The sequence below is a fragment of the Ptychodera flava genome, chromosome 16, assembly GCF_041260155.1.
Source record: "Ptychodera flava strain L36383 chromosome 16, AS_Pfla_20210202, whole genome shotgun sequence".
Lineage (NCBI taxonomy): Eukaryota > Metazoa > Hemichordata > Enteropneusta > Ptychoderidae > Ptychodera > Ptychodera flava.
Window position 1 is genome coordinate 5,124,737 of NC_091943.1, and position 288,358 is coordinate 5,413,094.

The following is a 288,358-nucleotide window of genomic DNA, read 5'->3' on the forward strand; positions in this document are numbered from 1 at the left end:
GTCGCAGTTTAAGAACTCCCAGGTCGCAGTTAAAAAAAAACTCGCATGTCGCATGTCGTGACCGGTCTTCCATAATCTTCAGTCTCTGGCTAACAGAACTGATTTTTCACAAATTGTATTGTCATTGTTTGGTTGTTGAATATTGTGACACAAACACTGATCATGCAAAAAATGTAAAAAAATATTGCAGTGTTCAATGTCATTTTCAAACAGTTTTACCGAGTGCAAAATAAACTGAAACTCCTCTCAGATTGCACCATTAAACACATCAATTTCTCAAAATTTCCAATACGAGAGGGGGGAACCCCCCTCTCGTGCTCTCCCCCTTGGGGTGTTCTAACATTAACAGTTTCACTTAGTAAAAAAATTAAAAAACACCTCTCAGATTGCACCAGACTGCACCATTGCACACATCAATATCTTAAAAATTTCCATGCAAGATAGGGGAAAGCCCCTGTGACACTTTCCCCTAAGCCTCTCGCGTGTTCTCCCTCTGTACTTTCAAATTCTGCCTGGTCAGATATCCTAGTGAAAACCCTGTCATAATACCCATCCAAATTAAACAATATACTATATGGTTAGATACTGCGTGAGCTTTTATATCTTTATTTTATTGTGACTTTCAATTTCATTTTGATGGGTTCACCTTTTTTAACAATCATGAGATAACTGATGATAGTCTAGCAGGGTACATCAGGATTTCAAAGGTCTTTACTGTTGCTGTATTTTGTAAATTTTACAAATACATGTATTTGTATTTAACTTTTCTAAGTGGGGGGGGGGATCAGTCAAAATTTCAGAGTTAGAGAAGGGAGTTACTCAAATTCATCATGGTTGGGTGGGGGGTGTCACTCGAAATTTCTGAGTTTCAGGCCGTACATAAAGACGGCTCCCTTATATACAACGCATTACAAACTTGATGACAAATAAAAAAAATTTGCACTGCTACTCCATTTGAAAAAAAAATTGATGCCGCTCTGACAGTAGAAAAAACAAATTGCTGTCACTGTGAAAGGAAAAAAAAAAATTGCTCCCATACTCATTTCCTCCATACCCCTCCCAAAAATCAAATGGTTTTCCCCTTAGATTAAAAAGGTCAATTTCTTGTCTTGGAACCTTAAGGTATGAGTATTCAGTGACCATTTAGCAAGTAACATTTACTTTGCTTTCTGAAAGAATTATATATATCATGATGAGTGATACGTGAATGACAAATTCAGTTAAAATATACAAGTACTTCACGCAATTACATCATTGTTTTTGCATTGACTGACAGTTGAGTCACCCTTCTTACGTCATTGGACTGGCATTACCCTTCGACGTTAACAAATTGCAAACCTGATTCAGGCAAATTTAGTTTGCTCAAACCACGGTTGCTGTGAGGATCCAAATCACCAACACTTGGATATTTAGCTCAATGTCATCAACCCATCGCAGGAGTACAACAATGTGGAGTTGATCGCTTTCATAAACAAACAAATCACAGACGCGAAGAAGTCGTCTCCGTACGCCAAAATCAATAACCAATTATTGAAAAACTAGGGGGTCTTTTATCAACACAAGTGAAACAAAACAAACATGGCGGCGAGTGTAGAAGTGTTCGTCTCCGATCAAAGAGGTCGTGGCTACAAAACAACAACAGAAATCAAGTCTGGCGAGCTCATCATGAAGGCCAAACCGTTCGTATATGTTCTTTGTAATAATGAACGTGGAAAACGATGCGACCATTGCTTTCACAGGTAAACTCAGTTGTACTATTCCCATCCCAACAATCACATCCATATCCACGGCGTGGGCGAAGCAGTGGGCGATCGAGTGCTCCAAAGCATCTGACAAGAGTTCTGTACACTTTACAGTGTGATATTTGTAAGGCGTAATGTATGTCCTTTTGATAGTTTTCATCACACATTTCTTACTATCTCTTCTTTCTTTTTCTCTGTAGTCGTGGCACTCTTTTACGATGTTCGAGCTGTAAATTTGCCCGCTACTGCAATGTAAAATGCCAGGTATGAGAAAAGTGGGTTTACTAAGTAGTACATTGTTATGGAAGCCCTGGGGTTCGAGGTGTGGAGATGTGTGTGTGCTCGTTGTTAATTGTCATCCGTATGTAAACTTTCCTTGAGGAATTATACATTTTCAATCACAAACCCGTGGAATATTTTCTCCCAGTAGCCCACGTCAGAGTTTTCAGCCAATCAATTTACATTGTATCTTCCCACATCAAGGAATCATACAGTTGTAATAAATGAACAAATCATTCAGTTTGCCCTTACTTTGTCTGGTTTTTATCTGACATTGTTTCAACAGTTTGTCGTAAATTTTTGTCACTTTGCAATCTGCGGCAAATGCTCTATGCTTTTCTAGTATCTTTCCAGTAATTTTGGCCCTAAATATAAAAATCTATAAATATGCTTGAAAAATAGGAGATTTTAATATTTTTTGTATTTTATTATGTTATAGCATTGTAAATACCAGTGAATTTAGTTACATTATTCCCTAATATTATTACTAATAATATATCTGATTATCCAGTATTGTGGCCCAAGATGTTTTCTACATCTACAAATTCACTAGCATTGCCAAAACTATAAAATAATAGCAATAATGTACCCTCTCCAGACCCATAATGGACAGTTAGGAAATATATTCCTATATTACGTCATTATTAGTACAGTTTCTTACTCTACATACTCAGATAGCATTCATTCTAAGACGAAGTTTTGAGGCATCACTCCCTATCACTGTTTATTTTACCAACCAGAGATTCCATCTGCTAAGACAATATGTCTAATCCATCATGTGCCTTTCTCGTGACTCATAGACACTTTTCCCGCCAAAAGTGCTTTTTCTACGGGAACCTCGCCTTCCCAAATCAGAAACATTTTCTACCCTCAACACTTCATGTCACTGGACTCTATGCACAGTCCCTCACCCAAGTGTTGTGCTTCACTGTATCAACCACTGTCTATTATATTAGTATAGAATAAGGTAGTCATTTATAGTATTAGACGACTTTGTCTCCCGACTGCTTACTCAGACCTGGTCATATTCCACACATGGACTCTAGCAAACTTTGTACTCCATAATTTACTTGGCTTTGCCTCGTACATTATGGTGTGCAAAGTTTGCCTCCGTCAATTATGGACCAGGAGGGGGTACATTATTGCGTAAATATTGCTAATAGTGTACATTTCACAGAGGGAAAAGGCTATAACAGTGAGTTTCTGGAGATTTAGCTGATTTTAAAAATACACAGCATTTCTCAGTGGTCACAGTGTTTCTAATGTAAAGAGATTTTCATATTTCAGAGACTTGCCTGGTTGGACCACAAAGCAGAGTGTGGGTCACTGAAAGCGGTCGCCCCCAGAGTTCCTACAGACAGTGTGAGACTTGTAGCAAGACTACTCAACAAGGTATAAACACATCAAATGAAAGAATTAGCATTCAGGTTGTTTAAAACAATGTATAGTCTTATGAAACAATATGGTTTGGTGTACTTATAAATAATGTTTAACTAAAGTCGAATTAAGACTAGATACATGTATAGGGAGTGGTCAATCGAACGTCAATTCTTTTTTTGCCTTACACGTCTGCTTCTATCTCCTCTCAATCTGGGATGAATATAAAGAGAAAGTGAATGAGGCAATCCCAACATCTGACTTCAATCAGATTGTTCTTAACCCTCACATCCCATTCTCCTGTACACAGGTCCAGTGACACCATTACTAAAACAATAGGGTTTGACCAAATCGTAGTAGTGTTGTGCTTAAATAACCTTCAATATTGATGCTTTGAAATCTATTGATATGCAAAGATAAAGTTCGCCAGATACAGTAAACAAAGATAATACAAGTAACATGTTACAATTGTTCTAGAATGGAAACTCTAGTCATGTGTGAAGCACCTGTCAATTAGTTTATACAGTTAAATGGAAATATCTTTTTCAACAGGAATGTTTCAGTGTACTTTGTTTATATCCTTTCACAGAATTGAAGGAAGTTTGATGCTATTCATTCTGAAACCATTATTTCTTTTCAGCTCAGAGATTCATACAGAGATGAAGAAACTAAACAGGGAATCAAAGAATTCAAGTTTCTACAATCACGTAAGATTGTTTTCTTGTCTTGGAAGATGGACTTGAGAACCTTCAAATTTTATTAATAAAAACACAAGGATGGAAAGATAACCCTGCACTCAATAAAGTTTTAGTGGAGTGAAAATGTCTGCAAGCAAAGCCTGTCTAGTATACAAGTGCTTTGGATGACACTGCAAATGAGCAAAATTTTTAGCATCAATTCTGTATTGGTATTGCAACGGTCAGTCATGTCTGTAATCTGTATACGTCTGTGTGTAATAGTGTCTGTGTGGTTGCATGTCCATTCACTGGTAAAACTTTAGAACTAAAGCATGGACCATTTCAATCTTTGGCATGCAGCCACACCGGTTGAAGGTGGGACTTTATTGAAATGAAAATGTGAGCCAGAAGAATATACCATGGCACTATAATGTGAAAATGATCAGGAAAGGCTTGCTATTGAATTGTTGGAAGTGATGACACAATTGCTTCATGGCTTCTTGTTGGATTATCTTGATCTACAGATACAGATGAATTATCTGAGGAAAGAAGACGACAGTTTTCACAAATGATGTTTGTGTTACAACAGTGTGTTGAAGAAGAAGTACTAAATGACCTGTCATCAGATCTGTTGGCAATATTTGGCAGAATGGTCTCCAACAGCTTTTCGGTCTGTGATGCTGAAATGAAACCTATCGGAGTTGCAATCTATCCCAAGTGAGATTTTTAACATCTTTTGCATGGAACTTTTCTTTCTGAGATGCTGTGCAATGAAATAAAGCTGAAATCAGAGCAAATTGGAGTAATTTTTCCCATAAACTTGTGTAACAATAAATCCAGTGAACCTGCAACAGTATGGTGATCTTGCGTTGAACTTCACAGACATGAGTTGAAAGTCATTGGAGGGAAGAAAAATTGAAGAAACAGAGTGCAGAGTGTGTGAAATGTTTATACTGCAATAGATGGTAACTTTGCAGTGTATGTGTAAAAAGGTTATCCTAGATATTTCACATCAAATTTGCACACTTTGTTTTACAGGGTGTCTTTATTGAACCACAGCTGTGATGCAAACTGTGTTGCAGTTTTCAACGGCACAGAAATATTAATCAGAAGTGTTAGAAAATTACAGCAAGGAGAAGAGGTAACATTTTCCAAGTTGTCCGGTTTCCTTCACAGAATTAAATCCTGTGAGAATTTTGATAGTCCAGGATATATGTGTTTTTTTGCACTCAAAAATAGGGATAGACGGATGGATCCTTGACCAGAACTTTCTAGGCCTAGACCAAAATATGCAGAGAGACATCACTTGGTTCGAAGGATTTGGCGTGAATCTTGTGATTCTGTGTTAAAAAAGAAAGTACATCTTAATATATTGAAAATGTACATTGAGTCAGTGTTTGTAACCAATTTACTATTATATCTGTAAAAAACAAGAATTACATCTGTAGTGGGTGAAATGTTCAACACACAGATGATGTTTTGAAGTGTACACTTGCACTGTATCGAAAAGGAAAACTGAATATTTGCTGTTAGTGAATCTGATATTTTGTTGAAGAAAATGTACATTTTACCATACTACCCATATTTTGAATCCCAAAGCACTTCCAAAACAAAAATATGAGTTGCCTGAAAAGGTGACTATGTCGTTTACATCTACAGGGCAAGTAATCTCCATGTATTGATACACATTTTCTAGGATGTATATCTGTATGTTTTCTGTCTTGCTATTGACTGTTTTACTATCATACAAGTAAACTCTTTTCACCAGTTTTGGTAGCAGAGGATCTCACATTTTGATCTCAAAACACTGATCACCCTCACATGCAAGTCTGGTGAGTCTTGCTGAAAATGTTGAAGTATCAATCGTGATTCCATAGGTTTCGCAATAGGTTTCATATTAAACCCGTTCTGTTTCCTCTTGTCTGCAGTGTTTCATGAGTTATATTGAAGTGATGTCAAGCACACAGGAGAGAAAACAACAGTTGAAAGAACAGTATTATTTTGAATGTGATTGCCAAGTCTGTCAGAACATTGAACAGGTGAGTCTTAAAAAATAGATAGATATATGACACACAGTGCCGGGGCCAAGTTTGGTGAGAAATATGTGTCATGTATCATTTTCAATGGATGAGAAACGGCCAAACACAGTCAACGTTATTGGTACCATGGGAAATATGTGACTCTTCAAAAATGAATTGTTCACCATACTGCATACATTCACTTACTGTTGATCGCCATATAGAACATATAGTACTTCGATCAAACTTTTAAAGAATCTGTAATGGCCCATTAAGTCTTGGCAAAATTATTTTCAGTAAACCAATTTCAATAACACACCAGTAAAATTTTTCAGTTCACCAGGTTATCCAGAACATAAACAACACAAATATATTGTTGAGATTTTTTAGCTCATATTTGGTTTTATATATAACAAGTCATCGTTGATGACACAGTCCCCACTTGTTAATGGGTGCTTTGATTACAGGTCCTCAGAGAGGATAGAGTCCTCTTCATTAGGTCTGTGATAAAAATACTTTTGAATAAATTCGCTTGATACATGTCTGAGTTGTAGTTCAGGACATGAAAAAATCGTAATAAAATGGCCACATGGTGGCCATAATGGATCGAATCACAAAACAAATCAATGTGCATATGTATGACATACGGTAGGTCAATGTCCTTGTACCAACTTTGATTAAAATTGGTTGAAATATGCCTGAGTTATGGCTTTGTACATGAAAAAATCATAACAAAATGGCCGCACAGCAGCCATATTGGATCGTATCACAAAACAAATTAATATGCATATGTATGACATTGGTCAATCTCCTTGTACCAACTTTGAATAAATTTGCTTGATACATGTCTGAGTTATGGTTCTGGACATGAAAAAACGTAATAAAATGGCCACACGGCGGCCATATTGGATCGTATCACAAAAAAAATTGATGTGCATAGCTATGACATTGGTCAATGTCCTTGTACCAACTTTGAATAAAATCTGTAGAAACATGCCTGAGTTATGGCTCTGTACATGAAAAAATCGTAATAAAATGGCCGCCTGGCGGCCATATTGGATCGTATCACAAAACAAATTGATGTGCATATGTATGACATAGGTCAATGTCCTTGTACCAAGTTTGAATATAATCGGTTGAGATATGCCTGAGTTATGGCTCTGTACATGAAAAAATCGTAACAAAATGGCCGCACGGCGGCCATATTGGATCGTATCACAAAAAGAATTGACGTGCATATCTATGACATTGGTCAATGTCCTTGTACCAACTTTGAATAAAATCAGTTGAAACATGCCTGAATTATGGCTCTGTACATGAAAAAATCGTAATAAAATGGCCGCCTGGCAGCCATATTGGATTGTATCACAAAACAAATCGACGTGCATCTGTATGACATATGAAGTAATCCTTGTACCAAGTTTGAATGAAATCGCTTCAGGCATCTCTGAGATATCTGCGTGAACGGACGGACGGACACACGGACGGACGCACGCACGCACGGACGCACACACGCACGGACATGACCAAACCTATAAGTCCCCCCGGACGGTGTCCGTGGGGACTAAATACCAAAAAGAGCTTATATGATGAGTCTGAGTGGCGTCTGTGTCTGTATATTTGTGGGTATGTGCGGATGTATGTCCGTCACACGCAAAGGCTCCCATAGCGCCAAAGCTACCGTCTCAGTATTTGGTGTACAGGTAGATGTAGGGGTTGAGATGTGAATTTGTTCAAATGAACACGTCAGTGTCAAAAATGTGCAAATGAGGTAAGAAAAAGCGAAATTCTGAAACAGGCTTGAAACAGGCCAACTCCACTGACTTGAGTCATTTCCTGTCATTGTTTATGAACTGTTACATATTAACAGACCTGCTCAAACCATAGACAGTAGAGGGGAGGAAGACCGTCTATGGTCAAACTAAGGGGGGCTAGCTGCCTTTCTGCTATGCATGTTGCTAAAGTTGACCTCCAGTACCTAAAGTTTCGGACCTTAATTACTTTTGTCATTCTTGTTTTTCTGGTTTAAATATTTCTTGTTGTTTTTCTGGTTGTACTGTGCAGAAATCATTGTCATAACATCAACGTAGAATTTTCCTGCACTGAACAGATAGAAACAACATTTATTGTTGATCTTTGGTACCCATACTGGTATATACCAATTCTGATCAAATTTGAGCGACACCGTATAATTGCGGTATTTTTTCCATTTCAGGACAAGAAGAAACAGGCATTGAAGTGCAGTAGCATGGCTTGTTCTGAAATGGTGTTGCCAGATGATTCAGGTAGAATTGGACTTAGAACAAGTCAATGAATTAAACTTTTTTTGTGAATATGATTTATTAAAGTTGAGATCTTTCAGCTGAAGCATGTATGTGTTCACCCTACACAATGGGTAGATGCTACGTGTTTACACAACTCTGTGAAGACAGTGCATGATGGGATATATTGTAGTTATTCCAGTCAAAGCATTTCATATAAAAAAAATAATGCTACAGCCAAGAAAATAAAAAGTTTGTTTCTCATCCAAGACATATTGCAAACATGATGGGGTGACGCAAGTTTCTTTTCTCTCAATTTTTTTTATTCTTCAATCAACAAGAATGTGCACAAAACATGAAAACAACATAGGAATGCACGCAGAGATAAATGCACAGCTGTGTTGCTATAGTATTTTTGTATAGCAACAGTTCTGCGGTTTGACTTTTAGTGCAGCAATGCAGAGTTTTGACAGCACAATATAACAGTGACATTTGTGTACAGTTCTGAATGGAATGTTAATGTCAGTTATTTTGTTTACAGCTCTGTTTTATACAGCACTGTGTTATGCACTATCACTATCGTCGTGTATTTTTGCATTTTTCTCATTTTATTTCCTCATGTGCAGAAAGAAAGGTTGACGCAGGTCTAAATTGACGCGTGCGAGGACGAGAAACAAACTTTTTATTTTTCTTGCCCTAATTGGTAATAATTTGCTGAGCTGACCACCATATTTTACAAAATCACCAACTTGAACCAAGTCTCGATAGGAATGTCAAAGGGACAATTCACATGCAATGGTACAGAGCTGCACAACTGAATACTCCATTTAATTAATTATATCTTCTTTGTATCATAATCCATGGAATTTGTTAGGTTTGTGGTAGGAATGTTTTCAAATGTGTCATTATCTCTGTCTAGTCACATGAATAGAAGGTTCTAGGTTTCATGACATTAGAATTTCTTTGCTTCACTGCATTGTCAACATACACAGGACGTAATGGTGGAGTGATTACTTTTTCCAGCAAATACCGTAAAAATAATTGAACATGGAGAAATCCTTTCTATGTCTACTTTTGTGGTGCAAGATTTTGCAAATTGACAAAGTTTTTTGATGTTTCTTTTCATTTAAAGGTGGATTCATAGTTTGTGCAGGGTGCAGCAGTAGACATGACAAGTCACACAGTAAGACAGTCACAGAACTTGTGGAGAAGATCAAAGATTCTCTGACGGTGATTGAAACTTTGAAGAAACAGCAAAATATCCTTGCATTTCTTTTCTATAGTTTATAGATGTCAGGACCCATCACGTTTTCATGTGCTGTGATGATTGTACTATGATGATGGCAATATCCACAATGCAACACACCACATGGGCTGTGTTGTCGACAAGTTGCACTCATGTTGTTTTTCTCAGAGAGAATTTTTCCTTGACCGTTTATTTAAATCACAAAAAGATCCTAGAGTTGTGTGAAGAGCATTTGAAAAGCTGTGAGAGAGTCCTACATGAGTGCAATATTTATGCTGTCCAGTTACTAGACGCAGCGATGGATGCATGTATAGATCTACAACAGTGGAAATCAGCATTGAAATATGGCATAAAGACAATCCTACCATACAGGTTAGTTAGGAGGGAACATTTTTTATAAATGTTCTATATAAAGTGGTTCTTTTGTTTGCTTATGCATGGCCGATTTTCTGTATTTTTCAAATAGTTCTCGAATGGTACAGGTGTGTTCATAGGATTCCTGAGGTTGAATGCTCATCAAGACCTGTACTGGCAGGTCGAACATTCACAAGTATAATTAATTGATATGGTTTCCAAAGAATTCCTCAAAGTAAAAGGAAAATAATCATTTGCAAACAAATTTGGTCATTATGTATCACCAAAGGAATCATGTGACAGTGCTGCCATATTTACTTATCTTTCCAAGGACAGTTCAAGGTCATTCAACGATGTTGCAGTTTGAATGTTTCCTATTGTTGAACATTACAGATTACACTACCCTGCATGTCATCCTAATGTTGGTGTACAGCTGATGAGAATTGGTAAACTACAGCTCTTTCTTTCACATTTACAAGACGCAGAAAAATCCCTTCAGCAGGTATGCACTAAATGCATCCCATAATACTCCCCACACAGAAAATATGGCCGCCCAACTTGCCAATGTGTATTTAAAGTAGGATGTACACATACCACAAACACGATATCGTCAGATAATCAGCCACCATGAGCATAACAGCATACATTTTTTGTCCCTAAAAGTCCCCCAAAACAGTCACATCTGAAAGTACCTGTAGCAAAGTGCACAGGATTTCCATCGTGACAAGTCTCCATGATAGATGAAACTGCAATATACAGGAATGTTTGCATGTCCAAATGGCACTTTCACTTTCTCAAGGTATCATTTGAGAGACACTTACCTATGACCAAAACCCGTTGGTTGTCAACCAATAAATCATGACACAAATTATAAGGATGAGGGGTGTAGTAATTGCTTTGGTTCTAAATGAGCATAATTCCAAGCTCTAACATTCACAATTTGAAATGTGGTTTTTACAGGCAAGAGAGATCATTCATACTACCCACGGCTCATCACATCCGCTATCAAAGGAACTTGAAAGGCTGTACTGTGAATGCCGGGAAGAACTACAAGTTGAGATGATCGATCAACTGGACTTGCAAGACTATGATTTATAAACTTAACCGTAGACAGTCGAGAAACAGGATGGGACGCTGCGGTATTTCCTTTAAACGAACTATGCTGGAATAAATTACATTGGATTTGCATACCCATTGATAAACGAATCCACTTACCATCCGACTGTCACACAATCTCGTATAACATGCTTGCAGGCCTTACATTCAGTGTGTCCTAAACACCTTTTTCATAGCAGAGAATAATCCCATTCAGAAGGAAAGCAATGTTTCTTTGTTGCATCTAGGAATAAAGAAATCTTTAGGATAAGGGAATCCGACTTCAATCGGAAAGACTGTTTTATGCCGAAAATATGTTCAATGAAGTTTTTTCACTGCAAACTATCGGATGTCAAGCAGCGGCTATTGCCCAGCTGATAATTATGCAAAAATCGATTCACACATTCTAATTATTCAAAAAGAAATCGCTCATCGCTTCTTCACAGTTCTTTTGTTCTTTGCGGTAGCTTCCCATCCTCTTTCTTGACTGTCTATGCTTAAACAAGCCATCCTTGAAGCTTGTCGGGTTTACTTTGATCTTTGCTTTGGTTGGCAGCAAGTTATTACAGTTGGACCATTGCTCTTATTCATTTAGTATCAATGTTGTATGAGGGCCAAGAGCTACTTCGTGTTTGCAGCATGGCAAGACAGTACAGATGTGCAACTTCATGGCTCACAAAACAAAGGAGAAGTTTGCAATACTTTCTGCAAAATACACATTTCACTGCCATCTGCTGAAATTGTGCCATTGTTTATGCTACTTGACTTAGCAATCTGTGTAAGCTATTTTTGTGATAGCGGAACCATGTAATGCAGTCCGTGTATGTGCAATACTATAATTATAATCGTCCATGTTTATGCAAGGTGTATATAATCATCCATTTCAATGTTAAAGTCACTTCTCTTTATCCAGTGTATATGCCCATAACAAATAGTACACATGAACACTTGGGGGCAGCCTTCTTCGTGCATTATATTATGCACATTCAAACTTGGCGTTTGAGAAAACTGCGACAGATAGCTTTTCTGATCTCCTATTTTCCCACAGTCAGGGTTGATGCTACCCAAAACAAGAGATGCTTGCCATTCATAACTTTCTCTCCATATTTGTGCATTTATAGAACATAGTAGATCGTACATGTTACTTAACAAAAATCAAGAGAGACCCATGGTGCATTTGTCAAGTTTTATTTTTTCATATCTGTATAAAAATAAAGTACATGACATCAACAACATCTGTCCAGGATTCATCTGTGTTACTTCCATCTGAAAAAAAAAGAAGGAAAAATCAACACAAGGTCAAGTTCAACGAATTCAGATCTGAAAAATTATCTGAATTGATTGGCAGTGGAGTATTATCAGAAGTTGATTTGACATCTTTTATACTCAGTGAGAGAGTTCAAATCTTTTCATCATTTCTGATTCATGAAAGCCAGGGTCACCCAAGCAGTGAACTATTCAAATAGAGTATCTTTGATACACTTTCAGGCAGTGCCAAGTACAGCAAAACTGGTGGCTTTCAAAAAGAAGATTCAACTTCAGCAACAAACTTATCTTACATCGTAGTGTTTGGTGGTATGTAGTGTTGAATAAAAAAAAAAGAGTTTCTGCTCAAAAAGTACAAATCACAATCAAATGTTAGCTGACAAATTTCTGCTTGAACAACATTTCAGAATTAAGGAAGGAATTCCTAAAGATGGCCGGCTAGTATTCAAATTATTCTGGTAGATTTGGAGTACGGTGGAGAGTCTAAATCATGAAAATGGATAATTGTCAACAATCATCGCACAAAGACCGATTGAGAGAAAATCAACCACTGCATCATTGTTACTGATACATCACACGACTTTGCTTTGATGTGTGATATTTATGAATACTCACCTGGGACTGGTGTGTTCAAGATTGCCAGTGGATATACAGCCATCTCAATTCCTGAAATGAAAGACATTTTTGTCAAAACTTGTGAGTTGTCAGTGAATTCTCAAGATTTCAGATCTGAAAAATTATCTGAATTGATTAGCAGTGGAATTTAATCAGAAGTTGATCTGACATCTTTTACTCAGTAAGAGAGAGTTCAAATCTTTTCATCATTTCTGATTCATGAAAGCCAGGGTCAACCAAGCAGTGAACTATTCAATGGAGTGTCTTTGATACACTTTCAGGAAGTGTTAAATACAGCAAAACTGGTGGCCTTCAAAAACTAGATTCAATTTCAGCAACAAAATAACAATGATTAATTATCTTACATCATAGTGTTTGGTGATATGCAGTGTGGAATAAAAAGACCTTTAGTAAGAGTTTCTGCTCAAAAAGTTCAAATCACAATCAAATGTTAGCTGAGATATTTCTCCTTGAACAAAATTTCAGAATTAAGGAAGGAATTCCTGAAGATGGCCGGCTAGTATTCAAATTATTCTGGTAGATTTGGAGTACAGTGGAGTCTCTAAATCATGAAAATGGATACTTATCAACAATAATCATCGCACAAAAACTGGTTGATGGAAACTCAACCACTGCATCATTGTTACTGATACATCACACCAGTTTGCTTTGATGAGTGATTTTATGAGCACTAACCTGAGACTGGTGTGTTCAAGATTGCAAGTTAATACACAGCCATCATAGCTCCTGAAATGAAAGAAAACTTCATCAAAACTTGCGGGTTGTCGATGAATCCTCAAGATTTCAGATCTGAAAAATTATCTGAATTGATTGGCAGTGGAATATTATCAGAAGTTGATTTGACATCTTTTATACTCAATGAGAGAGTTCAAATCTTTTCATCATTTCTGATTCATGAAAGCCAGGGTCAACCAAGCAGTGAACTATTCAATGGAGTGTCTTTGATACACTTTCAGGAAGTGCTGAGTACAGCAAAACTGGCGGCCTTCAAAAAGAAGATTCAATTTCAGCAACATACTAGCTTTCTTAGGGGCCTGAACAACAATGATTAATTTATCTTACATCGTAGTGTTTGGTGATATGTAGCGTTGAATAAAAAATACAAGTTTCTGCTGAAAAAAAATTCAAATCACAATCAAATGTTAGTTGAGAAATTTCTCCTTGAACATTTCAGAATAAGCGAGGAATTCCTGAAGCTGGTCGGCTAGTATTCAAATAATTCTGGTAGATTGTTACTGATACATCACACGACTTTGCTTTGATGTGTGATATTTATGAATACTCACCTGGGACTGGTGTGTTCAAGATTGCCAGTGGATATACAGCCATCTTAACTCCTGAAATGAAAGACAACTTTGTCAAAACCTGTGGTTTTCAGTGAATCTTCAACTACAGAGATCAGATGGTTTATGGTGTCAGAAGATTTGTAAATGAGTATCTTTCATGAGTTTCTCAGAGAGATTCCCACAAATAAAAATTCATCACGCACCATGTTCTCACTCTGGAACAACGAATAGCTTCTCATTTGATGAAATTGAAGATTTGGCCAATTCGCATGAAGTACATACAGTTTTGTGTATGCCAGATGATAATGGCAATGCCAGGAATGTAATTTCTACCATGGTGGATTGGCATAACCCTCTCACATGGTGTTGTAGTACATAGAATCTGTACAGAAGCAAGCAGATGGAAAAATGCATGAAGCACTTTCACAGGCTACTAAATTGATGAAGAATTGATTTCTTCAAGTCATACAGCTAGTAGTAAAACAGAATGATACGAAGCTTCTCAAAACCAGTGAGGGCAGTCTATGTAGCAACACTTACAAGTGTTTGAAATATCATCGCCTTTATCATTCCAAGTAACACCTCCGGCCTCCTGACAGCTCACGTGATGGATACCAGCCAATCCATAAACCCTGGCGTTGCACCCAATTTTAGGGCAATCTTTCAAAAGTACCACTGGTTTGTGAGTCACCTCAGACTTGTGTTTCAACTGTGGGAAGTGCAAAACAACTGCATTTGATTAACTCGCACACAGGTGGTGGAAAATCTGTACACTTTATCCAGTCTGTTTAATCACTTGAGATATTCCGAGTCACTTGACACCTCAGAAGAGAACGGAAGATTTGATATCACTGTCAATTCATTTGGCAGAATTAAAATGATCATCACTGGTGTCTTTAAGTTACAATAAAGTCTACCTGCTTGAGCATGTTTGTACCACAGTAGGAAATACATGCCTACCTGGGGAAGGTCAATTTTTGGACATGCATATGATTGAGTTATCTACCGAACGAACAGTTCAAAATTTCTGAAATTTTGTTCACAAATCCAGAGAGGTATATTGGATGAGCACTGGGAGATACACAATCAACAGAGTAGGTGTTGTTTTGCTTTGGAGTGATGCCTCAAGATGTCTATAGTCGTTATTTTTGAAGATTTCACCCATTTTTGAAGCTTGAAGAATATATCTTTTCAAGATCAACCCAGATAAAATATTTGCATGTGCTTACCTATCAATGCTGCTTTTCCTTACACCACTGATCTGAAACAAATTGCAGGAAGAAAGACATGTTGGTTTAGTGAATCTCCGTATTTATTGCCAATCTTCGCTCTGTTGAGTTTTCATCACCTCAGAAATGAATGGGATTTGATGATTTCATATACTATGTTCATATTGGCAGAATTATTTTTGACATCATAGGTGATAGCAAATTAACACTAACATGTTCATAATACAGACACTATTGTTTGGCCGCACAATAATCCAAATCAATATACAGAGCTTTTGAAACATGTCACCTTTCAACAAGGATAAAGACATTCAAAAAGAGGTTCAAAACTGTATATCAGTGAGTCCTGTTTTAAGATTTCTGAAATATTTCTGAAATCTCTGAATACATTTACAAATTTCTTGAACTTTCCATCTATCAAATATAGTGTAAGATGTGAAACTTTCTCAAACACTTGGCAAGTCGTGGCATGTCAAATCAGCATGAAGGCATACGTTAAAGAACACAGGCTGTCAGAAAAAGCATCTTTCTTGCAAATCAGACCAATGCAATACATGATTTTTACCCAAGAGGTCTCCAATTTTAGTTTTCAGGATGTTTGCTTGAAAGTCTAATACTTTATGGAGTTAAAATTCCCTACGACTTCCATTTGATTTTGTAAGAGGTTTTCTGTCCATCAGCAAAAACATTATGGTTATTTGTCAGTAAATTCCACTGTGAACTTGACATTTTTAGGAATTTGGGACATACAATTGTTGAAAAAGCGTCTAACTTGGCTTAACACACCTGATACATTCACCCTAACATTTGTATTCTTCAAATTTAACACAGCACACATACCTTTAAGTAAAACCACTTTGTCATTGAGTGTGAAGGCATGCTGCAATGAAAATTAAAATCAGATTAAGACTACTATCGAACAAGTACAAATACTTGGAAAAGTTTTCCAGTAACCAATCTGTACACAGTCAGATGTCATTAGACCAAGGATAATAATCACTTCTGGAGGTTCATACGGGGGCAATCCCATACATTCATCATTATGCACAGACCGAAAAATGGTAAAACACTTTCAGTTCAAATGACCATGAGATTTTACATTTTATACAAGTTTCCAGCATCCATTGCAATGAAAACTTATGCAATTTCAAAGTGTAATATGTTGAACTGCAATAACTTTGTGACAGACATCCGTTACAATTATTTTCTGTTTCACTTGCATAATATACACCACATACTTCAATCAAGAATTGTCCTTATCGTAATTTCTACAATGAAGTTGTTGTTGAATGAAGGTCCTCTCTCCAAAGCAATTTTACATACCTTGTTATGGCTTGAAGTTTCTGAATTCCGTATCATATTCTCTGGTCACTTTTTCAATAGGATTCCCATTAAAATTGCTGTTGAATTAAGCGAGAGTAAAAAGTTACATCTCTGCTATCACATAGAAGTCAACACTAAACTCTAATATGCATGTCTTCAGATAGAGCTAATATAAATTATGAAGTCTTGAAGACTTCACGCATCATATAGATCAGTATATCAATACAACTCATCATAAGACACCATTGATAGCCTGAATGGGACAGAAAATCTCCACAATGCACCAAGACACTAACGGCAAATGACACTTGAAAAGCAAATATCTGATCCATTTGGCACAGAGTCTTCGCAAAGAATCTGCCTCCTATATTCATATTCATGTCATCCTAATGCTTTGGTAGAACCGACAGGTTGGCCAGAAGAGAATCAGATTTGTGTTGGTGCTGTTCAGGTCTTTAACATTTTAAATATCATCATTATACTTTATCCATCTTAATACCCACAGCATTGTGAACAATCATTTGTGTTCACCCTGTACATTCTTTAGACAGGTTTGATAAAAATAAGGCTAACTGCAATAAATTGATCGACTTACCAGAAGAACTTCAGCTCTGGGAGTCTCCAGTTGATCTGCAAAAAGTATAGGTAAACACAAAGTTGACTCGGGAAGAGTTATAAAGCAATTTGCAATAAACATGCTTTTTGTCAAGCTTTGACTCAGATAGGGGTGAAAGACTAGAAGTTTTAATTGTTCTTCATGGTTCTCTGATGAACTATGAAATCATCACAGCAAAGCTTGTATGGAAAGTAGAAGTTAAATTATGTTGTGCAGATGAATCTTCTGCAAGTACCTGTCAACCCAGACACACCTCATTCAAGTCACCGCAATTTTGCACATTGGTAACAAGGCACATGTCAACCATGTTTACTTATGGAAAATTACTATTTCTGGAAAAATTCAGTTCACTCAGTTACATTTGTGGTTTCTATTTCTTGCAGTTAGATTCAGAGTTTCCGATTATTTTGCAGATTTCAAGTCCTTGAAGTATCAATCTTTGATGAGAAAATATCATGGAATATTTCTATACTGACACACTGTGATTTGAATAACAGTAAATCAATTAACTCTAAGGACCACCTACCATATATTCAGCAGCCTGTGATAAATTAAGTTTTACTGTTGAGAGAAAAAAAGCACCCTGTCACAAATACGACCCACAAATACAAAGTGACAATGAGTAAGATATCTTGGTGTCAAGTCTCAGATAGGAGAGAAAGATAGTAGCTGGTGTTCATAGAAATTCTCACCAGATGAACTATGATATCACAGAGAAGCTGAAGTCACCTCAAATATCTATTTCATTCTGAAAGCTTTCAACAAGAGCCTGATCTACAAATTCAAGAAATTTCAAAGAACTAAACTTACATGGGCATCATATCAATGCCGCCTTAGCTAGAATTCCCTTAGACATCTTTCCTCCATAGAAGGCAAAGGAATAGTCGTCACTTCCCTGAAAGTTAAATAATTTCTATGTCATTTCAAGACACATTCTTGAGGGAGTTGTATGCTTCTTGGTGTTTTCAGTAAAATCAAGATTTTGGTATAATCAATATTTTGAGTTTTTACAATTAGGTTTGTCACCGTCTCAGAGGAATCCGCTAATTGTGTTTCTCAACACCATTTTATGTCAGTGAACCTTGAAGACAATGTATGGCATCATTGACAGTGACACTCTGATCTCCAGAACACTTGAACTGATGAGAACTAAAACTTGGTAATGTTGTGAATTTTCTCTCCTGGCAAATCACTGAATTCATACAGTAAACATTTCGTATTTGAGATACAATAAAGACAGGCAATAATCATTCCTTTTACTCATTTATATCAGCAACAATAACTTCAACATACTTACCAATTTAACGCATGTAATATCTAGGATATATCATGGATATAGGCCATTCTGCTGTTTTGGGGAAGAAAGAAAAGCTGTTAACAGTCTGTTATAAAATTGACGTCAATATTAAATGGTGTATGTTCACATTAAGTCCTCAGTATACCTGGAAAAGTCTCAACACGGTTCTTCTGAACCTTGAAGGCTTGGTATGTAGACATCATTGGTACTTTGTTCTATCCTATCTAATGGATGCAGTTTTCTCTCGGTCACTCTGGTGGAATATTATGACAATAGTTAAATTCCCTGAATATTTACATTCCAACAGACCTCCATGAAAGTTAAATCTCCATAAAAACTGAGATTGCTTGTATGCATCACATGTCCAAAAGACACAAACCAAAACATTTCAAGGATTTAAACTTACCAATGCTTCTTTTTCAACGGCGACTAAGACTATTTCCATATGCTGAGCCTGGAACAGTAAAAGATTTGATGAGCTCGGTCAAAGAATTTAAAATTGAAAAGTGAAATTGATCATGCACAATGGTGAGGCAAACTTTCAGATAGGACCAAGAGTTGTCATCAAATTTTGTGACAAATCAGATGGATCACTCGACAAGATTTCATCACAGTAATGCCTCTGAAAATACCCAAACAGTCACTTGTGTTGGATGGAAACTGACGGCGCCTGTACGCGCCACACGTCTAAAAGACTGAAATCACATAAATTGCTCAAATATGATGGATTACAATGATTATAAGCTAAACATCAATCCCCTCTCCTTAACAAAATCATTTCTGATCAGGTTGTAGCAATATCCATTAATGATAGGAAGCCTGATTGTTATGACGACGGACATATTTCACTGTTTGAAAGATACTTACCATTAGTACAGCTGAGCATGGTGTTAACATCCCTGTAAGGAAAACAAACAAAAATAGTTGCTTGTCATTCATGAGAAAACAATGAACAAAAATATCAATTATGATTGATTTGAGTTCCCTTTGTGTAAGCCTCAGAGATCTTGGTGGTTTGTCGTCATTCCAAAGTAAGGAGTAGCAAATATGTTAACATCACAGGCACTGGGCAAAGGACACTCTACAACTGTGACATACTCACAGTGGTTCTTCAAGGCTACATTGATGAACTGTGGACTCAAGAAGCATTCTCACGGACGTCAATTAAATTGTACTGATGCAAAACAGGTCCCAGACATTCCAAAATTGACCAAAAAGAGTGAAGTGATCTTAAGTTGGAGGGTTTGCTGCAGATCAGTATTACTTTCAGGATTCTCTACATGAACTCTTTGAAGACTATTTGAAATAAATTTGCAAGTGTTACTTCCCATCGTATCATCCAATGCAGGGTTCGCGCTAACGTTCGCCACAGTCGCAATTGCGAATGTCTGATGTGGCGAAAAAAAAAATTGCTACGCCTTCGCCACGCGTGGCGAAAGCTCGTGACCGGGTGCCGTGTTGACCCTAGACGCCTTCGAAATCACGTCAGTCCTGCAATCCCAGACCGACGGTTTCCCGAAGGACCAAGATTTCGACATGCGGGTGTTCATTGTGATCGATCCAAAATATGTACTGGATTATTTATGTAGCCTACTATTCTAACAACTAGTCGTTTTTACAAATAAGTCTACGTTATTTTCCGCAATCCAAATTTTCCAGCACAAACGCTGCAAGCATCGTACGAAACATTTGACCCCGGGATTTGACCACGTACGTCACGTCAGGATGCAAGCATGAGGGTAATTTGAGTTCACGCCGGCCAGCATAGCACTATTAGCAGCCACAACGTATTCCAAACAGCGTGCACCATCGTTAATCACGCCGGTTCTGTCACTTTTAACGTATCAAAATAACCCTTAGATCGGTCAGACTATCGAAATATTCAGTCATTTAAATATCTAGCCTTTGAACAAAATAATTCGTTGCTTTGTCGTACGTCAACCGATGATCGACGGCAGAGTTCCTGACCATGCAACTGACAGACTAAAATGATGGCGTTGGACTTTGCCCAGAGCTTAAATGAGCATGCGTGAAAAAGTTTCAAGATCTCCAGTTTGTATACTCCGGTCCGTGTACTGTTTGGGTAGTTTCGAGACACCCAAACAATGCAAATGTGTTACGAATGTAAGGTACGATGCGATGCGGCTTGCGGGCAGCTACGATTGCCAACTACAAATAGTTTATTGATTGTTCTCAGCTGGGAAAGAAACTAGGTTTAAAATAGCTTACGAAAAAAAAGGACACAAGGAAACCACCGAGAAGAGAACAAAGACAGACGAACCACGGTCTAGACCATGGTCGAACAAATTTCAGCAAGGTTTTTGTCTGTGCATGGAAGTATAAAATGTGAGCCTACACAGATGAGTCGGTTGATCACAGATTTGTCGTATTGACGAACTGCTCTTTGGATTTTTCACGGAGTTTGCGAATTTAATTAATTTTCAAAACCTAAGCAATTTTTTAATACCAATAGTTTTCTTTGATACTTTATGGACAATGCTTTGCATAGTCAGGCAATCACTGTAATTTTATCCAGATCACCAGATAACTGTATAAAGCAGTTTTTAAATCATGTAAAAAATAAAAAAGAGGAACAATTATGGCCAATGATTAGACTTTGATGATTTTTTCATAACATGTTGTGCAAGTTTTATTCCAAGAACTCTATTTGTTGTTTGTGTCATAATAAAGGTTAAAAATAAACAAGTTTTTTTGTCCCTGTCTATAAAGAGAGGGGTCAATTTATTCACCAGCTTTCATGAAATATAGATCTGAACGGAGTTAAGACCAATTTTTGTTTAATAAAATATTTTTTTAATTGAAGGACAGACAACTTTCACAAAGGACCTGGAGTTTTACCGTGCTCCTGGTCATTATTATCTGCAGCTATAAAATTGGCAGAAAATGTGCTCAGCAGTTTATCTGTCAAGGAATTAAAGTGTATGTACAACAGCCCTGGCCCAACATTTGGATAATAAAGTACAAACGTTATTGAAAATAGGGTTTGTGCAATTTGTACGTGAAATTGATTTGTTGGGTGTGGCTAATAAAAATTGCTCAGTGCCTGTGGCTAAAAAATTGATCATTTTAGCCACACTAACAGACTGTGGCTACAATGAAAAAAATCCTAGCGCCAACACTGCAATGATATCTACATATTATCTGTACGAAATTCAGTCTAATTCTAGATGAATTTGGTCTTATTATTAAGATAAACTTCACATTTACATAAAACATTTGTCCAACTGTGATTGGCTGTAACATTTTTATAGTTGTAACATTTTTATGATAAAATTTTGTTAGAACAATGGTATCAGCTGTTGTGATGTTATAATTAGTATGACAATTCATCGACCCATTTACACATTCAACATGTGGCTCTCATCTAAACAAAAGAAGTAACAGAGGTGGATATGAAAATTTCAATTTCACAATTTCTGTGAGTTAAATGCAGAGAATAACATGGTAACTTGGTGCCTTTCTGAAGATTTGATATGTTGTTGAAGTAGAAGACTAATTCATAACCTTTATATTGAGCAAAGATGAAATACACCAAGGATTTAAAATTACAAACCTTGCCATGTCTGCATTTCACAGGGAAAATTGATGACGTGGATCTAATCTGCAATGTGGCGTTGGAAGACAAATTTCATTAACATAAATGCAACAGAGAGAAAGTTAAATTTAATTCACTGAGTGTTGCACATCAGACAGCTTTATGTCCATTTGAATGGACCTAACCATGGTTTCGTCATTTGTCCCTATCTAGCAAAACATCATATGTGCAAACTTGTCTATGAATTGAAATTTAAATCACTTTCTTTCACAGTGGGTTGTGTGGCAAGAGTAACTTGGTAAACTGGCCCCTTTTTGAGGAGTTGATATACTAATACACTATGGAAGTACCTTATTTAAAGTATGACCAAGGATGAAAAACAACATAAAAATTTAAAATTGCATACCTTGCTGTACGGTCTCTATTTCACGTGGAAATTTGCTGTGGATCAGATCTGAAATACAGCATTAGAAAATTATCATTAATACAGCAACATTAGAAAGTTAATTTAATTAACTTTTAAGCATAATGCACATCAGACCGTCCTATGTCCCATTTCAATGGAACTAACCATGGTTTTGTCATTTGTCCCTATCTAACATCATCATATGTGCAAACTTGTCTCCCACAGAATCACAGCACGTGCCTTGGATCACGATTACTATGTCAAACAAATTGTAACCAAATCGCAGAAATGGGTAGTGTCTGTTTGTCACCCTAAACCATTCTGAAAACATAAATCTTAATTTGATACTCACCTAAGCTAACATCATTCGCATACCAGTGGCCAAGGTAATGGAAATGTTCTTTCACGTACATGACCTGACAGAGAGATAAAGTGAAAAACATCTCTCTGTTAATATTCTTCCCAACCAAGATAGTGTCATATGAAGTGCCTGTTCTTGATCCCATGTATTTCAGTCCTATCGATCCAATAGAATAATCATGGTATTCATCCATCCTTATCCCTTTACATCATCATACATGGAAATGGATTTCACACATGGAAATGCAACTTGTTTAACACCAAGCACACTGATTCACAAAGCCTGACAAAGCTATTAACAGTACGGAAATTCAAGGGGGAGTTTCACTGTTTTGAGAACACTGTACACTTTTACAGGTTATTTTCATCAAACTTTAAAATTAGTGACTATTTGTCAGAGTATAAAGCTTGGCTACCTGTGCAGCTATTTCAAATTTCTATTGATACAAATCGAGGAGACTTATGGGTAATCTGTGTTGCTGCTCTCGTGAACTTTTCATATTACAGTCCTGCTGAGTGATAGTTAAATCATTTGCAATAAGCCAAGTGAGGATTTGTACAACAGTGTTTGCATTGGTTATTGTATAATATTTCCTCAGTAAGCCATTGCTTATGAAGTCCTGGGTTACTGGACTTGGGTGTGCAAGTGTAGTGGGGAAATGGGCTCATGGATCAATTATCATAAACTACACTGTACACATGGGTGACTAGGTCAATAGTGCCAATCAACCCCAATGGAGGTAGTCTCTGCTACCTCAGAGTCCATGTGCCAATCAACCCCAACCGAAGATTTCACTCGTCCGAAAAGCATTATTCCAAAAACTATGCTGCACTTGCTTAAGCAACAACATGATTCTAAACCAGCCTGCAAGTTCAGGGGCTAAAAGTCGTCGTTTTAGGACGACAGCCAAGTTTCCATGCCATAACAGCATGGTCATGGGAGACTTGGCGCCATGTGCATTCCCTATGTAGGAAAATGGCTTCACGTACTTGGCCGTGTCACAATCCAGAGCAATCCTCGCTACAACATGCGAACTGAGTCTGCCAATCTCAAATACGTACCGGCGATAATATTTTTGCCCAGGAATAAGTCATATTTTTTTCATCAAACGGGAGATTGGCATTATATGACCATGAAATGTACAGATACTGCGATTCGGTTGCAACATGATTTCTCTCCGTGCAATATGCAATGCGTAATAGGCAATTGCAAGGACAAGCTTACAAGCTGTTGTAGAACTCATTCAAACACGAATAACCTGCGAAAGCCATATTTACCTGTATCTTACAAACTTGTGACAGGTCTGCCCGTTCCCAAGCTTAATTAAACACGTTGCCGCACCGCACCGCACCTGTTTCGCGACACTTACCATGCCGGTACTCACTCACTCCGTACCGACTGCCGATGGACAACTGCACATGTGCACAATGTGCATGCGCGACTTTACTGTCCAATTAATGTCTGACCTCAGTATATTGAGGTCAAAGGCTTAAATTTGCATAATCCTATAACGGAAATACATTGGCAAAGCTAGAAATGAGGGGAGTTTGAACTATATTGTCCAACTTTCATTGATTATATCAATTTTCTCGCTAAAATTAGTATATTTCATCAGAACGGTACATGTTAGAAGACGAAAATACGATTTATCATTTTTTCAATATCTTATACTTTTTCATACACAGCCAATGGCATTACGTGTTACAAACTCTGGCAAATTTCGCTTCCCGAAAGTACGAGCCGAGGACAGCGTCCAAGATTATTAAACCCTATTACAGTAAGGGTTGCTTAATATTATAAGCTGTAATACGGCAATAATGTTCATCAGTTACCACAACTCACAAAAAAGACGAAAGTAAATATCGAGTAGGTTTATAATCAAAATGCTAACATGTCGTCATCTGTTCGGTTATCATCGTATACTTCCGGAAATTTCGAAGGCAAATGTAATATGACGTGTAAACTCTTGGTGGGGAAGCCGCTTCTTGCCATGTGATTCAACATAGCCAATCAGTGATAGCCAGCAAGCCGGTTCACAACCAATCAGAAAGGGCCACGAAGATATAGCTTGTCCTAAAACCAACGTGACTCTGGTACAGCTGACATTGGTAAAGACTTGCAATACAGTGAGTGGATAGCATCGTGATTTTGACATCGTTTTGAATTTACAAGAGTACAATTTTTTCATCGATCAAAGAGCATTTGCTGCTTTTATTTGCAACAGTGAAGTAGAGGTAAGTTGAAACCGCTATTATGTATCCAAATTGCCCAAGATGACGAGACTGTAAGTGAGATCGCATTTACACATGCTAAAACATACAAGTGAAATTATGCCGAATAACATTTTTTATCCAAGAGAATTTTCCAAGATTACAGTAGTGATTTTAGCTTTAAAACATAGTTTCAACATTTTCTTGATTTGTGCAATTTATTGTCATATTGTGGGTGCAATTTTTTGTAGATATATACCACAACTTTAACTAGTGTACACGTTAAACGGTAAAGATAAGTGATACAGGTTAGTATATTCCTCAATCTGACTGTTCTGTGTATTCGATTTGGAACTTCACATCGTCATTCCGATATATTTTATATATTGTAATGTGCTTTTCTTTAAAAGTGTATATCTTAAACGTAACAGATGCCGTCAAAACTCCTTTAAAACGCATCTCCAATGCTACCTCCGTAATCTGACCAATTGCTAAGAAGGGTACTGTCATTTCCGGGTCTGCGGGAAATAGAGTTGTTGCCTATGCTGGATTGATGTATGGTTTCTCTTCTGCTCACAACTGTTCGAAATGACTCTGTGGTATATCTTTGAGAACGTCCGCGGTCTTTTTTAATCGTTTTTCTGTCAATTTGTAATTATCCGAATTGCGCAATAGGTGAAGATGTACCATCAGTACCAGCATGGTCACAATTGGAAAATTTATGAATGGAATTCCTCTCATAATAGCATAATGCTGACGTGTACTGTACGCCCAGTGCAATTCACACCTTTTCAAATTTTAAGTAAGAGACTTGAGTCATTCGCCGTTGTCAATTAAAACATGTAATGATAAAATCACCAAAATAATTGTCACAGCTTAATTTGGGTAATCTGTGAAAAACGTTATTAAAAAACTGGAAAATGTTGGTAGATTTTCATAATGCATATGGATCAGCTGGACAATATGGATTGGAAGTACTAGATATGATAGCTCTGTATGGCAGGGCTGTGTTACCGGTGGGAGGCCTATAGCCAGTAACACACAGCCCTGCCACACAGCTATAGATATGATCACCTCTCCTGATAGCAGTAAAACCATCCTTTATGATAGTACTAAACGATTTTGTAATTTCTCTTTCACAGCAAGATGAAGAAATACTTGGCAGGAAGTTTACTTTTACTTGTGATATTCATGTATGGAATATTCACCCAGGTGAAAGCCGACGATGATGATGAGAGTGATAAGAAGGACTCTATAGGTACTGTTATTGGTATTGACCTTGGAACAACATACTCATGGTACGTTTATTCCACCACCCTATCAAACTTTCCATTAGCTGTACAGTTTCAAAATTAATTGTATAAAAGTTGGCCAGACGGCATATTTGGAGCAATGATCCACATTGTTCAGTCTAATTCAGCCTTGTAATTTAGGTGACATCATCCTCAACATATGCTGTGTTTGTATGTGTTCATGCACTGACACATTTTCATAATTATATTTCAACCTTTCTTTTACAGCGTTGGTGTGTATAAAAATGGGAGAGTAGAGATTATTGCCAATGACCAGGGTAATCGTATCACACCATCTTACGTCGCCTTTACAGAGGAAGGTGAGCGTCTCATTGGTGATGCTGCAAAGAACCAGCTTACAAGTAATCCCACAAATACAGTCTTTGATGCCAAAAGATTGATTGGACGTAACTGGGATGATAAATCTGTTCAACATGATGTCAAGTATTTCCCATTCAAGGTAAGACGGCTTGCACTCGTGGTCCTGTAAACTTTGTCTTTGTTTCACAGCATTTATTACAAAACACAGTAAAGTTCAGAAGTCATGTTTACAGTATGGAACACGAAACATTACTGGACATAATGTGTCAGTGTGTTCAATTTTCAACTTAAAGACAGTAACTTTTGAACGTCAGATTCCATTTAGTTCTTTTGAATGCTTATTTGATGTCCGGTATACCAACCATATTGCCACTCTATCTCGACTAGGTCAAAGAAAAGAATGGTAAACCCCATGTAGAGGTCAGTGTTGGTGAAGAACGTAAAATCTTTGCAGCTGAGGAAATCAGTGCCATGGTGTTGGGTAAGATGAAGGAAACTGCTGAAGCTTATCTTGGTACTGATGTTGCTAATGCTGTAGTCACTGTACCTGCGTACTTCAATGATGCTCAACGTCAAGCTACCAAAGATGCTGGAATTATTGCTGGTCTCAATGTCATGAGAATCATCAATGAGCCGTAAGTATAGGATATCTTTGACCACCTGAATACTGTGTCATGTTTAACACAAAATATTGTGGCATATGTGACAATGTTTTACACTGAATTAGTGATTGATTTGGCTGTTGTACAGACCCTATCAAATTTTTAAGGATCATTTGATGAGAATAATTATCTCAGAGATTTTGGTTCAGTGTAGCACAGATAGAGCCAGCTTTTTGATGTTGAGGGCGCTGCTTTGGGACCGATAAATATACCAGAGCCATCGCCATTGTCTGAGAAGCTACTCTGAAGTTAGTGTCAATGACAAAAAAACCCAAAACAGTCATTATCAATAACATTTTTCCACACTGCTACTGCCTTCATTTAATAGAAATCCCACCTCTATTTTTATCGTAGGGAACATTACATGTTTTGGCTTTAAGAGGAAATTATCCCTTGTATTTAAAATTACTTACCTCTGTGAAATTGTCTCATTGACAGGACTGCAGCCGCTATTGCCTATGGTTTGGATAAGAAAGAAGGAGAAAAGAACATTTTGGTGTTTGATTTGGGTGGTGGAACTTTTGATGTGTCACTTCTCACCATTGACAACGGAGTCTTTGAAGTCGTAGCAACCAATGGTGACACACATCTGGGTAAGTCCCTCAGCAATCATATTTTTGACCTTCATTTTCAAGCTCTGATAAGTCACTAATTTGGTTGTATACCCTGGTATATGATGGAACTATATTTTTGAACCTCAGAACATGTGAGAGTAGAGTAGCCATGGTCAGAACAAATATTTTGAATGCCATGAACTTCAAGGTGAAGTAGTATCCACAACAATAGAATGGAACCATGATTAAACAACTTCATAACATGCACATATTTTTCTTCAAAGGTGGTGAAGATTTTGATCAGCGTGTAATGGAACACTTCATCAAATTGTACAAGAAAAAGAAGGGCAAAGATGTCAGGAAGGACAACCGTGCCGTGCAGAAACTCCGTCGTGAAGTTGAGAAGGCAAAACGTGCTCTCAGTGCACAACATCAGGCCAGAGTTGAAATTGAATCTTTCTATGATGGTGAAGACTTCTCAGAGGTTCTAACCAGAGCCAAGTTTGAAGAACTCAACATGGTAAGTTTAGGGACTAGTATTTGTTTTACAGTTTCATGTACAGATCTAGATATGTCTGGCATGTTCAAAGATAACTTGTAGCAGCCAAAGCTCACATCACATTCAACATTATTCCAAATGGTTGGCAGTTTTCAAATAGACATAAAGGAGTATTGGCAACAAGTGTGAAATTTTGTTTCTCTTTTGTTAGTGAGATTTTGCTCTTAAGTGACATATTTTGTCCAAAAACTTTCAAAGCACTCACATTTCTCGTAATTTTTTTTTTTTTACAGGATCTGTTCCGTTCTACGATGAAACCAGTCCAAAAGGTTATGGAGGATGCGGGCATGTCAAAATCAGAGATTCACGAGATTGTACTGGTAGGTGGATCCACACGTATTCCTAAAGTTCAACAGTTGGTGAAAGACTACTTCAATGGAAAGGAACCATCCAGAGGTATCAACCCTGATGAAGCTGTTGCATATGGTGCTGCTGTACAGGCTGGTGTGCTCAGTGGGGAGGAAGAAACTGGTAAGTTGTAGTATTTCATCAAAACCGGACTTCGGTAATTTTCAATCAGTCTGCATGTAATCTTCCTGGCCAGTGACATTCTGGCAAAAAGACCTAGAGGGTATCAGTGAGTGCCTGTCACAAGTATACTCCTGTATCATAGTACAGATGAGCCCAGTCACCACTCATAGCCTATCTTTCACACAATTTTCAATTATTTTCTGATCATTGTTAGACCAGTGTGATACGCTTAAACACTTCTACCAAAGCTTGTTGGGGAAATCACAAATGTACGAGCCATGCTGAAGTTTTTGCGGCATTGCCGGGCCTTAAGAATTGACACCAGTTTATTTACTGTCTTCAAAGTTTTTAATCTTTGCATGTGTGTTCCCTTGTAGGTGACCTACTCTTGTTGGATGTGAATCCCCTTACCATGGGTATTGAGACAGTTGGAGGTGTCATGACAAAACTGATTTCCAGAAACACAGTCATCCCAACCAAAAAGTCACAGATCTTCTCAACGGCAGCTGACAACCAGCCAACTGTCACCATCCAGGTCTTTGAGGGTGAGCGTCCAATGACCAAGGATAATCATCTGCTTGGAAAGTTTGACTTGAATGGCATTCCACCAGCACCTCGCGGTGTCCCTCAAATCGAAGTCACATTTGAAATCGACGTCAATGGTATCCTTAGAGTATCTGCTGAGGACAAGGGCACAGGAAACAAGGAGAAGATCACCATCACCAACGACCAGAACAGACTGACGCCGGAAGACATTGAAAAGATGATTCAGGATGCTGAAAAATTTGCTGATGACGACAAAAAAGTGAAAGAGCGAGTTGAGGCCAAAAATGAACTTGAAGGATATGCTTATTCATTGAAAAATCAAGTCGGTGATGAAGAAAAATTAGGAGGAAAACTCACAGATGAACAAAAAGAGCAGATTACTTCAGCTTGTGATGAACAAATTGAATGGTTAGAGGAAAACCAGGACGCTGATACTGAAGATTTGAAAGCACATAAAAAGCAGTTGGAAGACATTGTCCAGCCTATTGTTAGTAAATTATATGAACAAGCTGGTGGTGCGCCACCAACGGGAGAGGAAGGAGAGGAAGACGATTGGGATAGGGATGAGCTTTAAAATAATTTTATTAAGAAGACAAACACTATAAAAATTTTGTATCTTGCCTGTTTATGTTGAAACCATTGGAAGAGGTGATTTTAACATAGATGTGCGTCTTGCAAGTCTGATTTGGTATGCAAAGGTACATTTCTCTCCATGTGTAAAAAATTTCAGAGAAGACTGCAGGTTGGGAATGGGTCATTGCATATGTAGATACCTGTTTCAGTGGATGACCAAAAAGTGAAGCACCACTTTCAGGTCATTATTGTCAATTGTGTAAAGTTCATATTTGGTTTTTGTTTTTCCATTTGTCAGTTCAGCTTGTTTATCATGCTTCATGTTAGCACCAATTCATTCCATATTTTTTTTGTCAGAAAGTTTCAATGGAAAAGATCATCATAGTTTCATCTAGCTGTTTTTGCAACTGAATTAACTGCCAATTTTTGTCATCAATCTGGACTTCCGTGTCAAAGAGCTGTAAATTTTTTATTACGAAAGCTTAATGGTAACCTAATTCACAGAGACAGGTAAATCAAATTTGCAGTTTCTTCAAGAATGTTCGTCACATAGTTTATGCTTTTCCCATTGTCATGTCTATATGCCCTTTTTTCAAGAGACTATTTGTAATTAAAAAGTTTAAAAAATATTTTATTGGAATAAAGACTTTCCAAACCCATATACACTAGCATTGATATTGTTGTTCTTTGGAATCGAGTGCTGTATGTTTGATATGATTAGTTGGTCAGAGGTACCACTATAGAAATAACGGACGACACTCTGACCATTAACGTTTATTTATGGGCAAGGGCGAGAGTTTAGCCAAAAATTAACGGGAGAGGCTTGCCGAGCCCGTTAATTTGGCTTTCCTCTCGCCCGCGGAGTCTGTTATTTCAATTTCATTATCAATGAACCCCGAAAAACCGTCAAAATTTACGAAAATTTACCCTGCGAACGACAACGGGGCCCCAGAACCTTTCAGTGAGTAGTGCACGTGCTGCAAAAATTTTGCAAATCTGGAGATTTTTTGAAAAAAAGCGTCTACACTTGGCCCACAAATGCTCCATTTTATTAGTAATTTGTGCCCTGTGGGCACAAAGTACTAATGTGATGACGCGGCCTCTGTTGTTGCATACAGTGGGCCGTATGCTGTGGACGCAGATATCTCAGAAACGCTCCAGTAACTTTTTCTGAATTTGGTCTGGTGGTCACTTGGGCATGTATCTCAAACGGTCTTTTTTCTTTTTTGATTGAATCATTTTAAAGTCACTTTTTTAGCTTTTTTCTGAAAACCACTATTTTCAATTTTTCCTCAAAACCACTGATTTGATTATTGTGATATTTGGCATGGGTGTTCGTATAGTTGCAATGCCGTCAGAAATGTTCAAAATTTGGTGATACATGCCTTGTATTATTTTTAAACAATATTTTTATCCATTTTTATTTTATATTTACTTGATTTTGCCTCGCTTTCATTAAAGCTACCGTCTGCACGTGCGCACAACTCTAGGACAATTCTGAGTTGAAGAATCGAATCGGACGCCATCTTGTTTCTCGTTCTGGGTACATTTTTTACGTCGTGAACGTTTCACTGTGTATTTCAACATATTCTATAGTTATGAAGTTGACAGTGATGCACTTTTGCGGCTGTCGTGTATTTTTTGGTACGAAAGGCGCCTTTGATCGACTGAAGAATGATGGCCTCCATAGGCGATAAACACCGGTACCGGCAGGCATATCAGTTCTACTGAGGAAGCAATCCACTGGCCCGTATAGGTCAGGGCTCACTTAGGGGAGAACCAACTGGCCCGTATAGGTCAGGGCTCACTTAGGGGAGAACCACTTGATTTCTGGGGGGGGGGGTATGGAGGATTTTGAGAAAAAAAAATGTCACCAGGTGAAATAAAAGAAAAAAATTAGCCTGTAATGGCTTGAGAAAAAAAATTCTCATAACAGACAGAAATAAAAAAGGAATTGTCACAATGCAGTTGAAATGAGCAAAATTTTGGAAACTTCATCCTCTATATTCTTTGCTGGCATGCTGCCATAGGCAGCGCAAATGTTTTTACCACAAGCAATTCTTATGGGTTTTTTTTCCCAGCGCTTACGATATAGCATTCACTACTTTACACCTCAGTGCACTCGGTGTTTCCCTTCCCTTTTCTGACCCAAGAAATCATTTTCAGGATTTCTGTTGCAATATCTCAATGGTATAGGCAATATCTAGATGGGACTATTTGACTTCTGTAAATGTGAAAATTTAAAACACAAGAAAGGAGTCAATAAACTAGTGTTAAAACCAATACATTATTCTCTCAATATAAATATGTTAGAAAGATTACAAGTTGACAATGAAAAATTGAGGAACAACAATATAAAGAAATACAATGTGTGAGCCTTGTTTCTCTGACCACAAAAGATAACATCCTCCCCCCCCTGAGAACTTAAAAGGAATTGACTATTTTAAAGAAAAGCAGGTATAGTAATGATCACAGTTGATTTGCCATATTGTATGTCCTTCCCTGCACTACATAATTCAAAATTAAATATTGTCTTTGGCCTATACATACTTGAGGGGTAAGCTTATTTAGTCTCACACATTAAAGATGCACTGTTGACCTACAGAGTCCAAACTTTTTATCATTGTATTGTAGATAGGTGTACACTCCAAATACTAAGTACAAGTGTGGTGAGTGTAACAAGCAAATGTTTTTTAGTCAATGGCCCAAATTTATTTTCTATATGATGGACAATAAATACATGTGTAATCAATGCCAACAGTCCAGTTTAAGTAATTTGGTTTAGATTAGCCATTTTCTCCCTTCTGTATTATATAAGTTCACCGTTTCCTGTTTTAGATATTGTTGATCCTGTCACGTAGCGTGGCTGTGATATAGCAGTAGACGTATAAGAGACGGCAACGATACACGAAATATACTTTAAGTTGTAGCGCTTTATTCAGCTGAGTAACGTAAGGTTACACGGTAAAACTTCTATGTCTCACACTAGTCTAGTACTTGGGCGTCTGTCTCGGTCAACGTCGTCTCGAGCGTCGCAACAGGTTCTGAACGGCTTCTACAGGTTCTCAACAGCGTCTACCCTAACAGACTAAAATGCAGAGTTTATATTGGGTGAATATCTGGCTTTGTCATGACTTTGGTATGCGTCTATCATTATCTAAAGAATTAACTAAAGACAGTCGGCATACGTGCAAAGGACAGCAGGAGGTCCTGCTTAAGCGTCCCGTGGGTGTTAAAGCGTCCAAACAATACATTCACTAAAGACGGATGAATGGTTACATCAAAGGTAACGAAAACAAGGGAGTCGTTCTCACGATGCACCACGTGCAGAAGGGGTTACTATAGGTCACTGTCGGTCATTCACTGTCAGTCATACAAACTAAATTCAAGTCATAAAATATCATATAATATTAACTATCGAGTGGCTACATCACAATCCTATTGAGTCCCATCTCTAATTCTTAATTCACTTTCATATCAGGGTTGTTGATACTTAGAATCCACACTTGAACTTATGCTGGAGCAGTAACCAACCAGTTCAAATAACTTTCATTTTAATATGTCCAAACAATTTGACTTTTTGCCAAATTTCACATTTATGGCAAATAATAAACAGTAAGGAGGTACAAAGGACGTCGGTGCCCCCGGGCCCCATGTTTTGTGGTTGATTATGATGTTTGTACAAATCACAATTTTCATTTTAGTCGTAAAGTTATTGTTTATGATATTATTCATATTCACGGGCATGAAAACAACCATTACTGCGTATTTGTGGGCAGTCACGTGGTTCAGCTTGACCAATAAAAAACGCAATGGACAGGGCATGGTAATATAATTTGTGATGTTTACCCACTGGACTCTCATTCTACCCTGAACCCTTGCCCTGATTAGTATTACTGGTAGCTGGAAAATGACCAGGAGGGTAACTTTCTAGATAAAATACAGTTTGTGTTTGTTAGAATCACATGATGTGATGTAAATTTCTTCTAAAATTTCAAAGAGTTTATGAATGTACTCACTAGCAGGTGAATGGAGTTGTGTGTGTGTATGTGTACCACTTCTTTCAGAGATTCTGCAATGTGTACTACGGCCAGGAAGATTGTACATTATAGCCCAAACAACGGACAATGTTTCCCTGAGGGTAAGTGTCCATTTTCCCCCATGTCAGGAGGGCAAATGGTCCCTTGATTTTCATCCTCAAACGGCGCATAGACATATTAAAATTGCTGTTATGCAGTTTGATTTTTTTACACATAATTTTGTAAAAACAAGATTTCCTGTGTAAAATATGTAATTTAATAATTTTTAAATCCCGAAGTTACCAAGTTTAAAATAAAAATATAGTTCCTGTTCACTTTCAGTCAAATGATGACTAAGTAGCCCACGATGTCATCAACAATTAAGTTACCATTAAATCCTATGGAGCGCAACGTTTGATATATGAGGCAAAGACACATATTGGGTTTTGTTTCCAATTCTTCACTGAATATTAATTTTCTTGGAAAACTTCATGAGTTAATGAAGGTACATGCCAGCATGTCAATGCGTCTGTGAACCACTTCTGTCAGAAATTGTGCGATGTGAAATCGTTCCGAGAAATGGAACCTGGTATACTATCCAGCCCTGATTATAATCATCCAGCTTGTATACAGTCTCAGAATGCTGAATGTCAAACTCAGTGTTTAGGTTCCCACTTGTCAAATTGCAACCCAACCGAGGCTAATGCAAGGATTATGACTCTAGACCTGTGTAGGTCAAGAGTCATAATAAAAGGTAATGTTACAAGCCGATGTTATCACTGACATATCGACACATTTCCAGAGACAACTGACAACACAGTTCCAACTTTGAACAATTACAATCTGCATTTATATATCACTCCATACCCAGCAAGATATGTACAGCTTGTTGATTGTACGCCCTAGCATCTGCAGTTTAACTTCAAATTGATTCTGGTTATCTGAGGTTTTAATTTGGACTACAACAATGATCAACTAAAAACATCATTGAAGTAAACAGAAAAAAATGGAACAATTTGGAGTAGATTTATGACATATGTTTAAGTATGAATATATTGGTTGTCCTGCTCTATGAGGCCAACCCTTTAAAGGGGAAGTTACAGGACCGTGGGCGCACAATAGGGGTATATACTGATGACGAAGCCATTTTACATACACTAGGCAGGTTTTTGTAATTCTCATAATATCGCTTTGACCATATGGTAAATTTAAATAATCATGATGGGCACTTTTGTGACATATGCAACGAGGGGTCAAATGGTCATACAGGGAACACATTTTGAAACATATGCATTTTCCGACAAAAAACGGAACATTTTTTTACTTTATTTTGGACTCAAGTTTAGTCACTATATATTCACAGACATATGCAAGATTAATTGGACGCCTGAAACATGGCAATATTATGGGATTCTGGGACCAAACATGGTATGTCCGATCAGTAGCATGGCATTTTTACATTTTTATAGATTTACGATAGTCCGGCATTTATAGTGGGTTAGGCAAAAAGGTATAAATCAGAATTAGAATGGACCACTGGACAAACAAAAATGTGCACAAATTTGCATAGAAACATATGTATTCAGTACATTGTACACATGGGTTTAATGTCTGCTGTCTGACAATCAAGTTAAAGTGTGGCACTGATTCATACACTGCTATCAAAAACCCCAAATCAGTATGTCCCATAATACTTTGATTATTTGGTACATTTATTCCTAGACTGTCACAATCCCTCACTGGCTACTCACTGTGGCTGGTGCAGCCTGGCTCAGTGAGGTGGTGCAGCCAGCGAGGATTCGTCAGTTTGCTGAGCTGGCTAGGCCCAGGCTTGTGCAAAACCATATGTATGGTCACCTACTACAACTAATAATAATAACAATATTTTATTGCTTGCTTGTAAATATAGGATTTACATCACATTTGTGGCAATAAAAGTGTAATACAAAAATAAGTTCAAACTTGTCTCCAATAAAGATAAAGTCACTTACATTATAATAATAGTAGCTAATAATAAATATAACCAGGTATTTCTTTGTCCATATAAAGTAAAATATAATCTGCATATTGTTCATTAAAATACAGCTCTTTTATTGTTAGTTGAGAAATAAGCTGATTTTCAGTTGTATCATTTGGAAGGTTTCACTGAAAAAGTTTTTTCCTTGAACTTTGTATTTCTGACAGACTAATAAAAAGTGCATTTCATCTTACTTTACTAGTACGTAGCCTGTGAGAGGCTGTGAGATAGTCTAATATATTACTAGAGGTAGCCAGTAGCTCAAGTTTATTCAAATGAGCATGAAATTTGAGCAGTAAATTGAATAGTTGTTTTGAGTAGTTTTTTCTTATTTTCTGCACAGAATAGCTGTGTCTGTGTCTTCTGTGAAATCACAGTTGGTGACCAATCTGTATGGCCTCACAGTCTCATTATTGATATATAAATATAAAGATTTATATGAAATGCTTTGATAAGACTTATGGAAAAGTATGCTTTTCATGTTACATGTCATTTACAGCATCCGCAACGTAGTTTTAGCAGAGTTCCTGGCACAAGTTTCAGCTGAGCTGGTTTTTGGGTGTTTTTTTTTGAAAAAGATAAATTTATTTCAACATAGTCACAAATAAAACAAATCTACATAACTGTGAATGCGTTAAAATTACAATGCGTCTTGTGTGAAAAAACAAATAATTAGCTGTTTGATTACAAAGATCATCATATGAATGAATTCAGGATGCATTCTTCTCCTTCCAGTCTTACAAGGCTTGAAAACTTTGTGATAAAATCCTCAGTTTTGTTCATCATCTTATAAGTGAAATACAATGTATTCATCCATGAGGAGAGATGACATTTCAATTGCATGACATAGGATTGAAGGGAAACTTTAATCCCATCAAGAGTAACCGAATTTCGAATATTCCAAACTGTATATTTTACAAAGGAAGTAATACAGTAAATAATGTCAGATGTTGCATTATTATCATTTTCGATTCCTGCAATTGCTAATCTTTTGATATTGATATTATTATCAAAGTTGTGGTTTCTGACTAAGAAAGAAATACATTTCTGCCAGATTTCTTTAACATATTTACACTCAAATAAGATGTGTTCCAGTGTTTCTTCTTGACCACAGATATGGCATTTCCCATCACTTAAATTGAAAGTTTTGGCCAAGCTTCCTGTGACTAGGCCTCGATGGAAAATCTTCCAATTTAAATCATTTACTGAATTGCTGACAATTTCTGTTGAATTAAGACGGCTGAATAGAGTAGCTTTGTAACTGTCAGTAAGACTTAGATTCTCAGCCCATTTTTGACCAATCTGACCTCTGACTGCATGCCATTTCTTATCAACTAATTTCCAATAAAGTGACTTGGTTTTGACCTCACTTTTTGTAAGACCATAATTCTCTAAGTCTAGAATATCATAGTTTTCTTCATTTTGGATGTTTGAAGAGATGATTTGTTTCCAAGAATCTGGAATAGCATTGAGGAGTGTTTCATTACTCTGTTTTGATTTCCTCTTGCACGTGTCTATTTGTACCTCCTCTAATTTTTGCAATTATTTCCCATTGTTGAAGCCAGTCATTTCTGTCATCATTCCGGATGTCCCTAAGCCTTAAAATTCCACTCTTTGATCATTTGTCATAAAAGAGGACACTTCCTTCATTCTTAATATTGTCGTTATACCACAGAACTTCTCTAAGAAGATTCTGTTTTGATGTTGGCAGATTCACTCTTGTAAAGTGAAAGTGACTTCCAGGTATTTAACATATCCCCATACACCATTGGGGTTCGTTTGTTGTTGACTTTGAAATTGAGATGGAGGTAGTGATAATCACTATTAAGTTTATTGTCATAACTCGCTATAAAATATTTTGATAAGCTGGCCCATTTAGGGGTCCCCTTATCTGGATTTTTCTCAAATAGTTTCATAAGCCACTTTAATTGGAGTGCATTAATTTTTTCTTCAATGTCGACAACTTTTTTGCCACAGTCATCATATCTTTGAATGAAAATACCCCTTTTTATAACTTCTCGTTTACCTCTCCAAATAAATTTCCATAAGGTTGAGCTGCCTCGGCCGTCGACAGCGCCCTCATATAGACGAAAGATTTTATTAATCTGTTGCAAGGTGGCGCTGAACGAAGTAACTGCTTCCGGTTGCAATGTCACAAACATATGTGAACACGTGTGGTGACCGGTCGTGTTCAAAGGATGTAAACTTCGTATTCAATCATCTTGATAGAATTGTAGCGATCGGACACAGAGTTTTACCCATCTCTTAACTTACTGTCGTACTGTTCTACGGACAGTGAAGGATCCAAAGACCATGGCTCGTAAAGGAAAGGGAAAGGTTAGTATTGACGGTCACTGTGTTCTGATAGTGATCCTCTTTAAAGTTCCAGACTTAAGTAGTAGGACCCGTAGCGTAGGCCACGGTCCCTCAACTTCAAGAGCCGTTCACTAAAAAGTAGATAACGATGCATACTGTAACAACTCAAATGAGGTTGCCAAATTCTGCTTCAGTTAATATGAGCAACACAAACTCTATCATGAGCAATAGAAATACAATGGTATACCCCACCACACGTCCCTTCACCACAGTCCCTTGGTGGACTATTCAGCTGTGGGACTATTCGCCCCATAGACGAGTGTACAGAAGCGAGAAACAACCCAAGTCTGGAAACAGAATGGCTATAAAAACCACGCCATGTCACATTCCGTGTCCGATTTCACTGTGAAAATTAGCAAGTTCATCTATCATGCAACCATCGATCGTTCCCTATCATTCTAAAATTTCATACCTGATACTTTATCTGATTCAAAAACGCTCGTTTCGTGTGATTTTCGGCCGAATTCGACGGACACCTCGCCAAAACCTGGGGGTGAGCAACATTCCGGTCACCTCTTGTGTACCTCCACTTTACTGACGTTAGCGCCGCCTACCCATGAGGGATGACTGGAATGTTGCTCACGCTTATGTTTTGGCCAGGTGTCTCTCGAACTCCGCCGAAAATCACATGAAATGAGCATTTTGTAAGCAGATGAAGTATCAGGTATGAATTTTCGTGTGATTTTCGGCCGAGTTCAGAAGACACGTCGCCAAAACATAAGGCATGAACAACCTTCCAGTCACCCCTCATGGGTACGCGGCGCTAACGTCTGTAAAGTGGAGGTGCCCAACGTCCACTGTGAGATGACCGGAATGTTGCTCACGCTTATGTGTTAGTGACATGTCTGTCAAATTCGGCCGAAAATCACACGAAACGAGCGTTTTTGAAGCAAATTAAGTACCAGGTATGAATTTTGAGAGTGATAGGGAACGATCGACGGTTACATGATAGATGAACTTGCTAATTTTCACAGTTAAATCAGACACGGAATGTGACATGGCGTGGTTTTTATAGCCATTCTGTTTCCAGACTTGGGTTGTTTCTTGCTTCTGTACACTCGTCTATGGGGTGAATAGTCCCAAAGCTGAACAGCCCACCAAGCGACTATGCCTTCACCCAAAAGTGACGGTGGCCCCAAGTGCCAAAGAAGGCCGTACTTACTGAACACGATGGATTTCATGTGTACATTGTATATTTACAAATCAATTATTCCAACTCATTGCATCAAATATTTGTATTGCCTTGCAACCAGTAGATTTTTGAAACTGAGTAAGGTGTCACTAATATAATAATGGTCTCATCATCATCATCATCATTAGCCCTGCGTACGATGCTGTGTGTTCCGCTACCGCTAATCGCCCCGCTCACCAGCTGTAGCAGAACACACAGCATCGTACGCAGGGCTACATCATCATCATCATCACCACTATCATCATTTTCAAAGCAAGGCACTATTTCTTCTGACAATGATGATGATGTTGAATAGAATGAACTATCTGACATATGATGTAACTGGAAGGTTGGGCCAAAATGGGAACATCTCTGACATAATTGTCAGTGCATACTGAATTATGCAGACATCAATTTTTTGTGTATTTCAGAATAATTATGCATCATATATGCATAATTTTGCAATAATGGAACCTCTAAGACAACTCATTTTAAGTTTTTTGAGTGGTACTGGAGTACTTGTACATCGAAACAACAAATAATTATTGACAAAACAAAGAGTGGAAAACCGTTGTTAGAAAAGGTGAGACGTGATGTTAACTCTCTATGTCCTCATTTTCAATTTGTTCACCAGAGTAAGGCAAAGAAAACTCTGAAAGTCACAAGCAACAAGATCTTAGAGCACAGTCAAATCAACAGGGCTCCTCACTCATTTGTAGTTCACCGTGGATTAGTTGGAAGCAATATCAGACAACTTGTGGTGGATATGAGAAAAGTTATGGAACCCTACACAGCATCAAACCTTAGAGTAAGTGTTACCTCATTATAATAATCTTCCCATGATATTTGGCTACACTCTATGGAACTTTTAATGTTGTGTGTAGTATCTGTAAGTCAAAACTTTTCTGCTGAAAAACATTTTTACCACGTTTGTTCTGTCCAGCATTTATTGTACATGCAATGTACATGTAACGTTGATCACAATTAGGGCTGACTTAATGCAGGTGAATAGTGATTGAAAATTGAACATAGCACTCAGACATGTACAATAATTAAGTATCATGATCTACACTTACTTTATTGACAGGCATAAACCGTACCTTTTTCATATGAAAACTACGCATTATGGGGCAAGCTGGCTTATCCTTTGGACAAGTAATAGTTTGCACATTCGCCAGAAGGAGTACTATTACAAAACTAAGAAGCCTCCATTCAGCATGCCAATGGAGTAGTTATAAAGCAAGTTTACGCAATGTGAATGATATTGACATGTATGGTAACCATACCACATTGTAACAATGGTCAATTTGTTATGCACAAATATAATTTTACATTTCCTGACCTTTTCTAAAGTGGCAGAAATGAAAAAATCACGGAAAATCATGTCAAGAACCATGTCAAGTTTGAAATGAATGTCGCTGAGATTTCTGATTGAATAGTTAACGGGATATAGTCGTTGGAACTGCGCTTAAAGGTCGTATGGGATCCATACGACCATTGGCAACAATGCATCCAAGGCACAATGGTGATTGATGACAGTTAAAACATGTCTGTCATAATCTATCATCGTATAATTTAAATGTTACAGCTATAATGACGAGGTGCATCTTGATATCGTGCACGAAATACATTGTTTGTAAACAAGAATCTCGCACAGGCGTAGTTCCGACGACTATATCCCTTTAACCATCTCAGTGCACTTTTTAATTGTTACTGATCTTTAGATTCACTAGACTGAAAGATCTGTCGTTCGAGGGCAGTCTCTATGCTTCCCCCTTTTACTAAGAAAGAATGCTCTCGAGCAACAGATCTTTCAGTCTACTGTGAGAGAGGGGGGAGCGTAGAGAGCGCCCCCAAGAGACGGTCTTTCAGTCTATAGGTGCAACTGACACTTAGAAATCTGAAGACGAATTTACTTATTTTATTACACACCGTATATTGAGTCATGACATTCTGTTCACCTGCAAAATTTTGTTTTTTTGCAGGTTCATAGGAAGAATGTTCTGAAGGATTTTCTAAGTGTAGCAGGCCCTCTAGGGGTGACCCATATCTTGGCATTTACAAGGTCAGAGACCGGAATAAATTTTGTAAGTTGTCATGTCACTGAACTTTCATTTTTTCCGTAAATTATGATTCTAATGACAATTTGAAGGGACAGTGTAGTTCATGCTAAACTGTTTTGATGGTGTAATACATCCTTTGTTATCTGGTATTACCTGGTGTATGACATATGGAGTTACAAAAATCAAGAGTTACATCAAAAAATAGCTAGAAAGATTCAGCTGTGTTAAAGTGCTCCATGATTCCTAACCCTACACCATGGATCAGAGGTGCTGTAGTGCCCACATATGAGTCTTGTAGTCTACTCAGTGAAGTTTTACCAGGGTTGAAGCTAGAACAATATGAGCATTGTACCCTATCTAACCTAAACCAGGGCTTGAAATTAGCGGTAGTCCCGCTTGAACAGACTACCAACTTTTCCCTAGGGCTACCAAAACCCATGAAATGGTAGCCCACACGGACTACCAAAGCCTGGGACATGAAATTACTTAGTGAGCGACATGATGTTGATCACTGTGAGATGACTGACGCTCATACAGTCAACCCAGCTAGCTGGACGCAGAAAGGGAAGACTATGACTTTGTTATGCAAATTTAAAGGCGACAGTGCTGTCGAATTTGTAGCGACAAACTTTCAATAGAATATTATCTGAACTGATGTACTTGAATGACAGGCTTGGCAGGGCATGAGATTTGAGGCGAGCGATCGCTCCGCTCGCCTAGCGCTCGCGCAAATCAAAATCCACGCGAACGATTTTCCGCTCGCGTGGCAACTTGGATAGGACTGCGACATGTTCACAGGATGAATGCACTGCAAAAAAACTGGCGTCTGAGCACGTGTTCATCATCGGAATGACAGGGTACAGCCTGCAGACTTCAGCTTCTTTTCTGTAAAAATTAATTAAATTGTAGCGAACATATGAACAAGAGAAACAAAGGCCATGCGTACACGTGTGCCCATACCGTGTCTTCTATTTCTAAGCTTTGCTATACATGTATATATGCATTCGCGTTCCGAAAACACACGGTCCCTACAAGGGATTAGGCGTGGCCGTGGCTAGTAAAACTCATCAAATTGTGTTGCTTTATATGCGATGTCTGTACAGAGTACGCAACCACGACTATATTGAACATAAGCCTGGCATCTGACCGGAGCAGGCGCTCCCATAGATCATACAGGCAATTCATTCAACACGAATTTTGCGATCCTCCCTCATTTGTTCGTACTCATTTTCTTGAAAAGTGTTTGGCTGACTGCATAATTAGGAAGAACCGTGTTCTCGATGAATTAAGAGCACAGAGATTTCGACAAGAATTGACTATGCAGTTTGGAGAAATATTTGAAGACGTTGATGCACGATCGCCGCCCTCATCATATGCGAACTATGAAAACCTCCTCAGAAATACGGCACGCAGTTTCTCCGCCGAAAACAGCCGATTTTGAATCCAAAACTTGCACTGATCTTCGTTTTCGAGCACACCCACTTCGCCTAGGTACACGATGTGCTCAGCCGCGCTTATAAACTTACGCAATTAGCCTACTTATCTCTATATATGCGAGGGAAGCGTTCGTATATCCGCCGCCATTGTTATTTTCATTCAACCCATGAGCACTCGGGCGAAAACCAGCCTTGCAAACAAAAGAGCATCGCGATATCGAACTTCAAAAGTAGACGTTCTGAGAGGATTGCAACAAGAGAAAATTGTGAAGTAAAACTGAGTATGTAAAACTTCTGAAGAGATAAAAAGAAAAAATTTTGTCAACAGAAAATTGTCATCGTAGATTGTAATTAGCTCAGAGGTGGTTATATATAATGTTAATTACAGAGTGCTACATCGATAGTGTTATATCATAGCACAGTAAGTTGTCTGTATTTTGTGACTTGTCCAGTGATCAGGACTGTATTGCCGATACTGGTTCTTACTATAATAATACTTATCTTAAGTTCCTATAGCAAACAAATATAACAAACACATATATTCTTAAGTAGAATGCACAAGACACAATTAACGATTTCATAATTCTTTTTATTTGCTTCACTCTCCCTATGCATTTCAGGGGAGTAGTTTTATCACTCTCGTAACACTCCCGCAGATAATTTTAGGAGAGTGATTTTCAGCTCACCAGCACTTTTTAAATCTCATGCCCTGGCTTGGGAAATGATGGCTTATAAAAATTCATTTTCATACTTATTTAATCACAATGTATCAATCACATTTAAACACAAAATTATTCAAACTGCAAAGAAAAAGCTGTCGGGCTATCCACAAATTACGCTTTCCGAAGTGTACGAGATCATTCCATGATATTTTACTATGGTGGAGAAATATAGCCAAAACTGCCACGAAAGTATTAGGAACATGACTGTACCAAGTTGTCATCCTAAAATTCATAGTCAATCTATTTTTAGCCATGTTATCTTTACACGTGCTGAGTTAGTCTGGCAGAGACCCTGCGATTCGCGTTCTCACCTGTTGGAACACTCGCGCCCTTCAGAGACGCTACGCGAATCCCATGGTCCGGACGCTCTTGCAAGCGACCGGTCGGATTTCTGCCTGATCCGGGTACTTTATAGAACCCTACACACCCGTTAATCAAAACAAAAATGACAAGTAGCGTAGCCAATAAAATGAAAAATGAAAAATAAAAACATACCACGTATATAGGTCTACCAGCTATTCTCTCCTAGATAGGTGTTTCTTTTGAGGTCACTACCCTTATGAATATTCATACCCTTGCAAAAACGGATAGTCGCTGTGTCTGGCAGCGCGTGCTCTCAGCTGCATAGCGTAGTCTTCGAATGCAGGCCCATCGTGGGCGCGCACAAAACAAGGCATAGCGACTGTGGAGAGTCTAGTGCTGAGAGAAACGTCGTTGTGACAGTCATGGAAAATATCAAAATTGACATGTAGGCTCTGCGTATGAGTGAATAGGTCGTTAAACTTTGAGGCGTCACCGTTGTCCACTATACATGCTATACTGTTCTTCCAGGCTATGATCTGCAAGTATTGATGTCAAATGACTAGAAAATTTACTTCCTGGATAGAATCATGCAAAATAAATCTTTCATTGTCTAGATATAAATAAAAAACTCAAATACTTTACAAAAAAAACTCTTCATTCATGCATGGGCTACCAGACTTTGTCACTGGGCTACCAACTTCAGAAAATGGTAGCCCGATGGGACTACCAGGGAAAAAAGTTAATTTCGAGCCCTGAAAACTAATCACCCATTTGTATATTTAACCAATACAGCAGTATGCATTGAACTGTTGGCAATATGTAAACTAGACATACTGTCTAAATTGAAGAGTTTCCATCACTGTCAGGCATAATTATCATTCAGGCCATGATATCTACATACCACTTAGAAAGTATCATTTTATGGGTTATTAGTACAAATCTGGTGGTGTTGTTTTGACTACGTCTGACCTCCTTCTAGACAAATGTTTCAACTTTAGCAGATTTTTTTGTTATCCTCCATGCCAAGTTTCAAATGAATTGGATTTGTGGTTTTAGAGAAACGGATTTTTGGACCAAAAATGACATTTTGTCATCTAATTTGCAGCATAATGAAATCACAAAAACGAAATAAAAATACGAGGCGTTTACCCATTATGTATCTACACTCCAAATATCAAGTCTGTAAGACATTACCAATAGACGATACGTACACCTGACAGTGTTGGGAACTCAATTTAGACAGTATGTCTAGTTCTGTATTGCCAACAGTTCAACACAAACCACTGTATAAATAGCCTCTCAACTTCAAGAGAAATACTCTCAGTACTGAAAAACTGTTTAAAGAGGCTACACACCGAAAAGAAGTGTGGTAACTGTTTTTCTTCCATCAACAGTAAAAAATTCACTCAAATGTGAAATGAAGTGTTACTTTTTCCAAAGACAGGAATGGTTTACTGTAACTTAATTATTTTTCAAATGATGTGAATTCATTTCAGAAAGTATCCAGATTACCCAGAGGACCTACTCTGACATTCAGAATAAAATCAGTGAGTATTTCAAATCATTTGGCACAAAGTTGCCATAATTCCCTGGATGAACTCTTTTATTTTGTGATATTCAAATGAAAGAGAGAACTGAAAAGACCATTCTTTCTTTAAACTACCCTACTTTGCATGATGAGTCAAATTGAAGTCTAAAGGAGTCAAATTTGAGTCTCAATAAGTCTAACTTTCAAGATGAAAGCACAGGTTGTTTTGTAATTCGTACAATTATCTCATCATAACATTACCGATAGGCTACTTTCTGTTAATAGTCAAAGATATCAAATGTTGATATGATAACTAAATGGTCAATGTGAAATTTATGCACATTCATCATACAATCACACTGAATCGATAATGTTTTGATAATTTAGTCGACCAAAGTGCAGTGTTTCCTAGACCGGAACAGTATTGCCTGATATTGTATCAGCAATTTGCTGAAGGCCAAGTCCATGTGATGAGCAATACAAGATAGAAAATTCCAGCATTTATATTTTTATGAGAGATGGAGCCTATCATGTACAAAAAGTATGGAGTTTGGAAGTAAACTTTTGACTCAATGCAATCCCTGCTGTTTTCAACAAATTTTACAAATTTTTTTTTTTCTTTCAGTACTGTTTGAGTAAAGATGTGATATCATCATTAAAACGTCACAGTATGTACGCACAACAGTTTGAAAATCATCCACTATTGGTACTCAACAACTTTGCCAGAGAGGGACTTCATTTCAAACTCATGTCAACCATGTTTCAGAACATGTTCCCTTCGATCAATGTCAATAAAGTAAGACATTTATTCATTTCTCTTCTCAGTCCTTGAAGAAATAGTTACATTGTTGCATTTCTTTTGCTATGAAAATGTATTCTTTTGTATTATTATAGGCATATGAATAGATTATGAAATAAAGTATTTCTGATCACTGTCAATGTAGTAAAATGCACCCTGTATTGAAGACATCCCTGAATATTTTCTTGGTCAACTGTATTTCATTTCAATGTTTTTGTTCTGTTGACTTATAGATTCAGCTAAATGATATCAGACGATGCGTCCTGTTCAACTTTGACCCTGAAACAAATCTCATTGATTTCAGACACTAGTAAGTTTCTACAATAACGTTATTGATGATATCAACATATTTTGATGATACATTTACATTTTTTGTTGACATTATATCATTTTGAAGGTGATGATGGAGAAAACCTGAGTAAATCAGGAAAGTAGCATATACCAGAAGGTATGGTAAATTGATCATAAGAATAAACTTGAATAAATGTAACCAAACCACATACAGGCAGTTGTGATAGAAACCCTTGTGATGTAACTTTTCCATGTAACTGTTTCATTACTCCCCATCACAGCTCAATCAAGATTGTACCAGTTGGTATGAGTAGGGGTGTCAAGAAACTGATCCAGACCAAAATTCCAAATATGGGCAGATACCATGATGTCAGTGAATATTTGCTGAAGTGAGTGTGATTTCTTTGTTTTTCACTCCATGCATACGATATATCCGGAAATGGTGCTATCATTATTTTAATTTGCATGTATCATGATAGGTGAAATACACATATATTCATAATGCAAAATATGTTGGTATGTTTTTCAAATCTTAACTTTTTGAAATTTAAACACTTTCACCTGCATGGACTTCAATCACATGAATATTGCTCCATTCTACAGTTAGCAGTCTTCTCAAAATGATATTACAACACTGAACAGTCCACGGTATTTATAAGCATCAAAACTTATCTTAGTGATCTTAAAGTTCTATTCTAATCCAAATGTATGAAATCAGTCAAGGATATTTTTCAGAGATAAAAATCCTCTAATTGGCAATCTTAAACTCCTATTTAATCCTTCAATCAAATCTTCCAACATCTCTATTTTGAATTCAGTCCATGGTATGTATCACAGACAGTCTCCAATCAACTGCCTCTTTACATTTGAATTCAGTCCAGGGTATTTATCAGAATCTAAATCCTCCAATCAGCTGACTCCTTACATTTGAATTCAGTCCAGGGTATTTATCAGAATCTAAATCCTCCAATCAGCTGACTCCTTACATTTGAATTCAGTCCAGGGTATTTATCAGAGAGTGAAGCAGAGCAAGATGGACCTCACAATGAAGTGACACTGCCACAGACTGTGAAAAGCAGAGGAAACATTGCTGCACATCAAAGTGCCGTCAGATTGATAGAGGTAAGAATTGCAGAGGAGTATGGTTCTGATAGTTGTGTAGATGGATTTAGAAAAGTATTTCACTGATAGAGGGCGCTATTTGAAGAAATGGAGTGAACCATTGAGTGGAGTTGTCAAAATGTGATGGTATGATTAGGAGGGATAAGGCTGATAAAGGTAGTTTAAACCCTTTGAGCGCCAAAGTCAATTTTTGTCACCTTTAAAAGTATACCCCAGTAATTTTTTTTTCGGATTTTGCTAAAACTTTTATAAAAAAACTGTAGCTAATGAAATGGGATGTCCATTTGGTCCAAAATTATCAAAAATTACAGAAAATTGATAAAAAATTGGTAAAATGTTGCACTAAAATTTTGGTTGGAAAAATTACAGCACTCAAAAGGTTAAAGGTGGAGGTCAAGAGGGTCAGAGTGATGGGCCAAAGTTCTGAAGGAAGTAATAAACTTTTAAAAAGAAGTTTTTTAAATGTCAGATACATTGAAGTAGATAAGGAAATGATACAGATGTACTTTCAGTATTTTAAGTTCTTAGGATTTTTCAGTTGAAACAAGAACAGTTGATATACCCACCAGACACCATGTATCCATGACGTGGATTAGTGTGCATCATTTATGACAACATTGGGTTTAATATTGTTTACCTTTTGTAACTTACATACAGATTGGTCCAAGAATGACTTTACAGTTGTTGAAAATAGAGGAAGGACTCTGGGATGGTGAAGTTATATATCATGAATTCAGTAAGTAAAATTTACATCTTTGAAACAGTGATAGGACTTCATTGACCCTTTTAAACACTGAATCATTGCAGAATGGGCAAATTTCCCAGTCACTGTGTTTTTATTCTTTGACATAGACTGGTTTTGTCCTGTGTACCCAAATTATTGTACCCATAGTAAGTGATGGAAAAAGCCACTACGGACAATAATCCCAGATTTGGTGACACTCATTTGATGACAACAACAAACATGTATGCATGTATTCATTAATTTCTGACATAAAGTTCATAATGTACCTGTGAGATATCTGTCCTGTGGTTGCATTCAACAACTGTGATCTCTGTGCAAACAACTCTTGGTTTCTATACTTATCCATTAAAATTTCAAATACTTTCTAATCTGTTAAGTTTCAAATTCCAGGGAAAGGTTACTCATTAAACCAATGCACAGCAATTTTTTTTTTGCCAACGAACTTCATACAATGCAAAGGCAACAATAGTCCAATGACAACTAGACTCTGACTCAGCTGTGATACAATGTAACTCAGAGAGGCAGTATACCGGCATAAGGAATGTAATATGATTCTGTGTATGTGAAGTGCACTTCAAAGTGTACTCCCTGGTGTGTGTTTATTATGGGTCCATAAAAGCTCTATGATTTTCACCGCAGTTAAAACAAGTCAGTGCAACTTCTGAGGCAAGTTTTGGAACAACTTTACAAACCAATTACACAAGTGTGATAACATTTAGATCAATTTCACTGACCTTTCTTATCTGCATAGCACAATTATTGTGCCATTTCATCTGGACATGATCGACACATGAACCTCGCTGAATGGTATCACTGGATTTGTGCTGATTTCATGGTTCAAGAGAAGTTCAGAAAATCTAAAGTTCTGAACAGACTCCAAGTTAAATGAAGTTTTATTTTTAAATGTAGGAGTGATCATGGAAGACTATTTTTGCTGTTGTGTGTATATTTTTAATAGCAGGAAAATGTTAATTTCAGTGTTTATATCACTAGACTGAAGTGATAATCATATGAAATATGCATTTGAATATTTACAGTTCAAAAGACGGATGAAGAGATCGCAGAAATCAAGAAGAGAAAAGCAAAGAAAAGGTATGAAGTATATGCAATGGAAATGAAATAAATGAGTTGTCTTCAAAAGTGCAAGTTTCTAGTTTCTTGTTGACAAATCAGCCTGCTACACTGTATTTTCGTTTATTAAATATTTTTGTATTCAGTAAGTCAAGTGATTACTGAATGGATGATGTATGAAAATATTCCAACTCTCAGTGTACCTTGCTAATGTAAAGTATTTACAAAGTATTTAAAATGTAAGAAAGTGATGAAAAGAAGGGGACAGAAGAAAAATGAGTCAATGTCAAGATTGTTATTCAAGATGGCCTTACCGATCATGATTCAATTTCATTTTTTGTCGACAGAAAACTTAAAGAGAACAGAAGGAAACAACAAGAGCAGAACGTGGAAAAGAAGAAACTGGCAAGAGACAAACAAAAGTATGCAACATTGTAATTCAATTATCCGTAGTCTTGAACTTTTTTCTTCAGTTTCACCATTATCCAGAATTTTACCTGATAGCTGTCCATTTTGCAAAATCCGACAATGTTTGTAAACCTTGTGGAGATTCTTGTTCATAGGGTACATTTACTCACCTTTCTTGATGTTGAATTTTAAAAGGAATCGTTTTAAGATGCCACTATAAATTGTTATTCTTTGGATTAAAATACAATAAATTTATGATATTCATATGATGAAAACACCAAGTGGAAGTAGGCTGTAGTTTATGTTCAGAGTACTTGATTGGTGAATGTTTTGTAACAATGTTAGAACATGTAGCCATTACTTGTGTTTCACTTACAATTTTTTGCAGGAAAAAGTCTTTGGCTGGAATGAAAAAAAAAGAGAAAGAAGAAGATGAAGATAGTGAAGTAGAGCAACCAGCAGCAGGTTGGTCAGAAATTTGTTGAGTGTACAAATAAAAATTGAATCAAATGAAATATTTAAGTTTTTAGTGAATTGTCCCTCACATGATTATTTTCTCATCACTCTGATAACACTGTCTGTGGTCCTGCATGTGGTAAAATGGTATATTTTTGGCCATATTTCTTTAAAAGATTCCAAAGTGATGGATGAGTCAAGCAATGATGACTTAGAAGATGCAGACTGGTATCGCAAAGAAGTTGGAGAAGAACCGGATCCAGGTAGACATTCATTCATATCACAGGGCTCGAAATTAACTTTTTTCCCAGGTAGTCCCATTGGGCTACCATTTTCTTAAGTTGGTAGCCCAGTGACAAAGTCTGGTAGCCCATGCATGCCTTTTTTTGTAAAGGATATTTTATTTATATCTAGACAAAGAAAGATTCATTTTGCATGATTCTGTCCAGGAAGTGAATTTTCTAGTCATTTGACATCAATACCTGCAGATCATAGCCTTAGGAGAACGGTATAGCATGTGTAGTAGATAACGGTGACGCCTCAAAGTTTGACGACCAATTCACACATACGCATAGCTTATACACAAATTTTGATGTTCGCCATGACAACGAATTTTTACTCAGCACGTGTAAACATAACATGGCTAAAGATAGATTGGCTATGAATTTCAGTATAACAAATTGGTACAGTCATGTTCCTAATACTTTCGTGGCAATTTATTTGGCTATATTTCTCCACCATAGTACACTATCATGGGATGATCTCGTACACTTCGGAAAGCGTAATTTGTGGATGGCCCGACAGCTTTTTCTTTACTGGTTGAATAATTTTGTGTTTAATTGTGATTAAATAACTATGAAAATGAATTTTATTGGCCATCATTTCCCGAGCCTGTCATCCAAGTACATCAGTTCAGATAATGATATTTTATTGAAAGTTTGTCGCAACAATTCAACTGCACTGTTGCCTTTTACTTTGCATAATAAAGTCATAGTTTGGCCTTTCTGTGTCCAGCTGGGTTGACCGTATGAGCGTCGCTCATCTAACAGCGATCAACATTATTTCTTCCACTAAGTAATTTCATATCTCAGGCTTTGGTAGTCCGTGTGGGCTACCATTTCATGGGTTTTGGTAGCCCAAGGGAAAAGTTGGTAGTCTGTGGACGCGGGACTACCGCTAATTTCGAGCCCTGTATGCCAGGTTGTAAATTTTCTCTTGATTTACTGTGAACGCTCCAAGAATTTATTGCCTTCCATTGCAATTCTTGCTTGTAGTCTGATTATGAGGTATCCTTCCAGCAAACATTGCTTAAACTTTCATAGATTAATATATAACGTACAAGAGAACAGTTTAAACTGCCCTCTGTGACGTCGATTGCAACATATATCTGAGAATTCATCTACGTAAGCGCTGTTCTCGCAATGAGACAATTTTTTTGGGAAAAAAATGTGTCTGTTTTATGTTGCATGTTTTGCTGAGATTTATATAAAGTAATGTGATTGAAATCATCTTTCAGGTAAAACTTGAAATGTCATCTTCCCTAACACCACCTTTCTGTTAATGTAACTTCTGATGTCAAGATAATGGAAAGAAGTGACATTGACATTACTTGACTGTAGACAAGTTACTATCGCAATGGTCAGAATTTTTAATCACATAAACATTTAGTTTGTATCTTTTCACAGCTTGTTGCAAATTTTTGTCCGTTTTGGTTATTTTTAGAATTTTTTCCTGTCAAATCAACAAGACCATCTCTGAAAAGGAAGATGAAAAGTAGTGAAAATACAAAACCCAAGAAACAAAAATTCAAGGAAGAAAAAGCATCAAAAGGTCCAAAGAAAGGTTTCCAGAAAAACAAAGGTAGCACACTGACAGCAAAGAAACCAAATCTGAAAAAGAAGGTACATTTTCAACAGAAAAAGGGCAAAAGAAAGCAGTGAAGCTTGCTACTGTAGTCAGGAAAGTGATCTTTAGTGACTGGTGAATTCAGAACAGTGATCGACAGTTTCTTTTGAAATGTTTTCAACTTACATCTGGAAGTAGAGAATGGAACCCTCTCATGAATAGATATTGATAACACCAGTGTGATGTCATACTACCAACATGTTTCTATGACAACAACAGAGAGCTTTGATGTGTCTAGCATGACATGCTGTATTTAGAAATTAACAAAATGACATTCACAGATTTTGACATAATTAATTTGACTATATTTCACTATTTTAATTATGTACAATACTTTCAGAAAATAAAATTGTTGTCAGTACAGAATTTGTCAATCCAGTTTCTTTATCCACCACAAGCTCCCTGTGGTATGGTTAGTTCTCACACAGAAAACTCAAGATGACCACGAGCTGGTGAGTTATCTTTGATATACTGAAACTGTCAAAAGATTGTACTGGGCTAAGAAAAAAGAAATTTATTTTTGGTCCATACAGTTCGTCAAGTGATTCAGTGATGTGAATTTCTTGACCCTGTATGAAATGACAGTTACAGTTTAGATTTCTTTTATCAACAACATTTTTGGTCAGTCATCATTTTGTCACCTACTGCTTACTGGTCTGATAGTTTTTGAATTTGATATGTGCTATTTTATGCATGCCCCGATCAAGCTATGAAAATTACCATAAAATTTACATTACCAACATTTTAGATACCGGTATTTCATTTCCTACTTAGTTTTCTGAAAAATGAAGCTGTCCTGTCGTAGCATTCAATAGTTATGAATAGGAAGCAGTCTCATACGTGATTTTAATTTAATGTTACAATATTTTGAATTATTTATAGTATGTTTACCTTTTTTGTTTCGGAACATAGGGAAAAAAAGACATGACAGGTAGGTCTCAAATAGTGCTAGCCATGATCAGAATAAATTGAAATTCTTTTTTAGCCTTAATATTACAAATTTTCTGATATTTAGAATTTTATGCTTATTTGTCATCATATAGATGGATCTCGTTCGTCCTAAGAAGGTAATCAAACAGCGCACTCTTGCGCAGTAAAGTTTATTTGAATCCAGAAATATTCTGTCATACTACCATGTTCAATGCAACTTTATTAGGCCTGATGGAATAAATGAATTATTCTTCTGATTCACGCACCACTTCTTTATTTAGATCTGAAAATATTTTTTGAAATGCCACACAATAGCCTCAAATACTTTTCCACTGTTTTCATTTGGTATTTCAGTGAAATTTTATTTGGCCTTTTTCCCGACAATCATTGATGTACATTGATATATATTGATGTAAAACAACTGTAACCTATGAAGCAAACTGTTTCTGGATGGTGTCCTAGTACAAGACAACGACTCAAAGTACTGAAAAGTGTCCGAAGTTGTTGCTATTTCTGCCCTGGAATCAAATACCTCATTATCAGCTGTGTACTTATTTCAGTACAAAGTGAATAAATTGAATGAAACCGATGTGCTTAGATGCTTGTCTAATGTAAAATGACCATAACAAAAATCAGTGAAAAATCTGACAATTTTGCTAGGGTTTGGTGGTGAAACTAAACGGGGCAATTTTATCAGAATACCAAATATCTCTTTTATATGGCTATAAATGTTGTACTATTTACCAGTATGTATGATGACGTCAACAGCATGACTGCATTTCTTTATCAATAATAACAATGCATAAGACCCTTTTGCAGGTGTTTCATTTTCACTCACCTCAATGATTATATTCTCAAACTTAAAAAATAATGGTACAGATCACAATTTTTGACAGAGAAAAAAAGTTACTGAGTGGACATTCATGTTATATATCCTATCAATTTGTTTTCTTTGGGTGAAATGAGGGATTGCAATGATATGCCAGGCGAGTGTTGGGAGGATTTGACAAGTCGCAAAATGGTAATTAAAAATTAATTCTGACTAATTTCAAGTCGTAAATTATCTACATGGACTCAATTTTCCCCAGCCCTTGGGTATTTTACATACTTTTGTAGCCTGTGGGTGGGGAATTAGATATGGTTTGGGGGATGACAAAGGCCCGCACTCACCTTCCTGTGGAAAACATTGATAGGTGTATTAAACTTCAAACAATAACCAGCAAATGATTATAGGACGTGGACAATGATCACATTTTGAATGAATTCTGTTGATGAGCCAGACTGAGTCCATCATCATGCAAATATGGCAACAATGATAATTTGAAAACTTGGTAAGTGGAAAAATCCATTTGTACGGTGAGGCAAAGCAAATAAGTTACCAGCCTTTCAAGAAGTTAGTACGAGCACAGTGGATAGAGGGACTGTGGTACGAGTAAAATTATGTCAAATCTCCATACAAAGGCAACCTTGAAGGGCCCCCCCCCCCAAAAAAAAAAAAAAAAAAAAATCCCAATGATCTACCCTAATGTTCATCGATCACTCGGCTGAAGCTAGCAGCCAAAACCCAGCAGCCAAACTATGGTGTGGAAGCTAGCAGCCAAACTTTCAAGCCATTTTCCTCCTAGTATTTTGAAGTCATGTGGACATCAATCAAACGTACAAGGTTCTTTGTACATGTATCAACACAAACACATCATTTACTAATTAATTTCTTTGCATAAATTATCTCCATTCTAATTAGCACCTGGTATCCCAGCTAACCTATGGCTATAAAGCACAATGCATTGTCTGCTGGAATGAAAGAAAGAGTGTGCACCCATTACACCTAGCATGTCTTACATATATACATCCATACTAACAAACTACACTTATCTCATTTCTTAATTAATTTCTTTGCATAAATTATCTCCATTCGTCCCTCCGCGCTCGGGCCATTATTACTGTAAAACTGTCCACATTGAACTTCGTACCGGAAGTTGCCCGAGCCGATGAGCGGAGGTACCATCAGGGGCGGGTGCGGGTGCATGCAGTTGTGTGATCAACTTGAGCAAATATACTTTCCTCTGCTAGACAACTTAGCTGACGACCGCCAGAGTCGACACAAACTAAACTTGAATCGCGTACCGTATCCAATGTAATGTGGGTGTTCGGATATGGATCATTGTTGTGGAGACCAGACTTTCCTTTCGAAGAAAAAGTCGTTGGTTGCGTCAAAGGTTTCAGCATTCGCTTCTGGCAAGAAAGTGTCTTATTTAGGGGTACTCCTGAAAAGGTAGGCTGGCTTGTGGTCAAATTAGCTGCAATAATTGTAGCCTTGGTGGGCTTGGTCGTGAGGCTTGGGCCTCTGTCGTGTGGCTCGCACGATGCCCTACCAATACCATTCTACCTTCATGGCTAGCCCTGCGTACCTGGCTCTGCATGGCAAGGCTGTGTGTTACCGGCGTTATACGACCTCCAACCATATGTGGGAGGCCGCATAACGCCGGGAACACACAGAACGGTACGCAGGGCTACGTCCATGGCCCTACCAAGCCGCACAACAAAGGCCCACTGAGCCGCACGACTGCAATTTATTGCAGCTGGTGGGCAATGTTTTCAAATTAGGGGTGGACCATTTGATATCCGGGGGGATCTGGAAAATTTTCAAAAAAAATATTCCCAGCGAATATCAATGAAAAAAAAGTCAGCCAGAGGGGTCTTAGGAAAAAAAAGATGGCTCACTAAGATGAAAGAAAAAATCCATCAAAAGTTACTATCTGGAACACATTTTTTTTCTTTTCAGGCACAAATTGAAGACTCAGATACTCAATGGTTCTTTGGCCAAATACATTTGGGGAGTGCTATATTTAGATTTTAATGTCTTCCTCATATAGCTCGATCCCAATGGTATAATTGTGGTCAGTACATGTTGCAACTTTTGGCTTTTTCAACTTATATATAACGGAAATTGAGGGCAACTTCACACATTGTTTTCTACCTTTGTTAATGAAGCTGTGTATTGAATCGATGGTTTTATGGTATGGTGAAACATGGCGAGACACTGGTGAATTGATAGTTCTTTGACCCTGGTCAAGTGATCTGGGTCCCTGGGAGAACTGGTTATATGTTAGAGTGATTCGTCTGAACAGTGTTTCGGAACCAAGGTGCGGTTCCTTCATCAGTCACTCGAATTGTTTTGTTTTCCCACATGTTAATAGTTAGATGGTAAATGGTAATATGTACAAGTATTGTGCTCCAACTGATTATCTAATGTGCAACATTTTACTCCGCACGCAGTAGAGGACTGTACATTTGTTGTTGGGAGAAAAAAGTATCAAAATGAGGAGTGTGAGAAATTTGAATAAAGTTACTAGTTGGAGAGTGAAAAAAAAAATTGAATAGTGGATCAGGTATGGAAAAAAATGCAACCTCTCAAATAATCTTCCAGGACCCTCCCCCCTCCCCCGGGTATTTAAATGGTCCGCCTCTTACAATGTGTGTTCAGGTGCAGTATGTTTTGGTCACAAAGGTGTGGGATTGTTGGCTTGCCACAAAATAGCCAACTTTGAGATATTTAGCTGCTGTTCAGCTGTATGATCGAGAGTTTATAGCCTCGACACTTAGCTATTTAGCTATTGTACAGTTTGATCACCAAAACGGCCGACTGAGAGATATTTAGCAGCTATTCAGCTACGAGGGTTTACAGCAATACGAACTGTGGTAGCTGTGATATCGCAGCGAGCAGCGGTGCTAGTGGCGTCTGTCGAACACACTCGGGTCAAGGTTCACTCATCACCACCACAGTACCTTACTGTGGTGTGACCCTTGACCCGAGTGCATTCGACAGTCGCTAGTCGCCACAAGCACTGCACTGCGATATCACAGCTAGTACTTTTTTTCTTGTCTTCTTTTCAACATTTGCTTACGAACTTTCGGAAACTACACTCTTTTTCTAACTGGAAAAGTCTTGCAATGTGATTACTCTTGCAATGCGGCACCTATTATGATTCTTCTTATTTACCACAGTCCCTCCACACATCAACTGTGACCAAGGGTTTCCGCAAGCAGTCTTGCAACTGTGCTTCCATTTTCCACTCGAAGTTAGGGAGCCTTCTGTAGTTGGGGGGGGGGGTATTAGGGGCGGGACACTTTTTAGAAAACTGTCCAAGGGGTAGGGTCACTTTTTAACCTATCTTGGGAGGAGGGTCACTTTTAACAGTAGCAGATTTTACAGCCAAATCTTTGATTGTCCATATGATATTTCCCTGAATAGAAATCATCGATGAATACACCGATTCTTTTAAATATATACACATATCCACAAGCTTCACAAGCATAGAAGATGCAGTGGTATCCTACATAAACACCTTGAACAATAAAAATTGATGAAGACATGAGACAAAAACATATGCAACAGGTAGCAAAGTGTATATCAATTATCAACGTCTATAAATGCACAGATATTGTTGGTTTTATATTGGGAAAAATATTGTTCACAGTTATGTAAAGCAACTTGACATTTGATATTACTTTCATGGTTCTATACCCATATTTTAACACATCATTTACTTAATACAGACTTCAACCCTGATAAACACTTATTTGACCTTTGATTATTTATCATCATTAATTATGAGTGTGTAACATCCTATGTAAATACTTGTCAGTTGCTGTAATTGTCTTCTATAAACAGTTTTTTGTGATCAGCCATTGACAGACATCTCCACTGAGTGAAGGCCCTCACACAGTCCTTCTCACACTCACATGTATCACAGAAAACTTTTTCAAACAGAAATATCAGCAAACAGAGAATAACTGACTATAACTACTCTACCATTCACTTACAAGCTGGTTGACTTTATATAATTTTCTCGGTTCTACCAATCACAAGTTTCTCCTGATCATTTCGTTTTTAGCAACAAAATTTTTTCATGAACGAACTCCTCACAATGCAGAAGAAATGCCATATGCCACGGTTTGTATAAACTGACACCTAGATGAATGAAAACAATTCCTGCATAGAGCTCAATACTACTCTCTTGGTTTTACAATATACTTATTCAGTATATGTATGAGAAATCTTCTATGTATACACCTATAAAAGCACAGACAGTAGGGAAAGGGGCTTTCAATGGCAAACGTCAAACTTGTAACTCCCTTTGTGGTATAGTTGTCAGACCTTTTCAGAAGTCACAATTGGTTAGCTGGTAGCCAGCTAATAGCTGATTTAAAACAGCTAATGGCAGTTAAAAACTGCTAATAGCTTGAATAGCTCAATTAGCCATCCCTTCTCAGAAGTCACCACTGATAGCTTGCTAATAGCCAGCTAAAATGGCGTATAGTGGCTAAAAATGGCTAATAGCTTGAATAGCTGAATAGGCACAACAAATATCCGCCAGTTCACCCTAGCATTAACAACTGCCTTACAGGGTAATTTTTAATCCAAATGTACAAATTTGACCAAAGCAAATTTGCTTGTTAAGAAGTGCACCATTACTCCGATTCACCAATATTTCCTTTATTTGTTTTTTCTCACAACAAAGCCGGGACGTGTTGCCATGTTGGTAGAAGATAATGTAGAGGTAAATAAAACTGACTTCAAATTAAAGCCATTTTCAATTCTATAATGACATTACTTGCAGGTAGAAGCTACATGTAATTCATGGTGTTTTTAATCTAGCGTAGGTTGCAACCAGTCAATATTCCATTTTATTCATTCAAATAGAGAATCGAAATTAGGCTAATGATCATTTTTTAACATTTTTGCTGTGTTGATGAAATGCAGAGTGTTTTCAAGATAACCATAATTTACAATGCCATTTGCAAATGGAAGACTGATTAACCAAAAAGTACCATCCTCACAAGGGTTTTTACCAATTTCTTACAATTTTGGTAGTGTTGATAAACCTGTTCATTTTGAAAAGACCAAAAAGTGCTTCATTGATGCAATGAAAATGTTTAAAAATTGATCATTGACTGCATTGTTACTTGCTGCTGTTTGCATGAATAAATATATTGACTGACCACGATATACCATGGATTGTTTTTGTCATATATTGCTGATAAATACGAGTACGTACATGCCCACTTTTTACCTCTCATTCAGTTCTATAAAGAAACTTCTCATGAACAGCTAAAAAGTACTTAATGAGATCAGTGATGTGCACCTCACTTGTGAACAACATTGAAGTAAGTGTGGTCAAATTATAGAAAATTTTATTGAATGTTGGGTTCTGAAGGTTGGGCTCTAAAAGCTTCCCTTTTCAATGTATTGCATGATATGTTCATAATGTCAGAGTCACCTTAAGGGCCGTTGATAATAAAAGCTGACTCACAAGAAACGTAATTCCTTCGTTTTACTTGAAACCCCCTCCCTCCTCCCTCAAAACGAAAGTTCTTATGGGAAATCAATTTCGTATTATGATGCCGTTTCTGACAAACCTACCCATACCTCTCTGATCCACAAGCCCATGAAAAAATACCAGAAGTGCACATTGATTAATAAACCTCCACTGTACGCATGTCACTTTTTAAGAGTCACTTTTTAAGACACAGAACATTTTAATGTATTTCACACATAGGAAAATGTTTCACGTACATGTTTCACGTTGAAAAAGCATACAGGTTTTTATTTCACACATGTCTTTTCATAGTCTTTTCTGTCTCCGTATTTTGTGGTCATTCTGTTCTCGATGAATGCAAAGGTAGTATTGCGTTCTCACTGCAAAGTCGCACTTCAAAAACAATAGACAAAAATCCTTATGCGATTTTGACGCGCACAAAACGAAATGAGCTTTTACCCCCTCCCCCTAAACGAAAGAATTATGTTTGTCGTATGTCAGCTTTTATTATCAACGGCCCCTTATAACTTTGCATCAGTGTTCAGTTTCTCAATGATACCAGTAACATAATTCAGCCTTTACCTGACAAGTTTATATAAATTATCTTTTTCAGAGTGAAGTTTTTGGTGTTGCATATAAAATAAAAGAAGACAGAGCACAAGACGTTCTGGATCAGCTTTTCAAGCGAGAACTTTTTGAACCAGTCCCAACGATGTTTTATCCAAAACAAGAAACAAAACAGCCATTTGAAGTTCATATTTATAATATAGTAACCAGTGATAGTGTGCGTGCTGTGCAGTACATTGGCCCGGAAAGGATTGAAGACACTGCAAAAATTATATCAGAGTCCATCGGGCCTACCGGAATGAGAAATGATGAATACGTTTTCAAGCTTGTTGAAATCAATCTGGAAATAGCCGGAAGAGTTAATCCATATTTATCTGACTTGGAAAATCTTATTAGAGATTATCAAGCTGCTAGGAAAGAAACACGAACACAGTAAGGATGGTAGTGCAAGGCTTTTTAAAGGCCCAGAAGTTACATCTCTTGTAATTTTTCAGACAACAAAATGTCTTCCAATTTTCTCAGATTTTCTTTGAACACTTACGCATGAAACAAAATAGTCTTTCAGTTTCAGAGAATTTCAACAAGATTCATGTGGGACTTATTGGGCTTGTAAATTCTCATGGATTCCAACAGTACATAAACTTGTCAAATCACAAAGAAAACAGAGAACGGCCAACATTCAAGTTAATTACATTCAGAGCTATGTGGTCTGATGGATCACATAATACTGGGATTCCAGTGTGGGTATGCACCATGTCATACAAAGTGGCAAAAACAGGAGATATTCCAGTCCATGATTATTAATAAAATGAGTAAAGCAGGTCTTTCAAAAGTGAAATCACAAAAAAAATGTAACATTTTTGGCTGATGGGCCATTAACTTCTGACTAACAAATAATCAACCCTTCTAAATTTCAGATGCTGGAACCTCCACTTTCTTACCATCAACTTCTTCTACAAAGTTTTTAAAGTCCTGTTATTTTTCATGAAAATAGTAAAAATAAAATAATTGAGTGATAACATGCAATGGAAACGTCTTGTAGATTGACCCTGACATAGTTGTACTCAGACATATTCTGACAAATTTCTTCGTCACTTGATGAAGAGTTCTTACATTTGACTCTCTATATCTTAGTGTTTTATTCTCAAAATATAAGTAATGATAAGAAGTGTTATAAGTGTTTGTTTTTTGCAAGACTGAAGAGACTATATTCAGAATCTCCATTGCCCATCATTTACCTTAATTATGAAACAGGATATGAATTGAAAATGTTTCCATATTTCACTTATGTTGCAGTGGTCTATTAATTGACACTATTGTCAGACATTATTGCCAAGAGATTACCACTTAATTAAAATTGTCATGATCAACATCACAAGCAATATTCGATAAGTATAGTGTGATTTGACTAAATGACTTTCATTAATGTTATATCATAGTATCTTCAATGTACATACATGTTTAATATGATTTTATGCCAAACTATGACAGCTCCTTAAATATGCAACATTATCAATTAGTTGATGTGAAAATGCAAAATGTCTTTTACATATACAATAGTATCACTAATATTCATAGCACTTTCGTCAATTCTGGTCAAGTCCTTCAAGTTAAACATAGCAAATTTGGACAGTTCTGTAAATATTAAACTACTGCATAGGTAACAAAAAATGTTAAATGTTTCTCACTTCTGTTATATCATCGTAAAATCCATATACTTAGTAAGTTTTATCCACTTTGGCCAAATCCCTTTCAGTTTTATGACCCTTATTGGAAAAGTTCATAAATATGCAAACTACCAATTAGCTGATGCAAAAGTGCAAAATATCATCCACCTCTTCTATATCATCATTTCATCAAAATACTTCATAAAATTTCATCAATTTGTCAAGTCCTTCCGGTTAAATGTGCCAAATTATAAGTTTTCGCAAAATAGTAAATTAGTAATTTGCTGATGTGAAAATGCTAATGACTTTCATTGATGTTATATCATGGTCTCTTCAATGTACATGTTTTGTCAACTTCAGTCAAGATACACCAGAGATATATGCCTAATTTGGAAAGTTTGTTAAATATGCAAATTAGTAATTTCTTTATGTCAAATTGCCATATGAGTCACATTAATATTATATCATAGTAACATCATTTACACATAGTAAGTTTCGTGAATTTTGGTGGATTGAATCCAGATAAGAGATATATCCCTAATAAGGAAGTTAGTTAATTATGCAAATAAGTAATTTGCTAAACTCCAATCAGTTGTGCCAACTACTATATTGCATCTGCAATCAAAATATTACTTAAAGCCAAGCAATTCTTTTCTGAAATCATTAATTATGCAAATATCAATTAATTATACAAGCCACACCACCAAAAACTAATCAGATCTCACAATTTTCAAAGTATATCTGTGTGCCAAATTGTGCTTCAATCTTATTAGCGGTTCTTGAGATATGTCCCTGACAGGCGGGCAGACAGACAACTTTGCCTTAACATTAGCTCCAGTGTGTTAGTGCTTAACAGATCTATTATGTTGGGATACAGAGTGAGCCCCCCCCCCCCCCCCCCCCCCCATTCCCTCATGACCCAGCAGTTCGTTCAAGTCATTTACTCGTTATCTTCAAATCATCTGTCCAAGTCATAATTAATCACTTCTTAGCTATTGCACACAACACTTACTATCACCAAGCCTTCGTTTCAGGCTCTTTTGTCCTGTTCCTTCTGTATCGCCTTTGACACTCCTGACAAAAGTGCCTGTGCGACCAGGGCCTGGGAAGAAGGCAAGGCAGTGTGGATGAGCACTCACAGCTCTAGTGGCAGCTTTGGAAAGCCCTGTGACCCACTGTTACTTTTCGGCTCCCTCAAGCTTTTCAAACTCTCAGACCATTCATGTTGCAACCTGGATCTTTGCTGGTAGCAAACTGACAGAGACCCTTTGCCCAATCTGAGATTTGTAAGAGGACCCTCAAATTAAAAAAAACGATGTACAGTATGTACAGAAGAGACGCCCCTTAAATGTGAATATCATTGAGAGAATAAATAAGTAAATAAATAAGAATAAGTGTTTGAAAAATAAATACACACTATTTAAGACTTTTTTGGAATTCAAGACAATTTTACAAACTTTCTTAAATCTGATCGAAAAGCAAACTGTACTCCAGGAAAAATGTTAAAAAATGTGATTTTGTCCCGATAAACACTTCTGTTTAAAATTTTTTTTATAAAGGCTTCAAAATACAGCAAATTTCTTGGAATGCTTGGTATCTGAAAACCAAAGTTCAAACTTCAAGCAATCAGAAAAAGTCTTTTCTGCAGATTATTTTGTTGAGGTTTGAAAAGCTAAGCTTTCGTAAAATCAACACAGCAAATTTTGTTACACAACTCGCAAGTTTAAAGGTATACAGTCACCTGTAATCTAAATATGCCCATATATGGTCAAAGGGGCGTTCCTCAGTATTCAAAATGCCCATGTTAGGGTGTTGTTTTTATAAAGCAGCCACCTGCTTAAAATCTGTGATTGGTTAGATTTTCTCTTTCCATGGTAACTGTGGCAAAATTGGAACAGGTAACAGTATACCTTTAAGTGTCTGAATGTTAACAACTGCAGGAACAAGCAAAGTGAATTTCAAAAGAACCACACAAGCTGTTTTTGGTAAGTTTATGTCGTCTACCAATTAAAAATAAAGACAAAATGTACAGGAAATTGCAGATAGGTACTGGTAGAGGTAACATTTCCATGATTTATAGTTATTGAATAATCAAGAAATGTCAGGATGTGTTTTGGGAAGGCATGGATGATGCACCAATATGCTAGACACCAGTCCATACCATTTCAAAATTTAATTAGTGATGCTACACAGTACTGGAGATATACCATGATTCATCATGATTTGTACCATTGGAGATTCCTTGGGGATGTGGACAATGCTTCCCATGTGTAGACAGATTCATTAACTAGTTTCAAAAATTCTTAAAACATTTTAAGCATGCCATTCTTCTCTATTCCCATTTTAAATGATTTGGAAAATTATGCTTGATTGAGAGAGGAGAAACCATTTTTGTAAAATTTTCCTCAGATTGTATCTACAGCAATACTGAATAATGTAATGGAAAGTAGGGAGACAAGTTGCACCTGTTTTGTGGAAGGATATTGATTTAATCCAATGGAAATGACAAAAGAAAGTTACTTGCTAACTTTTCACAAAGAAGGACCCCTCAGTTTGTCATAACTAGCTTCCCAAAGATACCAGCAGAATAGGTGACTTTAATGGTAATTTAAATGATTATTTTGATATGTTTAACTAAATATCATGAAACAATTTTTATATGCTTTCTGTTACTGCTTGTATGCAGAGCAGGAAAAGTTATGAGAAAAGCAACCTTCATTGGCACAAATCAAACAGCATTGTGGGTAATTCGTTCTTTGAGTTTGCCAATCAGCGATTTGTTTTTGGTAAAAAAGATTGCTTTGACTCTACTGGCCCCCCAAAAATGTTTCAAGGTAACCTTTGGAAAAAATTGCTGCCAGGATGAGTGAAAATAATTGTTGCCATAAACATTTCATCCATCCTCCCCCTGAAATCAAATGGTCCATCCCTGAAGAGATTTTTCGCAGAAGCCTGCAAGAGAGCTTTGAATGGTACACGTCATATAAATTGCGCCACCTTGAGTTGAAAATCTCTCCGAAACTATAACAAAAACGTTGTTCACTTTTGCAATATTGCAAGAGCTTGCGCATAGTTTTCAATAGGAAACACTTGCTTTTTTCGGGTGTTCAATGGCTTATGGCTTATGATCGGTCGTTATTTGTTCTTTGATTATTAAGTGGAATATAGAAACTCAGAGAAATTGTCATTTCCATTTGTTTTCATCAACTCAACAAGAATGGTAGAAATATTAATGTTGTTTGCCATGTTTGTTTGTGAAAAGATGAATGCTTAAGCCGATTTTACCAAGACTTTCGTTTCCTTACCAGCTTTCGATTCGAAATATGCATCACAAAAGTATAAACTTGCTAAGTTGTTAGTTGACGCAGTGGGCTGGCATAATTTACAGGTGGTCATGACGTCACCAGCCCAGTTGATTAACATTTTCCCACAATGCCACAACACACCCTGACGTCAGAGGACTATCATGGAGGCCTAAGGAAGCTCAACGATCGCGAACACTATTGATGAGGAATGTATGGATATTTTTAATGATAAAATGGCCTCGAAGATCGTTCTATCTCTCCTCGTTTTTACCACAATACTTCTCAATGTACCAGGTCATTCCACAGAAGGTGTTCCGGTGAAACGTAAGTACAGAAATGAAAATTTCTACGTCTCTATCATCGTATCGTCACGACTGATGATCGTCTGCTTTATTAACCTCCGATTGAAAAGTGATTCCATTCACAATATTTTCCGGAAATAGTACTGCTCTGCGTAAAGATAGTAGTGAAAACTGCACTCATTCCGAAGTTGATTTATACTGCTGACTGTCAGAGAGACCGTGAATTTTCTGTCAGAGCTCTGTAACGATCGCGTTATAAATATTTCGGCAATATTGCCCGTATCAACCGTATGGACTTGTCAACGTATACGGGTGTGTTGTGTATTTTTAGCGTCCGTTCACTAGCACTGCACTGTTGTCAGATCGGGTTAGAGTAACCGTGAATGGTCTCCGGAATCAGTGTACATGTGGAAATACGATAGATTCCAGTATATAGTACCACCTGTTTTTGCAATTCGCGGAGATTGTTTCTGTGTGTTTCGTTGCCTTTTCTGCCAGTTTGTCCTGGCGTGAACTGAGTGCAGGATACAATCCCCCCTCCTTCCGTTCCATACCTGTTATGAACTTACCAGTGCTGTGAGTCCCCACATGACTTCGTTGTACGTGTTTGCATTTCAATTTTCATGAATCACTGAGACTTGTCGTCTCAAATAAATTTTAAGATAGTTTTAGGGTGTCTGCTACGAAGCTTACAGCATAGACCCTCGGCCCTCTCACTCCAGGGTCTATTGTTGAAGTTACAGGCAGTAAAATAAGACAGGTGAAAAATGAAAACAGGTACTTCTTGTATGTCCATGACCCGATGTGCCAACCTCTCTGCGTTTCAATCCTCTCCACACATGAGTTGTATAAACTTCACTGCGGGACTATGCACTGTAGTGTGTGATTTGAGACAAAAATCGCTGAGGTCTTTTGACATTTCAATGGTTTTTACAAAGGCAATAGAAAATATTACATATGTACCATTGTCGCTGGATCATTAGTTTGAATATAAATTTTGATAACCTGGAATGTTTCAGTGGGAATGATTACTATTAATATATTGTCTCAAAATTGAAGTTACATATCATGTGCATACGCTAGGGAGTAAAAGATAAATGTTGGAAAAATCAAAAAGAAGTTGCATACAAGGCATTTGTGAATATATTGACAGTTTGTTGTTGGCCAATGCTGATACTGTACACAATAGTTTGGTGACCTCAGAGCTGTATACACCTTGTATGCCGTCTTCTGTACAGACAAGTTGAAAGAAGTTTGTGGACAATATATTCCAAAGGAGTGACAAAGCAATATCTCGCCACACTGGTTTGTACAGTCATTGAAGTTGGCTCTAGATAACCTCTGAAGGAGATATGTACTGTTAATAGAGATTGTTGTAATACGGCACAAGAGATATTTTAGTGCTCTTACGGTTCAGATTAGACTGGTTTTACTTAGTCTGGGTAACACACCCAATCAACTGACATCTTTATTCAGCAACACAAATGTGATTGTTAACATTTTCACCAACATGGTTTTGGCCAGTTGTATTGTTCACGATAGCAAAGCAGGCCTTCAAAAGAGGGAAATGGAGATTGAAGGTTTACAATGTAAACTAGCATCCTTTGATAAAACTATGTGTACTGAGCCTGGCAGTATGTAATAGAACATGATTTGGACAAGTGCCCTTACCTTAAACAAGACTCCCAACCACCGTTCTCAGCAGTCTTTTGATGAACACAATTTCCTGTCTAGAGTTCAGCCATTTTCATTTCAGACAGTCCTTTTATATAATATAATATGAAAATATAATCATCAGGAAACTTTTAAATATTGATGACTGCTTGAAAACTAGAAATTATGTTTTTATATATTTATGTAATAATGTAGAATATTTTCACTCATTCACTGGCTAGAAACTGGTCATCAGGAATTTTTTGCATTGACAACTGTCATAGTTGTATGCCTTTGTGAATATTAGTGGTATAGCAATTTTCAGAACAGCAAGACATGTTTTCTATGATTTCCCTAATTACAATAACAATTATCTTGGATCACAATATATTGAAATGTAAATCCACTATAATGTGAATTCCAGGGTTACTTAACTCTTTCAATCCCATCTCTACATAGATCTATGCATATGTTAATTGCGATGAAAATAATGAGAAGAGAACATTAGGTGGCAATGAAAGAGTTCGCTTTTGCTGACAATATGTCATATCATCAAACCCTGTTAATTCAAGTACTATATTCACTTCCAAAAGAGAATTTTCAACTTCTCTGTATGACTATGAAATGATAGAATGCCAATGCTAGAGACACATTCTTTATGGTTTTGTTTGTGTTATACTTATCACATGAAGTGTGAACATCTTGTAGATCATTTTGGAGAATGCAATCGATAATCCCCAGGAGATTGCCATATAACGTATTATTTATTGATATTACTGCAGAGAGGCATACATGTAAGTTTAATAGGTTGTGTTTGAATTCATAAGTTTCAATGCCTTACTCATTTCATCAAGAGGAGTAACTGGTTTGAAATTTATCATATTCATGGAAAGTTACTCAGTTTAGTTTTGGTGCTGATAATAAATTCATGACGCGTACAATATGTTTTATATCATCTTCTAAAAGTCCTCTAAAATGAATTTACCCTCCAACATCAGTCACAGATAATAGCAATGCAATTGTGTGAAGCAGGGAAGGAAAAATGTTTCTTCTTTACAAAGTTTTTGCTGCCAAGTTTTTCCCAGGGAGAAAATTCAGTGAAACATCAACAAGTAAATTTGCAAGTGGATCTGAGAGAAGTTCTGTTCATAAATAAAACACAGCAACTGTTCCACTTTAGGAAACTGGGGCGATATGAAATTTTTTCTTTCTCAATTGTCTATAATCCCCTAATTTTATTATCCTCTAAACCAAATAACTGTTTGCACAACACCACTTGCTCCACTTTATATAAAAGCATCAAGAACATCATCTACTATACCGGTAGAATTGGCCATGATGTAATGAACCAGTTTTGATGTCAACCCTTTGAGTGCTGTAATTCTTCCAACCAAATTTTTAGTGCAACATTTTATCAGTTTTAATCAATTTTTCAGCAATTTTTTTGATAGTTTGGACCAAATTGACATAACTTTTCATCGGCTACAGTTTTCAATCAAAATTTTTGGGGATAATCTGAAAAGAATTGTCTTGATCGGCAAAAACAATGTCTTGGTTATATTTTATAAAGGCAATGAAAATGAACTTTGACACTCAAAGGGTTATTCAGAAAAAAGTATACAGAGAGAGTTTCAGCAGTATGTCAATCAGGATACTGGAAATATAGAATTGATCATTGACACCCCATCCTTGTTTTGCTTTAAAAATTTATTCTAGCTGTGGTTCACTTTTTTCCTGTTGTACATACATATTAATGAATTCCTTTCTGTCATTAATCCTTTTATGCTAATTTAATTTCTTTGTTCAGGTGATGATGCCGCTTTTATTTCAGTTCAGTCATTTGAATAATGATCATTCAGTGTTCTCATGAAGTACATGTAATTGGGATCATGCATCGGTTCAATGACAGCGAACATCTGAAGATTATAACATGTACATGTAGGCAATATTCCTTTGAGGTCGTCGGAGTGATAGACAACAGTGTTTTCTCAAGCCTGTCTGGTTTTTCTTAATCCAACTGAAAGGAAAATTTGCAACTAGTTAAAATTATATGCAGTAGATAGTAAAATTGTAATACGGAGGTAAAAAACTTACGTATTGCAGCTTGACCAATATTTCGTCTGAGACAACAGTTGGTGTTGAATTATTTTCCTTTTCTTTGTGTTTGAGAGAAGCATAGATTTACATTCATGAATGCGATAAGAATAACATTGGTTTTTAAAATTAGCAGGATCCAACGGCTGTTTGTGGCAGGTTTGCTTTAAGATATATTTTATCATAATAGAAAAACAGCTTATTTCAAAAATGGAATAAAAGTCCATGTTAATAACTTTTTGTCACCTTTGCAGAGAGGTTGGACATATTGATTTCGTCTTTTTCTCACAGGGTGCACATTAGAATATAGAAACAACATATTTTACAATTAATATCCAAGCAGAATTCTCAATTCAGCAGTGATGTTTACAAGCTTGTGGCTAACACCGACCATTTACGGATAATGACCAATGACATAAAACATGTAAATTTGGAGTCAAATTTTTTTTTCAAGTCAGGAAATGTGCTATACTAATGATTGTTCAGGTCAACAGTTGACATGATTAACTCATAGTTCACATACTATATTTCAATTTGAGGACAGTTGACCTGATGTACTGTACCTGCAGTGCTATTGAAATTGAAGTGGCTGTTTTCACATGCTCACAGCAATATCAGTATACAACTCTGATATGGGAATAGAATTGATCTGAAATTACCTTGTCAATATGATAGATACTGAGAATGTATGTTCTTCAAATATTTTTCTAGTGATTACCACTACTGCAAGTATCTTCAAATAAAAATGAGATTTTTGGCCTTTATTTTTCGAACTGATAAAATTGGACAAACTGAATTGCATCATAGACCCTCGAGAAAAACGGCTCTATGATTGCATTAGGTTATGATTCCATGGAAAATGGAAAAGTTTTGGATGAAATACGCTTTTGTTCAACATTTCAACAAATTGAACATTTTGATACTAGTGAAGTAAGGGAGGACAAAAACCTGCCCTGTTTAATGGTAGACAGAGTGCATGATGGGTAATGTAGCTTTGCTATTAAACAGGTCACAGTCCATTCTATTTCTAGTCTCTGGGTGGGTTACAAACACCATCATTCATCTATGTCAGTCTTTTCCTTTTTTCTATCATCAAAGTATTATTTATTGAAAGTCTAAAGTACGAAAAATAATTGCATTATGGTAAAAAATTGAATACTTTTCAAAGAGTAAAAATTTTTTTTTGAGTATTGTTTATTTTCAGTAAAGGTTAAAATATTCTCAAGTCAATATATTAGATCAGACAGATCAGTGTCAGCTGAAAGTCAAACACATGCACAGACATGCAAACATACCTATCAATCTCCATGGTTAATTGGTTATTTCAAATATTTGAGATGGAAAAATTGAATTTTTTCCTGATGTATTTTTCATGATTTTATACGTGAAAAATACAAAACAGTACTGTGCCACGTCAAACATACAGGATCTAGCAATGTTTCATGGTTGAAAGCTGGAATCTGGAGAATAATTTATTATTGTTTGTTGTCACTATGATGGTCATTTGTAACCTCCTATTACAGAACAGTATTTGTTAATACTGGGTAGTAAAAATAAATATACCACGCAACACCAGGGAAGAAATGATAGTGGGATTTCTGAATTTTAGATCAGATTGATGTATATTATAGTTGTCAATTTAACAGGTCAAAAGGTGTCAGTGACAAGAAATTTCATGGTATTGTACGGAAGAGTACTCAACCATTCAAAATTTCAAGGAAATTGATCAGTTTAGGGCTGCAGAGTTCAGTGCTAGATGTTGTAAATAACAAAATTTCATACAAAATGCTTTATTAAGAAAATTGCACACCTGCACACAATCTGTGCACAGATTGTTTCCGCACATGAAACGTGGTCAAACAGTTGTGGTTGTACTAAAATGAGATACTATTCTGTAACAAAAATATTATGTACAATATCGTAAGTGCAACATGCCGCTTACAATATCATTGACCAGATAGGCTATTTTACATCATAACCATTTTTAACAATAAAAAAGATTGTGCATATAAAAAAAAATTGGCAAAACACAGCTAGGGCATTTAGGAACATTACTGATTGTAAGTTACAGCCTCATAACACTAATTTTTGCGAAGTATTTTTCCTGAAATCATAGTGACAAAACCCGTTAAAGATTTTCCATCAACATGACAGATCGACACACCCTCTTGTACAGTAAATGCTGCAGGTGCCATCATGGCTACATTATGCTTTGAGCAAATCTTTATGGTCAGTCATGAAATCAAATGAATTCTACCATTCATAATGGTAATCATAGAATGTATTGGAATAACCCCATAAAGTATGGTATACCGGTAGATACCATTTTCAAGATCTGAGGAGACATGATTTCTGTTTGTGAATGAAATACAAAATGTGCTGGTATATCTGAGTTCACATGAATGCCAGTAGAACCATCATCGTCTCGTCAGCGTCAAGGTAGGTCAATTTGTTTGTGACCAAAATTCAACAGTGACCTTTGTTCATCCCAAAATGTGCCTTTGGTCTGAAATGTTTCTATGGTAACAACAAATGCAAATTAATCTGAAGCAAAACCTCTGAAACGTGGTTACCATGATATTTTTTTAAAATTGGACTTTGGGTTAGAAGCAGATGTGAACTGTAAGAAATTGGTCGAGGAGCGAAACTATCACTGTGAAAAATGAATGCAAACTTTTATGAACCTCTCCATCTGCATATGCAGCTAGAATTCATCCACTGAGAAGAGAAATAATGAACAAACAACAACAGCAAATGATATTATTGATTTTTGCATTCCAGCTGTACAGCTGTTTAACAAGGAATTGTGAACCTGCTGTAACAAAATATATTGCTTTGTTATTGACATTTTACTTGAAAATCATTACATGCTGTATTGCAGAAGATGAATGTTCAAATCAGATATAACAGAAGGTGAAGTTTATCATAGTCAACAAAATAGAAGTAGCAGGCCAAATTCACTGTCAGGGACAAGAGAACGCTTTTCAGAAAAGTTTACGTCCTTGCCAGATGATTGCAATCAAAGCAATTATGTATTTGTTATGATTTATGCATGATTTGTTATACTGCATTGAGCAAAATTTGCCCACCTTTTTTATAATTTGTTAAATTCAAATTCATAAGGTGTTACAATTTTATACAGCAGCTTGAATAATGTTTGGCAAATTTTGGTTATCTTGATAATGGGAACACATAAATTGTAATTCAACATTCTTATCGAACTTGGTAGTTTGTGATGCTCTCCATCTGACAAATTTCTGTTCATTTTGACGTGAGTGTTTTGCAATGCAATACAGGTATACAATAGAAACAAATCGGTGCAATTGTAGACTCAAGCCTAAAATATGACAAAAATGACTTTGTTGTATAACCAGTAGCTATAATAAGGCATGAGATATCTTTGAAACCCAAATAACATACCGGTACATGTATGTTTTGTTGTGTGTTGAATTGTTTATTATATTTGTCACTTCCTATGAAACAGTAGAACATCCTGTCATCCATTGCTTTATCATCATTGCTCCACATCATAATCTTTTATGATAAGATTTTACAATACAGATATTCTTTTTTCCTTAAAGTCTACAATAAACAATTGATGAACTGTTCCCGCCCCATTGACTGTCTAGTTATTAAAATACATTTTTAAAAAAGAAGACACATTTGGTCTTGTGGAGAAGAATTTTTCTCTATTTACATACACGTATTGAAAAATTTTCATGTTTTCCACATTTTAATTTTCATAAGCTGACCCTAATGAATGAGTTTATTATCAATAATTTTGATGTACTACAAATTCAAAGTTGCTGGGCGGCAAACTGACGTTAATATACTTAAAACTGATTTCGATTTTCTATTTTTGTTTTTATTACCTTGAGAGTTTTGAGCATCGAACCTACTCATTTCCTATGTTTACTAATAATTGCACATGATAAAAAAGTACATATAGCTGAATGGATTATCATAATATATGCTGTTAAAATTCAACCGAATTGTAGGCTTTGAGAAATCTCTCAGAAATGACACTTCATGACAGGTGTTTGCAGTTAACATTGATATGCGACTTTGGAAACGGCTACAAATCGTTCAATTAGCAACGTTCTTGAAGATCTGTTCATGGTCAGCAGGATATTAAATGAAAAGCGTACAAATGATCATATCAAGGTGTAATATTAATCATATTTGTGCAAGTACAGTTTTACAGGATTGAATTCAGTAAGTTTTCAAGGCTTACGGTAGCTGGGAAATCGTATTTTATTGCAGTTAATGTCATTTTGTGTCCTTGCCTAGACAGCAGTGTGATTAATGTACTAATGATTCATGCTATTAAATCAACTCAACGGTAGTTACATTTGTACCTTAAATGAATACCATTACTAGCTCTGTATCTATAGGGTATCACAGAGAAAGGGAGAGCAACATTTTGTACACGGGACTATTTCCAAGGATCATGGATGGTACTTTGAATATTGCCAAAATTCAAGATGCATGGTCAACAATTATTGCTTATTCCATTTTAAGAAATAACTATACACTTTTTTCCAGGTTTGATGTTCATGCCTCTGTAAATATATTCCTTTACAGCAGACTTGTTCAGCACTACAGCAGTCTGTAGAAGTTTGTAATTTAATTTTCATGAAAAGGAAGTGGAAAATTAATGTTTTTAGTACAATCAATCCAACGCACTGAAAATCACTATCATCATATCAGGAAACTCTACGTTAATTAATTTCAAGATAAAAATTCAGCATTTATTATTATTATAGTCATGTGGCATACCGTTATGAACACACTGGTATAACAATTACTGCAGTGTTGTTCTACATATCATAATCCGCTAAAGATCACAGTTGCATTTAGAGTCTTAATATCATCTAGGTTTTCCTATATCTGTTTCTTATCTATCAAGCAACCATTACAATACCCCAAGAGACATTGCTCCATTCTCAAATTAGGCTAATGTAATCCAGTACAATACCTTCAGCTCTCATATGATAATTCCTATGAGATTTTTTCATTGGTTTTCTGGTCATTAAACTGTTCAAGTCACTTTTTGGGTTGTATACTTGCCTACTAATGGTTAATATTTGGTTCTTATGTTTAGCTATTGAGACTGCTAATGACTACTGTGTGATTTCAGTTTTGTCATTTACCGTAGTTTGCCAGTTCACAGTTTCAGTATCTTGTTGTTGAAGATATTCTTTTCATAAAAAACATACACGACAATTTGTAAACTTGCAATGCCTGCACAACTGTCAGATAAATTTTCCCTTTTCAATTGAAACTGATAAATACGGTAATAAAAGAAAAAGTTTGTTCCCATATCAGGGATGTTGATCTCAGTATTTTGATTATCATTGAAAATTGTATTTATTTATATTATTAGATTTGCATGACATCAAACTATCTTGCAATTAATTTTGATAATTTATCAGTTTTGTTGAAAGTGTAAGCATAGAAGGCCAATTACAGGCATGTACAGGTAGCCTGTTGACATTTTATGTACTCACTCTCTCTCTTATAATCCTTATCTCGAGTTTTGTGTTCAGGAAAGCTGAAAGTAAAGAAATATTATGTACTATTTACTCACCTGAATATTCCAGACATAAATTGTATTTGTGTGTTTGTCAAATACAAGATGAGGTATGTATCCCTGTAAATGCCATGGAAATCTCAAGTGTTAGCTTTGTGATTTATCAAATCCCCAATGTGTGGTTCTGGCTCTGGAGATGAATGTAGCTGGAACATGTGAAAGGAAAGCCCAAGCTCTGGATAGCATAGCAACACTGCATAATAACAGGGAGGATCTTGATGATGACACCCATTGAGAATTTACAGTTTCTACCATCTCTAAATTAAAACACAGTGTTCTATTAAATTTTGCATGCTGGTATGTACATTTATAAGTTGTACTTTCACAATTTAAGAATACAGAATTTTTGGAAAACCCTTCATTACAGAAAGATTTTTACCGCACAGAAAACATTTCACTGTGGTGGAGGGACTGTTTCCATAAATATTCAAAACAGAGAAATTCTAAGTTTGTCCTCCATTCATTTACAAACGTATGTGTATATTATACATGCAGTTTGTGTTTTTGACACGATGGTTTGATTTTTGGATAGAAATGACATGACTAAAGACAGATAGCACAATGCTTTCTGAAGTATCCCAAGTATCTTTAAACAAATATGTGCCACCTGCAAAGTTGACAATTTGAAATTTCACTCATGCAAATATGTATACAATAAAACATGAAATTTATCAAACATTTGCTATTTATAACATCGCCGGATTGTTGATGACCTCAGTATTTCTTGTATAATTAAAAAAGATATTGCTTGTAATTCTTTCCATACATTTGATACACTAGAAAATTCCAATAGGATTCCCAGCTGTGTATTGTTAGCAGGATGCATTGTCAAAATATTGAGCTTTACCCCCTCATCTTTCACACATTTTCTTTTCATAATATGTAATTGTCCTACTTTTGAATGTGAGTGAGCGATTTTAATTATCACGTGGTTACATGTATGTAATGGCTATGTAAATGTGGTTCATGACAAACTCTTCCCACATGTATGAACTCTGTAACATGTAGTAAGAATTTGACATATTTGCAAACATGAAAGAAACCATTCAGTTCAGTCGTTAATATTTTTAAAATGTGTGTATTATGGCAAAAAGCCTGCAGTGTGGTTCAGTTGACTCATTTTGAATCATGGCTCTTGTTTTACATTTTCTACCAGCAAATGTCAAAAAATGTGCCTAAAAATTATGTACAGTCAAATAGCCTACAGTCTCTGTCATTTTGAGTCATTTCAATCTTGAATTAACCTCATACTTTCATCAATGGAAGCACTTCAGACTTATGCTATTATGCATTATGTTTTTTTTCTCCTGACAAAATTTTGTGTGTCATAAAAAATCCAAGTTCCGTCACCTATTCATGGCTGTTGTATTTCCATATTATAGTTTGACGCATGAGTTCTTTGTACTTACCGGCAGTAGTTCATCAGTTTGCAGAAGACAGGAAATTGAATCTTGTCAGGCTTTTCAGCACTTACATCATGCCTATACCTTTTATATTAAATTTGATAGCAACCTTGGTTACCACAATGGCTAGTGTTATCAAACTCATCACAGCCATCAAATAGGGATGGCAATCCATCAGACATATGTCATTTGTTCTCTTCTGATGTATTCCTGTGACTTATAGCTCTCAGAAATAAAAGTTCATTAGGCTATGTGAGTCAGTTCAGAGGTTTATGTGAAGCATGAAATGGTGAATTTCTTTCCTTGAATTGTGAAAATTTGTGTGCTCGTTTATAATGCTACAAAGTCATGTAAGTCACAATCTGTTTATTTATGTATTTCTGAACAGAATGTCATGCAACCAGCATGTTTGGTGACTGAAAGTACTAGTTTATGATCAACCAAAGTGTAGGATGTTTTGATGAGCAAAATTTAGGATACAATTTTCTACTGCAGTGGCATACATGTATCCGTAGAAGGGGATCTCTCTATATGCATGAATACATTATGTATACCATGAATAGTTAAGTCGATTCATTGGTCATGAAAATGTTATCAAGATGAAAAGGCGTTATCTAAATTACCGAAGCATGATATTGAAAATGGTGGTCCTCTGCCATCCGTCTATTGGAATATTTCGATATGTAACTCATATGAAAACGACTTTTATGAGCTGTTTTTTATTTATACCAAGGAAAGAAAAGATTAAACATTCAAGGATTTTCATGGTTCTGAAACTGAACCCTGTTTTGCTTTCTCATCCCACGCCTGCTTCCTTTCAATGTCAAACAAAATAGAGATGAATATCACGTCCACGAAGTTTAAAGTTCATGGCATAGCAATCATGATGTTTTGTAAGTTCATTTAATGGGCTCTTTTCCCATTGATTTCCTCTTGAACTTTTCACTGATCAGAGGAGAACTCTCAGATGTACATCGTAAATTCACTTGAGGACTCAACCGTACCCTGGATAAATAAAAGGTCATTGGTCTGCTTGAAGCGGCCTAGTCTGCTATCCAAATGCCCCGTAAATGTCAACTACATCACCGGACAGAAAATGCCAAAAGTTAAACTAATATATGATGCATGTAATCAAATCAAAATATGAGTCCCAATTTTTGCGTGACATAAAAACTCATGTAAAATCAATATGCACAGTCAGTGTAGATTTCACAAGCACAGTGAGTGCAATATTTAGAAAAGAGAATGTAAAAGATGGTCAAGATACCCAAGTCAAGGACATCTCAAGGTCACAGCAATCCTTGTGATTTTAATGTAACTTTTTAATGGTCCAGGAACTCAAGGGATTTCCAATAGAGCGTCAACATGTACTTTCAGACTTTAGTTGGTTGGTTCTATCCCCTTCTTGCACACCCCCCAAGCCATATTTATCACTGTGTGTGGAAACCTTGCATACATTTCTTCTCTGAACAGGATGTGAGTTAGATTGTATCTGCCAGAGCTATTGTGAGGGAGTTTGAAAGCTATTCTGTAAGATTTCCAAAGGTTTCTATTATGGGCTGTGTTTTGAAATAAAGTAACTACTCTGATTGCTCTGACCAGCTTTGCATTGATCTAAATTAACAGCCCTCATTACAATGATTTGAATGGGTTCTAGATACTACAATATACCTCTTAAGTAAATTTGATACTTTCCAAATTAGCCTTTCACTGTGAATATATTTTCATTTTTCTTGAAGGATCATTTTGCACCAACAGTGAAACACTGATCAGCATGATAAACCCACATTTGGATCTTGATTTCATTTGATAAATTGAAAGAATTGTCTCAAGGGTATCAGATTATAATGTAGCATATTGTAATATTAAACCATTCACATAGCTGAAATAGCAGTGTACACTTCCTAGTATACTGGTACTTTCAATATTGAACAGGACACAAAATCCGGATGTTTATCTCTCCATGTTTGAATGCTGTCGCTAGGAAATGTGTCATACCCACATCATGATGACCTATCTGTTCTATCTCTTGATAATAGTACTAATGGTACATCTTTTCTTTGTGTTTTGGATTAATCATCCTTCTTCAAGAATCCTTCCATGTTGATGATGGTCATATACCCTCTCAGGCAAAAACAGATCATAAAGGTGTATGATATTATTATTTTTGATAATCCAGTATCATGGCCTCATTCAAACTGAAAACTGAGTGGTTTTGAAGTAGTTTTGAGTTTGAAGTGAAGGATAGATACTGCATCAAAGGAGAAGTGCCCCTTTGATGCATCAGAAAAGTGCCCCTTTGATGTGCTGATCTGCTAAATGTTCATTGAGGGAATTATGCGTGTAGAAAATATGTTTAAATGTTTTGACTAATCAGAGTTCATGATGCAGATTTCTGGATCAGGATGTAATTTATCTGAAATGTACTGGCTTTTGAAACTCGAACGTCATTCGGTGGGGGATGAAAACTCAATTTTGGCCACAGGTTCAAAATGAATCTATATAAGTAGTTGTAGGCCAGTAAAGAATTACAATATATTCATGATTGTGAAAGCTTTCCTTCAGTGCATTTTGCCTTGATTAAGAATTGACTTCTCCAGGGTAGAGAGAACATGGATCAACTGATTCACACCATTGGCACATCTGCAAGGCACGACAAATTGATGCTGAAAATTATTTTCATGAATAAAGCCACTGCTTGAATGAATAAGAAAATAAATGTTAGTTGTCTTTATTATGATATCATGGCGTCAAGTTCAGTTTTATCATGCCAGGATAGGAATCGGTGTGTGTGCCCGGCTGATACTACTGTTGTCAAATTGCATGCGTATGTTTCTTCACAGAAATAAGTGTTCTGTTCTGATGATGAATGTACCTCAGTGCATTCAGAACAAAGAAACATGAATCACTGCTCTCTCAAGGTTATGTTTTCAAGTTCACTTTTGTTCGAACAGAATATTCACAACCTTGAAGCTGAGCAGTGCTCTTCAAATTACATCTGCAATATTATTTTGGGTTGTATAAATATTTTAGTGGCGTACATTTTGATGACAGAACACAGTATTCACATAGCTTTTCCCTAAATTACTGTAGTTATACAGATCAAATTTGCAGGAATTGCCAGGCTGATAATGAGCTTTAATTTTGAACAGAGTGAGATAAACATCAGCTGCTCACCTTGTCACACTCACAGATTATCATCTCAACTCATCAGAAGATACTGTTGAATGTCAACCCAGGACAGGTCAAGTTTTAGCTCTGAAATTTCTTTTGTCCATTTGAAATATCATTTACTGTATTAAATGGCATGTTTCGTCATGTAAAATTTCTGACATAAATTTCAAATTCATTAATTTTTTTCTGTGCATTTAACATGATGTCAATCTTGCCATTTTCGACACATGTACATGTACAGTCAGACTGACAGACACTCAAACACATACATATATACATGCATACATGTATGAATGTATGTACATATGTGTATATGTATACCAGTGTGTGCGTCTGTGTGTGTGTGTGTGTGTGTGTGTGTGTGTGTGTGTGTGTATATATATATATATATATATATATGTATGTATGTATGTATATATATATATATATATATATATATATATATATATATATATATATATATATATATATATATATATATATACTCATTTCAACAATGGTCCTTTATTTCGAGATAATTGCCATAGTAACTACATGTAAGTCTGTAATGTTTTATCATATTGTACAAGTATAGCTGACGATAGCTAGGAACACATTTGAACTGTTTGAATAGCCATCTTTGTTTTGCCCTTCCATTACAGTTTACTGCAATTATCCTACATCCAGGATTATTTTCCATGGGTGTCATTGAGCTGGTAACCTTGGCAACTTAGTCTGTGTGTGGTTCACTGGACCAGAAAATTTCCTGATGTTCCTTTTTCAATCAGTGCATGCACATTATGATGTACATCCAAGCATGTAACAACATTGAGTATAAATTCATGTAATCAGCTGTATCTAAGAAGGCAAGTCTTCTTGGCTGCAGTGTTGCAGCCAGGACGCGCCCTTGCGACAATGTCCCCAAAACGGAACCCGTTGTCCCTTATTCTCGCACACTGTGGGTCACCTCGGACACACTTGTTAATTGACTGTGTTCAATGGGTGTAGTCTGCAAGTAATATACAGTGTATGTTATTGACGATGCCTTTGTTTTGCATGATTATTTTGCGGCTTATATTTACGTACTTTCAAAGCTGTGATTAAAGTAACTAAAATGCTGCACTTGCAATTGGTTGTAGTCCGACTGAGGTCTGATTGGAGACAGATACAGTATACTGTTACAATAGCGATGCGATCGTGGTACCTTGAATTTTCTTTTGTAAAACTAATTTACAATAAAATAAAATAATACAATTTGATTGACAGCTGACGCATGTTGTTCCCAAAATGTGCAAAATGTCCCCAAAAATAAATGGTAATGTCCCCTGGTTTAACATTCCTGGCTGCAACACTGTGGCTGTACATCATACATGTAGGTTTAGGGTCGTCAAGTAGTTATACTGGTATATTTTTTCTCTTTATTATTTTCATTGACCTGAGATCGAGAATGAAAGTGACATATTGTGTAGAGTGCGGGCTGTGATGTGTTTTGTACACAGTGTTGGCTGTGATGTGTACAGTTAAGGCTGTGATAATACCGGTACAGTGTACAATGTAGGCTGTGATGTGCATGTGCAGTCTTGTCTGTGATATGCAGTACATGTTCATTGCAGGCTGTGATGTGCAGTGTACAGTGCAGAGTATGGTATATTTAGGCTCTTGGTGTATTTTGTGTTAAGTAATTCCAGCTGTCCAAGTTATCATTAATACTTGGTACAGTAGATCTAGCCCATCTACCGGTAGATGAGTGAATGTTATTTCAATTGCCTCAAGAGTTGATCAGGTCTACATACAAATGTATTTGGAGTAGGTTCGTTTTGTTTGTGCCATTTCTTGGAATTCACCTTTGGAAATTTGATGAGATTTTACTGAGTTCCACTCCTGTGCAGCTTACTTTATGAAAATTTAGACTGAAAATACACATTATAACCATGAGGGATTTAACTTCAACACAGTGGTAGAGTGAGTTTACCAGCGTTGTGTCATTAGTGTTCTGTACGTGACAAGGCATCTCCTGACAGAATGAAACTAACTATTCTCCATATTTGTGACATGGAGACTATAATAACACATTGTAATCATGAGGGATGTGTAGGAATGAGAACGGAATGAACGTTAAAATGACTCTACAGATTTACACCTGTTCATTCTCAGCTCAGTGTATTCCGCCTACGAATCTGTGTCATGGAGAAATGTCAGAGAAATTTATTGCATCATCATCACCAGTAGACATTGAAAATTTGTTTTATGAATTACAGGGACATTATGTACACACAACTATTTTCTGGGTATTTAAGGTCGTTTTTCATGACTAGTAAGTACTAAAAAATTACAAAGTCAATTGAGGATGGTTAGGTTTTTCCATGAAAAAATAGGAAATTGAAGAATACGCTGGAAAATATTTGAATCATTTATTCTATAAGCAAAGCAATAAATATCTGAAGAAACCAAGTCAGAAAGATATTTCAAAATACACTGAAGTATCACAGTAGGAGATGCGTTTAATAGTTTGTATTTAACGTCCAAAATTCCTGAACAAAATTCCTGATTTGATGTGATTGATTCCATTGATTTGACAGTAATAGCATAAACAAATGGAGGGAAAAGAATCAAGCAAACTGGAAACAAACCGACTATACTGCTACGCTGATTTAACAAAATCAACAGTCATTGAATTAATGTAAAATGCTGGAAAAGCTGATTATTGCAGTAATTCACAGTAAATGCAATCTAACAATCAGTATAGGGGAGGAAATGAGTGGAGAACTGCACTTACTCTGACTAATACTAGCTCTGAGCCTCTTGAGAAATTTCAGTCAGAAAAGTAAAAAATTTAATAACACAGAGAAAAGAAATTAAAAGCACAAAAAGCAAGTGATTGTTTTGTTTTCAGTTCATGTTGTACTGAAGCTTATTCTTAAGTCACATGGGATTTTGCCGCCTGTTTTGAACTGTCCAGCCATCAAGACAGCTAGATGTTTGCATTCGTGTGGGGAAGGATAGTAATGGTATTATGTTCTTCAAAAGAACTTTGACAGTTGCCTCACAGTGTGTATTGGAGCATTGTTGTGATTTTAAAACGGTCTCAATTCATTTAAAAACACTGTGAAAGAATAGACAAAGCATAACATTTGATTTTTTTATGATATCAGTTTAGCAAAATCATGGATAAAGTACATGTACACTGAAACTTGGTTTCATGGGAGTAATAGGGTCACTGGCCATATACACCCTTAAAATTGAAAATGTTCTGAATCTAATCATACCGGTAAATGGTAAAAAATTCTCTTTCTTCGGTGGGATATATCATCTATATTCATCAGTCTGTACAGTCAGTTCAACTATCCGGCCCAAGTCCATTTCATCTGTCACGTCATCCATTAAATGTATATCAATACTATGAATGTTTACACGGAACACCCAAATTTACTCTTGATCCTGGCATTACTGTTTCACATGAACCCATGATATTTACAAAAGGTCTCTCATGCAGAAAACAGACGTTCCACAGAATTCAATTTCAGGATAAGAGAATTGATTTCATTGATTTATAAACTTTGGTTTTTAAGAATCAAGGTTATTATTTGTGGTAAACCTAGATCTCTTGCGATTAGAAAATAGTGCATATTAAGGCCCGGAAACAAAAGTTTTGTTTCTGGTCCTAGACATTTTGTAAAAGTGATATTTTTATTTTTTTGCCCTTTCTTTACAAATAAAGTTTGAGATAAACAAGAACAGTCATTGTTTTTTCACTATAATACCTTCATTTTCTTTTTATAATTTTATTTGTACAAAGGGAAAGAAACTCCACATATTGAGTCTGTTAATTTAAATGATACCATATTTTGAATCATCTAGTTTGAATGTGAGCCATTTTGTTAAAGAAAATTTTGTTAAACATACCTCGAACAAGAAAAAAAAATACTGATACACAGGTCACAAGGAGGTGCAAAGATGACCAGAAATACTTTTTTGGCCCAACAGCAGATGTAATCGGCACCATGGGTTACACTGTATTATTGAGGTCGTTTGACCAATTGTACCCAACTGGTGTGACATAAAATGTGACCTCAATGGTATATACCCTGGGAAGTGTTAATTTAATGACCTTCAGTGACACACACTGCAATGGTGATGGCGCCAAGTGCCTGGGGGAAAAAAGTTTATTGGAATCAGTGAGGTATGCAGGATGCAGCTTTGCAAATATGAATGCCACATTGCATGGCAGATACAGAATTTAGTGATACTGTAAAAATACTGCTAGCAGACAAGAGAAGAGAATGAATTTTATAGATGGAATAATGTTATTCTAATTACCTGTTGTCACATTGTCGAAGATTGTCAGTAATCATACTTTTGTTATATTGTCAATGTACATGGAGGTTTCAGTTACTGAAATTTAGTACCAGTAATTTTGATTTTGCATACTTGGCCACAGGTAAATACTGTTCTATGCTGACAAAAAATGAGATCTGAACCATAAAGCTGTTCAAAACTGACCTTTAAAAAGCACTCAACTTAATGGATATTTTTGCACTGCATTATCATATTTTCTGTGAAATACATTGGAAGACACTGTGATATTGTCTTATTAGTAAATTCCATTCCACCTCCAACCTTGGAACAGTTGTAAATTTTAATTGCAACTGACCAAAAACAACCTTCAGTGTGATTAATGTTCAGTAATTGCTGTCTGTATCTTTCACTATCTCGCAAGAATTGTGCAGGTTTTTACAATGCATCAATATCATTAGTATGTATTTACATTTGAAAGTCACATTGCTGTCTGACCTTTGGTGTCTATTGGAGATTACCATATTAGTCTCATATCCCCATATGGATGTAATGTGTACTTACCTGACCAATTTCACATTCACAAAACATATCTAGAATTAATAAATACAGTCACCAAGCCAATCTGATGGTGGTTTTACCAATCTCCGTATACCGTATCTTTGATTCAGCACTGATGCTTTGAACATACATTTAAAATTTACTATTTCAGAATTACATTTATCAGTATCTGCTCATAAATTTTACCCTATCTTATATTTTCTCTTTCACAATATGTATGTATTTTTAATTTATCTTGGATCCTTTTTATGTGTATCATAAATAAGCTGAATAATTGTATCCCCACCAGTGTCATCATCATCATTCCGTCGAATCAATATACCAGTATTATAATTATGACAATATCTGTGCATGTGATGAATAATTTCAGAGAGAGAGTTTCAGAGCCAAAGTTCAAACAGCACTCAGCCATGTAGTCTGACAACTGAGATTTCCATTTAAATTTAGATCAGGGTCATACGTGTCATGCTGAATACAGTTCTCCACATGCAGCAGCTAAAATAGGTCTACAGTTATGCAGTATGTAGGTTTATGAATTTTCATGGTATCAGCAAAGTTGTACAGTAGGAAAACTTGGAATTCTATGTAGTTATTGCTTTTATAATGAGTTTCATACAGGTAGTACATGTACTAAAATGAATCGGTCACTAGCTTTGCATTCATCTGATTTTATAGAGAAGGATACATGTAGGTGGGAGAGATTTTCAAATACGATAGACCATTCTGTATTTGTTTGCATTAAAAATTCATTGACTTGTAAATAATCGGCTTCTTCTTTGAAGCTATTGGAAATCCTTCAATAAAATGACCAGACCAAAGATGCAAAGAGAACAGCTTATCTTAGTCTGTCGATGTTCAACAACCAATATGTTACCGCCGCCCCCACACAACGTACATCACGCCTTCAACTCTGTATATTTCTCCACTCAATTTTATCTATATGTAAAGTACCAGTGGTACTTCCCATACAGCACCTGTGAAACTTTTAACTATGACAGTGTGAAGGTGTGAAGATGATAAACTGTCATACCACATACCGGTAGATGATTGTACTATGTGTAAACACTTACCAATGTGTGCAATGAAAGTTTACTCTCATAAATAAACAAATCTTTGTGATTATGTTTTTTAATTTTTTTTTCATGAATACAATCTATGAAATCATCGTAATTTTGTTTTGAGATCAGAAATGTGATGAACATAGTCATTGAAATGTGATGATATATATTTGTCCTGAGTTTAGTATAACATGTACTGGTAGATCCCTCATTCTTCAACATGATTTTTAGGTATAGACTTATTTCCAAAATAAAAACACTGATTTCCAACTTTTGCTTACCCTAGTACAAATTTAGCCCCTTATTTCCTAAGTGGTTGTGATTGGGAATCAAATGAGCCTGTACTTAACTAGATTTAAGCTCCCGGGTGTGTCTCAACCATTTTTTAATTCATCCTGATTCTTATCTTGTCACTGTGATTGATACTTGAGAGTGCCCTGGTGACGTTAAAACCCAATCAGACGCAAAGATTAACTTCACCCAAAGATCCCCCCATAAGAACTGAACTTCTTTCCATAACACACAATCTTTTCAACACCTTGAATATGATCTTCAGTGTCTGTCGATGGAAGGTAGGACTGAAAGTAAAAGCTTTCAAGTGTTTAAAATGAAATGACTAGTATTTGATTGGTCAAATGTAAAGCCATTACTTCCTTATTTGGTTTTCCTGAAGAGCAGAAATCAGATTACAGCACTAGCTGTAGAGCAGCATGTACATGCTGACTTTGCGTCACCATAGTCCCTTCGGCCATTACAGGGCTTTCAATTGTCAATAGAGTTTAGAGTCTTGTACGTCATCTTAAGAACGCCTCATTAGGTAGCATTGGGGAGAAATAAAGTGTTATTTATCGTAATCAGTGCAGTTGTTGTCATGGTTGTAAGGTGAATGCAAATGATCTCAGCTCTGTGTTGAGAGAAAGAAATGGACATACATGTATAAGAGGAGAAAGCCACAATGTAGTTTTAATGTAGTTTTGAAGCATGTGATTTGTGGTTGCTTGAAGTGTTGATTATTCTGTAGAATTGATGCCAGGGCAGATTATACTGTGGAACTGAAGTAGCCTGAACTCAGGTAAAACTCATCATTGCAGTTGTTGTTTGTTTGAATGGAAATGTAATTGGCTACCTGCTGAACCTGACACTATGACTCATCTGACATATGCGACAGCAGATGCTCCTGGCATGGTTATACATGTAGCAGAGAGCTACCGGTATATACTTATACTACACATCACACATGATGCCTGCATACACTTTGCCATTATCACAGCAGACAATTTGCACAGAAAGAGCTTTTTTCACATCATCACTAAAGCCACAAAGTTACTTTAAAACCATTAACAGAACTGTCACAGCCACCAGTCACATGATCACACTGTCAGGGAGGCCATGAGAGAGCTACCTTTACTCACAATAACAATACCATACTGTCACAGCAAAGAGACAGGCTGTCACACCACAACACACAGTCGCACCGTCACACTGATAGCAGGGGCGAGAAAACTGCTAATGCTGCTATAATTTACCGTACTGTTGATTGTGTATTGATTCTGTTCAATCCAGTCTTCAAACTTACACTATAACAGTACGTTTTTGCTCAATACATTTCTCATTTCTTTTATGCATAGTTGTAAAATTGATAGCCAACCACACATGGGATAATGAAAGTGAAAAGATTATTGCGTGTGTCATATGTACCGTACTTGAAATGGATGGTTTTCATTGCCACTATTTAATACCTGTTGGGTTGAAGAGTGGAAAGGGAACCAAACCAGATATCTTTCTTTGGCCACTAAAATTGGAAATGTCCAGGTAGTTTAATGTACATGTAGGCTATGTAGGTTATTCAAGGTCCGCTCGTATTATTGATTATACATTGAACCAGTAATTTGACCTCTTGAACGGTACATCATCCTACATGTATATCTGTATTGTTAAGTTACACGGGACTTCACAATTGAACCAACCAGCAAGAGGTTATTTTTATATATTTTATGTTGCAATTTGATATATTAAACACTACATGCATATTTGGTATGGGCAACCTTTGACTTCCATTTCTGCTGTGTTCATATCACTGAAAATCTAACCATGGTGGAAGTTTGCAAGACTGTCAGGATGTTTATTGATATGGAAGTAGGCATCTTCAAGGAAAATTGACGTTTAGTGAATGTCAAGTTGTTTTGAATTTCTTATCCTTCATATTGGAGAACAAGCCTGCTCTCCCTTCAAGCATCTTCATCCAGACCATCAACAAAAAAGCTGTTGCTATGATTGTACATCTTCTTCGATGTGTTAGTTTGTATCCAACTGATTAGGCATTGATGATGATGAGAAGACACCCTTGTAATGTCTTCTGTATTGTCTCCATGAGATTTAAGCCATTGATAATGGGGAAACATCCTTGTATGTGTTGTCATGGACACTGGAGCAATTACAAAGTGTTTGTTCAGTAACCTTTACTTTGGCAAAGCCAATACTAAATATAGCTTGATAATTTCCGCTTGTATCGACAAATATCACGTCAACAGATGTACACTGAAATATTGAAACAATATTGTTTGAGGGTGTATCCTTTATCATGCGTTTTCCAAGGCGTCCTTTTGCACAAAGTGAAAATTTGTCGTTTTGAATATCTGTGCCCAAAAGTTGTGACACCGTCATTATGAATTAACATTTTGCAGTAGATGGTAGAATTATACCCTTATATTCTGGATCCCATGTGTAAATTAAAGGCTGTGCTTGGATTATTGTAATAGTGCACACAGTAACCTCAAAAACAGTATAAAGTATGGGAACCTTCGTATTGAATTTTGAAAGAATCAAGCAATTATGTTATTCATTTCATCAGAACAGCATCTTCTTTGATAATACTGGTATTTGTGTTGCTTGTTTAAGTTACTGAACAACACCATTGGATCCGCAAAATATTAAAGATGACAAAATGTCCCAGGCTCTGCTTCTGTGGCCTTTGCTGGTCAGTGTACATGTAGCTTGAATGTTTCCCAGGGCACAAGCCCTTGTGTCATCCTCAAGCCTTTGGCTCTTAGTTGCAAGGAATAGCATTGTCCACAGCACTTATCACAGTGGCTACATCTGTATTTTTAGGCAAAGAAGGCACAAGAAACTGTCGGCAGCCTAAAATGAATCCTTATACTTATGCTAGAGTGCTCAGTGAAGTTGTGATAGGTTGACCATAGAGAGTCATGTACTGGCGGTTTTGGATATCTGTCTGCCTGTGCATGTAGGTATAGCATCCTTGATCATTTAACATTATTCTTTGCTATCAGCAGTACTCTGTCAGCTCTGCCATTCTGTGCTATCAGCTCATTTTGTTGTATTTACATGAATAAGGAAGAGGAATATATTCTGACAGCTGACAAATTAATGGCATTTTAAACGTCATTGAACTTTATATATTGGGGTAAAAATCATCAACAGTCTCTCCAAAGAATCTGATTAAGTCTGTCAATCAACTTAATCAGTTTCATTCTAATCGGAAACTACAACTCCCTGAAAATGAAGTGAAATGATGAGAGATGTGACAACATTTCTTTCTAATCTCTGCCTAATGCGCAACAATATTTATAGTATTCTTTTCAAATGTACCATCGTAGGTGAAATTTCATTGTGGGATCAATAGTTAGCTATATATAAAATTGTCCATCGTTTATGTGTTGGTGTTGCTCTGAAAGGGAATTTTAATTAAAAGAATTGATGTTGACAAGGTTTAAGTCTAGTGTGCCTGGGAATATTGAGTTCTACCGAGTACCACTTCACAATTTGTTCAATTTGTTCACATTTTATAAATAACAGACTTGTAAATTACACTGAAATAGTATTTTAGTGTTTATTGATTTTGAACATACAAATTTTGCATGTTTATTACACAATGTAAGTCACTGACAATTTTCTTCAGTTTCACAATCATGGCTTTTATGTAATTCTATTTTCCATTTACTTTTGGTTTCTACTTTCATTCTTTAAATTTTTGGAAGCTCATATTCTGAAGAAATAAATAAGACTGTTTACTTAACAATAATTCTCGTCAGGTAGAGCGTTAACAATGTTCAGTGGTAAAAAACAACACTCTCAGCTTTATACCAATTTTAAACATCGCCAAATTACATGAACTATTTTTACCTGAATATGTAACAGTCCACCATGGTCTACCACATGAATGCATGACAGAAAAAATTTTCTCTTACAATTGATGGAAAAACTTTTCTCCTTACACACATCATCTAATATTTGTCCCTGGGGACAGATATTTGGACTTTAAAACTTTAACAATGCTGTTTTTGTCTACCTCTTGTGGTGGCTCATGTTGAAGGTCAATCACGGAGTAATTTAACTTTTCTCGAGCTTATTGAATGTAGTTAAAATCAAAAATTTGATTTTTCCCTAACAGGGCCGATGGCCATTTTGAATTTCATGTGTCAATAGATATTCTTTAGTGCAGGTATTTCGAGGTATCAAAAACAGAGGAGTGAGGGACAAAGTGCGGGGCACGCAAACTGCAATTTACGGCACTCTGAGGGATGTCCCGCACTGTGTAAAATATTGGACTCTGAGGGAACGTCCCGCAGAGAGTTAAAAACTGGACTCTGAGGGACGGGGCGCCCCCAACGATGTGCATTGGTATAGCACAAAATCACGATCGGGCCCATGGAGATAGGGCTTACTAAACATTGCGCTGCAGGTCGTTGAAACTGCATGTACTACGTGAAAATTTATCGAAAGGCGTGTAGGTGAAGAGAGTTGCGTGTTCCCCGTGTTGGGGCTGTATGCTATGGGCAGTCTTGAATAATTGGAACGACGAGGATGAAATTTACGCGAGACATGACATGTTTGCCATGTTGAGACTACTTCAAAGCATGGACTGTGAAATTTTCTGAGGTCGACAAATTAGGTAACAAAAAATCCTCAAACGCACGTGGGTGTCACATCAAAAGTGGCCGCGATTACAGACGGAGCGATCTGTGACACTGCACCGGCCGCTCGACGGACGACGCGTAAGATGACATCGCGTGCCAGCCCTTGGAAACATATTGTAACTCCCTGACAGGCATATGTGATAGTCTAATGGCGTTTGATGCATTGAAAGTTTGTAAAAATAATAAAAAATGATATCACCGATCATAAGAAACGTGGTGTTGAAGAAAATAGTTTTTAAGAGAAGACTATGACGACCATATTTCTGTAAGTATTGTCTAACTTTGGAAAACCAACATCTGAAGATTTACTTCAACCAACACTTTTGGATATGTTCTACTCTTATTATAAGATTTGTCGAATTTCTGGAAAGTAGGTGTACATTTTCGATGTCCGTGTATCGTCTATACCGAAGTCATATCCGAAAGAGTATAATCAGTTCGCGACAGCGTAAACTCCCCCCCCCCTCTCTCTCTCTCTCTCTCTCTCTCTCTCTCTCTCTCTTTGGCATTTTTCAATGTTTTATATTGTCGACATTTATATATCAGTCCGAAGTCACTGCTCAATGCAAAAGTTGATGTCAATTTCCCGTATCGGGCATGGTCTCTGTCGTCACTCTAATCGTTAGTTTTTTCCTGTTATATTCGATATCAGACTCAAAACACAGTGTGAACAACGCTGATAATATATTGCATCTTTCGTATCGAAAACCAGTAAAGTTCGTAACTGGTGACATGTCACGGCCTGGAGAGAGTTCATCACCATCGATCGAATGTCCGTGACGCTTTTGCTTCCAAATAGACATATTGAAATGCACAGGGAACTTCGCGGTATGGTAATTATATGAATTTTACCGAGAAGAAAGTCTTTGACTTCAAACTGGCCGTACAACCAACAATAAACATGGAGCAGCAATGATACCGACTTCAGAGACTTCGATTTTTTTTTCATTGCGACCGCTGGTGAGAGCGAGTCGTCGATTTTTTTTCCCACTGGCTATTTGGCTTTGAATTTTCAATTGCCATCATGTGCTAAGTTAAAGCTAAAGAAAAGACGGGCGTTCTCTGTAACCAATAAGCCTTTTGAATATGAAAAAATCGGACATCTGAACCTCAACACGCAGCTTGAAAGTTGTTCTCCGAATCAGGACAGGGACATCGGTGAGGCCGGATTTCACGTAGTAGCTATGGAAACCGATGGCTCGTTCGTTGTGAGAAAGCATGCGATGTACGTCTCATGCTCCCTTGGACCGTGGACTTTCGCCGCATAGCCTCTACAACACCGTCTATTACCTAACCATGCTAATAATCACACGATAGTTCAGTGACATATGTCCTTATTAATCTACCGATCATCGACCGTCGAACACTTCAAAAACAATGGTTGCGGTCACGGATTCAAAGACGTTCACAAGAAGACACTATCAATAAGTGGTACGCAGAATTATTTTAACTGGTTTGAGAACTTCTAAAATAACTTGTAATCTCACATCAAACCGATATTGTATACCTATCATCGTCGAAGTTTATGTCTTTCTCTGTAGAGTTCTTTTTATCCAAAACACATATCCAGAAGAGTCCCACAGAGCAGTCAAATGAAAGGATAATTGCTTCAAACGAATGAAATTGCACGAAAGAATGAAAATCAACTGCACATCCTGGACGTGATTTAAAACGATAGCACTTGTGAATATGACTATTCTATTTGAGTAACAGGGACGGAAAGCACAGAACTGTAAAAGTACTGGAAAAACATGCCGTTTTTCTCGCAATTTTTGCAACTGTAACGACCCTTTATTCTTTACTAATACCTTTCCATAATTGAACAATGTTTAGGGCTTACACACAGTGTACAATGATGTGCAGAACTTTAAAAAAGTACTCTGCTGGGAACGAGCAGGTGTTTACACTATAATGGGCGCAGAAAAACAATGGTCACGTCCATAGGTTCAAGGACGTTCACGGGAGACACGATGACAAAGAGTGTCGTAAATTGCTTTATAGACTAGTTTTAAGAACATACAATATCTGGTCATCGGTGTACCGCTACCTGTGAATCGAAACGACAAGTGTAGGCCTATAGATTCGAAAATTTATGGGAGAGACACCAAGACTGAGACCGACGTAGCACAACAAACTATTCCGAATTGTGCGTCCATGTTTAATACAGACATCTCTGTAGGTGATTCTGGTTTCTCAATCGAATCAAAAGTCCGACATTGACAAAATTGACATAAAATATGTCCGAAAAGTTATGTTTTATTAAACTGACTGATTCATCTGCTTTGATATCCCTAAGCTACATGTAAACAGTCCGGAAAAACTGACATCGATGTGTCCCGGGCCCCCATGCATACAGTATGGTCGTACGTGTTCAAATATTTCTTCACAGTTTTGCAAAATATCTCGTCAACCGGGCGCATGGGCAACGTCTTTGTACGTTGGTCAAAACTAATGACACTATAGGTCAGGATATAACATCGGTCAAAGTAAGATTGAAATATGGAAGACGAAAATGCTTTCATCGATTGACAAAAATGAGAAGGAACGAGTCAGTAAATATCAAACCATAAAGGGGAGATCTAGACTGCCCTCCCCCATGATTAATCAACTGGGAACAAAATATATATTTCGATGGACAGACTTACACAACCAGAAACAGCATTTTATTCAGATTTAAAATAAGTCACTGCCTTTCCTATAATAACACCCCGTTTGCGTTTCGATCTACTCTACTCTGTTCCCGGCGTTATACGGCCTACTACATGTGAGAGGCCGTATAACGCCGGGAACACACAGACCTGTACGCAAGGCTAGGACTGTGGTTGCTATGTCATAATCTGTTCACACGAGAAATTACGTCTCCATACAGATTTTACGTAAAAGTAGGGATTTTAGGTCACGTGACATTTGTGTTGAACGTACGCGTTCGATGCAGGTCTAGTCCGAACTTTCGTGTTAATTCTTAAATAGACCAAATAATCAGAGAAAATGAAACTGTTGTGTTGAAGATTATTATTTTAACTTCATTTTGGGAAATTTTCACTTTTGTACTACGATAAATGGCAAAACAGCACGACTACAAACTCACGCGTACCGGCGATTTTGGCGTCCATTATGAGCGTTGTGCCGTGACCTCAAATGTCCCGCGAAGGAGATCGAACATATACTTCTTTGATAGGCTCTCCGCATGACTTATTCTGATCGCATCACTATTTTTTAGGGTTGGTACGAAAGTAGAGATCATGGGCTTCATTTTGAGGGGGCGAACGTTAAAATCGGCCGAGAAAAACTCAATCTGTGATCAAACTTTGTGTTTCGTTTGTGTTTTTTTGAAAGAAAATCTTGATTTCCTTAAACGTTCGGCCCCAAAATTAATTTTATGATAAATATTAATTGTAATTCTGCAATAATTACGAGTCTGACGATGCGAAAAATGATGCTTAAGGCCCTTTTTAGCGAGTATGGTTTCACCCGAACTTTACATCCGGGCACTCCCAGGAATAACATACAAGTAATCGGCGCTTCGCCGCATGTTCTGTGTCAGGAGGTCTAAGCTGAGTTCCGACATTCATGATTTTGCAGCTTGATTTGTCTGATTTCTTATCTAACGCAAGGATCTAGAGAAATATACTTTACCCTTTCAAACGTTATCTTGTTCGAAGTAGTTTGACTTCCGGGTGATATTTTTCGATAGACACTGAGAAGTTGTCAAGCCAGCACTGCACTGCAGTGTACAACTGTAGGCATACGCACGTGCACCACACTTTGCCGATACTATACTGAAATTTTAGTTTCGATCTTTAGTTCCCGAGAAGGGGACTATTTTGGTTTTCTCTGAAGAACAAGGCCATAGATCATTAATTTGTTCTTTCCTCATTGATGGTGTCCCTGACTTTAGAAAAGTTGTATTTATACTGGTTTGTATTTCGGACCGAAGTTGTATTTATACTGGTTTGTATTTCGGACCGCTGACTTCGACATGTTCGAGGGTCTATGTTATTTCGGGGACAGCTTAACTTTACATTGTTCATTCTATAAATGCGTGTTGCTGTTTTACGGCATTGACAAAGGGTTGAGAACGAAGTTTTTTTGACTTTTTGGAAAAGTTCTTGTAATTGTTTTAACTTAAAATCTACATTAATCAGACATATTTCATAATCATTTAATAACACACAAAAAAATTTAAAAAAAATTTCGAAGTTCAAATTAAAAAAAATCTAAAAGAATTTTTGTTAAATTCAAATCAAGGTCTAAAATGTCACAGGTATCATTTGATTGTTTACAGGTATTGTTGTTTATTGTTTACCTTGTAAATATAAATCTAAATAACTGTTTTCATATATGCAAAGTAAATATGATGGAATATGATTATCATATTTCTGTTGATGTTCACAATACATAATGCATACAGCGATCAATGTCACAGGTATCATTTGATTTTTTACAGGTATTGTTATTTGTTTACCTTGTAAACAGCATTCTAAATAACCTTTTTCATTTATAAAAATTAAAAACCATTGAACATTTCGTCAGCAATATCCACAAAAAATTTCATCAATTTTCAATAAGAAATGCTTGAGTTATTGCAAAAAGCACAAGAAATTGCAATTCTAGTTTTCTCAAACAATGTTCAAAATGGGGTCACCTGGTGGTTATGATAACTACAGGTGTCTACCATGGCATAATTTCTAAATGGGAAGAAGTTTTTATCAATTCAACAGGACATATCTCTGCATGTACTGAACCGATTTTCATCAAACAAAATGCAATCAATTGGTCTTGAGAAGAGCTTTCTTTTGATATATAATTTATTATTATTTTAGCTGTCTATCAATTCATGTAAAATCCCTAGTAAAAGCATTTCGATAAACTTCGAGGCACGATCTGCTTGTGATATTATACCATTTCTCGCCATGACAGTGGTGGCAATCCAAGCGCCACATCAGACAGGGCATAATGATGAATGGGCTACATAGAAAGTTATATTTTCTCCAAATGATTTGCTAAAAACGAAATAAACGTTGGAAGCGATTTCCTGGCGTAGCTTCATCTTTCTTTTCACGTTCTGTTGGCGAGATTCAAAATGTCGACGACGCTGTTGGCGATCCATTGCAAACGAAAATGCCAAACTGAAAAGTAACGCGTCAGCGCGTACCGGACCAATGCACATCGTAGTGGGCGCCCCCGTCCCTCAGAGTCCAGTTTTTAACTCTCTGCGGGACGTTCCCTCAGAGTCCAATATTTTACACAGTGCGGGACGTCCCTCAGAGTGCCATAATTACAGTTTGCGTGTCCCGCACTTTGTCCCTCACTCCTCTGTTTTTGATACCTCGAAATACCTCCTTTAGTGTGAAAATTTGCATGGTGTGCGCTGTTTTTTATTCTTAATTTCTAAAAGGAATGGTTTAACGTTTGTGTGTGGATAGTTTGTGTAAAAGTCATGTCATTCGTCTTATCGGTGCGTACTACACTAAAGGAATATCACTGTGAAATCACTCATTTCTATTGCACCGTGTTTAGCTTTTTCCCCCAAGAGAAATTAAAGAACTTTGACATTTGAAAACTTAACTCAGACATATTCCAAATATTTTTCAAGGATTCTCAGAGGAACAAAGTGGACATCTTTCCTGAGTTGCAAATTTCAAGTGATTAAATGAATTGGACTTTGAAGATTGATCATTGTAGCAATGGAGCTGTAAGTGTTGAGTTTAAACTGTCATGAAGATAAAAAGGCTATGTCATTGCCAGATTTTTGACGTCTAACTCATCTTAAAGTGTTGTTGTGTAGATAAACATACGCTGACTGGCAAAATAATGTGGTTCACTAGATTAAGACATACATGTGATATACAAATTGTTATAAATTGCAATCTGAATTTTTTTCTTTGTATAACTGACTGTATTCTAACATAAAATGTTAAATCAGTAAGCATACAGTCAACTTCATATTGACAATCCAGCATGACAGTTATTCTGATTGTCCATTTTGCAGGAATAAAGATGATTTTTGAAGCTGACAATGAAAGTAGAGTGTATCTATTGTCATATTGATATACTGAATGATAATTATTATGGATATACAGATATGAGTGGGCCAGCTATGACTTATTAGTATAAAAATCCCCCCCCCCCCCCGAAAAAAAAAAGAAATTAAATAAATATCAACATTGTTCGAGTTTTGACGTTGTTGAAAAGAGTAAACTGTAAATTTTGGTTCAGTGGAATATGGTGATGCATTGTAAATACCAACAAGAAATTTGATTCCATTTAACATTGCCAGCAATTCAGTGGTTGCTGCATGGTCAGTTCTGTTGCCACGTCAGCATGAGTGCCAACTTGCCACGAGACTGATTGAGTTATGAGCACTTCTCAGTTCTTGAAGAGGTATCATTTTCAAGTAGGGTCACCATTTTATGGGTAAAGTATTGATATACCATCTTAGCAAAACGCCCACTGCAAGTATCTAGGGATTATATTGATGTACAGTATATGAGTTTAGTACAGCTGCTCTGTGGGACTGAAGTGGAAATGTGAATGTTGCATCAGCTTGTTCATTGTATGAATATAATAGTTTTCCTCATGACAGCCGTATGTTGTGAACTTCTACACCAGCTTGTTGGCCTGACAACATATTCGTCATCATCCATTGACCATACAGGCATGGTCACATGACCACATCCACGTGATGGCTGATTTTCTGCGTGACAATTTTGTACATTCGAAGCACATGAAGTTTGCATGTAAAAGATGTCCACAGTACCATTATCTTTGATACATGCATGAAAACAAATCCTGGTTTATTGGAAACTGTGACTGTGTTATCGAAAAAGAAAGTTTATCCTAGTGATGTCTCCTTGATAGGTAGCAAGCTCTTTGTCTTGGCAGGGGGAAAAATGATCAAAAGATTTGTCAGAATCAATGAGTATTTGAGGAACTGTCAGACATACGGATATCACAGAAGATTAAGTGGATAGGAGAGTTTTTAAAATCTGCGGATTGAATTGAATGGAAATGTCACTCTGGACTTAACGTGGAAATCGCTCAAGGGGATGCGTCACTGCCTTGTTTGAAAATTATACAGATGCTAAATGCAAATATGACAAGTGGTAATCTGTTCTGACAGGTACAAGCCAGAGTGGAATTTTGTGTACATGTACCAAATTCATCAATTTCAACCATCAAGCGTCAATGTAGATGCATAAGAGTGAAAGCATGTTGAAAGCATGTAGTTTATGTCACTCTAACATACCACATGGCATAAAAAACACTACAGTAGTGTTCTGATATGTGTTCTGCTCAATACAAGGACCAAGAACATTTCTAAGCTGTCATTTTGAATAAAGTGTTTGAATTAATAATTCTCTTGAGAGTTTGTGCGAGAGTCCTGTTAATTGAGGTTAAGACCTTTTTAAAGGCCTGAACAGTATATTTAAAATTTATAAGTTTAGGTATTTTGAAATGGATTGCACGACAAAATGAATTCAAAAACATACTCTGGATCTCAAAAATATAATGTGTTATTATTTAGAGTTTGTGTTGGATTTTTCATTATTTGTGTGATAATTTGTGTAGATGTATGTCTGCGCTAAATCGTTCAAGTTTCAACACCATCAGATTTGAAGAAAAAGGTGATTTCGTTGGTGAGTGAACATGTCACTTGCTCGATGCTGTACAGCAAATACAAGTTTACACATGCACCTGGTAAAAATGTGTTTTTGTTGGCCGATAAATCATAGGGATTTTGTCAGCTTATGAACCACTGTGCATAAATATCGGATCCATTAGTAGAGACATTTACATTCTAGTTTCTGTCTTTGAATTATTGAAATTTTAAAGCAGAGATAACAGATGTAACAGGATTGCATTTGGAAAGATATCGTTGCCTTCTGAAGAGACCTATAATTCATAATCCTATGTAATGTTATCTTTTCAGGTGAGCAAAGAGACCTTTTCTTTGTTCATCATTGTTGTTATGATTTTTTGTGCGTCATCCATTTACAAGTTGAGCCATTGATGAGGCTATTCTGAAACCTGGTTGTCTTAGCAACTGCCTCCGGTTGAGTTCAGCGTGCGTTAATCATCAGAGGGTTCACCGTTGAACAGTTAAATAAGCAGTTGGTGATCAGTGAATGATGAAAGGCTCTTGTCCTGGCAAGACACTCCAGATTTCTATCATTCCTCTCAATCTTCAGAGTTCTAAATGATGATTGAATAGTGGTACAAGTATTGGTGGAAAAAAAATTGCGTATGTAAAACCAAGTGACAAAGTGCTGCATAAAGTGTAAAATGTATGCCCTGGTATTTGTTGAATCTAACACAGCATATTCAATGTAAGACATTAACTAGGACAAATTATCGTACAAATTACAGTGCAAAGGATAACTATCGCCATGTTTGCATTATACCGTATTAGCCATTCTGATATGAATTTGTGTTTTTGTTCGGGTAAACTCTACTATTTGCCACTGAGATTTTCATACAAGTGGTTTTCTGAAATTTTTTGAAGGTTTTGTACTGAGATTTTTCAAAATATGTCGATTGAAATAATGATTGACACCATGTGCCTCTGACATTATTTATATTCAATACATTAGTTAAGAATGAGAAACAAAAAAAATGCCATGGGAAAATGTCGGTATATTTTCGCTGTTGTTTTATGGTATTTCTGATTCAGTTTGCCCTTGATTCTTGTAAGCACTTTGCTCTCTGTGACTCCATAGATGAGGAGTTTTTATTGTAGTGAGGTCAAGGCTTACCCGTGCATTACTCCTTTATAAAATTACAGTGTGTCCTGTAATTGAATAGCTCTCATCCAAACCAGTGAAATTGAACAAGTCAGTTGTTATGGAGAAAAAGGGTTATTTCTCTGAACACTACAAGCCTCTTATTGCAGAGAATGTAGAGTGAAAGGCCACATCTATGGTTATATTGTGACATACTTATGAAATCATGCGGGAAAAGAATTTACCGGCATGTTACCGTAAAGTTTAATGTTGTGAAAAACTCTGTGATAAAATTTAGTAAAAGCGGAGAACATGCTTTGCAATCAGTTTTTAAATTCTCATGCAATGTAAATTTGTAGAAAATATGACCAGGTATTCCAATACCTTTGTCATGATGTGTGAAATACACGTGAATATTTTGACATTATTTGACCATTGTACTCTAAATAAAAGGATTTCAATACCCAGAAAACATCATGCTAGGTTTGCCAGAGCCAATAAAACTGAATATCAATTTAGCCCACCATGTACGATATATATGTCAATTTAGTTGACCATATTTTCAAAGTTTTGTGGTCATAGGACCGTTTTCTTCATCTCTGTACTCATATTTGTGTATATACCAGTATGTGCAATGTGACATGTCATAGCAGAACATCTATGCTAATGGTAGAACATTTGATATTCCAGTATATATATTGAAAAAAAAGATTGACATTACGACCTTCGGGGAATACCAGCCATAGTCTGTCAAGGAAATAAGAAATTTATACCTAACTTGTCCAGAAAGACATTCGAACAATATTGAATCATAGAAATGTTCAAAACCGCCATAAGATATGAAATGGATTGTCAGCCAACCATATGGTAGTGAATAAGGTTACTTTTTGTACTGCTAGTGTAGTTTTCCTTTTTGAAAAAAACAACAATTTTGAAAGCAAGAGCTCGTAAAAACAATTACCGTACATACAAGTATGTTGATCTTATCATAAAATCCTTTTTTTTTAAACTATGTATTGCTGTTTTTGAAATAGGTCAATGGTAATAGACTCAGTTTATGGTAATTAGTTTGCAACACTGAAATTGATACAGCAAGCAGTGCAGTGTTCTGAATGATGTTACTCCTATGTTGGTCTTGTGATGTGCGCTTTAGGGTTTTGGCCCCTAGAGGGCGCTTTAACTAAACCTAACAGCATCATACAGTGCCAGAATGGGCATGACCATTTACACATATTGGCATACAAACGTGCTTTTAAATTAAGATTTACTTTTTCATCCAGAACAGCTTCAATTTACCCTACATGGCAAATTTATGTTTTTAGTACAATGTCAGAGAATGTTTCTTTGTGAAAATTGAACACATAAAGTTGTCTTAATCACAGTTACATGAAGTGGTTTTATTGATGTGACATTAAAGGAGTCTGTATAAAATGGATATTGCCTAGGGTAAAGTCTTAATTAACTTTTTTATGTGAAGATTCTGCTTAATATTTGGGAGGTAAATTTGCTTTCTCAGGTGATTCTGTTCTGTATAAATGTTAGCTTGATAGTGACATGTTTTTTTATTGAAATTTGTTTGAAACCCCGTGGACATACATTGATCCTCTCGGAAAACTAATGAATTTTTTTTGCCAAATATTGAGGAGTGTCTCTGCATGCATGATGTATGTCAATAAATTCTACTTCTCTAATCCCAAGTTAATAAACCGGTAGAACTGCATCCTCCATCTCACATGATGTTGTTCATGAAAAATACAATATTTAAAGATACGTGTAGATGTTTTGCTAAAATGTCACATTAGCATTGTTATAATGTAAAAGATACCATGTGAGAATTGCATTGACATTTCCAATAGCAGTGTAGATGTATTCTTTTGATTATTGGTAATTTTGCAGTTTAACAACAAATCTGATGTGGGAAGGTGTTCATTGGAGGAAATTGATGCCTTGTATGGCATTTCCATGGTAACTGCAACTCACCAATACCCATGAATGTATGAATTGGAAAATTAAAAACTTTGCCTCAAGTTTTCATGAATGTTTTTGAAAATCTGTGTCATAAACATCAAGTGGTGGTACAAATGAAAGTATGTATATTCCCCATGGGAATTTAGACTGTTGAGCCAAAATTTTCCTCAATCCATGTGTATCACTGCTTACAAGAATTTCATTTCCTCAGAGCCTATTTTTACACCATATGTGGTTCTTGAAAATGTTAGATTTCTGTATGTATTGTCTGTACTCTTACTGGCGAGATCTGAAAGGTTTAAAACTCTCAATATACAGTTTGCCCATGGAGAATGTAACAAACCATCATCTCTTCAACCATGATAAAATTTGAGAAAATTTTGTCCAATATCTAACGTTATAGCTGTGAATTTTTAATATTTCTACACTTATTTGGTACTGCCTACATTTTTGTTTGTTTGTTTTTTGTTTGTTTGTTTCTAGTTTTTTGGAAACACTAGGTAGTAAAATTTTAATGGTTTTCAAAGTTTTAAAGGACATCAAGCTTGTGAACATCATGATATAAGAGTGATTGCAAGATGATAAGATGTAAGTGCAAAGTTCTGGTGTGATCCATATATCATACTGACACCATATTTCATGTTTTAAACTTAAAGGGAACACATTTACACATTCTGACACGTTTGCAAACAGGTTAGCTTGTACAACTTGATTTTGAGGTATCCTTAAGTTGTCAATCAAAGTAATTGGAGTTTCCAAAACTCAATTACAAATGTAAATGCTATCAGTGAAGTGGAGTATGTATGAGTCAATGTTGATATTGTGAATTGCTATGGAAACTAGCCTTGAAAAACATTATCAGAAATCAAAATATTTTTAATGAAGGCTCATGGGATATGCAGCATGGAAATTAGTGTGTGCTGGTGGACATGAACAAATCAATGACAGGTTTTAAGTCCTCTGCCAGCTGATCTGTTGCATTTTTGAAGTTTCATTTGTCACCTGTTATATACATGTATGGTCATGTATGCATGTGACACCTTTAAAGGCATTATCGAAAATCAAAATGTATTTAATTAAGGCTCATGGGATGTACAGCATGTCAATCATTTTCAAAGTTATCAAAAATAGGTCGCTGAAGGCCATGAAACCATAAAATTACTTAATAAGCTTTTGTAGTCACTCTCATGATATTAACAAGATGGACTACTTTACAATAGCATGTAGATATCAGAAAATCATATTTTGGTGTGTAATTCTGTATGCATAATTCCTATTGATAAATGGATACAATACTATTTTATTACACAAAACTCAGAGTATGACAGGTCATGTAAATAGGTAAAATATGTTTGGTTTGTCATTCCATTGCATTAAATCCAGCCCAGATTTTGAAGAAGAAAAAATTTCAGTTTTCTTCTATCGTTTAAGTTGTCTGTAAAAATTTCAACTTGCAGCATTTAAATTTCAAGTATGCAAAGAGGAGATATAAAGAGACTGACCCAAAAAAATCATGAAAATTCCAAAATTGCTCTTCAGAAGAATACTTTGAAATCTGATTGAATTTGTGAACTGTTCGTGACGTCACTGGATGAAGTGGTATACAAATACTGGCACTGAATACGCAGTTGAGTTTTGTTTGTACAATTGAAAAATATGCTGCAGGTTAAATAGCAAACATACGGTTGAACTGCATCAAATGAGAGCACCCCAGTGACACCATTACAATGCTTGCTACATCCAGTAGACTTTTCAATGATTTCTGGCCTTGCAACAAAATTGTCATATTTCCATAAATTTGCATATATCTACTGTATGCACCAAAAGTAGAATCTTTCATCATCCAATATTGCTACAATTTTATTTTCTTTGACAAAAATAAATGTTGATCTTAAAAAATTGAGAGAAATGGATTCTCCTCAAACTGTCATTGCTTCATGATTTGAAAAAGCTAATCTCTGTCAAACAAGGTAATTAAAATGTCCAATTACTAATGAACTGCTGTAAATTTTTCTCTAAATGTTGAAAGAAAGTCAAGATGTGAAACTTGCAGTCGATGAAAATGCTAAGGTATTATCCAGGTCACATTTCATTTGACCTGTCTTGAGTTGCTATTGTTCTTTTGCACATTGTGCCAATAATTACCTTCTACATATCTAAAGAACAATATCCCAAATTACTTACACTTACACAACAGCAATTTGATTTTGGGAACTTTTTATTTCATCAGAAAGATAATTAAAAAGCATGCAGTAATAAAACCACTGACAATAACACGATTGGAACTAATTTGGGATAATTGTATGTTCTTATTTTTCAAATTTATCAAAAGTGTTAGGTGCTCTATAGCTGAATATTGCAATATTACAAATTACTCATAAAAACAAGCGTGTAACTTAAAAGGAAAAGTGGATGAGGTCACATTTGCAGATTAAACCGACATTACTTCACCATCCAATTATCCCAAATTAGTTCCAATCGTGTTCTATGCAATAATTATTACATAGAAAGCAAGATAAAAGGATTCTTGTGAAGAGAAAAAAAAGTAAAGTATTATAATGCTGACAATGTTACCTTATAATGTAACATTAAAAAAATGAATTACACTACAAATTAGATAAATCAATAATAAATAAATAAATATATAGAAGGATATATTGATGAGTGCAGCAAAGAAAAAAATGTGATAAAATAAAAATATTACTTGATTTATAAATTCAAAAAGAATGAATTCAGATTTAACTTGTCGACAATAACAATGCAGTCTACATGTGTACAGGTTGAGTTGACAAGCTGAATACTATTTATTTAGGGAGTAGAACAAGAAACTTTAATTGACGTTAAAAACAATGGTACAAAAAATCAGCAAAAGTTTCAACTACTGATCCTTTTAGTGAAGGATTTGCCATATAAGAAAGCTTATGATAAGCCTTAACTTCAAAGCAAATATACTCCTAACTTCTAAGCCAATGATTTGTTAATGATACTCCTTCAAGACATATAAGTAGGATAATTATAGAAAGCTAGATTTGTTGAAGTCAGTAAACAAGTCTATACAAGTGTACCGGTAGCTTTGCCAGGGTTCTCAGCAAAAGAAAAGATTTACAACTTTAATTTCACTCCCCAAATTTGTTGAAACATGTAAATCATTTTGTGGCACTGTTTGCCAGTTGGGTGTATACTATTATTCCTGCAGGAAATCTATCATGTTTGAACAGAACTTGAAACAATTGACAAAGAGAATTAATACAAGTGTTCCATTGTGCTGTTTGTGGTCATTTCAATGTGCCCAGCTAAACTCAGCCCCAGGTAATCAATGAACGGAAGCAAGTTAAAATACTTCATTTATTATTAATAGTGGCAAGGAAATTCTCCAAAGCCAGAACTGTTGCAGTCACTTAACCTTTTTATTGTTTCATTCAATTATGCCTTTTGGCTAGTAATTTGAAACATGAAGATTAGCCAGTGATATTAACTGAGGATATTTGGGTGAGATTTCTGAAATCCACGCTAGCAACAGGATCGAGTTTTTATTGATGACTGCTAATTTAGGAGTTGTAAAGTGTCAATTATAACAGGATTATTGATGTTCTTATTCATTGCAGTTCTAAGGAAATTTCTGCCTTTCCTTACCATCTATTATGATTTCTTAGTTTTCATCTCTTTGCATGCAGCCATTTTGATTGAGCATGTTTGGCAGATGGCCAAATATGAATTATAGTAAAAGTATTATGATTGACAGTATTTGCTGATAACAATCAATTTGTTTTGAACAAAAAGTACAAAAAATACTTCATGTACACAAGTTGCTTATAAGCTAGCCATTTACATGATTTATGGGAGAGCACTTTCAAAAGTCAAAAGCTACAACCCCCATCAGCGTAAATGGACTAGTCTGTGTGTATGTCAGCAGCTGTTACCTAAGGTCCAACAATAGCAGTTTGTAGCCGTGCACATCGATTTTGGAAGCGAATCAATCCTTGTGACATATTTTCCGTGGTGCTTGCCCAGTCTATGGGCACACATGCTGGATTTCAGTACTGATATACAGCCAAGGATGTCCTAGATCCACACGATGGGACTTAATTCAGTCACCATGCTTCTTTCACTTGTCCTGGTTCTTCTGGTCTCATTCTCCAGCCAAGGGCCGGTATACGCCAGAGCTGCGCAATCTGACGATCTAGGTAAATGTTGTAATAACAGTGTGAGTGCAACCCATTTGTCAATCATATGTACCATCACGTACAGCTGTATTCATTTTTCCTCTCCATATAATCAATCATCTTATTACTTTCTAATCTAATTTGTGTAATTACTTGTTAATCCCTTTCAAGACAGACAGGATAATAGAGTGTTATTGTTAGAGTTATTGTGTGAATATGCTATTAGATTTTACAATGCATTGTGCATTGCTGAATTGAAGCAGTATCTAGTTCCAGTCAGAAGTTCATATCTGTCATACCATACAAAACTCAATGCCAACAATAACTGAACAAACTCGGTGTAGAATAATTCTGTAAATGCAACTTATTGAAGTAAATTATACTTGAGAGTAAAGATGAAGAAATTTGTGTCAAAAGAATGACACATTGTAACTTGTTCAACTCAGTGCCAGGTATTCTGCTCCTCAGAGCAGATATGTGATAAAGACAGTATTATGTAGTCTGCATCATAAAATGGTGATGATCCTGACTGACCAGGAACTAGATGTAGGAAAGACTTAAATTGATACAAGTAATATGATTACCTGTGAGTAAAATGATTATTGTGTGAGGTATAGACTGTGACATACATGTAGCTACATTGATTTGAAATTGGGGAATGATCATATGTTGTGGCAACATTTTTCATGTATATTTCTATCAGAGCATAGAGAGAATAGTGTCACCGTCTAAGTCTCATCATGTGCTTCATTTTTATCTGTGAAGTCATTTTCATTAGCATATAACTAATGTTTTGTTGAAAACTCTGTGAATATGGAGGAAGCCAAAAAGCATACTAGGAATATGAAGCTAATGCTTATCACATTGTTATGAAAGAATTTGTGCTAGAGAGTTCCTTTTAGTAGTATGGTATTAATATTTATACCCATGTCAATCATATGGTGTGAAAGATTTTCAACTACTTAGGACATAATCTTTTGCTGAATGCAAGTCAAATAAAAAATGATCAAATTTGTTATCAAGTTGACATTTTTTATTAGAAATATACCACTATGTTTACACGATGTGCATACCGTCACTCTCATACACTCGTATACACACAGATATGATGGATGTATTTCATCATGTTATATGGAAATAATAGTGAAATATAACCCAATGGAATACGTTTTGTATTGGTGAAGACAGAGAGGAATGCATCATTTCAGCTAGGCTCTCTTTATCTCGCTGATCTTGTCTTGTGGACACACAACCAGTACCGTATGTGGCTTCCCTTGTACTGGTAGTAATCTGTATACTGGGTAGTTGTAGTGCTTTTGTATTAAAATCAATGTATATTAATAGACTATGGAAAATAAGCTCTAGGGGCAATATAGCTGTCCGGTATCAGTCATCTGTCTGTATGTATGTACCAGGTATGCATGTTTGTGTGTGTGTGTGTGTGCATGTACATGTAAGTTTTTTCAAAACTGTATGTATGCCGTTCTGTCTGTCCACTGAATTTCTCAGAAACAGCGGCACATATCAACTTGAAACTAAGTATTTAAATGTGTTTTTGGTCAAGAATTGAATTTAAAAGATTAATAACGTCATGGCTCAAAAATATGCAAATGATTCAATAAATGCTGAAATGATACAAAAATTTAAATGCCAAAATTGCCAAATCTAGACCTTAGAAATTTTTATGTACGTGTATTAAGGACTGTGATCTGGTGAAGTCATATTTTGGATTGCTTGATCTGATTTTGCAAAGTCATCTTTGAGGTTGTATAATGCTACTTTTCACAAATTGCGGTCACTGCCCTGGGATACATGTGTCTGACTTTAATTATTAGCATGTTTGATAATATGTAAATACAGGTAACAACCATGCCATCCAGGCAAACAGTATAGTTACAGTAGACATGGTTCATGTTGTAGGATTTCACCACTTCTGTACCTTTCCAATCACATGTACCAGTACATGGTTCATTGCAATCTGATTAAAATCCAATGTAGTGATGGGTCAGTCTTTTACGCTATCATACAGTGAGGTGAGGACAGCAAAAAAGAGCGTAATACAATAGCGTAAAAGACCGACCCATCACTACATCGGATTTTAATCAGATTGGGTTCATCATAGTTCTTTCACATTCTGCTCAACCTAGCAAGGGTAGATATTGTATGTAAACACTCCTCTGCATCAATGTGCCTACTCACCCTATCACAGATACCTTTGGTTTGGCTCAGTCACTGTTCTTATTATTGCTACAGCTTTGACAGTTTGACCAGATTTAATACTTGGTACAAAAAATACAATTCTGAAATATTGAAAAACAGCTGTTTATGATGATTTTCCAGCAAGATAAAGTAAATTGCAAAAAACATTGGAAGATTTCAGCCTGGACGCCTTTTCTGTCCAAACAACAATTAACAATTATAACAATTATATTTGTCACGTGTGAGTTATGTCTCATTTAGAGCAGGGTCTTACAAAACAACAGCAACAATAGCTACATGTACACCAAAATTTGGATCCAAACTCCCCTGGCTCTAATTAGGTATGGCTGACTCCACACAATTTTGATGACGTAGTGGTTTGTTTGTTCAAGACGTGATTCACCTGGCAGGTTTCTGAACATTAGCAACATATTAATCTGGTCTGTCACGTTGTTGAAATCATGAGATATTATGACCTTGGTGAATTTTTCCCCATTTGAAATTTATGAATTCAAATGTCCTATAGTATAGATTTCGGATATTGGTATCAAACTTGAACCCTAATAGCTACAACTGAAAACAGGGAAAGTGTAGGAACCCAGGTATACCAGCTGTATTTCTTCACATATAAGTCAGTTTTGTTAAAAATTGCCCTTTCACCAATACAATTGGGAAAACTTGTATAATTAATGGGCTGACCTCAAGCAAAGGCGTGCTTTAAAAATGATTCAAACGTGACATTAGGAAATGATTTCGTGTTTCACTATACATTAAAGTGAAAGATATCAAAAAGAGCAAAACCATAATGATTCAATAACCAGTGTTTACATTGTCCTTCTATGAAAATAATAGTTGTATCATCTGCTCCTGTTGCTATGGTTACAGATGATGTCAGACGTTGCCATCCTATTTCAAGGGTGGTCTCTGTTGATGTCAGAAAAACATTCAGTGATGTGGAAATTTTTATCTCCAGTTCCTGGGTTTCCAGTATCTCATGTTTTGATTTCGAGAACACTGTTTGTCTTCCCATCGCATGATGTACTTGTGTCGTTCCAGAGATCCAATGTGGTTTTAAAGTACAACGAAAGTACATCACCATCACAGCAGCTATTCAGGCATTCACATAGCCTATCGGGAATCTGAGGTTCACAGCTCTGCTCTGTGAATTACTTTCCTACAGCTGTTGAATTTTAATACAGATAGGATAACTGCACTGTATAACATTATTTCCCTGCGGAATGGATTTCTATTAATAGAATGATCAGGCACTGATATTGGAAGATGCATACTGTATTTTAGGGTTCTTACTAGAGAAGGAAAAGTTTGTTGTTGATTCAAAAACCACTTGATAATGAAAATTCACAAACGTAGTGAAGCAGATTTCTATACAATGATGAAAATTTGTACTGTTAGTTTCCAGGATTTTTCATAAAGTTAAAGGAACATTACATAAACACAAATTGGTTTGAGAACACCTGTACCATTTCTGGTGTAGCCTAATAGGATTGCACTGATATTCCTAGGGGGAACCTGGACTGGGGAACCTCGATATTTACTGAAATTCATTATGAGATTTGTTCAACAAAAATGAAAGATTATGCAAGACATTAAAAATCTATTTTTGTGGTTTACTAGCATTATTTTATGGCAGATCTCCCTACATGTACATGTATGGCCATAGACTCTTCTCACTCCGGGGTCCACTGTGTACCGGTATGTTGTAGCATACATAATGGCTGAACATGCACGGAAATTTACCAATTTGCTTATAAACCCATGAGGCAATGTTCAAGGGACACTATCACAGTGGTTCTAGATATGTTTCAATTTGTGCAGTGTGCTGTTTTTCACACACTGGATTTACCTACCATTAAACACCAGATCATGTTGGATGCAAAATTTGCTCACTTGTTTACATCAAGGATTAAGCTGTACTGAAATGCAGCTATATGCAAATAGTGTGGCGAGCTTATAGTTGTAGCGATACATCCATAAAACACCCTGCTAAATTGCCTCTGTATTTTATTTTGTGTTTTAGCCTTTTTTTTAACAACTCCCTCATTTCTCATCATTCTCTGTATTTTAAGCATCGAGTACTGACTTTTGAATATAAAACAGCGTACCTCTACGGTCAATCAACTATCGGACATTTTCCCCATGCCTACACACACGTTGGTGTACTACCAGATCTATAATATTTCTCATCATTTCCTGTGTCTATACCTACTCACTTTTATCTGATACTGTGTGGGTGAATGAAAGTAGCAACTCACCAATGATTAGGTCAACTATTCTAGCTCACCATAAAATATGGTGTGTCGGATGTGAAAAATAACACATACTGTTGGTAAAGATGCAAACAAAGTGCCTCAAACTATCAGTGTCAAAAATCCAACCACTCAGCTCATAATCTCACCAAACCAGTATGCAAAACTTTGTTATTGTTTATATTTCATGTTTTATACAGCAAATCATGAGATTAAATATACCAAGAAGAGTTGTAAATGTAGATACAGTATGAATACAGAGGCAATTTACTAGACTACATTGATATATGAAACATATAACCTCTGGTCAAATACAATGTACCTATAGTCAGAGGTCCTTGTAAAAAATACTTTTGTTATATTTGACCTATGCATGTACAAGGGATGTCACATTCAGAACACTTACAAACTAAAACATATCAACCAGAAGATACTTATGATGACGATTTAGAAAATAAATGAATATTTTTATGTGGTACTATGCATTCTTTGAAATAAAGTTGAAATTATAGTTTGTGGCTACCAGTATGTACATGAAGAAAAATGCTTCATGTTGAGGTGTTTATCGGATTATTGATTCTATTTGTGAAGAAAGTGAACTTCAAAATGCATTCAGTGTTATTGCAGTCAAACAATCTGTATAATACCGCATGTCACAGGCTAGGACAGTGTGTGCATTAATTGTGTCCGCTCGGAAGTTCTTTGGATAATAAAGATAGCTTTTAGGAGATTAGAGGAGGTAACATATGGTACAACGGGAATGTTTTGATGGAGTTGTGTCTTTTGCAATTTCACTGAACATAAAACAGTAATGATTAGACTCCAAATATGGTAATATGTACTTGTGTTTACATTTCCATGTGCCTTGATCTTTATAGGCAAGTAAACACACATCTGTTTTTCAAGAATTTCTTTAAAATTACCATAGTTGAGGAAATGGTGCAAAATGTGATAGATACGATTGCCATTGTCAACAAATACACAGGCACAGCTGATAGTCCTGTGACGTTCATCCATTTCATAGCCTGACCCAATTTTGTCAAATTATATTATTTTCCATTTGATGCTGACAAAATGATTTTTTACAATTATACAAGGCAAGGTCCCATGCTTGGTCATGTGATGATTTTTCTGAATTACAGCTTTGTCTGGCCTGTAATGTTACGTAAACAATCAACAAAAGTCGCAAATACTCTATCAGTATTTTCAGAGGTTGCTCAAAGCTGTCTGCAGGCCACTGGTTGCAACAGCTGTGGCGTGCCAAGTTTTGTCATAAATTTTCTAATCTTTCTGTGTCAGCATATTGTGGAATTAATCAAAGATTGATATTGTTATCAACCATCAATGACAACATTTGTTGACATGAAGTTAAATCATACGGCATGATATACCTGCTTTACTGGCGTTCATAGAGTTTTACATTTTGTTTTTTGTAGATGTGATAAAAATGCCTTTCATATTCTTGTGTTGCACAATTGGAATATTAATAATAATTTTAATAATTTTTGTTGCAACTCTAATGTCGATTTTGTCTCTTGTATTGCAGGAAAAGTTGTTGCAGATGATGAAATAGACACACTTGTTGCAAGGGCACATATAACATCAGATACAGCAAGCGGAGGTGAGATGTCAATGATTGTTACTTTACATAGTCACATGACAGCCATGTGATAGGTCTGAACAAATGAAAAAAAATAGGCCAAAGCTTGTATGTGGCTGCTACCTACTGTAAAGCTATCACCAAGATTATACAAAAAATTGCTTATGATTTGCATGACATAGAAAAGAAATACAACATGATACAACACGGACTTTAGTACCGGTAAGTGCATGCATGTGTGTACGTGGAAAGTTCACATGACAGGTAATAGTGAAAGTCGAAGTACATGAGTTCGAATGGTTCTACTGAAATGAAAAGGACGCCTTATGAAGGACGTCTAATGAAAAAGACCCACGTGTTCTACAGACTCAGTATGCCCAAGAGATCATGTGATGGTGGTACAAGCAAACCAATGTGTAAAAATGTGTATGGAAATACATGTATTTCTGTGAGCATTTGTGCATGTGGTTTCCTTTGTACTGGTACTGTGGTCCATGTGAAATTTGGTTTAACCAATTGTTCAGTCCTGTCACCATGTACAAGGATCCACATCTACCCTTAACAGCAGCTGGGTTGGTCCACTGGTTGATTGCGAAAGGTACAAAATACTTGGGTCTGAGGAAAGTGTAACCCTTCCAACCTTGTTATAATGCAAAAAAATGTCCACCTACATGTATATGTACATGAACATCCTTGATAGCATTAGGGTGGACTATAGGTTGAGTGGCTATAGGGTGAAATTACCAATTACTTGAAGCTGATGAACTCTTGCATCAAAAAGTTAAGTTGTACATGTAGGAAGGTAACTCAATGCTTTCTAGCATCGCATCGCATCCCATCCCATCAAATTACTGTTAAATGCATGTGTACGATATCTGTTGTGAAATGATTCCATCACTTTATACTAAAGTGAGAAGGTGGGTTTTGAACTGTAAAATTAGCCTCAAAACATTTGGCCCTCTTCAGATTTCCAAATCTTCCATGCCCTTGTTGAGCTGCATCTTTGTAGCAATAAGTGAAGAGCTGTGACAGCAAAGTCTGATAATTTTGTTTCCTATAGTACCGGTACGCTGTACACTGCAAAGGGTATTCCGTCTACTTTCAATACAATATAAGCTTCAATATGACTATCTTATATGCCTGTTCATTGTCACATGGCAAAGAGCAATAAACGGTAAACAGTAGTCACCATGGTGATATTAAAAACTAACCACTATCTCTCTATTGATATGGTGCAGAGATTGCTCAAAAATTGTAACATTTCTGTTGTTGTACAAGTAAGTATTAAAATCTGTTTTATAATTTCATTACCGGCTATTCCCAGAAGACATCAAAGACATCAGGTAGAGGATAATAATCAGAATGCCCCCCCCCCCCCTCGCTGGCCAGACAATTCCCTGTCACATGGGTAATCTTTTTCATACAGAGGAAATTGTACAGGTTAAATTTACATGAATAGCAGGACCACACATAATGAAGTCTGACTCAAAGATTTCAGAAATCTTACTGTATACCGTACATAATTCTAATAAAAGATAAAATGAAATCCTAACATTTTTGGTGTAACAGACCACCATGGTGATACATTATTAGTCCCCATGGACACCGTCCGGGGGGACTTATAGGTTTGGTTATGTCCGTGCGTCTGTGTGTGCGTATGTGCATCCGTCCGTCCCTCCGTTCACGCAGATATCTCAGAGATGCCGTGAGCAATTTCATTCAAACTTGGTACAAGGATTACTTCATATGTCATACAGATGCACGTTGATTTGTTTTCTGATAAAATCCAATGTGGCCGCCAGGTGGCCATTTTATTACAATTTTTTCATGTACAGATCTATAACTCAGACATGTTTCAACCGATAGGATAGTGGCCTACATTGGTTTTATGTTTTCAATTCATCACCATGGAACTCATTCTTGGCCATTGAGTGCCATCTGTATCAAAGTATTTTTATCACAGGCCTAATGAAGAGGACTCTATCCTCTCTGAGGACCTGTGATCAAAGTACTCATTAACAAGAGGGGACTGTGTCATCAACAATGACTTGTTGTACATAGCACTGCATTGTTCAATCCTGTCACCCTGTATGTCATGTAATCGAACCTAATGGCACATGTACTGTACTTTAAATCCAGTGCACACAGTCTTATTGGTAGGGAGGCACCCCGTGGGGTACCGGTAGTGGTTAGGCAGGGCTCCCGCTACCTATTCGCCAATTCGCCAAATGCGAAAGAAAGTTAAAAATGGCTACAAAAATTCCTGTTTGGCTAATGTAGTGGCTATTGAATTCTTAGACCTCCTCAACAGAAAACTACACCTAACAATAAAATGTTGTAAGATGTTGAAACAGTTTACCCTCCTTCCTACAAAGTTGCAATGTATTGAAACAGTTTAATCTCCTTTCTACAAAGTTACAAATTCCCTGGTACGTAAAACAAACATTGTTGCTGTTCGATACTACAATACATCATGAACGTAAGGTCCATGAATACACTGAGGCCTGCTTTGCCTCTGTGAGTCCTGGATCGTCCTTGAGTCTATCAAAAGTTTTACCTACTTAGTTGTCACAAAATTTGGCCTGCAACTACTCAGTTTGATAGTAAAAACCATAATTCAAAGGAAACTTTCACAAACGGAGCCATAATACAAAAGAAAAGGAGAAAAACTGAGGTTTTCTGAAAGGTCAAGTCTAGGTCATCTCATCATGTGATGTCATTCATGAAGACCCCCTAATTACACAATAATGGTTCACAAGAAACCACCTAGGGTGGTCCAATAGGTGAAAGGTAATTTTGCTGCCTTGCTTAGGCATTCAGCTTGACTGACTCCCATTCGGCCTACTTTCAAACTGCTATAACTTATACAAGAAATTATGTGATTCTGAATGATTTTAATATTTTTGTAGATTCCACCAGTTTAATAATCTAGAAGTGAACATCACCAGACATTTCTTGATGATATCAAAATATCAAATGAAAATATATCTTGGCTAAAATGTTATCATAATCATTAAAACAATGAATGCCCTCAAACAGCGAAATGTAAATGAACATATATCGTTGTGTCTTGTTTTACAAGAGTTTTGTTTGGCCCAGCCCTTTTTGTCTCAAGAAAAGTACTTATACTCAAGATGCTATTTCAGCCTGCTTGATCACAACTATGATATACAAGTAAAACCGGGCCCTTAAATACCACAATAATCATAGCTACACTGCCATTGTGCTATACCATAAATGCTGTCTTCTGCATGGAAAATTGTTTTACTTGTGTGGCTCAAACATTTAGTTATGGAAGACTGCATAAATTTGCCACATGAGAAGCCTGTAACTTAACTTATGACAAGCTATCATACTGTGAATACTGACTGAATGTGGCAGAAATATTCAATCTGTACCTCTTGTAATATACACTTAACATTGCTACCAGATTTTTAGAATTCAATTGCTACCTAATTTATTTCTGGTGTTTAAAGTTTACCACCAAAATGAGAAAGGATTTCTATCCCTGAAATGTCATAAAAACACAGATTATAAATGCAAAAACTAAACACATATTTCGTTAGTGTAAAAACCATCATGAACATCATACAAAACATCTTGATTTGTAAAATTAGGGACTCCTGATGACGAGAAAGCTGTTGCCACACTTGAGATCATAAACTGGCTAAAAGTTACTCAAAATGGCTAAAAGATTTTTGATTTGGCGAATGAGTTGGCTAATCATTTTGGTGACTTAGCGGGAGCCCTGGTTAGGGTACTGATCTCGCCATCAGAGGGTGGTGAGTTTCATCCCAGTAAATCCAGAGTAATTGATGGTTAGTTTGAGATTCCAGCACAGTGTTGTGCCTTTGAGCAAGCCACTTTATTCCTCATTGCTCCACTAGGCAGTGGGCTATGGGTACCTCTTCCTGTTATTGGGCAATACCTGTTGGATGATGAATTAAATAAAAAAAACAAGATGTCACCGATGTATTCAAATATTGACATGTACCAGTACTGCTTATGTTGTGTAATAGTAATACCAATGAGTGGAGAAAGCCACAATATTAAAGGTATACAGTCACCTATAATCTAAATATGCCCATATACCGGTATGGTCAAAGGGGTGTTCCTTGGTATTCAAAATGCCCATGTGAGGGCGCTGTTTTTAAAAAGCGGCCACCCGCTTAAAATCTGTGATTGGTTAGATTTTCTCTTTCCATGGTAACTGTGGCAAAATTGGAACAGGTGACAATATACCTTTTAAGCTTTAAGGTACATGTAAGGATTATTTGTAGATTTGTCAACATGAAAGTATCATCATTCAACAGAATTCCAAGCATTGCCCATCCTCAAAATATACTGGTGAATCATTAGTTTTTATCTCTGGATGAGGAACTTATGGAGATGTTTAATGATGATGGTTCGAAAGCAAGTGATGTCACTTCCATGGACACCTACTTCCATCAAACTCTTCCTTCAGATGCCTGCACAGTCCATTGTGTTTTTACAGGAGAGAGGATTGCGGCTGAGGTTGTGTTTCTGGTTGTAATTATAGTATGATGTATGTAGCAAATTGTTAAAAAATGGTTTAGTCAGTAGCTTTGGAAAGGCCATGGATCCAAATCTTTTCATGAGACTCAGGTTTATAATTCAACATCAAATGCAGTGATATACTAGTAGTATTAATTGGTTTAATTCCATGTTTCCTTTCATTCTGTGTCCTGGCATTCACCACAGATTCACCTGCTGATGGATTGTATAAAATAATGATATTAATTTATGCAGTACCAGATACATTAATGACCAATGAGAATAACTCATTATTAGTGATGAATATTCATAGCTTCAGGATCATGCACTCTGTGCAGAATTCAATGACTTTTTTAATGAAAAAAATCACAGTTATGTCCACATTTAACATGACAAAAGATGATACACCATACCTATTCTATATATATAATAATTCATAGCACAGATACAGGTAAATTGTCTGTGGTAGCATAACTTAAACAAAAGCAGACTTTTTCTCACATACCGGTATAGCCATTCAGTATATTCTCTCAGCTATCTTGAACTGGCATATCGGTACAATTCAATTAACCCTTTGAGCACCAAAGTCAACTTTTGTCGCTTAAGGCCATCGTCTGGGCTAATGTCGGTCAAAATGCTCAAAAAATCTAATTTTATTTTTTTCCTTCATTGTCACCCTCGACATGTATACTTTCAAATAAGCTATATCATTCTTCAAAAATATTAACTAAAATCGAGAAAAATCGCGTTTTTTTCCCACTGACCCCTGGTCAAATTTTATTTAGTCTAATTATATATTCAAAACAGGTAATCGCTATTTTTGGTTGCCTAAAAACTTTGTTGAGTTATGGCATCATGTATGAAGTAGTGACCATTTGCTTGCTTATTGAAGCAGCTTTTTCAGAGGTAAAAATATGGCGTTGTGGAAATTGTGAGTTTGAGACTAATTGCAGTCTAAAAAAGCCAGATCAATGAGTAATCGGGAAGAAATTTGCAACAAATGATTCTGTTTTATATTTTGTGTGGATATTACTGTAAGGCATATGAAGATTTTCATTCAGGTATAGCAATTAAACCAGAAAACAAACCATATTAGACGTTATGGTGTCCATATACATAACAAGTAAAGAATCTCACATGAATTTCATTATCATGCTGATTATAAAATCAATGTTTTTTTGATAATTAACAGTTCATTTTTCACTTAGAAAGCAATTACAATCAGGCTTTTGTAATAGAATTCTAACTGACAATTTAAACTTGTCCAATACCCTATTTTGAGGTCATAAACTTTGCATGAAGTATGAGTACCACCTTTATGTTGTAGACATTTCAATCCAATACTCCTAACAATTGTGTTTTGTACTGCATTCGTTTCTTGTGGCAGTAATAACTCTTGAAAGAATGGTTGGAATGCAATGAAAATCAGCCAACATATGTGAAATTAAATACTTTACAAAACAAACTTCAAAAAACAAGGTCATCCAATCATGTCATAGTAGAAACTTGACGGAAAGTTGTGAAATTTATTAATTTTCATCTTACCGAGATGACTATGATTTAATTATATTGACATCTTATACAGTCATAGATTTAGGTTCATATTGTAATACATATACATCTGAATGCTACAGAAAAAATTCGGTTGTTGTATGACTTTTCGTTCAATAGATATCTTTGCCACAAATTTCCTCATATTTTTAACCCTGAAATTGTCGCCACGGCAACCGAATATCCAGTTTTCCCCCTGCACTGCATTTTACCATCTACTGCAACAAAAAGATGACAAACTCTGAAAACAAGGTACTACACGGTTAGTGTTTAAAAATAGCCCCTACAATAGCCTTAACGAAATATACCCAAGTCAATTTTTTTCAGATTTTTGCCCTAATTTTGATAAAAATCTGTGGCCGATGAAATGTGATGTCTAATTAGTCCAAAATTATCAAAAAAAATTGCTGAAAAATTAATAAAAATTGGTAGAAATGTTGCACTAAAATTTTGGTGGGAAAAATTACAGCACTCAAAGGGTTAAGTCAAATGATTTTTTGGTAGTCACCTCCATCAGTGATGTTTTGATGGCATTCCTTGTTTACATTCATGCTGACAGTCCCATTTGCTAAGACATGTTTGCGGTCATAGTTTGATTTCTGATTGATACTATTAAATTGAATCTAAGCTTTTACCTTAAAGATGAGTTCAGTGTAGAAAATTACAGAGGGAGGCACATGCATATGAGAAGGGAAACAGTCAGTAGACTGTAACCATTATAAATATTGTTTTAGGCACGGTGTTTTTGTTTGGCTTTGGTTATAAAAATGTAATGAAATTTTGTAAATGACAATAAAACTATTGCCAGTATTGATTCAGATTTGTATTTGATTTGGACAAATTGCAGAATTTTTTTTTAATGTCCTCAAGTTACATGGTAATTGCATACAAATGGCAAAAAAATGATTCCAAGCACTCATGCCAACTCTTCTAGGGCTATGCATGACATTAATTTTATAATGCTTTTACCGTATATATGATAAATGTTAAAACCATATTTTTTCATCAGCGGATGCACTGGCCATGACAGGAAACAAACTATTTTTCATTCAGACTCATATCGTGATTATATGACTACCGTTTTGTTTGTATAATTATCAATCATGTGATATGTAATCAGATGGGCATGGAAATTCTATCAAGCAGTCAGGCAAAGCAACTGTCACAATCAGTCGTTTCTATTTTGCCATCCTCAGTCTCTTGTTTCTCTGTCATAGGTGTGGATATGTATTCCTTGTGTTTAATTGAACAAGGTAGAATGCGCCTCAGGGACAGATATTCAGACTCTAACATTTTTTCAAAACTTTCCTGATCTATCAGTTATGTTGGCTCATTTTGAAGATCTTTGAATAAGGAAATTTTTACTGTGGCAGTCTTAGTTTTTCAGAAGTTGAAAGTTCTATTTTAGCCATAAAGTTTAATGCAGGGGTGGCAGCTATTTTGAATTTTAAAATATCAGTAAATGTCAGGTAATTTGTTTCTCTAGTACCAAACTTTGCATGGCGACCTCTGATTTCTATTCTTGATTTGGTAAGAGATGGTTGAAAGTATCATTGAGCAATATTTGAAGTCTTTCACTTTCAGGGCACGTAACTACCTTAAGCAGAGACAGCTAAAACATTTTTTTTAAGAGGGATCCATACCAGGCAGGCAAATAAAGACTTTATTATTTGAAGGAGGAATTAAATGAAGTAGTTTTTCCTTCGAGAGTTTTGAAATTTTTCAGGAAGAATATTTTATTATTGGTATTTACTCCCACACTTAACAAGAAATGAACAGGCTTAGGATTGGCCTTTAAGGACTGTGAACTATATAAAATCCAATATCTTTTTAGTTTTTAAGCAGACAGATAACATAATTCAAGGGTATTCCATATTCTAGTCGAGCAAGATTGCTAAATATGACCCAGTAATGTTTACCTTTTTATTCATTTGTGTCAATCTTCTAGTATCTGCCAAGTTTGACATTTCGATTCATCAGCCCACGCTATTTTGAAATTACTGCACCCACACAAACTTCCCAGATCTAACACCCGCGTGTGTGAACAATGACGGTAAATTGATGATATGAAGCTAGATTTAATCTAGTAGATTTTGACAACATTCGCTCTGACATTTTTAGACGCAATTAATTTCAGTGGTAATTAGATCATAAAAAAGTAATAGACCTGTGTGATGGATGACTGAATGTGTCTTCTGTCATACATGCTGATATCATTCAGACAGGGTGCCCTCACAATGAAATTATCATTTCAACTTTTTATCAGTTTCTGCAAGATGACAGTATTTGAGGTAATCTGCAGTTTCAGTCGGGTCATTCACCCTCATTTGTTGTTTGTATTCTAGTGGTAAATTCAGCTGATAATTATCTCATTAGACTGTGCTGACTATTATTTTGTGCGACTTCCTATTTTTGACAGACCACACAGGTAGACTCAATATCCTCCTGGTGTATTTCGAAGAATTCTACTTTATAGAACACACCATTAACTTTCACATTTCATTTAAGAAGTAAAAGTGAATGAGGGAAAACTAACTAGTACATTGATAGGTCATCTTTCACAGAGAGTCTTAACAAGAGATGAAACCTGAATTGTTTATGACTCTTACTATTTTTATCTTCGTCTTCTACATCATTATCATCATTATCTCTGGCGTAGTATGCTACTGGTGGATGTTGAGGCATCACAGGTTGATTAGGATGTCATTGTTGTAGAAATAAGCAGATAATTACAGAGCTTTTGCAAGGAGTTCTACTGAATGTCAGACATTTGGCTGCGTTAGCAAATCTCAGTACTCCGTCTGCAAATGAACTCACTGTACATCTACAAACATACAGTAGAGAAGGAATGATACAATTCTATGTTTTCAGTAACCATAGTAACTTAGAAAAATTTCAACAGATTCACAGCTTTACTGAAAGACCATTATTGTATGTTTACCAGGCTGCATGGGAAACAGTCAGACATTTGAAACAAATAATAGGGCATTTGTTCTGTGAAATAAATGTTTCAGGTAGTCTGCCCTCTGTAGTCAGGATTGAGAAATATGTAATATGCTGATGATTTCGGTTGATGCACAGGTCAGAAGAGGTTAGACAATTACTTGGATAAACTGTTCAGGAGACAGCTGTGAAGGAGCTCACAGACGGACAGACACCTATACAAATACACAAACATAGACATTTGTATGTACATTCCCAAAAATGCACTGAAATGGATAGGGAGAGCTATTTGAATCAGATATTGATGAAATACACTCAGTGATGCAATGGTCTACCGGTGAAATCGGGACAATGACTTTGCTTTCACTTCCAGTGAAATTTTACAATCGAAAACCAATTTTCTCATTTTCACTCTTGAAATGCTAAGTTAAAGGAGATAACTGTACAGTAAATGGGTGTCACAAATCTGTTTTTCAGTATTACTTTTGAAAGCCATCATAATGTAAATATTCAACCTGTTTAACCCGATTCCCTGTGAACAGGTCCATAATCTCCATTGGTAACAATAGGTTTGGGCTAAACCATTATTGTTGAAGGGGTTAAAGTAGAAGGGAAGTGTTTAAGTAATTCTGTATTTAATATAGGTATATGATTCAACATCAAGATCTAATTAGTGTGAGACCTCAAAAGTACACCTTTTCACTTTCAATTATTCTGTGAAATGTCATCAGGAAATGAACTTTGATATATTTTTATGTAAAAGTCACTCAACTGTCTTAGAGAAGAATATCAACCGTCAAAGTATTCATTTGGTGGATGTGTTTGCTGTGGTGTAATTTATTGGTAAATCATTAGACTTCATTTCCTTGACAGTAAATTACCCTGGAGATTGCTCACGGAGAAGATTTGACTTCAGGTGGTTTCAGAAATTATATACAGGAAATGACTCTATAATAACACTTTTGTCTTGATTTTTCCTGGGTTAGGATACAGTTACATCATTCGAACAATAGAGATGGCCTGTTATGTACATTGTATGGTGATTATGATAGTATTATTATAAAATACATGTAGGTTGATTATGACGGTAATATTATAAAACACATGTACATGTAGGTGGTATGTATCGACCAAACGTGCCATTGAACGTAAATTTCTGAACTCTCAAAGTCAGTGTCTGAAAATTACCTTTAATAGCCAAGTGATAGCTTGTATATTGATGACATTTTTTGTTTTGTTTTGTTTTGTTTTGTTTAACAGACACTAAGAACACAGACATAAGTATAGAAGTTCAAGAGAAACAACATGAAGAGGTGAATCCAGCGGGAGGCAACGTAGAAGTTGAAGCTGCAGCACAAACTAATGCCAAGTCATCCAATGCGCAACATGCCCAACAAACTGCTCCCAAAGTTGAAGAAAAAGACGATACCGATATTAGTAATTTCCTGTTTTTGGGTAAGGCAGTTCAAAGCAATCTGATCTTATAACAAGTACAGCATTACTTATATGTTTTTGCAATTGCATTGGCTTCCTTTTGTAATATGGATTCTAATTATATACAATGTGCATGTAGGTAGGCTCATATGTAACATGTGCAGTTATACATGAAAAAAACTTATGTTTTCTTTTGATTGCCAGTCATACTAAAACTGAGGGAACGAAAATCACCTTAATACTCAGTATATCAAACCAAACCATAACACACAACACTGCTTGAACTCAGCCTGAAATGAACTCAGTATAAAGCTGGCTCCCAACATTTTAGAAGTTTGCTATGCCCAAATCCTTGTTTTCGATACTAACTGAAAACTACGTTTCTTTGCAGTAATTGTTATATGTTGCAGCGCCCTCGGTGTTATTGGTTTGATTATTGCTGGCTACTGCTGGTACAAGTAAGTTATTTACACCATGCTTGATTATTTTGACCTTACACCAGGCTGCTTCACTCAAATATTGCAGAGTGATCTTTCTTCTTTGGCATTTCTCAATTTCAAAATTTTCAAGAATGCTCAGTGAGTTTCTAACCTTAAGTAAGGCAAAAGAAAAATCATCAAAGGCAGCTTCTCACTGTGTATCATGCAATTATATGAATAATTTTACGTCATGGAATTTTTAATATTTACATGTTCTTTTTAGCATTTGTATGTTGAATACTGTCGGTGTATTTTGTTGACCAGTGGTATGTTTACTGTGTTGTTTTGCGTTTGTGTGTGAGTAGTGATTTTGTAAACTTCTATATTGCAAGTGTCTGTTACAATCACTGATGTGGAAACTTGTTTCTTTTACATGTCCATATTGACAAGTGGTGTACAGTATTTATTTTTTAGAGTCAACTTTGACCAGTGGTGCATGAAATTCACTGTTTTTATTGTACATATTGTGTTGTGATTGGATTAGTATGCAGTACACACTCATTGTTGAGTATGATACGTGAAGTCTGTGGTCATAGTAGCTATCTCTAAATAATATATCTTCATAAACACACACACCAGTCTGAACTCTAGATATGTGGTATTATAGAATCCACACATGGAATACATTTGGATTTTGATACAGTTGCTGTGATTTCATAAACATCTTTCACCCTGATTGTCGATGGCATTTCAAATTATACTAGCAGCTGAGCAAATTTTTGACAGTGAAACAACAGGGTTCGTACGCTCCTGGAAAGTCCTGGAAAGTCCTGGAATTTAAAACCACTCCTGGAAACTCCTGGAAACTCCTGGAAAATCAAAATTTACTCCTGGAAAACTCCTGGAAAATCGCTAGTTACGATCGCACACGGTCGAGAACGGCCTGATCGTAAGGGTGAACGTCAAACAGTATAATTGTCGAGCGTCAAAATTGCAAAAATGCGAAAAGATGTTTTGCGACAGGTGGGGAGCCCTCCCGAGACAAAATTTGGAAAGCGTAGTAGTGTTTCTTAAAATGTCGTAAAGGGGTACCCTTGTACTAGCGTGGGCGAGACCATGTTGTGTATTCCATTATCCATGGTTTTGCACGCACGTACAGTGACATCGAAGTATGCATGAGTAGATTGTGGAGGGACCGTGTTGAAATTTAAAGCTTGTTCGGGTCACCAGTCACAGCAATGCCTCCTGCAAAGTGTTTATTCAGCGATCATTGGTTGAAACAGCCCGAGTACGTAGGATGGCTTGAGCGGGCGCAAGATAAATTCGCGGCAAGATGCAAACTTTGTGAAAAGACTTTCGATGTATCGGAAAGCCTAGCACTACGTATGATGCTCCGTGTTCCCGTGGCTTGCCATTCGGCACATTCATGCGAGATATTGCCGGCCTTGTGCCCTTCACCGTGCATTACCAGCAAACTTATGGTTTTTTGACGTCATGTGAACAGTTCTTTTTTGCAGTCTGTGAGCGGTTGAGTGATTCGGGTAGGCATAGATTGGAATCGAGTTGATTTCGGCCGAAAGTAGTTAGAAAAGAAGTTTTTTGTGTGCGGTCCAAAGTGGGACCGCGTGTCTATGGACCTCAGCAGGGCTGTAGTGGGACGCTTTATAATATAATGCAGGGAACACATAGCATCATACGCGGAGCTATGAAAAGCCATGCTATAGCTACAGGAGCAAAACATCGAGCTCTGGTAGGAGAAAAACAGGAGCAAGTAAATAAAAAATTAATGATTTCTTTGCCCGATCTTCATCAAATGTAAAGTCGTCGACTAATTCTAAGCCTTCCCTGAGTTTATCTTTCCTGACACCACACTCGCAACTGCACAGTAAGTGAGGCTACCCACAATTCCCTTGATTTGTTCACTCAGACATTTTTTACTCAAGGCTTTTTTCAATTTTATCACTTTCTTAACAATTTTTTACTTACAATTTAAATTCAGGATTATTTGTTGACATTGTGTTCCTAAATTATTGATTATGTTTAAAATTCAAGAGTAAATTGAATGAGAAGTCGATGTTTGGAGGTGTTAAAAATTGCACACTTGTCAAGATAAAGTTATCAGCAACTAAGATGGTCTCATCATACCACCTGTCAGACATGCAAATTTCCTTTGTTACGAACATTAAAAAAATCAATACTCTTTCTTTTGCCAACACAGATGCAACTTATTCTCTCAGTTTCCTTGAAAATATTGTGTATGGCTGTCAAAAATCTATGTCGACAAAATTACAAAATTGCTATCTCCTCCGAGGAAATGGGGTTTATCATCTCATTATTCAAAGTGAGAAATCAGAAATTATGATGATCAGAACTATGTTGCCAGAATTTTTAAATATTGTTCTGTGTACAGAAGAAATTTGCTTCAGTTCAGTGAGTGATCTACGTGTGTACAGATCATGGAGAATTGTGGGTAGCCTCACTTACTGTCTCAATCGTCAGCGATGTTATTCAAGATGTCATCACCGTCAAAACCTGTCAACTCGTCATTGACTGCATTTGTCAGCAAAATGATGTCTTATGGGCTGAAGTTTTGGGACAAGGAAAACATTAGAAACAATTAGTATATGATTCTTATTAAAATTGCAAGCTTTATTGTGCAAACACTCCTGGAAAATGGCATTTTTCAACCACAAATACTCCTGGAAAATGGCAAAAAAACTCCTGGAAAGTCCTGGAATTTTGATTTACTTGAAGTGTATGAACCCTGAACAAACATCAAAATCAATTGAAATACGTAGACGACTTTATTTATATTATTTAAAATGCTGATAAATTGGGGTCAAAATATGTGTTTTTCAACTAGAAGCCTGAAAAAATCCCAGAAAATATACAGAAGATTCAAAATATTCAATAAGTGTTTGTATGAATATTCTGTTTTGAAATAATTATCACATAATCCTTCCAGGATAAATAGTTCATCAATAGTCTCTCAAAATGTTTATAAATACACAAGAGAAAAACCGACTTCATCAAAGTGTATCACTGAGTTTTTGTTCAGGTAAGTGACATACAAACAGGACACTGTCAGCATGGACTCAAGAGGGCGCTCTAATGGTGCTTCCAGCCAAGAAGTTGCTCATCGGTATGCACTGAAGCACTGTGACCGCGGAAAATGGGTGTTGTATGTGAATCAGGTTTATTTGAGATGACAGCAGGATATTCAGATGGTAAATTGTACAGGAAATGTGTGTGTTCTGAAGTGACAAGATAAAGATGGGTCAACACTGATCAAGGTATCCAGTGTATAGACAGATAAGAACAGTTCTATAGCAAAGTAAATTGACATTGTATGGATGAGTTTCTGTCATGTTATAATTGCTGAATGATGTCAAAACTGTATGCCTTCTTTCTTTACTAAAACCTTTCTATGGTTAATCACCTTTAAGAAAGGTCAGACACCAGAATAGATTCTACTTACTCCTCATTAAATTGACGTCTTAATGGTAATGAGGTACTTTCTGTTCTGAGCACAGTTCTTCAAGGATTTGTGTTTTGTGTCTCCTACTTGATGGGGCAATAAATTTAATCCAGATTCAAACAATACATATCAATGGAATTTGCATCTTTGACCGTAGTGGCTCTCTCAAGACGACGATGTTATCAGTCCGAAAGAAGTTTTCGTGATTTCATAGCTCAGCTGTTGTAAAAAGCAACCAAGAAAACCTTTTTATTAGTTGTCTTGGTGTTGCCAGGCAATCACTACGGTTAGAAGACTGTAAAATGATGAAGACAAACAAGTGTCTGGTGTTACAAATGAATTAATCATGTTGATAAGTTTAAATTAAAATCATTAAAATGAAACGTGCAATAATATACATTAAAGACCTTCACTAGTATAAACTGCAGCTCACACTAAATTAATCAATTTTATTGTCCATTTTCATCAACTTTCTATAACTTGAGGTCATACTCATATATATTCCGTTTACATACTTTCAAGATTTTCTAAATAATGCATTCCAGTGCTAATACATCATAAGTTTGAACACCCAATGTACTCAAAATTTTCTTTCTTCCACTCTAAACACATTTGCATAAAAGTTGGATGACATTTTTTCAGTACTTGAGTTGCTGTACCTATTTCTCCTCAAATTCTTCATTACTCAGTGTACCACTGTTTTGTTCATATTAATGACAACAAGTTTAAAATGTTACCCTATAAATATAGTCACAGAGCAAATCTGTTGATAGAGCTTGTTTTGTAATCGACCTCACTTTGTTGGAGGACACGGGAAGCATCATTTATTCATTTATTTTTTTGCTTATTTGTTTATTTATTTGTGTATTTATTTATTTAATTTTTTATAACTCTTTAAAGTGGATATAATAGACTGTACTTTGTCTCCATACTGAGTAACATTGATAGTTTAATTCATACAAATTAAATCATATCAGTAGCATGATATTCAGATGACTTACATTTTGTATGTTTGCCTTGATATATTTCTCATTCATAGTCAAATATTTGCGCATTACATAGCCAGAAGCAATTTTGTTCACTGCCGTGGGTAGTTCAACTTTTAGCCCTAACTTCTTCATGCATTGGTATCAGCCTGCCCACTAAAATCATTAGCTTTGAACCGTAGAACGGTGGAGGAAGGGTCATATTCATTAGTACCATCATCCAGATGGGGAGATAAAATTTACCTTTGGGGGTCGTTCTCAAATGTCAGAAGCTGCTCAATTTCTCTTCATGGTACAATGCACAGATACGAGGTTGGGGGGAAAAAGAGTGATTACTACACATGGTATTTGCTAATTGAAGCTCGGTATATTCATGAATACTTAATATCTGACAAACAGCATTCTAAAGTTTATGGTTCATAGTTTAAATTATATGATATTTTAAATTCTGCTGATGTAACAACAATCGCATTAAAGAAATATAGCATCAAAATTAAGTAATAATTTGTCGTAAATTACTTCAATAATGCAAAGGGTTTTGTAATCATTGACCAAAAATGGAACAACTCTTCAAAGTGTGTCATCAATGTGTCATCAGAAACTGTGTGCAGTGAATGTAAAACATGATATACCGTAATTCATTGAGTTCATACCAAATTTCAATCAAAGTACATTTGAAATACAAAGTAACATAGTAGGATGAACAAGGGGGATTTCTGCATGTGGAAAAAAAATTACGTTCCAAATTTGAGTTGCATAGAGGTGAAAAGATGACATTAAGAGTTGATTGTTTTTGAAATATGGATAGTCGACCAAACTTTGACAGCAGATAGGGATTATTTAGACTGTAGGATTCATTTCTACTGAAAGATTGAATACACATGTGAAATTTGATTTAGATCAACAGAGAATCAAAAGCCTACCCAGTGACGTCACATGATTGTTATTTTGTGGTTTTATTTGCAAGACACTGTTGATTACAGAAGAGAGAGTAAGTCATCATACGGGAATAATTTGGACACTGGAGAAAACAAAATACCAGTAAATCACAAATTGCTATCAAATAATTGAGTTCAAGGTCAATACTTAAAACAATATGTCATCATGTGTGTCAAATTTACTTCAAGGAAATTGAACTGTTTGAACTGTATACTGTGATCTTTCCTGTACAGTTCAATAAATATCCGGTGTTAACATTCCAGCATCTATCTAACCATACTCTACCACTAGTACAACTTGCTCGCGTGAATTATCCTAAGTACAGATTTGTGACCTGCGGTTAATCAGTTCTTAGAATTGACAGCAAACAAAATTCTGACAAAGCTGTACTTTAGAACAGTATTGTGTTTAATACTGTGATTTTAAACTCTGTGACTTTCAAATGTTGCTGTAATTGTATGTATACAATTTCATTAGACTACCAGTTAGCTAGTTTGTCCATCAAATTCATTATGCTAACCAAATTCCACCAATAGTACAAATTCTTTGTGCTCACCATACTCCACCAGTGGTACATATTCTTTGTGCTAGCCATACTCTGCCAGTAGTACAACTCATTGTGGTAACCATTCTCTCCCAATAGAACAAATTCTGTATGCTAACTATATTCTACCAGAAGTACAAATTCTCTATGCTAACCATACTCTACCAGTAGTACAAAGTCATAATGCTAACTGTACTCCTACCAGAAGTACAAATTCTATACACTAACCATACCCTGCCAGTAGTGCAAATTCTGTATGCTATATAAAACCATACTCTGCCAGTTGTAGAAATTCAGTATGCTAACCATACTCAGTGGTAGGAATCCTCAGAAGTAGCTATGCAAAATGATGAACATATTAAAGTGGTTGTGTAACGATGACCCAATCGTCAATTGCACTAATTCCTAGACTCAAGTGGCAGTATAATTCTTTACATTCACAGTTTATTTGAATATTAATGATTTGAATGTATTATGTATGCAACATCAAAATCACCAAAATCTTGATTTGTCTCAGCCAGACACATCCAAAGAAAAGACTATGTTTGCTTCATCATGCATCCATGTTGGATTATATAATAATGGTCCAGGTGTTGTCTGGAGGCAATGCTCATTTGTTCTCAGACTTGCTGTACCCTTTGACCTCAGCTCGCAGCTCCAGCTGATTCCCAAATAGTCTCCTAGGGCATTGAGATAATTATCATCAGGGAAATGAAATTCTCCATCATGTATACATTTCAACTGTGATTGTCATGTAAATGCATCTTAAAATTCTCATGTCTTATTCTTCTACCTTTGCACATGGTGTATACCGGTAGGCAAAGTGTAGGGAAGTTCAAATTAGGGTATGTCCAAAATACGGACCTTGTTTATCCAAACTTTTATCAATAAATTTATAACATATTTGTACTCTTCAATTTTAACAATGTGAGCTCCTTATGACACTGTTCTTTCAAATAGTAAATTTACTGCACATGGAGTCAGCCGATATTTTTTAATTGAACTGAGTGTAGTATTATGCCTCTTATACATTTCAGAAATTTATCCTTCGCAAATCAATTAGATTGTACTGCAGAGTCTCTAAGATGATGAGTTAATGTAAGCCTGATGCAATATTCCTTAAACGGGAAGTTACAGGACCGTGGGCGCACAGTGGGGGATTACTGACGACGCTACCGTTTGCATACACTGGGGGGGAGTTTTTGAATTCTCATAACATCGCTTTGACTGTATGATAAATTTGAATAATCATGATGACCACTTTCGTAACATATGCAAAGAGGGGTCAAATGGTCGTACAGGGAACACATTTTGAAACATATGCATTCTCCGACAAAAAAAGGAACTTTTTCAGTATATTTCAACTCAAGTTTAGTCGCTATACATGTATATTCATAGACATCATATGCAATATTCAATGACAATTAACGCCCGAAACATGGGAAAATTATGGGATTCTGGATCAAAACGCAGCACGTCCGATTAGTAGCGTGGCTGTTTTACATTTGCATTGATTTACAATAACCCAGCTTTTATAGGGGAAGTTCCTGTTTAAGATAGGTTGCCACTGCTTGAATGTTTCCTATACTGCCCTTTCCTTCTCCACACTTTGGTTTAAAGTCACATCTTTCAGCGATGAATTTATGCACAGAAAAATTCAGAGTCAATATTTACCCTAATTTGTATCATCCAGATAGAGTACCTTCCCTGATTCAGGGGTTCTTGTCTGCAGATTAGTTCCATTATAGAAACAAGTTTGGTACCCCAAGCATCCTACAAGCTCTTCTGTCCATTATCAATATTGACCATAAAATGTTATAGAAACTCATCAAAATCTGGAAAATCTGTGAAAATACCAGTAAAAAATTGACATATTGTGAGAAAACTTAAGTCTTTGTAGTGTACTTAAGTAAAATAATAATAATTTATTTTTGATGATATAATACAAAATTGAATGATGAATTATCAGACTGAGGACATATTTATGGATAGATGGAATCCATAGTGTGTTATCTGTTTACATCTGATAAGACATGCAAAACATGAAGATTAGCTTTGTTACTCTGTAAAATTGAAAAGAGACATTTCAGAAATACTTGATCATTGATGCTTTCACTGGGACAGAGAGATTTACCTAGAGGGAGACAGAAAACCATTCAATGATAAGTAAGACAGAATTACCCATAATTCAATAAATTCTGCACTGGCTCTGTGCCTTCAGCTGAACACAACATCCTTGGATTTGATCACTCTAAATGTACAAATGTGTTTGGAGATATTTAAAGGGCAAGCAACTGTAACTTTTGATGATTTTTCACTATTTTATGTCAATTGCAAGTTCTTGTTCTAATCCCCAAAGCACATTGAAACATTCACCATCTAGCTTGTCAAACACAGCGCCTACACATGTAAAATGCACTGTTTTTGTTTACATTTGAATTTCAATGCAGACCAAATTCGCTTGTCAACAATAACAATACAGTCTACACGTGTACAGGCTGAGTTGACAAGAGTGAATACTGTGTGTCTCAATATGCTTTGGGGACTAGAAGAAAAAGCTGTTATTTACATTTAAAGCAAAAATAGTGAAAAAAATCTTCAAAAGTTATAGCTACTATCATTTTAACTGTCAGTTAATTTGAATACATTATTTGGGATGTGAGTACAGTGATTGTCCTTGAGAGAAAGACATTCAGGTAAAGATGGATGTATATTCTGATAACAAGAGGTGAAGGATTTCTGAAAGGCAATCAGATAGAGAGAAAATGTTTGTCTTTTTCCGTGAGATTCAGGTGTTTCTTTCATATAAATTTAACAAGTACAATGAAACACTCTATACAGTTAACACATGCTACTTGTTGACCAGAATTACCATTCAGCCAGTGAAATAATTGCTCAGGCAACTGCCGAGGAAAAAAATGTGCAATGCATATGAGATTGTGTGGAACAAAAGCAGAGGAAAGTATCAGCTGAGAAGGGCCATCTGAACTCAATTATCCAATAGAGAGATGTACTGAACCAGGTGAAAAAAGGAAGCTGAACCTTTCAGGAAAACTTACAAAGCAATTTATCAGTTGTCTAAGGCGCTGTTAGCCTGTGTAGTGACATTAGGAAATTACCATGTCCAATGTATAATTACTGTAAAACTATCCAAGATGTTTGTAGGTATCCTAGATATTATGTCTCCATTGTACAGAGCTCCAAGGGTTTGGTGACCTTTTATCAGGAAGCTAACTGAAGGAAAGGCTTTCCGGATGGATGCATTCCGTATATATCTTGAAGAAGTGTCTGTTGATAAAGGTTTAGCAGCCCAATGGCACCATGAAGTCTAGAGCAAAAAGATGTGAACTTTCAGCACCAAAAATATAAAATGTATACCTGTATTTCGTTGAGGTTCTCTTCGGACAAATTGTAAACATGTTGTTCACTGTTAGCTATGAATATAGGTATATTAGAGTTCAATGTAATTAAATTCAAGGGAAAGCACAGTCTTTGAGGGGACAATAACAGTAATGTTTGACAGAATTTATATTAATTTGACTCAATAAAACAAGTTAAATGTTTTTTATCTATCTCACTCATGAATATTGAAATCCAAAGTACGGTAACATATCAGCCTGGCCGACAAACCTATTGTGCATAATATAAAGTGTTATAGTTGCTAATCTGGACTTCAATTCAGTCGTCAGCAATTATGTTAGACCTTATAATATCTTGGCTGTCTTGACAAGTTCAGTACCAGGCACTTTGACATTATTTTAGGAGCAGTAAAAACCGCTTTAGAAATGGAACAAAAGTACTGAGCCTTAAGGTAGAATGCGCCTTGGGGACAGATATTCAGACTCTCAAACTTTTACAATTCTTTTCTGATATACCACTTGTGGCAGTTCATTTTAAAGCTGTTGGTGTAAGAAAACTTTTCGCAAACTTAGTTTTTCAAAATTCAAAAATTTTACAAAGGGATGGTGGCCATTTTGAATTTTAAATATCAGTAAATATTGGGTAATTTTTTCTCTAGTACCAAAATTTGCATGGTGACCCCTAATTTTTACTCTTGATTTTAAAAGAGAATGGGTGAAATGTTCTTTGAGTAAAGTTTGAGCAAAAGTTTAAGTCTTTCACATTCAAGGCGTGTTTTACCTGAAAAACTGGTATAAATTATTTTTCATTGAGCAAGCCCCTGTGCAGATCTCTCATCAAGTTTGATATTTGATGAATGACACAACACAAAGCATACATGTTTGCTGATGTTCATCAGATGATGCTGGCCTTTTTAATTTCCAGGAAGTAGACACCTACATGATTTATAGACTGCACAGAGCCAATATGCAAATATTTGTACTATGGATTTTTGATATTTTCTGAGACAGTGTTAAAAGGCAGCTAATTGAACCACATCCTATTGCAGCAAAATTAAATTTATCATTCTTAGTGGTGAGTGTGGCTGCCTAGTAACGTTTTGCAATCACTATTTCCAATATTCCAACATAACAATCAGCAACTTGCATGAGCATGTATTAAGGTAGTACGCACCTCGAAAGTGAAAGACGTCAACTTTGCTCAAACTTTCTTCAATGAAACTTTAAACCACTCTTTCTAAACCACTCTTTCTATTAAATCAAGAATAAAAATCAGGGGTCACTGTGCAATGTTTGGTACTAGAGAAACAAATTATCTAACATTTATGGATTTTTGAAATTCAAAATGGCTGCTACCTCTGGGTTAACTCTATGGGGTAAAATTTTTGATGTTCGAAAAACTAAGACTTTAAAAAAAAAATGTTTTTTAGTCCAAGAGCTTTAAAGTGAGCCCCAACAAGTGGTAGATCAGAAAAGATTTATTCCAAAACAAATTTTAGAGTCTAAATATTTGTCCCTGAGGCACATTCTACCTTAAAGGGAGGTCAGATCCTCTGTCTTGAAGCACACATTTTATTTGCCAGTATTGAAATCTAACAATTGTTGTGACCAATGGTTTGGTTTTCATTGATTTCTGCAGTGAAATGTGATATAATAATATACTTGCGAGTAAATATAAATGACAATTTCATATTAATAAATTTTAAAGTAATTTTTAGAAGAACAGCTCACCGTCTGGGTAAAGTTAAATGTAATTCATAATGTTGGATTCACCGACATTTATTCAATGAAGTATGATATACTGAGACATACTTACCAGTGTCCAGGCCATATGGCATTCTACCCCTGTCCACAAAGTGTATGCTTCAAGCCATAAATTCATTTGCTAATACAAAGTGATCAAGCCATGGAATGATATACTATCAGCTAGATCTTCACTTTGCATTTTTTCAATTTTAACTGTTCAGATATCATACTCTGAGATGGAATATTTAATTTGTGGAGTGAGTTCACATGGCCTTGTAGCATGGATGTGTAGGAAGTGGGCGTTTGTGTACAAAAGTCATGTGATAAAAATACGTGCAGTTTATCAAATGACAGTTTCTCAGAGACAAGGAACAGATAAAGCAAATGAATGAACAATTTTATATTAGATGTCAGCCTAGATTACAAAATCGTAGCTTCTGTGAATTCAAAAATTCAATATGGTGCCTGTAAGTTAAAGCAGTGTGTATCAAATCTATCCATCCATATGTCAATTTCTTCCATATTAATTGTCATAGCATGTCTACAAAGTGATGCTGTGTCTAGTTTAACAAAGTAAAATTTAAAACAATGTATGATGTCAAAGTATGTGTAATATTTTTCTCTCGGTTGATACTAAACTATGTACAGCAGGATTTATTCATACAGCTCAGATTTTTGTACTTCTCAGCTTTTAAATATTTTGGGAAAATTGATAAATATTGGAGAATAATTTTAATCAGTCCAGGGGGTCAATGGGCACTTGGACAAACGCAATGGGGATAAGTGTATAGAACTCCCTAGCCAATACCATAACTGCAACTGCTATAGAAATTTAATGTGCAGCATCTCTCTATACACTTACGGCAGTCTCTTTCTGTAAATTGTATGTGTTATTAAATACTTTAAGAAAGTAAATTGCCTGTTTTGGAGGAAAGTTTAGATTTTGCTGTAGCTTGTTCGACTATCTCAAGAGAAATGACTACCATCTCATTGTTCAGTCTCTTACCTATCACAATGTCTAAATCATAACAAGAGTTGTGTTGTAAAGTTACAATGTCGATGAATCCAATGTTATGAATTGCATTGAACTTTACCATTTACCAAGCCTGTGAGCTGTTCTGCTGAAGATTACTTTAAGTTTATTAATATGAAATTGTTGTCATCAGATTATAGATACTTACTTCTATTACTTTGCCATATGCTCTACTTTTAATCATATTCTTCCCATGATGTCAGATTGTTAGGATGATATTTTGGAAGTATGATGTATTGATAAACTCTTAACATAACCTCCAGCTAGTTTCCGCAACACACTTACTTCCATTTCTTCGTTAGGATCTTAACAATATAAATTTCAAAAGAGAGGCACTCCAGTGTGTCTGTGTACTGCGGTACCATGGGGTAAATATTTTCAACAGGACAGCTCGTTGCAGTTAGCTGTTTTCTGTCACGAAGGTGTATGCGTGGATAGTTTTCAGCATATTAGAGTGGCATGTACTCAAAACTGATATTAATAATTTCGATATTATTGCTATAATATGGTTTCTGTTAATAATATTTGATATATATTTTTCTGCATTTGAATAAATACAGTTCCTCTGCTATTGTGGAATGACTGATTTTTGTTAGGGATCAGCATATTACCTGGCAACATGTACAAAGCTGTTTGAAGTTTGTGTGTTGATTTTGAAAATCTTGAAAATTCACAATGCTTGGAAGGGGCCTGCTCATCACAGTATTAGGATAACATGATGGCAGATAAACCAGGCAAATTATCAAGTGTATTCCGTTAAATTTGAAAAGAAAAAAAAAAACATGGATAGGAAGGTTGTCAAAATATTATATGAATTTGGTGATAGAGAAATCAGAAATTCAATCACTGCTGTCATGAAAACATTCAAAAATGGAATGAGATCATTGCCAGTTGTAGTATTGTCTACTGCATAATAACGAATACATTTTATTCAGTTTTGTGTCACCTTTACTCCTTTGGTACATTATTTGAAATCATCATTGCCACAGACACAAAATTCTTCAATCTACATATCTTGGCCATGTACAAGCATACATGTATACTAGTATCCAGTTGGTTACCTAGTTGACGTGGGATAAGCAGTTTTAGAAGTTATGTGCTGTGGGAATCAGAGTTGTTCTGTTTATTAGATCATGTTTGAATACTGGTCATCAGAACACTTTCACATTTCTTTGTAACCAAACAGAAATACTGCAGTTTCAGACCTAAGTTTTAGGAAAAAAATATTCAATTTTAAGAAATTGAATCTGTCGAAATGTAAATTGACTGATGTGTTGCTCTGACTCGTTGATGCTAAAACAATATTGGTTTACATCTGATTGTCAGTACTTCATCCAATAAGTTTGAAGATTTGCACAAAGTCACTAGAAAATTGCACTCTTCTGCCAATTAAAGTCAGGTATTCTGAATGAAAGATATAATTCACTATGGGATTTTTTTGTAGAAAAGGAGAGGATTAAAGTAGGTATATTCATCAGTTTTGTGTATATTGTCCCTCAGTGCAACTAATGAGATGGCCTTATGTGTAAATCACAGTGAATTTTCATCAGTGGAAGCTATAATGTTGTCACAAAATTTAATCAGAAATCAATTGAAAATAAGACTTGCCACAGTGACCCAATGACTTGTTACAAGAGCAAATCATAAGATAAATTGCCAATCAAATTATTATCATGTAAATATATTTACAAAATATTCCATTGATCGCTTTAATCCTTCCAGGTAGAGTGAGGAAAACGTCAGTTGATAAAAAATTTCAAGATTATGAAAATCAAACCTTGTACTCATCCTTATTTTGCATCAAAAAAGGAGAACAATTCCGTCCTGTCTTGATATTCAATTGGTTTTGGAAGTGAAAATTTGCAGTGGAAAATTCTGGACAAATCAAAGTATGAAATACCCTGCCATCCCTCCTGACACTCTAAGTACAGAATTACTTACATAGTCTATACTCTTTAGTGTTGTCCACTTCACTGCATCGGTCCCAGATGACTGTGTTTTGTAACTGAAACCTTTCAGACTCTAGCACATTCTTGAAATGATGACTTATCTTGCTCACTTTCAGATTTTTTTTCAGGGTGGCTTTTTCTAGTTTTGCCATATTTAGGTCATTCTGAAGTCATAATGTACAGTATATATAGATTATCTGATATCAGAATTCAGTAGAGATACTTGACCCAAAAACAGACACTTGACTATATAAACAGGAACAAGGTATATTATTCTGATTAATTTGACAAAAACTCTGTAACTATTTTGATAAACCAAGGCCACTTAGAAATTGCAGATATAAATCAATATCAGCGGCAGATGTCTTCCATAAACCAAATCTGGCAGAAAAATGAAACCACTGCATTGCCATGCCTGTGAAATTGACAACAAGATGATTACAGGTAAATTATACTGCATTGTAAACTTAGTTGAAGTGACTTCATGCAGATCCAAGCAGTGAATTGAAAGTAGCAAGACAAAATGATGGGATTCAGTTGACTGTTCTGACACAGTTCAAAGCTTGTGTCTCTCAGTTCATTGAAACTTATTTGCTTAATGTTTCTTCAATAATTTGAACAATAACTTTCAAGTTACATTTCAAGTTTCATTTTAACAATAACTTTCGCATTCTCTAGAAGTTATGTACTAAGCAACTTATTTTCTTCAGTAAATATTTTTCCTTCATGGTTGAAAACACTGGGTATTTGACTTTTAGCAAGCATACTGTATCATAATATTAATCTTCTCATTGTATACATGTTAAGTTTTATCAGTGACTTGTGGCCTCTAAGGTACCTTTGATTTAATGACCAACTGCATGCGTCCAGAGTGCATTTTATCACATTATAGTTAAAATATATGAACCATCATATGTATTTATGCATAGCTGCATACACAATACAAATACTCAGCTATGAATAGCTTCACACCTACATGTATGCATGCACATAGCCAAGATATGGAGATAAGTATGACGCATACATACCCATAGTCACCAAACTTTTCCATCTCATAACATATATATATATATTGAGAGTATATTATTGTTCATTTCAGCATTACCGTCACAAATAAGAATTTTCTTGAATTTTCTTTATCAAAGAACACAGTACAACATTTTGCCACATAATTTTATATCTGCCTGGCTGTGTTATTATTTTTTATGTAGTTACGATTAAACACAGTTCTAACCATGAACCACATAGTGAGTTTACATCTGATAACATCAGTGCTCGATGCCTTCCCAACAAACCTACAATGTGTTCTCACATTTATTTTGTGCTTTGTAAGAGAAAACAACAGCAATAGTAATAAAATAATTGTGGATGATACATTTTATACCATATGTTAATGTTGAGGTGGGTAACCCTCTCTGTGGAGTAATTATCTTGAAATCAAAGCTGCCTTTGAGTCACACACTGTTGCTGTAAATTAGAAATCTTGAAACCACAGCTGTGTTCTGTACGTTTTATAGGCCATGTTACCCTACATGTCTAGCAAAATCATCTGATATACAAATAACTACAGAGCCATCATGGCTTGAACAAGAGGCAAAGTAATATATTATTCATAACTTTCCTCAAAATTGAATTTTTTTATAAACTTTAACAGTAAAACTCACACAGTTTTTTTACAGTCATGATTGTAAATGGTATGCATTAAAAATGATGTAAAGTGCCTGTACATATCATCTATGACTTGCAAACATGATATCATGAAGGTGAATTGTTGACAGATCAATATGAGAAATTCTCCCATGTACCGTATCATTATATAGTTGCCAAGAATATTGCCTCTGGAGAAAACTATGCAGTCGTGTTAAAACTAGTATTAGAAGTCTTGTAGGCATAACATTTTCTCTCGTGATTGTTATTGTTTCTAGCCAGAAGGAGAATAATCAAGAGAAATTTCCTTAATCATTTTAACTTTCCCAACAAATCTTTGTTTTTTTCCCCCTAAAATAGAATTAATGTAACCAGAAATATTGTATGATACTTGGATTTGTTAAGTCAGAAAATTGGACAATTCTGATCACTTGAACTAGTCTTATACAGAAATGCTAGTTCTCCAATGGCTGACTGATTCGTCAGTTTCGCTGTATGGTGATTGTGAATTGATGAAACGCAAAAAATCTGCTGTTCTATAATCAATACTAAAAAAAAACCACGGAGGTTGATGACTGTGCTAGTACTGCGTACACTCTCCATGAAGTTTGTAACTAATCAGCACAAGCAATAATAACGACTCAGTTGAGAAAACACATCTCAATAGGTCGGGCATAATGGGAACAGAAAAACAACATGAATATTAGATCTTAGCGAATGCCTTGCAAACAGAGAACTCCACTGGCCTTCATTACTTTATTGATTTCTGGACCTGAGCAAGTTAAGTAGTTGCCATGGTGATGAATGTAGCCGATTCATACTAATTATCTTGATGAAAAGAAAATTACATTAGAGTTTAATTTCATTGAGGCGTTTTGTACCCATTTGATGGCTTTGCTGAAATGATTCCCACAACTCCCTCCCCCAGCTCTACAATGGAATGTTCCATTTCTATGATGTCATAGGGGTCAGGCAAAGGAGTTGAAAGGCATCACTGTGTATCAATTCTTCCAATGTAGCTGTTCATGGAGGACTGACTGATTCAGTTTGTGGTGGTTGTGTTTTTTTGGCGAGCGTAGCCCAGGCTTGAAATTGGGCATGATGTCAGACTCCGAAGATCACTTCGTCAGCATAGCAAACACAGTCCGCAAATTAGGGGAGCGGGCTCAAGAAACCCTTAGCGGGGTGGTAGACAGTGTAACAGACATGATCTCAGGTACATCAGATTGGTTGGATGGGTAGGTACCAGTTATTAACATTTCTTACATTTATTTGGTCAGTAATTTAATCAGATTTATTTAACAAGAGTTGTATGTTTGTCATGGTTTTTAATGAATTTTTTATTTTTTTCCCGTTTTTTCAGTTATTTTTTATCTATTTATTTATCTATTTATTTCATTTGCGACACAGGGATTTTAAAGCTGTAATATTTTGTTCATGTTGTGTATTGAGCAAGCTAGTCCTTGAATCACTAGCTAGGTGTCCAGGTGAAGAGGAAAACGTGCTGTATTTGATCTCCAACAATACTCATGTCATTGCACAAAGTGAATTAACATTACTGGACTCAAAGCAATTTCCTGTACTTTTCTATCATTCCTTAGTAACAGTAACACACCAATGAATGTGAGGCCCACAGTTTGTGTCCAAATTTGAAATGAAAAACCCACCCTGATAATCTACATCTATATTCTCTGAATGCACCATCATCAAACAACAATAGAATTTTATCCCATTAAACATACAGTCAATTAATTAATACGGTGTGACCACTGAAGCCATTACTGATCAATGTTTGGAGTAATTTGAGTGACATTGGTGAAGGACAAAATTTATTTTAAACTACAGAAATACTCACATATTTCCTCAAAACCTTCTGGCTGCTTTAATTTTGTAGCCTTGGTTTGTTTGTTAGGTTAACTTTCAGATACAGCTCTGGTATTTGACAATTCCAAGGTCAATGTGCATCTGGAAATGACAGAGCTATCATTCCGGGTCACATTTCAGAATATCAGTACAGGAATCCCCCCCCCCCCCCAACTTGAATTTTCTATTTCAGTTTTTGTCTCATTTGAATATTTCTGAGATTATTCTGATATCAAATCCTTCAACGCTTTGATGTAAGGCAGTGGGTTGTTAATAGCAATGCTGATATTTGGATAGAGTAAGGCTGGCCTAATTCATAGCTATGCAAATAACACACTGGCTGTTCTGAATTCTTCAAAGGAGAGAATAAATATTACTCTAGCAGGCAGAATATGAACTCCAAGTCGTACTGTTTATGTGAACATCGTTTCTGTTTGATGGAAAAATGAAGATATCGAGAGAGAGATTGCAAAGCTGATTGAAAACATAGAAGACTGGATTTTTGTAGATATATTCATAGCATTTACAATGTACACTGAAGTAGAGTGGATATGAAAGAATATTGATTGGCGTTCTAGTTCACCACGGCAGTCTCCAGATTGAGAAAATACGGTGTATGCTAATTTCAATTTCTGTGTCTTTGAAAGAAACAACAAATTTACAACTCTGACAAGAATATTATTTTAAAAAATGAAACGTCTGTCAGTGTCCTGCTCTTCTTGTGAAGATTGTAACAATTTTCATGGTAAATACTGGAATATTTACTTCAGCCTCGGTTATTTTACATTACTTATTTCTTTAATTTTTTCACCAGTTTATTTTCACAGTCTTAGCCTTTAGTTTTACAGTGGTTGATTGCAATAAACTTAACTTCACCTTACTAAAATGTCGTGACAAACAAAACTTGGTATGCATAAATGTAAGATTTGGTGCCGACTCCACGTCACAAAGTCAGTCACACCATAGCAGTACAAATAGAAGTTCACCATCTTGAAACAGTTACACATCGGTATATTCCACTGAATATGGACTGATTCCATTTAACCCTTTGAGTGCTGTAATCTTTCTGACCAAAATTTGAGTGCAACATTTTTTCCAAATTTTTTGAAATTTTCTGTAATTCTTTTGAAATTTTGGACCAAATGGATAGCGCTTTACATAGACTCCAGTTTTGGGTCAAAATTTCGGGGAAAATGTGAAAGAAATGTTTGGACCTGAAAAAATATTGTCTGGGTTATATTTTATAAAGGTGCCAAAAAGTGACTTTAGCACTCGAAGAGTTAACTAAAATTAATCAATGTCTACAGACTAGTACATACAAAACAATGAACTTGAAATTGTTCTATAGTCATTTCAGAATTAATGATTTCCAAAAGGTCATAGCACTGGCCTTGCGTTGATACTTGGTGTTTGTGAAGACACAAAACAAATATGGAATTCTCAATTTGCCATCAGAGTTTATTTGGAAGGTGACATGTAAGTGATGTTTTAGTGTATGATCGTGGCAACATGTACACACGCATCTGCCACAAATCCAAAGAAAGTAATTACCAAGTACGTACTAAGAATGAGAACGTAGATTGATAGTGGGTCAAAGGTCAAGAGTTAATCACGTACGGCAACACAGATTCAATTCTGATGTTCTCAATCCAGACAGATTTATTGCCAGCTTTTAAGTCGGCCCAGTGTGTCAGTGTGTAAATTTTGCCATGACAACTGAATTGTCGTCATTCCAAAGACTTCAACTTTCCTGATTCTGTTTATCCAAGGTACTTTCAATTGATCTCATCAAGTTTTCATCCCAAGATATTGTTACAAAATTAAAGACAGAGGAAAAATACTAGGATTGAGCAGTTGGTTATTCTGCACAGTAATTCTATCATCATCCGTATAGCCTAGTGCACCTTTCCTTTCCGTAAATGTGTGAAGAAATAGGAAAATAAATTGAAAATTTTGTAAACTCACAACTGCTCTAAACATGGAATTTTCAAACACTGAAGATAACGTAATTTTGAAAACAGGACTATAAAAATTGTAGGTTGTTTAAAATTTCACAGATTGTGCTACCAACGCCACAACTTTCCTGAAATGTCATCATAATTTATTGCAGAATATTTACTTTTAATTCTCATGTGTATTCTTCCTGAGCAGAATAGTCTTCTCATTAAAAATTCAGTATTTCTGCTAAAAATAAGTGACATCTTTGTAATATTTGAAAATTAATAGGTAATATTAAACAGTCCACATTCTTTAGTATTAGTATGGCTTTGTTGCCAAGGTCAACGCTTGCATGAAGACAAAGTTTCAAATATACAATCACAGTAAAAAGTATAAGTCCCGTGTTTTTGTGCCCTAATTTCCTGGCTTCAATCACATCATGTATTTGAATTTAATTTTCCAACAGGCTTTGCGGTCACTTTAATCTGTAATCCCAGAGTACAAACATTTCATAATTAAAGCAGAGCTGTCTGAGTGTCTTGCTGGGAAATAAGTACCTGCTCCTAAGGAGTACTTAAAACACAGGATTAGAGAAAAGTAATTTGTGGGTACTGGCAAGGTGTGTCACATACCAAACCATTGTAAAGAGAATATAATGTGTGCTGCAAAGAACATGCACATATAATGACAAAGGTGTTGTATATAAATTTCTTTGGACAAGTGATGTAGTGTTCAGTTTTTGACTCTTCCATCATAGTCAAGGACTTGGTTGATATTTGATGAGATTGAATCAGACAAGTAAATAACTCAATATGATGCAGTTGATACATCAGAACATCAGCCATCAACCATCTGATAAAAATCTCCATAGCTAGAGTTGTGCAATTTAGCATCACGGCTATGTCATCATTTCTAACTTTATCTCAGAAATCTTTGATGATAAAAGTCTTTCAAAAGACACTGTTCACAGACGGCCTCTTCTCCTGTGCAAATACATTATTCGTCATCGTGTTTCCTTGGTAAACTTACATCGTGCATAGAGTTCCCTCATTTTCCCTATTCAGATTTTCTTTTCAATCTATTCCGCACGCTGCTTTTCATGCTCAATTCTTGCTTCAAATTCCAGCTTTTATATCATTTTCCTACTTTGGCATTACAATTAATTCTTCAAGTCAAGGCAGCCCTGCCAACATTCTCAGCCAATATACTCAGTTCTGATTCTTACTGGTAATTGATACCCAGTCCAGAATATACATGTATGCCAACATTTTCATTATTTCTTTTCAACCAGGAATGTTTAAACAAGAAAAGTGGTGTCCTTCACAGTAACTCATTTGGCATTTTTGTGAAAACATTGCATGTCTAGGGTGGTATTAAGGTTTCTCTTTTAGTTAAGCAGAAAGAACTGATCTGATGTCCCATTATGAAAGACAAAATATGTACAAAATCATATGTCATACTTTGAAAATTAATCTAAGTAAATAACATACAAATTATATTCAGTTTTCATTACATGTATTGTCCAAGACACATTTCCTTTGGTTACACAGTCTCCAACCAATCTGAAGAAGACTCCAATAAAACATCTTGAATAACAGAGCAATGACAAGATGAAATATTAGTGTATAACTGTTGTATAGTCCAGTACAATTACCATTCTTCTCATTTGTCCAAGGTGAAGATTTTGTTTTTTCAGAGACCTTTACTGGATATTCAATTATATGTAAGCCTGAAATACAATGAGTCGCCTTTCACATACAGTAGTTGAACTAATCTGTGAAGACATTGTAGCCTTGTTCAGCCTTCCTCAAAATAACAAGAACAAATTTCTCTGTCAGTTTTGCTAAAAATAAAATGTCAGTTTTCAAGATGGCGAATAATTCCTTCAGGTCAGGGTTTTTGTCATTTTGGTCAAGTCAAACGGAAATGATGTGCCATAGTAATGTTTCCCTAAGTGGCCTTCATGAATTTAGTTGTCAAGATCAGTTGCTGTCTTGCAAAGAATCCCTAAGTAACATATAATTCCTCATTTTAAGTTGGCACTAGGCCCTGTTCACGTTTTGCATTGATGGCCCTGTCAACCACAGCTGTATCTTCTAAGCAGTGCGATGCTTCCTGTTGATTTGTTATTGTGCATTAGTTTTCCTATGTACTGGTATTGGGACTTCACATGAATTCACCTTTTCTTACCGGTATATAATACATGTAACATTGCAATTTTCATGTAACAATTCATGGGATATATGATTAAATTAAAGTTTGCTGGATTATTAGTGTGACAACATACTCATAAGATGGCAGTGACATTGATATTTTATCTAGCATAACAGTGTTGTGTTTTTCTGTAAATACCTTTGTAAGTAGTAGCTGAGATGTTAGAGTTCAGTTCAAATAATGGTAGGATATCATGGCAGCAGATTTTAAATATTTTAAGTATTGCATACGTGTGTTTGATACTTCTTGCATGACTTTTAACTTTCTCATCCCCATCTCCATGTGTAGAGGTCTAGTTTAACAATTGGAAACAACGGGATTAGGCCAAAACAATAGTGTCGAAGAATCTAAAGCCTGGTACTTGTACTTGTAGGACCGTCATTTCTGAGTATTGCAGATGTCATGTATGAATGCATGCTTCTTATTAGTATTCCCATACAGTAGAGCATCGGTGAATGTATAGAACAAGTGTGTTGATGGTTTTGTACCCTGCTAGCAGTTTCATTTGAATGTTCAGAGAGGATGTCAGCTCATTTTGTATTCTGGTACAGCAACTTGCGCCTTCTGCAAGAATAAAGACAGGCAAAGATGAATGCCGTCCATGTAAATTAATGGCATTTTATCAATTCCTGGATGTACAAAATGATCAGAGGTGAATCATAAGTAAGACAGATTCCTTTAAATCCGGCCAAAGCTAGTGAATCTTGTGATGAACAATGTTAAGATAATTATGAATAATTTTATAAAACACCGCGATGGTATATATATTAATAATAATATACTGGTGCTATTGCCACTTCATTTGTAATCCACTCAGATTTTTTTCAAAACTGTTTTTTTCATGTATTCAAAAACAAACAAAATGTGTTTTGTTAACTGTTCACCTACTGGTATGGCCAGCACTTATTTAAAACGTATGAACTGTGAGTTCTACAAGAGAATATTTAAAAATGCTCTGGTAACATTCAGAATGTTATTGCCGCTAATTAGACATTTGAGAAGCAAGGAAGTAAAGAATTCATTAGACTGTTGTTGCCCCACAGCTATTATTCAATAGGAAATCTATCCCCTGCTTAGTTTCATTACTTCCAATTTGATAGCTTGGATGAAAACATCCAATGAACCATGATCTACAATTGTTTTATAATCCAGCTAGATTACACAACATAATCATTCATTTGTCACAGATGATACAATGTATGCTGATCGACATTTGGCCTTTTCACCACTGTTCAATGTGCTCATTTTGATCAGAAGAATTTTTCACATGGGGAAACTAAAGACTGGATACCCAATGTACCTCAACATCTTTGACACAGGCATAATCAGTCTAAAGGCCGTTTACATTAAATATTCATGTGAACAAATCAAGAAAAATATCCCTTGAAAAAGGGTATGTATAATTTACAATGTTTATTTTTTTCATGTGCATTAAATCTTAGATGTCTACTCCAATTTGTAAATCTGAAGTGTGTTGACAAAGCACCACGGTCATTTGACTAGAAATCAAAACTTTAATATCCTCCTAGAAATTGTCACAAAAAATGAAAACCAAGTTCAAAATAAGCATTGTAGAATGTATGTTTAGCAATCAGTTGGTTCAGTCATACTGGACATTATGCTATGGCTTGTAGCATATTCAACTTTGCTTCAGCAAATGCCACTGTCTGCTATTTTTAGGGAAATGATTCTGGTACTTCCAGCATTATTTGATGTAATCTGTACTGTATTTTTGTCATTTCCTGTAGACTAGCCATAAATGCAAAACACTAAACCTGTCTATCTGACACCATTATTTGTAACAGCGTTTCAAAGAGCCATTTGACACAGAGATAATACTGATTCACAGACACATCTCCGAGCATTGTTTCAACGTTTTCTCTGATATTGACCTGAGTGAATTGAGAGTGGCAGCATTGCGCCATAGATGAAAGGCAATCCCCGTGTTTATTTGCTCTCCCCAACAAAGCAAATACTCCACCGCATACCCTATTGTGCAGAAAATATTATTTCCCATGAATTGAAAAAAAAATAAGATTATAATTATTTATGGATGGCATTTCTTAAAGTTTGACTGATGTCAGTGAAAATGTATTTCCTGTTATTGAGTCTACCGTATGTATAGAGGCAATTCATCAATGCTTTTCTCCATTTTTGTGTAGTATAATGTTGTCAATCTAGTGTTTTGCATGGCTTGATGTAAAAATAAATACTACCGGTAAGATCATGAAGCTTGGACTGTTTAGTTTTAATGTATAATGATTGGGAAAGGACAGGACAGGAAATATCCTCTTGTATTATCATCAGCTCATGATTGCTACTATTACAATATAATTGTGTAGGGCTGTATTAATTCCATATTTCAAAGGGAAAATAGCAAAGAAAAGAAAAAAACCAGGTGCCATCAGTGTTCGTCATTGGTATTCAATTATCGTTTGTCTGTGATAGAAAATTGATAAGGCAATGGGAAAAGGAACAAATAAAGAAAGTGAATCAGTAGGTGAGTCATTTCAGTTAGTTACATTGGCAATCACACTCGGTGAATAGAAGGTAATAACTTGTCACACAGCAATGGTCATGTCACAGGGGTACCCTGAGTACACATTCAAAGAGTCTGTCTTGGTTTCAATTCCTGATTAAATGTCAGGAAAGCAAGAATGTAATAGTCTACCCTTAATTACTGGATTTGTTGAGCGATCTTGGGAAACCAATGACGTGTAAAATATTGCCATGGTTTTAAAGGGTCTGGAAAACTCATTTAAGAAAGCTTTATTGCTTTTTGCGTGATAACTTTGACATTAGTGTTGCTCAGATTGGATTTGCTTAATTTCACAATTATTGGTGTGTGTCTTTGAAAGTAGTATAGACATGCTTGTGAATTTTAGTCACCATTAGTCACCACTAGTCATATAGATAAGTAATATTTACCCTGGCAGTTGAACTGTCTGAGAACTCACAACATACCCATATTTGATCATATTTTGTTGTAAACACAACTGTCTAAATTGATTCAAAGTCTCCTGATTTGTTGATAAAAATGTTCCTGATTAAATAAATAACCGGGAAGTTAAGATTTCTTGTATTTTTAAACAGTCAAGTTTTTTGAAAGCTAAATACAGTGTTCAAATGTAGGGTATTATACATCGTCGTAAACCACGCGCCTCTTTACGGCAACAGCTTAGCGCTTGATTTTTGCGTAGGTCAGCGGAACGGAAATCATGGTCTGGCTCGCGAGAATGGGTATTATATTATTAGATACCAAAGTTTTCAAAAGCTAAGTCCTACCCCATCCTAGGATCAAGCTGAATTATCTCATTCAGAAAATCAAACCTTTTACTGTATGTTACATAAGATATCCCACTGGTAAACTAGCCTTCTGTACTAATGAACTGACATTGTTAACCATTCCAGAAATAGCTGTACAAAATCAATATTTTATATAAAGATTGCACTCACTGATAATTTTTTGTCAAGATGGATATATTGAATGAAACATTGTACTGTCAAACTGACACTCTGAGGTTGTAGTGTGGATGGTTTATCATACGGAGTTGAGATGGTGAAGAAGAAAATGAAGTTTTTGCAATGAACTTGTCAATTGAAAGGGAGCCCTCAAGCAGGATATCAGAGAGATGATTGTTGGTGTGTGCAGTAATAGACCTTGAAGGGTCTATGGTGCAGTACAATGTGAACGTGACTTGCAGAACTTAATTCAGATTCAGTCGTTGGAAAACCATTGAAATTCCAGTATTTGTACCATATCTCAAAATCAAGGGAGAATGCAGGATTGTGTTTATTACTAATACGACAGTCAATTAAATGACATTATTCTCAGTAGGTGTATTGTAAGTATAAGATAGATTGTTGAGAGATAAAAATATAAACCAAACAGGTTTTTATCAGCTAACAAATATTGCTAAGCATTGCTTTTAAAATTTTGCTGAATTCATGAAGATATAAGTATGTTTTTGATTTATTTACATGTTATCTCATTGTCATAATTAAATACTGATTGATAAGCTCTTCAGTTGATCTGAAACTTTGATCTTAGAGCACTGATGGATAGAAATTCTCTGGAAACGGAAAGTTTCTGGAAACGGAAAGTTTTTATCAAGTACCGGTACAATCCAGTTTTGGTTTTACCGTGGGAAATGTACAATCAAGCGAAGCAGTGATACTGCTTCACCTTAGTAAAAATTTATCTTTTTGTCAGCAGATTTGAATTTGAAATGAATAATGCTCTGAATCGGGGGAATGATTCTTTCATCTGAGTCATGTGATGAATCTGAAGCCATTGTATTGACCTTGCATCAGTCAGTCCAGGATCCATTAGAATGATTCCCATCTGTTTACATTGTTGTTTAATCAGGCATTCCTCCAACGGGAATGCGTAAAAATTGATTTTGCTTACGTGTCTTGAAGCCCACTTTACTCTGAAGCGCAATAGAGCTGCTCAACTCCTGAAAATTTATCTATTTGAAATTTCTTAGATTCTGAAACTAATCCATTTAAAAATTGGACCGTCCTATTATTTCTTGATCAGTCCTGTAAATTACAGTTTTGTATTTTGATGATGCAAGTTTAACGCCTAAAAGTCCATTTACTTATTGCCAGGCAACAACAAAGATCTTTGACAAGCCAAGTGCCATAATATAGTATGCATGCTAGCATGAGAAGTTACATCTGCTTCAGTCAAAGAAACTTGATTGAATATTACATGTCTTCTTACTTATATTTCCAACATTTTCAACGTCTGACAAAATTGTCTTGAAACGCCAGTTTGTGATTTTTGATGTTGTTTTATTTTTCATATTTTGACATGGCTGTTGTTACCAGCAAATAAGCATAACTCTGTAAATATTACACCATCATTAAGAAAGGAAAACTGAACAATTTTGTCAGACTGTGAAAGTTGGATTATATTTGACCTGTGATGGCCTCCCAGTGTACAGAGCTCCAATCCAATTCAATACAATGGCATAGAAGTGAACTGTGACAGACTGAGATGTATGAAAGTGAATAGCAGTGAAATTGCAAAGGAAGTAATTATAGCTGTCAGGTGTTAGCTTGGCAAATGACATGAGAGACAGTCAAAATATGCGAGTGTTCTATCAGGAGTATATGCATGAGGTAATGCAAGTCTTGGCTATCCTAATTATGATAAGCAGAAGGATGGGAAATGCTAATGAGAAACCATATTGTGACTGAATAATGAGCCACAAACACTGCTTGATTTCAGTTCATTTTCTTCTTTGTGTTTCTGCTTGTCACCAGACGTGATCTTCTAGTTGTTTAGTGTCTTCATTATTTTAAGCATACATCAGATGTTGTTGCGGATGACTGCTGGCTGTAGAGGGTTAGTGATTTGGCCTTAAGACCTATGTTGTAAGGAGCTGTGGATTGTCATACTTTGCTCAGATAATGTCATCTTGAAGAGGGGGACATTGCTGCTGCTCTCTACGGTTCAAGGATACATAGCTGTAGATCTCTACAAGGCACTTCATCTCAGCCATCTAAAAAGATGCATTCAGTGCATCACTGAAGAAGGACTTGATGAAATTGCCACTTTGGCAAATGCTGCCTTACTGGTGCTTTTAGCCTAGGAATAGAGTTATATCCCAGGAAGATTAGACTGCTGTGTGTTCAGCCATGCCATCTACATCCTACAACCTACGTTACCTGTTTTGTTGCTGTTACATGTGTAATGACTTCTTCAGATACTGTTCTACAGAAATTTACAAACTTCTTCATCCATCGGAAAGATTGTAAGTTCCGTCTCTTTGTTCATACATCAATCTTATTTTCTCTAATTTTGAAAGAAAGCATATGATGATACGGTCACGACGGTCGTGATTTTATCCTTGAAAACATCAAGGTGGATTGCATTGTTATTGATTAGATTCCCTTCCAATGCAATAAGTACTGAGTAAGTCATCTAATGCTAATCAGGAGCTGGGGATGTCACGTTTCATGGTTGCATTGTTTTCATAGATGGCCTGGATGAGTGTGATGAGTGTGGGCAGTATCAATATCTAGAGCAGAAAGACAGCTGTATTCTTGTAGCATCATATCCATCATAATTTTCATCATTGCCTTGATGATCATGTACCAGTATATCATTCAGCTACTCTTTTCACAAGGGTTATAATGCCGAGTTTCCATGGCAATATGAGAAAAGTGGTTGTTTATGCCTCAATGTTAGAACTATCCATGCACAGCCACACATTAATTTCCAAACTTCAATGTTACAGTATCGTGAGTTTTTGTGAATTTCTTTCTCCACTGTCAAGTATTTAGCTGTAACTTCAGTCAACAGTGACAGGAACACTGAACTCATTTTCTGTTGGTAATTTTTTTTTAAATTGTACAGCTGAACCTGCAGGTATTTTCATGTTTTTCTATCCACAGTGTATATAAGCTGTTGTTGGTATACTAACATTTTTGTATTTTGTTATAATTTGTGGTTGATTTGGAGATTGCCTTTTCTTGAAAGCCTTCCCAGGCATTGTCAGTATCCATGATAACCGATTTATTCCAAGGTCTGCCCCACAATGTATAACTCTACGGTATGTGAACATCAGGGTATCATGTTTATCAAGTCATGGTTTATTATTCCAAGCATTATCTTCCTGTTTTTTTAGCTACTATAGACTATAGTCTATAGAAGCTATTGGGATGGTGTCCGTCCGGCGTCCGTCGTCAGTCTGTATGTATGTATGTATGTATGTATGTATGTATGTATGTATGTATGTATGTATGTCGTTTGTGAGGCGTCCGTCCACTCAAATATCTTGAGAACCGCAGTACTTACTGATTTGATATTTGTTGTGTAGATGAAAAATACGATTTTGAGAAACTATTTTTTTAATTTTTTGATATTGTTGAAAATAGGCAAATTAATGCCAAAAAAGGTGTTTTTGGTAAAAAATCTTCTTCTTCATAACCGCTGGTCAGACAGCTTTGTTATTTGGTATACAGGTCCCTAGGGGTAACCCAACTTAGACTTGTTCAAATTGTGATGAAATATGCAAATCTGTATTTTTAAGGAATTTTTTTGTCATTTTTGGTCAAAATTTGACTTACATTGTATGTAATTCTTGTACTGTATAAACCCTATCAATTCACCCAGAAAAAATAATTGAATTAATTAGGAAATCATCAAAGCCAAAATAATTTTAGTGTAGAATTATCAGAAAGTTCAACTTTTTTTGACAGTTCATAGTGAAATGCTTACCATCTTGGAGGATTAAAACATGTAAAGGCAACTTTCCTGAATCCCAACTTTGACATATTCTAAACCGTCATTTATTGTGCCCTGTATGTTATCTAAAAGAAATTGCTCAAAATAGTCAATAGAGATAGAGATAGAGAAAGTTCTAATTTCCATTTATGGTTGACTTGGTAAGGATAAAATAAAATTACTTTTTGAGGAAAAAAATAGAGTGGTCAATTAAAAGAATGGTCAAAGTGATAGGGTTTTTATGGTAAAGCTGGGCTGTATAAAGATTCCTCATGTGCTATTTATAGCAATTATGCAATCTGTGTAAACAGTGCAATGAAAGTGTAACATGATTCCTTATAATGCTTTTGATGACCTTGAACTTCTTAAGTTTCAAACCTTTGTCTCTTCAGTGTGCTTTCTCTGAGTATGTACAGTCTCAACTTATTAAACAGAACTCACAATGTTAATCAAAGATATCCACCTTCTTTCATCAATACATGTGTCACAAAGGTTATTCTCTACATAACTCAACAGAGCTCTGTCAACTGTGGAGTTGCTTTGTTCTTTCAAAACCGCTGGTCAGACAGCTTTAATATTTAGTTTACTTGTCCGTAGGATGACCTTAGTGAGATAATTTCATACAGTAAGGAAATACTTAATTTTGTATCCATGTCTATAGTAGCTTCAGGGACTTTGGCCCTATGTTTCTTTTTCTGTTATCAGTAGTTTAGATATCTTTTATTCTTTATCAGTTGTATTTATTTACCTGTGTGTTGTTTTCATGAATAATTCATCTGGACACTGCTATAAGGTACTGGACTTAATGCCTACTGTGGGTAAACTTAAATAAATATTTATCTTGCTAGGATGGTAAATTCTCTCAGGCATAATAACCTACTCACGCGTGCAGCTTTTACCCTCCCACTCATTGTTTTCATACAGTAGGTGAGTCACCCTCTATTGTGGAAGCCCATATCCAGGTCTGTTCTCCAGGTGACACTATCATCACTACATATTTCAATGCCATGAACATTGCAGATTTTTATCTGTTATGCATGGTGAAAAGGCAACACATCACACGAAGGAATCTGTTCTGGTTTCAGTGTGTCTTCCTGTTAGTCCTTTTTTGTGTGTCGTTTTCAAATTGAACATGTCAAGGATAAGTCTGAATAGATTTGTGTAGTATGTAATGTTGTATTACCTAAGGAAATGAGAATAAGAAATTGAGTGTAATGTGGGGGTTTTACATGGAGTGTTTTGTACATGTACCATGTGTATATGTTAGATGTTTCACAAGTTCACAGCAGGCTCGGATGTTCGGATTTGTGAAAGAATAATGAAGTTTTAACCCAGGAGTAGAGAACCAAATGATATGGGTCATACTGGTATACCCCCTTATCAGTGATCACATTTCAAATCTTACTCTTTGGTGGAATTGTCTATACTAGAGTAAACATGAATGTTTACTCTTGTGGGAACATTTGTAGAGAGCACAGCAGTGATGTTTTCATGTGGGATGAACTGTTTCAGACCAATTAAAAACAGTATTTATATTCAGTAAATTCAAATATATGAACAGTGAAGACCCCCATCAGCAATATTCCTTATAAATCTTTTTTACATTTTTGAATAATTTCAGTGATACAGTATGGCAGCATAATCATCTGATCTCACATGTAAAATTCATACAGGATAGACTGATGAAGGACATTCAAAAGATGAAATAATTATCTTTTATTGTGTCAAACTGATTGTTTCATTAATAACAAATACAGCAAGTACCTTTCAATTCAGATCAAAAAATACATAAAACGGGGAACGAGAGAAAGCAAGAAAGATAAAAGGAAAGAAAAGTATAAAGACGTAGCGACAAAGCATTATGCTGGCAATTAGAACACGTATTCCCTGTTGGAAATGGTGACCTTACTCGTGCCGGGCAACTTTTATCATTTGACATGAATATAGAGCAGTTCATTAAGTTGAAAATGGCCTTCACAATGAATTTTATTCCCAGGATAGATGAATGATTTATCATGGAAAAACAACACTAAAGATGAGATCCGTATCCTAAGCTGTATCTCCCTGGAGATGGATTTCCATATAAACTGTGCGGTTTTCAAGGGGCCTGGCACGGCATTGTCAAATTGCCAATCAAGTGTGAATTTTGCTGGTAGATTTTTCTGGTACTGGAATAATGTGACAGATTCTAACATTTTGCAAGTATATATATTCATCAGCTATTACAATAGAAACAAAACTTGGCAGATCAGTTGGCTTAGTACTGGTTGTTGACTATGAGAATTTAAGACATGGCAATATCTGAAACCATCTGAAATTGACATAGAACTTAGTATGAATTTTCTAAAAAGGAACATTTACATGGACAGACCAACCATAACTAACACTGAAGGATTTTAAAGAAATCAATTATGGTCTAATTTGAGATGAGATACAATATACTTAAATGAAAACCAAACAAACACATCTGAAAAACAGTAGTGTGTGTTGATGTCTTTCGATGAGAATCGTCTGCTTGGCATAAAAGCACAGCATATTGGTTGTCGGTTTAAAATTCTGCGACAGTATCGTCTGTCTGGAAATTAGATTTGTTGTGATTTGCATTTTCTACGTACTTTAGAATGTCAGACAATTATGTTAGCATCATTGGAGGTAGATGACATCATCTAAAATCATTAGTTTTAATGATATTATGAATACTTCCATAATCCTTCGATTATAGCGCTATCTGCAGTATTAAATATGTGGAGCTAGTTATCAAAATTTCAAGGCAGTATTGCGACATTACAAGAATAGTGATGGGTCCAACAGAACAAGTTATTAAATCAAATTACGGACAATGGATTGGTGATTTTATATGGACAGAATATCACTTCTCATTTTTTAGACAAAACAGAATATTGACAATTTTAAATCAGTAGTGAGAAAAAGATTAGGAGGAAAAGCATGAATATTTGATAGGTACCTTGAAAAGACTGACATGTTGTTGTTGGATGATTTCGTTTGTTGAGTATTTATACGATAATAACATATCAATCTGGAAGAATTGTTTTGTCCTTGGCATCTGAAGGACAATGCCCCTTAGACTGTTTACAGGATAGTTCTTTCTCATTGCTCATGTAAATCATTTGGTTGTTTGTCAAGAGAAGTATTCCTAGCAACAATGAATAGCTTTCAGGCATATGTTTCTGTGGCTCCAACAATCTTCGCAAGACTTGCTGGGCAGTGTCAATGAACCTTATCGAGTCCAAATATCACTGTACATTACAGTGGCAATTTAGCATGAAATTCAACCTCAACAATTTTGGTTTAAAATTGAATGCTGTTACACGGTACACAGTGTACTGCTACTTAAAATGCCTACTACAGATTATAGTGTATTTTAATGCAGTTTCTGGATTAATATTCCTAGCTAGATTTTGTTATGAATATTGATTTATAGATCGTAATATTGGTGGAGGATGAGAATTGATCACAAATGTTCAGTATGTACAAGATATTGAATTCATGTTGAGAACAGCACAGTAGGAAAATGACAGCAGCTATATTGTACATGTCAATATTTCAATAGTTGATAACTGCAGATATACTGTACCTCCGAGTGAGACACTGTCTGTGCTAAGTGACTCTACTGTTGTGACGTCTGAGTCAACCCAATCATCTGTACTTTTTCAAACACAGTTCTCTTTGTTATTAAGCACATACTTTGTGAATTTGAATCTAATCAAGAAACTACTGAATTATGGTGTGACTGGAGAGACAGAACAGTATAGAACTAAAAAACTGACTAAAAGGTTTTAAATAAAAACATTCATTGAACAGTAACCAATCTCTACACTGATGTCTTTTTAAGATTTCACCATTATTCTTGTATCCAGTTTGCTAAACCTGTCATCAAGAAATAGAAGTTGAACAGTTCTTTTGTACAAAGTCTGTACAGTAAGAACATGAACATTTTAAGCAGAGTCACTTTTCTAATTATGCAGATAGTGAAAAAATAGCATCTCACTACAGGACATACATCTATACTGTGTATATTCCATCATGGAATCAACATGTCATTTGTTATAGCAAATATGTGGAGTTTCTGTCGAGGATAAATTTTCCATGAGATATACTAGACATAAAGAAATATTACACCTTTCAATTATTTAGTTGACCTCGATAAATAAAATAATTCATGAACCAGTCTTGTATATATTCTGGTATGGGTAGTTGAATTTTCTTTCCATTTCAGTTCTTTAGTCTGATGAAATATTTTCTGATGATTATATTCAGAACAACAATGTCCAAACAAAACAAACAAATCATATTTTTAAATACCCAGTGAAAAAGTTACCAGTGTAGAATTTTCAATAATATTTAATATTTATTCTTCTTGCGTCATTCAGAAAAGCCATGAAATGCCTGCGATAAAAACAATTACAGGTTTATATTCTGTGGAAACCCTATGAATACTTCATAAAAAAGTCCTCTTTGTTCTTTGTGAACAGAAAAATTTTAAAAATGCCATGAAGGAAACATGAAAGAAATTTTCTGATTTGTATTCTTCGTGATGAAAACTTCTTGTTCTTTTCAACCATTGTTTGCAAGGAAGCAGTCTTTTTTCACATATATTCATTTTTTGCCATTTTTACCTCTCTGTAATAATCTTAAATTATTCCAAGAACAAAAAAGAAATGGTTTAAAGTGCCCATTGTAGTTGTAGCAAATGACATAATCTGTGGTGTGCAGACTGAGTACAGTAAATCTTATGATCCATTCTATTGTCATATTTTTTGTGTTGTCACTTTAAATATTTACACATTACCATTCCTTTATGCAGCATGTAGATTATTAATGCAATAATTTATATATAGTTTTCACCACAACTGGAATTTAAGATTTGATTTGGAAAGTTCTATCTAGGATCTCCATAATTACCTTGTAATGAATGAGTTCAATCCACAAATACAAAGGACCAAATATTGCTATAACCGTCAGAGGCTGGCATGTAAAAAAATCAATCCAGACACTTTAATTATCACTAGCTTCTGTTCATATTCTGACTGAATTATTTCACTAAATAAGATGTCAGTCATCTCGTGTTCCATTGATTTGAAATGACAAAACCAATATCGATGATCCTGTGGCATTATTTTCACATATATGCCTCGCACATATCAGCTTACAACAATTCTATTCCTGCCACCTTGACAAGCAGTTTCATTTTTGATGGCTTGGATGAATAGTGAGGTACACCAGAAGGTATTCCTCTCACAGTTCCTGCCCATATCCATCACTTCATGCACCATGAAATGAAATTTTGTACCTCTCTCTAAAATATTTAACATTAACTGATATTAAAAGATAAATACAATCATGACAGGGAGAGAATAAATTACCTTTTGGATAAATTCCTATCACGTGTACACTGAAACCTTTTAGCTTTCATTCACACAACCAAATGCCATGAGGTGATGGAGAGAAAGTGACATTTTATTATTACTGTTTATGCCTTGTATTACCTTTTTATAGGTGTTGTAATACATGCATTAACAATTCTTTCCTTGAAATTTTTTTAAGGGGATTTCATTTTTGTAAGCTCAGACTGTTTCGGTGAACTGTTTCATCTTATAGAATTATTTCATATATCACATGCACATTTTTCAATGACCATGTGGCTGTATCAATAAACAATTTATATGAATTGATATATTGGATTGCATGAAAAAATATCATGGTAGAATTATCACTAATATAAGCTCTTGCAGCATGCAGTAAATGTATGTGAACACAGTTGAATTGATAATTGGGGGGGTTAAGAAAAGGATAAAGATTACTATTGTTTTCAATATTAAAATTGCAGATGATATAATTTTTGAGACATTGAGGTTCATACTCGCATTGTATGTAGAACGTGATTCATACTTCCACGTTACGTTCCCGTGTGTCTTTGTGAACTCTGTGACAGATTATGCCTTGTACTGGTAGAATTGAAGGTTTCTTATCAAAAGATAAGTTTGTAAAACAGTTTAAAGGCACGTGCAGACATGATATAAAGAATAGATACAAAGATAATAATAGGGGAATCACATGGCAACACATTGCTGGGTATGCTGTGTGTTGAATTCTCCCCAAGCTAAGACATAACATGTGATAATTTTCAATGAGTCTACCAGTAGATCATCATACATGCCATACATGTGCAATTTATTTACCTGCAATCAATCTTTGCTCTAACTAAAGACATATTTTGTTGCATGATTTACCATACTGGTATTTGTTCAAAGAAAGTCATAGATATAACAGCGCTATGTTTGGAATGTTTTTCTACTATGAAAGCTTTTCTGTATTTTGTTTCTAACCTTAACAGAACAAAATCCAACAGAAATATTTATGTAAATGTTTACATGGTTTCACAATTTGCTCTTATTATTATGTGTCTTGTCCCTATTTTCTACAGTCTTGTTGTGACATATTTCTATAATACTGATGAACTTTCATATTTTACTACACTGACCTAGCACATTTTGACATATTCTGTAGGAGGCTACTAACACATACAGTACATGTGTTTCCAAGACAAAATGTGCCTCCAGGATGGATTTTCACTTGTAACCTATTCACCCCCAATTCCCTGTACTCAGGTCTACACTCACCATTCATAACAATTGATGTGGGCCAAACCATAATATTGAGAGGGTGAAAATCTTAGTTCTTTGCTGGTCGAGGAAATGTGGAGAAAATTAGTATTTTGGGAATAATCAAATCAAAATTTTTCCCAGAGAAGGAATGCAATGATTTGTAACTGTTCTTCATCTGCAAACTTAAGGAAATATAGTTCTCTCAGTCCAAAATTTGCATTGTTAAGGTCCAAATATTTATTCATATCATGCAAGGTACTTATTAATTTAATTCAGTTATGTTTCTATAAATGTATGAATATACCCAACACACTCTAAGTGATGAAATTCTCTAACTGTTGCACTGCTGTGTATATATATGCAAGACATGATATTGTAGACATTGTACAGAAAAAATTCTTGATTGTATTGTTCCATGCAAGGCTTGCTGTGAAAACAAGGGAATATTATACCGGTATTTCATGGAAATTCCTCTCTATGTACCTCAGATTGAATTTAATAATGTAGTTTTATCAGGTAATGATGAGTATATGCCGTTATCTTTCTAAAGTGTGTTTTAGATTATCATATTTCCAACTGTCAGTTGCAAAGGCCTGCTATCAATCTTCAGATTGAATCTGAAATATTGAAACGTTTTTAAAGTGAGGTGCTTTCCTAGAATTATAGAACTTCTAAGAAAGATGTTTTGCAATCAGGTAATTTGAAGACACTGTGGATTTCTTATGGCTTCCTGACTGACATGCTTAGGGGAAATGTGATGTAGTGTCTTATAAGAACATCTCAATTTTGATGGAGATCTGGTAAATTCTGGGAAACAACTGTGAACATTTGTAACAGAGAGATATCAGTGTTACAAGGCAGTCGCCCAAGGGATTTACTGGAATTACTGATATTCAGAAACAGTTGGTCTGTTTCTAGAAAATCAAAATTAATAAAAAGCCACACATAAATATGTATCGAAATTCATCTGTAAGATGTGCCGATCAAATATCATTTATAAGGCCATACTGAAATGCATTGAAGACGAAGTACATCATGATGATGATGAGGTTGTGTTGCTGTGGATACAGAGTTAAATCCTAGCCAAGAGTCATATATCTAATAAGGTCAGACTGCTTGTAGAAAATACAAAGGTTTACTGCGTTAAACCTTGAGAATGATTTGGTAATATTAGATGAGATGGATCTATGGTTCCTGCAATAAGAATTCAAGTGTGTGTATTATAATGTTTGTTTGTTGTTATATGTCAGGCAATGTTTTTTCTTTGATTCGGTTTGTCAGGCACTGTGTGTATCATTTTGATATTTCCTAGTTTCTTTCTGCGTGTCTTTTCTTTGTCACTGTATTTCTTCATGGATTTTATGTTATCACTGGTCAACAATGACACAATATTTTTCTGTGAGTTGAATACATAATGTGGGGAGAATTCTGATCCCTGAAGAATTGCTGAAATTTGTACCAGAGTAATTCTGATCATCACATTACTGTTTGTTTAATTTCAGACTTCATCAGAGTGCCAAGGCAGCTGGTGAGGCAGATTATCCGGCCTATGGTGTGACTGGACCAAGTACCAAATCATCTGCCATTTCTGTGAGTACCTTGCCATTCTTCAGTGTAAGGTTTTGTGACTAATCTCACATTATCGACACCTCTGTGGACATTTTAACAAAATCAAGATATTGTAACACTGATATTGTCTGTCGCACAAGGTTCATTTTCCAGGTATAGTTTCGGCAGCTGTCAGAGGTTGCTATGTGTCATTCAAATGTGACAGATGTAAAGCTTTGTCCATGAACTGACTGAAAGTATCCTTGCACAATTTTTGATATTGAATCAGCAATCAGCAGAAAGTGGTAAGATGTCTATAGTGGCCAATGTGCCATGATGTCATGTTTTCAGTTCCCTTTTCTGTATCACATAAGAGAGTTCAGTTGTGTGAAAATAGAAAGTTGTTTTGAAGTGCAAATTATCATAGCGTGGAAATATCACTGTATAAACACAGACATTTGACAGAGAAATTTAGGGAACTCCTTGGTGAGGTAAAACAAGCAATTCGAAATTTGCCTGTGAAGGGCATGTCGTTATGTGATAGTAGCAAGAAAAATATAACTCTTTTACTTTTTCTCCAAGCATATCATATTTACTTCAGCATCTTGCATATGTATACTAATGCCATTGATATTTGTTTTCAGAATGGCGACAGAAAACTTGCACAGAGTGCTCAAATGTATCATTACCAACACCAGAAACAACAAATGATAGCAATGGAAAGGTATAAATCTTACATTTTCAGTAGCATCCTACTTTGAGTTTTCGAAAAAAAAGCTTTGGTTCTAACCATGGCAGATGGTGTCCACCTTGGTCATTGTTACTTCAACCCCGTAAAAAACAACTTTCAAAATCCATTCATTGTTAAGATGCTCTTGTACAAGCATGAGAAATTAGAAGCTTTCAATGAGAATAAACTTCCAGGAAAGCGCCCTTCACGCAAAGCTTTCATAAATGTACTATTGACCCTGCATAGAAGGTTTTTGATAAAATGAGGACAGGTAGCCTGACTTCAAGGATGAAAGGTTACTGGATGAATATATTGAAGATTGTCTTTGAATGTTGTTGGATGAATTAACAAATTTTGTGATATATGTAGTGGAACAGAAATATTTTGGTATCATTTACCATGATGTTTGGAATTTCACATAACAAGAGAATCTGCTGTTATGTATGTTCCTCTGAGCCATTAAAAACACATATATCAATCTAGTGTGTACTCAAATCTGCAAAGTAATGATATTAGGTTGTAAGCTGAGATGCATGGTTTCCAGAAGACAAGGCTACAGAAGGGTCAAATAGAGGTCATTAATGTTCCCTTGTATTGGTTTCATGCTAAACAGTCGTTCAAATGGTGAAGCAAAACAAGACGCATCAGATGATGATTCTGAAGAAGAGAATGAAGAAGGAGACTACACAGTGTATGAATGTCCTGGTCTTGCTCCGGTAGGTCTTGTTAATCTTCATTTCCAATTGCATACATCATCAAATCCTGAGACTTTGTAAAGTAACTCTATGTTGTCAAAGCTTTCTTACCGGAGAACAACATTAAGCTATTTATTGTACAGATGTAGTGTTCATTGTAAGTGCACATTAAGTAGTCAAAAGACACTTTTGATTTTCTCTCACAATTGTTGTAAAATTCTCTTAACATAAAAAGGTATTCTTAAAAATGTTTGTAAATGGTGATTGTAAGATAAAATGATAGTGAAAATGTTTATCCAAAGATGTTTCTTAATGTTTTTATCTCATCAGTTGATCAACCTTTAGACAACAAAAAAGTTGGATTTGCGACACCTACCAGTATTTACTAAGGTGTTAGTGCGATTACAATTACAAGCTGTGTTTGCTTTGACTGTAACTTGCTTATCCCAAACTAATGTATAGCCCATCGGTCTTTTCAGGTTTACGCATTCACTGAATTTGACCTTCAAAGGACAAACTCACAAACACAGATTAATCCATCACAGTATAAGATTTTGCATTGCAAAGTTTTCTTCTGTACTTGGTGCATGTTCAAAAGCCTTTAGCATTCTGTGACAAATATATCAGAAACACCAAACTCAGATTCAACCATTTTCTGTCTCCCATTTTGGCATTTACCTCATTGTTCTTGTATCTGTAAAAATCTGTAATATTGCCATAAAAGAGAAAACTGTTCTAATGTACATAATGCATTTAGAAACCCAAAGACGTGGTTGTGTTTTCTCTACGTAGATGCACAACTTCTCAAATAATCTGGAAAACTTATTTCTTTGACATTTTGGTTTACTTTAACAGGCTGGTGAAATGACGGTGAAAAACCCACTCTTTAGTGATGACCAAGACCAAGATCCACAATCTCCAGTGGCCAAAGATGAAAAATAAAATGTTTCCATGACAACGGAAAAGGACTATTGGTTAATGAAAATAAAGAAAAATATATTCTATTTATTTAGAGTTTATTTTAAACTGAATCAAGAAAGCAATCATGATTGGTTTAAGTCTTACAACAGATAATACATCTAGCTGAAAATTATTGGTAAAATCTGAGAAAGTCAAGGAAATGGACACTAACTGTCGGTTGGCAGAGAAATTCTTGAGTACCGCTGTTGAAGTTGGTTATGTTTGTAAGATGTAGGACCAAGAAACCGCCATGTTAAAGGGTTGATTATCAGGCTATTAATATTGAATGCATGCATAACTGAATTGATAACGGTCAACTATTTATAGAACATGCTAATGGTTTTAATGTCATTTATCATAGTGTGTTCAATATTCATGTAGTGTGGCATGATATAATTGTACTCAGCATGACTGAGTCCGGTAATGTACATAAATGCTGTAGTCACACTAATAGGCACAGTACAAAGTATCATACTGCAGCAGTATATCCTTATATTTACATAGCAATGGTTAAGGGAAAAATTCACGCCGATTGATTGAAGTTGTTTTGTTCCTTAGAGCCTTATTTTATGATAAACAAATTAGCAGAAGTCACTCAGGGGTAGGAATATCCTACAAAAACACAATGATGAAATAATTTATTTCATGCGTCTGTGTTCATCTGACCTAATTCATTTCCCTTCTGCACCATCTGAAGTGGGCAGGACTTCTGCACCATCTGAAGTGGGCAGGACTGGGCAAAGACCGTACCGACGACTTCACAAGGAACATTCCATTTGTAGGAACAGTGAGGGAGAAGCATGTGGTCAGAGTTTGATAGATCTGATAAGTCCACAAATTAGAAAGTCTGAAATAGAGTAGAATACAGGATGTTGTTGACCAGTTTTCTTGGAAAAGAGTATGGTGATTTCAGACTGTAAATTGTGTACTGATAGAAAGCAAACTGTACAAGTGCAATACTTTGTGTCCATTTCCTTGTTACTTTTCAATGCAGAAAAATATAATATGCAGAGATGATGTAGATATGGCATCATGTAAAAACCATTAAAAAAAAGGAAGGAAGATGAGGCCGACGTAACCACAAGTTTATAAAATGACTTGTCAAACAATCCTGCGAACTCTTACAGTGCTGTGGTTCATTAACAAATTCAATTAACGTTCCATTTGCATTTTCAAAAATAACAAAACACAGAAATTTGTTTATGTTATGCTTTTTATCATGTTTGAAATATCGATGCACTGTAAGGGAATTAGAGATCTAAGGTGATCAATGCACAAGTTAGTTGTGATCTCACAGGTGGCTGTATGTACTTAAGCTTGTCAAATTGTAGGATGGAAAACAACATAATTCCAGACTCTGTGATAAAACATGAACCTTAGACGGACTGTCCAGTTGTATGGAATACCCCTTCCATGATCTTACCCAGCTTTTACCTCACGATTTGAAATACCGAGTTTTATAATATTGAAACTTGTACTGGTATTTTATGCATGAAAATGTATGTAGAAATACCGTACAGGTGTCATATGATTACTATTTCCCCCGCCACCAGTCCAACCCTAGCTATCCCCCAGAATCTGTTTTCAATACTTCCTCAAAAAATAAAAAAAAATCATCAACCAACAACCTTTTGATCTATTGCATTCTCAGCTCTCTGCAATTAGTGTATAAACTGAAATAGCCAGTATCCCATTACTTTCTTCCTGCCCATCAGCTAAAAGAAATAGTCCATCTTATTATGGTATTTGAATCAGACAACCTTGATTAGCAGATTGTGTTGCTGATACCGCAAGAACGGAGTCACTTCTGTAAGCTATTTAAATTCAATATCAGTTGATTTGCATATGAGTTAGTTTCTTACGAATGCACCTGTATTGATGTTCTATAAATTCCTGTAAAGATTCCTAGTGAGCTGAATTGAATTCAATCTGCTGGCATTTTGTAGATGTTTCACAAGAATGGTTTGGTGGCAAGTCATTTATTTTAATATCTGTGTTTTATTTGTCTCAATATTATATCTCTTTGCTGTTTTGTTTTTCTCCGTCTCATGCAGACTTACAGTAATATTCTCATTGTACAATCTTGGGATACTATAGCAACAAATTAAAAAAAATAATCTTAAACAATTAACGTGTTAGCAAATGCTAAGACAAATGTTACGACTTATTGTATATAGTTACAGTAAAGTATGACATGTTGATTTGCAGTGAGTTCTTACAGTGTACATAGTTGTATAATTTGCGCTGTTCTTTTGAAAGTATCTAGAAAAGCCTTTAATACCACCGCCCTCATATAGCATCACAAGGACTTACATTGAAATTTAAACAAATTGCTGAAATAATGGATATTTTTTAGATTTTGCCTGAAGTAGAAAGTGCTTTATCATGTCTTGACGATGCATGCTCCTATTGCTAATTTCATTTTGAACATTTTGTAATTCTGTCATCTTGTATGATGCAAATTACTAATCTGGGATTCATTAGCTTGGCGTGGAGTCTGCGACCATGTGCTCTAAAAGATGAAGTTTTTCATGGAATAATGACATGAAATCTTCAAGTTTTCCATATGTTCCGTACCTGACAGTAATATATGTCAGGAGTGGATCCATTTGGAGTTGGAGGGAGCCTAAAACTCAGCAAGCTACCCAGTGAAATCCTTATATATCATAGTTGCATGCAGTAGATGTCAACCATCTTCAGGTGTATTACATCATCCTTGGTTTTATTTCATGTGGCGGCAGCATTGTAAAAACCTACCAAGTCTTGTAAACTGTCAATATAGTCTTATTTATTATAGTGTATATAGGAAAGTGTACATCTTAGGTACTGTATAGGACATCCTTAGCGGGTACAAAACAAGTGGTTTTTGTTTTAATGTTCTTTGGTAGTACAGGGTTGTGCTTAGAGGCTGATAGTCTGTCAGCCCTCAGTGTTATTGAGTACTGCCCATCCGTTTCAGAGATAATGTACTCTTTTAATAGATTGCCATGGCAATCTGTGAATTTGGGTAAGAAGCTTTAAGTTACTTGGAAGGTGAAAAGTATCCAGTCAAATTATGTCATGTTGATGAAAGAAAACACAAATCTTGACATTCTGTCTTCATTTCCATGGCAACAGACAATGAAAATTATTCCATTTCATTTATTCCAAGATGTATGATATTGTAGCTGTAGCCCAAGACAACTTTCTTGTTCCCTGGCAACACTGTTGTCACAAAGTTTCTTTGTTGCCATGACAACAGTGTCCAAAGAAATATCCCTTAAATGTAATTTGTGTAAGGGTAATAAAGTAATGTTTTAGAATGAATATGTTAATAGTTTTGTGTACTTTGTCCACTTTGAATACAGTATAATCAGTGTGTACCAGAATGCCTTGGAGGACACACTCAATGCAGTATAATGAGTGTGTGGTGACATACATTTGAGGAGACATACAGCAGCATAAAGTATGATAACCAATGTGTCATCAGTAATTAATAGTTAGCAAAGGATCAGAAACCAAACAAGATACAGGAAATGTGTGTTCCTTAACTCATTCCATTTCAAATAAAATGAGTTTTCCAAAAAAATATATTACTGGGATTAAAAATTGCTCAATGATGCAAAGGTTTCTGGTAAAACATTGATAGATGCTTTTGGTGAAAAGTTTTTCACTGTACACACTGTTAACTGGTGTTATTTCATAGCAAGTATTTCAGGTTTGACATTTTGTTCAGGCACTCTAACTGTTCTGTGTCATCTAAAGTAATGATGCGACACTTAAGATACTTCACAATGATACAAAGTTTATGGCAGGAGAGTTTATGAATGACTCTGCAAGATTTGTTTAAAGAAAACTGCTTTCATTTTCTATCCCTATTGGTCACCATCAGATACATCAACTGCTTTTGAACTATCTGTGATTTGGGGGTTTCACCTTGTGAAGTCAGGGCTAACAGTAACAAAAATGCTGTATTAATTGGGAGTTTTGTTGACAGTTTGAAAACCGTATGACGAAATAGTAGTAATGACTTTAGCTGAAAAAGTTCAAATCAGTGATGCATATCACTTGTGTAGTAAACTAACTAACCTCAATTCCTAAAGGACAGTTGTGAGTAACTTTGTGTAATGTTTGCAGTAAAAAATGAGTAGTAGACTGGCTCCCTCTGATGTCCTTACAATCACATGCATCGATTTGGCATTGTTTGAATCTTTGGCCTCTCTGTACAAATTTCGTGGTAGAGACAAAACGAAGATGAATCGAAACTAATATAGAGCTTTTGTCAATCATTCTGGGAAATGGACAAAGATTCATGTCAATAAACTACAGAAAGTCGTTTAAGCATACTGAAATCAGTCGCCTATTTAAAGTTATAATTAAAGTGTAACTTTAAATCTCAGTCTCGCCAACAGATTTTAGACAAAACATTTGAAATGACCATTTGGCAACACTTTTATTGTGTATAATAATAGTTTCTCGACTGTCTATGGTATAATTCATCCATCTTCCATCCAAGAGACCATAGACAATAGTCAACTGCCTGCAAAGGCCTATGGTGATGGTATGTGGAACGGCAGGAGTCAAAGAAAATAGCGCCCTCAATTGAATAAAATGCTTATTGCTGCGTCCAGTCTCCCCAACACTACTTTTCACAGTAAGAATACACCCATTAGATGTGAATAACGCTTCTACTAGTTTCAGAATCCTTTATTTTAATCATCGACATGGCAAATCCTCATGCCAACTGTTTTTCCGTAACAGAACAGACAATCAGAAAACTTCAAAACATTGAGCGCTTCATGTAATTTCCCTACACAGCCGACAGGCCCTATATGTGACCTTTCCAAACACGTCTGCACATCGGAGCGCTCAGAACGTAGAATTGGTATTTATCATATCTTGACATTTAAAAATGTTAAAATAAGACCCACGGAAGACACGTAGCAAGGTACTCCTCCACACCATGCGACCTGTAACATCCGGCGGCTTTCTTGATGTTGTGGATAAATTTGATAATTCCTTCTGGGTCATAACACTTTATTTTTCAAAACGATGGATCATGTAGTAAAAAGAGAGAAAACTAATCGTTTTCAGTCTTAGGGACATGTGAGAGGGAAGTCTAACCGTCTTTAGTCTTGAAATCCTATTTTATCTTAAGACTGTCCGTGGTTAATAAGTAATGATAGAAAATATGTATAGATTCATACTACACAAAATACGCTTATTAGTTTGTGACTTACAGTCTGGTTTATTTTGAAACGGTTGCATCGAAAACCAATAAGAAAAGTAGCAAACCAACGGGTGTCAACTAAAAAATACAAGCCCTAATAATGTTAATCTAAACAAGTAATGCAAGCAACAAACTGACAACTTAAATCAATAAAAATCTAAGAGTGGTCAAAAATATCAGCATGTCGGCGCTTCCAGACATTTTGCATGATGTAAATATGACGTAATTTGAAAAAAGTAAAGATGTAGAAATTTTTGTTCAAAGCCACGAGAAAATAAGTAAAAACTGTTGGGTCTGAATCCAGATTTACTTTCACTTGGATTCGCTCATGATGAGGCAGAGTCGATGGCAGTCAGACGTCTTTCTTTTACCCTTGCAGATTCTGCCGCAGTCGACAAATCGGTTGTGAAACAAGCTGATTCGACGTGTCTCCACCTGTCGATGAATAAAGAAAGCCCCGAGAAGCAACCAATGAATAAACAGTGTTTTACTGACGATACATATGGACACACAATAATAAAAAACTTTCCGTTTTCCAAATTCATTGAATGAGCAGGATGAGCCCAGGGTACAAACTTTTTATCTCAAAAAATGTCAGCAGGCCTCTTGTCGTCCACTAGGTCGTCTGCTTCTCGCGTGAATACATTCTGACTCTTGAAGAGAATATCAATTGTCACTCTCCTGCCTTTGCAAACACTGAATTTAATTGTCTATATGCAATTAACTAAGAAAGATGCAACATTAATTAATGGCAATTTAAACCATTGGTACCATTAAAATAATCCGTTTCTCTCATCCAAATTTCACGACATCTTTAATTACCATTATTGATTATAAAATAGAACGGCATACATTTATCTCTAGCAACTTTCTATGGCTAAAACTTTGAATGAACGTATTCAATATTATCAGTGAAAGTACGCCCCTTGTTGCGGTTTTTCTCCTATTCCCCCCCCCCCTTTGTTTGACTAGCAACTGTGTCAATAACAAGCAAGTCAGAGAAATTTCATAATTGTTGACAACCTTATTATTTAAACAATATGCTTAGGCTACTTCCATGATAAAATGGGCGAACACGCCAGACAATATTGCCGCCCTCTATGTTCAACTTTCTTTCACACATCTAAATCTTTACTCCACCCACCAGTGTTTGTTCGTTCATAGATGTACACAGTCTCCTAAAATTTCCTTTGAGATAATGTTATTGCAGGATACTTTTATTCATTGTTTTTCATTCTGCATAAATTACTCATTTTCAGTCTGCATGAATACTTGTTCTTACTTCATGTCTTGTTCTTGCCTCCACATTCAGACGCTTTTTAGCAGGTGTCTGAACTGATAGGTGAGTATGATGTATTACTTAACAAAAGGATCACTGATTGCATCAGTGACATTTGTCTGTAGTTTAAGACCACTTCCTACTTTGACTTACAGATTGATATATGGAGGGTACCATATGTGGGGCAGAATGTACGTACCCTTTCGTAACACCAGACATTACTTCTCAGTTGCCTTTACTGGAGGTCCACATATTTTTCTTCTACGGATTTGACTTTGTTACAAGTACTTGTACTTGTTTGTTGTTTATCTGTGATGTGCTGTTTGTGTTTGTTACATCGAGTTTGTTACTATGGAACATATGGCAATAATGTAGATTATGGCTTGGTACTATTGTTCTAGAAACTTTTCAGTTGAAAATGCGCCTCGGGGACAGACATTCGGGACTCTGATTTCTGGGACACATTATGAAGTTTATGGAGCAAATACAATTTTCACCGTCTTTCTCCCATTAAAGTTAACACAGGAACGGTGACCATTTTGTATTTAAAGTAAAGGTAAAAATTGGTTTATGTATTTTGAATAGTTATCCCTGATTTTTTTCCTTGACCTGGAAAGGGAATGCTTTTAAAGTTCACTTATGGAAAACCTTCAGTCTTTCAAACTTTCGAGGTGTAATCTACCTTAAACGTTCGATTTAGTCGAGAAAAAATGATGATTTCGTTGCAGGTGTTCACAGTTTGAAAACTTAAGTTGCTGATTCATAGTTTGTACTGGAGCGCGGTGATCATTCTCTATGGTAACTCTAAGAGTAAACTAATCAATTTATTTTCACAAATACAAGACCATGGCCTCTCTATTCTCTATTCAGTTTCGGGGTTGTTATAAACGTATCTCAGTTGTGTCCCAACCATTGAGGTGAGGTCTTTCTTGTCTGTTAACTCCGTTGTGAAGCGCCCTCTATGGTGGGTAAGTTGTATAGTGGGAACGGATTCCATTTAAGTCTGACAACTTCGCACGCTCCCAGAGGATATGTCCCAAAATTGGAACATTAAAGCAACTCAGTCGCCGCAAACTTTCATATGTTCACACACTACTGGTGTAAAAGAGGCGTCATTCATATTCATTTGTGGAACGTCAGAAGTACATCTTTGGGGCGCATTTTGCTCAACCTAGCGTGAAAAATTAATGGTTGACTACTATTAATAGATTTACCGATTTCCCTATATGTCTCGACGTAGCATAGATTGAAGTAATCAGATACTTACTTTGTGGGCTTCTTGCTTCAAAGCGTCCAAATTCGTACCTTCGTATGTATCATCTTCCATCGCCGGAAGAGCCAGGAAAGTCGATGAGACGATTAAAAGTGTGAATAGACAAGCAGTCCTCATGTTGAACTCTTCTTTCTGGAAAAAAAACAAAAAACAAAACAGATTCAAGTCCTCCTTATAACACAAGGCTTGGCAGTTTCTTTGTTTGTTTTCGATTGAAACCATACAGTGTCAAAATTTGTCTTCCAGCACGCCATATTTATAAAATACATAAAATAATGTATTTGTATGTCATGTGGTAAAAAAAAATCTGATAATATTCATGTAATCCTATATCGCATTCTCGTGAGCAGGAGCTTGTATTTAACTTCGTTTCAATTCGTTCTACTCAATGAGTATGTATCTATTGGTCATTACACGGGAAGGTTTAGAAAAAATTTAGTGTGTAAAAATAGTGTTCCCTTTAGTGTACAAACTCATGACTTGGTAGAATTTGACATTTTGTGCTTACCCAGTAAAACTCAGATCTAAGTATTGAAGATGAACCGGCCATAATTTATGTAAAAAAGCGACTATGGTAAAATATTTTGTTTCATCAAAATTAGTTTTGTGTCAATATCATGGTGGCTGTGAGTATACGTAATTATGGAGTTTTGAAATTGTCGGTTAAGATGAATTTGCCCATTGTTCGCTACACTCGTATTGTTACAAGGAATGACTCTTAGCGGCGTGCAACAAAACACACAAAGATAGCTGCAATTTACCAGAAATTTACGTAACAATGTCAGTCGTGGTTTTCATGGAAAGGATTTAAAGTTGGGAAGAATTACGTAAAACATATGACACTGTTGCGTAAGAAGATTTAATCTTTCAATTATCACAACTGTTTCGTGATACTTCTGTAAATATTTCGAAAATAACTCTTGGTAGAAAGACATACAATGAAATGAATCATCTACATTGTTACTATACAAGATATACAATTGTTTCCACATGGTCATTACATTGGTGTCTGTCCTTTCATTTTGTGATCAGTGATGGGATATTCCTGAAATGCATCTAGTTTAGGAAAGATAGGAAGAAAGCTGTGCTATTTCGTAAATCAAGATCCAGGCAACCGTGTTTGAGTGTTTAAATGAAAGAGTGACCTGAGCGGGATGACCAGATTAGAAATGCTTACTTGACCGAGAAATGACACGATCTCTCGACCTGGGGGATACTTAAGTGGATGGTTTACAAGTTTAGTAACACGAGTTAAATGGTGAATGACATGATATAGCAAATTGATCTAAAACGGGTTCAATATATTCTTCGAGATAATAATCTAAAATTAGGTCTACAGTGACTGTTATGAAGCTTTATGTGAGTTGCTAGTTCTCCATTTAAGGTAGAATGTGCCTTGGGGACAGATATTCGGACTCTCAAACCTTTTCAATTCTTTTCTGATCTACCACTTGTGGGGGTTCATTTAAAAGCTCTGTGTCCATGAAAACTTTTCACCGTCTTAGGTTTTCGAAAATTGAAAATCTTACTTTTCTCCATAGAGTTAGCGGAGGAATGGCGGCCATTTTGAATTTTAAACATTGGTAAATCTTGGGTAATTGTTTCTATGGTACCAAACTTTGCACGGTGACCCCCGATTTTTATTCTATGAAAGAGAATGATCGTTTGAGTAAAAGTTTGAAGTCTTTCATTTTCGAGGTGCATAATACCTTAATGATTTTCACGTCATATCGCGGCACAGAATCCTGACCACCCGGCCTGACTTCCAAGTCACTCATTCCGGTCGTAATTCATGTGCACTGTAATTGCATCGTAATTTCTCAAGTATGCAAGAAATGGTCGTCAGATAATACATGATCGTAAGCCGGAATTGGTCTACAATAGCCCTCTACTCTTGGTTTGAAAAATGATCTAAATTGTGTCGTGTTTGTGCTGCACGCGGCAAATCACAGTCACACGTTATGACAGCTGGTCCGGGCTTTTGACCCACCTGTCATCAGGATAACGATTAAATTCACGTGACGCATGATGACAATGCTCATCTCCCTGCCTCAATTATAGGGACGGAGTTTATGTTGTACTGTACACGATGCAGATTAATTCAGCAGAATGGGCCAAGATCACTGTGTCATTAGGCTCACAAATGTTACATTAGCTCATTTGGCAAACCAGGTGGATTTGATCTGTTAGTAGAAGAACAACATGACCAGCTACGAACGTAGAGTACTATATAATCTATTTGTAACTCACTGGAGTCATGCTTTTGATGTCTCTTTCCGAGTAGAGTGTAATTTTGCGACTGTAGGACGCCAAGTTTATCTGAGAATCGTAAATTCTTTACGAATCCTTCACTAAGATATCCTGCTATGAGTAGGATAAATTGTGGATGATATTAGTCTGTCACAATTTGTGGTATGAAGCCACCGGCGTTTTAGACGCATCAGTATTCAGCAGGGCATGAGTTGCCCTCGCTTAGTGCCTAAAACTGGTCGTTTTGTTTTCAGATAACCGAATATCAGGGGTCGAGAGGCCGCTATAAACGATAAAATTATTTTTGCAAACTTTAAAAGTTGACTAAAATAGCAAGGGTAATATACATGGAACTCGTTGAGAGGCTGTTTCATATCCCTGCTAGGTTAATATTATTGCCGACAATGTTTTCTGCGATGACACGAGACATGATAAACTGAGCAGACGAAGGAGATGAATGTTGACCTTTCACCTCGTGTTTGACGACTTATTAAACTTGATGCAACGCTATGCTATGCCGCATGCCGCGTAGGATTTTATGACCTCGCGGAAATTTTACTCCACATATCCCACAAGTGAGAATAAATTATGAATCAGATGAATGCAATATTCAGAGTTGTTTGAGGGTATCCCAAAAGTCTCGACGTACATGCAGAGCGGTGTTGTACAGCTGAACTTCACAAAACTGATTAGAAGTCATACAGATATGGCAACTTCATATGTGCACGTTTTTCAGCAAACTATGAGGTCTAAACGTAATGAGATGTTCGAACCCATCAATATAACTGAACCCTCTAAACGGCGCATTAATTCTTAAGTTGTGTGAAGGTTAGCAGAGCGCAGCGTCTTGGCGAAAATTTGGCTCTAAAATTAAATTGATACCGTTGAGATTTCCTTCACGGTAATTATAGCCTATTCAATTTGAAAGAGTAAATAATTGAACGGCATCGGACGAGAAGGAGCATGGACTCATGACGTCATATGATTGTTTCATTTTGAAGACTAGACTTGGGAGTCCTCCATATCGTCTCGGTTGCATCTAAGATTTTACCAAATGTGTCAAAATCATTAGCTGATGAACGTATTTATTTATCGTTTTGTTTGTGTAATTGTGCAGTTTTCTTATGACGTTAAATAATTTCGTTAAGTTGTTAGATAGTTCTATTCTTGTAACATTAAATAGTTTCGTGTGGTTTTATTCTTACCAGGTTTAACAGTTTTAGAGAGATCTGACCTTGTTAGAACCATTTGGCCAGAGCTCCGTTTGATAGATAGATAGATAGATAGATAGATAGATAGATAGATAGATAGATAGATAGATAGATAGATAGATAGATAGATAGAAGATAGATAGATAGATAGATCGATAGATCGATAGATAGACAAAGATACAATGCATATGGCATCTACTTGTCTCAAAATTTTCTTGACTGTTTCATTAATACTCTTGTTGTATTGTACAAAAATTACAAATGGCTACCACACAGACCTGGAACATATAGGTCCTGCACCCTTCAACGCTGACGTCGGAGTGCAGCCTTGGTACAAGGGGCGAGATTATATCGTACCTACAATATCAGTAGTTTTGATATTACGCTCTCTAAAAAAACTGGATGTCATCGAAAGAAACCCTGACCGATTTTAATACAAACGTCATAAGTAATATGGGCTCCGTCTGTTGACGAAAAATAAATCATCTACTTGTCAATATTACACTTTGTGAAATACGGCGTACATTTATGCCTATAAAAAAAAAAGAAAACAAAAGAAAACAAAAAGCACTTGGCGACATGCTGATACATGTTGCTGTGGATACCGACACATGGGTTAGGAGCAGACTGTTCCGATCCAACTGAATATGCTGTGCAACGTTTGGAAATAAATTCAGGGCTAGGGATGGATCATCATCGTGGTCGAGTTCGTACCAGATATCGGCACAGTTTCCAATTTCAAAGATGGAAAGAGATTATTGAATGGAATAGAAAGACGTTATTGAATGGAGATAGAAATACATCAGGAAAAATATCGATCGAGATATTGACAAACCGACAGACATAGAAACGTCAACGGATATGTCGTAGAGAAAGTGAATAGGTTGACAGACGGATTATCTGAAAAGTGAGGAAAATCGATATAAAAATAGCATTAAATGGGTAGATGGATAAAAAGATAGATAGATAGATAGATAGATAGATAGATAGATAGATAGATAGATAGATAGATAGATAGATAGATAGATAGATAGATAATAGATAGATAGATAGATAGATAGATAGATAGATAGATAGATAAATAGATATACAGACAGGCAGACAGACAGACAGACAGACAGACAGACAGACATGCTGGTAGCCAGAGGGACGGGAAAGCAGACAAATTAATAGAGATAGATGGGTATATATACCTCATTGAAAAGTTCGTGTTCACACCATTCTTAATTTGTTTTCATGTCGGACGAAACGGAAGTCTTTCCTAATGAATGTGATAGCATTGGGGGTTTGGACCAAAGAGGATTTGACCTGTGAGGGTTAGGCCTATGAGGGTTTGGGCCAATGACGGTTAGACCGATGAGGGTTGGACCGATTAGGGTCGGACCAATGAGGGTTGGACCTATGAGGGTTGTAGAAGGAATGAAGTTAAATCTCTCCCAGCGGACCAAGAGGTGGATTGTGCGAAACAAACTGATCCATTTCAGACGCGTTATTGGTGTCATGTGATAAGATTAAAATCAATTTAAGCCTATTAAGGAAGGGATGATAGATAATGCCTTCAAATGGAAACCGATTGATGGTATCTGATATTCCAGCATGCTGAGATTAAATTTCACGGTTATTGATAATGATGACTAGTAAACTATTAGGAATGTCTTTATTCCTCTGAAAGACTGGATATGCCCGATTACTTTGTTATTTTCAAAGGAATGACGCACAAAAAAACAAAAACAAAACAAAAAAAGGAATTCAGTTTTCTGGTCCCTCACGTCACTGCAAATCAAGTATAAAAGATATGATCATCTTGTGAAGTCCAGTGAATACGATGTTTATTTCAATCTCTGATTTTGGAAACTGTGAAAGGTCAAGCCATTGACGATCTGACAAAAAAAGATGATTTAGTGATATCTTTTGAAATATTTTTCAATTCAGAATCGTTAAAATCAAGATTCCTTCTTTGTTCATTCATTCTCTACACTCCATTTTTATACATTTTCATAAATCTAAGAAACTCGTTAATAAAACTACATGTCACAGGGTTTGTAAAAAAACGTGAACACATTGCATTCATACACTGTCCTCTCCCATCGCGCCTACAGTAAATGTCAATATTGCTTGATGATTCACAGACACTCCACAAAATGTGTTTGCTTGGTTTATAATGATTCAGGGACTTACCTTCCTTTTATCAAATTATTGTATACAATACCTTCAAAGTTCAAGGTCGTAGCATGCTGGGGACTAATGTCCACTATCCCACACACCGGATGGCACCAGCACTTTGACGTGTGCGTTTGGCAAATGCGTTTCCTTTCACGGTAATGTCAATTTATTCGACTATTTAGCATTGCAGGTTTGTTGCACTGTGTGTATTGTCTATTGCACACGCCCTGAATTCATGTTGTTGTACAACATTTCAACTTCTTCAAACATCATGTGATTTTTACAATATATACTTCAATAATAATAATTATGACAATCTAGGTTATCTGCAGAAAAGTGTCTTGAATGATAATACGGACATTAGGAGCTAGATATGATTTTTTGTATGTTTCTGTGAACACGCTTGTGAGAAACTTACATTCCATGAATGTGATCTGCCTATGTGCTTATTGTGATTGATTGTACAGTGGTATTCTATGGCTCAACCATAATAGTACCACCTGAAAAAAAGACAGTAATTGCCTCGCCGCTCACTCACTGATGGATGTCGAAGTTACCATTCAATGTTTGGGGACAAAACAATTGACAATTTTGATGTTCTGCTTGTTCAGAAAAGTTATGACTTGATGAAAAAATATCAGTAAGTGATAACATGATTAAGTGGACAAAAGGTCTTTCTGTCATGATATTTTTGACCTGGTAATGCTAAAAATATCCTAACATCAGAATATAGGTAACACTGCACTGTATTTACAAATTTTAACAAATATGTGCGAAGTTATGGTAAGAGTCGTGGATATTAAATCAAAGGGCTATCCGAAGAGCGGTTTCGACAAGAGTTCCGCCATTTTTGCACTTTGAAAGCTAATTTAAATATCACAAACAGCCAAAAAGGAACCTGAGTTCACGAAATGCTGAAACGCTTTAACACCGAATACCAAAGTGATACGTCCGCCAGTTTACAAGTTATCGGAGCAGGCGGACAGGCAAACGCTGAGAGTCACAAGAATTTCCGTTGCCATATACCTACGGCATAGGAAATTAACAATTCATCTCAGATTCCAAACGTGATTTGTGATCCATACACTATCGGCATTAGAATGAAGTGGGCTAGTCGTCCCTAACTTTAAAAAAAATCAAAATTTTGCGCCTCCCAGTGCACCTGAAGTCTTATCAAAGATTTTTGAGATTGTTCAACTTCTCATTGGTATTTTAGCATAACGCCCAAACCTTGAAACCAATGGTCTCCTTATCATTTTACCCATAATGCTTTTCATGCCAGGGTACGGTGAGTAAAATGGTATACATTCGTCGACGATTGAAACACTAGGCACCACTTATTTGATATTATGAATTATATAACTTGACAATTTGATTCAAAATGTATACAACAAAAAATACATCATCTTTCCCTTTAAGTGTGTAGACATAGTTTTAACGGCCGGCACAATGCATTGTGGGATAACCAGAAAAAAAGGTCTAGTCAAGTAGTCTTCATATATGTACGTGTTATCGCTTCAAAAGTGAAAGACTTAAAATTTTGCTCAAAGTTTCCTCAGTGAAACTTTCAACCATTCTCTTACCAAACCAAAAAGAGAAATCTGAGCTCACGTACCGTGCTAAAACAAATAACCTAACATTTACTGATATTTGAAATTCAAAATGACTGCCATCCCTGGTTGACTCTGGGGGAGAAAACAAAATTTTCGATTTGAAAATTTTCTTACTCTTAGAGCTATAAAATGAACCCCCAGAAAGAAAAGGCCAGAAAAGTATTTGAAAAAAATTGAGAGTCCGGATGTCTGTCCCCGTGGCGCATTCTATCTTAAAGAACCATGACGAGGCCCTTCATATGACATTAGTGACGTCACAGCGTACATGTAAGCCTAAATTACAATGCTTGCCGACGAGCTGCAAGCAGTTTGAATCCAGTCCAACCAGGTACGGCATGATAATTGAAAGATTTTGACAAATGCGCACGTTATGTGTGCCGGTACAATTACAAGCGCAAATGTGATACACTAATAATCTTTACGGCCCTGATACGGCTTTTGCGGCCCGAGGTCGTACGGCGGAAGGGCCCGAGCGTGCGAGGGCCCGTACGCCGTACGACCAAGGGCCGCAAAAGCCGTATCAGGGCCGTAAAGGTTTTATCATATACCTTATGAAATGGTAAATATGTAGTTTGCATAATATTCAACATTGTTTAGGAGATAAAAATGCGTGCGATATCAAAGATTCATCGCCATTTGTGTAAGGTTTTTCAGAAATACGATGACCGCTTCCCGTCGCGGATTGACATACATAATGACGTCATTTGTTTACCTGCAGAATTCTAGAACGCGCAAAGCAACATTTGTACTGTACGTGACCAACAGAGATCAAGGCTGAAATCGAGATGTATGGAGGACAAAAGCGTGTTGTCAGTTTCTGGTAATTTTTACTGAACAGGCACGCACTTAGTATACACAGGATTTCACTAGAATTTAGAAATAAAAGCCGATATCACCTGCACGGCCCCACTGTCGCCACGCGCAACTACGATCTGAGTCAGCAGACGTTTTCCTAATCTCGCGCTGGCTTTGTGTACGAATGGAACGTTTGCAGATAGCAACGCGCGTAGTAACCAGAATCGAAATAGTTTAGAAATGCACTCGATTGCCCATATTTGGGCACCGGGCCGGGGCGTGATACGTAAAAAAAATGCACGGTTCTGAGGGCGCTTTCTCCCATAGCTTTACACAGGCACGTGAATGTAGGTATATGATAAAAGACATTTTATGTTTCGGTGTGGGGAGTACTGAATTGACACTTTAAGGCTACAGCAGACATATCAATGATGTATGCTGTTCCTGTAATCTTCTTTAAGTAGTGTCCAAGTAAATATCAGACATGGCTAGAAGATAAAACAACTTTCTCAGTATTTTCCAATTCTTCGTGACATCCATTTAGAGCTTTCCTTGAAGTTCTTGCAGCCGATGTAAAGTCCGATGATTATACTACACACGTAAAGGTGTCAAGAAAGACCTAGCGACCGTCCTTATAATTCGGTTATATCTCGGCATGGGAGACATCCGGCATTGAAATGTTCTGATTTATTGCAATCCGCATAATATCAGACAACTCTTAGGGACCGAGCACAATTAACGGCAGGGGGCGAAAGAGAAAATGGGGGGGGGCACGAAAAAAACAAATGAGTGCTCTTGGGGTGGGCCATGAAAATTCCAGGGAAGGTAAGGGGTGGGCCACCAAAATTTTTTACACCATGACAGACAGAGAATATTTTTCAGCATTTTTGTTCCTTGTTGAAGCTGGAGTTCCTTGTTAAACTTCTTGCAGCATGATGAAATACCAAGTCTTAAACCTCACAATGCAGTTGTTATGTGTAAAATGAGCAATATTATTATTGAAAATTGACTTCATTTGTCAACAATAAAAAATGGTTGGTAATGATACAGAGGATAGGTTGAAACTGGTTATTTCATCATGCTATAGGAAGAACTAGAATACGTAGTGGACACACAGGAAAAAAATACTGAAAAAAAGGAGAAAAAATGGCATTAATGGGTCTTTTATAGTTAGCGTATGAAGAACTATTCCAATGGCAGACTGTCATTACAGTGGTGGAGTAACATTCAATATCTTCAGTAGTCATAGAAAGGCAGACACTGGGTTGTGGAAAGTGCATTGAAATCACAATGGTCATGTTATACATTTTTCCCCAACATCTGAAAACATCATACAGATACTCAGTTGAAGTAAAGCATAGACATACCGGTATATGAAATGCTAAACATGCATAGGCCTACCAGCAAACAGACTCAAAAATAATTATGCAGTTCAGTACAGTCTTCTCAGTGACAAAATTGTCCTAAAATTCTTTCTCTTTGCTGTATCATACTTTGGAAATTAAAAAGACAATGCATTCATTCTATATACCATGGGTAATATGTACATGACCCCTGTGTGACCATTTGTTCGGATGACTTTTGAGTAAAGGGTTAATTTAAAAGTATATTAAACTGAAGGGGGAAAGTTACGTGGAATTTTGCTCATAAAAACACTTATCTTTAGGGTTGTGCAGGAATCTGTCAAAAATGTCCTCCAAATGTCTTTTGTTTTCAGAGTATTCAAACTAAACACACAACACACAGCGTAATAACTGAACATTAACACAACACAATACTGAAAAGTAGCTGTAGGTGTTACAAGTAGTAAAGCACGAACATATGTTATTTTGTTTGTCTATTATTTATATATTTATTTGTTTATTATTTATTTAAAGAATGCAAGAATGTTGTTTTCACTAAAGCATATATTAAAAGTTATAAGGATTATATATGTGTGTACAACTTTGTACCTATGTAATCTTTCTTTTTTTTTGGGGGGGGGCACAAAAATGTTGTTGCCGGTGATGGGGGGGGGGGAGTCACTAAAATCTTTGCTGGTATTAGGGGGGCCTGTAAAAAATATATGCACCAAATATTTTCTCTTCCAGCCCCCCTGCCGTTAATTGTGCTCGTTCTCTTACTGATCATAGACACAATACTTATGAGTATAAAAGAAATGTTAATTCCACCATCTTCATGCAAGTACATTGCTACATCATTTGTCAACACTCCCAATCTATTCTCTATTTCGATTCTACTTCTGTGTTCTGCCGTTGGGACTCTCAAAAATTCACAATACTTTTTTTGTCTACCACTAGCGGGACTCATTTTGAAGCTCATGGACTAAATAGACTTTTACCGGATTAGTTTTGTGAAAATAGAAAATTTATTTATTTATTTATTTATTTATTTATTTATTTATTTATTATTTACTTATTTATTTATTTATTTATTTATTTATTTATTTATTTATTTATTTCCATAGAGTTAACACAGGAATAGCGGCCATTTTGAATTCTAAGAGTCGGTAAACATTGAGTAGTGTGTTTCTCTAGTGCGAAAAATGTCGAAGGTGACTCCTGATTTCGTCATTGATATGGAAAGGGAATGATCGAAAATTTCCTTATGGCAAGTTTGAGCTGAAGTTTCAGCCTTTCTTAACTTTCCTTAAAGTTTAATAGAACACCTGTGTAGTTAAGGTTCGTATTTGGAGACAGATTTAAGATTCACATTTGCGGACTCAGTTTCGTGGCGGAATTTAAACGTTTACGCATTAAACAGCGTACAAATGCAAATGCGGAATCTTTCGGTTTACGATAGTTTTTGGCTTATACTCCAAAAAAACACAAAAATCGAATTGTGTCTGTCACTGTGTCAGTGGTATGACAATGGTTTGCTCGGAGAATGAACATGACACCGTAAATGGGTATCATGGGATAGAAGCTTAGTGGCTGGGGGAAGTGTAATGTGGTCTTTAAGTGGTAAGACCAGTATGCGTAGGCAGTATTGATCAAATGTCGCCGCTCCAGTGACGGTATTAACTGAGAAGTGATATACGACCGAATTAACCAGGATCACTTTCCGCTGTGGGATTGTCAGCAAGTAAGGAAGCGTATTGATCTACTACTCAATGTCAGCAGATGGAAAAATATCATCGAGAAACGATGCATAATTAGATAGGGTTAAGTAATTAGGTTTAGCGGAAGTCGGCGTATCGACCGTCGATCGAACTAATGGTATTTTTTTGCAATACTTTGTATGAACGCCTTGTATAAGGGGTGTTTATCCGGGCCGTCTATTAAATTTTACCACCATTCGTATCATTTGTAATGTATCAAGCGAATCGCTTGATGCTGTCAATTTCCTTACATTGTGGCTCCTTACATTTTATTTGAAAGTGAGCAGGAAATTTCATTAAATACTCCGCTTTGTAAAACGTTACTTTGTCTTCGGTATACTCCACAACAGATTCTGTGAACTTAATTTTTTTGTGCATACACTAATGGGTGTGCCGAGACTTCCAGTAAACATCCCTACAATGACGTCATGCGCTACATGCAAAGGATTGTCGAGGGCTAAGGATGTACTCGGGATATTTGTACTGCTCTAAGATTCTGCATTATACATTACACTCCCTTGGTGAGAGACATCACTTTGTATGTATGTATGTATGTATGTATGTATGTATGTATGTATGTATGTATGTATGTATGTATGTATGTATGTATGTATGTATGTATGTATGTATGTATGTATGTATGTATGTATGTATGTATGTATGTATGTATGTAGCATACAATCAATCAATACATACATACATACATGTATGTATGTATGTATGTATGTATGTATGTATGTATGTATGTACTTATTTATGTACGTATGTATGTATGTATGTAGCATACAATCAATCAATACATACATACATACATACATACATACATACATACATACATACATACATACATACATACATACATACATACATACATACATACATACATACATACATACATACATACATACATACATACATACATACATATACATACATACATACATACATACATACATACATACATACATACATACATACATACATACACAAACATACATATAAACAGACATACATATACATACATACATAAAGACATACAAACAGACTGATTTACATAGATATATATATATATACAGACATATACATACAGGCAGACATTTATCGGGGATCATACTTTTGCATCTACTGTTCGATAAATCATTGATAATCATTTGTCTCTCGCTGTTCTTTTACCGGCGTTCGTCATAGTTCTTCATCGCATTTACGACGTAAATGCATATTCCATTAACCTGAAAATTATCCCTGCGGCAAAAGCTTTTATATAGCTCAATATTTGACATACAGTGAAGATGGTATTTTGCTAGGTTGTCGGGTCTAAGATCAAAAGTGTAACATGTGGAATGGTAGGGACGCCTGAAGTTATGAAATAAATATTGACTTTGACTCATCAGTTTTTGATATCACAGTGACGTGAGTCTTCTCTACATGACACAGTTGACTGATTGTTCCATGAAGCGATTTGACTTGTCTATATGTCTTCCAAGGTTTCCTTGTCGTGCAAAATTTACAATCCATTCGAGTAGGCTTATCGTTTGCATCTCAGGGATAACATATCTTCAAAGTGGTCGATAGGATTTCTGTCTCAACATATCTCACAATCATCAATCATGTCCACTCAACTTCGTACCTCCCCTCTAAACTCTTTCCGTTTTTGTTTCATCGTTAATTTTCAAATCCGATAAATTCCAGTTACAAATATAGAGACGACAGTGCCGTAGACAATGTGCTGCCCCCAAAAATTGAGATATCAAGTTCAGAAATTACGGCACGCACAGTATATGCCAAAATTTGCATTTCCCGCTTGTTTTGTAAATTTGTTCATTCAAATCCATGAGATGGAACCTGACTTTCTCTTCGGGTACTTCTAGACAAATATACTGAATCGACACGTTCATGTTGGAGGCGTTTCGAAGTCAGTGTAAGGTAAATGTTGTAGGATCTTGAAAGAAGTGACAGCAGTAGGAAAATCACGTGATAATCACGTGGTACTAGCGAACAAATCAGCTTGGAATGCCGTTGAACAAAACATCCGGTTGGACAAAATTTCATTCCAGTTAACACAGAACAGTTGTTGCATGTTCGCATATTGACGATCCTTCGAAATGTAACAAATTGTCAATTGAAAAAAAATCACAGGCATTAGATCAGCGTATTGGTTTGGCATATTTGATTTTTCTTTAAATGAACGATTGCGTTGTAGTCATACCTCACAGTTTTTAAATTCGTATAAGTAGTCCCTGATCATTTACATTTCTTCAAGTGCTTATTCAATAATTGTACATCACAAATAGACCGCTCCTGCTTCAGTTGTCAAGAAAAGTGAAAGTTTAACAATAACCTGAACGATTCATCCGAAAGACGCTGGTCTAAGTGCAGGCTAGCGTAACATCTGATGGATGATAAGGTAGGTCTTAGAATCACATCTAGTTCAATACTACGGCTCCTTTGAAGATGTCACTCAATAAAGGTTGAAAACGACCTGACCTTTACTCTTTGAGTTTGTCAAGGATAGTCGAATCACTGTCATGATCTTGCCATCTCTGATTAATTTCTATATCATTTCTGATGTCCCCCGATATGATTACTTCGATTTTCAAAGACGAACTTCGGTAGAAAGATTGCGGAATACGGTGACATTTAAAATCTTAAAGCCAACAACAAAGCAATACCTCACTGCAGAATATGAAACCTTTGATGTTAAGCATGCTTCCCACGTGACTCACAATTCACATTTCTTCAAATCTTGTCCCTCTTCAAACTTTGTTCAAAATATTCTATCAATCCCCGTTTCCATAGATACGCAAAACTTCCATTATCACTCGTCCTCTTTGCGGAAAATATCTTAACACATCTCTGACGTCATTGTACAAACCCCACATGAGTGTATATCGTCATTTCGTGATGAGATGACTGTTAAGCGTTCAGACCCATCACGTACAGACGCCTGATCGGTAGACGTGTCCGTCTACGCCAAAATCCTCCATACAGCATGACAATTTTCTATTTCAATTGACATAATAGGCAGATTGTTTTTAAACGCTTTGATGGGTTTATTTTGCTCGCCAGGCACTTCCGTACTTTTAGATGTGATTATCCAAAAGACGACGCCGACAGAGGTAGGGATACGCTGTACGCTTCTCATTAATGGACCCAACCGTCAATATAAGTCGCCCGGACGTACGCTTTACACGAGGAAATGGTGAATGATATCCTTATCTCGTCGCCTTTTGCAGCAAATCTCATTCCTTAAATTAGTCCACTTCAACAATGATCCGCACTGCGATTTTTTTTAGTTTCCGCCAAAACTAGTTTCAATTTACGGAAACCTATTAAAGTATTACGACAACTTTGAAGCCTGATGAAAATTATCATATCATAAAAGTGATCCCATCTGACTTAACAGCATCTGTGCTTCAAAGGCGACGCTATGCAGCTAAACATATTCTTCACGGTTATCTTAGGTTGTTTCACATGGAACAAACGTTGTTGTTTTGCAAAGCATGATGGTTTTGCGGTTTATTTTCATCTTGCCCAATACATTCAGGAAACCCCCTGAGGTAAGATAGCGATGCCATAAAGAATATCTATTATCTTGTCATCTGACATATCTTCTTACCTGATGAAAGTGTTCCCCCCGAACGATTTCAAAAATAGCAAGAGCGTAATTCATAATCTACAAGGACACTTCCTCAGCCTCAGTAACTCTACCAATAATTTCCAACATGGTTTTGACGACACACAAGTTGTATTGTTGAGAGTTACGGAGTCTACTTCCTCAGATTTGCTGAAGTTCAAAAAAATTACCATTGCTGTATTAAGCTTAGCGAGCTGAGAGGTGGTGAAATTAGGATAGATTTGTCCAATTTTACACGTTGCCGTTGCGTCGTTCATATTTACTGCGTTTAACCGTTGGACGAAAGGCAATAAACTATTCGTAGAAAATGTCTATATCATAGTTTGCCTCTCACACTATCACGTGTAACTTGTCTCGCGCACCATTCAAATCATGTCAATCTCTTCTAGGAAACTAATTGAATAAGTGTTTCCCTATGTCATAATGAGAAATTTAGCTTTGAAACTATACTTTTGTTACAAAGAACGTGTTACTCTCTCCGTTCGCTTGAGAATCTCATCAAATCTCATATGTTTTCAAATCGCACAAGACATAACTCTGTAGGGCCCTAGGGTTTCAATTCACTTCAAAATTGCTGTCTCTTCTTAATTTCGCACATGACATAACGTCGTAGGGCCTTAGGGTTTCAATTCACAGCAAAATTGCTCTCTTCTTAATATTCACACTAGCTCCAAAGGAATCGTCGTTTAGTCCAAAAGAGAGAGAGAGAGAGAGAGAGAGAGAGAGAGAGAGAGAGAGAGAGAGAGAGAGAGAGAGGGCAGTCATTGCCACATAGGATAGAAAGCTGAGCTTACTTCAGCCACATAGGATAAAGCACCAACATTTACATTGTCTTGATAAAGTATTCAATCGTAAAGTCTGTGATTCTATGATCCACTGACATCGTTGTAGTAGAAACAATACAGACGATGACTGGTAATCGTTGGTATCAGAATCTCAGTGGCAAAGATGTGTGATGTAGGTTTGACATAATGAGTTTGGATGCGGTTCTCACAATTGAAACAGATGGTTTACTTATTCCAAGGCGGTTTTATGGAGCTGTGTTCAAAAAACTTGTCATACTGATACCAGGCTATGCCCGTCGGCAGCATTTACGCCACCAGTAAATAAAGATGTCGTGAGTTGAGTATACTGAGATGCCTGAAGCGTTTTTGTGAAAAACGACAAAGGTATGATGTTCTCTGATTTACGAGCATTGTTACTGCATAGTTTAACACGTGCATGGTTTTCACGCTTGTGAAGTTTGATATAGCGACGAAAATAAGCGGTATCTCTTTCTCCAGATACTCCTTACAAAAGAAATGTGACTTAAAAGGGGGCATAGTGTTGGCGATATGAAAGCAATTTATCTTCCGCGTTTCGCTGAAGTTCACACTTTTGTAGTAACTTAAATCGTGTGACGCAGTTTCGCCGACTTACAGAGACTCTCAGTTGCTTTCTTTGGTTCAGTAGATACAGCCAATGACGCGTAGAGAAGCGATCACACTATATCACTCCAATTAAATAATGTACCACAAAGTGACAATTACCGTCTGTCTTGCACTGGTTGCAACCGATTAAGAAAACGGGGATTGTGTCATGGATATGGGGGAGAGAGAGAGAGAGAGAGAGAGAGAGAGAGAGAGAGAGAGAGAGAGAGAGAGAGAGAGAGAGAGAGAGAGAGAGAGAGAGAGAGAGAGAAAGAGAGAGAGAGGGGGGCAGACAGACAGACAGAGACAGACAGACAAATAAACAGACAGACAGACATACATACAGACAGACACACACAGATAGAGACAGTATGAGAAACTAGCCGTCTGAGGGTGGGGTAAGGTTGGAGAGACTGCCGTATGCACCACATAAATACATTAGCAATACTTGACTTCAAACAACTAGAGAGACGAATGTTACAGCGTGCATGTCGAGAAATGGTGTTTTTCTTACCTGTTGTTGTCGTCTGCTCAAAAGTTTGTTGCCGCGATTTTGATGTGGTCTTCTCAGTGAAGAATTTCGTCGATGAGGAATGTAACTTATATGGAACACCGTGAAGCTACAAATACATTTGCCTCTGAAACATAGTCCACCTATCTTGTACACATACGCTAGCATATTTTATAATATTTTATGATGCATACATCATACTGATCATAACAGAATTTTGTAAACGTGGGAGGGCTTACATCAGCTTACATTAACAGAAGAAAATGCTCCCTATGTCCTTGAATTTCAATCAGATCAAAATTTTCAATCAGTTTCTTATGAAGGTGTTTTTGTACGTTTATACTAATTTCCAGAAGTGACGACAATACCTCCTTAGTCTGCCACATACAAGCTGTATTTCCCACCAACCACCTGCACAACACAACACGCAACTGAAACACACAGGTGACCAGAGAAGTAAAAATAACCTTTCTATTCAGACAGCCTTTACATCCGATATCAATCAATACTGGTTAAAATCGTCAGGATGGGTAATTTGCAAGCAAGGCAAGGTTGCTCGTATCGACTGGTCGACAATGCTACTGGAGACGGGAGGTCTCAAGATTTTAGGGCCTTGTCGATAAAAGAGAATGTCAGCTTCACCGTTTGACGCGAAACTTCCCTTGCGGGAACGTTCTGTAGCATTAGATTATGAAAAATTCAGAGAGCTGCAGATACTCTCGCAAATTACGCACGAAGATTTGGATACACAAATCTGTTCATATGAAGTCTCCATCCTTAAATGATCAAGAAGGGCTTCGAGCTTCATCTGCAGTCTGTAGGGCCGTCCACGCTGTCTTGTGCATGGAGTTTCTTTGAATAATCATTTTGAAGACATCTCGTCTACAAATTCATTTCGAATCCCTTGATTGCTGCTTTTCCCTAAAATATGTAGTCATTGTTTTATGATGAAAAAAGCAGATTATTTTTAAAAACTGCAATAGTGACAGCATTAATATGAAATAAACTGAAACAAAAACAAAGCTGGATTAATTAATTGGTAATTATTTCATTACATGTGATTACTTGGAAGTTTCTAATTCGACTATTCCATTCATTTGTCTTGGCTCGCCACTGCTATATTCAAGTTTACAAACCGAGTAATCAAGATCCACACCTGTAACGGCAGATCAAATCCAATTAATAACGAAGACAGTATTGCACCTCAATCCTGCGTGGGTACGTCTGGAAAACAGTGTTAAGTTGTATTAAGTGATACTTGGACGCAAAAGCTTTTAACGTATCTGAGTTGGGATTCATCTGCGCCCGAAGAGCACACATAAAACACTTTACACTCAAGGATAAAACTTTTCAAATATGTCACCCACGGATTAATAATGGACCATCTAATATGCGTGGCAGCATAGCATGGACGATCAAGGGTTTAGAAAAGAGAGAGAAAACAGTCGGGAACATAGGCACAGACTGCACAGAAGAAATAACAATGAGAAATAGTACCGAGCCGTAATCTACATCATTGTCATAAGTTCCATAGTGACCAAATATATATAACAAACACAAACAGCACTGCACAGATATAACAAACAAGTAACGGTACACACAACAAAGTCAAATCCGTAGAAGAAAAATATGTGGAACAACCGAGAAGTAATGTCAGGTGGTTTGAAAATGGTACGCACATTCTGCCCCACATGTGGCACCCTCCATATATCAATCTGTAAGTCAAAAAAGGAAGTGATCTAAGGGGCCGTCGATAAAAGCTGACGCACAAGAAACTTAATTCCTTCGTTTTACTTGGAACCCCTCCCTTCCCCTCAAAACGAAAGTTGCGAAATCAATTATGAATCATGATGCTGTGTCTGACAAACCCACACGCACCTCTCCGATCCGCACGCCCATTAAAAAGTAACGGAAGGGCACATTGATTAATAAACCACAACTTTACGCGTTTCACTTTTTAAGACAGAACATTTTAATGTATTTCGCACTTAGGAAAATGCTTCACATACATGTTTCAAGTTGAAAAAGCATACAAGTTTTTATATCACATTCATGTCTTTTCGTTGTCTTTTCAGTCTCCGTATTTTGTGGTCATTCTGTTGTCGATGAACGCGAAGGTAGTTTTGCGTTCTCGTTGCAAAGTCGCACTTCGAAAACAATAGAAAATCCTTATGCGATTTTGACGCACACAAAACGAAATGAGCTTTTACCCCCTTCCCCCCTAAACGAAAGAATTACGTTTGTCGTGCGTCAGCTTTTGTTGTCGACGGTCCCTTAATCTACAGACAAATGTCACCTATGCCAGCAGTATTGAGTAAACGAGGCAGTGTCTTGCATAGTTTAAAACATGTTCTACCGATTCGATGATATATGCCAATGTGATTAGCTTTAACTCCTTAACTTTGGCAGAGTACTTGAATCTTAACCTTGAAAATCCGGTGAAGAGCAGTTGAAGCAAAACCAATCGATGCCTTCGTGAGAATATGTTACCTTGAACGCTCTCCATTGAATATCAAGTATTAAATTCAATCAAGCCAAACACGCTTACCATTGAATGAGAAGACAAATTGAAATCAAACTTAAAGATTGTACTGCCTTTGAATGGGTGTTTTCTATACAGCACTGTAGATCCTTCTTCATAACCTATTTACATAATTCATGAAAGTCTACATTCAATCTGTCACATATCAAATGTCAACAGTAGTATTTAACACCGTTTACCACAAAGCACTTGTAATGTTAAATATCAATGCTGACGATCAGAGCCATTGCATTGATTTTAAAAGTCAAGTTTGTTCGTGGTTATTAAACCAATCAGAACTCTAATTCCATCGACAAAGCTGCGTCCGTCAACATTCATCTGTGACAAGAAATGTGCCAATGTGTGACCTGGGCTTATCGTATTGTCGTTATTTGTCATGCTTGTGTAGATAAAATATAAAGTATAAGTTTCTCGTTGAAAGTAAATATCCATGCTCCCATTGTTATCAACATTAAATGATATACAACTAATATATACTCGACATCATTCCTACTGGCGCTATCCTTAAACTCGGCGGTATCATTGTGACTGGCGCTATAATTAAAGATATACATTCACCTGTAATCTTAATATGCCCATATATGGTCAAAAGGGCGTTCCTTGGTATTCAAAATTTCAATGTGAGGGCGCTGTTTTTAAAAAGTGGCCATCCGCTTAAAATCTGTGACTAGTTAGATTTTCTCTTTCCATTGTATCTGAGGCAAAATTGGAACAGTTGACAGTATACCTTTAAGCGCAGCAGTATCATTGTGATTGGGGCTGCGTTTACACAGACCGACGACGTATATAGTGGTTTTTACACTTACAAAAAGCACTGCAACATCCATTGGTTCTGAATTCGAAAAAAATCACCAGTCGTCGGAAAAGATATCTGGTTTATTGGCAATGAAATTCAATGTCCTAACCGTAACAGACAGTTTGTCTGAAACCTAAGCAAAATGCGAGAAATCGGCAACTTTTGTACATACGTTGTATTTTGGATTCCAGCGCAGCGCAGATACATCGGTTCCATTTTCACCACGTGATTTACATCTGAATTTGACCCATCAAGTAGTTGTCTCACAACGTGTACTGACCATGGCGCATCCTGTCAGCTGTTACACGCAACTTGATTGGTCCAATTTGGAATATATCACGTGGCAACCAGCCAAAATCTATTAGTGCAAGATACGAGGCAGATTATCATTAATTTATGCAAATTTCATTGATGAGCATTATTTTGGTATTGAAATTTTGCTAATGCTAATGGTTCTTTATCAATGTGGAATATTCATCTGCCCTGAATTGTGAATTGTATGACCATGTATGAGCCCTATCTTTCGGATATGTTAAAAAGGTTCTATGGTAGCAATTCATGGCTTAATCTACATTAAAGTATATGGATCGTATGGCAAAAATTGAGCCGACAAAGTACATGTAAGAGACTATGGACACACCCATAAAATGGTCGGTTTTTAAAAGTCCCTAGTTACCCTACAATGAACACAACATGGGAGAATAATCTTTATAGTAAGATATGAAAATGAAAATGATCATTGTTCGTGAAATGATCTTCAGACAGGCACCAAAGTCATTGTATTTGTCCGAGTATCTCAAACATCAGCCAGTCTGCCATCATTTGATTCTGGTTCGTTCTTAAGACTTGTTTTAGACAGATTATCATACAGACTGTCTATGTTCACCATCACAGATTGAACGATACCAAATTTAAAAAATCACTAGCAGACCTCCATCCGGCACAAAGATCACCTGCCGCCGCTATGAAACAGCTATGAAACCGTCCGAAATCAAAAAATGATACTGTGCTAGAGATCCGTCTAATATTTGGATCTAAATGTTTATCAATATTCTTGATACCAAAGGTGATATGTAGAATTGAATCCGTATCATGCAGTTGATCGCATTTTCATCTACGATTAATATGCTCAGTATCAAGTATTTTTCCAGGTTCTATATATTTTGCTCATTTCACAGAAAAGTGTCTTCAAGTTCTAGATTATGTTCCTATATTAAAACTAACGGTAGTCATTCAAATCGACTAAATGTCTTGTTCCTACTCCAAGCATCGAACCTTTCGACTGAACTTGAAGAAGATATGTTAACGATAGTTAAGTATTGGTAATTATGATATTATTTTGCAGTAAGGCCAAAAAAAATAAAAAGTTCGTTTCTCGTCCTAGACATTGCAAAAATGATGCGGTGACGCGTTTTTTTTTTCTCTTAATTTTTTTATTCTGCAACGAACAAGGACGCGCAAAAAGCATGGAAACGACATAGGAATTCGAAGGTACGCAGAGATAAATGCACAGCAGTGTTGCTTTAGTATTTTTGTATAGCAACAGTTCTGCGGTTTGACTTTTAGTGCAGCAATGCACAGTTTTGACAGCTTAATATAACAGTGACATATGTGTACAGTTCTGAATGCAATAATAATGTCTGTTATTTTGTTCACAGTTCTGTTTTATACAGCACTGTGTTATGCACTATCGTCGCGTATTTTTGAGTTTTTTCTTTCATTTCATTTCCTCATGAGCAGAAAAAAGGTTGACGCAGCGGGTCTGCATTGACTCGCGCAGGGATCAGAAAGAAACTTTATTCTTCCTGGCCTAACTCTAAACCAGGCTATTTCATTGTTTGACTCTCCATACTGAACGCTGAAAGGACCACTAAGCATAGTCAAAGAAACACACCACAGATACTGAACGTCTTTACGGCCCTGACTCGGGTTTGGGACGATTTTCACATTGCAACGCGCGTAGTACAAGTAACCAGAGCGAAAGTGGTTCATCTAAACACGATTGGAACTAATTTTGGAAAGTTGGATTTTCATATTTTCCAAATTTCTCAAAAGTTTTAGTTGCCTTATAGCTGAATGTCTCAATATTACAAATTATTCATAAAAACAAGTGTGTAACGTAAAAGGAAAAGCAGATGAGATAACATTTGAAGATTTTAGAGACATTACTTCACCATCCAATTATCCCAAATTAGTTCAAATCGTGTTTCTATGGACGCGACTGCTTATATTTAAATAAAGTGCATTGCTTGATATGGCAAATTATCGCATAAATGTGATGGCACTGTTTGCCCATCGCGGTACACAGGAACGTGACTCGTGGTATGTACTTATATATTCTTGGTGTCCTAAAACATTGAAAAAAGATAATGATTTCATAAACTGCATTGAGAAGGGAAGTCAAATGAACACTTTGATAAACAAGAATGAACATAACAGAGATGATAAAGGAAAACGAGAGCATGGCATCAATAGTATTCGATAGTACTTTATTTTAAGCGTATGATTCACCTACAAATTAAGTGGGGCGGACGTATCAGTTAGTGACCGCTATGGTCGATATTCAACAGGGTATTTGAAGTAATCGCCGAGTAACGTATCCACGGGACGGATTTTCAGACCGGAAATTTCATGTGACGTCAAGTTCTTACGCAATAGATGATACAGCTTCCACAGTCGTTAAGGTTACATTTTAACTTAGATCATTAGGATGGTTACAGGTGGGAAAACATCTATTGCTGTGACGTCATAATCAATTATACGCAACGTATGACATACTAATACCGCGGATGCATGGAGGAGCTATATACATCTACCATTTTAGTGTATTTATTGCTCAGTAACAATCCAAGATACAAGCTTTGACAGTTTGCCTTCCTCGTTGCTTAGTTACAAAAAAACTGCGACGTAGTGTCGACCCACATAACTTGCTATTTTGTTATTTAGCCTTCTTAGTCGGGTTATGATAATATCATCATGACGCATGGATGAGGGAATTAGAACGGCATAATTATACGACCAAGACGGTAATTCGGCCTCTGTACTGTCTCTGGGAGGTGGTTGAAGCACATACTTACGTTCATATCCTGCAATCCGCAGGTCTGAAGATATTGTAGTGTGTACTTCTGAGGTGTTACCGACAGCTTGCTACTGTCATTGTGAGCAGCCTGAAGCACGTACTTACAAACAAGACGCCTAACGTTCAGAGAAACTGTAGTACCCCCTCAGGGCATTACCGGATTCTTTTGTAATATGGTGTAGTTCACATTTGTAGAAACAAGTAAATTTGTAAGGTGTGGTGCGTCATTGAACAAAATATAAATCCCTATTTCTGTCACTTTTTAATTGCTTTCTAAAGGAGCCTGAGGAATACTGCAGGCGGTGTCAAGCAAATAAGGAAAAAAAAACAGTCACCTTACTATTGTCGGTCTTTTGCCTCAAAAAGATAATTGCAGCAGGCGATCTCAGAAAATTATTATTTCCAGATTACTCTAAATTTGTTGCTTCCTTCAAAGTATAATTCGCGATTGAAAAAAGTTTTAGGTCTCAGCCATTTACGCAAATAAATGCAAATGAGTCCGTATATCAGGTCTGTTTTAGTAGATACAAACACTGCTCCGCCCGAGGTATATTCTGTCTGTCTGTCTGTGAAAACTGTCTGTGCAAATGCGTTATATTCAAATATTCATTTGTCCAGCTCATTGGATATTTAACTTTTAAAAGCAAAATGGTACATCCTAAATGAGCTCATTTTAGGCGAACGCTTAAGAACGCAATATATAAAGAATAAAATTATAATAAGCTGTTCCTTTTAGCATATCCGTTTTGCATTGAGACGCTCAGAACGATTAATACGTCAACTAAAAGTAAGACTGATAAAATTAGAATAGTTTGTACATTTTGTGATTTCAAAAGACCTAAAAGCGTCACTAGTGACCAGTTGCAATTTTCCGGTTGACTCGCAGCGTGTTTGCAAGGTTATATCTGATTGGTCGATTGTCACTATTCACAGCAACTTAGGGAGTTTATTTGTATTATTTCATTATAACGGTAAGATTCTGCCAACCAATTGGATAACAACTTCGAAATCGCTGCGAGTCGCCCCCAATTTGACGACGCCATATTGAAACTATAAATAATGATCACATAGCCTGGCGTTACGGGAACGTAAGAGGGCGTTGGCGTTCCGGGAACGTAAGAGGGCGTTACGCAAACACCGAGTTGGATTTACTTTATATAATAGCGGTTTGCTTAGTTTAACAGGATAGCTGCCGGTCAGAACAATCGTTTTACGTAGATTGCTCTTGGAGAGGAACATGTGATGTGTGGTTCATATATAGTTTGGTAATACGACCGATCTGATAAAAACTACAAATTCCCTGGCTTTGTTTCTCTTTGTTTCGTCACTTGCTGACGTAAGACCTGAATGGCAAAGACAAAAATAGAAAGTGACGATCGAGCACATATCTACGTCTAATTTTAACAGATTGGTAAAATAATATACTATGATGATGGTAATATCATATACTGTGATGATGATAATATCATATACTATGATGATTATAATAATTGGTATCAACATTCAAGAGTAATCACCCGCTGAAGTAGGTGTTTTTTGCTTAAATATATCGTCCTTGTGCCAAGTTTATTTTTAAAATAAAGTCAATATTTTCCTTTCAGTGAGTTATTATGTTTAATCATAGACCCTAAGGGTCTACGGTTTACTTTAGAATTTTGTCGAAATCATACCGAGTTTCAAGTACAAAAACACTGTCTCTGCTAGATAGCAGTATGCCTGTGGTTAGCTAGGTAATTACGCTTGCTTTACTTTCTCTCGACGAGTGATTGCCTCAGAGTATACGAGGTGAACGATGCAATTACAGGCTTAGTGGAGCTCGTTGCTAGTAACCTTCGCTGCGTTTTCCTCTGCTTCGTGAAATGTTTTCCAAAGAAACTTCGGAAGTCCTCGAGCAAAATCAGCTGACGACAATGAATATCCGACTCTAAGTATTTCACATACTCTCAATTGTGCAGCCGCCTTGTCCGCGGGAGATCTTTCCAAAGCGAACGCGTCTCTCTTAAATTAAAATATTTTGCCTTGTAGACGATTACGGTGTCATTTTAGGATCTTCTCTCTCCACGGAAAACGTGGAGACAACACATGGCGATATTTGCGTTTTCGACATTTGTGAGTGAGGTTGCTTTCTACTTGCCCAGGAGAAGTTAATCACGCAGTATGAGTTTTGAACACTATGGGTCATACCTATTAATCTTTTAAGTCAATGTTTCTGTATAAATAGTTCAGTTTTCCGTATCGAATTCGTGGCAAATAATTTTATGAAAAAAAATTCAAAGGCATTGATATCAGAATCAAATAATCTTGGAACAGAAAAATATTTCATATGACTGAAAATGATATACTTTTAGATCTAGAGATCAGTGCAAATATTGACGACAATAATACAGTACAGTTGTGTACAAGTGAATCTAAATTACAAGGATAATTGCAGATGGAAAATTAATATTTTAGAAAGTCTACGCCGTCTGAATGGAAAAGCGATTGAAATTTAAGTTACAAGAATCTTTCGCCTCAGACGTTTGTCGTAGCTCTTTAATTTTTAACGCAAAGCTCTTGCTTTGACCACAAGGATGGAAGAATCTAAACTCTGAATTTTTCAATGAGATCCTCTTGTCACGGCGCACGGAAAAAACACGGAATCGTTATTTTCAGATTAACAGTCTCTCCGATGGAAACAAAATGTTGATTTGCAAAACAACAGGGTTCTACATATACGTACGACGGTTACCTATATGTAGCTTGATTTAAGATTATGAGGACTCTCAGGATTCAATTGATTTAATCTTCTACGGTACAGACTGGAGTACCATGATTAATGTAAAGTTTGTATTTCAGTATTTCTACTTTATCTACACTTACATTTTCATTTGTTGAGGGGCAAAATGTCGTACATGACTAAGGCTAGTTTCTTTAATCAACAATAACCGCACGAATGAGAATATGGCAAAGAAGGAGAGAGAGAGAGAGAGAGAGAGAGAGAGAGAGAGAGAGAGAGAGAGAGAGAGAGAGAGAGAGAGAGAGAGAGAGAGAGAGAGAATCATGATTTTTGTGATGTTGCTGTAACGATGATGATGACGACAATGATGATATGGCGATGGTGTTGGTAGTGGTAGTGATGATGATAGTGTTGCTAATGGTGATGGTAATGATGATCAAAATACGATTACGATGACGACTAAGACGATGATGATTACCATCATCATGACAATGATGATGATGACGGTGGTGGTGGTGAGGAAGAGGGGGGGGGGGGGGTGATTGATGATGATGATGATGATGATGATGATGATGATGAGGAGGAGGAGGAGGAGGAGGATGATGAGGGGGAGGAGGAGGAGAAGGAGGATTAATTTATAAATATTGAGCACCTGGAGACTATAGGATGAGGCATCTTCAATAAAGCCATCGTAAGAGGTAATCTGATTAAAATCAGATGTAGAGTACGGCGACGTCTTTGCTTACGCGGTATTCTCTTGCTGTCGCCCCTCACTACACAGCAAGAGAATACCGCGTAAGTAAAGACGTCGCCGTTCTCTACATCTGATTTTAATCAGATTGGGTAAGAGGGAAATATGAAAGACACTAATCCTCAAATGTGATCACATATGACCTTAAAATATGCGACTGAGTGAATCGATGAAGACAACACTTTTCATTACTCTTTTGGTGTTCCTGATATGATAAAGATAATACGTTTGAGGGCGCGCCATATATTTGTACTTAGAAGTGACCAATGTTTTCTCAACGAACGTGAGTAGATGCCATTCTGAACGCAAGTTACAAGTACTTTTGTGATTCGACACATTGTGTGAAATCAGGGTGAGTCTGTTCAAAAAGGAGATTACCAATCATTAATTAATTGACACTGAAAATATTACAGAAAAGAACTTGCGCCTTGAAAGAAGAAAATCATTCCTGATGTAGGAGATGTCCAAACGTGTAAACATTTAGACACTGCTGTATGGACGACAATGTCTTAATTTGTTTATAGATTACTTTGACATATTACTATTTGTTTTCACTTCAGAAAATGATAGAGTACTGCTTTGTTATTTGTAATTTAAATCGCAGTTAAACTGCATTGATATCACAGTACACGGTAGTGTGTATCACACTACCAACGAGTAGTTTGTTTTTGTAAACGCTGGCTACACTGGAACCGCTGATAAGAGCGCCATCATCGACAAACACCTCTTGAATTTCATACTGGTCATAAGAGTCTTTGCGATTGAATTTTACTCGTAAAACCTACAGATATGAGAGAACAGGTGAGAGAGAGAGAGAGAGAGAGAGAGAGAGAGAGAGAGAGAGAGAGAGAGAGAGAGTCTGCACTTTTTGGTATCAACGATTTCATATTTTTTGCTTTATCGGTTGGTTGTTATGATCTTCGATGACAAGACAGTATTACAGTTATGATGGGAAACATCAAGCGTGCGTCGTATTGCTTTATTCACATGGACAATAACAAGAATGGCGAATAAAACGTAAGGAAACTGATACATAAGATGATCCACCTAATAGATAGTGTGACGACATCCGATCTAGTGTTATACTCTCTTGACATAAAATGACGTCACGATAACAGAAACTATGTCTCCTACCTGAGATGGAGATCGCTTCGTTACATTTTCAAAATGAGATTTTAGCATATACCGCTGAGGATGACATCCCAGCCAAAGGTCACCATTATCTGGATCAATTTCAATGTTATCAACTCCAGTGTAGACTGATATGACCTTGGGAAAAGAAATTGCCCAAAGTTTTCATTATACTGACAAGCATCATCAAGTAAGTCAATAACCTTTTACGCTACATGTGGCACATAGTTCTGTTTGCCGGCTTTGATATTCAAACCAAGTAAGATTTTTCTTTCACTGAAGTACTTATGTTTGATTCTAAACACTACCAATTATGTGGCTTTTATCTCACTTCATTTGAAATTTTATATATGCGAGATCTCGTTAAAGTCTCGTGCAGCACATGGCGTAACCATTTGCATGCCTTTCAGAAATTTATAGCACTCTACTTATAAGTATCCTAGATGCAAATTGTTTTCTTCCACGATACAGGTATATTACATAAATCAATCAATCAATCAATCAATCAATCAATCAATCAATCAATCAATCAATCAATCAATCCTGGATGCCAATTTATTTTCTTTCAGGATACAGGCTTAACTCTGGTACACCGGGCACAAGTTTTCCTTTAGCATAATTGTTCAAACAATTAATCAAAAAACCTACAGGGACATTCAAGTCATTATCCATCTCGGTACCAAGTGACAACAATACAACAACATATTGCATATACTATTTTACCTTATACAAGCTTTGACTGTGCAATGTGACGTTAACAATTAAGGAGTGACACCAGTCATTAACTTAACATTGAGGTATCCTGTGTGACCTAACTGTTCAATCACAATGCACAACAATATTACACAACATGACACAGCAGAATTTAACTCAACACCACACTACATGTAATGTAAGTACACCAACCTTTCGTTCTTTGATTGAATTGTCGGAACTGATTGAATAAATGGTAACAGATCCTATCCTTGGCGAAGCAACGTACAAAAACCTTCAAAATGATACACAGAAGTAATTTAGAGAGAAGGAGTTTCAATGTATTCAATGTGGAAGTGTTTATTCCAAGAGACAAATCTAGTATTTCGAAACGTAATATCCATAAGAGCTCTTTTTGTAAATTACCATGAGTAGTTACAGGCGATCGAAACTTGAATTTACTTATGGACAACATAATTTTAAGAAATTTACTTGCAGAAAAAAATCGACTTTGTGCACCTTAAAGTGTACACATGAACTATTACTGTAATCCAAAAATTCATTATATTGAATTGCCAAACAAAATTAGTGGTGACATGATGTCACACATTATCACATCAAGAGGTCCTTGCACGTGTTATTATAAACCCTTTGATATGATCTATCATTCTATATCTTGACGCGAAGGAATGATAAGTTCTGGCGAGGTCGGAAGAAAGATCTCAGATTAAATGAATATTATTACATGTAATTCCTGTCGGTTTTCATCGTTATTGAAAAAATCTTCACAGAAAGAAAGAGTACCACTCCGACGGTGATTTATCAAGTAAATTGCTTGACCAGCTATATAGGCCTTTTATAAGATTTTGATGACAATGTTATCAATGTTGCGTTCTTAAACTTTTTTTGGTATCTTTCTACATAGTGGTTTCACAATGGCATACCTTCTATCAGGGGAAATATTAATACCATTTGGTCCATGAAGACCTGTCTGAACCAGTGTGTCTCTTACTCCGTCATAGAATCCAATACTTCCCCATGGTAACAGCAGATAATCCTCTGCTATCTGACCATACTGTGTCTTGCTGTAACGGTCGTTTGTGAAGTAGAAAGATTCCCGACCAACGGCGACTAAGTCATTCACGCTATTTACAAGGAAAAGAGTCCATTGAAGACTAACTCGGGACATACAAATTAGCAAAGGGTAAGGTAGGATAACGGAGCCAGCCAGACAGACTGAGGGACAACATGGACGTCGAAGAAGAGACATTTGAACACATGGTGAAACATGTTTGAAGGTCGATAAATAAAACAAGGATTTCCATAGATCACAAAATGCACCTCTGCATACTTTGTTTCATTAATAGCTGTGTCCATACCTGGACGGATACAAAAATCTTCGAAATATATTTCTAATTATTGTATGATGTAAGTCACGAAACTTGAAAAAGGGCATGTTATGGTATTCAATAAGAAAGTATATAACGTACTTGTACATTGTTTTGACATTGACTGTTCTACTATGCTTCAGACGGAGCCTCTTCGGGTCAAAGTTGAAAATTTCGATGCATTCCTCTTTTGGATTGTGATTTACTACAAATAGCAGCACTTCTCCTGAAACAATAGACATGTTTAAAGTATCAGGCCAAAAAAAGAGTTGAAAGCTTGTAAGTTTGTCATTCTAATGCAATGCAATAAACATAATCGATGTACTCTGTTGTCGACAATTTTTATTTGAGAAAGACGAAAACCATGAATGCTCTATATTTGCATGAGTGAAATATTTCAAAGCTTTGATTAACTACTTATTTGAGTTGAAACCATTCAAAAGTAACTGTATAGTCAAAATAAACAAATTCAAGTTTTGTTTCTTTGAATGATGTGAATTTCTCGAACCTGTTAACTGTACGGTGATGACACGATCGATTATGATTATTTCTAAGGCCAGCAAGAAAAAAATAATTGTTCTTCGGAATCGCCGCTCCTACTTTGCCCGATTTGGATTTTTTTTGGATTTCGGTAAATTCATACTTCTGCATTGCAAATACTTTAGTACCACCGCTGGCGGCGCCCTACACTTCGTCGGGTTTTCGCGGGCATGTGGGATTCTGAATGAGACTTCCCACTAGAGCTCTGTCAACACGTTGTTGCGACGTCTGAAATATAGTGATGAATTCAATAACCAGTATCAGTGTATCTTGTCTGAGATATTTCTGGTTAGCCTTAAAGGGGAAAAGATTATTTTGCCTTGTCTGCATCCCGGCAAAAAAGTCTGACGGACCGCGGTTACCTTTGGCCTAAAAATAATAAAAAGATTTCCGTTCGCCGCTCCTGAACCTTGGTCCAAAAGAAATCCGACGAACAAGATTTTATTCCCCTCTGGCCTAATTGTGAATAAACAAGATTAAAAATAATCATGATTTTTGTGTTAAAATACAGAAAATCTGTAAAGTTACCTGTAATGGAATCTCCCCAAAGACTGAGTCCATGTGGGTAAAAATTGTCGACATCAAAGTTGCCGTCGATGGGAATTTCAGTTGCATTCTGGGACGGGTTGTTGAAATCATACAAATATATGCGGCCTCTGGTGTTGTGTGACTTGCGAGATTTATCGAGATTGTAACGAGTCAGTCTGATACCCTAAAGGTAGAAAGATTTATGTTCAGTAAGATTATGGAATTGATGAGTTGTGTGGATCAGTTTAAACTTATCATGTATTCCCATTATTTTGTTCCTTTTGTGGCGCACTGGTTCTTCTTCTAATCCCACACATTATGCAAAAATGCCGGAATTTTGAACTTTTCCATGATAACAGTCATATGCATGTTAATGTAAACCGGACTAAGGTTACTAATAATTTGTCAACGCTAATATTGCATATGTACACAACGCAATATATTTGCAATGCTAATATTTGAAGAAAATGTTTCTGTGACGAAAGCAATGAAAAAAATTAACAAAAGTTACAGCTACTGCCCCGTCAGTAAACTTTCAATGTGCTTTGTAGTGTATGTGTAGCAGTTAGAATGAACGCGACAGGGGCTAACGTCGATCTTTACTCTTTCTTACTGTGATCAGTGAGCATGATCATATTGGAAGTTGTTAAAACAAAATTTGAAAAAGTATACGGCCCACTAGCTGTAGCTTGTGATTTATTTTGGACATTTCTCTTTGTAAAAGACACTCGCTTGTTCTCTGATCATGTCAAATGAAAATTTATTAATACGAAACATACCGACGAGATGAAGGCCAGTCCGTTCGTCGTCACTGAAATGTCTTCTGATCCCTTTGCTGAAAAGTAACATAAGAATGAAAATCTTTTGATGCCATTAAATATTTATACGAATGGCATAATGTAAAAATAAGCTGTTTTGATGATAGCTATGTTATAGAACACATTGGCAGCGTAGAAACAACAGACAAGGTTATTTACAACATCACATTTTGTATTGCTTGAGGAAAACAAAACAGTTGAACGTTTCCTTTCTTCAATCACAGAATACAGCGTTTTTTTACCTAGCGCTTTCTTGTTCGACTCTATTAATCACCATCGTGAAACTTGAAGTTGTACTCTGATGGAGATAGCGTTATATTTAAGTTTATTGTTTTCAGAGTGCACTGAAAAAGTGTTTGATTGACAAAGGTGTAGTACTACTAAACATTGTCTGGCAACATACCTGGTGTTTGTAGCAGACGACACGGCCCAGGGTAGTGCTTGTACACTGTGTTCTGATATCCTAGGGAGTACCTTTGTCCAAAAGATGAACGAAATTAATAGCTGCATCCCTAAATACTGTATTATTGTCAGGACAAATAAAGCATGGACGATCGCTCGTTTATAAGAATTAAAGGGGGGGATGTCGTCGGAACTCTGCTCAAAGGTTGCCAGGGACCCCTGTGACCGATCTAAATACTGTATCTATGGTACGTTGGCGATTGATGAAAGTTGAAACATGCTTGTTAAGTATGAATATTGTAAACTTTATAAGTTACAGCTATGTTGAAGTGATGCATATAGATATCATGCAAGAAATACATTGTTAATAAGCAAGAACGTCGCACACGCGCAGTTCCGACGACCACCCCCATTTAATATATGGAGTCCCAACCAATAATTTCACAGAGTTGAGAAAAAATATGGGGTGAACATATAGTGCTAGTAGATGCAATGAATTGAAATGTACTGGAACGATAACTGGGACTAAAACAGAGCATCATTTGTAAGCTGATCGTGGTGAGAAAAATTGGTGTTTACGTTTTGTTTTATAACTTGCCATTTTATTTACGCTTCTTATTAAAATATTGTTTAGGCCGTCACAACTGTAACAACAATAACCTAAATAAATAAATAAATAAATAAATAAATAAATAAATAAATAAATATGCCTTCATTTCATTCACCACAAGTTACACGCAGACAGACAGAGACGGACAGACTACAGAAAGTTATCAATAGTCATGCCACGTGACCCCCGCATATGATGCAAATGTGGAGGAATGATTCAATGCTTTTGTGAATGTGATAACATATCATGCCATGCATGTCATGACCCAACCATAGATTATTATTTAAGTGTTTAAAGATCAGGTACGTTGAGATCTTCGTATGTGACCTAGGTCAGTAGTACACACAACAAGCTTGGTCGACAGTTAAAGATTAACCCAGTAGACAGTGATACCAAGTTTTGTCAACACATAGACGGTAGTGTCTATGGTCAACAGTGGGACTATAAATGTACTAGTCCTTTATAGGACCCAACATTACTCTCTTCCTGAGACCAAGGCTGTATGACTGAGGTGTGAGGAAGTTCTCGTAGACTCCAGATCGTTTGGCATGGGGAGGGGTACACCAAATGGGGTCTCCCAATCAGTAAAAATTCTCAGAATTAAACAGACAACAAAAGTCCACATTTCTGCCCCAAGGCACCCTATCAACTGTTCACAATCGCATGATATACAGTCGCTCTGTTCTGTTAAGAGCCTGAAAATGTAGCCGAGGACTTGACTCACAGAAAACGGAAGACGTGGGTTCCCACAGCTGCAAGGACAACCGTTACTATGATCTTCCTCAACATGTTGTCTTCAACTATTAACTACAGCTACATTTAGCTTTTCTGTCAGCGCCAGATATTACATGTTGTTCTGACCAAAGCTTGCTTCAGCTCATGCGTAGTGTGAACTTCTACCTTTGACCCGGTGATCTTGGTGGCATATGACACTATATTTAACTATAGTGTGCAAAGAAAGAAGCTTCTTAAACGTAGAAATACATTTTTCTATATGACAATTCTCGGGTCTGTTTACTACAATGGCACATTCAAAAACATGCCTAAATGATTAAAATTATTTTTAGAACAAAGACACCAATTAGCTGTAAATTGCCATGAGGACCACAGGGGACTTGTACTCCTTGTTTATTTGTGTCTGTGTTTGTTTGTTTGTTTGCGTGTATGTGTTTGTGTTTGTTTATTTGTTATTTTTAATAAAATAACAGCGAAAAGCTGTTTTGTTGATATTTGTCAATAAAGAGCAGTTTATTTATTTATTTGTTTGTTTGTTTGTTTGTTGATATGTATTTCTGATGGTTAGGGTTAGGGTTAGGCTTAAGTTAGGGTTAGAGTCAGGTAAGGGTTAGACTTATTCACAGAGGGAGTGAATAAGTCTAACCCAAACCCTAACCCTAACCCTAACCCTAACTTAAGCCTTACCCTAATCCTAACCATCGGAAATACATATCAACAAACAAACAAACAAACAAACAAACAAACAACTAAATAAATAAACTGCACTTTATTGACAAATATTAACAAAACAGTTTTTCGCTTTTATTTTATTAAAAATAACAAATAAACAAACACAAACACATAAACACAAACAAACACAGACACAAATAAACAAGGAATACGAGTCCCCTGTGCGAGGACTTGAATTTCATATTTTTTAAAATGTGCTCAATAAATCTGATAACGTGAATTTCAGACGTTCACAACTATCGCTAAAAAACGGATAGTTTATATATATAGTTTATATATATATATATATATATATATATATATATATATATATATATATATATATAGATAGATAGATAGATATAGATATAGATATTTTGTATGGTGTGAATATTATTCATCACACAAAGGTACTTCAAATCACAGTGACCCCTGATTTTTGATAGGGCGACAGGTTACAGATGCTGTAATGATACGATTTTGAGAAACTTATTCTTTGCATCGATGTCGACGTGGTTTCTTGTCTGTCTACAGAAGCCACCTTGTCTAGATTGTGCACACAACAAGTGTCCATATTGAAAGCATTTATATCATTGACATCTAAAATTGTGTTCTTATTCATCCAGAAACTCGAACCAAAGAGGTCACTTCATGAATGGAACGTATAACGTTCAAACAGTGAGGAGAGATCTGTACAATTTTGCATGGATATCTATTATAAATACGGAGTTTTAGTTTTGAACTTGCTTGGCTAAGACTTGACATTGTCGGCATTTATGCGATTACGTTCGTTGCGACTCTTATATTAACGAACGAGCGATTCATTAAGAATAGCTTTTGATGTCTTACCTGTCTTACGATGTTGTGGTGCAGTGCATTTCAAGACTTGCATAGTATGGTCAAGTATGGCCGTTTTTGTAGTCTTGCTTGTGAAAAGCTAAATGGATTTCGATGTCCATCTTTTCCATGTTTGTTTGCGTCAGACACTTGGAAAGTTCATTTCATGAGAGTGTTCAGTTAGTGGATCATGATGCTCAGTAATACTGTGCAACAGTACACCTCTTCATTTGTATAATGTGTCAGCAAATTGTACACAGTGTGTATCAACATGCGTTGGCAGGGAACGCTAAAAGTGATTTCTAAAAAAATAATGTAATTATTTGTATAGGGTCTCCATCAACACGAAGGAGTATCACTGGAGTGTATATGTTGAGATCTATGGGCATATAGGTCTATGTCATTGTTCCCAATTTGAAACACATGAGGCATGTCTAAGTTATGGTTCTAAATCGGGAAAAAAAGATCAGACCTCTAGCTGTATTGGCCAGCCAAGAAATACATATGCGCATAATAATGAGGTACAAGATGTGACATCTTAAGGTCTAATATCCTATCAGAATTGGAGGGTATAGAACTTGTGGTTACTGAGTTATGCATATATATGTATAATCAAGGTCAAACGTCATAAAGTCACGTGACATTTGAAAAAAAATTGTATTGCTAATTAATCCCTATATGCCAAAAATCAGACCTCTAGCTCTATTCCCTTGGCCAGAATTAGATGTGTGCATAATTAATAAGGTAAAGCGTGTGTTGTCATAAGGTCTCCCATCCTACTAAATATAAAGGACATAGCACTTGTGGTTACGTATTTATCGACATAAACGTATATTTCAGGTCAAAGGTCATCGAGGTCACATGACATTTGGTCAAAAAATTTATATCCTATAGTTATCCCTATATACCAAAAATCAGACATCAAGCTCTATGGGTTTGCTCAGAATTAGATATATGCATAATTAATGAGGTACAGTATGAAGCATCATAAGGTCTCCCATCATACCATACATGAAGGGTGTAGCACTTGTGGTTACTGAGTTATGGACAAATATGTATATTTGAGGTCAAAGGTCACCGAGGTCACATGACATTTTGTCAAAAAAATTGTATTGCTAAGTTATCCCTATATACCAAAAATCAGACCTCTAGCTCTATTGGCTTGCTCAAAATTAGATATGCGCATAATTAATGAGGTACAATATGTGGCGTCATAAGCTGTCCCATCATACCATACATGAAGGGTGTAGCACTTGTGGTTAATGAGTTATGGACAAATATGTATATTTGAGGTCAAAGGTCACCGAGGTCATGTGACATTTTGAAAAAAAAATAGTATTGCTAAGTTATCCCTATATACCAAAAATCAGACCTCTAGCTCTATTGGCTCGCTAAAAATTTGATATGCACATAATTAATGAGGTACAATATGTGGCGTCATAAGCTCTCCCATCATACCATATATGAAGGTTGTAGCACTTGTGGTTACCGAGTTATGGACATATATATATATTTGAGGTCAAAGATCACCAAGGTCATGTGACATTTTGTCAAAATATCTGAGATATCTGCGTGAACGGATGGAATCACGGACGGACATGACTCAATCTATAAGACCCCTGGACTTCATCTGTGGGGACTAAAAGCTGTGTCACTGCATCCTTTTTGCAATATGAATACGATTTTATTTTTCTTGGCCTTAAACATGGGAGTCTATGGACTGCCTTATACATGGGAGTCTATGGACTGCCTTATACATGGGAGTCTATGGAGACTGCCTTATACATGGGAGTCTATGGAGGTGAAAACTAAAAAGTCCTCTAACACGGCCAAATTTGATCGCATTGTCAAACAAATCGACGTGCATCTGTATGGGGTAGGGTACTATCCTTGTGCAAAGTTTGAAAGAAATTGACCTGGGCCGGAGCGCCCGCACGCGACGGAATCTTTCAGTCTAGGCATGTCTGAGATAGCTGCGTGAACGGACGGACGCACGCACGCACGGACATGACCAAACCTATAAGTTCCCCCGGACGGTGTCCGTGGGGACTAAAAATCGTGTCAAGAGGAAATTACTCCTAGACATTTGACTATGGTATTTGAGGCAGTGTTTAGTGTTGAAAGCCATTGTACTATTTTCCCGTTGTAGGGCGTAAACATAAGGTAGTATGCGCCTCAAAACTGAAAGACTTAAACTTTTGCTCCAACTATCCTCAAGAAATATTTCAACCATCTCTCAAATTCAAGAATAAAAATCTGGGGTCACCGTGCAAATTTTGGTGGTATAGAAACAAATTACCCAAGATGTACCATTTTTTATAAATTCAAAATGGCCGCCATTCCTGTTCTAACTCTATAGAGAAAAATAAGAATTTCGATTTTCGAAAAATGAAGACGTTGAAAAGTTTTCTTGTACAAAGAGCTTTAAAATGAACCCCAACAAGGGGTAGATCAGAAAAGAATGGTAAAACTTTGAGAGTCTGAAAATCTGCTCCCAAGACGCATTCTATGCCATTCTACCCTAAACATCTGTTATATAAGACTGTGATCGATACTGAGACCTCGTAAAGATTTATTGTAATCAAAGACATTCATGAGGACACTGTCAAAGTGGCACAATGTAGACATTTTCTTTGAAAGCTTGAAAAGCGCTTGCAAAAATGGTTTCATATTTTCGTACATTGCAAAAAAAACCAAAAAAACCCAACAAAACAAAATAAAAGCAAAAAACCCCCAAAACAAAAACGTATAGACGCAAATATTTAATCCGAATGGTAAGTTGTGTTTTTACGCAGGTCTGATTTGATAGATCGGTCATTTTCTGAGGTTTCCCGTTTTCCATGTCTTTTATCCATGGCTACATGTTAATTTTTGGCACCAAAAGTTCGTAAAACTCTTGATAACGTTGCTCTTTTTAGTAACATCGACCTTTGCACATTATGTTTGGTTTGAGTAACAGAGTCACATATGTACTACCAAGCTAATACATTATCTGTCTAATACACTGAATATCGGATTTTATAAAAGATTTAAAGACTTTTTAGTCCTGAAACTGATGTAGAAGTCAAACAATAGGTTCTAAAGGGAGCGAAGCTTAAATGATGTGGCGTACAGAAAACATATCAATGTTCATCAATGATGATGATGAGGATAATGATTATTACTATAATTTAATCTGAGTTAAGTCCCACCAAAAGCGAAGAATGGTTAAACTATCTGCTCACTCATTGACCAATGATAGTTTTACCATCCGAAGGTTATATCAAAGTTCCGTACAAAATAAAAACCCGTTTATCTTCATTTGGTCCTTATTTTTCTTTTTTTCGCCAAATGGATTTTCCGAGGATTTTATTATACGGTAGAAACCAACTGGGATTAATATTCCGTGCATATGAGAGTACTCGTTCACCTGCAGAGACAAATAGTTTAAGTCACGTGACATGGTTACCATGTTGGCTTTCCCTAAAACCCTTCAAATTCATAAACTAAATGGTTCATTAGCTCAACATCTGTTGGTGTTTGGCATGTACTTTTTTTCTGGCATGTACATTTTCACTGGAATTTATTCTCGCCGAAACAATAGTTCTTGACGGCTTATGATGAACAACGAAATAGATGCTTTGCGAAATCGCGAAATAACGAAATGACAACATTTCCACAACCCCCAAATTTTTCCTTCAATAAAATATAATATTTAAATAATGTCCGTGACCGCAGCAGTTGGTTTACTGGGTTTAATGAACGGATTAGGTATGTAATGGAATATTTTGAAGTGACTTCAATCACGGTCGAACTACAAGTGATACATGGCGAAATCATGGGCCGCCATGAAAATATCAGTATGAACACGTACTCCCACAGTCACTACAGTACCTGTTTAGTCAGGAGAGTTGTGAAGCTTCACAAATCTCTCTCGAAATAAAGCCATAACATTTGGAATTGAGGTTTTTAATCTTCAAACACTAGCTGTCGAAACGCAGCTGTCTGTTGGCGGGTAGCGTGCGTAGCTATGCGGTGGCAGGGTTGACCTTTGATCCGCAAAGCTCTGCATGCATGGCAGGGCACAGGCGACCCAATAAGTATTACTGAGTTTTTCACACTGTTTTCTCTATCATTTTCTCTTCTTTCTTCATGCTCTGAATGATCGGAATAAATAAAATAAATGGTTTATATAACCTAACCTAGCCTCTTTGACTCTTTATTTATTTTACACTCCATTACAAGGACGTATATCTCTCATACACACATGCTGTAATTAATTAGTCAACACAACTAATTATGCTAATCCGTGGACTTATCAGGGATTTTACGGGTTGATCAACATCGCGAAAGATAGGAATGGAATACTAAAACCTATCTTTCCGATGTTGACCAACGTCTGATAAGTCCACGGATTAGCATAATTAGTTGTGTTGACTAATTAATTACAGCATGTGTGTATGAGAGATATACGTCCTTGTAATGAAGTGTAAAGTAAATAGTCACGGAGGCTAGGTTAGGTTATGTAAACCATTTATTTTATTTATTCCGATCATTCAGAGCATGAAGAAAGAAGAGAAAATGATAGAGAAAACAGTGTGAAAAACTCAGTAATACTTATTGGGTCGCCTGTGCCCTGCCATGCATGCAGAGCTTTGCGGATCAAAGGTCAACCCTGCCACCGCATAGCTACGCACGCTACCCGCCAACAGATAGCTGCGTTTCGACAGCTAGTGTTTGAAGATTAAAACCTCAATTCCAAAATGTTATGGCTTTATTTCGAGAGAGATTTGTGAAGCTTCACAACTCTCCTGACTAAACAGGTACTGTAGTGACTGTGGGAGTACGTGTTCATACTGATATTTTCATGGCGGCCCATGATTTCGCCATGTATCACTTTGTAGTTCGACCGTGATTGAAGTCACTTCAAAATATTCCATTACATACCTAATCCGTTCATTAAACCCAGTAAACCAACTGCTGCGGTCACGGACATTATTTAAATACTAGATTTTATTGAAGAAAAAATTTGGGGGTTGTGGAAATGTTGTCATTTCGTTATTTCGCGATTTCGCAAAGCATCTATTTCGTTGTTCATCATAAGCCGTTCAGGACATCACTGTGATTTTATTTTCACTCTTTCTTATCAGTGTGTGTGTAAAGAATGGAAAATACGAGCATTCACCGGGATTTTATCTTAGCACAACAATGAGTTCAGCGAACAATAGTGAAAATAAGTTCCGAATGAAAATATTTAGGGGTTATTACACGAAGTTTGGGCGATACCGCGTCGTATTCGAGTGATGTGTCCGTATTGTAGTGTGAACAGCGCCCCAACCTACCCTGTGGATGCTAGGGGACACTGCTGACCCCCAGCAGAGTCAGCGTCCTGGGACCATGTGATTACTGCATCTAAGATCGCCGGATTCTACGACTATAGCCATACTACTCGCATCATACAGCTACAAGCTCTGATATTATATATATATATATACTCGCTCTAGAAGCCAGATACCTAGACTGTCTGAACAGACGTACCATTCCTGTTCTGGAGAGTACATCTTGCTTCACCACGGTGAGTACATATATTCACCCGGCTATCACTTCACTGGCGCTGCGAGTAAAAGCTCCGAACCAGACGTGGGGTGCTAGCCACTTTTTCTAATTTTGCACGAGGCGATTCAGAGTTAGACTCGTCCGTCGTGCCGCGGTCCACTGGCTCGGATCATCGCTGCGAAATTTTTTAGTTTTTGACTTCCCCAGCTAGCCTTTTCTCTCCCAAGAAGGAGGAGGTGACGGAGGTTTTGGGGTAAGTCATATTTTTTGTACGGTGCGATCGTACGGCTTTGATTTTTCTCACGCAACCACGGGAAAGCCAGTCCGTAGTGACGCGGCTGCCCAAACACGCGTGATATCAGAAAACAGTTTTCCATCAGAGCAAGTGAGCTCTCACTGTTCCAAAATTAGAAGGGAGACGTGAGTCAGACCCTCTCACACTAGTTTTTATTCATTTTGTGCGAGGATTTTTGTAGCAAATTGCCGTAGGGTGCGTTTTGGGAAACGTTCGGCCCTTGCTCAAATTCTCTCACTGAATATACCCCGCGCTGGGAAAATTCCGTCACGTGACTCAGGATTCGCGCCACAGGTTGGTTCGGCTGTCACCTGACGGTGCCCCGTTACAGCGTGATTGCATTTGATTCATTTTGTTGACGTTTACGGTTTTATTTTTGTGTGAAAACAAGGACCATTATTTATTTTCGAGTTTTATTTTCAATAAAGATTTTGTTGTTGAAAATCTAAGCTGGTGTTGCTAACGTTAGCCAGCGGTGTGATAGGGAAGTGTCTGTGTGTGTGCTTGCAAGTATACCGGGCCCTCTCTATCAGGTACATACCATAAATTTCGCACAGGGTGGCGCCCCTCCTAGACCCTTTATAAGCAACTATTGTTTTGTAAGGGAGGTATAGGGTTGTATACCCGGTGCAATATTTTGACACAGATTTTGACAATTGTTGAGCTCAATAAACTTTTGGCAAACATCATTGTCCATAGGGTTTAGAGTACAACCCCACTTTGCGACATTTTGAGCTCCAATTCACGACCTAGACAATTATTACCCAGAAGTCCTCAACTGCAAAAAATTATTACCACCACAATGGAGTTTATAGAGGACAAGATAGACTTAAATCATTGCAACCCAGACACACTGCTTGTTCTACCTGGGGTCGGCAAGAAAACAGCGAAAGAAATTATGAAACTTAGGGACCAGCCTGGAGGGGTCACCCCGAGGGGGCTAGAGAACATCAGGAATTTTAGACCCCAAGCTGTCTTTTTTGACATGATCACCTATGGGCGAGGACAACAAGTGCCCAACGTAGGGAATGTCACACCATCGACTATGACACCAGGGGAGGGGATGATTGGGCGACAAAAACAGCCCGGGACTGGGATGACGAAGACTCCCTAGCATCAGTCCCCGTCCCTGAACTAGCCCAGAGAGTCGATAGGTTAAGCCAAAACTACGACAACAGCATGAAAAAAACGAGTCCACCCAAGGCTAGAATATAAAGATATGGGTGACGAACAACCTCACAGGGAGGTAAGGAGGGGACGAAGGCTAGCCCCTCCCACTATCCATCCGACGATGATTTCCTTTCTGACGGCGATGACTGGCGCCCTCACCGCTCAAAAAGGGGAGAGGGGGAACACCGTCGCCACAGCGTGCAGGCCCGCAGAGCAGCGAACGCGGACTTTTCGTCAAGAAGAAAACTAGATGTGTTCTATAACGAACCTGACGACAACGACGGTGAGGAAATAATTTACCGTTCGGAGAGGCGAAGCCGGTGCACGGACCAACCTTACTCTCGTGACTCTAACGCATACCGCACTCCGCCGCCACCCTATCCCCTGAGTCAAAGGAGGGACTCCCCAGATAGGGAAACCCGCCAAAGACGTAGCAGGGCCAGGGAAAGCGTGAGGAGAGACCAGCCCCATCGGGCGATAGCATGGGGCCCTCCCACAGCTAGAGGGAGCCCGCGCTATGGCACAAAGGGGAAATGGTCCGGACTCGATTCTAATTCAGAGGACACTGATGAAGATGTCCCCCCACCTACCCACCGAGATAGAGAAGCTCCGCTCAAGCGGGTTACGCTACCGAAGACGCTGACTTTCTTTGGAGAAAAGGGAAGGAAGTGGGGCGTTTTCTATATGAAATTCACGAACTATTCAGACGCCCTAGACTGGTCGGATAATGAACGAAAACATTATCTGGTCGGTGTTTGGGTGGAACAGCTCATGAAATTTACACTTCATTGATAGAACAGCAAGGAAATATAAGTTACCAGCAACTCATTAGCACATTAGCCAAGCACTTCAGTCAATCAGACGTTGCTACCTCTACACCATTGGGGTCGCCCTATCGGCCAACTATAGATTTGATTGACAGCTTGAAGGACCAGAATGAACGGCTTCAAAAGAAATAGTGCAGTTAAAACAGCTGAACGAGTCTCGGATTGAAGATTTTGAAGAAATCACTGATTCCTTGCAGACGAAGTATGACCAGTCAAAGGAAGACAAAGACATATTGATTTGGGAAAAGGAAGGAAGTGACGTCAGAGCTTCAGAAACTTGGGAAAAAACTTGAAGAAAAGCAGAGAAACAGTGTTCCGTTGTCATCAACGAAAATAAGGAACTAAAAGTAAAAATAGAAAATCTGGAAACTGAACGTCAGGAAGTCTTTCATGCAGAACAGAGGCTGGTCAAGATGAACAACACGCATAAAAGTGAAATGGAAATTCTTGAAAAGAAATTGGAACAGAGTGAGGAGCAGAACAGACAACATCAGGAGCTTCAGGCACGACTTAACAAGACCATTCTGGCAATGTCAAGCGTCAATAATGACACTGTAAAAGCATATGAGGGGAGACTTGAAAATATGGAAGGAGCGAGAAGCAACATGCAGAAACAAATTGACACATTGAAGGAACAGAATGATTTCCTGACTTCTGAAATGACTGCAAGTGAATTAGAGTACAAACATCAAGCCAAAGAATTTGAAGATACCATTCAACAAATGACGGACACATTGAAAGAAGAAGGAAAGTATATTTCAGTCCTCAAGGATGAAAATGCTTGTCTTAAGAGACTTGTTGACGGCAAGCAAGAGAAAGTTTCACACTGTGAAGAGGTGACACAGGAGCTTGTTGCAGCAATGGCAGAGCTGGACTTCTATAAAAAGAAAGTCAAGAATTTGCAGGAAGAGTTGACACCATTGAAAGAAAAGAGTCGTCATATCCAACCCATATTATCCGAGACGCGCACTCTTGACATCATCACTGAGCTGACATCAGAAGTTAACAATCTTAAAAGGGAAGCAGAAATCAAAGAAGAGATTATAACATCCCAGAAGTTAGAAATTGAGCAATGGAATGACAGAGTGCAAAAGTCACAATTCATGGAGAAACCATTGGATAATGATGTCCAGCTGCTGGAACAGTTGCTCAGTGATGAAGCTCAAGAAATTCCGGCTTTCCAGGAAAACAATCAGTTCTTGGTTTCCCAGACACAAGCAAACATCGCTCAAAATGAATGCAGTGATCGGACTGCAGGTGACGCCAAAGTGGATAGTCAGGCAGCGACACAGGGTGCAACAAACGCTATTGCAGTAGTTCGCCCATCTGTCTCGTCACTTACTGATAGTCCCCTTACCGGCAGCGATCACCTCACTGGACATTGGCAAGAAGGGAAGCAGCCTGTTCAAGACCATGCAACTGCGCCCTCATTGTCAGAGCAGTTAAACTCCCAGGGGTCATCCTTGAAGGCCTAAGCATGACCCAAGAAACCCCAAAAGGCCTACTGGACCAGACAGGAAACAGTCAAAGTAGATCTGTCGACCTCAAAACAACTGTGAGAAATGCTGTTACCCCAGATATGGGCATATCTACACAAACTGACCTTGAAGGAGGTGGATAAAGCCACTGGGAGTTGATGGAGTAGATATGGTGAATAGCACTGGAGGTGGGAAGACAGGCCACTCGCCTGGTTTCACCATGTGGGGTAAAATAACTTCCCATAAAGTAGAATACAGTAAATACTATAGAAGTTGTCTAGCGGTGGCAATAATCATAATGTTGTATTTGCTGACCCAAGGACTCTTCACTGATGGCCATGTAACCATCAAACTGTATCCTGCCATTACCCTGACTAGCCGTTGTGAAAGGAACATCAGTGTTTGCCCCGACTTTGACAAATGGAGAACGACCATGATAATTGTCTGCAGTGGATATACAGCAGTGATGCATTGCCTACATCACAAGTGGGAAAGACGGGCGATTGTAACTCTGCAAAGGCCATGGGACCCTGGCAGAGCATCATGGGATGGCGAATACAACCACACAGAGGACCCCATGGTGACGACAGTGTTTCATACTCATGCTGATATCGAGCACGGATGGGACAGCGAACATGCGACTTTGAAAGTCTACGTAGTGACCCGCAGCAGTGACAAATTCGACTGCACGGCAATTCTATGGGCACCACAAATGACATCAAGGAAGCGCAATCGAACGACCCGAGTTACAGTATGTGTACGAGTGGGCAGACAGCGGAACTGAACCCAGCGCACAAAATGACTGGAATATCAACCTACCCCAGATTGCAGCAGCCATGCGAGCATCCGTAAATCGCAGCACTGGATATACAGCCAACCGACGGATGCTCGGGAGGGAAGTAAACCTGCCCTCAGAGCTGATGTACAGCCAACCATCTGCCAGTTCAGCCGAAGACTAAGGGCAATATGTACAGAACTTGGAACAGACCCTGAAGACCACACACAACATTGCACGCAAGACTCTAAAGACCAACCAGAGAGAGGATGAAGCGCGATTACGACCTTAGGATCAACACTAAAGCATATGACGTTGGAGACTGTGTATACATCTTGGACACGCCACAATCAAGGGAAATGCAGGAAGCTGAGTCCTCCTTGGAAGGGCCCCAGAATCGTTGTGGAGAAACTGACGTCGTACCTGTACCGAGTTAAAATCAAACGGCAGAAACAGCGGTTCACCACGATAGGATGAAGCTGTGCAGGGACAGCGTTCTACCAGATTTGATCCAGAAATATCAGGAGACGGGTAGGAAGGGCCGCAGAGATCAGGGCGGTTCAGGAGAGAGAGTTTATTGCGTGTGTGTGGTAAGCCGGATGACGGCACATTGATGCTGCAATGCGATACGTGTTTTGATTTGTTTCATGCGCAGTGCATAGGGATAGACTCAGCTAAAAGAACGCATCATGGCGAGTTCATCTGTCCGCAATGCAGCAATTCTAAAGGTCACTTACATTGTTCTGGTTCTGTTTCCTTGCAGGGAGTTGACCCTAGTACCATGGCACAGCGAGGTCAACTGACCCTTGAGGAAGTTCGGGAGGCCATCCGCGCCCGACGACTACTCAAGCCTAGAGAGATAATGGGCGCCCTCAGCATCCTGGATATCCATGAAGCTCAGAAAACACTCATCACCCTCTACGACATCGCGAAAGCAAGAGGCAACTGGGGATGGGTGCGGCTCATGCAAGAGGAGGCCGACGTCATGGTTGATGTGCCCTGGATAGTCAAGAACATGCCACACATCAACCCCAAGAAGAACATTCGGCCACCAAAATCCAGGAAGCAGGCGCCGGTTGACAGCAACACCAACCCTTACGGTATGTGTCGGGACATACGTCTCCAGACTCGTTCTGACCTTACCGTATACAGGGAGGGCATGCCGGCGTCGGGGAGCCCACAGAGCGTACACCACAGCCGTTAGGGAGGTCCAGCCTACTCCCACTGTCCAAGTCAGCGAAGGCATCGATCTGTCCCGGACGGCCGCAACACCTTCGCCACGGGACCAGGGGAAGTCCACCACCACCACCTGGGCGGAAGCCCCAGAGATCGAAGTCGCCGCTCCGGATTCTGATGACAGCCTCTTCTGCCTGACGTCGGAGGAAGACCCGGAAGGTCTTGGCAGGGAGCCGGTAGTATTGAAGAGGCCCAGAACTACCCATGGGGCGAGACTCCGATTCTCGGTGCTGCAGGGACTGATTTCCAGCAGTCTGCCCCCAGAACCCCAAGGGGAATAGGCCAGCACGTCCTCGGATGTGGCAAGCCACCCCAGCGGGGATCAGGGGAGGACGGAACGAGAGCCAGTGACTAGCGCAGAGAGAAGTCTCTCCCAGGGCACAGACCCCAGCCAGGTACGCACCACGGCTGCCAAGCGGAGGCAGAGACGCAAGCGGCAGCTTGAAAGGTCAGTCACCCAGCAGAGCCACCCGGGTGACGAAGAGACTAACAACGGCAAGAGTTGCAGGGAGGAAGAGCCTCACCCCAGCTCATCCAAGCGAGCGGGGAGCTACTACGCCGGACGACCGTCCCCCTGCCCTTTCCCGAGATGCCGCTTCGAGTCGAAGGGGATCAAGGAGCACTGCTTCAGAAAACACCTTCCCCGATGCCTCTGCGAAGACCCAGGACGTGTCAAATACAACGCCATCGTTGACCTCCTGGAGTTCCTGACAAAGAAGCTGGTGGGGCCTAACATGCCGATCTTGGCGCTCTACGACCACCTGAAGGCCCGAGCCCACGCCAGGATACCCGAAGGCGCCAAAGTCACCGACACCTGCCGGAAGACTATGGAGGGGTTGTGCCACCGGATGAACTGGGACGTCCCAGAGAAGCCCCGCATCAACCCACCAAATACTCCGGCTGTCATGGTCCAATGGAGAGTCATGTCGGCTCTGGTACATGACCTTGACCCAGCGGACCGTGACCGGGTACGGCGTTGGACTGGCAAGGGAGCCCAGGAGCGCCCTCGCCCACCAGCAGCAGCCGCCGCCAAAGTGCCAGGGAGTCTAACAATGATCCCCGCAGGTTACCAGCGGGGAGCCAAGCCCACCAGGGAGACCTCACTTCCTCGCATGCAGGTGGCAGCAGCCAGTCAGGAAGCAGAACACCCGACGACGGCCCCAGCAAGGTACGGATGGGAAGCGGAACGTAGCCAGGAATCTCCACTTCCGAAAGCCATGGATTCGCATTTCCACCTGGATCGGACAATGAAACAACTCAGGAAAGGCAGCAGAGTGACAACGTCAGCTCAACTCGTCTCGGCCTGCCCAAGCGTCCGACCCGAAGTGCCAGTCCAAGTGGTTGGAGGAGTGGAGGTATACTGTGACCCGGAAACCTTCCCCGAAGACCTGACGCGGGAACCAGGGTGGAAGATTGCCATCGGCCCTCCACCCCAAAGCTGCCGTCGGAGCAGGCAACCAGGTACTGCAGGAGATCCGACGCCTGGTTGCATCCCCACACGTCGCCGCTCTAGGGGAAATCGGACTCGACAGAACCGTGGGCAGCGACAAGTGGACGAAACAAGAGGACGTCTTCAGGGAACTCCTGAGCATGGCCGACCCCGCCAAACCAGTCATCTTACACCTCAGAGGCGCGCGGCAGGGGATAAGTACGCCTGCGATACTCACGCCCTGGCCCTGGTAACCGTCAAGGAGATGTGCGATTCGACCCAGCTCATCCATATCCATAACTTCGCAGGAGAGCTGCGCACCCTTCGTAGATGGCGCCAGGCGTTCCGCCACTGCTATTTCAGTTTCTCGGCAATGGTGGCGGACTTCGACGACAGGCAAGTTGAGGCCCTGAGGGACGTCCCCCTGGACCGGATCCTCCTGGAGATGGATTCGCCGTATCTTATGCCATGGCCCGACCAGCGATACAACAACCCCGCATACATCGGTGGCGCAGGAGGTAGTACGACATCGGGGTGGAGACATCAAGCGCCTCCTGCATACGGCGATGAGCAACACCCGCCGTCTCTATGGGGACTAGAGAGGTCTAGGAAACCTGGATTTGGAGCGGGACTCGTGCCTGGGAGGGGACTTCACAGACCCCAGAGGGTGCGCGCCCTGAGGACCAATCCAGTACAACCACCCATCCAAGGAGGGAGCTACTCTGGTAACGCCTTGGTGACGGGAGCAGCACCGGTGTGAAATATTTGCACTGGGAAGCCTCAAGAGAAAACAACTGCTATCCCTTTCTCTCTGTTCTTTTTGTTTGTTCGTTTTTGTTTCCTTCCAGGTCGTGGATGCGGGTCCCACCTGTCTGATAAAACGGGGAGGAGTGTAGTGTGAACAGCGCCCCCAACTGCCCCTGTTGGTTGCTAGGGGATACTGCCGACCCCCCGCAGAGTCAGCGTCCTGGGACCATGTGATCTCCGCATCGGAACACGCCTGATCGACGACTACAGCCATACTAACCACATCGTACAGCTACAAGCTCTGATATTATATATATATATACTCGCTCTGAGAAGCCAGATACCTAGACTGTCTGAACAGACGTACCATTCCTGTTCTGGAGAGTGCATCTTGCTTCACCACGGTGAGTACTTATATTCACACGGCTATCACTTCAGTATTTTGACGAGTTGCGCAGCAACGAGTCAAAATACGGACACATCACGAGAATACGACGCGGTATCGCCCTAACTTCGTGTAATAACCCCTTTATCATACATGCATGCTTTGGTTATGACTGTTTTCCTACAGACGCTCCGAAATTAGCAACGAAATCAACTTGAAATCGACCTTGCTTCCTCAAGGCTGTACTTATAAAAAGTTGGTTGCTAAGGAGTGATGACAACCGTATCACTTCTTGATATTATTCCGCTATTGGGCCATTCCACTGCAAAGGAGGGTTTATGGAGCACTTTTACAGCAAACAATTTAAATATTACGATGTCGACACAGGTTTTCACAATTTGAAGAAGATTTATTTTTAGTTTAAAATGACGGTGGATGTAAAACATAGGCGGGAGTTCACAAAATGGGTGTGTTTTCGTGTTTTAATACATAACCTCATCCCTGCGTGAAAGTTATGAGGCCGCCAAAATCGGGTCAAAATACTCGCGCCACGCTCAAACTCTATCGAGTATGAACAGCTGAGAGCACAGAGCAAGCAGCTCTGCGACATCTATGAATGCACATACAGTGGATATAGTACCCGTACCAGTCAGTTTATCTCGAAGAATTATACACGTTCCAGACGTCAAATATGCCGAATTTACCATCTCAGTAAGCGGATTAGTGAAAACATGAAGTGAGTACACTGTAAGCTGTAGTGTCGTAACTCGTTCGTGATTTTGTTGCTGTACGAATAAAAGTACATTTCAAAGGTATTTCCGTCGTCTGCTCGTATATTTTCCTTCCTGGCTTGCCTAAATAGAACTAAACTTCCTTTAACAACCGAAGCGAAAGTTTGACTTTCCCTAGATGGTACATTGTATCTGAAACCCGCACCGCATCGGTGCCACCAGACACGATCATGACCTGTGAACTGACAGGTACAAATCGGAATATCATGTGCACCTTCAACCTTGTCTGTCGCGAGTATTTTCAGTGCGGTTGGATTTTCGTGGCTCATTTACGACTGTAAACGATGTAATTCACCGCCCAGATACTTTAAGCTCATCAACAGGAAACTTGTCGTAAAGCGATTCTATCATGATGCTCTGTCAACCGATATCTTTACGTGTAATGATACTTCCATGGTGTAATCTTCAGCAGCGTAGACGACACGAAAACACTGCACCGTGCACCGCCACGGGACCGGCCGTGAATTGACAGGTGTCGGCAAATTATACAAATTTTCAATACGTTTGTTTGTATGTTTTTGGTACAACTGTACTTGTGCCTAAGGGCAATGCCCATGAAGTGACTGCAAACAACAGAATTTTGACCATAATCATAATAACGTGTCGGATTGTCATTTGTCTTATTCGCTCAGCAACGAAGGTCATGCATACAGCGAAGGTCACGCGTCCGCGTCGCTGCAAGTAGTTCGGTTACAGTGAAAATATAATTCGTATTTTCACTAGTTAAAATATGGGCTCATATCAGTACCGTCTGAACAATAGAAGAATGGCAATACAGGCATAGCATGTATGATAATATACAGTATTCTCTTTGCTACACAAAATCTGCCAATGAATGGAATGAATAGAGTGGCCAAACAAACTTTCTGTAAAGCAGCATGGCTGTTGGTACTGAAACTTTTGCATATAGTATCATACCATGTCCTGGCAATGTATCAGTTTTAGAAGTTACAATCCATCACCTCCGGTTTTTTTTCCTTCGGCGTCATGCCATCGAGGTGAGTATTTGATACACAGACCGCCACCTCACATACATGGTAGCCATAGTGTCAACCATCAGATGCGATATCCAGGGTAAGGTTTGGATTCAGGTGTAGTTTCAGATTTGAATTATAGCTTCAGTCCGATAGTCTCACTCATTCCCAGCAGCAGTCTCGGGAGCAGTCTTGCTAATGTTTGATTAATTGTACTTGCTCTACCACACTTCCCGATGTGTGTTTTTATGCAATGAAGTTTTAATTAGTAGTCTTATTCACGATTTCACGAAACTTCGAAAAATAGATGCATTACTTTTAGGGTTGAAAAAGTGACGATATTTTATTTAAATCCAAATTTCTGTTTTAGAGCCGAAATTCCATTCTGTTCCGCTCTAAAATCTAGTGGGCGAAACAACAGACTCTAATAAAGAGAAACTAATAACTTGTTAACCCTGCAAATCTACGAGTCGAATAATAGTTTTATGGCGGTCTGCACGCTTCTTTATACAACGAGTATCGTGAACTCTTTCCGAGCAATGCAGTTGGCCATAATTGCAGACATGATTCAAGTCTCATCTGGGCTTACACTAATTTGGGGAACGGAATGAGCGGAACGGAACGGAATAGCCACACCAGATAAAATTCGTTTCTCTTCATTTCTTTTTTTTGCCCACTCGAAAAATAGGTATTTCTCGTGCTATCGGCCTCCAAACTTTATTGTCCTGATATTGATCGGCATCCATATCTTTCCGATGGTTATTAGCAGAAGGGGGACAGCCATGCAAAAACTGTCCCGTAGCTAGCATTATCGATTGCCTTGGAATATATTTTTGTACAAAAGCCAGGGAGAAAATACATGAGTAGATTTTGTTGTTTGAAAATTGAAATTGATGAATTATTAATTCTTAAATTAAATGGTGTCATATTTAAGCAATAAAGCACACCTAACAATGGTATACCACGAGATTTTGACCAGTTCACGACATATATGCACGAGCGATAGCGAGTGCATATATGGAGTGAACTGGTCAAAATCGAGTGGTATACCATCGCTGGGTGTGATTTATTGCTATTATATCATAACAGTATATTGAAATTCTGGCGTGGAACGTCAAAAACGCACTTTTGCTCAAGCTGAGAGCTCGCGCGTATGCCAGCCGTGGTATATCGCCAATATACCACGGTTCTTTTCGCGTCTCGACCAATCAGATCGCTGTATTTGCGCCATCAATATACTGGTATGATATAATTCACAATATTGTGACATATTTACGATTATTTATTTTTCCACATGAAGTTGAATATACGGTTACCAAATCCTGAAATTTTTAACTCAGAGTCTGTATCTTTATTTAAACTTTGAAAAAATAAAAAAATTAATTACATGAACCTTTGGGATCAAAAATACCCATTCTAACTTAATAAAGTGTATTGATATCACAGTACACGGTGGTATGTATCACACTACCAACGAGAAGTTTGTTTTTGTAAACGCTGGCTACACTGGAACCGCTGATAAGAGCGCCATCATCGACAAACACCTCTTGAATTTCATACTGGTCATAAGAGTCTTTGCGATTGAATTTTACTCGTAAAACCTACAGATATGAGAGAGAGAGAGAATTGATTGATTGATTGTGTAAGGATCGCTGTATCGTTATTATCACGATTTGTTTGTCGGTTGGCTATTGCGACCTTCGATGGCAAGACGGTATTGCTGTTTAAGAGTTACACTGAGCATGCGTTGTATTGCTTTCTTCACATGTACAATAACAAGAATGCTGATAATGGTAGAAGAACAATAAAAGGCAAAGATACGAAAAAGATTATCCATCTGATAGAGAGTGTACCGACAACGAATCTACCGCTGACAGTACAACAGTTCTTTCATCTGTTGACATACAATGACGTCACGATAACAGAAACTATGTCCCCTACCTGAGACGGAGATCGCTTCGTTACATTTGCAAAGTGCGATGTCATTAGATACAGCTGAGGATGACATCCAAGCCAAAGGTCGCCATTATCTGGATCAATTTCAATGTTATCAACTCCAGTGTAAACCGGTATTACCTAGGGAGATAGCCATCGCGATTTTACGTTTCATCTTGTATCTGACACACTCGTCCAAGCTTTGTGAAATAAGGCGTTTAAATATCTTGGTATACACTGAAGTAATTGTATGGTCGGGGAAAAAGTTCTGTTTCTGCAGTTCTGAATACTGCAGATGATATCCTGTACATTTGACGGATTGCAAGACAGGACTCCTTATCTTTAAGTCTGGTGCAAGGCCTTTATTTATCACTCTGCAATTAAGTTTTAAAAATAATTCATCCTGGTTGCCAATTTATTTTTCCCGCATGCACACTTTATTCTGGTATACCGGGAATATAGCTGTAGCATAATCAGTCAAGAATGATCAAAAACACATTCAGTGTAACCTTAATTCCTTTGCTATCTCGGACTTGACGCGAGAACAAACTGATGACAATATTCTGCAAGTGCCATTCTAAACTAGACAAGAATAGGCTGCGCTAATATCAATGTTAACTTAACATTATGTCCCTCCGTTTACAACCAAACTCAAGTCTAAATCAGAACACCCTTCAGTACACATAATAACATTGCATGGCATAACAGACACAAATTCTTACACGAACCTTTAGTTCTTTTATTGAATTGTCGGAACTAATCGAATATATGGTGACAGATCCAAGTCTTATCGAGGCGACGTACAGAAACCTGCGAATGGATACATAGCAGCAATGTCAGAGAAATAAAGTTTTACAGTGTGCAAGAGTTTATTCAGACAAATGTTTTCGAAATTTAACATTTTATGACTTTTATACTTGAACATACCTTAAAAAGTTATGACTGATCGAAACTTAAGTTTAGTTAATTAATGAAAATGGGAACTTTAAGAATTTCAATTATAGTAAAGAGATCTAGCTTTATGTTCTGTACGAACACAAACTTTGATCAGAACATTCAGAATATTGTATTTTAAAGTATAATTGGCGTCATACGTCACACATGACGTCACACATCATACAATCCGACGGCAAATGTTATATTTGATTGAATCACTTATTCAATATCTAAAGGAGGAAGAATCTTAGCTTAGGTTTGTGTAACACGTATGTTGTTTTCCATCTTGACTGAAAAAATGCTGTTCACAGAAGGGAACTGTGCCTCTCCGACAGCGACTGAAGTATTTTTTAATCTGCCCTGCTTGTTGAATAACACGTGATCGAAATTATCATGATCTGTTCTGTGCTTTTTGAATGCATCTTTCCTCTTGAGTGTTTTAACAATGAAATACCTTCTATCAGGGGAGATATTGATTCCATTTGGTCCAAGTAGACCTGTTTGAACAAGCGTGTCCTTTTTACCGTCATAGAATCCAATACTACCCCATGGTAGTAGTAGATATTTCTCTGCCGATTGGCCGTACCATGTCTTGCTGTAACGGTCGTTTGTGAAATAGAAAGATTCCCGACCGACGGCTACCACATCGTTCACGCTGTGTACAGAAAAATAAATTGAAGACGAACCCTGGACATGATAGAAGTATACAGTCTACTAGTTGTTGACTCATAATAAATGGACGTCACAGCAGACGGAAGTATGAAGCCAGTCAGGCACACAGATAGATAGGTAGTGGATCATTGGAAAGTTGGAGAAATAGTGAAACTCAGAGCAGGGAAAATTATGGCATTTAGCTCAAAAATGAAACTATGGATTTTCACTAGCAGCTACATGCATATCTGCGTGCTTGTGCAAACCGGGCGTTTATCTCAGATTATAGTATGACGCAAGTCATGAAACGTGAGCAGAGGATGGTATAACAGGAAAGCACAGTACGTACCTGTACATTGTTTTAACATTGACTGTTTTACTATGCTTCAGACGGAGGCTCTTCGGGTCAAAGTTGAAAATTTCGATTCGTTCCTCTTTTGGATTGTGATTTACTACGAACAGCAGCACTTCTCCTGAAACAATAGACATGTTGAAATGTATCAGCCCAAAAAATAGTTGAAAGCTTGTAAGTTTATAAACCTAATCTAATACAATAAATATGATCGACGTACTCTGTTGTCGACAATTTTTTTATGAGAAAAAAACCATAAATACCCTATATTTGCATAAGTGAGATATTTCAAAACTTTGATCAACTACTTATTTGAGTTGAAACTAAAAGTAAATGTATAGTCACAATAAACAAATTCAAATTTTGCTTTTTTTGAATGTTGTGAATTTCTCGAACCTGTCAACTGTAAGGTAATGTCACGATCTATTAAGATTACTTCTAAATTGTGGATAAACCAGATTAAAAATAATCTTGACTTTTGTGTTAAAATACAGAAAATCTGTAAAGATACCTGTAATGGAATCTTGCCAAAGACTTATTCCATGTGGATAAAAATTGTCGACATCAAAGTCACCGTCAAAGGGAAGTTCGGTTGCATTCTGGGAAGGGTTGTTGAAATCATACAAATATATGCGGCCTCTGGTGTTGTGTGGCTTGCGAGATTTATCGAGATTGTAACGAGTCAGTCTGATACCCTGAAGGTAAAAAAAATGCAACTGAATAGGTTGACAGTAGACAAGTCGTGTGGATCAGTCGTAAATTTAAATGTATTCCCATTATTTCTGTACCCAGTGTGCACCATTTGCAGTGCATAGCGTCTTCGTTTACTCATTGAAATTATGACGAAATGTCAGCTGTTTAACTTTTCAACACAACCTGTAACATATTACATGTATATCAAATGATATTGTTAACAACAAAAACCCAGTCCGGAGTATAACTTCTTTATCAACGATAATGCCGAAAAAAATATACATATATACATATATTTGGAAAGTTAATAATTCAAAATGCTTTAGGGGCAGGAGCAAGATATAGAAATGATATTCTCGAGGTAAAATGATGAAAACAAATTACCAAAAAATACACCTATTGTCCATTTAAATTTTTAGTACAATGGCGTTGTTTTTATCGAAGCATTGTTTTTAAGGAGCTGTTCTGACTGTAATGTCTTCGCTATGTGATTGGTGCCGGACTTTGTGAGTTCGAATCCGATCGAGAATTTACTGAATTTACTGTTAATTTTGTATGATACAGTAAAACGAAGGGGGGGGGGGAGAAGGAGAAAAGGGCGCGTATGTTATTCTTTCCGATAACCTTTCATGTTTGAGATCAGTAACTCTGTAAAATCATTCCAGAAAGATTTAAATTCGATGTAAAGTAAGTGCATGGTCCATATGAACTTTTGATGTCTTATTTATGTTCTGTTTGTAAAATACAGTCTTTTATATATACTGCCCTCAATGACGTCAAAATGAATCATATGCAACTTGTCACCACTGCCTCTACATATACAATCCGAAGTCATTGGTCGACAACTTATTGTTATTCATTTGTCAACAATGTGTGTATGTAGAGCTGATACTCTCCACTTCGTCGTGCTTACGTGAGGAAAAGTAGAACGTTTTGGAACAAAACCGCATAAATAAAATCATAAGTTACAGCTATTGCGGGCAAGGTCCAGTAATGACTGAAAATTGAATTTCAAAACATACTGACGAAATGAAGGCTAGTCCATTCGTTGTCACTGAAATGTCTTCGGAACCTTTTCCTGAAAAGTAACATTCAAATGTAAAGATTTCGGTCAGGTAAATGATATGTGATAATTGAATAAGACAATGCAAAATATTATTTGTTGTACAACAAATGCAGTGCAGAAACCAGGCAACGCTAACTTCAACATTACACTTGCTTGAGAAAAAAAAAACAAAAAAACGGTTGAACGTTTCCTTTTTTGAAGTCACGTAACACACACGCCTTTTTTCACTAATATTTTTAGAATATTTTTAGAATGGAAAGCCTGACGCATTCTTTTTTGAACAATCACCATCGTAAACTTGAAGTGGTTTTTCGTCGGGACTTCGTCACATTTCAATAAATTACTTTTCGAGTGCAATGAAATAATATTTGATCGAGGGTGTTTCCTAAAGTTGGTCTGGCAACATACCTGGTGTTTGCAGCAGACGACACGGGCCAGGGTAGTGCTTGTACACTGTGTTTTGATAACCAAGGGAGTGTCTTTGTAAAAAAAAATAACCAGGAATAAATAAATTAAACGATATTACGTTTACGATAAGGAATGGCCGATTTTACATTTATAAGAATCAATATAAGTGGTACTTAATCAATGATTTGACACGGCAAATGATAACGGTAACATTGGCACTTCTTGTGAAATAAATGAGGTGAATATGTAGTGCAAGTGCACTGAGTTGAATCATATACCACTGAAACAATAACGGAGAATTTGAGCACCATTAGAGCTGATCGTGATTAATAAAATTCAAGGACGTTTATTTGTTGTTTCATATATTGTAGTAACACGATTGGAACTAATTTGGGATAATTGGATTTTCATATTTTCCAAATTTCTCAAAAATGCTAGGCGCCATATAGCTGAATGTTGCAATATTTCAAATTACTCATAAAAACAAGTGTGTAACTTATAAAGAAAAGTAGATGAGGTAACATTTGCAGATGGAATTGACATAACTTCAACATCCAATTATCCCAAATTAGTTCCAATCGTGTTTAGTGTTATTTATGCTTCTTTGTAAACACTGTTGACATTATGCTTGTACCCATACTACCTAACAACAACAACAATATCCTTCCATTTTAGTCACCTCGAGTTACACACTGTAGATAACAGAGATAATGCCAGTACCCCGTTTTCGTGAGAGAGAGAGAGAGAGAGAGAGAGAGAGAGAGAGAGAGAGAGAGAATGCATTAATATGCCACATGACCCTAGCACAGGAAGAAAATATTTAAATATGGAGGTGTGGTACGGTCAATGCTGATGTGAATGAAATAACACAAAATAACCCAGCCACGAGTTATTATTCGATTATTTGTCGAGTATAATCCGGTACGCTGTGATTTTTCTATGTGACCTTGGCCAGTGCTTACACGGACCAAGCTTGGTCAACACTTCAAGCTTGGTCTAGCTACCGTCAGACCAAGACACCATTCGGTAGTAAAGAAGACTACGTCATGGTATACAGTGAGCCCAAACCCTTGGGGACCAAAGCTTCGTCAATAGTGGGACCATGGATATACTTGCCCTGGGACCCTATATAGTTGCCAAAAGACCTTTGTGGTGAGACTCACAGTATACGGAAGACGTGAGTTCCTACAGCTGCTAGGACAATCATTCCTACAATCTTGTTCAACATGTTGTCGTCTACAATTTACTGGAGCTAGTTTCAGTCGTTCTATACGCGTCGGACGGAACAGGTTTTTATGTCCACATTTTTACTGCAGTTCTCACGTCGCGTTAACTTCGACCTTTGACTCCATGACCTTGGTGACATGTGACATCGTTATGTGCAGGAAAAGAAACGTAGTTCAGTGGCACATTCGAAAACTAACTATCAGAATAAAAACCTTGGACATAATCCGTGCAATTTTATGATGGCATGAACTTCAAATATGATCTTGATACTATATTAAATCTGATAACGTGAATCGTGTTTGTGTGTGTTTGTGCATGTGTGTACGAGTCAAAACTATCGTACCTCACAAAGATACTTGGACTCACAGTGACCCCTGATTTTCGATAGGTCGATATGATACTGACACTGTAATCAGGTGCAGCCAACTGGTAAATTTCATCAATTTCGCAAAGTCATCCCAAAACATGTTTTGAAGGCTGATATACTGATTTTACTTATTTTTGACCTTGACCTAAAATTTGGAGCGGAAAGTAGAGCTGTTCGTAACTGCCCTCCCACTGGCATACACGGAAAATGTGCCCTCCCACTGAATTTTGATGCCCACTGCCCTCCAGTACCTATGGTCTGTCCGCTCCCCTCTCCCCACAACAATGCAAGCTCCCCACTGCCCTCTCCCCACTACTGAAATTCGCCATTGCCCACTAGATGCCCACTATAGGCAACCCAGATCAACACAAAACAGTGCGAGCAGCTAGCAGTATACCTTGAAACATTGCTCCCCACAAAGTAAGGCGCTCTATCGCCCCTCAAGTTCTATCAACCACGGCTTTCCCCTCCCTCTACGTATTTTCAGGTACCCACTGTCAAAAATTTTCTACCCGCCCACTGAAAATAATGAAATTTCTTCCCCGCCCGCTGATTAGTTTTAAAATTTGCCCGCCCGCTGAAAAACTGCGCACGAACACCTATTTGCACGAACAGCTCAATTGGCGGCACCTGTGTAATGATATAATTTTGTGAATTTTGTTCATAGATGTTCGTCTAGATTGTTAACATATGTCTGCATTTAAAGTATTTTTATCGCTGACACCTAAAATAGGGGAGCCCAAAAGGTCACTTCATGCATAGAACTTAAAACGTTTAAACAGTGAGGAAAAGTCACACGTTCGCTTGAATATGTGTTATACAAAGTTTTGTTTTGTACGTTGCTTAGCCAAGGTCAGCATTCGATTACGTTCGTTCCGACTTGTATCAACGAATCAGAGATTTATAATTGCTATAGATGTCTTACAGTGAATTTCATTTAAATTTGCATAGTCTGGTTGAGTATGGCAGTGTTAATCTAATTTGTTGTCCTGCTAGTGATGTAGTAGATTTCGATGTCCATCTGTTCCGCCACGTTTTGCTCAGCTCGTGTTAAACACTAGGAAAGTTCACTTCGTGAGAATGTCCAAATCTTGAATTTATGATGTTTAGTGTCCTGTGTAACAGTACACCTCCATTTTGTATAATGGGTCAGTATTAAAACTGAACACTGTGTGTGTCAACACAGATTCGTAGGGAACGGCAACGATGATTGTTTAAAGAAAATTACTCAATTATTTGTACAGCATCTTAATCCACTCGAAAGGTGTCATCAGAGACGCTGAGGAAAATAAATACAGAACTATAGAAGGACAATTTTGTGAAAAAAATATTAAAAGCGGCGAGACGATACATCGATCAAACGAGAAAAGGGTAATGATAATACAAAAAATGTTAAAAGGTGAGGGGAAGGGAGTATGAAGGCTGTCAATTGAAGCGGATTTTATTACAGCGATGTGTTTTAAGATGCGATAAAAAATGGTAAATTATTCCGTATAAAGGGAGCGGCGATATAGAAGGCATGGTTCCTATATTTCTTTGTATGTGATGTGTTATGACAGATTTTCTTAATCTGTGGACACGGAGAGCCTTGAAAACCATAGAAAATATTGATCGACATCAATATCCTGATAACAATCATATCAAGATGAAAATGTCCTTGGGCATCTGACTGGCTGGGGTATTCAAGGCAGTGATCAGTGTCAAGAAAGCCATATGCATTGCACTATTTTCATATTGTAGGACGTAGACATTTAAACAGATGTTACTCATAAAACCGTGATATAAACCTGAAAAGCTTTTTATTAATTACAGACATTCATACGCGCACTGTTTTACAAATATTGACATTTTCTTTGAAAGATTGAGAAGTATAGGCCAATGGCATATGTTCGTACATAGCAAAACGTCGTATTCCATAACTATAGACGTTAACGTACAACCCAATTGATAAACTCAATTGCATTTTACTTACAGTTGTTCCCACTATTCGATGAATACACATGCCGTTTAAACTTTTAAAAAAGTTGACATATTCCATTTACTTTCCTTTATTGTCTCTTGTATTACGTGCACTACTTTATCTTAATTCCCCAATTTACATAATATTCATACAGTGATATAGTTTATGTAGATCTGCCTTGCATGTGACGCGAGATAAATCGAGGTGAACAGCTTCATAGTGCTATGTCCTCATGCAAAGCCGCAGAAATCGCCTAAGGTATGTCCAGGTAAAGGCGCAGGATATAAAATGTAAAAGATATAAAAATACCAGAGCAAACGTTTGAGGCATTTAGTGGTGAGTTTTAGGTATGATAGCTACAAAGACAACAGTTAACGCTGCGTTAAAATTTGAAAATCAAGAAGTTGTGAACCGTGTCTAATTGGTGTACACATAACATATAACATATAACATAGCCAACAAGAAAAGTTTTCATGAGTTTTTCAGTTAGGAATTTGTTAACATCGACCACCAAATGCTCCGTTAGTTAGGTCAAATATCCGTTTTCGTATTCAATATCGGAGCACTTCCAGTGACTACACGATGATTACTGAATAACTGGCTAGCTGACTGACTGACTGAATTGATGGATTGGTGTGTGGATAAAAACGAATAAGGAACGAATCAATAGATAAAAAGCGCATCTCATAATTCGTAGGCAATTTCACAGTACAGAGTTGTATGTAACACACTACCAATTAGGAGTTTGTTTTTGTAGAATTTGGCCACGCTTGAACCACTGATGATAGCGCCATCATCGACGAATACTTCCTGTATTTCATAGTCACCGTGAGAGTGGTCGTCAGATTTGAATCGGATACGCAGAACCTGTGAGGAACGAACAGGAAGTAGATTGTAAATCATTGATCATTGGTGATATAATTGTAAATGAAACGATTCCCGATGTCGTGATTTTTATCAGATTTTGCGCGATTGGAGTAAAACATTAGACAGTAACAAAGATAGAATTGGCTCATTTCTCTATGACTGCAGAAAATCTTTTACTGTGCTTTGACGAACGATTTCGTAATTTGTTATTCGTGAAAGTGAATAAGAAATGACGCCTCATGTGAGTGTTTGCACAGGACGACAAGGGTTTGTATCACAGTGAACACAAAACGAATTGTCCTTGACATATAATATGAATGCTTGTTATTGGAACAGAAAAAAATCACTTTAACATACACAACCTTTAATCAATCTTTAAATCAAAATTGCAGGATAACACTTATTCGAACTAACTCTTTAGTTTCAAACTGTGAATATTCAGTTAGACTACAATATTTACTGTTTCGTAGTATCTGTTTTTTTTTAATTAGAATTTTGTGTATTCAATGTTTAAATTTAACTTTTCGTGAAAACTTAAAGATATTGCAACGACAATGCGCGTTGGTTTTACAAAGAAAAGTCTACAATTGGCCATTAGTGATTATTTATTAGAACAAAATATAAAAGGTCGCCATGAAAAAGTAATAATTTGTTACGATCAACGTATTCTAATATGATGAAGGGTTATTGGTATGACCATATGAAGAACTCTGCTCAATTGTAAAACGTTTCGGCAATTGATAACCCTAGCCTATTCATACGTACCTGGGATGGTGTTGACGGGTATTTGTTGTGTAAGTAACCAACTAATTGATGTTGAACTGGATGGCAACCAAGCCATAGATCCCCTGTATCTGTATCTACTTCCAAATTATCAACGCCAGTATGAACAGGTATAACCTAGAATTATAAGTACGAAACAAGTAAATTACATCAATAAATAAAACAAATCAGTTGAGCTGTAATGTAGATTATTTGTATTCCGTGAGTTTTTCATGTGTAGTTGCCATACGACCTGAAAGTTCACACTTACCTGTAACTTGTCTATGGAATAGTCTTCTTGAACCGCAAAAACTATGACACTCTCTTCTCCGTAGGAAGTGACATACAAATACCTAGCGATTAAAGATATGAAGTCACTACGCATCGAGGTAGCTTTCGTTAGAAAATTATCGTGTGATTGCGTATGCAAGTTTAGAAAAGAAAGATAATTTGCTTTGTTTACAGTTAGGAAATACCTTTACATTTACAGTCACTGTGGTAGAGTTTTCATGAAAGATCCCATTCAAATTTACGCTTTAGAGATTTGTTAGTGCGCCATTGAGTGTTTGCTGTTTCGAACAAAAATAAACATTTCTTTGAAGTCTCTCAGCTGTACCTTAAACCTGATCTAATGCACTTCTTATCAACAGCTATATCGTGCAATATTGGAAATTATATCATACCAGTATATTGATCGTGCAAATGCAGCGATCTGATTGGTCGAGACGCGAAAAGAACTGTGGTATATTGGCTCTCAGCTTGAGCAAAATTCCATTTTTGACATTCCATGACAGAATTTCAATATACTGTTATGATATAATAGCAATAAATCACACCCAGCGACGGTATACCACGAGATTTTGACCAGTTCACTTCATGTATGCAATCGCCATCGCTCGTGCATATATGGCATGAAGTGGTCAAAATCTCGTGGTATACCGTCGCTGGGCGTGCTTTATTGCTTAATTGACTCGTAGGCTGCACGCGACAACGTATTAGGTTTGAGTTGAGTTATACACATGTTGAGTTACATGTGACCTTACTTAACCCTTTGAGTGCCCAAGTCATTTTTTGTCGCCTTTATAATAAAAAATATACCTTAGTTTTTTCAGATTTTTTGCCAAAATGTTGATAAAAAACTGTGGCAAATGAAATTTTGTGTTCATTTGGTTTAAAATTATCAGGAAAATTAAGGAAAAGTTCATAAAAATTGGTAAAATGTTGCGCTAAAATTTCGGTGGGAAAAAATACAGCACCCAAAGGGTTAAACGCGATATACGATACGTAAACATCTTGTGAAAATTGATTGACAGTGCCATACTTGAAGATAAATTACTATTTTCATGAAACGAGGTGACATACACGAATTATTCTGCAGCATGTACTTTCTCGACTGGCTCACCTCTTATCTGGAGATACGTTGATTCCACTCGCAAGAGAAATGCCCGACCAAAGAAACCTGCCCATCGTCCCATCAAAGAACCCTACTCCTCCTGACGGCAGTCTGAACTGGAACTCAACTTGGCGAAGTTGATTGGAAAAATAGAAATCGTTTGTGAAGTAAAAGGAATCTGGTCCAACGGCAAATATATCGTTTACACTGTGGACGAAATAAAAGTGCGAACTTTGTGAAGTTTGCTGGACCACTACAATGTATCGTGTATTCTTTTCTCTTGAATAATTTGACTATACACAATGCATGATACTGTTTCATACATATACTGGATAAGGGACATGTAATGCCAGTTACAATTCTGGCAACAATGCGTATTAATTGAATCATGTGGTGAGTTATCTACAGGTGCATTTCGGTAAGATTTATAGCACTGCAACAGTGAGTAATGAAGTTTTTAGGAATGAAGTAGGTATTTTTGTCAGCAGAGGATGGAGATTAAATCAAAAGAAGATTGTCTGCACCAAATAACGTCGACGCATGATGTGATAGTAGATGTCAAATTGAATCTCAATACACTGTAGGGCAAAGGTGACAATGATGGAGGGGCCAGTGGTTGGGGTACCGGACTCACTATCGGAGGATAACACGATTGGAACTAATTTGGGATAATTGGATGGTGAAGTGAGGCCGTTTTAATCTGTAAATATAGGCTCATCTGCTTTTCTTTTCACGTTACACACTTGTTTTTATGAATAATTTTTAATATCGCAACATTCAGCTATATAACACCTAACATTTTTGAGAAATTTGAAAAATATGAAAATCAAATTATCCCAAATTAGTTCCAATCGTGTTGGATGGTGAGTTCCAGACCCTGTAGGTCCATGCAGAGTAACGGACTCACTTTCAGAGGGTGGTGAGTTCGAGAATCAAGCACGGTGTTGTGCCCCTGAGCAAGGCACTTTACCCCTCATTGTTCTATTGGGCAGTGGGATATGTTCGCCTGTTGGATGAGTAATGAAAAAACCCCAAACAAAACCGTGTTTTTGTGTGCCTCAGAATACAGCTGACTTCTCTAGTAATGCGACCACAGTAATATTCAAAGGGGGTGACGTTTTCGCTGATTGAATGCTAACCTAGTAAGCGTTGTGAACAAAAGAAATGAAATCGTTGATAAGCCCTTATTTGCTGACATGTTGATAACTATTTACTGATATTATGGTTTACAATATTAGGTGTGGTCCATATAGTAAATGGCTTTTCACCGTCGGAGTAGTGAGCAAAACGTTTGAGCTACACCATAACAACGTCTTAATAATTAAACACACGAGAAACCTTTTTGATCTAACAGCTTGGTGATAAAATGTGTTTTCGTGTTAGCCCTCAATAGATATTTTATTTCTCCGCATATTTACAATTAATTACAATTAATTGTAATTACAATTTAATATAAGGTAGTGGGGGCTTATTTTGAAGCTTATAGAATAACTAAAGTTTTCACAGGCTTAGTTTTGTGAAAATCGGGAATTATCTTTTCCATGATACATATAACTTATGGCGGCCATTTTGAAATATCAGTAAATCTTGGATATGCAGGGTGACCCAAATGATAATTTAGAATGAAATGGAGCCACGCTGTCTTGCATAAATACTATCAACAATCAAGCAATATTTTCCATCCTATACGATTATCCGAAACAACTTTTTTGGGATTTCTGATGATATAAATGTAAACGGTGATGTTAAGTCGAAAACTGAAACTCTACCTTCCATTTTCGATATTTCAAGGTAAATTCATGTCTCTCTTTTTCTTTGCCTTTGCTTAAACATGTAAATTCACCCGAATTTAATTTTAATGTATTGCGCTGTGCCCAAAGCTCAGTAATATGTTGACTGCGAGGATTTAGCTGTGCAGTTCCCACAGTAGTCGATGTAGTTTTCCCCCACTCAAGTCCCTTTTCTTAAGGCTGTTCTGAAAATTTTACCTGAAAATTGTGCTGTCAGTAACCGACTTCACATGACGAACAGCATGACGTTCCGGAATGAAATTGAATATTTCGATGCGTTCTTCCTTAGGATGGTGGTTCACAATATGGATAAGGACTTGCCCTGCATCATAAAAGACACCTCACATTATTATCTTTGCTACAGGAGAGCGAAAAGTAAGCTGTGATCTCATCAACCCATAGTTGCTAGGAAACCGACAATCAGAAAACAGTTATACAATAGATGCAAGACCATTCTTCACAAAAACGAAAGAATAAGTTTAACATAGGTAAGATTGACCTTAAAGGTAAATTCGATATTTCTGCATGCAGGCTGACAGTTAATCGGAGTTTATGACATTGAACTCTGACGTCAGCATGCTATATATCATTAGGGTCTAATGACCCTATTCAATGGTATTGGTATTAAGTACACCGCGGTATGAAGTCGATATACCTGTGTTCGGATCTTCCCAGTGACTAATGCCATGTGGATGAAAATTATCTTGATCAAAATTTCCTTCTATGGTCACTTCAATTGCATTCTCAGAAGGGTTGTTAAAATCGAATGAGAAAATGCGTCCCTTTATTTCGTCGGGTTTCAAGGGATAGCCCTGCAAAAAACAGTATATAACCATTACAATAAATTGCTTTGTTTTGCTGTTTGCGGGGGATTGAACGAACAGATAAAATCCTTAGTAAGGCCGAAAAAAAAATAGTTTGTTTCTCATCCCCGCGCGCGTCAATGTAGACCCGCCGCGCCAACCTTTTTTTTGCATCTCAAGAGGGAACGAAAAAAAAATGAAAAAAAAAAAAAACAAAACTAAGAACAAATTAAACCGTTCAGATCATACCAAAGCAACACAAATATTTTATGATATACAAAACTGAACTAGACAGAACATTGAACATCACACAGTGCTGTAACATTCCATTCAGAACTGTACACTATGTCATTGAAAGCTATCAAAACTGCATTCTGCACTAATAGTCAAAAAGCAGCACTGTTGATATGCTAAAAATTTGCTGTGCATTTATCTCTGCATGCATTCCTATGTTCTCATGTTGTAAGCGCGTTGTTGTTGATGGTTGAATAAAAAAAAAAGTAGCAGCAAAAAAAAAAAAAAAAAAACGCGTCACCGCATCATTTTTGCAAGATGCCTAGGATGAGAAACAAACTATTTTTTTTTTGGCCTAAAGGATTCTTCTGCATGGATCACCATTTGTTGTGGTTTCCAACCACACAGACAAATAAACAGACGTGGAGACAGACAGATGTTCACATTCAGATCAACAATAATGAGCTGGCAAGCGATTAAGTCTAATATTTTCAAGTTTGTTTTGGGCACAATCATTTTCACATGTCTCCTACCCGACTTGTCATTAAGCCTATAAGTTTACGAGTATAATGATCAATAGTATCGTTGACACATGAGTTTGTATCTGGATGAATTCATATAAGTTTATCAAAAATAGCGTAGAGTATTATTTTATATTGCCTTACAGTTGACATGAACACCAGGCCTTTTGATGTCATGGTGATATCTTCCGAACCATTTACTGAAATGCAAACAACACTAGACAGTGTGTATAAATTTTCGCCATGGTCAAAGACAAATAAATAATCAGTATGAATCGTCGCATCTGCACATGCGTTTGTTTATGCATAGGGAACCCAGAAATCTGGTTGTTTGTGTTTCTATTGTTGTTTATGTTTATTAGTCGTGTTGTTGTTGGCCGATAAAATTCAACGAACATAACTGTTGTGTTGTTGTTGTTGTTGTTTCAAACGTAATGTAGATGTCATAAGAAACGCTACAAGGACACTATCATTATTTGACCTGATGCAACTCTTTATGAAGAGAGTGTACGTAGGCAGAGAGCTGTATCGGGTCAAATAATGCTAGTTTTTGTATTTATTTTTTCACATTAAAGGATTTCGCATTTACAGAATCAAATAGGGATAAAGACTCCTAGCAGGTTGTATTCTACCATAAGGTCCTACATAAAATAAAACAAATATTAAAGTTTACAACATGAAAATTAGTACAATAGTGTCTTTATAGCGTTTCTTATGACATCAACACATCGGTTATCTTCGTTGAATTTTATTGACCAACAACGACAAGAACAAAACAGCAACAACAACAACAACAACAACAACAACAACACGACTAATAAACATAAACAACAATAAAAACATCAGTGACAAGATTCCTAGATTACCTATGGTTTATGTCACATGTATGTCTAACAGATGTTGTGAGATCATCCGCTAATATTGAAAATAACGACATTGCTTCATTTCATAGTAAATACATTTTTCGGAAAAGATACTTTCGTCCCATCCATGGTCAGTTTTAGCGACTTGGCCTGCGGTATTGTAAACTTATAGGAAATTTACGGCCTCAGAAATCATGGAAGCAAAATATCGGTCGCTGCATTTGTTACTTCGAAAAAATCTCGAGAGACAACATTATGATGCGAATGAAGATTGCGTTCATGTTCCGACCTGCCCGCCACTTGCTGACCCGGGTCATATCTGTACGAACCAATCGCCCTGTAATGGTAGTAATTAATCAGCTTGCAGCAGCTTTTGTAAGCACTTCAGCGCAGTGTTTCCGTCAACGATACCTTACCCATTAACGGTAGCGGACGGCATAGTCCTGGCTGATGGTTGTAGAGCGTTTTGTGGTAGCCAAGGAGATATCTGTGATGTGACAGTATGTAACAGAGACGGAGAATTAAACATCGTATGTTACACTGGTGAATGGCGTGAACTGGACGCACTAGTAATATTGCAAAGGGGAAAGTCGCGAAAATATATTGTTCTGTTGGTTCGGGCATGGATGTAAAAATTTTTTTTAAATCCATGGTTCGGGTCGGGTCGTCCCATTTGGGGTCCAGACACTTCGCACCAAAACCAGATCGTCCCAAAACCATTTCGCACCAAAACCTCCTCGTCCCAAGTACTACCGCGTCCAACGCCACTTCGCCCCAAGTACCATCTCGTAAAACCACTTCGCTTAAAGTATAGTTCCGTCAACTCGTCCTAAAACATCGATGCCACGATGTGTCATAACGTTGTTTTTACCTGCAACTTGGCTACCACGAACCATTTATTCTTCCATGAAACCATACGGTATATTAGAAAAAAGAAAAACGCAAACTACTAAATGGTACATTTCAGGTGCCGTGCGCGGTATTGCACGATGCGATGTCATTTTCTCGAAATGTGTACAATATAAAGATTTCAGTCCTGGGATGATAGAAAGGTGATTAACACTTCACTGGCAGTGGTTGGTTATTTTCAGCTTTTAACGGTTAGTTAGCGATTAATTGGGAAGTGAAGTGGCATTGTTTTTGGGGCGCAATGGTTTTGGGCAACGTGATTTTTGGGGCGAAGAGGTTTGGTACGAGGTTGTTTTCGTGCGAAATGGTTTTGGTGCGAAGTGTCTGGGAACCGCCCATTTACCTAATGACCTAGATGCTTGAAGGAGAATGCTGGTTTCCGGTTGAATCAAACCCTTTGTATTTAACAGCGCAACTATTCAGATATAGTTTATGGAAATACGCTTTCTTATTGTCATGATCTTCCTACGAGCTTAACTAAACGTAGAAAATCAAACCGTGGCGCCAAACTTGTTTAAACGTTATACGGGATCTCACTTTTACTTGCAAAACCCCTGTTACAAATACACAAAGCACTGCTCAGAAATAATCCTTAAACTCACATCATTTTGGCTACTTGAGAGGCCGCCAACACAACCAATAAGACAAGGAGAGCCTTGAAAATCATTGCAGATAACGTTCAGGACACAATATCTCACAGGGTATACAGCAGACCCTGCAGACCTCGTAACATGAACACCGGAATGGCTGGTGATGTAGAGTTGTGACCCTGAATAATTTGCTGAACTGCCCGGTCATGTTGGTGGCGTGATATGAATATCTCGTTAATAACAATAGTGAGCTGTCACTGAGATACCCAAACAGAAGGTGGTAAGGGTCACGCGCAAAGCACCATCGGAGTTCCAACATGGGTAACTGTCCATTTGACTTCCGGCAAGCCTTGAGTAGACACGTTTGATGCATCTGGACGATCACTTTCTTTAAAGCATTTACGTAGGACATTTTTCGATTTTTTTTTGACACAGGATTTTAGTTACTACCACTTTCGTTCTCTGTGATTCTTTTGGCTCGCTTGATGTTTTTAACCGTCTATTCGTAATAATCGATGTACTGGCTGCGGGTCTATGCACACGCCAACGGCGCGTAAGTGCATGATGGCCGCCGAGCGTGAAAAGCCTTACCCTAGGCCAACATACCGTTGCAGCTTTTCGATTCGTCCTATATACTGCTCAGTTTTCTTCTCAAATATGTAGCATCATTTTAAAAATCCCATACCGAACCGCAAATAAACGAAAGCCAGAAGAATCTTTATTTCACGCACGCATAATCAGGACTGCAGCGACTGTGACCACAAAGATAATATGTCAATTTCTCTCAATATTTCTTTCAATGATTCACAGTGCTATGTACTCCCTGGTGTCGATATTTTGATAGTGTACTGCATGAAATCTTTTTTATTATAGAAATTCCATTACGATGGGTATAAAAGCCTTAACACCACCAGCCCTCTATAACAAGGTATGATTTTTGAAAGTAGGAAAACATACTGTGAATAATGCGACATTTGGAACATTGACTTTTCATTGGATAATCCTAAATTTTCAAGTTTACAGTTGGCATCATTAATGTCAGCCTTCAACACTGGCAAACCATGTAAATGAATGGCAGCTTCATACCCAATCATGTTTAGGTGTGAGCGAACAGTTAAAACTACATTCTTCTTAGGGACTGGTCAGTTTCTTCGGCCTGGGGGGGGGGGGGGGGCCGGTGGATTATTTTTTGCCGACGTCAAAAAGTGGCTGACCCCCCTATTCCAAATTTTGTAAACAGGGTGACCCCCCATCCCAAATTTTGAAAACAGGGTGACCCCCCCCCGCACGCGACAACTGTAAAACAAAAGGTGGACAAAATATATTATATATATATATATGTATATATATATATATTTTACATACATTTATATTTTAACAGTCATTCTGTGTTTTAATGAAATTGTTGACATGTCAGTTGTAAGATAGGAATTTCAAAGTGTCAATCTTGAAGTTTGAATACAGTACATTTTGAATGAGTTGTGAATGTATTTCACATTTTTTATGCTTAACCAGATGTCCTAAACAGAAATGGATGTCAATCATTAATATCAAAGAGGAAAAAGCAGTAAATCAAAAATTTTGATGGGTGTTAAAGAGGTACTCCCACTTGGTAACATTTTTAAAACACATTTTTTTAATGCCAACGGTCGATATTTGACTTGGCGACTCCGCACGGATCGCGAGTTATTGATAAAAACATGTCATTTCCCGAGCGTATTTTTCACATCCCGAAGTTTTACGATCGTTTCTGGTTATGACCCGAAATTCCCCGAAAGTGTGTTGTTGTGCTGATTAACGATATTCTAAGGAGTCCAAAAACGTTCGAATGACGCAATTAATTTACCTCCTACTGCGATGACTTTATATACATCATTATCAATGCCTTTACCTCTGGTAATTCTTTTTTAAAACTTCTCCTTAGATTTTGTCGTTTCATTATTCTCAATCAGTTGTATAATTTTTAAACAATACCACATAGATATCAGTTTTTACGTGTAAAATATTAGTTGCCTCTGATGACTACATTTTGTCGTCTGCCACACAGTTACGCGTGGTTCGATACATAGCGGCCGCCGCGTGTGGTATGCGCGCATACCACGCGGCGGCCACTATGCATACTATGTATCAACCGCACCTATCTGTGCTAGTCACCTATGCGAATTCTGGTGGAATCAGCAAACTTTGCTTTTTGGTTTTTTTTACCGAGTCAGTAGGACTCGACTTTCTCCCATGGGACATGACCGCTCACCGACGCGAGTGGTACTGCTGTAGCGTACAGCAGCGTCAGCGTAGACTCGTACTCCATAGCTTAGTTGACAATGGCCCCAGTGCCGAACGTTCTATGTTCGGAAGCTGAATTCAGGTGGGCCACCGTAATTCAAACTTTAACTTTTTTGAGGACATGTTTTTATCGATATCTCGCTATCCATGCGCAGTCGCCATGTGAAATATCGACCGTTGGCATTAAAAAAATGTGTTTTAAAAATGTTACCAAGTGGGAGTGCCACTTTAAGACTTGCCTGCCATCCAATTAAATCTCCTGAGGAGCCATAGAGAGGCATTTCAGCTAAATTTGATGTGTGCAGTGTCTGAGATGACCTTTTCTTGTAACATGGAAACCATAAAAGCACAGCTAATAATGACAAAAACTGCCTATTTAACTGTTATTTTGGTCATAAAAAAGCATCATTCTACAGAAAACCTGAGACAAAAAGGAAAACAGTTGCATCAATGACAACAAAAGATATCTTGTCATTTTTTTATCTCTAAAATGAGTCACTTTATCAAATATATATTGTGAAATATTTGTGCATGTTGCTTTCTCATACTGAATTCTCATACAGAGAACAGAAAAGTATGAGGAATTTGTCGTGCTTTTCATATGAAATGCAGATTTCATAATGGTACACTTTCACTTGGCAAACATCAAGATATCTCTGGCATAATATATCTCTGATTTATTAAAGTATGGCGCCCAAAGGGCGCGGAGAAAAATATGAAACATCCTGATACCTCTGATATATATTTCTAGTATACAAAAGTCATGCACAGGAAGGGCGTGCTGAAAAATGTCCGATATATTAAATTAAAGTAATGTGCTCGAAGAGCACGCTGAAAAATATTGAACATACAGATATCTCTGGTATATGTATACCTGATATGTTAAAGTTCGGCGTGTTGAAAATATGTCTGATTATTGAAGTTACGCACCCGAAGGGCGGGCCGAAAAATGCAACTGAATGATGAAATTTGTGGCTGACACGATGCAGTTTAGGCGATGATGAGCCTGTGTCGAAATTCAAAAACACACTGACCCCCCTATTGGGCATTTCAAAAACATGGTGACCCCCTATCACCAAAGTCAAAAACAGGGTGAACCCCCCCCCCATGAATCCACCGCCCCCCAGGCCGAAGAAACTGACCAGTCCCTTAATTATACAAGCTTTATCGGTGCCATTAAAATTTATTCAGGACAGTATACCCCCTGGCTTTAATTTCATGTTGTTAATTTCCAGAATTGCTATAGGAACTTATCTGTAATTTTTGTTGCCTTTACTGTATTTGGGTTCATTGAAACAATTATTTTGTCATTTCAGATTGCAGCATCAGAATTAGTGGCAACAATTCAAGAAATTGGAGAGAGTTTATAGTGGACCATTGATCCGTCATATCCTGTAATTACACTGAATTTTTGACAAGGGTCAAGTTCTCAGCAGCAAACAATGAGTTGTACCAAGGTTTGGGGAATGGCATGATTCAAACATCAGATCACAGACCTTTATTATCAAGTAATATGCAGATCACATGCAACAAACATTGTAAGATTCTGGTGGATAATAATGAGTATGTTTTACTTTGGAAATGGGACTCCACAGGAGACATTTATGACCTTGATTCTTCTGGAAGTCTCACAGTAAGTGATGAATCCAGCTATGATCCCTCAGAATCACTGTTCAGTGATTATTCAAATGAAAATATATCAGAGGATGAACAAGAGGAAATAATTTACACACTGCCCTTCAAAGTTATGGGATCAGCAGACACTAGAATTGATTTAATTGATTAAAGGCATTCAGCATGTTCAAAATGTAGCAGCCAGAGTTATAACTCGATCAAAGCGTTCTGATCATATTACACCATTTCTGCAGGAGTTACATTGGCTACCTGTGCACCAGCGTATCATTTACAAGATTTTAATTATTACTTCTAAATGTTTATATGGTGCTGGTCCACAATATCTGAGAGATTTAATAAGTTTTTATGTACCTAGGCGCAAACTTCGTTCTGCCAACGATTTTAAACTCAATACATTCATGACCAAGACAAAAAGGTATGGTGATAGGATATTCTGTTCTGCAGCCCCATTTTTATGGAACGAGCTTCCAGTGAATATTCGTTCTTGTAATAATTTTAATACTTTTAAACGTATGCTTAAGACACACCTTTTTAAGTCGGCTTTATTGATTAGACTTTTTTATGATTTTGCTTGTTTTTAACTTTCTTGATCAATTATATTTTTATTAGTTATCCATTTTCTTATTGTAATGTATCTTTCAGCGGCTGTGATCACTATGTTCTGTGAAGTTTGTCGCTTTACAAATAAATTATTATTATTTTTATTTATTATTAGAACAGGGTCATGTCATGTTGAGTTCTTTGGAAACTTTGAATGTGAAGTTGAGACCAGATCCAGACAATGAATTTAACAACGAAGCAATAGCAGTCGATTTTGATGTAGGCTTCGGTTTTGTTGAAGTTTGTTTTATTCAAAAAGAACTGACGAAGTATGTCCACCCTCTTCTGCATTCACACAAAGTAAGAGATGTAAAAGTGAACCACATTAAGTTCCGAACTACATTTATGGTGGTTGGGTTTTATGCCAAAATTAGTATCACAAGGGTGGGAAGTGTTTGGGAACCTGAAGTTATCTGGAAAAGTTTGACTGTGAGGTCGTTGCCTACTGTATGAATACGCGACAGTCTTCCTAATTCTGTTTTGCTTAACAGTCTAATAAAATACATACAATAAAATACATAAATATTGCATTCTTGAGTATTACATTACAAAGTTCTATTCTAAAGGTATGTACATGTATGGTATTAGGTACAGACATTACTTGCCAGTACTGTAAATTAACTTTAAGAAAAATAACTGCACATCAGCATTCAATGTAGTTGCTGCATGATTGTGTCACTTATTTCTGTACGAGGGTTCAGTGAACAGACATATATCAGGAATATCTTTTAGAATTAAAATGTTCAAAATTGTCACAGCAGTGTTGGAGGTGGTGGTGGGGGGTTCTGGCAAATTACGGAACTGAGCTGTCACAGTCAATGAGCCACGCTGAGGTAAGGAGGCCCTATTTGCTTGGAAAACTCCCAGGATCAGATCGCCGTTGAATCCTGATCTTATCAAGGTGCTCGACTCTTTGATGGTTGGTTGAAATTCTGTAGAGGCCCAATAGTGTAGCGGTCATCAGAACAGTCAAGTAGTGAAATGGTAGATCTAGATTAACTCGCTTGATAAAATCACAGTTTACGTAAAATTCACTAAATCTCCTGCTTGTAAATACAATGGATGCAATATTCGGTATGTATTCACCGCCGCAAAACGTATAATTTGAAGAGAATTCTTTGTTTAGGAAGAACCGATACAAAAGTTACCCTGTGGTGTTATATACACGGACTTTTCAAAAGAATTCGGCAGTAAAATCAACATCATTTGGCGTTCGGATATTTATTTCAAATGGTTCAATTGAATTGGACCATGAATTTGATATCTCCACAATAGGCTAAACAGAGTGATTATAAAATGCCTTTTCTGAGTGGACATGCACGTGGCGTTACTCTCTGGTCTCCTCTTGGTCCACTTTTATTTATTCTTTTCATCAATGTATATACATCTCCTTTGGGAAATTAGTTGCAAGTCATGAATATCCCGTTTCAGACTCCTGAAATGTTTGCCAATAGGATGAAGATTTATCGTGTTATCGACTCTGATATTGATCCTTTAATGTTGCAATCTGAAATCAACAGTACTGTTAGCTGATCTTAAGTTTCATTTAAAAAATGACGATCGTACAGATCCATATAATATAGGTATATACTCATAGCAATTGGGATCTTGGTCATGTTATCATTGTTGCCATTTTGAGTTGTGTGATTCAGGGTGCCAGAAAAGCTCTCGGATTTATCATGAGACAACGCTGAATACTGAATGCACCAAATACTAAAAAAGACCACGAACCTAGACCAACTACAATGAATATTTGTGGAATGCAATAGGATATGCCCCGTTAAATTTGGCTGTACCTAACTCTTTCCCTAAATTTAAAAGCACCAATCATGGTTTTGGAAGTGAGGATTATATAGGCAGCACCATGCCGCTTTGTGACCTTGAAGATGAACAATTCTTAACAAAGCTTATTTAATCTGCATCGACATTGGCATCAAAGAAAATCTTCCTGACTTTTCAAGTAATTCATTTAAATTTGTCATAAAATCGCGTCATGAAATATCTGTTCTGTAGCGAATCATTGAGCATATTTTATCTCGAAAATGCACCAGAGATGGCACCTTATTGATGATTGTCGATATTGTGCGTCGACACCGTTTTGTGTTGCAAAATTATCGTAGCTTTTGATAGTCATCAAAGTCGATACTTGTCTGTGAATTGATACGGGTAATGTTAATTTAATTTCAAACACCCTCAAACCCATCGAACAACACTGTGCACATCAGTTTTCTCCGGGACAAGAAAATATTCGATAGAGAAATCACCAGTTCACTACACTGTGAGCGAGATACTCCTTGTCTTTGACGAAAGTATTTACATTTTTTTCTCGACACAGATTTCGCTGTGGGACGGACGAATCTAGACGAACTAAAGATGGGTGAATTTTTCCCAAGTTGTGCCTAAAGTTCATAGTTATAGACACATTTCCATTACATTGTGTAGCCTGATATTAGTACAAAATATACAGTTAAATGGTTAATTTAAGTACACAGATCTCTGTGATCCCTTATGTTGAAATCAATGGCAACACAAAAGAATGGGAGGAACTATAACGGGGCTTCGTGTTATGACAAACATGACACTTTTGTTAAACGAGAACATGGAAAAAATAGCCGACTACCAAGTTTCAGTTATTACTATCATTAACCCTTATGCTAATAAATTCATACGTCATCACCTGCTACAGTTTATCAAAACCATGTGAGGCATGACAAAAGGGCATACTTGGAAAGGAAATGAATGTAGGAATGTATTCGAGACTTCAAATTGGTTTTTAGCGATGTATATCCTCTATGAATTGCATATTAAAATTACCATGCGTGTCACTTTAAACCTTTTTATAGTACGTAGTAACGCAGAATACCTGTAAAACTTAAGAGACAGTGTCATTCCATTAACTTAGCTTTTGAATCTTTTAATTAAAGTTAAAGAGAGCGATGATAGCTGAGGTCCCTATATTAATATGCCATCTGTCCTGGCTTTTCACTGTAGAATTCCCCAAAATATCATCCATTTTACGCCCTCATTCGGCTGTTTTAGGAAGTTGTATTGATGTAATATTGTACAGTATTTTTATTGTGATAGTGTGGCTTTCATTCATTGCGCAGAAGCAATTATACTAGAAGGAGATGATCTTTTATCCTGTAGTTTCAAAAACGACGTAAACTGCTGAAATAAAGGTGCAGATATTGGATATTAAGAGAAACCTTGATCATGTCTTAACATCAGACATTGTATTCCAATGGAATCCAATGTACGATGTATCTAATGTTAATAATCCACATATTACCCATGGTCTGAGTTAATTTCCTCAGCTGGTACTGATTTACACTCGTCTGTGATCTACTGTAGAGTAAAACTGTGATGAAATCTCGATCCGCGATGGTCGATCTCGGAACTTAGGATTCTCAGATCAAAATCAGCCCAAATGAAGTTCTGTGCGAAGTGCAATAAAACTTGGTGACCGTCATCACCTCTGAAGGGAAGGGCAGCTATAGATTTTGTTTTACAAGGCTGGTTTGATACCAGCAAACCGCATTCTTCAAAACCTTGCTGATCCCTGTAATACTGTAGACTGAAAGATCCGTCGCTCGAGGGCGCTCTCTACGCTCCACACTAGAGGGGAGGCCTCAGTAGAGAGCGCCCTCGAGTGACGGATCTTTCACGGATTTGAAGGAGAGACTACGCTGACATCATAAAGCAAGTACGTAAACAGTCCTCCCTCATATGATTCACGTATTCCGTTCCTATGCATATAATTCTGATTTTACATTTTGCTTTTCATGCCCTAATAACATCTTCCATTACACCACACCTCCTATCGATATCAGATATAAGACATGGATTTCAGTTTCCGTCGGGAAACAGCCAAAAAGACTGAGTTCACGAAATCTACAGCCTGTTGGGACTTACTGAGAGTAGTATTGGGAGGATGAATGCGAAGTACTGCAGGCTGCCTCATAATTCTTCATGAAATTCACTTCTCAGAGTAAAATCACATATATTTCATGCTGCGTGCTTACTATGTGACCCCATTTGACCTTGTTTTCTTCGTTTTCTTGTGTCAAACTATTTTCTACATTCAGGCTCCTTAAATTACGTCAAAGACGTATGACTGAATGGTAGATGACGTTCCTCGTGAAAATAACTTCCATACAAAAAAATACTGCGTGATTTCTTTAGACACATTAATACGTTACCATAACACTCCATTTGGATAGAAACACGTTGAACGATGAAACTGTTTATTGTGAGATACCACACAACATCGAGACAACTATAACGACTTTTCAGCTTCCAATTGGTAAAGACTGTCTTCTTGGTGATCCTAATACATGCCGTAGTCTTGTGCGCCTCTGAATCAATGGACGTCACAATATCACAGAAAGAAGTTTGGATGGAAACGCACATAATGCAATGACAAGGATTTACTCCATGAATTGAAATTTTGTAAAATTTTCGATGGTGTTTTCATTGATTACATCTTCAAAAGCGTCAATGTTGACGCTATATATAAGATCCTTTTTACGCTCGTGCAGTTCCTTTCATTGAGCAGAACGACAAAACAATTCCCCTCTGGCTCTCGAATTTTCTCCTCAAAATCCCTCTCAGGGTAAACTCCAAGCCGACGCTCTCCCTTGTTAGAAACCTCCCAATTACCCCTTCCCATCTCTCTCTTGGACACGATTTAACATCCCGGTCAATAAATCAGTGAAAACAGCCGAATCTAAGTATGTTTACTTTGTATTTTCCCAGTCATTCGCTCACCACAAGATTACTAACATTTCTCCTTTCACAGATAGTCACGTGGGATGCATTCTTTTTGTGCTGATCCACATAAACGACGTCATCAGGCATCATTTGTTGGAACTGTTGCCTGCCAGGCATCAGTTCCGAAAAATGATGCCCGCTGACGTCAAAAACGACATTGACGCGTGCGCGGACCGGAATGTAAACAAAGATGTCGTCTGCGGCCGATCGAAACGATAGTCGAGAATTTTTTTGGTTTATCCTACTTTCTGAAGAAGAATTGAATGCTTTGGTTTCCAACAGGACTCGAAACGGACGAAAGGTGCATTGAACGTTTTGCAGAAGTATTGCGATCCTGTTACTGTTAGAAAAACGTTTTCTTACCGAACCACTCCACATATTACATCATAGGCCTACATGAGACAAGTTTTTGTGTATAGTACGTTCTTATGCATGGCTACGGATGAGATGTGTTACAAAACACATATTGACTGGCCATGAGGGCAACAGCTTACGTCTTTAACCCCTCGGGTCTGTGAGCCTACGGCCTCGGGAAACAGTCTGTTTTGGGGGTGACTCACAGTCCCTCGGGGTAAAGACGTATGCTGTTGCCCTCATGGCCAGTCAATATGTGTATACTGTTCGTACTGACGTTTTGAAGCTGTCAAATAATGTGGGTATAGGTTTACAAAAATGTTACTATCCAAAATAGCACACCTTCTGTAATGATAAAAATCTGTAATAAATTGATAAACATTTTCGTTTGATATACAAATATGTTTGTCTAAACCTTAGTAAAAATTATCAACAAAGTTTGTTCGATATGTTCTGAATAAATTTGCATAAGGGGATGTCATTCAGATTTCTGTAGAATGTTGCACATTCATATCGAACGTAACTTTATAAAAGTTTATAAAAGTATTTGACCGACTCCTACACTTCGAGAGACACCCAATTTAATACACGTTCGTCTGGCACTCAGTCTGCACATTTAGAATGATTTGACGATTTTCTCAATTTTGTCTCTCAAAGACGATGGTCGCTGAACGACATAAAAGTGCAGTACCTGATAGTTATCCCAATGCCAATTACACCATCCCCGAAAATTGGGTACAACTCTGCATTGCGTCCCAAGTCCGTGCCTATGCGACCGGACCTTGTTGTTGGTATACATCCTTGGGATAGAAGAGCCGTTACAAGGAGAACCAGGACACACGAGTAGTTGGACATCTTCTGCAATGCAAGATGGTAGGTGAGTCATTTCTGCCGGTTACGATGCACGAATACCAAAAACACTGTGCGCCTAGGGTGTATTGTATGACATTCAAAGAACATTTAGTTTGTTTCAAAACCCTCACTACTTACAGTCATAATCCATTAATGAGGGTCAGAAAGATGTCAAAATTCCGCCACATTCTTTGATTTTATGAAGCAGTCTTCTTATAGTAAACAGTAAGGGAGCATTCGTTATTTACGGGGAGGGGGGGTTGGTGGAATCAGGGGGGGGTTGACTTTTACAAAACCGCTTTTAGGGGGGGTCAAGTTTTACAATCAATGATTGAAGGGGGGGTCAAATTTTACAAAGGTTTGTATTGAGTTATGGAAAACAAAATTGACTTGATTAGTTGCTGGACAACTATTTTCCGTACTCCTTTTCCCTCCTTCTGTGTAATCGAATCATTGTAAATTTACATTTGATCTTCACTTGTTTTTTTTTTGGAATAAACATTATTATTATTAATTTCACCGAAATGTTGCTTGTGTAACCGATGTTTCGAGACGGCAGAATAATAACCGACCGAAGCTCAGCCAAATTTATTTCTCTAGCAGGGCCAACATTAGTCCGAGACTGACGTTAACCTCTCTAGAGCAGACAGAGCATGTAGCCCTGAGTACAGGTCTGTGTGTTCCTGGCGTATACGGCCTCGCTCCACCACAGCCCTGCAACGGTCTGTGGAGATAACTGGGGACTCTCTGCAGCGAGATTCAAAATGGGGATCTCCATGGGTAAACAACTTGTCGATTATGTTATGTTTCAGAAAATGAGCGTTTTTGGCAGTTAAGAGAAGTCAATCGCATCTTTTCTGGGATTGGTTAGGAGGTAAAGGTAGGCAGGGAAAAGATTTTGCCCCAATAGAGCAGAATTTTGGCCAAAAGACCCTTTAGTCTTCATTGCGGTCCAGATCCAGGCCGCAGAGACCTCAAGTCTGTTCAAAGACCATTGCAGGGCTTTGGTAGAGGCCATATAATGCTGGGAACACACGTGCACACACCTGTACGCAGGGCTACACAGCATTGGGCATGAAATGAGGAACCAACACACAGTCATATAATGTAACAAACAACTTCTGCATATTACTATATTGTGTCAAATATCGGGGTCTACATATAAAATAGTAAAACCGTACTTCAAAACTATAAATATTACTCCATGGTAACAGTAACCGTACTGATCGACCTCCCGACGGCAGGAGTCGAACACACTTTCAGAACAAAACTCTGTTCAAACCCTTTCTAAATGCTTAACAATTTCTATGGAAAACTTAACATTACCGCAGAGGTACCTCAGACTTGACCACGCGGCTGGGAAACACAAATAGTTCACACGCGACTTTAACTAAATGTTCGATGATGAGCACAATTGTAAGTCCCGTGTAATGTCTGCACATGAAAGTCAGCGACAACACACGCAATTCACTGCTAAGCAGCGTCCAGTTCAGCTACCACGGGAGCAGCCAGATCTTTGTTTACTTCCGAACTAATCTGAAGGTTTCCTCTGCTAACTCCGCGCATCGACAAAAGTTCAGTGGAACGGTCACAAATAATGTTCTCATGACAATTCTCAGACATCTGACTGAACTCATAAACGGAATAAAGTCCACAGTTAACACACAATTTGCTGCAGAAAGATCAGCTTTCAACTTGTGGTGATATTATCATCTGAGCGTGCCCGGTCTGAGTGCGCATATTGCAAATATACGGCACGGCTTTCACTTGTGTGAGCAATGTTCGTTCCATCGACTAAAGTAGAGGATGGCGTAGGGTTTAAATAAACAGTCCGATCCGCATAAAATTCGATCTCTGCCACTCACCAGTTTCTTTACATATCTGCTGACTTGAGTAAGACTCAAAATAGAGAAATATCTGATTTAAAAAGCACACGCTGACACTCAAACCTTCCAGTGCCAGTGCAGCATACAACGTAAAACACTCTCTGGAAAGTTCCCGTCTTGGACTCCCTAGGTATACAGTGATAACACACAAGAACTCCCAGGCAAAATAGAAAATACACAGGTCCTCCATACATAATCTATGAGAAGCTATGAATAATTTCTTTTAAATACAAAACTAGCCAATCTGTGTATTTATAGACTCTTGATTATTGACATTAATGTACTTGATAAGACTAGGGTAGTTACCAGTGCATGTGTGAGCAAGAAATTTGATTTTGGAATTTCACGGAATTGTTAATTCACTATCTTGTCAGAGGAAACTATGAATAATTTTTTCCATCACAAAACTAGTTAAATCTGTGTATTTATGTCCGCTTGATTATTGATATTAATTTACTTGATTAGACTAAGGTGGTAACAAGTGGATGTTTGTGCAAGAAATTTGATTTTAGAATGTCACCGAAATGTTGATTCACTATCTTGTCTATATGGAAACTATGAATAATTTTTTCCAATATAAAACTAGGTAAATCTGTGTATTTATGTACTCTTGATTATTGATATTAGTGTACTTGATTAGACTAGAGCGATTACAAGTTCATGTGTGTGCAAAAAATTTGATTTTGGCATTTCACCAAAAATGTTGATTCTCTAGTATGTGAGGAAACTTTTTCAGCCCGGGGCCGCACAGGGTGCGAAGGGTTAATGAATCAAATCTGATGAAATTTTTTTTTCATGGGGGGGGGGGGGGGTCACATTTAACAATTGATGAATTGAGGGGGGGTCAAATTTTAGAAATCTGATTTGGAGGGGGGTCGCTTTTTACGTTTCATTGTCGCTCAAATTCCACCAACCCCCCCTCCCCGTAAATAACGAATGCTCCCTACCTTCTCTTATAAAAGCCGGATGATCGTAAATCTATGCAAATGTGAAAAAGCCACGCTACTGATCGGACGTGCCATGTTTGGTCCCGGAATCCCATAATTTTGCCATGTTTCAGGCGTTCATTGTCATTGAATCTTGCATGTGATGTCCTGTGAATATATATAGCGACTAAACTTGAGTCGAAAATAAACTGAAAAAATGTTCCGTTTTTTTGTCGGAGAACACATATATTTCAAAATGTACGTGTTCCCTGTACGACCATTTGACCCTCTTTGTCACGAAAGTGCCCATCATGATTATTCAAATTTATCGTGAGGTCAAAGCGATGACAATTCAAAAACTCCCGCCAAGTGTATGCAATATCGGTACTAGCTGTGGAAACGCAGCTATCTGTTGGCGGCGTAGCGTGCGTTGCTATGCGGGTCAAAGGCGGGGTTGACCTTTGACCCGCATAGCGACGCACGCTACCCGCCAACAGATTGCTGCGTTTCCACAGCTATATACTTAGGTACATGCATAGCTTGGAAAGTAGACGCCTCGAAAATGAAAGATATAAACTTTTGCTCAAACTTTCCCGAAGGTATCTTTCAACCATTCTCTTTCAAAATCAAGAAAAAAATCGGGGGTCACCGTGCAAATTTTGGTACTGGAGAAACAAAGAAATAACCCAAGATTTACCGATATTGCCATCCGGCCTGTGTTAACTCTATGGAGAAAAATAAATAATGTCGAATTTTGTAAAACTAAGGCGGTAAAAAGATTTCTGGCAGCAAGAGCTTCAAAATGAACCCCCGAGGCGCGTTCTACAAGTACATGAAAAACACCTAACGCAAAGCTGAACAATAGTCGGCCAACATGCTTTGTCCATGTATAGTTTGAGAGAGTCTGTCTATCAGCCAAGGTTTCTCAGTTTGGGTTTTGGTCAATAGTATTTTACCATGCCTTATGCGGGTTGGTGTTCTTTTCAGTCTGTCTAATGTATTCGATCACTTCGATTCTGTGTAAGGGGCCATGGATAATTAAAACATGCACACGGTAAACGAAACTAAATGCGTTTGTCCTCAAATCCCCCGCCCTCCCATAGACGAAAGTTTGAAAGTCCGAAAATCCAACCAAGCCTCATTCTGTATCTGCATCCAACAATCGGTGATTACGTCGCTATGAAATCACGCATACGCTACCGACCCCCCCCCCCCATACCCCCTCTAAAATCAATCTCTGTTCAGTGCTAACTCAACAATGACGAAACCAATAGAATGAAATGAAACAGTGTCTTCACAATGATTGTTACTTTATTTTACTCGTGCACTGATTCACATATATGTCAAAGAATGTTGGTGTAGTGCCGGTGCCGTACTGGCCTGGTACACGCCAAACAAGGTAGGGCGTATTTTGCGATACAGAAAAAACGTGAAGCGAGATGTTGCGATAAAAAAACTTGCAGTGCGATTTTTGCGCACGGTAATCGAAATGCAGCCAACCCCCCCCCCCCTAAACACAGAAATTGCGTTTACTGTGCGCGTGTTATAATTATCCACGGTCCCCTAGTATGAGAGGATATTTCTCCGAGTCTCAGCTCACCGAGACCGAATTAGAGTGAAAAGATAGACTGCAACACAACCAGGAGTCTTCGGGGTGCAGGCCTGAGCGCGAGTCTACAGCTGCAGCAAAAAGTTCCAACAGTATCTCCTCACCTTCTTTCGTTGATGAGAGATATGACACTACTTTAAAAAGTCAAAGCGCTTTTGTACCTTGTAAGTTATATAAATATAACGTTGTGCCCGTTCGTGTTTTGGAAGTTTAAGGTAGTATGCGCCTCGCAAGTGAAAGACTTTAACTTTTGCTCAAACTTTCTTTTGGAAATTTGTCAACCATTCTCTTTCAAAATCAAGAATAAAATTCGGAGGTCACCGTGCAAACTTTGGTACTAGAGAAACAAATAACCCAAGATTTACCGGTATTTGAAATTCAAACTGGCCATCATCCCTGTGTTAATGCTATGAAGGAAAATAAATAATTTCGAATTTTGAGAAACTAAGCCAGTGAAAAGATTTCTTACACCAAGAGCTTTGAAATGAACCCCCACAAGTGGTAGATCAGAAAAGAATTGTAAAAAGACACTATTGGAACTAATTTGGTATAATTGGATGGTGAACTAATGTCTGTTTCGTATGCAAATGTAAGTTTATCTGCTTTTATTGTTTTGTATACACTTGTTTTTATGAGCAATTTGTAATATTGCAACATTCAGTCACAGAACACCTAACACTTTTGAGAAATTTAAAAAATATGAAGATCCAATCATACCAAACTAGTTCCAATCGTGTCAACAGTTTGAGAGTCCGGATATCTCTCCCCGAGGCGCGATCTACTTTAAACGTCATCGCGAAGCGTAATATTATTGGTCAGCAATCTACCAACAGAAAAACAATTGCTGTTGAAAAAAATCATTATGAATGCACATATTGAGTAGACCGGTTGCATTTTTAGCAGGACACGTTTACAGATAATCCAGTGTGACTTACTTGAAAGAGATTCCGCTGACAGAAACGTGTTGAGTGGGGTGTCTTCGCTCTCTGACTTCTCAGCATCAGTCAACCGCACAGTGCTTCCATTCTCCTTTATATCTTCGAGGACAAGGAAATGCATTCCTGTAAAAAAAGATGTTTTCCAACAATAGTAATGTTACCCTTAACAACTACTTTTATATCACCATTGTGTGCTTGCCAAATTCGTAAATATTATTTCCTCATTGCTCGGACGGGCCCAAAACAAGTAGGATAATGATGGGAAGATTTTGGCTGTCTCTTTCAAAAGCGTTTGACGCACTCATGATAACAATAAAATGGCGTATTCGTAAAATAGAAATCGGAAAAGTAACCTGTCGCCCAAACCTGGCGCGAATTGCGAATTTCTCCCGATCGATGTTGTACTGTGCCTTTGATTTTCTCACCAAATTTCGGAATAACATATTTTAGGCGCTGTTCAGTGCATCCATTCGTATGTATTTCACTCTATAGAGACTGTCAGTAATTTCGTTATTGATATTAATCAGCCGATTTCCCCTTCTGATAATCCCGCAAATTATATCTTGAAAACCGTGAAGGGATATAAAAACGACCATTCCTTGAAGTCAAAGCAACATAGAAATACCACTATCACAATCACAACTACATATTTATTTCGTTCAAATTATTAATCAACAAAGTTAATAATATGATATCATGACAAGATGTGATCGAGGCAAAGGATATGATACTCAGTTTTTTGCCCATGGTGAGCAAGAGGCAGTAAACACTGCCTATCTTTGAAACGCTGAAAACTGAAATAAGATTTCTGTTCAACGAGGCAACGCCACTGTAGCAGTGTAGAAGATTGTGCTTGGATTTTTGCTTGTAGCTTGACCTACAAGGTCAATTACGATCCAAAACAATCGAAAAATCTAATTTCAAGAAGTATTAAGCCTGCGACAGGATTTATATGTCGAAAACATAGAGTTCACATATCGCTTGCCAGAAGTTTGCAAATTTTCGATTGCGCATGTGTGGTAGTATCTGCGACCTGACACAGTAAACAAGGTGCAAAATACATTGCATTGAGTGAAATAAGGACACGACTGAAAAGTAAGTACACTAATAAGTTATTTTAAGTATAAAATATGCTTCATAACCTGTACAGAACCCGAGGATCTACAAAATGATGTTCATCAGGCATGCGCAGAAAATTATATTCTTGTTGCAAATTAGCAAATTCGTAATTATGATCATCAGAGAGAGTAAGATCTGATGTAATATGATAGATTTTGATATCTTAGATAAATACCTAATGGCTACGATCGCAATAATCTTGAGTAGTTTCTTTTAGAATAGTACAAAAAATTACTTGATTTCTTTAATGATTGCTATACACAAACAGAGTTTTCTATCTGTCGTATTACCAGCAGCGAAGCGCAAAAGCAGTTGCAAAGTTTCATGGTTGTTTTGAGGTATTCTCTCCGTCTTTAAATCCCCCAGATCACCCTCGCTGTGAACATCAGAATACTTTGGTTATATCTCCTATGGATACAGGTAACCAAAAGCAGACCAGTTGATCTTTTAACTGAGAGACTACTGCATATTGAGAGAGAGAGAGAGAGAGAGAGAGAGAGAGAGAGAGAGAGAGAGAGAGAGAGAGAGAGAGAGAGAGAGAGAGAGGGGGGAGGGGAAGGGAGGGAGGAGTGTTGACCGGCACGACTTTTTGGAGAAACAACAAGACATATTTGTGTTAGCAGTAGTCCGAAGAGATACTACCCTTTTCAGAATTAGAGCGCGAAGCCACTGCAGTGAACTGCAATAAAACTGCTCACACTAATTAGTTTCAGCTGTAGCCAGCTGGCAAAGTCGACAACATTGTATGTCCCATGCAGACAGTTTGTCTGGGGAAGTTGAAATAAAAAAGATTTGTACATGGACCAGTGCATGGTAATGTTACATTGTATCTTAATCTTGTACACAGGGTGCCAATCGTAAACTCTCATTTACAACTCGAGCCTCAGACAGAGCTAGTTTTGCCTTTGTACAAGCAGACTTTTTGGTCTTTATCAAGTAGCCTTGTTCAACACCAAAGTGGCCACAGTTGTAAACTTTCTTCTTCTGATGAAAATACGAAAGTGGTTAGAAAATATAAAATTACAAAACACGTGGGTAACTCGTAAAATTTCAATGTTTCGTTAGCAGTCAACCCCCTGGAAGTCAGCGTTGACTACCTATACTTAATTATGTTGAAAAACTGAATTGTTAGTTTCTCTGCTCCACTGAGCAGCGATGAGGCGGAGTCTACTCCGATTGTGACAGATAGCTTGCTTAGCAACGGTAATTTCATATTTCCAAACTTTCACTGATAAGAAGCATATTTTCTTTTCTTTACATGATGTCTTAGCAAGAAGACGTGCCTTGTTTACAGATATAATGGATAAGTTTAAATCCACAGCGTTGACATAAACACGCATGCGCATTTCAGCATAAAGAATTTTCTTGGAAGTGATTGGAACTTAATTTTCAGCGACATATGAATAGTTGTACAAACAATCGTTAACTTTAAAATGTTCTGTTGATGTGCATAAAGTGTTAATATTTCTATGGATACAACTGTTACTTGCAGAACCCTATGACAAGTCGCTAGACTTTCTTTATACTGTACATTCACTGAAAATCACATATGTCTTTGCAAATTAGCCACCCTACGTGTTAGAGCAGAAACACATGATAGTTATACCGTTAGGTTTTGGTCTTGATGAGAACGGCATTTCTCGCTTTATGTGGTGATTGCTATACATTTAACAAGTTTCTTTCTGTCGAGTTTTGAGCAACAAAACTCAAACGTCGTTGGCAAAGATCCAAGATTGTCTTCCTGGTATTGGTTATCGAACTCTGCTTCTTTCTCTCTATACAATCTCCCAGGTTGCTTTCGAAGCAAATAAAAGAATTCATTCTGTTAGGTCGTTTACGTCTGCGAATAAACTCAGGCAGACGAGGGCTCTTTTCAACCGTGAGAACACTGCTGTTGGGGGCTAAAAGTCCTCAGTACGTAAGACGGATTAATCACAGTCTGGCATTCGTAAGTGCCTTAATGAAAAAGTCATAGTTCACAGTATTCGGTTAAGTGGTCGCAAGACGATCTTAAATCGCATCTGGTGTTGACAAATGTGAAAGTATCTATGAAAATAAGTATTTAAAAAGTAAAAAGAAAAGAAAAAAAGTAATTTATGAAAATAAAAAGATTTTATGAACATATGCATCGCTTTACGTGGTTAATACTACTGAGTGTGTCATTAAATCCAATTTTATAGTACTTCTCTTTCATCAATTTATTAATCGTTTTCTGTCATTCTATAGTATATGTGTGGGGTCACAACTAAATATAAACAAATCTACACTTCTTTTAGATCATAACCAGTACAGTTGGCGATCATGCAAGACACATTAGCACAATAATAATAAGTCATTTGATTGTAATACTAAAAGTTCACTCGCTAATATACTTCCAAATTTGACTAAAATTTTCCAACGTCTAAGGGAGCATTCGTTATTTACGGGGAGGGGTGGTTGGTGGAATTTGAGCGACAAATGAAACGTAAAAAGCGACCCCCCTCCAAATCAGATTTCTAAAATTTGACCCCCCCTCAATTCATCAATTGTTAATGTGACCCCCCCCCCCCATGAAAAAAAAATTCATCAGATTTGATTCATTAACCCTTCGCACCCTGTGGCCCCGGGCTGAAAAAGTTTCCTCACATACTAGAGAATCAACATTTTTGGTGAAATGCCAAAATCAATTTTTTTGCACACACATGAACTTGTAATCGCTCTAGTCTAATCAAGTACACTAATATCAATAATCAAGAGTACATAAATACACAGATTTACCTAGTTTTATATTGGAAAAAAATTATTCATAGTTTCCATATAGACAAGATAGTGAATCAACATTTCGGTGACATTCCAAAATCAAATTTCTTGCACAAACATCCACTTGTTGCCACCCTAGTCTAATCAAGTAAATTAATATCAATAATCAAGCGTACATAAATACACAGATTTAACTAGTTTTGTAATGGAAAAAAATTATTCATAGTTTCCTCTGACAAGATAGTGAATTAACAATTCCGTGAAATTCCAAAATCAAATTTCTTGCTCACACATGCACTGGTAACTACCCTAGTCTTATCAAGTACATTAATATCAATAATCAAGGGTCTATAAATACACAGATTTAGCTAGTTTTGTATTTAAAGAAATTATTCATAGCTTCTCATAGATTATGTATGGAGGACCTGTGTATTTTCTATTTTGCCTGGGAGTTCTTGTGTGTTATCACTGTATACCTAGGGAGTCCAAGACGGGAACTTTCCAGAGAGTGTTTTACGTTGTATGCTGCACTGGCACTGGAAGGTTTGAGTGTCAGCGTGTGCTTTTTAAATCAGATATTTCTCTATTTTGAGTCTTACTCAAGTCAGCAGATATGTAAAGAAACTGGTGAGTGGCAGAGATCGAATTTTATGCGGATCGGACTGTTTATTTAAACCCTACGCCATCCTCTACTTTAGTCGATGGAACGAACATTGCTCACACAAGTGAAAGCCGTGCCGTATATTTGCAATATGCGCACTCAGACCAGGCACGCTCAGATGATAATATCACCACAAGTTGAAAGCTGATCTTTCTGCAGCAAATTGTGTGTAACTGTGGACTTTATTCCGTTTATGAGTTCAGTCAGATGTCTGAGAATTGTCATGAGAACATTATTTGTGACCGTTCCACTGAACTTTTGTCGATGCGCGGAGTTAGCAGAGGAAACCTTCAGATTAGTTCGGAAGTAAACAAAAGATCTGGCTGCTCCCGTGGTAGCTGAACTGGACGCTGCTTAGCAGTGAATTGCGTGTGTTGTCGCTGACTTTCATGTGCAGACATTACACGGGACTTACAATTGTGCTCATCATCGAACATTTAGTTAAAGTCGCGTGTGAACTATTTGTGTTTCCCAGCCGCGTGGTCAAGTCTGAGGTACCTCTGCGGTAATGTTAAGTTTTCCATAGAAATTGTTAAGCATTTAGAAAGGGTTTGAACAGAGTTTTGTTCTGAAAGTGTGTTCGACTCCTGCCGTCGGGAGGTCGATCAGTACGGTTACTGTTACCATGGAGTAATATTTATAGTTTTGAAGTACGGTTTACTATTTTATATGTAGACCCCGATATTTCACACAATATAGTAATATGCAGAAGTTGTTTGTTACATTATATGACTGTGTGTTGGTTCCTCATTCATGCCCAATGCTGTGTAGCCCTGCGTACAGGTGTGTGCACGTGTGTTCCCAGCATTATATGGCCTCTACCAAAGCCCTGCAATGGTCTTTGAACAGACTTGAGGTCTCTGCGGCTGGATCTGGACCGCAATGAAGACTAAAGGGTCTTTTGGCCAAAATTCTGCTCTATTGGGGCAAAATCTTTTCCTGCCTACCTTTACCTCCTAACCAATCCCAGAAAAGATGCGATTGACTTCTCTTAACTGCCAAAAACGCTCATTTTCTGAAACATAACATTATCGACAAGTTGTTTACCCATGGAGATCCCCATTTTGAATCTCGCTGCAGAGAGTCCCCAGTTATCTCCACGACCGTTGCAGGGCTGTGGTGGAGCGAGGCCGTATACGCCAGGAACACACAGACCTGTACTCAGGGCTACATGCTCTGTTGCTGCTCTAGAGAGGTTAACGTCAGTCTCGGACTAATGTTGGCCCTGCTAGAGAAATAAATTTGGCTGAGCTTCGGTCGGTTATTATTCTGCCGTCTCGAACATCGGTTACACAAGCAACATTTCGGTGAAATTAATAATAATAATGTTTATTCCAAAAAAAAAAACAAGTGAAGATCAAATGTAAATTTACAATGATTCGATTACACAGAAGGAGGGAAAAGGAGTACGGAAAATAGTTGTCCAGCAACTAATCAAGTCAATTTTGTTTTCCATAACTCAATACAAACCTTTGTAAAATTTGACCCCCCCTTCAATCATTGATTGTAAAACTTGACCCCCCCTAAAAAGCGGTTTTGTAAAAGTCAACCCCCCCTGATTTCCACCAACCCCCCCCTCCCCGTAAATAACGAATGCTCCCTAACAATAATGAAATGAGACGAAAAGTATATTTCAGTGTCGTTGAATATCAGGAGTTTAGTGGACCTGTTAAGAAATCCGTCTATGGCGAGTATAGGATCTCAACAGCAATCACATCCAAGTGAAATAGAATTTTTGAAAATTGCAATCTTCAGGTCTTCTAATTTTGAGAGATATTCCTGTAAATTCCTGACAGAGTGGAAAGTATAGATTAGGTTGACACTTGCGAGCGGGCCAAAAAATAGCTCTCCCTTGAACTTGACAGAAGAACAAACATTGGACATTCTGAAAATAAACAAAGTAAAATTGCACACAAAGCAAGCAAAATTATACGACAAAAAGACGAAGGGCCCGTGCAAATTAATGTAGGCAACGGTTGAGTCTCGTGAGTTTACTGTATTCGAGGACAAGGAAATGAATCGTTGTGAAATAAATGTTATCTGACGGCAGCTATGTTGCCAACAACAACTATTGGTTTGAAGGTATGATACGCCTCGGGAACAGATGTTCGGACTGTCAAATTTTATCATTAATTTTCTTGTCTACCGGTTGTTGGGGCTCGATAAAAAGCTCTTAGAGTAAGACACTGATCTGCCATCATAGGTTTTCGAAAATTATATTTTCCCCCATGAAGTTAACACAGGCCTGGCGGCCTTTTTTAAATACCAAATATATGTAAATATGAATTAATTTGTTTCTCTTGTAACAAACTTTGCATTGTGACCCCTAATTGTAAGAGAATTGTTAAAAGTTTCACTGAGGAGAGTTTGAGCAAAGCTTTAAGTTTTTTCTTTCGAATTGTATCTTATCAGAATAACAAATGACAGAATGACAACGTTGAGTGGCTATTCTATGGTGATTTGTGCTTGCAGACGTGAATGGATTTCCTCATTCCACAGATTAAAATTAAGGGGATGAAAACAGTCCTCAGATCAAAAGAAGTTTCTAAGTTTAGTTAATTGAATAGGTATAAGGCGTGCTCGTGAAAGCAAAATTCAAAAAGCTATTAAACCGAAAAGCTTAACCTATAAACACTCGAGTTCTTGGTGAATTCCGATGTTGATGAAATCTTCTGATGAGAAATCTATTCTTATTTGAAGAAATTCCTAAAAGATTGGAAAGTATTGACTAAGCTGGCACTGGCTAGCGGGTCAAAATATATCTTTTCTCGGTGTTCAGGACGTCCAGTCGGATGGATGACGTACTCGAACAGAATCAGTTTACACATCGACACAGATGGATAGACTATTGACGTGTTCCAAATACATGCCACTGTGACAGCGTATCTATATGTACTGAAGTGAGACTTCAGGACAGTAAGCAAACTCCACCAAATCACAGTCCCTCTATCCATACGATAGAGGGACTGAGGGACTGTGACCAAATCCTCCTACTTGTTGCAAAGGTGATGAAAAGCATTTCATGCTGGCGACGAAGCAGTACCCTATTGCATGTAGTGAGGTTTATCAGCAATTGAGAAGAAAGAAACTTGTTGCTTTTAAGATAACACCAGATTAGCGTTAAAGACTGTAAGCCGCGCACGACCGGTACTCTGTCGGGTTCATTTAAGTTGGACGCCTGCACTATTTAACAACTTCTCAAAACCCAAACCATTAACACTAAAGATCTTATGTCAGACTTCTTGTCAAATTGAATCCTCTTCCATTCATAGTCTATGCGTGATCTAAAGTTTAGTAATGAATTCTTTGCGTGAAGTATGCGTAAAATGTAATTACAGTTCTCAGAGTAAACTCATTGCTTTACTATGAGAAACAAAAATCCTACTTAGCTTGCCCTGCACTAGTTTTATCATTCATTGTTCTCGGTGAGACCAAAGCTCTTGTGCATTTAGAAGCTGCAAGTACGCATCGCTATAGGTCACAGTTATTGTCATTCATACAGCTAAATTCAAGTGATAAAATATCAACTATCTAGTGGCTACGTCACAGTATAATTACGACTATGTTGCCATGAAAATAAATGAACACGGAAATAGACGAAGCAATGATAGACAATAAGTGGCATCATAGAATACAGAGAATGGCCTGAAAGTGGCACTGGAATGTCGACTTATAGGGACAGGAGTAGGGTCATGATCCAGGAAATACGTTTTTTTTTACACCCGTCCATTATAGCATTGTTTAATTTCTTAAAATGGTGCAGAGGAATGCTCAACTTTGAAATATGTCCATCGGTGTCATTCCTGTGACTGCTATAGCACGGTAATTATCTTTGCCTAGACTGTCTACAGTCCCTTGTACCTTTTCTGTCTTTTATTGATGTAGTCTCTCACACATACGACGATGGGGAGGATCGCAAGCGAAGTGCCGAAGGCACGATCCGCGAGTGTATGCTTTTTTGAATGCCCAGCTCGCGCCTTGGGCGCTACGCTTGCGATTCCCCCCACCGTCGTATTTTCGAGAGGATAACACCAATGAGATAGAAAAGGCACAAGGGACTGTCAACAGTCTAATTTTTGTCGAGTGGAACCAGGTTATCGAAATACCGTCTGTTTTGAAAATGCAGACAACTATCGAAATAAGTCAGACTAAAAACAAGTAAACTCTTCTCAGCATTTAATCTGTTTAATATCTTCACGAAATGTAAATAAACGAAGTATAACTTTCCCAAATACTACAATTACTTTATACAACACTACTGAATTACATTATAATTTGAATTAGAGAAATTTTGGACAACAATGTCTTTGGAGCGAAGTAGCAAAACTGCAGACAAGTAGCTCCTCAGTTACATCAAGTTCTGGTTGACTGTAAACGAAAGAAAAATAATAAAAATCATTAGATGGCGCATCTTACAGTTCCTACTGAGCATTAGTCACTCAATTAAGTGTTATGGAGATTAGGCGTGGCGCTTCATGTTGATTAACGACACATCTGCTATAAAAGTTTTATTTATGAATGAATTTAACTTTTTAAAAAATCGTCTGTCAATTTCTGAAAACTCTAACTGAATCCATGAGCAATACTAAAATTCTGAAAATCAGTGAAGTGTTAAATTTGGGAGACCTTCAAAATCCTGTCTAAGACTTCAGCGAAGGGGAAGCACTATGTTGTTCAGAAGTTTATGATGAGTACCGTCTAGAAGTTTTGTGACAGGTTCAATATTTGCAAATCTCGAAGAAGTGAGCCTGGTCAGGGTTATATTTGTTTATAGAAAAACTGCTATTTATGTGTATTGCTTTAAAATGGTCATTCATTGTTTATGCAACAAAAGTTCCTTATACAGACATTTAAATACGAAAAATACGAAAGCCGAACGAATACAAGTTAGCAGGAACATGAGTTGAAAGAGAAAAGTTGAATTGTATCGTAGAAGAAAAGTAGTTCTGAGTTTACAATCTTATTCGAGGTTAGCATTGGCTTTTTTCCATTTCTTTTGAAACGCGCAACAAAAGAGCGCACGACATGGGTTACCCGGCTCCCGGAAGGTTGGTAGACGCCGTCTATAGCGAACTCGATCTCAAGTGATAAAATTCTTGCTTCTGCTTCAAGTGTTTAATGTTAGTGTATCTATCGTTTAGGCCTTAAAGGCATACTGTCACCTGTTCCAATTTTGCCAAAGTTACCATGGAAAGAGAAAATCTAACGAATCACGGGTGGCCGCTTTTTTTAAAAACAGCGCCCTCACATGGGTGTTTTGAATACCAAGGAACGTTCCTTTGACCATATATTGGCATATTTAGATTACAGGTGACTGTATACCTTTAACAAAACAGTTGCAAACTAGTCCTTACCTGGTTAAGATGTTTGGTAGTAGAGTTTCAAAGTTTGGAATTCACCCTTTGATATTTTCCTGTCACCTAGAATGCAGAATAACAGTGAAAATTCTTTCAACCGAAGAGTTACAAATTTACTCCGCGATTATTTCTGAAGTCAGCCGTTGGTCGATAACTGTTCACATATCATTACCCTGTAATGATGTTGTATGTGTATAGCGCCTAGGACATTTTGTTTAAAAATAGCATGCATGCTCTGTTTTCGAAGACCAACAGTTGTTAGAAGATGACAGCGTATAAATTTGCAACAGTTTCACTTTGTAGGCTTGCCAGACCATTTTCATATGTTTCTGTGTACGTCTTCTAGTTTATAGTGTATCTGCCAAGCTTCACTACAGCTACAGTATTGTCATCCTTCCTGTTCAATGTGTGAGATGTAAATCGATTGGTTGAATTATTGCTACTTACGATTTACGTCATCATCTTTCAACAATTCATCGAAGTTTTTGGCACTACCATGGTGACTGACCCATTCACCAACCTCGATGTAACCGTCTCCGTTCAGGTCCAGTTTACGGAAAACATCGTCCCTGTCTGGAACGGCATCTCTGGGCATATCGGCAGCTCCCCTCTTGAACCTGAAAGGTGAATACATACTTTATTCACACTAGGATTTAGAACACCGTTGAGATTCGAACAAGAAATGAAGTAAATTTGCACACAAAACAAACAGTTATATGACAAATAGTTCTATCAACAGTACGGACGATGGGTGATCAGTCTGGAAAGCGAGCGCCGTACATCTGTCACAATAAACATGTATGTCAGAGCAAATGATAAAGGTCAGTAATTAAGGACGACAACGTTTGGTAAGATTGGAGGGACATCAGATTCAACTTCCTAACAACTAGCTCTAAACAAATTCTGCTATCACACGTAACTATTCTCGAAAGTAGCTTGTTTAAGATGATTTAGTAATGGTCAAGCTTACAGGCCTATCCGCACAACATGTGACTGTGTTTTGTTACAAGCGGTTGGCCGAGCATTTGTCTTTGGTGTTGTAACTGGCTAAACGAACTGATCGACAGTCCATGATTGGGACTGACTTGTTTGTCGGCTACACATCATAACAAAAAAACATCGCACCATAAAAATATATATAAAAATGAACTATCAATAAAGCAAACAAAATTAAAAAGTGGAATCTGATAATGATGATAAGATTATATGATGTGTTTTGCAGATTGATCTCAGTATTTTGAATTCGATTTGATTTTCAGACACCTGTTTCAGTAATACTTTCTAAGCAAATTTTCGGGAATGGCGGTTATCTCTGATTTCCTCATTGCCAAAACTAAAAAACTTGAAATACAGAGGGCAGGCTCAAAAAAGATCGGTATCTTACCTGTGAGTTACACCAACACCAACGGCACCAGAGCTAGGATCATACGTCGGGTAAATTTCTGTGTTTGGTCCAATGTCCCATGCAGGAAATCGACCAGAAGACGAAGTACAGCACTGTGCCTGGACGACCAAAACGGCTAGCAGTGATACAACACACAAATAGTTTACCATTGTAACTGAAAAAGGGAAAGTTAAAACATAACCATAAAAACGGCCCTGCCATATTTCAGTACTGTTTCATAAGAAAATAACAGCATTCTCAGAAAGAATAATTTCGTTAACCAAACTACTTACAGGTTGATAGTCGAGTATTACTGACTTTTCACGAGATTTCACCAACAGAATGATGTTGAGTGTTTTGTCTTCGTTTTCTCAGCAACAGTGAATGTAGCAGCACAGTCACTCTCGTTTATATCTGCAAGGAAAAGTAAGTATGTCTTTGTGAGAGGAATGTTTTCTAACAAAAGCAATTTTGCCTACAACGAGTAGACATGTATTTTTGTTTAAAATTTTACCGATGATGAAAGTCGCTATTGTGTGTGTTCAGACGTTAATGGTACTTCCTCATTCCAAGGGTCCAAATAACAAAAGAGCTTTATCTGAAAAAGCAATCTCTAAATAAGAATGCCTCTAAGTCATTGAATTGGTATAAGACTGCTCCTAACAGAATCTAGCGCTTGCAAGAGAAGAGAAAGCCGGAAAAAGTAATATAATACTCCAGTCTGGGGCGCATTACAATGTTGTCAAACCTTTTCTGATTTGTAGTTGTAAACTGCAGGACAATATCCATCGAGGGCTGCATAAGACCTTACAGTGTATGTTTCAGAACTGACTCATTTATATTAAACAGAATAGTTGAAAGTTAAGCTGATTTCCCTTTGTGATATGTACAAGTTTCATCTTCCAAATCACACGGGGCAATCAAACTGAATGTTCGTTGAACACCTGGCAGCAGAGAAATGACACAATTACACATTACTTTAGTTCAAATTATCAGTCAATAAGTCATTGTAAATGGCATTGTCCTCGCCCGGTTAAAACATTTGGAAACCATTGAAAATCTTTAAAGGAGTGAAATTAGTCACATCATATCCGGCTGAGACAGTATTACCTATGTATTATTGATTTGCATGTGCACTGTTGATGTACCAAGTACGAATGGAATTCGTTTAGCTAAATTTGCGTAATAGTCAGGTAGTAGATGTGGCTATGTCATCAGAGTGGGCATCAAAATGTCAGAAAAGAGCGGCAATGTTTGATCGTATCATGAAATATTCTTTGCGCACATGTAAGTCTCAGTATGTTGTCATTTTGCCAAGTATGAAAGAAATCATTCGAGGCATGTCTTAGTAATAATAGTAATGGCTTCAGATGTGAGAGAAATGGGAAAAATGAACCTCTCGAGGCTATAATGGATTATATCAAGAAACAAATTGACGTGTATATGTATACCATAGTGTATTACCCTTGTATCACGTTTACAAGAAATTGATCTCGACACGTCTGGGAGATCTTCGTGGACGTATGGACGCATTCACGAACGCGCACACGGACGGACGCATGGAGCCAAATCTATAAATTCGGTATGTCATGGTGGGTTGTCCTTTTGGCAATTTTATAAAAGAAAACAGTTATGAAATGTTTGTGTAATGGCTCCAGACGTGAACATCATAACAAATGGCCATCTGCCATACCTATGCATGCCATGGCGTATTATCCTTGTGCTAAGTTTGAAAGAAATTGACCCGGGTATATTTGAGATGTCTGCATTGACGGACAGACAGACGCAGTAGCAGAAAACAATAATTATCTACGAAATGCTGAAAACTGACATGTCAGGTTCCTATACGGCGATATTGCTGCAGTGAAGCAAAGAAATCTCGTTAGATTTCGATCGGTAATGGCCCTGTCACACCTTGACAATTTAGCCAGCGTATGCCAACGTAAGTAAAATTTGGCGAATACGCTGGGCGTACGTTGAATACGTTATGGGTAAGTTTTGTATAAGTTAAGAGCATGCTGAAGCACGCTGGTATACGTCGTAGTACGACGAGGTTGTCGAAAACTTTTGTGCATGCACAAAACTCTGTGACGTATGTCCCGGCCAGCGTATGACTCTTACGTCCCGTACACGGGATAAGTTGTAGGTAGGTTACGCGCTCGTTGACACACGTGCATACACGCTACTAGTAAGTTACTCATAAGTCGAAATGCGTCGAGATAATTCTTTAGCGTACCAAAAACGTATTTTTAACTTATGAATTCGCTATGTATACGCCCAAAATTGAAAAATACATCGCAAGTTCAGGAAGCCAGCGTTTTAGATGAATTCTGATGCGTCGGCATTCTCTAGCTAAATCGTCCAGGTGTGACAGGGCCCTAACTTGCTCTACGAGAGCAATTTCGAATCATTAAGCTTTAAGAGATGATGAAACATATTTGCGACGAAAATTATTGGGCCTAAATATGTACCGAAGGGTTAGATTTTCTATAATTCTGTGATTGCTTTCGATGGTAAACCTATATACAGTGTACATTCGAAAGTTAATTTTTTGGTCGAGTTGTGAGCAGTGACGTGTAACGTTGTTGGCAATTTTCCAAGATTTCCTTCCTGGTACTGGTTATCGAACTCTGCTTCTCTCACTGAAAATGCAAATCTCCGATATTGCATTTACAGAATAACAGAATTATAACAGAATCCTTTCTACTATGTTGCTAAGGTCTACAAATTCACCTCAAGTATACGAGTGATCCTTTACCCTTAAAAGTAAAAGATACTGAAAGGCAGAGGTTAAGGCTGCGTTCACAAAAAACGGGGGGGGGGGGCTGAAGGAATTCAGGGGGGGATTCGAAAATTTTTGGGGGTAGTGGAGGGGGGACTTGAAAATTTTGCTCTACCTGTAGGGGGGACTTGAAAATGTTTGGGTCCCTTTTGAGTTTTACATTTTCCAATTCCAATGAAAAATGAATACCATTTTTAAGTCATCAAAATGTTGTAATGTTAGAAATAATTAACAAAATCTAGAACCATTTTGTCACATTTCATGACCTATATCTCGAAAAAATCTAAACGTGTGATTTGTCGTTAAAAACAAACTTGAGCCTCGTAACAGGGCAGAAGATGCAACTGTTAATAATTTCTGCAATATTTCTATGCAATATAACAACTACAGTTTCTTGCTATCTCCCTACAGCATCTCAAACACACAATATTTAGTTTGTCGACAAAGCCTGTATATATAAATATAAATATGTATTTGGTGATAATTTAATTGGAGTCCAGACTGACAGTCAGTTGTCAGTGATACAAATGCATGGTACACATATGGTACATAGGCTGTGATAGCAAGCTGAATACTGGACAATTCAACATGCTGTAGGGAGTAGAACAAGAACGCAGTTGTAAAACTGAACAAAAATATTGCCAAAATCATCAAAGTTAATACAGCTACTGCCTACGGGTAGTGTCACTATCAGATACTACTATACTGCAGTGTCACTGTCACTGCATACCTGAACAGTGACAGAGACAGCTCTGACTCTGATGTACATGGTATAGTTGAAGAAGAGTTTTGGTCAAATGACACTCATGACAGTGAAACTCACTTGTACACAAGATCAGCCAGAGAGCAACACATGGAAGAAAACATAGAAATGTTTGAATTCTGGCATATGAGAATAATCAAATATTAAAGAAAAAAAGATGGGGTCACCATGCTTAATTTTCTAAATTTTCACACTCTTATTATAAAATGATACAGAAGTAAAACTTTGAATATTAAAGACTAAAAGAAAAAATATGTGACCAAATGGAATTATTTATTTTTTAACAAAATTTGCAATTATCACACCCAAAATTTCAGAGATTAAAACATTTATTTGATGGAATATTTTAACCTTCCGGTATTGTCAATTTTGAGTAGCATCTAATTCATATAGGTAGTTTTGAATTCACTGATGCATTTAAAGAACTTGCCTTGGGAATATGACTATACAAAGTGCCAATACAGGTAGTGTTGAACACCTGTGAGCAGAACGGCGCAATTCATGTTTATTTTTTCTGCGCTCACATCCTTTACAAATATGCGGGCCTGTGATAGTTGGGGGGGGGGACTTGAAAATTTTTGACCATATAGAGGGGGGGGGGCATTTGAATTTTTTTTAGGGTACTTAGGGGGATCTGAAAAAAAATAAGATTTCAATCGAGATTCCTCCAGCCCCCCCCTAATCGTTATTTGTGAACGCAGCCTAACAGTCCTAAATACGCACGGCATGCTAATTATGGCCTGGCGTTCCTAGGAGTCCGGGGAGAAGGAAAAAGTGGTCACAGTACACTATAGGAAAAAATTGCGAGACAGGAGCGAGAAAGTGACATTTTCTAGCAATTGGTGAGAATCTCTTGTCATTTTCACAGCCATCGGTGAGAATTTTTGAATTATCACCGGTGAGCAGTTAGAAATGCACTCCTTGGTGGGATTATATTATCTCACCAATTAGTGCATTTCTCACTGCTACCGGTGAGAACTTTTGAATTATCACCGGTGAGTAATGCACTCCTTGGTGAGATTATATTATCTCACCAATTAGTGCATTTCTCACTGCTACCGGTGAGAACTTTTGAATTATCACCGGTGAGTAATGCACTCCTTGGTGAGATTATATTATCTCACCATTAGTGCATTTCTCACTGCTACCGGTGAGAACTTTTGAATTATCACCGGTGAGTAATGCACTCCTTGGTGAGATTATATTATCTCACCAATTAGTGCATTTCTCACTGCTCACCGGTGAGAATTTTTGAATTCTCACCTGTAGCTGTGAGAATGACAAAAGATCCTCACCAATTGCGAGAAAGCGTCACTTTCTCGCTCCAGTCTAGCAATTTTTTCCCATAGTGGTATACGAAGATATTTATTTTCATCAGAAGTTGAAAATGTGAAAGTGTCTTGGAAACATGAAATTACATAAAACCCTCTCTATCATAACGCGTAACCGTTATCGTCGTTTCCGCGGCAGGGAACACTGATTATCGACGAATTGCTGAAAAAACTGCGATGTTAGATTTTATCTATCCATGAAGCGATGCAGCGGAATCGTCTCCTATTGTTACTGTGCGCTCAGTAAGCAAAGCTGTCAGCGATGAAGAAACATATTCTCAAGATGATAAGAGCGATACAGTAAAGAAAATCTCCCCTTTTAATGAAAATTTGTGAGAGACCCGCTTGCCCTGGAACATGAACATGCACTGAAATATACAGAACAACGACGGATGCGATTCATGATACTCGGTCATGGTTGAATGCCTTCACTCGTCAGTTTCTTTATTTTTCCAGGTGACTAGTCAAAGAAACATTGGTGAATTGTCACGTCGATCCCTTCTCTCAAATTACCATGAAAACTGAACAGTGGCTCCATGTTGAAGATATGACTTTTAACGTAAGATGTTGAAAGTGCCCTGTTCAGTACAGTACAGCTGAGTACAGAGTCTCTGTGCATAGTGTATAGCGCTGATATGCTTCAGGTGCAGCCAACGGAGCTATTCATCGAAAAAGCTATTTCCGGGACAATTTTTGAGGGCAGGGGAAATTTTAATTTTGCTCGGGCAGGGGACATACTTTTATTCGGCCGGGAGCAGATTTAAGTTTTATTGTCGGGCAGGGCAGATATCGGTTGATTCGCCTAGGGACCGGGATTGTGGAATAAACAAGGAGAGGGGAAGTTAATTGTAAAACGGGGACAGGGGAGGTTGGGCCAATTTATAAAATATAATATGGGGAAAATAGACAGCCTTTTTTCATCACAAGGCCGGGTCTGCAGGGTAATGATCAAATGTTAAGGGGAATTTTTTCGAGGGCAGTGGAAATCGACAATTTTTTTGCCACAGGCAGGGGAGCTTCAAAAATTCACGATGGAAGAGGGAAACAGGCAAAAATATGTGGGGAGTGGGTAAAAATGACGTTTGACGTTTGAGTGCGGGAGGGTAAGTCGAAAAATTTTCAGTTGGAGGGCATATTATGAACAGCTAAATAATTACCCACTGGACATAAAATTAGTCAGTTCACATTACTTGTCCTGCACAATATATCTTATCATGATAATGATTCCTTTACAAGTGCATTGGTCGTTGGTCGTTGGCTACACCTGATGCTTGTGTGCGTCTTCTGTTACTCGTCTGACGTAGTGAAAATTAAGCAATAATCTGAGATCCCTTAACAACACGATTCACAGTGACCAAATTATTTCAGATATATTATACTGCCAATAAAGAAAATTATATGAGTCAAAGGTCATGTTTTAGGTAGAATTTTGTAAATAATCGTGAATAAGTTGCACACAATATATTGCAAACTTCATGATATATGCCGAGTATAAATGGTCACGTGACCCTAACAGAACAATAAAGTGTCTTGAATTGTTGGCGTGCAAGGTATGATATTATCAAGACGTCTCTTATGACGCTGTGTGTTATAGTTAACTTGTTTGCAGATAGATATCACGGGTGAGTTTAAATCCATATCGCTGATATAAACACGCATGCGCAATGAAAATAAAAAAACTTCGGTGAGAACGTCCAGTGAGACCACAGGATTCATGTCGCAAAATCATGACGAGTGCTTCTTGTACTCGTGCAAACTACGAAATATTCCGATATCAAAGATGTCATGCTGATTTACAATGATACTTTACGAGGTTGCCTGTCTAAATTTACGGAAAACATCAAGAAATCTAAAAAATAACTACACGTAAGTATGACTTCACGTAGAAGTGTCGTTTGCAGTTCTCGGGCCGAACTTGACGTCCCTTTATCAAGTGATAAAGACGCTACGCGTACCTGTGGAACGTACATGTAATTACATGTGACTAAACCTCCCCTATTACTTGCGACTAAACCTCTCTATTATCTGTGTGAGAACCGAGGCATTACATTTGCGTTGAACCACTTTTCTTACTGTATTTTCCTTGTGGCTAAGTTCTTGAGGTGTATCCACTAACATTTCAATATTTCGATAGGTAAGAATTAATACCGCAATCAAGAGTATATTGCAATTCACCTAAACACACAAAAGATAGAGAATAAGTCAGCGAACATACAAAATGGCGTGCGATTGGTGCAGGCATTCGACCTTGAGGCGAAAAGTAGGGTCATGATCCAGGAAATACGTGTTTGTTTACACCAATAGGCATGGATTAATTTCTTTAATGGTTGTACACCAATAGGCATGGATTAATTTCTTCAATGGTTGTACAGAAATGCTCAACTTTGAAAAATGTCCATCGGTGTCGTTCCTGTGACTGGTATAGCATGACAATTATCTTTACTGAACGCGACCAAGCCGCCCCGTGGAAAACTATCTGTACTGAGATACAGACAATCATCAAAATCAGTCAGAACCGCATAATTCTTGACTTCAGTAAATGAAAACAATCAAATTCTTCTCATCATTTGCATCTGGTATAATGTCTTCGCAAAAATGTAAATAAATAAATCATGAAACGTTAACTTCATCGTGCTTCCTTTATTCCCATTACGTCACAAATTATGATATAAATGCATGATTATTTTAATCGAGGAAATTTAAAACAAAATGTCTCTTGAGTAAAATGGCAAAACTGCACACAAATCGATCCCAGGATATACAAAGCTATTGGTAACTGTAAAACGGAAGAAAAATAAAAAAAAACATTAGGTGGCGCACTGTACAGATCGGTGCTGGCCGTGGCTCTCGAGTCGATTTCTGAGCAGAGCTGCAGTTTTGAATACGGCAACGTTTACGCAGCATGATGAGAAATATGACAAATTCGAAAATTCTTAAGGTGAAATGATAAAATTTCAATTAGATTTGAGACCTTTAAGCTCTTGTTCACATTTTAACGAAGGAGAATGTTATTCATGAATTGAATTGAAAGTGAAAACGTGAATTGCGTTGGAGCTGAAAAAATGTTCTTAATTTCAAGATTTTATTCGAGGTTAGTTTTCTTCGTTGTGTTGAAACGCACGGCAAGTGGAGGAGAAAACTCAGTCGGCATCGGGCTTCCTGAGGATAGTGATCGCAAAACTGCTTTCCTGTGAAAAAATACACCCTTCCGCTTCAAATAATGATTTCATTCCCACCTTGTATTCCTTTCATGAACAGTAGCAAACTAGTCCTTCTCTGTCTTACCTGATTACACGTAATATGTTAAAAGTTGCAAAGTTTGGAATTTATCCTTTGATATTTTCTCATCTCCTGCAATGCAGAACAACAAAACATTTTCCTATTACCAACGAGTTACATTTGCACCTTGAGTAAATTTGTGGTCGGTAAATCATTGATCGCATATCATTACAGAATTACAATGACAAATGTGTGTAATTACCGAGAGGAAATACAAAAGTAAGCTTGCATGCTCTCTTTTCTTAACCAAATCGTAGTTAGAAGATGATAACACCTTGCTTATCTACCAGATGTGCCTCTCAAGAAAGGAGAGGCGAGTGTGAGGGCGTTTTCTGTCCCCTAGGCAAAAAATAAGGGTCCGCCGTTGGGGGTAAACAGTCCCCATATGGCCGAATTTTCCCGTTTTTTTCTGTCGAAATTAAAAAAAGTCAACTTTCTAAGCATGGCAAGCTTATATTGTGGCAGATATTTGTCCTTTTTCAAGACATAAATCCATTTACTTGGTCAATATTTGAACGAAAGGCCTTTACAGGTAGGTAAGTCGAGAGCTTAGAGGGTTGCATTCCTTGCAGAAGATATTTAGCTACGAAACCACTGGGCATTGTTGCCTGATAAATGGGGAGCAAAGAGGCGAAGAATTGCATGTATTAAACTGCTTTATTCCAGTGTACATGTAGGGTCAATGGCCTAGAGTGACCCTACATGTCAATCCGAAGTGTAGAACATTGTCTGCCTCATTGATTGCTTCTTTCTGTGCCCTGTCTGAACCCTTTCCCACTATGGTTGGATCATTTGTATAGATGGGTGAGTTGACTGTCAGGCAGAGTGCTTTTATAATTATATAATATATTTACTTTTGACCGTAGACAACACCTGAACAGTAAGCTTTAAATTTAATGCGCATGCGCCTGATTGTTGCCGATTTTTTTCTCCCTATACCTCCACCTACGGCGCGCCAAATGTTTCAAAAATATTTATCGTCATAGAGTAAAAATAAACTGTCAAATTTTCTTTCTAAAAAAAAAGTCTTAAACGTGTATGAATAATAAAGAAAAAAGTTCTTTCGTCCATATCATTGCATTTTATTAATGTACCTTTTCATAAAAATAGCATTCATTTGAAAATACGTGTCATTAAATATTTGAATGTGCCTGTACAGATAAAGATGACGTGCAACCGTCTTTCTCGATTGAAATAAAAATTCGATGGAATTACTGAAGAAATAAAGGGCAGAATGTTATGTAATGCTTAATTGCAAAATATTCTTTAAACGTAATGAGAAGATAAACTTTTCAAAAATTTGGAAATACCACACTCCCATACTTATTGACGTACACATACACGTGTATTAGATATAAAGGTGCAATGAATGCTGATTATAAGGGAAAAAAAGAAAAATAATCAAGCAAACACACAAAAAATATTAAAATGATGAAAAACAAAACCACAAATAGTACTTGCACTACTACCAAAAAAACAAAACGAACCACCATCAGGTCTGACTAAAAAAAGAAAGAGAATCACAATTGAAAAGTTGACCGAGATCGCTCCGGCGTTGAGGCTGTAAGAAACCGTGAGGCTGTAAAGAAACCAAAACGAGGTCAGCTTGGAAAAAAAAAAACCAAAGCGAGGTTACAAAAAAAAAAAAAACAAAAAAAAATCGAGGTTACCAAAAAAAAAAAAAAAAAAAAAAAAAAACCTCAGTAGAAAAAAAAGAGGCCCGTTCGAGAAAAGAAAACAGAGTGGGACACCCCGCAGAAAAAGCCCAACATGAAAATTGAATAATTGTCAACGTCATAATTGTTACAGTTTAATGCCAGATCGCCCTGCGTACGATGCTGTGTGTTCCGCTTACAGCTAATCGCCCCGTGGTGAGCGGGGCGATTAGCTGTAGCGGAACACACAGCATCGTACGCAGGGCTAAATGCCAGAGGGTTTTGGATCATCACACTCGGATGTTGGACATGATATTTGGGGTATTTCAGCGATAACTCTCAGCCTCTAGTCTTCAATATCATCTCATGGACGTCCAAGTTACCGACACGTCCCATTCTATATTAAACAGTTACCAGTTTTGGTTAAAAGTGGACAAAATACTCGTGGTGGTTCGTCGGCTGCCAGCGGTCCCCTCGCTCCAATGTACACTCGAGGTGGTAAGCCAGCAGCCGGCGGTCCCGTCGCTAGTACAGTAGGTCACACGCCGGCAACCAGCGATCCCCTCGCTATAAAGTGTAGGGCCGCCTCTCCCAAATCATAGACAGTCTGTGCCCAAACCCCAACAATGGCTTGCCGCTAGCCCATGGTTACGTGTGGTTCGATACACAGCGGCCGCCATGTGGGTATGCATAGTAAAATTGCATACCACGCAGCACGCTGCGGCCTAGTTCTGCATGGCAGGGCTGTGTGTTACCGGCGTGACACGGCCTCCCGTATAACGCCGGTAACACGTACACAGCCCTGCCATGCAAAGCTAGCAGCGGCCGCTATGTATCGAACCACACACGTATCCCGTGGGTTTATCCTCTAAACGGAGTGTGGCAAAGGCAAAAATACTCGGGTTGAAACACTCCGTTTAAATTCGAGGCAACGTTTTCACTAGTACCTGTAGAACGCGAACGCACCCGCGCCCGACTTGACAAACACTGATCAAGCAGCCGCTATTTCTCTGTACACTGTAGCTCAACACAACCAGCAAAGGGAGTGGTAGGGCTACGGAACCGCAGCAAGGCCGGGCTGTGAGTTGCCGGATACGGCCAGGCCGTATAACACCGGCGTTATACGGCCAGGCGGTATATAACGCCGGTAACTCACAGCCCTGCCCTGCCACCCAGAGCTATGTATAGGCTACTGCACAAATATCGTAGCTCCATATATTGGACTGTGTGGATATAAAGATTTCTGCAATGGGGATCGACATGTCGTGTATGTGCCGGTCTAGCCCTGCGAGTATAGTGAGAGTGTCTGGCGTTGCGAAGGCCGGACACTCTCGCCATACTCGTAGTCGTAAGGCTTGTACAGTTGCGTCGCTCGTCTTGTCGAACACGGAAAACGATGGACGTTCTCTCAACACGCGGCAGATTTCTTAAAAACTATTCATTTTATCATGATTTGGGTGATCTTTGAGGATAGACGAGGAATTAGCAAACAACGAGGTGGTTTATTATCATGGTATTTGAACCCGATGTATCGAACCATACGTATAAAACTGTGTAGAAATCATGTAGGCCAAACGGCGATGACAGTGCGGCTCGGTGGAAGGCCTGCAGTGGGCTCCCTGCCATACCGCGCCTAAGGCATCGATATGTTCGCAGTGTTGCTATGAAGGGTCATCGGTCATGGGTTGTACGTCTCGCTCGTGATCTGACCTATGGACTGTCTGAAATTGGCTCAGTTAACTCGACTCTCTGGAACTATTCACTGTTAACTTGGACGTTCTTTAGGTGATATTGCCCACTTCATTTCATCAAGTATGGTTTCCAGTAGAGCAGGGCCTAGCCAAACAGAGCTAGGTTTCAAGATGTCACGTTATCACTGAAATGCTCAAGTAATATTTCGTCAAACATTGGAGTATGTGGTGATCGGATTCCCCGCTGTTGGGGATTCATCGATCGAAGGAAACGTGAACCATGAGTTTTTTGAATAAAATAATTGTAATTTAGGGCTTGTTGTTTTTTTTCTGTGGCGAGTGCTCGTTTTTTTCATTTTTTTTTTTTGCTGTGGCGAGTCCTCATTTATTTTTTCTTTCCACAGGCCCACGCGGTTTTTTTTGTATCTATGTTCATGGCATTTTTTATTTTTTTCGTTTTTATTTTATTTTATTTTATTTTTTTTGTAGATGAGATCCACTTTTGTCTAGAGCCATCACTGCCGAATGTTTTCTCCGATTTTCTCTCTTTACTGTCAAAGCGGCTGGTGATTCATATTATATTTTGATTATCTATAATACGTTTATTATGAGACGTAGTGCTTTTTAATTTTCTTAAGTACATAAATAATTTTATGTATGCATGGCTTTTTTTGTCTGATTCTTTTACAATTATTTTCTGTATGTGGTTCACGTTTTTATTTTTTGTACTATTTTTTCCGAGTGGTAGTAGTGATTTTTAGTGATTTTCTTGTGAATTTTGTGGACGTATCACTGTATAACATATTTTTCTTTTTTCTTTTTGTAAAATCAGCACTCATTGCACCTTTTTCGCGAACTATTATACGTGTATGTATGTCGATAAATATGGATGTATGACTTTTTCAAATCGTTGAAAATTATTTATTTCCTAATTACGCTTAAAAGATTTTTTCTCAAGTTAAATGAAGTATTAAATGACATTTCTGTCTTTTGTTTTTTAATTATACTTTCTTACTTATTTCCTTCCTAATGAGACCGAATTTTTATTTCAATTGAGAAAGACAGTTTATTTTTGCACTTAATCGATAAATATTTTTGAAACAATTTGGCGCGCCCTATACCTCCACCACAGGCGACCCATTAAGTATAACTGAGTTTTTCAGTTTTCTCTATCATTTTCTCTTCTTTCTTCATGCTCTGAATGATCGGAATAAATAAAATAAATGGTTTATATAACCTAACCTAGCCTCTGTGACTCTTTATTTATTTTACACTCCATTACAAGGACGTATATCTCTCATACACACATGTTGTGATTAATTAGTCAACACAACTAATTATGCTAATCCGTGGACTTATCAGGGATTTTACGGGTTAGTCAACATCGCGAAAGATAGGAATGGTTACTAAAACGGGCCTTTTTTCATTAACATCACTATCTTTCCGATGTTGACTAACCTCTGATAAGTCCACGGATTAGCATAATTAGTTGTGTTGACTAATTAATCACAACATGTGTGTATGAGAGATATACGTCCTTGTAATGGAGTGTAAATTAAATAAAGAGTCACAGAGGCTAGGTTAGGTTATATAACCATTTATTTTATTTACTCCGATCATTCAGAGCATGAAGAAAGAAGAGAAAATGATAGAGAAAACTGTGAAAAACTCAGTAATACTTAATGGGTCGCCTGTGCCTCCACTGGCGGCATTGTGCTTTCCAATCGCCACAGACACCATGAGGATTTCACCACAAATTGCGCCGGCCGACCGTGTATACACGGGGCATCTCGTCCAAGCGACAGGCGACACGTCGCCTGATGAAAACTGACATGTCGGTTTTCCGGGCGACGTCGCCTGACCCCCCCCCCCCCGGCGGTGACGATATCGTACAAACGAATCATCACGGCGAGCAACTCGCGTTGCCTATATACCACGTTGCTCGTCGCGTCGCTCAACGAGTTGCCTCGTGTAACACCAATGGCACACGACTGGGGAATGGACGCATGGGACACGCAACCTGCCACGCGCCTCGTAATCCGTACTTTCCAATCATACGCGTAACCAACGATAGTGATTCCTTGACCACCGCTTCGATAAGCTGTTTTCTTGTAGGCCCAGGCCTTTACGGCTAAACCAGCTGAGAATTGAAAACTTCAGCAGCAGGCGAGTCGCGTCGTAATTGATGAAACCAGTAAAAGTTGCAAGACTGGCACTTTTCTCTCTCGTGATGTAAAATAACATACAACAATACACTATGACTTTAAACACCCTCCCCCTCCCCCTAAAAGAGCGTGAGAAACTCTACGCGGAAATTTATTTTCTGTCATTGTTCTTTCCTTTTCAATACTTGACGCTTTCCCCCAATGAAATTCCCTGCATGAAATCGGGCGTTTACGATTTTATAAGCGAACGTAAACGCACCTTATCCAATTCGTGTCCCGTTGATTAAGCCGGCTTAAATACCCTAGGGGTGTTACTGGCAGAAACCGTTACACATCCTCAATCGCACACTTATGGCACAGTCTCTTGGTGGGCTATTCAGCTCTGGGACTATTCGCCCCATAGACGAGTGTACAGAAGCGAGGCTTGTTTCTCGCTTCTGTACACTCGTCTATGGGGCGAATAGTCCCAGAGCTGAATAGCCCACCAAGGGACTGTGCTTATGGTGTATTAGGCCGTGTATGTCGGATCTACAAATACTGCCAAATGCATGTTTCAGCAGCCTGGGGATAATCTGTTGTTCGACTATAGAACTTACATTATAAGCTTACGTTGTCTTAACAATCACTTTTGTGATATAGGTTTGTCACGACAAAGACAGACATCAACAGCTTTGTTGCTGACTTAAGTTCGTCCACACAGTGACTGATGAGAACATAGGCCTATGCCCTGGATCTGGCGACCAGTGCATCAGGCTGCGTTCACAAATAACGGTTGGGGAGGGGGTACTGGAGGAATCGCGATTGAAATCTTATCATTATATGCCCTCAAAAATTTTCAAGTCCCCCGTCTATATGATCAAAATTTTTCAATCCCCCCAATTATCATATAGTCGCATATTTATTCTTAGGGATGCAGGCAAAGAAAAAATAAGCATGCATTGTTGAGCGATTCTGCTCGCACATGTTTAACACTACCTGTTATTAGAAGTTTTTTTTTTGTTTTTTGGTTTTTTTTTAATTTTTTTATTGGCTTTCAGAAAAAGAAAGACAAAACAAAAAACAACAACAACAGAAAAGAAAAACCAAACAAAGAAAAAAACAAAAAAGCAGGACAGTGCTTCGGTTTAAAATCTCAAAATTCTATTGGCAAAATAGACTTAATTTTGACCATTTTGAATCCGTGTCATCTTTATCAAAGAAACTTAATTTATGTTTATGTTTTTCTACTGTTATTCTTTCTTGTACCCATATTGTAAATTGTTGAATCTTTGGTATTCTGTGCAATCTTCTGCAATCATATATGTATTTCTTACCTAAAATTACTAAAACATTAACAGTGAATGTATCATCTTTCGTTATAATTCCCAATATAACGTTCTCTGGAATCAGTGTTATTGGAATATTACAATTTTTCAGCAAAAGCGATTCTACATCACTCCAAAATTGAAGGATATGTTTGCACTCAAAAAAAAAGATGGACTATGTCTTCCACCCATTCATTACAAAAAGTACATTTGTCATTTGTGATTACATTTCTTATTTTTAAAAATTTATTGGTAGCTATTGTACGTGTAAGAATCTTGTACTGAAAGCTTTGCAGGGCAGTATCGTCTGTAATTTTGAAGGTCAATGGAAAGAATTTTTTTAGGTCACCGACATGAAATCTTTCTATCCACTTGGTCGTACTGACTTGTGTTTTAACTTTGTTCATTACCGTACTTTGAAAAAGACTTAAATATACTTTCCTACATATTTTTTCTGAAAAACGCTGGTTTATTAATCGATTATGTGTTTTATTTTTTATTTTTGCTTTCAATTGCTTAGGAATAGCATCAATAATACTTATGAACTTCAACCTTTCTGATTGTGGTATATTGTATTTATGACTAAATTGATTAAATGTCATGACACAGTGATTTTCATCTAGTAAATCTTCCAAATTGCAGATACCATGTCTATGCCACTTAACATAATGCACTGATTTATTATCGATTTGAATGTTTGGATTGGACCAAATGCACTGTGTGACTGGATCGCTATCTTCGTCGTCTTGATTCAATTGTTTCAGTTGGTCAGACCATGTCATCAAAGTATCTTATCTGTTATTAGAAGTTTGTGGAGCCATGTTCCTAAGGTAAGTTCTTGAATTGATTCATTTTAAAACAAATCAGTGGGCTTTGTTGATTTATCATTCAAAGCCGACTTGAGTTAATCTAACTCAATCTGGCAAGGCACCTGCTGAAGAACACACAAAATGACGATCATGACTGCATTAGATGCTAATTATAAGTTTTACAAAATTCCGAATCACTGGAAACTTAAACTTTACCATCAAATAAACGTTTTAATATCTGAAATTTTTAGTGTAATAATGGTCAATTTGGTAAAATTAAAATAATTCCATTTAGTCCCTGAAATCAGAGTCTTTACTGTACAATGTTTTACTTTTGTGTTCTTCTATGATGGGAATGTGAACATTTAGACAATCATGCATGGTGACACCATCATTTTTTAATGTTTAATTATTCTCATATGCCAGAATTTAAAAATAACTTTCAAGTCTGGTCTTCCATGTGTTGCTCTCTGGCCTGATCTTGTGTACAAGTATGTTTCACTGTCATGAGCGTCACGTGACCCGAACTCTTCTTCAGCTCAATAGTTCATAGTCAAAGCTATCTCTGTCACTTCCAGTGTGCAGTGACAGTGCACGTGACATTGTCCGTAGGCAGGCGCAGGGCGGTAGCTGTATTATCTTTGATAATTTTGACAATAATTTTGTTCAGTTTGTACAACTGCATTCTTGTTCTATATCCAACAGTGTGTTGAACTGTCAAGTATTCACCTTGCCACCATAAGCCTGTGAATATATACCCAGCATTTGTATCATTGACAAATGACTTTCAGTCTGGACTCTGATTCGATTTTCCATCCAATATTCATATATGCAAGCATTTGTCGACAAACTGAATATTGTGTGTTTCAGCATGCTGTAAGGAGACAGCAAGAAACTGTATTAGATATACTGCATAGAAATATTGAAAACATTATCAACAATTGCGGCTTCTGCCATGATACTAGACCTAAGCCTACTTGTTTATTTTTTTACGAAAATTCATACAGTTTTAGATTTTTTCGAGACAAAAGTAATGCAATGTGACGAAATGGTTCTAGATCTTGTATAATTATTACTAAAATTGGGAAAATTTGATGACATTAAAATTTTATTAAATTTTCATTGAATTAACCACCAAACCCTTGAATCGTAAGAAAGGTAACCAACAAATTTCCAGGTGCCCCTTTAGGGAGAGTAAAGCTTTCAAGTCCCCCTCTACTACCCCAAAAATTTTCGAATCCCCGAATTCCTCCAGCCCCTAACTGTTTTTGTGAACGAAGCCTTAGTGTTTAATCTACGAAGACCTGCCCACAAGTGATGTTTTGTAGAGTATTTATTCCACATTATGAAAAATATATTCCAACTATTTTACAAGAAATATGCAAACGTGGCTCCGCATTGTTTGAAACTCTCGGTGTTGCATCAAGTCGCTTTCTCAAAGTAAATAGCCTTACGTGGGTAGTCAATCACTAGCATTATAAACAAGCCTTTTCCTTCGCGTGTTTAATGAGTTGACAGTTATATAAGACCTACTTTCAGCTTCAGACGCCCAGCTCGTCTGACACTGCATCATAGGTCTACGTACGTCCACCGGCTGCCTGACAGATATTCACAGCAATAGCGAAGCAGGTCCAGATTTCAAAAAAATGGAGTATTTCATCTCGTTTCTTGTGATTTTTCATTGAAAACGATAGCCTCTACATACTACTGTGCCTAAACACACACTTTTCATGACACAAAGTCTAATATTTGACGAAAATCTCAGTGTGATCGATCATTCCCCATGTCTTCCTTTACTTTGGTTCAGAAATTACTTACACAATAGATCCCAACTAATCTCTGTCAATAATAATGCCTCATCATACCTTAATGTTACATGTGGAGTACCACAAGGATCTGTCCTTGGACCTACCCTATTCTTACTATTTATCAATGACATTGCCCGTTCCTCCACATACTTCAATTTTAGATTGTTTGCCGACGATACCAATCTATTTCATACGTTCCCTGCTAACCAAGTTAATATAAATTTAAATACTGTCGACATTCACCTCAATACTGTAGTGGACTGGTGCAGGGCTAACAAACTTACTGTAAACTACCTCAAAACAAATTACATTGTCTTCAGAAATCATAACAAACATATTTTCTTGAATGGTACTCTACACATCAATAATACAGTTATCAATGAGGTTGAAGTGACATCATTTGTAGGTATTCACATGGACAGACATCTTAAATGGTCAAAGCACATTAAAATGATTAATTCTACTATCAGAAAAAAGGTTGGCATCCTTTTCAAATTGAGACAGTTTTTACCACGCAATATCCTTATTCTTCTATACAAAACTTTCATCCTACCCACACATCACTTATGGTCTTGAAGTTTGGGGTTCAACATATCCCTCACATCTCAATAGTATCTTTCTTTCGCAAAAATGGCAGTCAGAGCTATAACTTTCAGTGACTTCACAGCAAACTCAGCTACTCTTTTCAAACAACTTAATATCTCGATATATACAAATTACATAAATTACATATCAGTACATTCATGTATGATCTTATAAATAATAACTTGCCACACAGTCTTACAACATACTGTCAGTTGCCTTTTCATTGCTACAGTACACGTCATAAAATTAATGGTAACCTTTATGTCCCAAGTGTCAACACTTCCTTGGGTAAATTCTCGATATCATATACAGGCTGCATCTATTGGAATACATTACCTAAACAAATTAAAACAAAAACCACAAGAAGTTCGTTCAGACACTCCCTTTCACGTCTCCTCATACACGGTTAGTGTTTTACATGACGAAGAGTTATATTCAACTTCACAAATATGTATATCATAGATATATAAACATATATATTTCACTATACATTTTGTTTTTTCTTATTTTATTTTATTTTACATATTTTCTACTTACTCGTAATGTATTTATTTAGTTATATATTTATTTATTTATGTAGTTGTTCTTATTTACTTAGTTACTTAGCACTTTCAAGTCTACTTTTACACAATTTTTTTTGTTTTGTTTTGTTTTTAAGTGATGAAGAGTTATATTCAACTTTACATATATGTATATCATATTTAAATATATATATATTTTATATACGTTTTTTTTTCTCTTATCGTTTTCTTTTTTACGCATTTCTACTTACTCGTAATGTATCTATTTAGTTATATATTTATTTATGTAGTTGTTCTTCTATTCACTTAGTTACTTTGTTACAATTAGGTTACGTTCATGTACACTACCCTCGATATACTTCAGTTTTCTTTTTTCTGCTTCGTTTTCTTGCTTTAACATCAAATGGCTTTGGGAACGGACTAGACTAGCATTTGCTATTTTCCGTTTCCATTTACCCTTTATCACAACACAACTCAGATGTACATTCATTATTGAATTGTAATATTATTATGATTAAGGGTAATAAAGATTATTATTATTATTATTATTATTATTATTATTATTCAGATGTTCGGCAACGTAAATTGAATAGAAATTACGTCATGAAAACGCATGCGCACAAATGTCAAAGTCGCCACCGGTTACCTTTGTCTGCAGGCAAACTCCCCGGCACAAGACCGGCACGACTGAAGTTCTTGTCACCAACTTTCATAAATGAAGTGAGTTATCATCCCGAAACTATCCTTGAATGAAGAGAATAGCTGCCAAGAATACATGTTCTGTTAAAAACGTCGCTAATTTATACATTAATTTATCAATTTGACAATCATATGTACAGCCACAGTCACGGGCCAACTGGAAATTAATAGTCTAAAATATGATATTTTTTCATAATTATTAAAAATAATAACTCGCAGTGAGTCGCAGTTATGAAATACACGTATTGATATCACACAACCCAGTTAGTATTTCAACAGGATTGGGCTTCCTTTCTAAAGAGCAGCACTCGATAAGTGAAAATCGCTAAATGTGTATGAGTAATGTATAACATGGGCGGTTGGCCATGGCTGCGGCCGGCCGGGGCACAAGCATTTGACCCGTCGCTTCGCGATCGGTACTAATTCTCAGTAGAGAGGTTCAGTACCGATCGCGAAGCGACGGGTCAAGTGACTAAGGGCCGGGGCGCCATTATCATATACCTAGATTCACGTGCATGGGAGAAAGCGCCCTCATATCCCAGCATTACGTATCACGCCCCGGCCCGGTGCCAAAATTTGGATGAACGCGTCAAATATCCTAGTATATTCGTGATATTATTTAAGTTATAGTAACGGTGGTGAAAATAAATTTTCACTTTCAAATTGCTATTCGGATAGTGCGCAAGTTTCAATTAGTAAAAATGAAAGATTTATCGAAAAAAAAAATATTTTAAAAGTGTTTAATTTAAAACGTTTCCATTCTCGATGTCGACAGTGCTAGTTTCTTACCGAAAGATCATTGCATGAACCCTTTCACCACTATGATTTCAACCAATTCCATTGTTTTCTTTGGTAAAGTTGGACCTCTAGAGAGGAAAATTGGGGTGAAAGGGTTTAAGACTTTGAAATGCTCCCCAGATTATGTATTCATGTCACCATAATTCCATCAAAGTGCTGCTCTGCCTACATGTAAGAAATTAAATATTTGTAGAATCGCGATATCTGAGGGCGCTGTCACACGACAACGTCAAGCCTGTGAAACCGAATGATTTGATGAACAGAGCGACCGTAATGTTCTTCTACATCACAGACTAATAGCGAGGTGGTGGATATCATCAGGACACATGAATGCTGAACGTCTTCATACTGTTTAACCCCTTTGTAATTAATTTCTAATTTGTGTAAAGGTTTTGTGATGCAAATTATATACTTGCTTAACTAGTAACTGACCCTAACCTTTTTCAAAACTCTGAAACTCTTAAACTAAAATGCAGACAGCCACCGGTACACGTCAAACATGCTCATTCCAATCTTCTGTCAATAAAAACAGGCAAACTTTTGTCATACTTTTCACTTTTTTAATAATTTTTTTCGCAAAGGAAAGTAAATGAATTAAAACAACGCTTATTACATTTTCTCTATATACTCTCTGAATCAAAAGTCGATAAAAGACATGATTATTGAAATCAGAGGAAATGTGAGAAGGTACAATACAGGAGTACCGTCGCACAAGTACAGGTGGATACAGCTTTGAATACCAGTAACTGTGAAATGAAAGAAAAAAATAGACAACCATTAGGTGATGGTTTGCCAGAGTGAGTGGTCTGTCACTTAGTTCAGTGGAATAAGCAGTTTTGCGCGACCCTTAAGAAAACGATAAAAATAAGAAGGCATAGACATTCACTTTCAATAAAATTGGAGGCTATTGTTTACTTTTCTTAAATAGGGTTAGTGTATGTGAATTTCTTGAATTGGGATACATCTTGAATGTCACATATTCTCATTATTCGCTTTGGAAGCACAACAAGTGTACATGTATAGGACAGAGAAACCTGTTGATGCAGGCCCCCTACCAAGGAAAAGATCAACAGTCATGTGTATCGCGAAATGGCTCTCTAGTGACAGATTTTCCTGCAAATGTGAAAACTATAGCGTAGGTTTCCGTGGAGAATTACAAAGAAGCCAAATATCTTACCTAATTACGATGTTTTGTAGTAGAGTCTCAATTTATTGAATTCTCCTTTAGAGATCGTCTCATCGTCTGGAATACAAAACAATTACAACATTATTATGGCAGTTATACATTTTTACAATTTTTTTCGGCTAATGCTAAAGCTTTTGCAAATGGAGTGCCAGAACACACCAAAAGCGTGACAGATATGTAATTTCAGCCTCTGTATGCGTAACCGAGTCCGTACACACACAAGAATAACATGTAGATTTCGTCACTTTATTCGATAAGACTTGCTAAACCCGTTGTAGACTACTTCTATGTCGATTTCATGAATCATTTTTAAACGTTTTTCTGTCAAACTTCGCTGTATCTTCTCATCCTTCCATTTCTGTCAGTAAACTCAAATAAGTCCATTATTGCTACTTACCATTTGCGTCATCATCGATCAACAACTCAACGAAGTTCTTGACACTTCCATGGTGACGGACCCATTCGTCAACCTCGATGTCACCATCTCCGTTCAGGTCCAGTTTACGAAAAACATCGTCGCTGTCTGGAACGGCATTTCTTGGCATATCGGTAGCTCCTCTCTTGAACCTGAGAGTACAGAAAAACGTTGCATGTCACGTAAAAACACTTTTGAAATAGTGACAGGAAAGGTATTAGCACAAAACTGAGAGCATTAGTAAGACAAGCAGTCCATAACGAAAATGCTAGCGCCACAGCTAATCATCAACAAACTTTATCATCAAACTTCTTCAATTGTACATTTTTGCATGAATAAGTCTTTTTTGCGTAAAACCGAAAGAAAGCGCAACACAAGAAAACGTCAAGCAACGGAAGATGACGATCTCAGCGATTAGGCACCTGTTGCGAATTCAGGGGGTTGGAATGAGATTTTCGTACACTTGTCAAACCAAACTGACTACACATTGCACTCTTTGAGAATTGAAGAAGCTCATTTACAAGTTGGCTGTATTTTGAATACTAATAAATCAAAATTGTGCAAACTGGCTCAAATCTATAACTGTTTTTACCTGTGTGTGATACCAACGCCGAGGGCGCCGGGACCAGGATCGAATGTTGGGTAAATTTCTGTGTAGTTTCCGTTGTCCCAGTCCCAGTGGCCCGGGGTGTCCCAGGCAGGAGTTCGACCAGAAGACGAGGTACAACCCTGTGTCACGGTGACCACAACGGCAAGCAGCGATACAACACACAGATAGTTAGCCATTGTATCTGAAAAAGGGGAAAGAGAGACAACTTGTTGAAGTCAAAGTTACAGATACTTAAGTACGTGACAGGTTTTTCGAAAGAAAATCGTGGAAAGATTCCTCACCTGATCCACATGGAGCGTGAAAGTACATGCAATGTTTACTTGTTTTCTCTGCAGAGTTTGTTTTCCTTCAGGCGCAACATTTCATCATATATAAACATAGTAAAAACGATTG

General features: G+C 37.2%; 11 protein-coding genes, 1 long non-coding RNA gene and 2 other non-coding genes across 20 annotated transcripts in view; 5 read left to right on the forward strand and 9 right to left on the reverse strand.

Annotated features, from left to right (window-relative positions):
- The first annotated feature begins 1,358 nt into the window (after positions 1 to 1,358).
- On the forward strand, positions 1,359 to 12,284 carry LOC139152603 (histone-lysine N-methyltransferase SMYD3-like). 2 transcript variants are annotated; one of them, XM_070725842.1, is made up of 12 exons: positions 1,359 to 1,739; positions 1,943 to 2,006; positions 3,309 to 3,413; positions 4,039 to 4,105; positions 4,600 to 4,792; positions 5,114 to 5,216; positions 6,004 to 6,114; positions 8,309 to 8,378; positions 9,487 to 9,617; positions 9,803 to 9,972; positions 10,348 to 10,456; positions 10,915 to 12,284. In XM_070725842.1, exons 1-12 carry the CDS (start codon positions 1,579 to 1,581, stop codon positions 11,050 to 11,052), a joined length of 1,422 nt encoding a protein of 473 aa, XP_070581943.1. In that variant the 5' UTR covers positions 1,359 to 1,578; the 3' UTR covers positions 11,053 to 12,284. The 2 variants fall into 2 exon arrangements, with proteins under 2 accessions (XP_070581943.1, XP_070581944.1); XM_070725843.1 differs by lacking the exon at positions 1,943 to 2,006 and having other exon boundaries at positions 1,576 to 1,739.
- LOC139152604 (uncharacterized) lies at positions 12,222 to 24,460 on the reverse strand. Of its 5 annotated transcripts, none has more exons than XR_011556669.1 (18): positions 24,303 to 24,460; positions 23,017 to 23,080; positions 22,665 to 22,712; positions 22,277 to 22,324; positions 19,570 to 19,601; positions 19,109 to 19,156; positions 18,703 to 18,753; positions 18,216 to 18,300; positions 17,932 to 17,966; positions 17,385 to 17,419; positions 16,790 to 16,866; positions 16,307 to 16,346; positions 15,467 to 15,493; positions 14,778 to 14,946; positions 14,238 to 14,288; positions 13,627 to 13,677; positions 12,931 to 12,981; positions 12,222 to 12,315 (listed from the first exon to the last, which is right to left on the reverse strand). It is a non-coding gene; the product is annotated as an uncharacterized lncRNA (long non-coding RNA). The 5 variants fall into 5 exon arrangements; XR_011556666.1 differs by having other exon boundaries at positions 15,467 to 15,498; XR_011556670.1 differs by having other exon boundaries at positions 16,253 to 16,346.
- On the reverse strand, positions 17,497 to 17,587 carry LOC139115056 (small nucleolar RNA snR60/Z15/Z230/Z193/J17). Its single transcript, XR_011548035.1, has one exon. It is a non-coding gene; the product is annotated as a small nucleolar RNA snR60/Z15/Z230/Z193/J17 (small nucleolar RNA).
- LOC139115051 (small nucleolar RNA SNORD24) lies at positions 19,697 to 19,767 on the reverse strand. Its single transcript, XR_011548031.1, has one exon. It is a non-coding gene; the product is annotated as a small nucleolar RNA SNORD24 (small nucleolar RNA).
- A 604-nt stretch (positions 24,461 to 25,064) lies between the features above and the next one.
- Positions 25,065 to 30,874, forward strand: LOC139152602 (endoplasmic reticulum chaperone BiP-like). Its single transcript, XM_070725841.1, has 8 exons — positions 25,065 to 25,259; positions 26,378 to 26,533; positions 26,756 to 26,987; positions 27,236 to 27,483; positions 27,949 to 28,103; positions 28,349 to 28,584; positions 28,857 to 29,094; positions 29,472 to 30,874. Exons 2-8 carry the CDS (start codon positions 26,382 to 26,384, stop codon positions 30,212 to 30,214), a joined length of 2,004 nt encoding a protein of 667 aa, XP_070581942.1. The 5' UTR covers positions 25,065 to 25,259; positions 26,378 to 26,381; the 3' UTR covers positions 30,215 to 30,874.
- A 7,511-nt stretch (positions 30,875 to 38,385) lies between these two features.
- Positions 38,386 to 53,011, forward strand: LOC139152606 (suppressor of SWI4 1 homolog). The gene is made up of 14 exons (XM_070725844.1): positions 38,386 to 38,586; positions 40,431 to 40,604; positions 41,782 to 41,883; positions 45,817 to 45,867; positions 46,474 to 46,644; positions 46,881 to 46,957; positions 47,220 to 47,327; positions 47,937 to 48,060; positions 48,718 to 48,796; positions 49,843 to 49,897; positions 50,224 to 50,298; positions 50,673 to 50,749; positions 50,917 to 51,003; positions 52,463 to 53,011. The coding sequence occupies exons 1-14, from the start codon at positions 38,563 to 38,565 to the stop codon at positions 52,678 to 52,680; spliced, it is 1,422 nt and encodes a 473-aa protein (XP_070581945.1). The 5' UTR covers positions 38,386 to 38,562; the 3' UTR covers positions 52,681 to 53,011.
- A 2,554-nt stretch (positions 53,012 to 55,565) lies between these two features.
- LOC139152607 (putative glutathione-specific gamma-glutamylcyclotransferase 2) lies at positions 55,566 to 63,621 on the forward strand. The gene is made up of 3 exons (XM_070725845.1): positions 55,566 to 55,847; positions 59,098 to 59,136; positions 60,509 to 63,621. The coding sequence occupies exons 1-3, from the start codon at positions 55,713 to 55,715 to the stop codon at positions 60,896 to 60,898; spliced, it is 564 nt and encodes a 187-aa protein (XP_070581946.1). The 5' UTR covers positions 55,566 to 55,712; the 3' UTR covers positions 60,899 to 63,621.
- Positions 63,622 to 65,561: 1,940 nt separating this feature from the next.
- LOC139152608 (neural proliferation differentiation and control protein 1-like) lies at positions 65,562 to 165,064 on the forward strand. 2 transcript variants are annotated; one of them, XM_070725847.1, is made up of 8 exons: positions 65,562 to 65,758; positions 111,348 to 111,422; positions 121,671 to 121,865; positions 122,236 to 122,302; positions 159,328 to 159,415; positions 160,018 to 160,097; positions 160,717 to 160,819; positions 161,654 to 165,064. In XM_070725847.1, exons 1-8 carry the CDS (start codon positions 65,647 to 65,649, stop codon positions 161,738 to 161,740), a joined length of 807 nt encoding a protein of 268 aa, XP_070581948.1. In that variant the 5' UTR covers positions 65,562 to 65,646; the 3' UTR covers positions 161,741 to 165,064. The 2 variants fall into 2 exon arrangements, with proteins under 2 accessions (XP_070581948.1, XP_070581949.1); XM_070725848.1 differs by lacking the exon at positions 65,562 to 65,758 and adding an exon at positions 105,051 to 105,356.
- Positions 165,065 to 166,951: 1,887 nt separating this feature from the next.
- Positions 166,952 to 186,525, reverse strand: LOC139152609 (uncharacterized). The gene is made up of 3 exons (XM_070725849.1): positions 186,209 to 186,525; positions 169,514 to 169,651; positions 166,952 to 167,402 (listed from the first exon to the last, which is right to left on the reverse strand). Exons 1-3 carry the CDS (start codon positions 186,371 to 186,373, stop codon positions 167,280 to 167,282), a joined length of 426 nt encoding a protein of 141 aa, XP_070581950.1. The 5' UTR covers positions 186,374 to 186,525; the 3' UTR covers positions 166,952 to 167,279.
- A 9,726-nt stretch (positions 186,526 to 196,251) lies between these two features.
- Positions 196,252 to 203,086, reverse strand: LOC139152610 (serum paraoxonase/arylesterase 1-like). The gene is made up of 9 exons (XM_070725850.1): positions 202,924 to 203,086; positions 201,591 to 201,661; positions 201,149 to 201,204; positions 200,370 to 200,553; positions 199,404 to 199,527; positions 198,858 to 199,058; positions 198,127 to 198,208; positions 197,224 to 197,358; positions 196,252 to 196,870 (listed from the first exon to the last, which is right to left on the reverse strand). The coding sequence occupies exons 1-9, from the start codon at positions 202,986 to 202,988 to the stop codon at positions 196,694 to 196,696; spliced, it is 1,095 nt and encodes a 364-aa protein (XP_070581951.1). The 5' UTR covers positions 202,989 to 203,086; the 3' UTR covers positions 196,252 to 196,693.
- Positions 203,087 to 221,447: 18,361 nt separating this feature from the next.
- Positions 221,448 to 227,585, reverse strand: LOC139152611 (serum paraoxonase/arylesterase 2-like). The gene is made up of 9 exons (XM_070725851.1): positions 227,329 to 227,585; positions 226,166 to 226,236; positions 225,714 to 225,769; positions 224,510 to 224,693; positions 223,996 to 224,119; positions 223,450 to 223,650; positions 222,788 to 222,869; positions 222,066 to 222,200; positions 221,448 to 221,725 (listed from the first exon to the last, which is right to left on the reverse strand). The coding sequence occupies exons 1-9, from the start codon at positions 227,391 to 227,393 to the stop codon at positions 221,546 to 221,548; spliced, it is 1,098 nt and encodes a 365-aa protein (XP_070581952.1). The 5' UTR covers positions 227,394 to 227,585; the 3' UTR covers positions 221,448 to 221,545.
- Positions 227,586 to 229,541: 1,956 nt separating this feature from the next.
- On the reverse strand, positions 229,542 to 238,640 carry LOC139152612 (serum paraoxonase/arylesterase 2-like). The gene is made up of 9 exons (XM_070725852.1): positions 238,464 to 238,640; positions 237,369 to 237,439; positions 236,234 to 236,289; positions 235,187 to 235,343; positions 234,730 to 234,853; positions 232,751 to 232,948; positions 231,620 to 231,701; positions 231,352 to 231,486; positions 229,542 to 230,586 (listed from the first exon to the last, which is right to left on the reverse strand). Exons 1-9 carry the CDS (start codon positions 238,526 to 238,528, stop codon positions 230,404 to 230,406), a joined length of 1,071 nt encoding a protein of 356 aa, XP_070581953.1. The 5' UTR covers positions 238,529 to 238,640; the 3' UTR covers positions 229,542 to 230,403.
- A 24,347-nt stretch (positions 238,641 to 262,987) lies between these two features.
- LOC139152613 (uncharacterized) lies at positions 262,988 to 265,983 on the reverse strand. The gene is made up of 5 exons (XM_070725853.1): positions 265,858 to 265,983; positions 265,565 to 265,739; positions 264,628 to 264,797; positions 264,178 to 264,243; positions 262,988 to 263,191 (listed from the first exon to the last, which is right to left on the reverse strand). The coding sequence occupies exons 2-4, from the start codon at positions 265,732 to 265,734 to the stop codon at positions 264,182 to 264,184; spliced, it is 402 nt and encodes a 133-aa protein (XP_070581954.1). The 5' UTR covers positions 265,735 to 265,739; positions 265,858 to 265,983; the 3' UTR covers positions 262,988 to 263,191; positions 264,178 to 264,181.
- A 20,309-nt stretch (positions 265,984 to 286,292) lies between these two features.
- Positions 286,293 to 288,358, reverse strand: part of LOC139152614 (uncharacterized) — a 2,312-nt gene continuing 246 nt past the window's right edge. The window contains exons 2-5 of the mRNA XM_070725855.1: positions 287,948 to 288,146; positions 287,338 to 287,507; positions 286,932 to 286,997; positions 286,293 to 286,500 (exon numbers count right to left, since the gene is read on the reverse strand). Coding sequence (XP_070581956.1) covers positions 286,936 to 286,997; positions 287,338 to 287,507; positions 287,948 to 288,141 — 426 coding nt within the window. The 5' untranslated portion in view covers positions 288,142 to 288,146 and the 3' untranslated portion in view covers positions 286,293 to 286,500; positions 286,932 to 286,935. The remainder of the gene's footprint in view (positions 286,501 to 286,931; positions 286,998 to 287,337; positions 287,508 to 287,947; positions 288,147 to 288,358) is intronic.

Excerpts from the sequence above, each read along its gene's own strand:
- LOC139152607 (XM_070725845.1), top strand. The coding sequence starts at position 55,713 with ATGTGGGTGTTCGGATATGGATCATTGTTGTGGAGACCAGACTTTCCT. Across the intron at positions 55,848-59,097 it reads TTAGGGGTACTCCTGAAAAG|CCGGGACGTGTTGCCATGTT; the intron begins GTAGGCTGGCTT and ends CTCACAACAAAG. Across the intron at positions 59,137-60,508 it reads TGGTAGAAGATAATGTAGAG|AGTGAAGTTTTTGGTGTTGC; the intron begins GTAAATAAAACT and ends TATCTTTTTCAG.
- LOC139152609 (XM_070725849.1), bottom strand. The coding sequence starts at position 186,373 with ATGCTAGCGTATGTGTACAAGATAGGTGGACTATGTTTCAGAGGCAAA. Across the intron at positions 169,652-186,208 it reads TGAGCAGACGACAACAACAG|AAAGAAGAGTTCAACATGAG; the intron begins GTAAGAAAAACA and ends TTTTTTTTCCAG. Across the intron at positions 167,403-169,513 it reads TGAAGCAAGAAGCCCACAAA|GTGGAGACACGTCGAATCAG; the intron begins GTAAGTATCTGA and ends ATTCATCGACAG.
- LOC139152613 (XM_070725853.1), bottom strand. The coding sequence starts at position 265,734 with ATGGTAAACTATTTGTGTGTTGTATCACTGCTAGCCGTTTTGGTCGTC. Across the intron at positions 264,798-265,564 it reads GGTGTTGGTGTAACTCACAG|GTTCAAGAGGGGAGCTGCCG; the intron begins GTAAGATACCGA and ends TTCACCTTTCAG. Across the intron at positions 264,244-264,627 it reads GAAAGATGATGACGTAAATC|GTGACAGGAAAATATCAAAG; the intron begins GTAAGTAGCAAT and ends TCTGCATTCTAG.
- LOC139152602 (XM_070725841.1), top strand. The coding sequence starts at position 26,382 with ATGAAGAAATACTTGGCAGGAAGTTTACTTTTACTTGTGATATTCATG. Across the intron at positions 26,988-27,235 it reads TCAAGTATTTCCCATTCAAG|GTCAAAGAAAAGAATGGTAA; the intron begins GTAAGACGGCTT and ends TATCTCGACTAG. Across the intron at positions 27,484-27,948 it reads ATGAGAATCATCAATGAGCC|GACTGCAGCCGCTATTGCCT; the intron begins GTAAGTATAGGA and ends TCTCATTGACAG.
- LOC139152612 (XM_070725852.1), bottom strand. The coding sequence starts at position 238,528 with ATGATTTTCAAGGCTCTCCTTGTCTTATTGGTTGTGTTGGCGGCCTCT. Across the intron at positions 236,290-237,368 it reads CCGTCCGCTACCGTTAATGG|TAAATGGTTCGGAAGATATC; the intron begins GTAAGGTATCGT and ends TTTGCATTTCAG. Across the intron at positions 234,854-235,186 it reads CTGGGAAGATCCGAACACAG|GGCAAGTCCTTATCCATATT; the intron begins GTATATCGACTT and ends TTTATGATGCAG.
- LOC139152608 (XM_070725847.1), top strand. The coding sequence starts at position 65,647 with ATGGATATTTTTAATGATAAAATGGCCTCGAAGATCGTTCTATCTCTC. Across the intron at positions 111,423-121,670 it reads ATCAGATACAGCAAGCGGAG|ACACTAAGAACACAGACATA; the intron begins GTGAGATGTCAA and ends TTTGTTTAACAG. Across the intron at positions 160,098-160,716 it reads CAAATGATAGCAATGGAAAG|TCGTTCAAATGGTGAAGCAA; the intron begins GTATAAATCTTA and ends CATGCTAAACAG.
- LOC139152606 (XM_070725844.1), top strand. The coding sequence starts at position 38,563 with ATGGCTCGTAAAGGAAAGGGAAAG. Across the intron at positions 47,328-47,936 it reads GTCAGTGAATATTTGCTGAA|TCCAGGGTATTTATCAGAGA; the intron begins GTGAGTGTGATT and ends ATTTGAATTCAG. Across the intron at positions 51,004-52,462 it reads TGGAGAAGAACCGGATCCAG|AATTTTTTCCTGTCAAATCA; the intron begins GTAGACATTCAT and ends GGTTATTTTTAG.
- LOC139152603 (XM_070725842.1), top strand. The coding sequence starts at position 1,579 with ATGGCGGCGAGTGTAGAAGTGTTCGTCTCCGATCAAAGAGGTCGTGGC. Across the intron at positions 6,115-8,308 it reads TCTGTCAGAACATTGAACAG|GACAAGAAGAAACAGGCATT; the intron begins GTGAGTCTTAAA and ends TTTCCATTTCAG. Across the intron at positions 8,379-9,486 it reads GGTGTTGCCAGATGATTCAG|GTGGATTCATAGTTTGTGCA; the intron begins GTAGAATTGGAC and ends TTTCATTTAAAG.
- LOC139152610 (XM_070725850.1), bottom strand. The coding sequence starts at position 202,988 with ATGTTGAGGAAGATCATAGTAACGGTTGTCCTTGCAGCTGTGGGAACC. Across the intron at positions 199,059-199,403 it reads AATGTCAAAACAATGTACAA|CGTGAATGACTTAGTCGCCG; the intron begins GTACGTTATATA and ends CCTTGTAAATAG. Across the intron at positions 197,359-198,126 it reads ATTCAATCAAAGAACGAAAG|GTCATATCAGTCTACACTGG; the intron begins GTTGGTGTACTT and ends TCTTTTCCCAAG.
- LOC139152611 (XM_070725851.1), bottom strand. The coding sequence starts at position 227,393 with ATGTTGAACAAGATTGTAGGAATGATTGTCCTAGCAGCTGTAGGAACT. Across the intron at positions 226,237-227,328 it reads ACTCACGTCTTCCGTATACT|ACACTCCCTTGGTTATCAAA; the intron begins GTGAGTCTCACC and ends TTTTTTACAAAG. Across the intron at positions 222,870-223,449 it reads AATATCTCCCCTGATAGAAG|GTTTCTGTACGTCGCCTCGA; the intron begins GTATTTCATTGT and ends ATCCATTCGCAG.